The sequence below is a fragment of the Arvicola amphibius genome, chromosome 8 (assembly GCF_903992535.2).
Source record: "Arvicola amphibius chromosome 8, mArvAmp1.2, whole genome shotgun sequence".
NCBI classification, from domain to species: Eukaryota; Metazoa; Chordata; class Mammalia; order Rodentia; family Cricetidae; genus Arvicola; species Arvicola amphibius.
In genome coordinates this window covers 51,163,935-51,452,292 of record NC_052054.1, presented here as the reverse complement: position 1 = coordinate 51,452,292, position 288,358 = coordinate 51,163,935, and the positions used below count along the sequence as shown (strand labels likewise).

At 39.4% G+C, this 288,358-nt stretch overlaps 3 protein-coding genes, 1 non-coding gene and 1 pseudogene across 4 annotated transcripts; 4 read left to right on the top strand and 1 right to left on the bottom strand.

Annotated features, from left to right (window-relative positions):
* Nucleotides 1-13,187: 13,187 nt before the first annotated feature.
* On the top strand, nt 13,188-29,618 carry LOC119820347 (sodium-dependent glucose transporter 1C). Its single transcript, XM_038338566.2, has 4 exons — nt 13,188-13,534; nt 22,879-23,047; nt 26,537-26,653; nt 28,450-29,618. Exons 2-4 carry the CDS (start codon nt 22,882-22,884, stop codon nt 29,376-29,378), a joined length of 1,212 nt encoding a protein of 403 aa, XP_038194494.2. The 5' UTR covers nt 13,188-13,534; nt 22,879-22,881; the 3' UTR covers nt 29,379-29,618.
* A 3,610-nt stretch (nt 29,619-33,228) lies between these two features.
* On the top strand, nt 33,229-46,936 carry LOC119820346 (annotated as a pseudogene).
* Nucleotides 46,937-64,080: 17,144 nt separating this feature from the next.
* On the top strand, nt 64,081-72,158 carry LOC119820348 (sodium-dependent glucose transporter 1C-like). Its single transcript, XM_038338567.1, has 4 exons — nt 64,081-64,393; nt 67,275-67,443; nt 68,100-68,216; nt 69,213-72,158. The coding sequence occupies exons 2-4, from the start codon at nt 67,395-67,397 to the stop codon at nt 70,424-70,426; spliced, it is 1,380 nt and encodes a 459-aa protein (XP_038194495.1). The 5' UTR covers nt 64,081-64,393; nt 67,275-67,394; the 3' UTR covers nt 70,427-72,158.
* Nucleotides 72,159-78,275: 6,117 nt separating this feature from the next.
* On the bottom strand, nt 78,276-220,749 carry Rev3l (REV3 like, DNA directed polymerase zeta catalytic subunit). Its single transcript, XM_038338930.2, is given in 33 exon segments — nt 78,276-79,407; nt 89,980-90,189; nt 93,306-93,552; nt 94,101-94,291; nt 95,162-95,299; nt 97,805-97,919; nt 102,710-102,819; nt 112,229-112,435; nt 116,347-116,455; nt 117,579-117,823; nt 118,363-118,504; nt 121,251-121,369; nt 123,665-123,783; nt 128,151-128,266; nt 129,041-129,152; nt 130,817-131,009; nt 135,630-135,755; nt 136,539-136,621; nt 138,040-138,950; nt 141,659-145,302; nt 145,304-145,812; nt 146,358-146,500; nt 149,728-149,965; nt 151,267-151,386; nt 151,994-152,142; nt 152,229-152,313; nt 153,191-153,295; nt 154,388-154,482; nt 157,762-157,858; nt 164,952-165,112; nt 166,852-166,925; nt 176,716-176,909; nt 220,531-220,749. Coding segments are annotated over 33 exon segments (9,387 nt in total). The 5' UTR covers nt 220,670-220,749; the 3' UTR covers nt 78,276-79,266.
* A 32,336-nt stretch (nt 220,750-253,085) lies between these two features.
* On the top strand, nt 253,086-253,187 carry LOC119822116. The gene has a single exon (XR_005286708.1). It is a non-coding gene; the product is annotated as a U6 spliceosomal RNA (small nuclear RNA).
* Nucleotides 253,188-288,358: the final 35,171 nt, after the last annotated feature.

Genomic DNA, 288,358 nt, shown 5'->3' with positions numbered 1-288,358 from the left:
AGAAAAATCACACTATAAATAGCCACAAACAGCATAAAATATCTTGGGGTAACTCTAACCAAAAAAGTGAAGAACCTGTATAACAAGAACTTTAAATCTTTGAAGAAAGAAATCGAAGAAGACATCAGAAAATGGAAAGATCTTCCATGCTCTTGGATAGATAGGGTTAACAATAGTAAAAATGGCAATCTCACCAAAAGGAATCCACAGATTCAATGCAATGACCATCAAACTCCCAGCAAAATTCTTCACAGACATCAAGAGAACAATACTCAATTTCATATGGAAAAGCAAAACAAAAACAAAAACAAAAAAACCCAAGACAAACAAACAAACAAGATAGCCAGAACAATCCTGTATAATAAAGAAACTTCTGGAGGCATCATAATCCCTGACTTCAAACTTTACTACAGAGTTACAATAGTAAAAACACCTTGTTATTGGCATAAAAACAGACCAAAGGACCAATGGAATTGAATCAAAGACCCAGATATCAATCCACACACCTATGAACACCTGATTTTTGGCAAAGAAGCTAAAGTTATAAAGTGGAAAAAAGAAAGCATCTTCAACAAATGATGTTGGCATAACTGGGATGTTGATATGTTGAAGAATGCAAATAGATCTATACCTATCACCACATACAAAACTTAAGTCTAAATGGATCAAAGACCTCAACGTCTCGAAGTCAACCACACTGAACCTCATAGAAGAGAAAGCAGGAAGTACACTTGAATGCATTGGCACAGGGAACCACTTCCTAAATATAACCCCAGCAGCACAGACACTGAGAGAAACAATTAATAAATGGGACCTCCTGAAACTGAAAAGCTTCTGTAAAGCAAAGAACACAGTCAATAAGACAAAACAGCAGCCTACAGAATAGGAAAAGATCTTCACCAACCCCACAACTGACAGAGACCTGATCTCCAAAATATGCAAAGAACTCAAAAAACTGGACACCAAATACCAAATAATCCAATAAAAAAATGGGGTACAGACCTAAACAGAGAACTCTCAATAGACAAATCTCAAATGGCCGAAAGACACTTAAGGGAATGCTCAATTTCCTTAGCCACCAGAAAAATACAAATCAAAACAACTTTAAGATTCCATCTCACACCTGTAAGAATGGCCAAGATCAAAAACACCCATGTCAGCTTATGCTGGAGAGGATGTAGAGTAAGGGGAACACTCCTCCATTGCTGGTGGGAGTACAAACTTGTACAGCCACTTTGGAAATCAGTATGGCAGTTTCTCAGAAAATTATTAATCAATCTACTTCAAGACCCAGTAATACCACTTTTGAGCATATACCCAAAATATGCTCAACCATGCCACAGGACACTTGCTCAACTATGTTCATAGCAGCATTGTTTGTCATAGCCAGAACCTGGAAACAACCTAGATGCCCCTCAACCAAAGAATAGATAAGGAAAATGTATACATTTACACAATAGAATACTATGTAGCAATAAAAAAGTGACGTCTTGGGCTGGAGAGATGGCTCAGCAGTTGAGAACACTGACTGCTCTTCCAGAGGTCTTGAGTTCAAGTCCCAGCAACCGTATGGTGGCTCACAACCATCTGTGTTGAGATCTGGTGCCCTGTTCTGGCCTGCAGGCATCTATGCAGACAGAGCACTCTATACACAATAAATAAATAAATACTAAAAAATAAAATAAAATCAATCTTTAGAAAAAATGACGTCTTGAAATTCATAAGCCAATGATAATGGCACTGGGATTTGATTCTACTGCATGTACTGGCTTTTTGGGATCCTAGTCTGTTTGGATGGGCACCTTCCTAGGCCTGGATGTAGAGGGGAGGGCCTTGGACTTCCCACAGGGCAGGGTACCCTGTCCTCTTTTAGGACTAGAGGGGGAGGGGGAGGGGGAGTAGGGGAGTGGGAGGGAAATGGGAGGAGGGGATGAGGTGGAAATTTCGAATGGTACTATTTATAAATCAAAAAAATAAAAAAAAAGTTTTTAAAAAAAGAAAGACTGGAGAGACGAGCTGGCTGCTCTTCCAGAGGTCCTGAGTGCAATTCCCAGCACCCCACTGTGACTCAGAATTGTCTGTAGCTCCAATTCCAGGCATACCCACACTCTCTTCTAGCCTCTGCAGGCACTGCCTGCGAGCGGTTCACAGACACATGTGGAGGCAAAACATTCAAACTTTTTAAAAAGTTTTAAAAGAATATGGTGGCAGTCCACCTGTAATGTCAGTGCTTCAGAGGTGAAGAAAGGGGATCTGTGGCACGTGCTGCCCCCCAGACTAGCTGCAGCAATGAGCTCTGGGTTCAGATGAGAGAGGCGTTGCCTCAGTGAACAAAACAGAGCTCTATAGAGGAAAGTCTCTGGCCTCACACACAAATGCACACCTCAAATGTGAGCCCACACATGGGGCGTCCACACATGGGAACACACATGCTGAACATCACACACGGCCACATGATATAAATTTTGTGTTAAGTTTGTATTGTCTACAATACTACAAAGCTACATTTCCCACCATGAATTGGTTCCAAAACGAGGGTAAAGAGCAAGGGAATATATACACTAAATTTTAAAATTCAGGCTCAAGATGAACAAATGAAACAGCTTTCTGGGGATCTATCACTGAACAAGTGAAAGTCCAAAAATGTCTTAAATATTTAAGGTCATTTGAGCACATAAGACAAAAGCTCTGAATTAAAAACTAGCTAGAGGTGCCAGCGAGACCTCTCCGCAGGTGAGTTTGAACTGAGGAATCTAAGGTGAAAGGAAGAATGCTCAAAAATTGTCCTGACGGGGATGGAGAGGTGGCTCAGAGGTTAAGAGCACTGACTGTTCTTCCAGAGGTCCTGAGTTCAATTCCCAGCAACCACATGGTGGCTCACAACCATCTGTAATGAGATCTGGTGCTCTCTACTGGCCTATAGGATATAAGTAGGCAGAATACTGTATCCATAATAAATAAATAAATCTTACTTAAAAAAATTGTCCTGACCTCAACATGCATCAAACATGAACTCTCAATAAAAATACAATAAAGAATTGAAATAGGGCTGGAGAGATGGCTCAGGGGTTAAGAGCACTGGCTGTTCTTCCAGAGGTCCTGAGTTCAATTCCCAGCAACCACATGGTGGCTCACAACCATCTGTACTGAGTTCTGGCACCCTCCTTTGGCATGCAGGCATACAAGGAGGCAGAATGTTGTATATATAATAAATAAATCTTTTTAAAAAAGAATTGAAATGATATTAATGCTAGCTACAAATAGGGCAAACTATGATAGGCTAAGAAAAATGTCCAGTAAATTTGATCACTCCTAATTAAATTCAAATCCTGAAAGGACCAGAGTCAGCACAGGATTCACCAAAACCAAGTTCTGAGGACAAAGGAGATTTATTTGACCCAGAGAGACAAAAGGCAGAGAATAAGTCAAAGAATTGAAAGACAAGACAATAACAAACAATATCTAGACTCTCTGTGTATTTTTCCATCTTTATGTGGCTTTTTGTATTTTCTTACTCTATTCCTTTTTTTTTTTTTTTTTTTTTTTGGTTTTTCGAGACAGGGTTTCTCTGCAGCTTTTTTAGAGCCTGTCCTGGAACTAGCTCTTGTAGACCAGGCTGGCCTCGAACTCACAGAGATCCGCCTGCCTCTGCCTCCCGAGTGCTGGGATTAAAGGCGTGCGCCACCACCGCCCGGCTCTCTATTCCTTTTTTAAGGACTTTATTTTATTTTAAAACTGTAGTTTTGAATCTAAAACTGAATATATTCTTTTTCTTCTCTCCCAAACCTACACATACATTTAAACACCCCATGACCTGTTTGGAGACTTTTGTTTGTTTGTTTTGTTGTTTTGTTTTTGTCTGAATCTGTCCTTACTATGCATCTGTAACCTTTTCTGTATGTGTGAGCAAAGGGTGTTGGTAGCTGGCTCCTCCTCCTCAGTTCACCTGAGAGCCTAGTATTGCCAGCCATGTTTACCACTAACTCTGGGAAGTTTCTAGATCCATGCGACCACCAAGTAGCATGCCACTGGCACTCATAAACCCTATGTAAGTGTTTTGTAGCAGGATCTCTTTTTAAAACCACCCATTTTTGCCACTAGCACTGAGCCAGGAAGCCATCTCTTAAAAAAAAGCCATGCCTATGCTCACTGCCAGCAATCAGAGCCCAATGGAGAAAAAGGCAACTACCAAGAAGCCATGCTTGACTCTGTTCTTGTGTGTCTAGAATCCTGTTTAAACCCTTGTCAGGTTTCATGTGGAAATTTCAGCCCCATATTAGGCACCATATATAGAGAGAGTTTTCCTGTCCTAGCTGCCTATTCCCAAACACCCAGCAGTCAATTCTCAAATAATTGCCTCTGAGGCTTAATATAAACTATCAGTGCTCAACTAATAGCTCAGGCTTATTTATAACTAGCTCTTACATCTTAAGTTAACTCATTTCCTTATTTAAGCTCTTCCATGTGGTGGTACCTTTATCAGCATGGCATGTTCATTTCCTACTCCCTCTGCATCTGGCAGTGACTCCCTGCCCAGCTATTGGCCAATAGCTTTTTATTAACAAGGAAAGCAATGTACATTTACAGTGTACAAAGTTCCACAGCATAAAACAAGCCAAGCTATCAGTTGAGCTTTTATAACTAATAAGAAGTCTCCATGTCATTAATAGGGAGCTGATAGTCCCAACAGAAAAGTCCAACTACAAACAATTCAATCAAACTGTGGTGTAGTGATGAGCTGTGGGCAGGCCTGTTTTTCATCCCGCCCAGCTCCCGGCTGCCTGGCTAGCTTATGCCCCGAAATAACAACACACAAATTGTATACATTTAAACACTGCTTGGCCCATTAGCTTCAGCCTCTTACTGGCTAACTCTCACATTTTGATTAACCCATATTTAGTAATGAGTGTAGCACCACGAGAGGTGGCTTACCGGGAAGATTCTAGCCTATGTCATCTTGGGTCGGAGCTTCATTGCATCTGACTCACTTCCCTTCTTCCCAGCATTCTGTTCTGTCTACTCCACCCACCTATGTTCTAACCTATCAGGCCAAGCAGTTTTCTTTATTAATTAACCAATGAAATCAACCGATTGATAGAAGGCCCTCCTCCATCACTGTGGGAAGCCCCTTAGGACATTTCCTGATGGCAAAGGGTTACCTTGCCAGTTTCTTGTTGACCTACATTCTTTAGTACAGTAATGCCCTTTGCCACACCTTCTGCATACTCCAGAAGGCTGGAGCCTTCTGTTTGCATGTCTCTTGAAAAAACATTGCTTCTAGGAATGCCTTGCCTACAATTCCTTTTCAAGTGACCTTGCTTACTACATTTAAAACTACTGACATTTTGATTTTTTAAAGACTTTTAGAAATTACTTCTCCTATCAAAGTAGCATCATTAATGTAAGATCCAATATCAGCCATATTTCTAATCCATGTATCTAGTAGAGCTGATCTTGCCTTTAAAGACCTAATCACCCTTTGGTATTCTGAATCAGCATTGTCAAAGGTCAAAGATTTGATTAATATTTGTCTGACTTCTGAATCTGATACTATTCTATTTACACCTGAAGTCAATCTTTGCAAAAATTCAGTGAAGGTTTCTTTGGGGTCTTGTATATTTTTGGTAAATGATTCCGTCCTCTTTCCTGATTCTTCAACCTTGTCCCAAGCATTTAAAGCTGCTAATGACATAGGACCAAGGTGTGATCATCAAATTCAAGTTGCCATTGTAGCTCAGCATATTGAGTTTCACTTCTTCATGCACATCTCTCTATCAGTCCTCCTGACTCCCTCTTATTTTCTGTGTTTTTTTTCCTGTCAACTGGTTGCTTGCTCTGCCTCTTAATCTATGGCTAACTTTAATTCTGTTTACAACATTCAAGAAGGTTTAAATATTAATATTGGATTGAAGGTATGTCTTAGGGCTGAGCCACAGAACAACTAGAAATGGGTTTTTCAAGTAAATAATGCAGTTTCAGGGTTCACAGTGTGATCAAATAGCCTGCAACAGGAATGAGCACACCTATATGAAAAAGTTCCATAAATAAGGTCATCATACTTTGCCCAAAGAGGGAATTGCTTTGGAAATAACTTCCAAACTCTTCTCGCATGTTGCAGGTAATATGCACTCTTTAATATGTTGACTGTATCTGTTTGGGCTCTTCAGTCATGACGATGTGAGTCCCTTGTGTTTTATTAATGTTGCCATAGCATGAATCCTAGAGTTACTCACATACATCATTCCTATGTATTGTCTCTACTAAATAGAAATGCCTTAAAGTACTGCCACTCTCCTGCATGCCACACTCTACTTTCTATGTGTTAAATTAACACTCAAAGAAACATATTTCTTTATATATTTTCATATGAAATGAGCTTTAGTTGATGCCTGCTTCTGCTCCTCTTTCCATCCCCCTGCCTCCATTCTTGTATGTCTCCTTTCACTCCCAATATCCCCTCCTCTATTTGCATTTCACAGATATTACACTATTCTCCCCACACCCTCACTGAAAACCTCTTTGTTTTTTCTGCTCATGGGCCTCTTTCCAGTTTCCTGGCCTCTACTCACACCTACTCCACATATATAATTGCCACGGAGCAGCTCAGTGGGACCACTCAGACCATGGGAGAAGCAGGGTCTTGGTACTCAGGAGGCACGAGGTCGGTGAATGACAGACAGACACAACACACAAGAGAGTGGTTGGAATCTGCTGTGATTTTACTGAATTCATGTTTTCATTATATAGTATTCGAACAAAAAACAAATCAGAAGGTCGTATATCATCAACTGGCACAGTATTAAAGCTTCTTTTAGTCACATCAGTGATTTTTAAGAAAAGCATATTATCAGGAACAGATGTTAGACATAAAATATCCTTTGAAGAGGAACTCTTGTTCTTGGGAACGTAAATCTCAGACAAGCGGTTTCATCTTATCTAAGAATAGAAAGTTTCTGTCTCATTATCACTATCATGGCCCTTCCTCTTTCTAACCTTTTCTTGACCAGCTCTCTGCACCTGCTGAAATATACTTTTTGTACCTTCTTATGCAGCAGACACCATAGGGTTGGGATCTAGCAAGCCTATCCATAAAGTTCAAAGTATAATATAACAGTCTTTGTCCATCAACGTTAACCCATTTATTCCCTTGCTCATCATACACCCCGTGTATGACAAAGGTTCTGCTGTAGTCTTATACATTCCCATACTGTGCTTCCCTATCCCAGAGCTGTTCCTGAAGAGATAATTCTTGTCTTGTAGATATATAGAATATCATTATTAAAAGAGATTGTGCAAAGCCCATATCCCACAGAGCCAGCTAATGGAGAAACTCATCCATGCCTCAACGGTGGCTAATACTGGGTGTCTGCCATTGACCTCCAGGAAGCCTAGTCCCATAGGACATGTAGCTCCTGCCTGGCATAATGACGTATGTCATGTCACACAGACGACATTGGAGTTGGTGTGGCATATAGTCATGTGTAAAATTAGAGGCTAAGATCCCTATACAAGAACATGCAGTGTTTGTCATTCGGAGTCTGTTATCCCATTTAATAGAATATTTTAAAAGTTTCCACACATTTTACTAAAAAATTTATTTTTCTTTATGACTGAGAGAAGTTCAACTATGCTACATTCAAACATTTTCATTGTCATTCATCGGGTAATGGGCTATATCTAGACGGATAGCATCTCCTTGTTTGTAGTGATTAGCTGTGGGCTGGCTTCCCGCCACCCGGCTCCCAGCCACCGGCTAGCTTTATCTGAAATAATTACACGGAAACTGTATTCTTTTAAACACAGCCTGGCCCTTAGTTTCAGCCTCTTACTCACATCTTGACTAACCCATATCTAATAATCTGTGTAACACCATGAATGGTGTCTTACCCGGAAAGATTCAGCATGTCTGACCTGGCGGCTGGCTTCATCGCATCTCTCTCCCTGAGAAGAGGCACGGCAGTCTGGCTCAGAGAGCAGAGGCATGGCAATTTATTAACTTACCTTCCCAGCATTCTATTCTGTCTACTCTGCCCACCTAAGGGCTGGCCAATCAAATGAGCCAGGCAGTTTCTGTATTAACCAATGAAATCAACTCAAACAGAAGACCCTCCCACATCACTTGTTATTATGAATAGAGCAGCTATAAACATGGATGTGCAAGTATCTCTCTGGTAGAATAGAGAGTCCTTTGGGTGTATGCCAAGGAGAAGAATAGTGTTACTCTGTTTTTGTTGTTTTGTGTTGTGGAGTATTTAAGTATGCAAAGATGTGTTGCATTTGTTTATGTTGCAAAACATTTGTTTAACTATGTAAAGATGCATTGCATTTGTTTACTAATATAAAAATGTGTTTCTGTTTTACCTTGCCTGACTAAGGAATCTAATAAAAAGCTGAACAGCCAGTAGCGAGGGAGGAGGTATAGGCAGAACTTCTGGGCAGGGAGAGTAAGGAAGAGGAATTTAGGCTCAGGGAAGAAAGAAAAAAAGATGACAGGGAGACAGCAGGCGCCTGACAGACAAGAAGAAAGCAGGAAATTAGGGCAAACAAAATGAAAGAAAGGTAAAGTCCTGAGGCAAAATACAGATGAATAGAAACAGGTTAAATTAAGTTAAAAGAGCTAGTAGGGAAAGCCTAAGCTAAGGCTGAGCATCCATAATTAATAATAAATCTCTGTGTTTTTATTTGGGAAGTGGTTGGCGGTCCAAATAAAAATCCAACTACAGCATTGTTTTTTGAGACAGAGTTTCTCTGTGTATTCCTGGCTGTACTAGAACTCTCTTTGTAGAACAGGCTGACCTCAGACTCACAGAGATCCACCTGCCTTTGCCTCCTGAGAGCTGGGATTAAAGGCGTGCACCACCATTCCAGCAGGGTTAGTCTATTTTTAACTTCTATAAGAGTTCGAGACCAACCCCGTCTATATGAGTTCCAGGACAGCCCGGACTATGTAGGGAGACCTCGTCTCAAAAATACCAAGAGATCCAATAGAGAGATAGTGATTGAGGAGGGGGGTGAGGGATGGAGGAGGGGAGGGATGGAGGAAGGGAGGGACGGAGGAGACTGAGATATTTCTGAGGCCAGCTAGAAAAGCTTAATGAGAAAATGGACAACACTGGAAGCCGTTTGTAAGAAAGGGCGACTCAAAGGCTTGTAATCTGGGAAACTAAAAGAATAAGAGCAAGAAGATGAAAAGACATTTAATATAAGGTTAAAGGAAAACTTATCACAATTTGTGAATGGGGTTGTCCTGAGTAAAGAGCAAAACCAAAATCAGGTAAAGATGAGCTTTTCTGGCCCGTATGTGCGTGTGACTCAACACACACTGGTTTTTAAGCCCAACCTGAGTTTAATTCCCATTACCCACAAGATAGAAGGAGAGAATTGACATCCTTAAGTTGTCCTCTGCCCGCCATGTGCACACTGTGACAAGGTATGCACGCATGCACACACGCACACACACACACACACACACACACCACCACCACCACCACCACACCATATGCAAATAAATGTAATTTTAAAAAATAAAAGACCTTAGTTTTTTCTTGGCTAGTATAAAAACTATGCAATGCGGCAGGTGCAGTGCACCCTCTTTAATCCCAGCACTCAGGGGTGGAGGCAATGGATCTCTGTGAGTTTAAGGTCAGCCTGATCTACACGGTGAGTTCCAGGACAGTTAGGGTTATATAGTGAGACTCTGTCTAAAATAACAAGCAAACAAACAAAGCTAACAACTAAGCAATGATTCAAGTGGAAATTCTTTTTTTCTTTAAAGATAGGGTTTCTCTGTAGTTTGGTGTCTGTCTGTCCTGGATCTAACTCTTGTAGACTAGGTTGGCCTCAGACTCACAGAGATCTACCTGCCTCTGCCTCCTGAGGGTGGAGATTAAAAGTATACACCACCACTGCCTGGCTGCAAGTGGGATTCTTTACAACATCTGAGTTTTCTCCAGGAAGGTGCACAGTTGAGAAACCTAAATATGTATGTTTGGGATAGAGCCTACCTATACTCAATCACTGGGCTGCATGCTCAGTCCAGGTTGTGCTGTCTTAAACAGTTAATGTATGGCCAGTAACTTGCTATCTGCCATCAGACAAGCTGCTATGTATTATTTATGTCTTAATGTTTCTATCTGTAAATGAGGCTAAGGTAGAACTAGAGTGTAGCGAGGGCTGCCTGAGATAACACACACGAACACTTAAACGTCACATGCAGCAAGTATCTGTGGGATGACAGAATGACAGACCAAGACACAGCAGATGTGGAAAATGCATCTGGACACACGGGGGTTTTGGAACACTGGGTGAAGGGCAAAATCTCTGGGCGCCTTCTGTTCCCCATGACTTGGGCAGTGTGGGTGTGAGTTGCCACCCTGAAGTTTGGGGTTAGTTTTTTTTTCAACTTGATAAGAGTCACCTGGGAAAACAGGCTCAGTTGAGGAATTGCCTCCATCAGGTTAGCTTGTAGGCATGTCTGTGGGGACATTCTCTTGATAATGATTGAGGTGGGAGGGCCCAACCAACTGTGGGCAGTGCCATCCCTGTCAGGTGGTTATGGGTGTATAAGAACGCAAGCATTAGATATCAAGACAAGCAGCATTCCATGGTGTCTCCTTCAGTTCCTGCTTCAGACTTCTGCCTTGGCTTCCCTCAGTGATGAACTATAAAGTGTAGAAATAAATCCCCCCGCCAAGTCGCTGTTGGTCATGGTCTTTACCACGGCAACAGAAAAGCACACCAGGACACCGTTCTTGGCCCCTGTTTCTTCACTGGATTTCTCCATAGCTCATCTCTTTCTGTAGTTTGCAGCATTTGCAGTTGTTGAGACATACTGAGGGCTGAGGTTCCTCTAGCAGCACACAGGAATTCAACTCTTGAGCAGCAAGAGTTCTAAGTAGTTCCCTATGTGAGCGTCCCATCTGCCTCACAGCCCTGGCTCTCCGGTTCTAGAGTTGAGTTCCTATTAGTCCGCTAATGGAGCTGCATCTGCAAGAGTCGTGTCCTCCGATGTCCCTTCAATGGTTGGCTCTGTATTTAAAAAGCCACAGCTGCTCCATGTGGATTAGAAGCAGTGGCAGCTGATCAACACACAACACAGGTCTGCAAGGATTACTTAGTGTTGAGGTCTTTCTAAATCCAGAAATTCAAGAGCTCTCTCCTGTGGCCCAGGGCGCGAGGAGCCGATAGTGGAACTGGAGCTTTGAAGAGGAGGTGGCGGAGTTAGGACTTGGTGCTCTGAAATGTCCTGGACTGTGGAGCTTGGTGATGGAGCAGCACACAATGTTTGTATAGGGCCCAGCCATGACAAGCTCAGTAGAGGCCTGGGTTTCAGATGACCCTAAGGTAAATTACCTAGTTCCAGGAAAGACCACGAATTGAAACCACTCAGGAACAGGCCATAAAAGCAGAAAGTACCTAACACTCCAAAGGAAATTCCTAAGGTTCCAATCATTGCAGATAGGATCCCCTGATGTCCCTTAGCCCAGCACACACCCCTCCCCCTTTCACAAAGACACCCCTAAACAAATGTCAGCCAATCTGGGGTCCTGAACCTGAGCACTCCCTCACCCCAACCTCTGCTATGATAAAACCCCACCCCAAACTGAGCTTGAGGTCCTCTGATATGCCAATGCGTTGGACACTCAGAGAGTCGGAGTTCAAACTTGAATAAAGGCTCTTTGATTTTATATACAGGACTCAGTCTCCTTGTTGGTTTTTGGGGGACTCGTCAATCTTGACCTAACATTTTCACTGTTTCTGGCTATACAGTCCTCTCGGATCTGGCACTGTCACTAGTATTTGGGACACTGGAGTCTTTGTTCCCGAGCAGAATTTGCTGGTGGTACTCTTATTTTTTTTCTGGGGCCCTCAATTGTCGCTATATCAGGTGCATTCCAGTTCATACTGGACTGTATTGGCCTCTGCTCCCTTAGCCGCAGTGAGAGAAGGAAGCGCACCTTGCTCTCCTGTAATGACTGCTGGTTACTATCTGCACTAACCATTAACTTGGCTCAATGTGCATATGCTGGGCTTTAAGTCATTTTTCTTCCCCTGGACCTGCTGGAGAATCCTAGGGCAGGGGGTTGGGTTGCTCTATGACTCCCAGTCCCTCAGCAGAACGCGCCGTTGGACTTGGAGAGGCACAGACACATCCAATATTCACACCTTTTTGCTAGATTTCTTTGAAACAGGGTCTTGCTATGTAATCCATGTTGGCTTCCAACTAGTTGCCCTCTTGCCTTAGAGTCCCAGTTGGTGGAATGAAAGTCCTGTTGGCCTCATTTTACCCCTCTTCCGTTCCGAAGCTGCACTTCCAAATTTCGCCTCGGAGCAGCACCAGTCAGCCAGCCAGTTGGTGTCTACAGTTCTGACAGGTGAGACGCCCCTAGGAGGTCTCCAGAGTAACCACGTTTGCCTCGGACTGGAGACTCCACCCCCTGCTTGCTGGGGCCTCCCCCTCATTTTTTGGTTTTTCAAGACAGGGTTTCTCTGTAGCTTTTGAAAACTTACCTGTAACTAACTTTTGTAGACCAGGCTGGTCTCAAACTCACAGAGATCCGCCTGCCTCTGTCTCCTGAGTGCTGGGTTTAAAGGTGTGCACCACCACTGCATGGCTCTTCTTTCTTTTTATAATTTCTTTTCTTTTAAAAAAAGAAAACTATGTTTCTCCGTTTTACATACAATTTCATTTCCCACTCCCTTCCCCTTCCCATTACCTCCACGTTTACTTCCACTCCACCCCCATCCACTCCTCAGAGAGGGTAAGGCACATTGACTTGGGGAAGGTCCAAGGCCCTCCTAACTATATCTAGACTGAGCACGGTATCCATCCAAACAGAATAGGTACCCAAAAAACAGGAACAAGCAGTAGGGATAAATCCTGGTACTGGTGCCAGTGGCCCCGAAGTCTGCCCCAGCCATACAACTGCTATCCATATTCAGATGTTCTAGTTTGGACCTATGCTGGTTCCTTCCCTGTCCAGCTGCAGTTGGTGAGCTCCCATTAGCTCAGACCAATTGTTTTAGTGGGTGTCCCCATCATGGTCTTGACCTCTTTGCTCATATTCTCACTCCTCCCACTCTTCAGCTAGACTTTGGGAGCTCAGCCCAGTTGGAACCTCTTTTTCATCACGTGATCTCTCAGGCTTGTGCAAAACGGGTCTTGACAGTCTTCCTCTTGCAACACAGTATTGTACGAAGTCCAGCTTTCCCTGACCTCATTCTGAAAGGTCTCGAGAGGAAGGTGACACTGGGCAGAACCTCCGGGTCCGGAAGGACTGGAGCTCAGAGCCCCTTAGGGATCTGCCGAAAAGCTTGGCGGCAGAGGCAAGACCAGTAGCCTGGAGTGGCCAAGCTGGAGTTGGAAGCGGAATTCCGTGGGTTCGGGACCGCGGCTGCCGCTCAGAGGCTCCTCCAGGCCGAGGCCCCTGCGCAGAATGGACAGAAGGCGCCGACCTCCCGGAGGAGTGGCCGGACCAGGAACGTGCTGCGCTGGTTCTCCACCGGGGTCCTGTACGCCGCCTTCCTGGGGCTGGTGAGAGCTGACGCTGCACCCCTCCCAGGCTGGGGCACGAACCTCCTGCAGGCGACCTGCCCTTCCCAGCTGGACTCTCACCTTCGCTCCCTGCACGTTCTGTGACTTTGGGCACTTCCGGCCCATTAGCTATCTCGTGGGCGCTAATTTAATCACTGAGGGTTTCTGTCCAGTTCGAAACTGATTGTGCTGTTTTCTATCTGCAGCGAACTTTCCTGGCGTTGCGTGGGTCTGCAGCCACTGCGCTCTGAACTGTAACTTACTACACAATAAACTGACGTTTCTAGCGCTTCCATTCTGGGTGGCCATCCTCTTGGTTTTGCAAATAGGAAACAGGTCCAAGAGGAAAGCGGCTTTTCTTGGCCACACAGATGTTTTAGTAGTGAAACCGGAGCGAGTCTCACTCTGCCCACGATTCTTTTGAAATCAACTCTGCAGTACTTAAAATATTTTCTTAGAACAACTCCACATGGGAAGTGGTTTAGCCAATCCCTGGGTGAACTGTGGGGAATTCCCTGTTACTTGGTAATTGTGATCTGGGGGCGCTGTGTGTTTGGGTCCCCCAAGAGAGAGCTATTTTTTCTGTCTTTGACAGTCTCTCAAAACTGACTGAAACCTTAAACCCTGAAAAGCTTTTCTGTCTCTACCGTAATTGATTGATCTAAACAGAATCTCCATTCATTGCACAGTTCTGCTTTCTTTGTTCTTGTTTACTGCTGAAACCACAAAGGATGGCTGAGGAGGAACACTTATGCCACCCTGGGGGGTGGGGGCGGGCAGAGTCTTGCTATATAGCCCAGGCTGGTTTCAAATTCTGCATTCTCCGCCTCAGTTTCCTGGGCACCAGAATCATAGGTGTACACCACCATGCCTGTTCCTGTTTGTATCTCCTGAGTGGGTATGACACACGGGGAGATTACACGATGCTATCAAGAAAATAATACCTGAAACTCAGCACAGTCCTTATGGCTGTCTCTGTGAACCAAACTGAACATAGTCAAATAGAGTTCAAAGCCTTTTATTCCCTGCTATTGGTCAAACTTCTTGTTTGGGTTGTCATGGTGACTAAGGACCATAGCAGGCTGTGAAAGTCACTGATTTTCTTCTTGTAGTGAGCCGCCCGGTAACACATCATGGGAACCTAGAGACACACTTAACTATCGTGACAAGAAAGTCTGGGACAGCCAGGCTTGCCCCCCACCATTCTGGACGTCAGCAAACCAACTTAGCTGCTCCCACAAACATTATGCCTTTCCTTCCCCTGAGAAGTTTCCTCAAGCCTTCATTCAACAACAGCACTATCAGCTCTTTTATTGATCTGTTTAGTGTTATCATCATCATCATCATCATCATCATCATCATCATCATCATCATCAGTGCTGTAAACTGAACCCAGGGTTTTGTTCATTTAACACGCATGCTCTTGCACCTGAGCCACACCCAGCTCCTCAGCCACCCTTTGCATTACTTTTTTTTTCCTACAGGGTCTCACTGTACAGCCCTGGCTGATATGGAACTTGCTATGTAGACCAGGCTTGCCTCAAACTCATAAAGATCCACCCACCTCGCCTTCTGGGTGCTGGGGCTGCAGGCGTGTGCCACTGGTCAGCTTCACTGCTCCTGTAGAGCAGTGAAATCCAGGCAGAGTTAGCTACCACATTCTGTTACTCAGCAACACACAGGAGCCCACAACACGGGCAAGAAGATCTACAAGCAAATTTTGTCCCACTAGCTGATGGACATGAATGTTCTCACGGCCTTTCTGGGTGCTTCCCACCCTTCCCAAGAGCAGATCTGATCTACTGCAGCACACATTTCCCCGACTGAAATCTTAGCTTCAAGTAACGCAACAGCACCACCTGCTGCCCAGGAAGATCCAGTCCAGGAATCCTAGTAGAACTCTTCAGTGGGAGCTCAGTTGTTTAGCACATCATGGGAACTAATTTTCGATATTGGTTGCTTTGGTATGATTGTGGGAGGTCTAAAAAACATATGAAAAGGTGCTCAGAAGGTAAGAGAGAGCCAGATCAAATAGCAAGTTCTGAATGAACAGGAAAGCTGGAGAGAGTGGAGAAATTCACCATAGACCAATCTTGGTCCCTAGGGACTGGAAAACATGCCATCTAAGGGCATTTGAGCAGAACTCAGTTAAATTCTTTCACTCCCCGGTTTCTGTAGCTCATGAACACGGTCCAGTGGAAAGTGTATTTTGTGATCCATTAGCCTGAAGTCATGGTGAATAAGATCAGTTAGTGGGAAAACAACGTATGGACTTAGTGGTCACACAGACGATCCGTGGCCCTGTATTCTCAAGGTCAACCTCCTGCAGATGTCACTCAGCATAGTGCCCTGTATTTGCTGGTGACTGTTTTAGTAACTGGAAAGTCAGGGCCGTATTCCCAGCGAGTGTAGGAGGCACAGAGCAGTGATGTCCTGCGTATCAAAGAGAATTTTCCTCTCCCTCTGGGGATTCACTGTGATGGCGCAGAAACATGGAACAATGCTGGTCATTAGTGGCAGTATTTCCTGATGTGAAGGCATTGATTAGCCTTAAACCCAGCAGCTGGAGCTTTCTGTTTTGTTGCACGGCATTAGCCTTGGTATAGCCCCCATGGCGCTAAGTATCTTCCTGTAGGGAAAGGGATGGGCTCAAGACAGCTGGTGATGGGGAAAGAGAACCAGGTTTTGCAGAAACGGATCAGTCTTGATCCATGAGTTAGGCTGTTGCTATCTAGGCTATCCTCTGCCTCTCAGGAGAAACATTCCTGGTCAGGGTTGCTATAAGGTCCCCAGCTGGTGCATACTTTCAAGAGTCTTGAGAGCTGTCAGTCTAGGACGGAGGGCGCTGATGCTTTGGTGTGTAAACACTGGTGTGGGCTCTTCCAACAGAGTCAGAGGGAGCCACTTATGGTGTTGTTTCTAAAGACTGTTGTTCAGGATCCAGGTCATAGAGGTTCACTGGCCTCTGTTCCCTGGTGGATATACTTTGGCCTTAAATTAACTACTGAGTCCTGTCACACTTCGTGTGAGTGGAGTGAGAGATACCTGGGTGCTATCACAAGGGGTGCAGTGTCGCAGGGGCTATGTCGCAAGGGCTAATAAGTCTGTGGGAGTGGATCCAGTTGCCACCAATTGGTGATGCCATTGACAGGCCATCTGGTCAATACAGGCTTGATGCTGCTGTGTTTGGGACACTTGTGTAGTAAGCGGGTATGGCTGTTGCTGGAGATCTCTTCAGGATGCCCCACGAGGGAGGCACCATTTTAATCACTGTAGCTATTTTTAGTGCTAGCCGCTCTGTAGAGGAAAGCTTCCATCACCTAGCAGATAAACACCGAAAGCGGCCAGTGAGTGGATCCACCCACAAGTGTTCAGATCATCCAGGAGCTGATGCAGTATTACTTGAGGTTGTTTTTTGATTTTCGAGACAGGGTTTCTCTGTAGTTTTCGGAGCCTGCCTGGAACTAGCTCTTGTAGACCAGGCTAGCCTTGAACTCACAGAGATCCGCCTGCCTTTGCCTTCCATGTGCTGAGATTAAAGGCGTGTGCCATCACTGCCTGGCTAGGAAAAGCAATATAATATTTAAAAGGTCATAAAAATATCAAAAGTTTAACACACTGTTCAAGACAGAATTGAATATTATAGTGAATTAAAAATAGATTTTTATTTAGCCAAAGTGATATTAGTGCTTCAAACTGAATTTATAAATGTGGAATAACCTTAGTTCTTTTAGTATTGATGGTTTAGTTTCCTTAAGTGATTTTCAAAACATCACAAATACAGCATGAAACAGGAAATCATGTTGTCCACTTCCTGTGACTCTGCTTGTTGGGCCAACCACCTCAAACGCAACAAAGCCAAAGCAGATCCTTCACACTTCCCATTGAGCACCAACCAACACACCAGGAAACGAGAAGACCAAATCCCAGCTTCACAGTGAGCCTTAGCAGTGATGCTCAGTTCCTAGAAAAACTTCCAAACAATTTTCATCTACTCTCAGCCAGCTTGTCCACAAGAAGTTGTTTTCTGAGTTCTTCTACATACTTCCTGCAATATTCTTACCAGTTCTACTTTGGCCTTATTGTTCTTAGTTTAGAGCAATTGCCTTGCTTTAAGACAGAAGAGCATCCATTTTTCCTTTGATAATGTATCTGCATAATTTACACTGTTCCTACCTTTGGTGACTTTTCTATTGCCATGACCAAGGCAACTTATGAAAGAGTTTATGTGGGGCTCACAGTTTTGGAGGGCTGGTCTCTGACCATCGTGGCATGGCAACAGGCAGGCAAGCATGGTGCTGGAGTAGCAGTTAGGAGTTTACATGTTGAGACAACAACCACAAAGCAGAGAGAGAGAGAGAGAGAGAGAGAGAGAGAGAGAGAGAGAGAGAGAGAGAGAGAGAGAGAGAGAGAGAGGAGAGAGAGAGAGAGAGAGAGAGAGAGAGCAGAATTGGCAGCTTCAGCTTTGAAAACTTCTAAGCCCACTCCTAGTGGCAGACTTCCTCCAAAAAGGCCACACCTCCTGATCCTTCCCAAACAGTTCTACTAACTGGAGACCAGGTACTGTAAAGTATGAGTCTATGGGAGCCATTCTCATCCAACCTACTACATTCCACTCCCTGACCCCCATAGACTCATGGCCATAGAATAATATAAAATGCATTTAATGCAACTTCAAAGGTCTCTATGGTCTTGTGCACTCTCAATACAGTTTGAAAGTCCAAGATCTCTTCTGAGACTCAAGACAAACTCTTAACTGTAAAATCAAAAAGCACATCACATACTTCCAACATACAATGATACAGAGTGTACATTAACATTCCAAAATGGAGGACTGGGGCACAGTGAGGAAATACTGGACCAAAGCAAGACCAAAAACCAACAGGGCAAATCCAAATCCTGTAGCTCTATGTTCAATGTCAACCTCTCTCTCTCTCTCTCTCTCTCTCTCTCTCTCTCTCTCTCTCTCTCTCTCTCTCTCTCTCGGGCTGGTACCACTCCCTCTCTGCAGCTCTTCTTGGATGATATCCCATAGCTCTAGCATCTCCAAAACCCTGTGTTCTCCAATATAATCCAGGCCTCATTTTCACAACCTCATGCAATGGCCTTTCTGGACCTCTGTGAAGGGAATCCCCTACCACACGCCTGGCTTCAGCAGCTTTACTTAAAGCTTTACTTTATGGTGAAGGAGGATTCCACAGCACCTTTACTCCTGTATCCTTCATGACTCTAAAGCCAGAATCGTGTGGCCAAAGCTGCCAAGTTCTGCTTTCTGTTTGGTGGAACCTGGCCCTCTCTTTGACTGCATTTTGAGTAAGCTTTCTCTTTTATAAACTGGAAGTTAAACTGGGCAGGGTCTTGTCCCGAGAGCACCACTTCCTCTATTCAATTTCACATCAGGCCTCTTTTTATCTCTTTCAGCAAAAGCCCTGGCCCAACATTAAGTTTCCTGGTGCTCTTTTTCTCTCCAAATTGTGTTTAGTATTGCTTTTCTCCTTCTTGTTCTTTTTAATCGTAGATCTGCATTTAAAAAAATCATTGCTAATAATCAAGCAACTGAGTCAATAGTAAAGCTGTCTTACAATCTCCTCCGCCAACAAATTTAACCCATAACTTTTAAATTTAGCCTCAGGTAGGTTCTTAGAGCAAGGACAAAATCATTAGCAAAATATGAAAATGGCCATTATCCATTGCTAATATTGTTCCCTCTGAATCCTCTTGAGTACTGCCTCTATAGTCCACATTGTTCTCTGCATTACTGTCTTCCAAGGCTTGCTCACAACATCAAATGCTTTCCTAGTCCAAAGTCCAAATGTCTTCCACACTCAAAAAAAAAAAAAAAAAAAAAAACAACAGCAAAAAACCCAAGCATGGTCAGGCCTGTCACTGCTATAGTCCACTTCAGGGTTCCACTTTTACCTTAATTGTTTCTCTATTGCTATGATAAAACACCATGACCAGAGCAACTTAGAAAAGAAAAAATTAATTTGGGGCTTGCAGTTCCAGAGGATTAGGCCATCATGGTGAAGCAAGGTAGCAGGTAGGCCGCCAGGGCATCATAGCAGTAGCTGGAAACTTACACTGAGAGAGCGACCACAGGCAGTCGTGAGGAGGGTAGCACCTGGGAGTTCTGTGGGCCTTTGAACCCTCAAAACCCACCCCCGTGACACACCTCCTCCAATTAAGCCACACCTCCTAATCCTTCCCAAAGAGTTCCACCAACTGGGAACCAAGCAGCCAAACATATGAGCCTTTGGGAGCCATTCTCATTCAAGCCAATGCACTTACAAAAGTCCCATCTCCTTGTGTAATTGCATAGGGCTTCCTGTTTGTAGTAACCTTACATTCATGTATTATAATTTTAATCTGTATTGGCCTTAGCTTCCATCAATGATAGTAAATGTGCCATTGCCAATTTTATGCCAGTCAGGTGTAGACTGCTAAATCTATTGATCATAGCTCCTAAAAGAAGCATGTGCCCTTAGGATAGCCTAAGAGCCAATGTGGTACAGATATGGTCACTAATAGTCCCAACTATCTTCAGTTTCTGCAACAATAAACTATGGAGGAGGAAAAATTTTATCACTAGTCCTTTGGTTCCCCCATCCCCACCTTTTTTCCCTAGATCTACATTTCAAATATTTGTGCAAATTTCCCTAGTCCATAATGGTACATTTCTTTTTTTAAAAAAAAATTTAAAATGTATCAGTGTTTTGCCTGTATGTATCTCTATAGACCACATGCAGGCATGGTGCCCATGGAGACCAGACTATGACATCAGATCCTTTAGAAATGGAGTTAGAGACAGTTGTGAGCTTCCATGTGGGTGCTGGGACTCGAACTCAGGTCCTCTGAGAGAACAGCCAGCAGTTTTAATCACTAAGTGATGTTCCCAGTCCCCAAACTGTACCTTCTTGATAACAAGAATGGTAAAATATTCTGACATAGAAGGCAAATCTTTTACAGAGATTTTATCTTCTGTCTGTTTAACTGATCTCCAACAATTGGGTGAGAGATGCTTAGAAACATGAGGATCAAGTCAGGTGTCATAAGCTGTTTTTCTTGGTTAAAAACATACAACAGATAAGATTAATTTGTATAGACCTACAGAAAAAAAAATGTATCTAATGGTGACAATTCTATAAAAATTGGCCTGTTGTATTAACCAGACTACCCAAGTCATATAATGCCAAAAAGAATGTGGTTAAGGCCTTTATTCATTATTTTTGACAGACTTTATTTGTGAAATACTATTTGTTAGATTTATTTGTTTTTTATGTTGTGTATTAGTGTTTTGTCTGCATATATGTGTGTACACTGCCTGCATGCCTGGTGTTTGTGGAGTCAGAATAAGGTATATATATACATATTATATATATGTATATGTATATATACCTTATATATACCATATATATATATATATATATACATATGCTCCTATAACAAGTTATAGATGGTTGTGACCCAATATGTGGGTGTTACAAATCAAACGCAAATTTTTTGCAAGAGCAACAAGAGCTCTTAATTGCTGAGTCATCTCTCCAGGCCCAGATGCTAACTTCTTAAACAAAACAGCTTTTAATTTAATTTAGGAATAGAGTCATGTAAAATTAAATTAAACATACAAATACAGACAGATATACTTCAGCATATAAGCAACAGATATAAAACTATTCATTTAAAGTCTGGGCACATGCCAGGTAAAATATAAAAGGCTCACAAATATGTTAGAGCAAAGGCAGATCCAGTGATAGACTGGCATGTTTAAGGTCTTATGCTCAGCCCCCAGTACTGGAAAACCCAAACACTAGGTACTCTTTGCTCTAAGTTGTCTGACCAATAGAACAGAATTTCCTGTCTGGAGGCTACAACCTTGTGAAACATGCATATTTTTTTTTCCTGAGACCTGTGCAAGGCCTCTTACAAAGTTCTTTGATCCATTTGATCTTTTAGATATCTCTATGTACCAATTAAATAATGAATTCCATTAAAACAAACATTTTAAATCCCAGCTTTCAGGAGTCAGGGGCAGGTGAATCTTGAATTCAAGGCCAACCTGGTCTATAGAGTGAGTTCCAAGACATCTAGGGCTACACAGGGAAACCCTGTTTTGAAAAACAATAAATAAATCAATTAATAAAAAGTCTGTTGATCTTCACACACATGCTGCATATGCACACACACATACATGCGCATGTGCACAAACAAATTAAAAATAAAAATTTAAAATGAAAACAATTTGATAATTTAAATTTTTGAGATATAAATTCTCATGTTAATGACTGTCACATATCTCAGAATATAGACAGCTATTTCAACTATATTTGAACATATATTTAAAATGTATGACAAATGCGTATTTTATGTTTTTTGTTTAATATTTCATTACTTTGAAACTAGGCTTCATGTAGCCGAGGCTGGATTTGAACTTACTATGTACCTGAGGATGACCTCGACCTCCTGATGCTTCTCTCTGTTTTGTTCAGTGCTGGGAAGGGAGCCCAGGCTTTGCACGTGCTAGGCAGGAGCTCTACGACCGAGCTGCATCTCCATCCATATTGTTATTATGATTATCATGCTTTTTATTGCCATTCTAGGCAGTCAACGTAGGCTTGAACATGTCAGCAGCAATTCTATACTCAGTTATATCTTGAGCTTCTTTTCGCCTGTTCTGTTTTGTTTTGTTTTTCAAGACATGGTTTCTCTGTGTAGCCCTGGCTGTCCCAGAACCTCCCTTTGTAGATCACGCTGGCCTTGAATCTCAGGTCCACCTACCTCTGCCTCCCACGTGCTGGGATTAAAGGTGTGCATCACCACTAACTAGCTGGTTTATCTCCAGCTGCTTATTAACTTATTTAAGAGAGGAAAAAGGCACAGGGATTAGATCATTTTTGGCTGGAGAGATGGCTCATCAGTTATAAACACTGGCTGTTCTTCCAGAGGACCTCTGTTTGGTTCTCATCACCCACACGGGAGCTCACTACCACCACCCACAACTCTGGTTCCAAGGGATCTGATGCCCTCTTCTGGCCTCCTTGGGCACTGCACACACAGTGCACATGCACATAAAACATCCACAAATGTAAAATAAAAGTAATTAAATCTTTAATATTTTAAAAAATAATTAATAATTTTGAAGGGAAAATAGTTCTAAAATGAAGACAATCAACCAGAGTCTATGGCTCTGGTTATATTAGCACCATAACTGTAAAATTCTTTCTCACTGTGAATGGCCCTTAAAATAAGTTCTTGCTTTGTTACCCACTCCTCATTTTTTTCTTAGACAAAAATGAAGCACATATTATCTTGCTTGCAAGTAAATCTTTCATCCTTTTTAATTTCAGGGAATGACTGTTGCCATACTGGGACCCACATTTCCAGACCTGGCACGAAATGTGAACCGGAACATCAGCAGCCTTTCGGAAATATTCGTGGGCCGTGCCCTCGGCTACTTGTGCGGCTCTGTGGCTGGTGGGGTGCTTTTCGACTGTATGAATCATTTCTTACTTTTGGGTAAGTAAACATCACCTTTTATTTGCGACTTACTCTATATATGAAAATCACAACCTTACTTCAGACTTGACAACAGAAGTGGGTAGTGTGGGTATCCTCCCTGGAAACTGGGCACCCACGGTTCCTCTGCCTACCTTAGCTGGTGGAGGGACTCTGTACTGCGCCCTCTGGGAACTCTGGGAAGTCTTCAGGTCTGTGTGTCAGCAATCCTGAGACTCTACCCTCAGGTCACACACTGGTTGACCACACAGTTCTGCATATTTGAAGGTTCCCAGGACCACAGAGGTCGGAATGAGCTCTCCACACGTGGCCTGGCTCTGTGGTGGATTGAACATGAGGAGGCAGGAGATGGTTGTGAGCTGACTATAGGCTGCATCTTGTCTGAGTTTCTCCATGTCAACCAAGACCAGTCGACTGCTTTCCCACATTCTGGAAATGACGGCAAACCTCTTCGTGTACTCACCCCTGAAAAAACTGATTTTGTTCATAGAACATTTAGAGTCTCATTAATACTTGTGGAAGAAAGGAAAATAGAGAGTAATTGTTAAAGTAAGACAAGAAGGAGATCTAGTTCAACACAATTTAGTTAGCGGGAAATCCAGTTTACAACATGCCTTAGCTGGTGTTGGTTCAAACTCCCAGAGTCTGACACTGGGTAGTTTATTTCTTAGACGTTTAAGTACAGTACAACTGTCAAAAAAAAAAAAAGGTTTCCTGGTAACAATGACCTCAGTCCATGTGCACTATAAAACTTAAGGTGTGACTACATCACCGTTCTTTTGCAAAGCACATGTGACCCTTTCCATAAAGATGGGGGTTCTGTAGCTTAAGGGTCTAGGAGAAGGTCAGGTGTGGTCTTGGTCATAGAACATGCGACATCTCCCTAAGGATGGGTTCTTTTGGCTGAGAAACAGTGCTCAAGATAATGGTCTAGGGAGGTCACGCCTGAGAGAAGCGTAGTTGTCTAGGGAATCTGGGTGTGGCCCAGTCTTACCGGTAGCACAGCTCAGCAGGCTGCTAACAACATCAACTCCCAGTCTTCTGGGTGGAAAACAGGTACACATCCCTCACATTGAAGAGACAAGCCTGTGTGCTTAACATTCCTGGTTCCCCTAGTGGGTATCTGTGAGCACAAAGACCTCATGCCCTCTACAGCTGTTGACGAATAAGTGAACAATACCTCCTGTTTCTTACGTAAGGTTTAAAGAATCTATGTGTGCATGCAGTTTGGGGTGAGCGAATCAAACTCGAGGCTTCTCTCACCCTTCTAATCGCCTGCTTTTCCACTGAGCTATACATCCACACCGATCATGTATCTTCTACTTCCCTTCCTATCTGCTACACTCATTTATTTCAAATATCTTTACCATTTTATTCTAACTGGGGGGAGGTATAGGCATGTAGAAGTCGGAAGTCAATGTCGGATCAATCACTTGTTATGGGGTTTGTGACCCCTGGGAAAAGACCACAGACTCAATCTAATTATAATTAAAATATTTATTTGAGATTATCTTGAAGGAGGGGTATGGAGAAGGACTTTTAAAGGAGAGAACCACATGAAGACCGTCCATATCTATGCAAGCCAGCAAAAACTCTTCTGTTCTGCCAAGTGAATCAGTTAAGGCAACTGAAAACAATCTTTGGGTGTCTGCATAAGCAAGTTACAAAAGGAAAAAAGGCAGTTAGGGTCACCGATGTACATTTTCAGGTGAGGGCTATTGAGTCAGGGTAACTGGGAATTTGTCTTCCAGGAACTGGAGTCAGAGACAAACACCTGCTGGGCACCAAGATGGATGCCTAGCATAAAATGGAGCTTCTGTAGCCATGACATCATCCCACAGTGACTGTAGAACATATGAATCAAATCACGGATTCACATTTACGTAGGGGTAACGGTGGATGTTTTAATTAAGCCATTCAATCAAATCCCAGCCCCCGACTTGAGCAACCCTTTCTATCACTCTCTGATTTTAACAGGTATTTGTAATGCTGAAGGAGACAGGAGGCCAGCATGAGCTCTGGTGTGCTAATGGGCACCATAGATAGTCCTGTGTCTTTTTTGACAGAGATAGGGAAATGGCTGCCTGGGTAGAGGAGAACTGGTTTTGTTTGGACCTAACATTCAGGTCTTTTGTTAATGATCAGGGTAATGTAATCTCTTCTGTAACTGCTGCTCAGATGACATAGGATGCTGTTGTCAGGCTCAGGAAGGCTGGAATGCTGGTCATAGGCCTGGAGGGGGCACATCTTGTTTGCTGTCCATGTTTTGTTGGCCCTCCTGAGGCCAGTGAAGCACCCATTGTTTTGGAGTAGTCTAGAACGCTGGTCTGAAGCTAGGGCTTCAGGCACTCCAGGTAGTAAGAAATCTTGTTGGAAGCATCTGGTTTACTTCAGCTTTCAGCAAGGTCAGGACAATCTGCAGGCGCTGGTTCTCTTCTGCCATGCAGGAAAGTTTCTGCACCCTGATAGATAAGCCTCTCTGCCGATGCAATAATCCGAACCAGACCAGATCAAACCAAATTAGTAAAAAGCCCAGGTTTAATGGCTACAAATGCTCCCAGATCTGGCTTTCCAGCCCCCCAGAGAGAAGATGGAAAGGAAGACCTGAAAACCACGTGTTTGTTCTCTTGGGAGGGGGGCAGTTTAAATACCCTGTGGGCGTGGTCTTGAGCGTCTCTGGGGAGGGCTGATCGGTTGGCAGATTTTCTCAGAGGTGGAGTCTGGACTGAGGCAACTCCCAGGGGAGGGGGCTTGGGGTGGAACTTCCACCCAAACATCCCAGACAAAGTACCTTTTCCAACTGAGCCGTCTCCCAGCCCCTGCACTACGTATTTTGAGGAAGGCTCCCTCACTAAACCAGCATTCCACCCACAGGGTTAGACTGGATGATTAGCAAGTCCCAGGGATGCTCCTGCTGCCTCCTCCTCAGCCCTGGGATCACAAGTGTGCACACCTTCTCTCTGTGTCTGTAAAGATCCCAGGCAGGACATTTCCTGTCAGCAGGTGCTTCACTGCATCCATTTCAAAGTTTTACTACACACTTCTACAACAGCACTTTCTTTTGCCTTTTTGCTACCTCAAATCCCTTTCAGTTTATAAATGTCAAACCTCTAACTTTTTTCAGCCTATCTTATTTGTTAGAAAGATCATTGTATTATGTTTATAATTTATTAGTAGTATTGCAATGGTACTCATGTCATAGTTTTATATATATATATATATATATATATATATATATATATATATATATATATATATTGTATACCACCACACCCAGTAATTATTTTAACTATTTAATTACTTTTAATCATTTAATCTGTAAAAAAAAATCATATAATATTTACAAGATATAACCTGCATATAGAAATCCTCAAATTATCCAGTTTTCATATGACCTTACTTTCATTTTTGTTTTTAGGACATTGGCTTGACTCTGCATGAATACTGTTTCTATAACTGACATTCTCGCCTTTTTTTTTTTTTTTTTAGGGATGTCAATGCTGGCTACCACAATTGGTCTTTATCTTATTCCTTTCTGCAAGAGAGCAACATTACTGATTGCCATGATGTCTGTGTTTGGTGTTTCATTTGGCGCTCTGGATACAGGTTGGTGACGGGGGAAAGTGGATGAACTTACACTGTCACCTGCAAGGCTTGTGAAATGGCATGGCCGCCTGAGGTGGTTGGAGGGTCAGTCATTTAAGCACGCCCTTCTAGCAGGGGTGCTTCTTACCAACCAGGGAGCCAGTTTTGAGCAGTTAGTGGATAAGTGAACTAGAAGACATCTCCCTGTGAGGTGGTATTGGTTTTCAGTATCCAAATGAGAACGGATCCCTTCCTAATGGGTAACTGCAGTGTAAGTCAGAGGGCTTTCATTTTGAGATAGAATTTGATCATATTAAAATAAGAAGAATTAATGGCTTATTAGAATAAACTAAGGTTGGAACTGACATTGGGATGTAAAACTAAAAAAAAAAAAAAAAAACACCCACTTTTGAGTTCAGAGAAGCCTATGTTGTGCACAACTTTCTCAGTTTATGTCAGAGGTTGCTGTGTCCTCACGTTTTTGAAAACCTTTTAAACAGTGTGTATGATGTTTGTTTGCTCCAAATTCCAGCTTTCTATTCCTCCCCTCTTTTCATTTAGTTGAAAAATTACTGGGTGGAATTATGTGTTTGCCTGATTGTTAAAAAGAGTCACAGCGTGATGATTTCTCACCTTGGAGCTGCTCTGACAGTCAGCTCAGTTTCTGGAAGACAGCCTTGTCTCCTGTAACAGGAGCATCCGGGTCCTAACTGGGTGCTTTGTTCAAACATAAATAATCTTTGGTGGCTGCCAGCTCCAGGTACATAAAACTAGAAATGTGCAATATGTTTATTAAAGTTTGAAATACAGTTATTAAATATATCATAAACTCTGCAATGTATTTACTGTGTATATTTATCACATACACAGTAATAAGTAAGTGTGTAAACATTACACCCCCGATGTGGTATTTACACTATTTTGTAAGACAAAAACAAACAAACAAACAAAAACCTTTGCAGTTGTGTCTGGCTCTAGAAGGTGATGGCCACCAGCCTTTAGGTCATGTCTATGAGACATTACAATGCATAGTTCTTGATGGTGCATTAGAGATCTTTAACCACATAATCAACGCACAGTTGACATTTGTAACTTACAACATCTATTATGTTCACACTGTGCAATGCATATCCATCCACTTTCTAATGGTGCTGAGTGTAATTGGTCTTTCTTTGGGCTGCCATTTCCCAAATAATGACACAGAGACTTTTTATTAATTATCAATTATTAGGAATGCTTGGCCTTAGCTTAGACTTGTTCCCAACTATAACTTAAATTAATAATTTTATATTAATCTATATTCTGAAACATAGCTCATTACCTCTCCTCCATAGTGTATGTCCAATTTGCTCCACAGCTTACTGGCTAAACCGTCCTCTCTTGTTCCCAGAGTTCCTCTGTCTCCCCAATAGTCCCGCCTATTGGCCAGTCAGCTCTTTATTAAACCAGTCAGAAGGCACATTAGGCAGAAACACATCTTCACAATGTACAAAAAGATTATCCCACAAGAAATGAAACATTTTTGTTTATATATGGTTCTTGAGATTTTTATTGTTATTATTTCTAACTATGCATAAGTATGTGGGTAAGTATACATGAGTGCAGGTGTCCAAGGAGGAGAGAGGTTGCTGCTCCCTGGGAACTGGAGTTTTAGGGGCTTGTAAGCCACCAGACTTGGGTGCTAGAAACCCAGTTCTGGTTCTCTGCAAAAGCAGTAAGTACTCTTGACTGCTGAACAGTCTGTCCATCCCCAGTCTTTTGTAATTTTACTAAGTTTCCATGTGTAGCAGATGATTTTGTCCATGTTTCACTGGCAGGTGCAAATGTCCTTATCTTGGCTCTTTGGGGTGACAAAGGAGCCCCACACATGCAGGCCTTGCACTTCAGTTTCGCCTTGGGTGCTGTCCTGGCCCCCCTGCTGGCTAAATTGGCCTGGGGTACAACAGCGTCCACTCAGAACCACACAGAGTTCGACTTTGACCCTCTAATGCTGAACCGATCCTCTGAAGCCAGCCCAGACTCTCTGTTTGCGGTACCCGAGGACATGAATCTGCTGTGGACCTACGCTTCCATCGGCACCTATGTCCTAGTAGTTTCTGTCTTTCTGTTTGGTCTGTTTTGTAAGAAACGTTCAAGGCAGAAAAAATCTGCAGCATCTGGTCAAAGAGTTCGAAGAGCGAAGTATCACAGGGCCCTGCTCTGCCTCCTCTTCCTCTTCTTCTTCTTTTATGTTGGAGCCGAGGTGACCTACGGCTCTTACGTATTCTCATTCGCCACCACCCATGTTGGCATGAAAGAAACTGAAGCAGCCGGTTTGAACTCTGTCTTCTGGGGGACCTTTGCAGCCTGCAGGGGCCTGGCCATCTTCTTTGCAACATTCTTACAGCCTGGAACCATGATTGTGTTGAGCAATGTTGGCAGCCTTGTCTCTTCTTTCTTTCTGGTGCTTTTTGACAAGAGCCCTCTCTGCCTCTGGATCGCAACTGCTGTGTATGGAGCCTCGATGGCAACCACATTTCCCAGTGGAGTTTCCTGGATTGAGCAGTACACCACCTTAACTGGGAAGTCTGCAGCATTCTTTGTAATTGGTGGTACCCTGGGAGAAATGGCGATTCCTGCAGTCATTGGAATTCTACAAGGACACTACCCAGACCTGCCCGTGGTTCTGTACGTCTGTTTTGCATCAGCCATATTCACTGGAGTTATATTTCCCTTGATGTACAAATTAGCCACCTTACCTCTGTAATGTGAATAAAAAGAAAACATCTCAGGGGGTCAGAATACTTTGTAAGTCTGACCACAGAGAAAAGGACAAATGGGAAGATGGAGAGGGAAAATGAATGAGTGAATTTTGAAGCTGTTGAACCACGCAATGAAGCACTCTGTAGTTGTCTGGGAGCATTTGATCGTCCCCACAGTTGCTGTTCTCACCAATACCTCTCAACTACATTGATTTGGATAAACAGTTTGGTAATCCTCTGTGGAATTCTCTGTTCATTTCTTGTGACTGTGATCAATATTTGACAAGAAACCAAGGAAGGGCTTTGGGGGCTCACAGTTTGAGGGTGCGCTCTACCATGGATGGGGAGATGTGGTTGCAAGAGGTTCCCTTCATGTGTCAGGAGTGTGGAGCTGGGAACCTCATTCCTTCACATTTTGGCAAAACAGGAAGCAAAGAGGGACCAAAAATGTGTCCAGGTATAAAATCTCAAGCCCTGCCCCTAGTGATGGACTTCCTCCAGAGGAGCCCCACTTCCTCCAGAGGAGCCCCACTTCCTCCAGAGGAGCCCCACTTCCTCCAGAGGAGCCCCACTTCCTCCAGAGGAGCCCCACTTCCTCCAGAGGAGTCCCACTTCCTCCAGAGGAGCCCCACTTCCTCCAGAGGAGCCCCACTCCCTCCAGAGGAGCCCCACTTCCTCCAGAGTAGCCCCATTTCCTCCAGAGGAGTTCCACTTCCTCCAGAGGAGACCCACTTCCTCCAGAGGAGCTCCACTTCCTCCAGAGGAGCTCCACTTCCTCCAGAGGATCCCCAGTCCCTAAACGTTCCACAACCCTCTAAAACAACAGCCCCAGCAGGGCACCAAGTATTGAAACAAACCTTGGAGGGGTATTTCACATTCAAGCTACAGCAAGTATCTATCAAAAACTGGGATAAGAGTTCTTACTCGCCTCTCTATTTCTTGGGGAACAGGGACAGTGCAGGGTCAAATTCAGAACTCTTCACGGGCCAGACAAGCATTCTACCTCTGAGCAGATCCTCAGCCAGCGGTTTCCTTGAATGAGCAGTCTAAATAGGCCAATCAGAGAAGATCAGCAGCTGTGTTTCAGTAGGCTCTGGAGATTCCATTTTCAAGGTCAATGTGTAAGGAATGCCAAGATATTTTGAAACGTTCTGTAATTCCCAGAATATTACACAAAGACCTCACAGTCTTGTACTGTCAATCTCTTGCTACGAGGCTCTTATTTTGGCAGGAGCCATCAGGTGATATTTTATGGTCTCTTATTTTCTGAGTGTACAAAGAATTCATGCATGTTTGAAAAGATGGGTCGTGTTCAAGTAGATCAACACCACTAAGAAAGAAAATGGATGTGCTGAGCAAATAAATCACCAGGCCATCCACACTAACCAGGGACGTTGTGGAGAAGAGTTTCATGAAAGAGTGTATTTGGATGTAGACAGATGTTTTCATTGTTTGACTTTATCAGTCAGCTGGATTAAGGAATGCTAGTGACTCATTTGTCTATGCCTAGAAAGACATTAGGAAATGAGTTTGAAGAGCGCTGTCTGCAAGACTTGACTGCCTTCTGGGTCTGCTCCGAGGCACTTACTGTGGCCTCATTTGTCTCATCCCCTGAGTTGTGAATCTAGAGATGCAAATGAGATGCTTTTCCAGCTGAGTTTGTCCAGGATGTCTGCTGCAGCAGCCAATGGTCCATTTCAAAAGAGAAGTGAGACGGAATGACAGAAAGGCTCTGAGAGGCAGTACTGGTTATGAATATATTCCAGTTTGATGTGCTTGTTCTGCCTGTTGACTTCCTGACAAGTGTGTTTACTGCTGCGTTTCACTGATCTGAAGATGCCTCTTTCCTTCACACTTTATGCATATCTGACACAGCGTGTATTTTATTGTCAGTGATCATTTAATACCGTGACAAATTATAACCGACAGCAGGTTTCCGTATATAGATTAAAGATAATATGATTTACAATCAGTGTTTTATATTAGTGAAAAAAAACAGTAGCGACTTCAGTTGTGGATGTTATAGTAATTTTAAAAACAATTTTAAGGAAAAAGCTATTTGTTTATTTATTTATTATTTCAACATGGGTCTTACCATGTCATTTTAGCCTTGTCTCAAACTCTGGGACTCAAGCAATCCTTCTTCCACAGTCCTCTGAGTTCCTGAGAGCTACAGGAATGTACTGCAATATTGCCTGCCCTTTAATGTGAATTTTTGTCTATGTTCAGATAGAATTTGTAGACAGGGTGTTCCAGTACCTTGACAGGAGAACGAATCCATGTCTAGCTGTGTTCCGACGGTGTTAGTAACATTTTAGTAACATTCTGTTTTACTACCTTGCTGGGAGGGTAAATTTGAATACAGCCATATTCAGAGATCTGTAGACATCTCGTTCTCCTGCCTTCAATATGAAGGCTGTAGACGGATCTTCTTGAGCCCTTCACTACCTCGGTAAGACATAATAGGTCTGGGACTTGCTGTTTCTAGATTTGATTTTTCACTGGTTTTGAATAATAATTACATTATGAAAACTGTAAACAATTGACGACTTTCATTTACAGCTGTCTAAAGGTTAGAATGTTTGTGTAACCCACTGTAAAATGTTCCACCTGCGTGGGGTTTAAAGTACCTAGGGAACCAAAGTAACAATGAGAAGGAGGAATGACAACCGCGAGTCAGAGGAGAAAGGCTGCTTCATATTAAATATGACAAAACATACACATGCTATCCTTACTAAATGGGCAGAATTGAGTGGGTTTGTTTACTTCTTCCCAAGTTTTATGGTGAATGGCTTTTAATTCCAATCTGATGGTGGGGGGTTATTTTTCTCATATTGCTGTAAGTTGCTTCTGAATAAATCTTTGGTTTAAGTGAAACGTGGCACCTTTCTTCACAGCAGCCCACTCACCTTGTGCCCACAGCTTGGCGCATGGACTCCCCTAGCATGAGGCTCAGGAGAGGATGCAGCGACAGAAGGCTGTTTCTCTTTCTGTAGTGCACTCTTTCTCTTATGTACTGAAAGTACCTCTTTTCAGTTTACCATTTCTCCTACAGCCCTGGGGGCTTAGGTCATAGTATTAACCCCTTAAGTAGACATTCTGCCTTTAGCATCTACTTCCTTAAAATTGTTATCTATTTGGTTGGTTGGTTTTTGGTTTGTTCGAGGCAGGGTTTCTCTGTAGCTTTAAAGCCTGTCCTGGAACTAGCTCTTGTAGACCAGGCTGGCCTTGAACTCACAGAGATCCGCTTGCCTCCGCCTCCAGAGTGCTGGGATTAAAGGCGTGAGCTATCACCACCCAGTCTGTTTGTTTTAGGCAGGCTCTTGCTGTATAGCTCAGGCTGGCCTGGCACTCCTGCTTCAGTCTCCTGAGTGCTGGCATTGTAGCCAGGAGCCATCACAGCCAGATAGCATGCAGAGAACAAAAGCAGCAGCCAGAGGATATAAAGATTACGGTAAGACTTGTATTTAAAAGGAGATAGAAAACTATCGGAAGGAGTGAGAGCTTTGATCATGTATCTCCAATACAGCGAAGCCACAGACAGAAGTGCCCTTTGTACAGTGCAGGCTTGTGGGAAACTTTCCAGGGTGTTTTTTATTTCTTAGAATTAAATACTTTGTCTGTTTAATCCAGGAATACAAAGTGCTTTTCTCTGGACTGTGATATGAGAATTGCTCAGTGATACTGAAGGGGGCAAAGGGCCATCCGCTCTGCCCTTCTAGAACCCATAAACCTCAGGAGGAGAAACGTGACTGCTGTGTCCTCTTGTCCCCCAGCACGAGCGATAAGCCTTTGGTTCCATGGATTTTAACCCTGACCTATGTAACAATTACTTTGCAGTGTTCCATTGTGACCAATGCCCAGCACTTTACATGGAAATGCCCACTTCTTTGCAGTGGACCTGAGCCTCTAAGTTCCTCTGTAGTGTAATCTCAGGCAAAGGTGAGAACCCTGGCCTTTGGGAATGAGAAACAGGAACCTCTGTAGGGCAGAGCTAATGCGGGGCTGGAGAAGCTGTGCTCTTCGTGTGTGACTTCACTGTGCATCCTCTCTGAAGGAAGAGCAGGGATGGAGAGGTGTCCTGTTTGCTGTCACCATCGCTGCTGCTCGGTCAAATAGAGAGGAAGGTGGATTCTGTTGCTGGAAGTTCTGACAAACACGAGCAATTCCAGACTCTTTGCAGCTTGCCCGCCTTCTGCTCTAATACATCGTGATTTTATTCCACCTAATTAATTGTAGTTTTATTTCCTCATTAAATGAAGAAAAATGAAAGGAGTAGGAGGACTCCTAACGTATGGAGAATATTTTTAATGTAGATATAAGAGAGAAAGCAGGCAGAGGGGAGAGTCCTGGCTGAACATGGATGTCCCACTGGCTTAACCAAACCATGAGGGGAGAGAAGGAGAGCAAGAGAGGCAGCTGGGCAAGAGACTGCTGTGGAGGAATCAGGCTGGTGGTGGGGAAGGGAAGCCCTGGCCATGGGAAAGAGAGGGTAGGGGTACTGGAAGGGTGAGAAGCGCTGAGGGAGTCACAGGTACTGAATAAGGTTAGTCCTGAGTTTGAGACCTAACACTCTTAAAGAGTAGCAGTGGTCTTGTGAATTTCTTACATTTACATACGACTGCATTCACTGTTTATAGCTTTTGAAGAACAGCTTCAGAGGAATATTGTGACGTGTGATATAAACACAGTTATAATTATAAATTCATAATGCATACTTGCTCTGAGCTTAGACTCTGGTCATTAGTTGTGCCTTTGATTTTTAAAAATGGGCTTGACATCACTCCTTTAGAATTAGTCAAGAATGTCTTCATGATTTACACATTGAGGGGTTCACACTTACACTGAGCCCCTACAATGTGAGTAGCATTCCGCTTAACACATGAACAATCCTTGGGTTTGTTTTTTTTTTTTTTTCCAGCTTCTCTTAAGAGCTTTCTGACAGGTTCCAAACTTACCAGTTCACCAGTGAAATTGTTATTTGCTACATGACTTACTACGTATATTGCTGATAGATTTCCTAATGGAGATGATTATAGCTACTTCTCTGTCTCAGAGGAGAAAGGAGATTTTCTGAATGGGCACCTGGAAGCCTGCTGTCGGGATCCATGGCCCTGCTTTGCACCCTGACAAGAAGCGTGAAACCATTCAGTGTTTCCGACTCAGCATGATTCACGTGTATGCTTATCTCCCGACTTCGTACATTTATGAGTCTCTGGGAAAGATCTTTTTAAAGCTGGAACGTTCAAGTTGAAAGAGGTTATGTCTTATCTAAACGATTATAATAAGTGATAGTCCCCGAGTCCTTGACTCCTACCGTCCCTGTTTCAAGTGACCCTGGTTTACGACTGCATGCTCTGCTCAGGACAGAACTTCCATACTAGGGACTCTGGGCAACCTTTGACCTCTTTGTCTCCTCTTAGGAAAGCGTGGCCATAAGAAGCAGAAAGCAGCATCTCAGTGTCCTAAGTATATGAGTGTGAAATAAAGGCCCCCAGTACTTTCTACAAGGAAAGGCTTGTGAAAGACGGGCTATCAGACTGAGGCCTCACTGTGCATCATGAGGCTTCCTCTGAGGTTGATGGTATGCATGTAGAGGGGGCTAATTTCTGATTCTTTACTAAAAGTCATTCTTTAAGAAAACAATTAAGCTTGAATTCAGATGTCATCTGTAAGCTATCACACCAAGCTTTCCTTTCATCTCTCTCTGTGACTGAGCCAACAGGTTGTTATACAGTTATCACCGTTGACCAGGAACTGTGTAGTTTTGTATATGAAGAGGGACCACAGAGGTGGTGGAGCCAGTTTAGTTATGATGGTAACTTCTTACTGACAACACTGATTCTGATCATCTCCCCGAACCCTGAAGCCTTGTAAGGCACATGCTGGATGCTGTTTTCATAGAGGAAGACCCGAGTGCTAAGGCTGGTGGAAAAGAAGCCAGAATTCAGTCTGAGGTTTGCACGACTCCAAAATCTGTGCTCTCTTCACTAAACTACACGTTTTTCTTCACAATTGCCCTATATAAGTTGTTTAATTCTATTTAATTATCTATTTAATGCATGTTATTATTCACCTGTGTAATCTGGCTTCAGCTCACACCCAACTAGACACCTGCTCTACTCCAGAGACAACTCTGGCTTTCTAGCAGTGTTTAATTCTTTAACTATTGCAATAATTTACCTATCAAAACTTTGACTTTTTGTTTTTTTGAGACAAGGTTTCTCTATGTAGTGCTTGCTGTCCTGCAACTTGCTTTGTAGACCAGGCTGACCTCAAACTCGCAGAGATCTGCTTGCCTCTGTCTCCTGAATGCTGGGATTAAAGGCATGAGCTAGCACATCCAGCTTTTTGAGTGGCTTTCTTATGCTAGGAACTATAACCTTTCTTTTCTGCCGCCAGTCCCAAATAACAGTACAGAGACTTCTTACTAATTATGAAAACTGGCTTTAGCGTAGGCTTGTCTTAACTAGCTCTTATAATTTAAATTCACCCATTTATATCAATCTATGTTCTGTCACGTGGCATTACCGCTTCTTCTCCAGCTAGCTGGCAACTCTGCCAGCTGCCCTTCTTCCCAGAGTGCTCTCTGGTCTCCGGAAGTCCTGCCTAACCTCTTCCTAGCTATTGGTTGTTCAGCTTTTATCACGCCAATCACAGCAACACATTTTCACACCTGTGTACAAATATCCCACAGCAAGGAATTTTATTCATTCAGGGGTACATCGGATGCCAAATCAGACGTAATGTCTGACATCATGATCTCAGAGTGGGTCCAGGTGACATGCTCAGGCTTGACGTCAGTGACTGCTTCTTAACTGTCTAGCATGAGTAACTTTTAAAGAACTGTTTTTGCTGTCCTGTTTCTACAGTTTTTAGCCCTTTACTGGCTATACAACCAATTGCTTCTGTTTGACACATCTGAACACTGTCTTGGAGTTTCTTGCGTGTTTGTTTTGTTGCCTCAGCAGGCCTTTGAGTGTGTGGTACTGCTGCTTCAGCTTCCTGAGTGCTGTGGTTACAGGTGTGATCCACCACGCCTGGCTTGCACACCAATTACTTCCTTATAGCGATGACTGGATGTTGTTGGGTCCTAGAATCCCTAATCAAAGACTATTGCAATCAGGTCTGGTGGCATATGCCTAGTATCCCAGTCTTGTTGAGCTAAAGCAGAAGGTTGAGAAGTTGAGGTCAGCCAGAGCTACAAAGTTAAGATCTTACTGCAAACAGGGGCGAAAGGAACTAATTAGCTCTTTAGAGAAAATTGGCTTCAGTTCAGCCTTTTTACCATGAAGAGGTCTGGTTTTAGGAATATCTATAGGAGTAATATTGACAGAACTTGAGATATTGAGGAGAAAGACGAGGAAGTATGAAGGTGTGATCTTGGAGTCTGTCTGGAGATGACCAGGTAGACAGCGGCGACGGTACAATGGCTGCCCCAGATTCTCACTGTTGGGCAAGCTGACTGCAAACCGATTTCAAGCTGGACTCTCTCAAGTAGCAGTCATGCCTCTGATTTTTAAAATCCTTTTAGTTGTTATGTGCTGCTTCAGAGGCCACCTGCACATCCCGAAATTCTCAGAGCTGTGGTTTCGGAGATGGACTGTGACCTTTGCGTTCTGTGCTTGAAATGCGGACGAGAAGGAAAGTCATAGACAGGAAGTTGGAAGCTGATTCAGGAGACGTCTCTGGGGTAATTTGGAAAGGCTTAGTAACCACACGTGGATGAAGCTGTTTTGGCAGGATAATGAGACTAAGGTTTGTGGTCTAGGAGCCTCAGAGTATTCCGAAAGAGGAGCAAGAGTTGGGGCACGCCCGCAAGGATGGGATGGGGGTGTTGGATAAAGACCAAACTAAGCGACCTTGTCTTCTGTGAAGAAGCGAAGACCTTAGTAAGCAAAACTTTATTCGGCCATCTAATACATCATGCTATGTCTGAAATAAGTGCTGAATTGGACGAGACGCATATCCGAAACCACAACTTTGGACCTAGGTTTGTTTTCTGGAGTTGCTGTTCCACTGTTAGCGATTGACTGGGCGGCAGCGTTGTGAGGATTGGTTAACACAAACGAAAGATGATGCGCGAGCTTCCTCGAATGTCTGTGAAGTGGAAAGATGAACACGGAGGCAGAGAAATGTCGGGCGTCAGGGGCTGGGCTCTGGCCAAGTTTACAAAGGCCAAGCCGTCCCCCCCCTCCTTCCCCTCCGTAGGTGATGGGGAGGGACGGGCCTCACCTTGTGGGTGTGGCAGTGCTTCTCCTTGGGGCTTAGCGGTGTCTTCTGTTGGTAGGCTGTGGCTGCCTTTGCACCGGCGACCCGGGAGCCTAGCAGAGGCACTGGCTTTAGTGCGGACGTCGCAGGGACAGATAACCCGGGAGGTGGCGTGGGGAGCCGCAGGGCAGGCTGCGCCCAGATCTTACTCGCCTGGACGAGATTGAAGGCGTCCAGAGCCTTTTGGAACCGACAAACTGGAGCTAGAGACGGACCTGGAGTTCCGCTGGGCCCCGGCCCTGGCCCCCGGGCAGCTGCTCCTGCAGGAATCCGGGGCCCCAGCGACGCGCAAGGAGCAGGAGGCGGCGGCTGGGCGCAGCGGCGGGACGCGGCGCGGGCTGCTCTGGTTCACCACACTGGTCCTATATGCCGCCTTCGTGGGACTGGTGAGAGCACAGGCTGCCCCTTCCCAGGCTGGGTCAGGAGGTTCCCACTAGAAACGATCACTCCCCAGCTGCAGACCTGCTTCCCTCGCCTGCACAGTGGGAGATCCGGTGCATTCATCTTTCTGGGTCTCCGTTTCCCCATCTAGGAAATGATCACAGTTCTAATCTTGGAGGGTTTTTGTCAACTCAAACGGATTGCCTTAATGTAAACTTTCATGGTCTCGGGTACGATGGGAAGAGATACAGAAAGGGGGACCCAGACCTTCACCTGCTCACCTCCACAACCACCCATGCAAACTCCGGGGTAGGCTGAGTAAGTTCAGCTACCTGGCAATTTTGCAGACGGAAAACGACTTTTCTTCATCATTCAGGTGGTTAGGTGGTAGGCATAAGCGCCTGCGAACACCTGTAGCCACAGTCGTCTTTAAGATTTTAGCATTTTTAGACATGGTGCCACTAAATAACCCAGACTGAGGCTAAACTCAGTGGTGGTGTTTCTGCCTCGGGGATTACAGATCATCACACCTGGCTTGCTTCTCGGGTTTCTTTGATGTGGGAGGAACTGCGAGGGAAAATTCTACAGGTACCTAGAGAGCCTTCGCTGTGTGTGCTGAAGTCTCAAAGTCCCTTGGAGGACTTTGATAAGAACCTGTACTTAGTATTCTTTCGTTGAACTTGGTGCTTGCTGCTGGCCTGTTCCCGCTTGTAGTCCTTCGTCCTGGGCCCCTGCTGTTAAAAGGGGGCACACTGGTTTGAAGCAGATCAGTGCAGTTACCATCAATCACTCTTGGAATATAGATAGATGACTTAGAAACGTTTTTCTTAAAAGGACCAATGCTAACACATTGTAAGGCAACATTTTATTGATAAAACCATTGTGTATGTGTGCATGTAATAGTTCCTTAAAAGTCTATACTCCTTCCTGGTGGCTCTGGACTTTCATTAAAGAAGACTATAGATTTAGAAACATTCGGGGAGTCGATTTCCAGCACATTGTATTTGTGTAGTTCAGAAAAATTTATGTATGTCAGAAAGATTGCATTTTTAACATAACCAACATGAGCAATAAACTGATGTTTGGGAATTTAAATTTTGACAACTAAATTCCTATATCAGTAATAAATGGAGTATATTTAAAATAAAATATTTTGAGAATACATTTGATATATCTTAGTAACTATTAATACAGAAATATCATGTAAGGTGATCTTCAAAAATCTAAAAAGAATTGCAATCAAAGCCAAACAACATTTAAATACTGAGTAGAAGATGACTCACAGGAGCGTATGCCTCTGATAGTAAAGGGTTGCCTATTTTGTTTTGTTTGAATAAAGGGAACCTCTATATTACACTGCAATTCCTCCCTCCCATTCTTTATTGTGGAAAATGCCACCTTAAATAAACACCAATTTAGTGGTTATAAGTTTAAAGCTCTTCTCATTTTAAATTTTAGGGAATAAGCATTGCTATCCTTGGGCCAACATTTCCAGATCTGGCAAGAAATGTGAACCAAAACATCAGCAATCTGTCTCTCATTTTTGTGGGCCGTGCCTCTGGATTTGTATGCGGCACCATGATTGGTGGAGCTCTCATTGACTATATGAATCATTTTTTACTTTTGGGTAAGTAAACACTGCCTTTTTGCTTTTTTTTCCAGCAAATTTTAAACTTGACTTTAAGCATTAAAAGCATAGACTGAAGAATGGTTGACAACAGAAATGGGTGTGGATATCCTCCCTGCCAGCTGGGCTTCTGAGCAGAATCCATAACATTCTAAAACTTGATTAGCTCTTTCTCAGGAGTGTTGGTAACCCTGAGCAGTGCCGGCCTTTATTGTAATGCAGGCTCTGCTCCTGACTGACACACTGGCTGACCATGAAAGCTCTGCTTATCTGAGGGTACAGCAGGGCTTCTGGGGCCATGGGATCAGAATAACTCCTGGAACCTGGCCAGGCTCTGTGGAGCTGGGGTTGAAGATGAAGGAACAGGGAGATGGGGTAGCCTGCACTTCAGGCCTATTGCCCTTGTCAGAGTTGAGCGCAGGTTGATCCTCTCGGATCCTGACCCTGGAAGAGAGGGCAGAGTTGTTAGCATGCCTTTTTCAATAAATTGGCATAATTAAAAAATTTTAGGTTACTATGATAAAACTCCTTTGGAGGCAAGGTGAATAATTTATTGCTGACAAATAAGTAATCATCATTACTCCCAAAGTTGACTTAAAGACTATTTTTTTCTGTACTTCATTTCCTTTTATTCCCCAAATAAATTTATTTGGTAAAATTTTTCTGTAATCTATTATGATATTTATTCTTGCATTGTTACCTCATATAAAAATTCTCTTTGAAGTAATACTTTTGGGGTTAACACAGACCCTATAAAATTTATTTTTATAATAATTTCTAATTTTATATTAGCAATGATAGAATTGTATTCAAGTCATAGTAATTTATACTTTTGTAGTCCACAAATATTATAAAAGATTTAGATAAAACCACCATGGATTACAACTGTATCTCTCATCTACTCATGATTGAGATTTTACTGTGGTAGTGGTGGTGGTGGTGGCTTTGCCTTTTTGGCTTGATCGTCTTTGAGACAAGAGCTCACCGTGTCACCTTGGCTGGCCTGAAACTGTCTTTGTAGAACATGCTGGCCTCAAACGCAGAGATTTACCTACCTCAGTCTCCCAGACATTGTGATTAACATTAGTGTGTACAACCATGCCCAGCCGAAGACCAACCAGTTTTAATTTAGTGTTATTTTTTATTTATAGAATTTGCTATGATGTTCCTTTGACCTAGGACCCTGATGAATACTTGTTTTATAGCTGGCTTTATTGTCTCCTGTTTTCAGGTGTGTCGATGTTGGCTACTACAGTTGGGTTTTATTTCATTCCTTTTTGCAAGAAGGCAGTCTTATTGGTTGTCATGATGTCTGTCTTTGGTGCTTCAGTTGGTGTTGTGGATAAAGGTTAGTGAACCCTTCGGAGTCATCTCCCGATTTGGGGATAGTACAATGAGTAAGAATAAACCATATGAAATTGTGGCATCATTTTCTTGCTCTTAAGATGGCATGGACTTGCACAATCAGATTACACTTCCAGCACCCCTTCTTCCTGCCAATCAGGGCTGGGCATGGTGGCAAACGCTAACTTTCATCACAACCAACCAATTGTTATACACTATCTGTGACGTGAACTTTGAGAATTTTTATTTATGAGAGATTGTTGGGTTGTCCAACATGGAAGGACTCCCTTTCTGCAGGAAATTGATGGAGGAGTCCCATTGGCTAATAAACAAACTGCCTTGGCTTTTTGATGCAGCAAGATTTAGATAGGTGGAGTAGACAGAACAGGAAAAAGGAAGTGAGGTAGATGGCTCAGACAATTGCCCCATCTCTCCTCTCTGGGGCAGACTGCCGTGCCTCTCCCCAGGGAGAGAGATGTGATGAAGACAGCCGCCAGGTCAGACATGCTGAATCTTTCCCGGTAAGACACCGCTCGTGGTGTTACACAGATTATTAGATATGGGTTAGTCAAGATGTGAGTAAGAGGCTGGAACTAATGAGCCAGGCAGTGTTTAAAAGAATACAGTTTGTGTGTTGTTATTTCGGGTGTAAAGCTAACCATGCGGGAGCCGGGTGGGATGAAAAGCAGGCCTGCCCGCAGCTCATCACTACAGGAAATCATAATGCAAATGGGCTAGCTCTCATTCCGGGACAGAGTTTGACCACTCTAGTATAAGAGAAAATGATGATCTGATAGGGACAGACGAAGTATATTAATTACTTTGTAATTGCTGTGATAAAACACTATGATGAAAGCAACTTGTAGGAGAAAGACTATTTGGGCTTAGGGTTCCAGAGGGTTGGAGTCCATGATGGGGGAGCACAAGCATAGTGGGAGGAGCAGGAAGCTGGGACCTCTCATCTTGAACCACAAGCATAAAGCAGAGGGAGCAGTTAGAAATGGTTGGAGGCTTTTAAATTCTCAAAGCCTGCCCCAGCGACATACTTTCTCCAACAAGGCCACCTCCTAACCCTACCTAAACAGTATTTTTAGATTACCACCAAGTAGGGATCAAGTATTCAAATGCCCGAGACTATGGAGGACATTCTCAGTTAAACCACCATACGGGGTAGAATACGGCTGCAGAAGCACAGAAGGAATCATTCAACTTCAGACACACAAACTGTATTCTTTTAAACACTGCCTGGCTCATTAGTTCCAGCCTCTTACTCACATCTTGACTAACCCATATCTAATAATCTGTGTAACACCACGAGCGGTGTCTTATCGGGAAAGATTCAGCATGTCTGACCTGGTGGCTGTCTTCATCACATCTCTCTCCCTGGGGAGAGGCACGGCAGTCTGCCCCAGAGAGGAGAGATGGGGCAATTGTCTGAGCCATCTACCTCACTTCCTTTTTCCTGTTCTGTCTACTCCACCTATCTAAATCTTGCTGCATCAAAAAGTCAAGGCAGTTTGTTTATTAGCCAATGGGAATCCTCCATCAGCAACCGGATTCTAGGCTTAGAGAAATCCGTGCGGGCACCATATTCTTGCCTTTGTTTCTGGTTGTTTTCTCTTTCTCTGCAGTGGAAAATCTCCATGTTTCACTCTATCACTGAAGACCTCCTAAATTACATGTAGATCATTGTTTATCCCTAATCCGAGCTTTCAATCCCCAACTTTCTTGTTCTAAGAGAAGAGACAATATTTGATAGATCATGGAAATATTTTACACATCAAGCTCCATTTGAATGCAAAAATTGCAGTGTGAAACCATATGATTGTCTCAAAATACCTGATTTGTTTAAAGATAACCAAACACTAGATGCTTCTGGCTTTTTACTGTGTGGGTGTTGAAACTATGTAGTGTACAATTCTGAAAATTGTTTTTGTTTCCTATAACAAGTATGCCACAATTCTGGGGCAATCTGGCTCCCAGTTGGGTGTTGTGCATCTGGTTTAGACTTAAGCAAACAATATTCTTCAATTGGAATTGACACCTAATTGGAAGTACTGAATCTTTGGCAGTTTCTCCACCATTAGATTAAATTTTGCCTACTATCTATATATATTTACATACGGACTTGGGGATATAGTTCAGTTGGCCAGAGTATTTGCCTAGCATGCATGAAATACTGTGTTCTATCCTACGCACTGCATAAACTGAATGGCACATTCTTGTAATCCTAGCAGTTAAGCGGCACCAGTGGGAGTACCAAAAATTCAAGATCATCTCCAGCTACATAACACGTTCAAAGTCAATAGGACATATTTGAGAACTGTCTCAAAATACAAATAAATTTAGCAGTGTCTTGCTGTTTCTATTGCTCTGAAGAGACACCAAGACCAAGGCAACTTATAGAAGAAAGCATTTAATTGGGAGTTAGCTTACAATTTCAGAGGGTGAGTCCATGATCATCATGGCAAGGGACATGGTGGCTTCCAGGCAGGCATGGCACAGGGAGAATAGTAGATGAGGACTTTAGATTCTCATTTGGAGAGAAGGAGGGGAGGTGGAGGGAAATGGAAAGGGGGAGGCAGCAGGATATATTGACTAGACTTGGGGTTTTGAAACCTCAAAGCCCACCCCCAGTGATAAATTTCAACATGTCTGCACATCCTAACCCTTCCTAAACAAGTCCCCAAGTGGGGACTAAGCTTGCAAATATATTAACTTATGGAGGCCATTCTGATTCAAACCACCACAGTTTCCCAGTGAGATTACTATTGTTTTATAATAAACTGTTTCAAATATACCTAGCCCACATGACAGTTTACTAACTTGTAAACTTCATGTATGAAGATGAGATGGAACCCAGTCCTCTGGTGATAGCAGGTTGGAGCACCTTAATTATAGAGTGGCTCTGGTGTAAACTCAGAACTTTGCAAGCTCCCATACTCTAATACAGACACTTCTTCCTCTATGAAGCACCTGACAAATTGTTTCTTTAACTTGTAGGTGGGAATGTCCTCATCTTGGATCTTTGGGGAGACAAAGGAGCCCCACACATGCAGGCCTTGCACTTCAGTTTCGCCTTGGGTGCCTTCCTGGCTCCCCTGCTGGCTAAATTGGCCTGGGGTACAACAGTGTCCACTCAGAACCACACAGAGTTGGACTTTGACCCTCTAATGCTGAACCGATCCTCTGAAGCCAGCCCAGACTCTCTGTTTGCGGTACCTGATGACATGAATCTGCTGTGGACGTATGTTTCCATCGGCACCTATGCACTAGTAGTTTCTTTCTTTCTGTTTGGTCTGTTTTGTAAGAAACGCTCAAGGCAGAAAAAATCCACAGCATCTAGTCAGAGAGTTCGAAGAGCTAAATATCATTGGGCCCTGCTCTGCCTCCTCTTCATCTTCTTCTTCTTTTATGTTGGAGCTGAGATAACATTTGGTTCTTACATATTCTCCTTTGCCACCACCCATGTTGGCATGAAAGAAACTGAAGCAGCCGGCTTGAACTCTGTCTTCTGGGGGACCTTCTCAGCCTGCAGGGGCCTGGCCATCTTCTTTGCAACATTCTTACAGCCTAGAACCATGATTGTGTTGAGCAACATTGGCAGCCTTGCTTCATCTTTGTTTCTGGTGCTTTTTGACAAGAGCCCTCTCTGCCTCTGGATCGCGACTGCTGTGTATGGAGCCTCGATGGCAACCACCTTTCCCAGCGGCATTTCCTGGATCGAGCAGTACACCACCTTAACTGGGAAGTCTGCAGCATTCTTTGTAGTTGGTGCCTCTCTGGGGGAAATGGCTTTTCCTGCAGTCATTGGAATCATTGAGAGACGCCATCCAGGCCTGCCCGTGGTTCTGTACGTCTGTTTAGCATCGGCCATCTTCACTGGCATTCTTTTTCCCGTGATGTACAAATTAGCCACCTTACCCCTGCGTCACCAGTCAAAAGAAGGAGAGAGTGAGGACTGAAGAACCTTGCTTTCCAGCTCTAGGCTCAATGGCTGTGAGATGGAAAAGGAATGGAAAGACACAGAAAAATGGAATGGAACGCATTCTGAAGTAGTTGAGATGAAGGGTTCGAGGCCTCTGTAACTGAGGAGTCTAGACATATTTCTAGCTGATAGAGCCCACGGCTGACCCTTCTGGGCAATTCCCAAACACCATGTGTGAGGCCTCTCAGGTAATGGCTGTAACCCCCGGGATACACCAGGAGAAAATGGACAAACATTTGGAAAAGATGACTTGTTTAGTAACTTCATAGTTCCTACACTTACGGCCAGGGGAGTCACAGAAGTTCTCAGCTTCTAGAGCTACTGCACAGTAACTACTAAACTGTTTTTTAAAAATTCTGGAATTTCCAGAGTCTTCCATAATGTACCAAGTGATCTCATATAGTGGGATCTTGTAACAAGGTTCCTGTTTGGGAGACTTACTAGGAAATACTTTTTTGTGTGTGGTGTGTGCTAAAAGGCATCTATATTTAAGAAATCGGTAGTGCTCCAGTAGGCAGGTACCACGGAGATGTGGAATGGATTGGCCTTTGCTGCGCAAATGATCAAGTGTCCATTTTCTCTTGGATGAGTGGGAGAGAGTAGTTTTGATGCAAGAGAAACTGGAAGTAGTAAAATTGATGCTATAAAGGATATATTCTGCTTAGGAAATCTTGCTAGATGAAGTAGCATTTAGTTAAAGGGTGTTACCTCCAAGCTCACTGGAAAAGAAGTAGTGTGCTGACCAAGTTCGCTAGAAGCTGAAGAGAGAAAACTTTGTGCCATAATCTAAGTTTAGGATTGCTGAGAAAATTTCTGCTAAATGATTATTCACCAAGACTGACCTCCAGTTAGGCTCCATCCCCATAACGAAAGGATCTTATAACCAGTCATTAGGCCCATCGCCATATTAAAGAACATCCTTCTAAAGAGCAGCTGAAGGGGGCAGAGCAGGCTGACAACCATCACTATGCCCTGGCAAGATGAATCTAGCAGCAACTATGTCACAACACTGGTGTACTCAACAAACTATTCTGACAATATCTTTGTGTGTAAATCTCCCACCTGCCCAAGTGTCCAGACATGTGGTCTTCTATGACTGCTTAAATTGTTCCAAGTATAACCTGGACCAGGACCTGAGAGGATTAAGAATGACAGCATTTGTGCAAAGAATCAGCCTAAGGTGTGAGTAAGAGCTAGGAAATCTTCAACTCAAGGCCAGCTCTTCTTTGGGCATTAGCCACAGTCAGCCTCATGGTTTGTTTGTTGTTGTTGTTGGTTTTTTTTGTAAAGAGCTTTTCCTTTATTAATCTCTAAGTGTGCAGTGTGAATTCTCACTGGGTAGGCATATTATTTCTATAACAATTTCATGGAAGCATATTTGGAAATGGGGATACATTATGTAATTCTTTACCTTATCCCTAGTGTTGGGTTAAAGAATGTTAAGGACTCATTTGGTTTGGTCCTTTTATGAGAACACAGGAGGAATATTTTCCCTCAAGTGGAGACCTGCTTTCTAGATTCACGATGAGCACTGACCGGGGGCTTCTTTCATGTCATCTCCTGGTCCTTCTTCACTCTGGAAATGTGAGTGAGAGGATTTCCAGACTGAGAAACCCACGGGGTTTGGAGTTTGTGCAAGACATCTGCTGAACAGCCCTCCTTCTCCTAAGATGACAATAAAAGAGTTATAAGAATGTGCTTATATGGATATATGCTAACACCTTAGTACTTTATTTGAATAATTATATGAAAAAGCATTTTCATTGTTGAATTTCGTTATTGTTATTGTTCTGTTTTGTCTGGTTTTGAAATAATGTTGTATTGTATATCATAGACTGGCCTGGAACTGGTGAACCTTCTACCTCAGCCTTCTGAATTAAACCCTTCACCTCCAGGTCAGGATAGTGCTATATTTGATCCATCCTAAAATAAATCTTTTCCTAATACTTTAACATCTTGAAACAGATGTTAAATAATCATTCATCTCTTTAAACAAATTGTATGTTCTCCATACAAATATAGAAATAATGTACTTCAGTATAATTAGTATCTTAGTCATTGAAATGTGATTATTCTAATTATTATAATTATACTATTTTACAGATAATTTTTTAAAGTTATGGGTGGTCTCACTGTAACATCCAGGCTGGCTCCAAATAACAGGGCTCAAAGTGATCCTACTTCCTCAGTATCCTGAGTAAGAGGACAGATAGGTGCCTCCACCCCAGAAGGAATGTTCTATCTGCATATGCTGTTTCCAGTTATATTCACTTGGTACTTAGAGAGAGCATGGCCCAATACTAGAAGCTGTTACAGAGGTGCTACTTCAGTGCACAGCTGTAGGCAGGGTCTGTTCCATTCTCAGGGTTTGGACATCAATTACATTATAAACACTACTAAAAACAGGCTAGTTTTTAAAGCTTATGATGAGGCAGTCTTTCCTAGGGATTGGACTCCTTGTGCAGCCTCCTGGGCTTCTCCTTGAACTTGAAATTCCTGGGACTCCAATATACTGAGAAGAGGGTGTTTTGTAACCAAGGATGGGGATAAGGAAGGGACTTTCCTGAGCATGGCAAAGCTGGCCTGTGTCATCCTTAGACAAGACTGAAATTGATATGAGATTATATTTCTTTCTATATTTAGCTGACTGATGTTGGATTTCTACCACATTACAGTATGTTTTCTCTTTCCTAATTTCTATAAATGTGCTTTTGATAAACATGCTTTAGTTTGTTGATGTGGGATGCCCCTCTGTATACTGTGAAAATGTTTTATTACCATTGGTTAATAATGAAGCTGATTTGGCCAATAGCCAGGCAGAATAGAGCCAGGCACGAAATCCAAGCAAAGATACAGGAAAAAAGAAGGCTGAGTCTGGGAGACAGAAGAAGCTGCCAGGGAAGCAAGATATGAGGTAACAAGTCACAAGCCTAGTGGTAAAATATAGAATAATAAAAATGAGTTAAAGCTGTAAGAGCTAGTTAATAATAAGCCTGAGCTAATAGGCCAAACAGTTTGTAATTAATATTAAGCCTCTGAGTGGTTATTGGAGAACTGGTGGGCAAGAGAGAAACTTCCAGACAAAACAAAAAATTGTGGGCCTCCCCCTGATGGGGGAGCGGGTATGGGAGGGGAGCAGGGGTGGGGGTAATCGTGAAACCTGTTGCTACCTCCATCGTATTGAAAAGTAAAGCATGGCAGAACCAACAGCCAAAGTAGCCACTCTGGTCCTAGCCACGCCCATGGGACAGTTTAAAACAGTGATCAAAAAATATTACAGATTAATAAAGACAGGTTCTAAACAGGTCACAGTGTGCTAAAAAATGTACATGGCTTGGGAGAAATGAAAAGAATATAGATAGTTATATTATAAATTATTATAAAAATAATTTTTAAAAATAAAACAAAGTCTTTAAAGAGACAGTAAAGGTAAAATAAAAGAAAAAGCCACAAAAGATGGGAAATACACGGAGGACCTGGATTATGTAGACTACTGTGTTTTCTTTGAATTTTTTGACTGTTAATGAGAAGACTACAGAGAGACATTTGATTGTGGGGCTGTTAAGCTAAGCCAACAAGAAGGTATCTGCAACACCAGTTACCGCTTTAGTGGAACACCACCGTCTACACCCTCATGCTGCTATGAGTTCATCTTAGGGACTTAACATCTTTGCACTGACCCGGTGGATAAACATACTGATTGCTGCTATTTATTTATGTTGTGTTTTTTCCTTAAGCAGGTTTTACAAATGACCCTTGTCTCATTTTACTGCATTTCTGAAGTTCTTAGGCCTTAGCAACTTCTGTGAAGCTTGTTAAACAGGGGTCTACCTTTAGCCTCTGCTTTCGGAGGGCAGAAGATGGAACCCAGGGAGATAACCATGTGATAAAAAAGAACGCAGTATACATTTCAAAATCCACAATGGATTCCACAAACGAAACAAGAGTGGCTGTTGTGTAGGGCTACAACAGACCTCCAGATGATGGAGTTGCTGGCTCACAGATCCTACTTTGGGTAACAATGGTCCACCTTTGGGGAGTCTCTGAACACATTTGCTCCCTTTCTCCCATAGGCACATGCACACAGCACATACCGTGTACAAAATGCCCCGTATAAACATCTCCACTGTAAACCGGGTGTTTAGGCTTCTCCGCACGTGTCACTGACTTTGGTCATTTCCTTCGTGTTTGTAGAGCACCAAGGTGTTATTTTCTAGTACTGGAGATTAAGCCCAGGGCCTCATGCATACCAGAAAAGTGCCCTGCCTTGGAGCTGCATTTTTTGCCTAAGCACTACTAATTTGAATTTTCTGCTGATGTGCATCTGGGGCAGGGCTACTCCAAGGCACACAGAGTCCCTGTCCTAATGGAGTTCATCCTTAATGGAGTCCTGCCAATAGAAGTTTCTGCAATGGTGCACATTTTCCTTATCTGTGCTGGCCTGTAATACAACAAGCTACTTTTAGTATGAGTTTAGCTCTCAAGATATGATCTATTCATCTGTCTCACATGACAATTTGGGGGTTTTATGTCAATGGGAGGATGTATTTAACATCATCCCCAATTCATACTTATGTTTCAATAACATTTTAATTTTCAAAAATTTTTATTTATTTATTTACTATGACTTCTATAATGGCAAATCCATTTATAATTTAAATAGAAACAACTTCATTGACTACAGGCTGCTGTATTGGAGGGCTAGTGAATCTGCATCATGCTATTATTCATAGAGGTGTTGCCAAAATGCATTTATTTCTTGTTCCTTGGGAAATTAACAGTATCTAGAGGCAGGAATATATTGTAAATACCTTATTAAATTGCATAATTCCTATTGCCTTTGTGAAAAGCCTAGACTTAAGAGCTCATGATGCAGACACTGGAGCTAAATGATATCAAAGGGTATTAAGTGTATAAAGTCACACTTGGTTAGGAAGAGGCTTTGTAACCCTTTTCCTAAACATACTGTGGTCAGCTGTCATTTGAGCCAGATCTTGAGGCAGGAAGACCCAGGCTTTGATCTGGATCTTGTCACAGAGTGATTCACACCTTTAATCTAGATTTTGAGGTGGGAAGACACTCTTAATCTGGGCCACACCTTCTGCTGGAAGCCTGCATAGGGACAGTGGAAGAAGAAAGGGATTGTGTTCGCTCTTCACCTGCTTGCCCTCACCTTGTCAGCACATCCATTCCTCACTGGATTGGAGCCACTTCTTCTGGACTCCAGCGTATACAGAAGACCAGCTGAGACACTCAGCCTCGTGGGACTGAACAACTGCTAGATCCCTGGACTTTCCATTCACAGCTAGCCACTGTTGGACTGCAGCCTGTAAGTCACTCCAATACACACACACATGCGCACACACACACGCACACACACACGCAGAGACAGACAGACAGAGATTGAGAGAGACAGACAGAAAGACACACACACACACACACACACACACACAGAGAGAGAGAGAGAGAGAGAGAGAGAGAGAGAGAGAGAGAGAGAGAGAGAGAGAGAGAGAGAGAGAGAGAGAGATTGAGCAAGAGATTCATTCTGTAAGTTCCGTGTCTCTAGAGAATCCTTACTAATACAGTGTGGGATGGAAGATACCAAGGAAACCATACCTTCTAGATACAATTAGATTGATGAACATATGAACTCAACATGGGAGCATGCACAGGGACTGCCAGGTCAAGACAATTGGGGTCCAACTAAGAGAAGTGGACGCACGTCCCCACCCCTAAGCCAGAGGCTATCTCCAAGTGTCAACCACTTGTAAAGGGAAAATTACTTTTCCCAATGGAGTCTCACTTGGTATACCCACCATCCCGTGTCCAGCAATAGATGGCCAACACAAAATTAATTCAGTGATATTTTTAGAGATTTTCTTTTTGTCTCCTAAGGTTTTAGGAATTTTTTCACTTTACTGGTTATTATGCTTATAATATATTATGGTTTCAGATTTTGCGTTTTTAAGGGGTGTGTGTGTGTGTGTGTGTGTGAATGTAATGTATTTCTTGTACTTTTTCTGTTTTGTTTTATTCCTTTTTGCTTGCTTTTCTAAAGAGAGGGAGAGTGAGAAAGAAGGTATAGAATTGGATGGGGTAGGGAGAATCTGGGAGGATCTGAGGGAGAAGCCATGACTGGAATATACTGTATAAACATTAAGTTTCAGATTCTGGACTGGTATTTGATCTGTAACGATGGATACCATCCATGCAGTGAGAAGATGAACTCAGAAAGTGTGCAAAACTAAAGCTTTCTTTCTAGGTTGTGTTGTGTATTTTAAGCAGTTGTTCTGAGATCTCTCCGTGTGCTGGGTAGTGCAGACTTAGGAACGTCCCCTCTCTTATCCTTGGAGTACGATTTAGCATTGTGGTGTTAGGATCTGAGACACGATGGGAACGTTAGGAGGTGTGGTCTACTTGTTAAGTGGGGCAGTGGAGGTGAACGTGTGCAGGATGTCTCTTGTACCTGTCTATCCCTGGGTTTGTCTCTTGGCCTCCACGAGGCAAGTGGCTCAGCCTCACCAGGCCTTTCGCCATGGTGATCCTTCTTACCATAGGCCCAAACACAGATGGTTGAGCGCCAAGTGAAACCTCTGCAACTGTGAGCCCTAATCAACTCGTTACGTGTTAAGCAATCTCTCATGTATGTTGGGCGCAGTGATAGAAGTACTGACGACTAAAGGGTTTGATCCCAATCCCCTGCTAAGCGAGTAGTGCTGCATCATGGTTCCTATTTGGGCAGCCTTGGAAGGAGAGGTGCGCTCGGGAATTGAGGACGGGCGAGTCTGTACCTCTCACAGCATCCCTGACCTTTACAATTGTTCCCGCTTCCCCTCTCTCTAGGCTCCCATCCTCTGCGTACCTCTGTTGATGTTGAACGGAGATTGGTCTATTTATTTATTTTGGTCTTTCAAGACACTTGACTGTCCTGGAACTCGCTCTGTAGACCACGCTGGCCTCAGTCTCACAGAGATCTGCCTGGTGTGCACCACCATTGCCCAGCTTAATGCCACTGTTCTACTGAGACGACCCTCAGGAGGTTCTGGCCATGCTATGAAGGAAGTGTGTGGGTTGGCTTTTAGGTCTGCTCCACTGCTCCTTCTAGAGAGCTGGCTATCTCACCTCCCACACACACTACTCTGACAGCAGAAGCACTTACCATGCAGTGGGAAATTTCACGTTTAGTTTATTCCAGGGTAGGCCGGGCTCAGTGACTATTGTCAGTGGGAACCTGAATGACACTGGCAGACCCTGTGAACAAGGTTCTTCTTTTCAAATGGAATGGAAAAAAAAAACCCAGCTAATTGTAAAATTCTTCTTGAAAAAGTCTATTAGTCAAAGTTACTAGAGTCTATTGTTAACATTTATTTACTTAGTGTGTATGTGTAGTCCATGTGTGTGTGTGTAGCTACCCTCAGAGGTCAGGAGAAGGCACTGAATCCCCCTGAACGGGAGTTATAGGCAGTTGTGAGCCATTCTATATGGATGTTGGGGAATGAACTCTGGTCCTCTGGGAGAGCAGCAAGCACTTTTAAGTGCTGAGCTATCTCTCCTGCACTTTTATACAAAATACTTTTATACAAAAAGCTGTACTTTTATACAAAATGATACTTTTATACAAAAAGCTGTACCTTTATACAAAATGATGAGTTAACACAATAGAGTAACATTTACACTTGAAAGAGCTATAAATGGGTGCCCCTTTATAACAGATATAATTACACCCCTCACCTGTGGACCAAGAAGTTTCTAACTTCACACAGTTCAGTCACTTAACAGACACAGAGCAAACAGTTGCTGTGCTCAGTGAACACTGCTGGGGGTAAGGCCGGCAATCCTCAACCCGAGCAGGGCTAAGACCACATTCATACAGTCAAGCAGCTAGTACAGCCAGATGGAGTTCCAGAAAAACAAGGTGGCCGCACTCTTTATTATTGTTTGCTGTTTGAGCTGAGAATTTTCAGCATTTTTTATGTCTCTGGGGTCGATCTTCATTTGCGGTTTTTCCTCTTTTTAGCACAATGCATGTGAATTAATGTACCTACACCCAACAAAGAAAGCCCCGGGAAGGGAAGCTGACACCAGTGTCAGGTTTGTCCGGTAGAGCTGAGGGAACACTGTGATGGTTGAGTTGGAGCTTAGATTACAGCCGCTAACAGCAAGGGTAAGCGAGGGCTTCAGTTTTCAGTCCTGTCCCTTATCACTTACAGGAAATGCAACTTCTGGGAGGAGCATGTTGTCTTCTGAGTCCGGAGAACCTTTGGGCCTTTCAGCTTTGTTTTATTTTAAAATTATGTGTTTGTGTGTGTGAACTTTGTTGAGTTAGTTCTTTCCATCCACTTTTACATGTCAGGTAGCCAGGCTTGCCCCGAAAACACATCACCGACAGAGCCACCTCTTCAGCCATGACCCTTTGTTGAAGTGACTCAAGGACAGAGCACTTCAGAAAGGACAGTTTACCTGCCAGGAGAGTCTGAGAAGGCTTACCTGGAAAATAAAAGCATTTGATGGGAAAACCGAACCAAACCTGAACGTTTCCAAGTGTGCAGAACTGCTTTTGAAGCGGAGTGACAGTGACACCCATGGTCACCACGGTCCTGAAGACCGCACGTCCTCACAACAGCAGACTCAGCTACAGAAAACCCCCAGAACCACACTTGGCAAGGTCCAGCTCTATGAGAAATGATAAGGTTTTATCTAAAACATAATACCAGTAGATTGATACTGCCATTATTATCTTGGAGTACAAATTGCTTTTCTCTGGACTGTGATATGAGAATTGCTTAGTGATACTGAAGGGGGCAAAGGGCCATCTGCTCTGCCCTTCTAGAACCCATAAACCTCAGGAGGAGAAAGGACCCAGGAAAAACGTGACTGCCATGTCCTCTTGTCCCCCAGCACAAGCAATAAGCCTTTGGTTCCATGGATTTTAACCCTGACCTATGTAACAATTACCTTGCAGTGTTCTATAGTGACCAATGCCCAGCACTTTACATGGAAATGCCCACTTCTTTGCAGTGGAACCTGAGCCTCTAAGTTCCTCTGTAGCGTAATCTCAGGCAAAGGTGAGAACCCTGGCCTTTGGGAATGAGAAACAGGAACCTCTGCTGGGCAGAGCTAATGCGGGGCTGGAGAAGCTGTGCTCTTCGTGTGTGACTTCACTGTGCATCCTCTCTGAAGGAAGAGCAGGGATGGAGAGGTGTCCTGTTTGCTGTCACCATCGCTGCTGCTCGGTCAAATAGACAGGAAGGTGGATTCTGTTGCTAGAAGTTCTGACAAACACGAGCAATTCCAAACTCTCTGCAGCTCGTCTGCCTTCTGCATGCCACACTGTAAGTGTGGTGGTCACAGGAAAAATAGAAAGGGTCAGCTCTACTTCTACCATGTAGGTTACAGGGATTAAACTCTGGTCTTTAGGCTTGGGAATAAGCATCCTTACCCACTGAGCCATCTCACCAGTCCTTTAAATTAGTGTGAGTTTGTTTGATGTGCATGTGTAAGTGCCCCACAGTGTGTGTGGAAGTCAGAGGGCAACTTGTGAGAGTCAGTCTTCCTGGGTTCTCACTGTGGGTTCTAGAGGGGTTAATATCACGGCATAAGATTATGTAGTAAACCATTTTACCCACTGAGCCATCTTGCCGGCCCTGACATTTCAATTCATGTGATTCCAAAGCACACATTCTTTTCATTAAGTTACTTTTAATGTCTTCTCATGGTTGCCATCTATAATGTATAATGATTATGACCTCTGGCGTGTTTAACTCCCTCCTTGATAGTGCACTGTAATGTGCCCTTACTTCTCCACACATCTACAGAGCTGCTCCAGTTCAGTGACGGTTCCAGTTCTAGTCCTTAGGAACATTAACCCTTTATCTGGTCATGTGCGTATCCACATTGGAGTAAGTGCATTTGCCAGTCATTGTATGCATGCTGGGATATGCTGGGATGCAAACCAGACATGGTTTCTGTCATCAAGAGTCTAGAACAGTGGTTCTCACTCTGTTGGCCACAACCCCTTTGGAAGTCAAATGACCCTTTCACAGGGGTCATTTAAGACCACCAGAAATATCAGATATTTATATTACTATTCATAACAGTAGTAAAATTATAGTTGTGAAGTAGCAATGAAAATAATTTTATGGTTGGGGGTCACCACAACATGAAGAAATGTATTAAAGGGTCACAGCCTTAGGAAGTTTGATGGCAGCAACCAATCAGAACATAGTAGCTAGGCAGATCAGACAAGTAGGTACGATAAATTTCTCTGCCTTGGGCTAGACTCCAGGTCCGTGTACATACTATAGACACACTCTTCCAGTGAACTAGCCCTAGACGAAGGAGTCTCTTTTAGCTCTCTAAGAAGAGTAGCTTCTGGCCAAATGTGGTGGTTCGTGCTCATAATCTCAGAATTTGGAAGGCCAGGAGGATTGCCATGAATTCTAGTCCATGCTATGCAACAAAGTTAAGTTTGAGTCCAGCCTAGGATACAGAGCTGTAAACAGAGACTGCTTGTTTATTTCCCGGCTGCCCAGACCCAAATAATCACACAGAACTATATTAGTTGCAACATTGTTTAGCCAATGGTTCAGGCTTCTTATCAACTAACTCTTCCTCCCTCCCCCAACTAACTCTTATATCTTAAATTAATCCATTTCTAATATTCTGTGTATTGCCACGAGTCTGTGGCTTACCTAAGGTTCTGGCTGGAGTCCTTCTCCTTTGATAGCTACATGGCATCTTCTTGACTTCTCCTATACTCTCTCTATATCTCTTCCAGACTGGTTATATTCTGCTCTGCCATAGGCCAAAGCAGTTTTATTCATTACCCAATAAAAACAACACATATACAGAAGGACATCCCACATCATCTCCCCTTTTTCTGTCTAATTAAAAAGGAAGATTTTAACTTTAACATAGTATAATTACATATAACAAAACAGTTACCAAGCAGGAATTATAGTTACAATATTTAGTTCATTTACATTTATCAAATTAAGTAAAAGACTCTGTCATCTATCCTATCTTTGTGAGTCTAAAGTTTTATATCTTATTATTTATCATAACTAAACTAAGGAAAACTATACGTCTTCAACTCTTCAAAGACCCCAGAAGGATATAATATAACTTAAGTAAACAGGAAGTGCATTATAAGCAACTTCCAAAACTCTAGAATTGACAGAGACAGCTGGCTGCCTGGACAGTCACCCAAAGTTCTTCTATAATGTTGGGGCATCCATCTTCAGCCTAAAGGCCCATAATACCTGGCAGACTTTTCCATGAAGCAGAAAATTTGAAGATATGTTCTGCCTTGTAATGGGAAAGTTCATCAGTTGCTTTTTTCTGTGTCCTACAAAATTTCTGGCAGATTCTTTCATGAAGCAGGAACCCTGAAGGACTGTCTCACCTTCTTTAGGCAAGTTCACCAGTCATTGTTCTGTGGGTCCTGAATGTCCAGTTTATATAGCATACCTTCAAACATTCCAGGCAAGAGCAGTTTCTTGCCCAAATATCTAGCCTTGTCACATTGAAGGCAAATTCTATAACGAGTTTCTTCAATACCCATCAACCTCTTGAAGTAATTGGTGCTGCCAGAAGCAGACATGTTTCACTGTTTAGAAAAGTCTAAGTTCTTGGGCTGGAGAGATGGCTCAGCGGTTAAGAGCATTGCCTGCTCTTCCAAAGGTCCTGAGTTCAATTCCCAGCAACCACATGGTGGCTCACAACCATCTGAACTGAGATCTGATGCCCTCTTCTGGCCTGCAGGCAGACACACAGAATATTGTATACATAATAAATAAATAAATAAATAAATAAATAAATAAATAAACAAATAGAAAAGTCTAAGTTCTTAAAACATTTTACATGCCATATTCCATAGGTCTTTGAAGTGTTAAAGATTATCTATCTAACTGAAATATATCTCTGTATATCTAGAAAACCTAACTAACATGACTACAAGTTTAACTAATATAAATGACTATCAATCTTTATTTCTTAATTATACATTACATTTTTAAATGACCTGCAGAATCTACAAGAGTTAGTTCCAGGATAGGCTCCAAAGCACAGAGAAACCCTATCTCAAAAAATCAAATAAAAAAATGAACTGCACAAACACAATACCTTAAACAAGAGTAAAATATACATATACATAGCATAACAAAATCAACCATAACTTTTTATCAATAGATTAAGATCCAAACCAATGCAAAGTATTCATCTCTATATCATATCCCCCTTTAAATGAAAACAAAGTTTATAAACAATCATTTTGGGAATTTGGGCATTGTTTTCTCCAAACTGCTTCCTGCTGTTTGTTAGGCAAAGTATTTTTAGGGTTCACAGAAAACTTTCAGGGGGTCTTGTTCCCCCAAAACACATTAGCCTAGAAGGACTCCAAAGGTTCTCATCCTCTGTGGAAACAAAAGCAGAACCTCTTTTCCAAAGTAACATATCTTTAGCCTCAAATTTTGAAGTCATGATACCTTTAAGTTGGTTTAGCTTAGCAGCCTGTACAATGAAATGTCTCTCTCTAGTTAGCTCATTTAGTCAAAAATTCAAAGAAAACAGAATAATATATACAATTCAGTCTTTTTGTGTATTTTCATCTTTACAAGGCTTATTTTTCTTTACTCCTTTCATCTATGACTATATTCTTTTATATTACTTTTTATGTCTCTTTAAAGACTTTATTTTATTTTTTAACTATCTACACTCTTTTCTTCTTTCTCCCAAGTCTACATATATGCTTTAAATACACTATGACTCTTTAGAGGTTTATTTCTGTCTGAATCTGTCTTTATTGTGCATCTGTAATCATTTTCTGACCAGGAGTGCATTTTTTTCTAAATGCTAAGTGGGTGCTGCTAGGACCAACTTTGCACCCCTTCCTGTTGGCTTCCAGTCCAACATGGCAATGGTATGTTCATGGCCTCTGCAAGTCATGCTTACTGCCCCAGCTCCAGGGACACAGCAGATCTATGTTGCCATTAAGCAACATGTAGCATGCTGCTCACAGAGCCCATTTAAGCACAGGACCTCCCAAAAGATCCAGAGCCATTCATGCTATCAGCAAGGATCAGGAAGTCTTCCCTTAAAGAAGCTGTGCTGTTTCTGCTGCTTATGCTGAGTCAGGAAGCCTTCTCTTAAAGGAGTCACCTCTGCTTGTAACCAGCAAACAAAGCCTATCTGAAAAAATGTGGCTACCAAGAAATGCTTGGCTCCCATGTTTTGTGGATCTAGGAGGTTTTTTTTTTTAAACTTTCTTGGGCTTTATGTGGATGTACATTGCTGAGCACTGGGCGTCATCTGTAAATGGAGACTGTCTGTTTCCCAGCTGCCTGGACAAAATAATCACACAGAAACTATATTAGTTGCACCACTGTTTGGCCAGTGGTTCAGGCTTCTTATTAACTAACTCTTACATCTTAAATTAACCCATTCTATTAATCTGCGTATTGCCACGAGGCTGTGGCTTACCTAAGGTTTTGGCTGGACTCTTTCTTCTTTGGTGGTTACATGGCATCTCCTCAACACTGCCCACTCTCTCTATATATCTCTTCCAGACTGATGGCCTTGCCATAGGCCAAAGCAGCTTTATTCATTAACCAATAAAAGCAACACATATACAGAAGGACATCCCACATCACAGAGTTTTCTTTTCAGACAAGGTCCCTTGTTGCCCAGGCTGGACTTGGCTTACTACTGTAGCTAAGGCTGGCCTTCTACTACTGATCTTGCCTCTACCTTCCAAGGAATGTGATTACAGATATATACCACCCTACCAGACAAGAAAAGTAACTTTTTATGGACTCATCTGCTTTTCTTTCTGTTTCCGATTTGTCAGTTCTTCTGCATACAAAGTCAAGTACCTCTCTGTTCAGCTCAGCTGAGGGACAATCCTATTTTACAGAATGACATGCTGCCTAATCCTAAATGCTTACATTAAGTCTATTGTATCTTTAAAGCAACCTTGTAATTAATCTTTCGACAGATAGGAAACCTGATTTTAGAAATAACTGTACAAGTAAAACTGACTGTATTGTTTGCATGTCTGCAATCCTAGTTTATGGGAAGTAAGAGCAGGAGAGTTAGGAAATCTGGTTGCCCTTGACTCTGACTCAAAAACCGAGCCAGAACAAAAAGATGACTTATTAAGCTGACACATCTAGAAAACAATTTCTATTTTGTCAATCTTGTCTTGCTAGCAGATGTATACTGGCCAACCCAAACCTTTGGTATGGCACACGAAGCTCTCCATGGTGTAGACCTAGCCTACCTTCCCATGTCATCTTCCAGTGTCTCTCATGTCTTTTTTTGGCACATCAAAGTCCTCTCAAACTTTCCATATTTGCCAAATACCTGAGGTAACAGATTTACAGGAAGAAAGGTTTATTTTGGTCATGAGCTCAGAAGTTTTGGTCCAGAGTTGCTTGGCCTGGCTGTTCTGGTAAGCAGAACATCATGGCAGGATGCTCCAGTGGAAGACATATTCTCACCAGGAAGCAGAGGGATAGTCCCTTGGTTGTCAGGAAAGATAGAGGGGGGAAGAGAAAGGGGGAGAGGAGGAGGGAGGGGAAAAGAGGGAAAACTTGAGCAGTCCTACTTGCTTTCTGCAGTCCAAGGGTCCCTTTTTCTCTTTTGGTTTTGCTTGAAGAATGGAGAAATCCCCTTACAGACTTTGATAAAAACAGGACCAATGATGCTAAAAATGCCTCCCATCAATTAGAAAACTGCCTCTGGGGGCTGGAGAGATGGCTCAGCGGTTAAGAGCATTGCCTGCTCTTCCAAAGGTCCTGAGTTCAATTCCCAGCAACCACATGGTGGCTCACAACCATCTGTAATGAGGTCTGGCACCCTCTTCTGGCCTTCAGGCACATATGCAGTCAGAATATTGTATACATAATAAATAAATAAATAAATAAATAAATAAAAGAAAGAAAACTGCCTCTGCTGTAGTACCAAAATTATATCCACAAATTACTGATGGGGCCAAAATACAGCACTGTAAGGTAAGAAGAACTGTGGCTAACTTCTGTGTCTCATTTGCAAGCCACCCAGGAATTCTTAGACCTCTGAGGTGATGGAAGTGATGGTTATTCAATTCTGCATCATTGAAAAGCTAGGAAATTTGGCCATTTAGTCAAACACAGTAATACAACATGGGTCTCCCTTCCCACTGAAGACCTTTGTTGTTGGAGGCTGCTTGTTCATTTCCCAGCCACCAAGACTCCTGAAATAGTCATACAGAAATCTGTATTAATTGCAGTATTGTTTGACTAATAGTTTAAGTGTATTTCTGTCTAGCTCTTATATCTTAAACTAACCCATTTCTATCAATCTGTGTATTGCCACATGGCTGTGGCTTACCGGCAAGGTTCCAGTGGGCTCCAGCATATGTGTCTGTCTACTGCAGGTGGCTACATGGCTTCTCCTGACTCTGCCTACTCTCTCTCATTATCTCTTCAGCCTGGCTTTACTCTGTTAAGCCACTGGCCGAAAGCAGCTCCTTTATTAACCAATGGCAAGAAAACGTATTCACAGCATACATCACCTCCCACACCAGACCTTTGTACTTTAGCGATTTCTAGAACTATTATAAAAAAGGAAAAGGCAGCATGATTCAGATTATTAGCCTACAAGAACAGTTACGCTCGCAGGGAAAGAAACCTAATTCATTCCATCTCGAAAAAAGACAAAAGAAACTGCAAGTGAAATGGGTGTTCTCTCACAGGGGCAGCAGCCTCTGAAAGAAACTTTGAAAGAAGAAAAGGCAGACAATAACAGGGCTGCTCTGGGGAATAAGGAGTTTTCCACTACTAATATATTAGGAGAAATAGAGATAATTATTAACCAACAGGAAACAAAGATCCCGGCAGAAACTTGAGCTACTCTGTTTTACGCCCCACCATGTTTAAAATCTCCCCCAGAATAAAAATAAAATTCAAATGGTCAGAGATTCCAATTTACCCATACTGTCTGTAAGTCAAATTTACCCATACTGCCTGTAAGTCAAATTTACCCATACTGCCTGTAAGTCAGATCCTATCGTCTTAGGGTTTCATTGCTGTGAAGAGACACCATGACCATTGCAACTCTTATAAAAAAAAGCATTTAATTGGGGCTGGCTTACAGTTTCAGAGGTTTAGTCCATTATCCTCATGATGGTGAGCACGGTGGCACACAGAAAGACATAGAACAGGAGGAGCTGAGAGTTCTACATCCAGGTCAGCAGGCAGCAGGAAGAGAGAGAGCACAGGGTCTGGCTTGAGCAACTGAAACCCCCTAGCTCACCCCCAGTGACACACTTCCTTCAACAAGGCCACATACAGGAATCCTTTTAAATAGTACCACTCCTTGTGAGCCTATAGAAGCCGTTTTCATTCAAACCACCACACGTATAAAATTATTATCGGGAGAAATTGGGCAACACTTTTTTCTCCTGGTAAATTGTGCCCCTGTCCATTTGTTAGGATATTGTTGCGGGAGCTCCTTCTGCTCCTTCAGCCAATAGCCGCTGAGATACCAGCCCATTGGGGCGTGGTCTCTCTTTTTAAAAATGCGGCCACTTCCCTCCGCTCGCTCTCTGGCTTCCGGCTCCGCTTCTGACGACTAGGCTCCCTTCCTGATTGCGCAGAGGGCTGTTGTCTGGGATGGTGATCTGTAAGTTTTTTCCCCTTTAAATAAATAACCTTTCTATTAATCATAATTCCAAACTGGTGTGGGATTGTTTGTGATTTACGCCATCAGGATATGACTCTTTGGAAACAAAATGTTCACATATCTATCTCCCAAAAGGGAATAGTATCATTAACTTAGAGATACTGAGAAGCCCCAGTCCCGAAATTTTCTCCATGCAACTTGTGAAGGGGTCAAATAAGGGGAGAAAACTGACAGCCTTCTTTCACAAGAAGAATTTGTGCAAAAAAGGCCCTCAAAACAACAACAAAACAGATGTTGCTAGGTGATGGTGGCCTTTAATCCCAGCACTTGGGAGGCAGAGGCAGGTGAATCTCTGTGAGTTTGAGGCCAGCCTGGTCTACAGAGTAAGTTCCAGGACAGCCAGGGCTATACAGAGAAAGCATGTCTTGAAACAAACAAACAAACAAACAAACAAAAGAATGAAAAACAGATGTAAGATGACTAAGGTCAGTTGCCCAAGTTGAGATAACAACAGACAAAAGCAAGCCTTGCCTAGAATAAAAACATAAATACAATTTGAGGCAAGAAGCCCGAGAGGAAATCAAGCCATCATAAAACACTATTAAGAAAATGAATTAATAATACAATGACCAGCCCTCATACCACCCCAATATTACCTACAAAGAAGCAAAATGGAAGACAATAGATATTTGTGCAAAATCTCTAGGCCATCCTTGCAATCCAGTGGTACCTAATCCCACACGCTGTTACCTAGATTTCTCTAACTAGAGAGCCTTTTTCAGCTGTAGGTTTTACGGTACCTTTTCTTTAGTGTCCTCTTGCTCCCAACAGCTATTTTTGTTTCCTTCACATAGGAGAAACGGCAGTATTGTATTTACTGACGGTTGTATTTACTGACAGTTTTTATTTAGGAGATGGACAGGGCATTTTCAGGAAGGATATGTAGTTAAACTACCTGTCTTAAGATAAGCGAATGTGCTATTTTGCCTGGCATTCCATCTGCTCAGAGGGCTGAACCAGAGACTTAAACAGAGTATGCCACTTGGCGGAACACAAAACAGCTAACATTCATATAGACAGTTGCTATCCATTTGGAGTGGTGCAGCATTAATGGCATGCTGTGGAGACAAAGAGGATTTCTGACTTCCTCTGGCCAGCCCATTTGAAATAGTTAACAGGTCTCAGAATCACTGAAATGTTACCGATTTGCCCAATTAGCCACCATTAAAACCTAGGACACAGTAAAACAAACACGGCAGAAGCAAAGAGTACGTTGGTATTGTAGCATGCAGAATAATTCACGTCTTAAAATGTCTTTATTTAATCATTTTTGTGTTCTAAATTTCAGTGTCCCACTGAAAATTTCAAGACACACACCTTTGGAGCCCAATCAGAAAACTTTTGAAATATTCTACATGAGAAATGAAAACAATCGTTAAGATAGTTGGAACGGAGAGGAGGAGTTGGAAACCAATTTAAGAGATAGTTCTGAAACAAATAGAGAAGTTAATGACCATGTAAATTAAGGTGGAACGTTGGTTTATAGACAATGACAAGACTAAGTTTTGTACTAGCTTGAGAGTCTAAGTGGAGTGGGTATTGGAGACAGACATACAAGTAGACAAGGATTTCAGATACAGAACAGTATCGCTGCATTTGAGGCAGTGGTCCCTGTGTTTAAACAAGAACCAAATCTGTAGTCATGTACATGATCTTTCTTTTTCAGCTGGCATAGCCACTTGGCAAACAAACTCACACCCAGCTCCACTCATAACAATGGAACTGTCTGCAAGAACTAGGGCGGGCAAGTGCTTGCAGCTCCTTTTGACCCGGATTTCTTTCCTGAGCTATTGTTTGACTCTTCAGGAAAGACCAGTGGTTTGTTGTCTGGCCTTTGGAGACTTGTTACTCTTAATATTCCTATTCCTAGACGGGATCACGTGGGATTCTGAATGTTTTGCAAATTAACAGATACTTAATGTGTGGGTTTACACGTGAGAGTCAATAGCTGTGGAATAAGAAGCTGTCTTAGAACATTCTCGTACGTTCAAGGAGCAAGGGCAAAGGTTTTGGAAAGCATGTAAAGACCAGAGTGTAATAAACCCTTCGGGTTTCCAGGTGATCCCGAAGTCTGAAGTTCTAGGCGGGTTTTCTTCCTAAGTTTTGTGACTTCTTACCCTTTGGTTCGTCTTGTGCCAGGCTGCAAGTCCTACTTCTTCTGCCTAGCGTGCCCCAGGCACAAAACTCCCGGGCTCAGTTTACTACTACATCTCACCTGGTCCAGGAAACCCGATCACCAAGGCAACCAGCTTAACTTCCGGTTTGAAGACCAGCTCCTGGTTGACTAGAAGCCTCATTTCCGCAACGTGATCTGCGCAGACGCCCTGCGATCCGGAGGGCGGTGCCCTGGAGCCGCACCTGCCGGGTAGGAAGGCTCCGCTCACGCGTCACGCTCCGTCGGGCTGGTCCCGGGCCCCGGGAGACTCTGGGGCTCGTGGGCGGGGCCGGGCACAGCCCTGCACGCCCGAGGCTGGGGTGCACGGAGCTCGGCAGGTAGAGAGCGTCCTGGAGCCGCCACGCTGGAGTTGGAGCTGGAGTTCCGTGAGGCCGGAGGGCAGCGGCTCCTCCGGGCCGATCCGGGGCCAGAGAATGAGTCCGAAGCTGTGGCCTCCGGGCGGAAAAGCCGTGCCGAGAACGTGCTGCGCTGGTTCACCACCGTGGTGCTGTGTGCCGCCTTCCTGGGGCTGGTGAGAGCTGGGTTTGAAACCCTCTCTGGCCAAGGCTGGAGCAAGCGTCCTGCAGGGAACGTGGTCTCCTCAGTGCCCCGTGCCTTGCGTGATCTTTGGGTGCCTTGGTCTCAGTTTTGTCATCTGGAAAAAGTGGGCAGAACTCTAATCGTGGAGGGTTCTTGTCAGAGTCATTTAAAAATACGTTTTCCAACATGAGCAAACCAACTTTCCTGGGGCAAAGGGGGGGGGGGATATAGGAGGGGAGTCCGGGCCTTTACCAGCTATCTTTTGCTCCCACCCACCGAAGCTCCAGATCGACCACAGAAAAGCTTTGAGAGATTGCCTCTTCCTGGAGTCCTGAGCAAATCCTGCCAGCCGCTTTATTTTGCGGATGGGAAAGTAAACCCAGAGAAGAAAGTGGCTTTTTTTTTTTTTTGGTTAAATGATAGCATTAAGGACCTGTTTCTTATCCTGTTCACAGCCCTGTTTAAATCAAGCCTTCAGATCCTTAAATGATTTTCATTTCATTCACGTACAAGAACAGAAACACCTTTTAAGACAGCGTCTCTTTCTGTAGCTCCAGCTACTTGGCTTGGAACTCGCTATGTAGACCCAATTGGCCTCTAACTCACAGACAGAAGGTCTCACTAATGTAGCCTTGGCTACTCTGGAACTCGCTGTATAGATCAGGATGGCCTCGAATTCGTAGAGATCCACCCTCCTCTGCCTCCTGAGTGCTGGAGTTGAAGCTGTGGACGGACCACCGGCCTAAACTTGATACTTTCTGACTTGAGTGTTATGAGGGCTCAGCCTTTGACCAGAGTCGCTTCCCATCACTTGGCATCCCAGTCTGAGTCTCAGTTGTCTGAAGACTTCGATGGGAAGCAGGAAAGGAATAAGGTGCTGGAGGTGATAGAGAGAGACCCTGACTGTGTGCCAGGTCTTGCGAGTGCTTTGAAGAAGTTGGAAGAGAGCCTGCACCATGCGCAGGCCTATTTGTACCTGGTCTTTAGCCCTTGCTGCTGCTTGGTTTATAGCAAAACAGCCCAACACAACCATTTTTTAAAATTTATTTATATGCAGACTGGGGATTGACCCAAGGGCTTGCTTCAAGTATGCCAGGCTTTTCCTCAGCTGTATCCTCTGCCCACGGTCCATGGTTCTTAAAATTCACACGTCTTAGAAACATTTTCCTTAAAGGTTCTTGGGAATTTCACCTGAAATGGAGGCGTAACCCTTAGTTCTTGCTAGTGCATTATAGAACATCTTATTGTACAATCATTCTGTCCATGTTATGTGTATTTTTGCTAAGAAAGTTTTACAGTCCGTGGAAATACCATGGCTTTGGAATTTGAGGAGAACTGTAGACATAGGAACATTCAAATTGCTTATCGACCGTTTTAGGTATAGATACATGCATATGCAATCTAAAGGAAGGACACCATGTGTGCCAGAAATATTGGCATCTTAATGTAAAAGATAATAATTTGGTGATTAATAATTTAAAATTCTAGCAATTAAATTTCTATACTTTAAGCATATAGTGTATTTGAAAATATAAGAATATATTTTAAAAATAGTTCATTATATATTTTTATTTTGGTTTATAGGGTTTGTGTGTAGAGGCCAGAGGTGGCGTCCTCAACTGCTGTCCTCCTTATTGTTTGACAGGGTCTCTCATTGAGCCCGAAACTTACCAGTTCAGTCAGACTAGCTGATTAGTGAGCCCCAGGGGTTGCTGGGATTCTAGACATGCTGCTGTGCCTGTGTGTGCTGGCTAGTATATATCACACACACACACACACATATATATATATTATATATATATGTATTATATGTATATATATAAATTTCTGTGTTTTTAAAGATTTATTTATTAATTATATATACAGCAGTCTACTTGCATGCGTCCCTGCAGGCCAGAAGAGGGCACCAGATCTCATTACAGATGGTTGTGAACCATCATGTGGTTGCTAGGAATTGAACTCAGAACCTTTGGAAGAGCAGTCAGTGCTCTTAACCTCTGAGCCATCTCTCCAGTCCGTGCTGGCTAGTTTTATGTCAAGTTGACACAATTAGAGTTCTCTGAAAGGAAGAAACTTCAGTTGAGAAAATGTCTCCATAAGATTCGGTTGTAAGGCCTTTTCTTAATTAGTGATTGACGTGGGAGGGCCCAGCCCATTGTGGGTGGTGCCATCTCTGGGCTGCGGTCCTGAGTTCTATAAGAAGGTAAGCTGAGCAAGCCAGTAAGCAGCACCCTCCATGGCCACTGCATCAGCTCCTGCCTCCAGGGTCCTGCCCTGTCCTGGATTCTTTCAATGATGGACTCCAGTATGGAGGTGTAAATCTTATGCCCTTTCCTCCCCAACTTGCTTGTCAGTCATGGTGGTTCATTGTAGCAATGAACCCCACCTAAGGTACTGTCCTTTTTATGTGATGATGGAGTTCCAAACCCAGGTCCTCTTGTTGGTGCAGCAGGCAGGTCACTGACGGAGCCATCTCCTTAGCCCCTGGTTTGTTACACATTAACTGTTAATACATAATGGTCTTTTAGGGTATTGTTCAATACTGAACAGTTGAAACAAAAGAAAAGTAGTTTTTTTAAGTTACGTGTGTTGGAACACACTGGTAGTACCAACATTTGGAGACTGAGGCAGGAAGACTATGATATTAGGGTCTCCAAAACAAAGCAAAAACTTTAAAAAATATCAAGCGTTTTGAATAAAAAGCCATTGGGGAGTGTTTACTTACTGCTAATGTGTTTCCTTAGGTTTGACTTAGTGTCCTCTGAAGTCCCTTATGATAGACTATAACCTCCCACCTGTGGTTTCGTTACCATCCGAAAGCTGCTTCTTGGGCAGTGTTTCAGCGAGAGTAAAGCTCTTCTTTGTAACTGTAGGGACTGAGTGTTGCTATACTGGGACCCACCTTTCCAGATTTGGCAAGAAATGTGAACCGGAACATCAGCAGCCTGTCTTTCATCTTTGTGGGCCGGGCCTCGGGATACTTAGGAGGCTCTATGATCGGAGGAGTTCTTTTTGGGTGCATTAATCACTTTTTACTTTTGGGTAAGCAAACACTGCCTTTTTCCTTCCTTGTTTCTGTCAACAAATTTACAACGCAGATCTAACTCTGGAAGATTGTTGATACCTGTGTTGGGCACTGTGCTGGCATCCGCCTGGCAGCTGGAGCTGAGTTCCTCTTTCCGCTTTGGCAGCAGGAGGGAGTCTGTATCCATCCCACTGTAAACTTGATTGACCCTTGGGAGCGAGTGTTGATAACCCTTTGAGCAATGCTGGCTTTTACTGTTGGCTCTGCTCCAGGCTGACACACTGGCAGACCTTGAAGCTCTGCCTATCTGAGGGTACGGCAGGGCTTCTGGGGCCATGGGGGTCAGAATAACTCCTGGAACCTGGCCACGCTCTGTGGACTTGGGGTTGAAGATGAAGGAACTGGGGACAGAAGGGAAGTGATGTAGGTGACATTTCAGTCCTACTGCCCATGTCAGGGATGAGCACAGGCTGATCCTCTTGGATCCTGACCCTGGAAGAGAGGGCAGAGCTGTTAGCAGGCCTTTTTTAATAAATTGGCATGACTAAAGACAATTCGATTGGTGCATTAAAACTCCTATGGAAACAAAAATACTTTATTGCTGATGAATAAGTAAATACTTTGTTACCAAAAACAGAGCTGTTTTAGCCAACCTTCTAATGTTTCTTTTCAGGGGTGTCGCTTTCTGCTACCACAGTTGGTCTTTATCTTACTCCGTTCTGCAGGACAGCGGTCTTGCTGGTTGTCATGATGTCTGTCTTCGGTATTTCAATGGGCATTCTGGATACAGGTTAGTGTATCCCGTACTGTCATCTGCACTGCTGGGGACACTACTGCTAGGAAAAGGAAGGCAGATGACATTACACTGTCATTTGAAATGTCAGGCTGGGGCCACAGCACCTGGTCAGAGTCACTCACCTAGCAGCGACATCAGAGCATCTTTTGAGTGTTTGCCTATGAAATAAGCATCAATGACGTTTCTCCGTGAGCAAGAGGGGATTTAGGATATCCAAACGTGGAAGGCTGCCCCTCCCATGGGTAAGTGTAGTACGGATAGCATCTGGTCCTTTACTCTGAGAGCCACCGGCGGACCCTCTCCACAGGGTACTGTGACGTTTGCTCCCCTCCATGGTCCTCCGTCCCTTTCCTCCCTGCTCTCGTGTTGTTGGACATATTGTGGGACTATTGTATACATTAGGTTCCATCTGGTTGTAAAACTGGAGTGAAATGTATGCTTGTCTGAAAGTTAAAAAGAGAGCCAGAGACTTAATGCCTCTGGCTGTCACCCCATAGGCTCTCCAGCAGGATAGTGCAGGGGCGGAGAGCTGTGCTTGGTGCTGTGATGTATGTCACAACCCTGGGTATGGACTTCCGTGACAGTGGCTGCCAGGTGCAAGAATAGAAAGCTTTGCTGATTCGGCTACTATGTGGTGCTAAAATCAATCTCTTTCTCTTACAGGTAGGTGTGTGTGTGTTATATCTGTATACCCCCTGGTGTGGTGCTAGCACATTTTATAGAATGCCTTTGCTAATGTGCCTGGCCCTAGTGGGTAGTGGTTTCCAGCTCATATATTCTGTGTGTTAAGAAGAGATGCTGTGCTACAGTCTGCTGGTGATAAGGGGTCAGAACTCTCAAACATGGCTTTGCCTTACTGCAAGCTTTATATCAGCACGCTGACTCTGGATGGGACCAGTGCCCTGCCCCCCACACACTACATTTTTTTAAATAGCGATGTAGTGTTCTCATTAACTGATTGTTAATTTCGAGAATTTCTTTTGTTGGCAGGTGGGAACGTCCTCATCTTGGATCTTTGGGGAGACAAAGGAGCCCCACACATGCAGGCCTTACACTTCAGTTTCGCCTTGGGTGCCTTCCTGGCTCCCCTGCTGGCTAAATTGGCCTGGGGTACAACAGCGTCCACTCAGAACCACACAGAGTTCGACTTTGACCCTCTAATGCTGAACCGATCCTCTGAAGCCAGCCCAGACTCTCTGTTTGCAGTACCCGAGGACATGAATCTGCTGTGGACCTACGCTTCCATCGGCACCTATGTCCTAGTAGTTTCTGTCTTTCTGTTTGGTCTGTTTTGTAAGAAACGCTCAAAGCAGGAAAAAGCCACAATATCTGCCCAGGAATCCCGAAGAGCGAAGTATCACAGGGCCCTGCTCTGCCTCCTCTTCATCTTCTTCTTCTTTTATGTTGGAGCCGAGGTGACCTACGGCTCTTACGTATTCTCATTCGCCACCACCCATGTTGGCATGAAAGAAACTGAAGCAGCTGGCTTGAACTCCGTCTTCTGGGGGACCTTTGCAGCCTGCAGGGGCCTGGCCATCTTCTTTGCAACATTCTTACAGCCTGGAACCATGATTGTGTTGTGCAACATTGGCAGCCTTGCTTCATCTTTCTTTCTGGTGCTTTTTGACAAGAGCCCTCTCTGCCTCTGGATCGCGACTGCTGTGTATGGAGCCTCGATGGCAGCCACATTTCCCAGCGGCATTTCCTGGATCGAGCAGTACACCACCTTAACTGGGAAGTCTGCAGCATTCTTTGTCATTGGTGCTGCTCTGGGGGAAATGGCGATTCCTGCAGTCATTGGAATTCTTCAGGGACTCTACCCAGGCCTGCCAGTGGTTCTGTACACGGGTCTGGGGTCAGCCATCTTCACTGGAGTTCTTTTTCCTGTGATGTATAAATTAGCCACCTTACCCCTGGAACGCCAGCGCCAAGGAAGGAAGAGTGAAGACCAGAGAGCTTTGCTTTCCAGCTCTGAGCTCAATAACTGTGCCGAAGAGGATGAAGAGGAAGATGCAGAAAAATGGAATGAAATGGATTTTGAAGTGGTTGAAACGTGTGAGCCAGTGCGGGAGCCTCCAAGGGACCCATCTAGAGATGTCCTGATGGAGCCCACCCCTGAGGCTTCCGATCGGTACCTCTCAGATGGGTACTTTTCAGTCAACAGCAGCAGTTCTCTTGTGCGTCACCAGGACAAGAGGGACTGACAGTCATAGATGACTTACTGAACGGCTTCATCGCATAACAGCCACTCCTGAGGGCACCGCTCAGAGCAGGGCTTTGATGGGCTTTCAGCGTGCTTTGGCAATGGAAGTTTGTGTGCGTTCACAGCAAGCACTGGAACGATTTGAAGTGCTTGCCGTAGGCGCCTCAAGAGTCCTGGGTACACCATGGCTCTTGCCAGGAGACCGTTTCCTGGCCTCCACCACTCAGAAGGCACTTCCGTGTGTAGAGCCAGATAGCTCACCAGTAGTTACACGGTAGGACAGTGGAGCTACTGGGCTGAGCAAACGGTCATAGTTTGTATTCTGTGGGGGCTTGTGGAGAACGGTCACATGAAAGAGCCGACTTCGGAAACAGAGATCTCATTTTACCCGCTGTGTAGGGTTGAGCTGAAAAAGTACTGCTGACCAACTATTTCTGTGAGAACACAGCAGGCCATGGTTTCTAGATCAATATCTAGCTTCCTCCCTGACTTCATGTTGAGCTTTGACACAAGTCTGGCTTATTTGGTCTCCTGTGAGTCTAGAAATGCAAAGGAGATTATTTTCAAATTTTAGGGTTTGGGTTTACTTTGTTTCTTGAGTCTTACTTTATAGTCCAGGCCAGCCTGGATTTTATTAATTAGCCCAGGTCTCTACCTCCTGAATTTTGTCCTAGAGGCGTGGATCACCATGCACAGTGAAATGTGTAAGTTTTAAAGGTGTGTAATATTTTTGCTAAAGTAGCCCGTTCATTTCAGGCGTAAGGTGAAACAGCAAGGCTGGTCAGCCCTCTGAACGCTGCGGCTTGTGGAGCCGCAGTTTAGCAAGCCGTTTGGTAGCGCTGCCGCATCCACCGATTGCCAACACGCCCCTTTCCCTCAGACCGAAGGACCGTCACTTAAGAATTCTAGTAAATTCTGTTCTTGTTTCCCATGCACTTATAAACATTTTTTCCCCAATCACGGTGTCATGTTCCATCACTGCATTTCAGAGATTATGGTATTTTTGCTGACACTATAAAGAGAGAGGTTATTTTTATATATGAATCTATATCATGTTCAGAGAGGATCTGGAGACATTCTTTTGATTTTATGTAATTATTTTTTTTCTTTTAGCTTTTACTTTTTTCCCCAGTGTGGGTGACTGAATGAACACAGGGCCTTGCCCTTGCTGAGCAAGTGCTCCACCACTGAGCTAATTTCCCAGTGTCTTTGGTTCAATTATAGAAGCTATTTTGGAGTTACTACATTAGCAGAAGTGGTGTGAATGAGTCCTTTGGTGCCCATAGCCTCCCTCAGTAACAGAGCCTAGGGCTGGGCCTGACTGTTTTAGGATTTGACTCCCACTAGGTTGTGGTATTAATCACATTTGTACTGTAAACCAGGCTAAAAGTTTAGTTTACAAATGAGTTACTATCTTCTTTGGTGACTGGAGATCCTGATCCCCCCCCACCCCCCAGGACTACTCCTGGGGTTTGAAGTACCTGGAAACCAAAATAGAGATGAGAAGATAGTGTGTGTGGCCTAGGGAGTCAGGGATGAGGACAGAACGGGCCATCCTTTGGTAAATGGCTTATACTTCTCAGGTTTTATGCGGAGTGACAATGAATAGCTGTCTGGCTGCAATGTGTTTGCTATCTCTTACCAGATTTTAAGAACTTGCTTTTCTTTAAAAAAAAAAAAAAGTGCTTTGTTTTTTATTAAGTGAAATGTAACACCTTCTTTTAAAAAAAGATTAAATTTTTTTTTCTGTGTGTGACTTTTGTGGTATCTATGTAAGTGTACCAACATGCCTGGTGCTGGGAAAGTCCAGAAGAGAGGGGGTCAGATCCCCTGGAACCGGAGTTATAGATGTTGTCAGCCACCCTGTGGCTGCTGGGAATGGAACTTTCCAGATCCTCTCAAAGAGCAGCCAGTGCTCTTAACTGCTGAACTGTCTTTCCAGCCCCATAACACCTTTCTGGAGCACTGCCTATGACCTCCCATATGCCTATGGGTCCAGTGGTTCAGGTTACTTAACACAGCATTGAAGGGGGTGGGCGAGTGGGTGGCATTAGAAATTGTTCCTTCTGTACTGTGCTGTTCTCACTAGACATTGGGCATGAGCTCTGCCCCACTTTGCAGAATGCTTGTTAGGCATTAGGTGGCAGCTGGCACTGGAGTCTTGTTAAACACAGATTCTATCTTCAACATCCACTTTGCAGAGCAGAAGGTGGCATCAGGAAGAGAGGCACGGTGATAAGAACTTGACATAGAATTTGAAAATCCACACTGGAAATTTCCCACACCAAAGTGTAAATGGCCACATGAGAATATAGTCATTGTCATAGCGTGGATGTATTTTTAGATTGGAAGGAAACAACTGAGCTCAGGTAGAAAAAAAAATATTCGTAGGGAAATACCTTCTGGTGCACAGTAGCCGATGGTCCAGTTTCCTGTTGCTGACAAGTCAAGATCCAGCTGTTCGCAACATGGACAGTGAGGCATGACTTCACTGTTCGCCTACTGAGCGTCACTGTCAGGGAGGACCGTGCTCTTGACTGGACTTGGGCGTGTACCTTCCACGGACACCTGTTTGCTGGCAGTGTAATGGCTAACTGAGGCTCCTGTTTCCTGCTGGCTATCAACTGGTCACTTCCTTGGGTTTGTCAAAGTTTCCCATGGTTCCTCTCCCTTGAAACACGGCAGCCTGTCCAAAGCAAGCAGGAAAACCCCCTTCCCACGACAGCGAATCCCTATCAAGCCAGAGTTGTGTGGCATGGATGTGCAGAGGACTGCATCCTACCACCTTTGCCCTCTTTGTCTAGCTTGAAGTAAATCACAGGTTCTGCCAACATGCAGGCAAGAGGCTAGAATAGGCTTGTGAACCCGGGGATTCATTGTCAGGAGTGTGTGCCATCCTCAGGCCCCTGCAGGTCAAGCTTTTCAGAGCATTAAAACTATAGCCAAGGTAGATGTCTCAGTGATTATAGGTGCAGCCTTGTATTTGGGTTCTCTAGAATGAATATATGTGAATATATAATATATATGGATATATGAGTATGTATACGTGGATGTATATTCTAATATATATTATATATAATATATGTTATAGAATAATATTCTAAATATGACAGGAGCATTCATGTCAATTATAATCTTTGTTCTGCAACTGATCACATGACCTTAGCTGGTATTTAGAACTGCCTTCCTCTGCTACGCATTCTGTATTTCCTCCACCCTCTGCAAGCACTTCCGCAGGTCTTGGGTCTTTTCCTGTAGTGACCCATACCATCATTCCTGATAGGTCTGTGCCCTTTGTCATCCTGCTTGGATCAGGCTGTTAGAGTTTTCCATTGATTTTAACCACAGGATCAAGAGACACCCTAAGGATCTCCTGCATTCCAGACATAATCCTTACCTCCATTGTGGAATAGGAATTCAATTCCCTCATGGTAATCTGAATCAAGCATCCCTCTTGAAACACTGTTATTCCTTTCTTGGCTTATTGGCTTAAGGACATCAGAAGCCCACAGTGGCCAGGGGCAAGTCTGAGCTTACGGTTCAATGGAATATTTGCTGTTGCTCATGGAAGGAGTGTGCCCACTTTGGAACCAAAACTTCTAGACCAAAAATTAAGGTTGCGGGAATAGAATGCTTGAAGTGATAGTGAGTGGAACCATTCCCCTTTCTGTCCCTTGATTCCTGGACCCATGGATCCTGGCTGTGGGAGAAACCTTATATATATTTGATGCTGATTCAAAACACATACCACCTATCCACTCGAAAACCCCCAGTCAGCCCTATAGGCTGCTGCAACCTAATTGGTGGTGAAACTTCTTCAACAGACCATTCTATCTTTCAGGCCAGCTGTTTCAGGATGCTGAGGAACATGGGAAGACCTGTAGATTCCATGATTGTGAGCCCATTGTTATACTTCCATTTAAGTCCTTCCTGCAGGTACACTTGGCGGCTTCTCCATGCCCTCCTGGTCCTCTACGATGCTGAGCCCTCCCTCATTGGTGGGGTTCCTGTTTGTGGCCCTCCCTTCCTTTTCTAATTTCTTTGGGCTCCTTGGACTCAGAGGTTTCATTAAAGCCTCACTGTCTTATTGCAAACAGCTTGTTTTCGGTAGAGCTCAATGGCCAAAGATTGCACACTAGATTTCTAAGGAGGTGGCGCATGCTTTTAATCCCAGCACTCGGGAAGAAGCAGGTGGATCTCTGTGAGTTCAAGGCCAGCCTGGTCTACAAGTGAGTTCCAGGACAGGCTTCAAAGCTACACAGAGAAATCCTATCTCAAAAAACCAACCAGCCCGCCAACCAAACAAACAAACAAAAAAAAAAAACAAAAAAAAAAACAAAACCAAATTGTTGGATTGTAACAACTTCTGCTACCACATAAACACATGATTCCAAGTTTCTTATCGCTAAGCTTTTTCTACTTTCCAGTCTTAAAAAAATCTCTTCTCTAGTCTCTCTTTGCTCTCTGCTCTAGAAAACAAATCTCTTAAGACCTTTGTTTAAACTCTTATCTCAGGATTTGCAAATTTATTGGGTGTGGTTAAAGTCTGTGACAAATGTCATCTTAAAATTTGTCACAAAAGTTGATAGTTTAAAAATCTACACATAGGTAATTAGGTAATCTTAATGCCACCCAATGCTTGTATGTAACTTGGATTCAACTTTTTTTTTTTTAAATAGTCAACCAATGCTCAGTTTATTTCTTTCTCTCTCTTTTGGTTTTCTGAGACAGGGGTTCTCTACATAACAGTTCTGGCTGTTCTGGAACTCACTCTGTAGACCAGGCTGGCCTCAGACTCAGAGATCTGCTTGCCTCTGCCTCCCGAGTGCTGGGATTAAAGGCATGCGCCATCACTGCCCGGCTCAATTTATTTTTTCATGGTTAGCTCACAACGGTACTTTCCCACATCTCTGAATTCATTTTAGTTACCTGGCCCCTGTAGGTATTTATGTATCAACTAATTCACATTTCGAAAAAAAATCTGCCACAAAACCACCTGCCCATGTAACAGTGAAGTATCAAATTACAGATGTTTATCTGAGAATGAATTATCCTGAAGATATACACCTGCCCTCTTCAGCTTTCTTGGCTGTGCCATAGCACCTTGAAGCTGAACTCTAATGAAATGTTCACTGATATAAACCTGCCAAGGATGCAGAGAGTGTTCTCTAAAGGCTGGGAATTAACTGGTGTCAACCCCCTCCCGGAATCAAAGCCTAGTAGAGAGGGTCTATAAGGTAAATATTAACTTTCCCCCTCATCTTCTGTTTAGAGGACTAGATCTGCTACGGTATACTGTATATGTAACTTGGATTCAACTCTTGTTTAGGGAAATAGATTTTTTTCCTTTTGGAAAAAAAAGGGGGAGGGAGGGGTAATATGCCTGATGGGTTCACCTGGGAATAAACAACAACCATGTAGCTGGCAGCCATCTTTACTAAGGTTAAAGAGAGTAAATGCCATGTAATTTCACCACCATCTTAAGATCACCACAGGGTATAAACCAACTAAACAGTCATAAAACTTCTTAGTCCTACTGAGCCCTCTGCTTCTCAGTTTATCTCTTTTTAGAATAAGGAGGCAACAGCAGGTCTCCAAGATATTATGGATTATGATGGATTTTTGTACGATTTTGTCTTGAGAGTAAAAATTTTAGAAAAGGAACAGCATGTTTGATGAATAAGGTATACTCAATGAAAGTTTATAAATTCCTACAGTTATGTATCTACATAAACAAAAACTGACTTAGAGATGTGGATCTAGCCATTTATGTCTTTGCTGTGTTTAACACCAGGCTTCTAGAAACTTTCAGATAAGAAACAACATAACTTCTTTTTGTTAACTTTGTTAAGCTTTAGCTATTTGAATAAATTGAGTTATATAAAAAATTGTGATATTCTATAAAGGTACACAGTAAAAGGGTCAGGAAATAAAGGTTTCTAGTCTCTCTGTGGAATGTATTTATGGTTTTTTAAGTTCTCGGTTTCTCTGTGGACTCTATTTAGTGTTTAGAGCTTTATTTTGATGCTAAAGGATCATCAATTAAATCTCAAATTTTTAAGGCCCAAACTTAACAGGGATAAAACTATAGTCTTAATTTTCTAAGTTACGAGGATGTTGTAAACTGCTGAAGATAATTGAGATGTGTGCTCAGGGCCACTATCCTTGTCGTCACGCTAAATACAAATGGGCTTCATTTACAAGGACCTTCTGCCTTCTGTAGATGCCAGTGCTTCTCAACCTTAACGCTGCTGCGACCCTTTAGTACAGTTCCTTTGTGGTGATCTCCAACCATAAAGTTATTTTTGTTGCTACTGCATAACTCTAATTTTGCTTCTGTTATGAACTGTAATATAAATATCTGATATGCAGGATATCTGATATGTGACCCCAGAGTGGCAATGACCCACAGGCTGAGAACCACTGGTTTATAACATATGATGTTTAGTTACTCCAAAAGTAACTCAAAACTAAATTTATTTAAAAATCAGGCGTACTTACTAGATTACATGATGGCCCTCAAACTCCTTAAAGATCTGCTGAATTTAAAATATTCAATGAAGGAAGCTTCCCTTGATAGTCAGAAATGCCAGTTCCTAAGGTTACCTCCAATGAAGATGATGGGGTACAAATGAGCTCCACTGGGAGCTTGCTTTAAATGGGACAAACTGGTCACTGTGAAGAATTGCTCCATGCCTTGCCTGCTGCCAGGGCCCTGCGACAACTGTGAACACATTACGGTTGACTGCCTTATCAAGGCAGATTAGTTTTCCCACATTCCTCATCTACAGGAAAACCTCAGACCTTGTGGGTCAGCCGAAGACAGACAACACCCGCCCACAAGAAAACCATCAAGATGACCACAGAGGAACATACAGTAGCCATCCAGGTAGAGGCTTAGTCGCTTTCACTGATACAGAGGCCATTTGGATTACATTTCCTGCTCAAATAATCCTTCTCAGGTGTGATGGTGTTGATGGCTGGCCTTCACGCTAACAAGTTCCTCTCCACACGGCTGCAGGTGCCTGGCCGGTCCATTTCATACGTAAAAACCAGTGCCTGTTTCTTCTAGAGCTACTCAGTGTCCCTCTCTGAGAAAGGTGTACCAGCAGGCTCCACACTGAAAGAGAAACTCACAAAGTGGGTTTCAATGTAAATACTCAAGCTACCATGACACTATTTACTAACTAAATTTACCTTTATTTAAAAGAACTTGCTGAAATTTCAATGACTGCTCTTAGTAATCAATCATCTGTGTCTAATAGTAAATGCTTGGATGGAAAAAGGAAAAGTTTAAAGTTTACGTAAATTGCGAGGGTCTAAGAAAGTCATTTAAGGGGTGTGAACACAAGCTGTGACGGTGTGAGGAAGTGATGTAAGATGTGTGGAAATAAGCAGTGTTTCAGACTCCTTCCCACTGGCTATGCTATCGTTATATTATCCTTGACTTCAAAGTTTTAACATATTAATCAATGTAGTTCCGATAAGCTATTAATTTAACCTTGTAAACAACTAGCTACTATTTAGTCACAGGCCTCAAAATTTAAATCTCCTTTGGTTGTTTTCTAAATATAAATATAGATTTAAAAGGATTATTTTTTATTTATTTATTTATTTTTTGCTGAAAACATCTCTGTTCAAACCAGCCCCTCTGGACAGAGAAAAGAATGTCCATGCTTTTAACCCAAAACCATCCTTTTGGGTCTCAAAGCTTTTGTTATGGCTCAAAGGCGTGAGTCCACTAAGTTTACCTCATTAAAATTCAGGAACGCCTAGGGTTAGATGGAACCATGTTGCCTATAGAACAGATGAAGAGAATTCTACTTATGGCAAGATAAAAGTCACAGCACTGTATTTCATATTTTATTCAATTTTCAATTTGGTTTCCATTATTAACTCTTAAAACAAAATGATTTCCAGTTTAAAAAACAATGCACCGACCACATAATTCCTTTTTCATTTTATACAGTTATACAAATATCCTAAATACACATTTGTGTTCAAGGGATGGCAAATAAGATTAACTGTACAGTACATAAGGAAAGAAAATATTTTAAGCATATTTAGAAGCAATAGAAATGTCTATACAAAACAAGCAAAATGGAATAAATTTTTTTATTTTATTTTTAAAGTATTGCAACAGGCCCACAGGTTTGTAACAAAAATGTCTTTGCACAGTTCCTCACAATGCCCCATTAGTAGCTAAAGCAAGACAGCGGTCTTTAGAAAAGAATGTTTCAAAAAATGCTACACATGGTACTATTTGCACGGTTTGATCAAAGTAACAAATCTACCTTTGAGTCAAGCAAAACCTAGAGGAGATATACCAACAACGTGAAAATCATTGTATAAAATTCATTGCACATTATTTTACTCCGTTGTTTGAAAAGTAAAAAAGTGTATTTACAAAATATTTTGCAGTCAAAATTATAAAGTGAGTGGATATCTCTAAGCAACACGTCTTGATACAGACAGTTTAAGGAATACACACGAATGACTTTCTTTTAAGAGGTTCTCAGTGTTCCTTCCACAGGGAAGTAAACGTTATCTGTTCAAATGGATTTACAAGATGGTACATAAACTGGAGCAAATCCAACACTTACATTATTATAAAACAAGGTTAAAAGGTGAAAGAATGAGAAATTTGTACATTGTAAGAAGTGAGCTATTCAGAGATCAACATGTATACTTTTTAATTCAGTTAGCAGGAATCTTCATAGTCTTCGATGACAGACAGACAATGGACATCTTGGACTGGATGGATGTTGAAAAGCACCATGCAGAGGAGTTGGGTGGTAAACACTGAACAAATAGCACCTGGAGTTCTGTGATACTGATAACTTAAAACTGGTCCAGTAACTGCCGGAGATATGGTGCCTTGGATAATTCTCTGTTTACTCGTGAGAGTTTGAAAAGTACTGGGCAGTTGAGAGAAACACATGGGATATGTCGGTCAAAGGAACCTGTACAGTTCCTGCATATCTGAAAGTGTAAGAAAGACAGATAAAACAGTAAGAAAAATGTCTGCGTATTTATGCAAATACGTTTTTAAATCCCTTCTGCTCACTCAGATAACCAGCAAACTTAATTCAGTATAGAAAATTTCATCTGCTTAATCTCCCAGAAACCTTGCTTACAGTTTATGAGCAAGGTATTTCTAAAGGCTAGTTCACAAAAAGTTCCTAATGGCAGAGGAGTGGTTTCTGGTGGGTTTGGCTGGGGCGTGGCTATCAGTTAAGGATCTGTTGGAGGGAGGGGGCCCCTGCTTGTTCTTTCCAGCCGCCCAGCTAGCTTACACCCGAAAACAAAAACTTTAACTACATCATTGCTTGGCCCATTAGCTCTAACTTCTTATTGGCTAATTCTAACATCTTAGTTTAACCCATTTCTAGTAATCTGTATATCACCACAAGGTTGTGGCCTACCAGCAAAGTTTCAGCACATCTAATCTCCAGCAACGAGCGGATCCATGGCTTCTCCCTCTGCCCTCCTTTCTCCCAGAATTCAGTCCAGCTTTCCCTGTCTACCTAAGTTCTGCCTTGCTATAGGTCCAAAGCAGTTTCTTTATTCATTAATGGTAATCACAGCACACAGAGGTGACTCCCACATCAAGGATACCTATATAAGCTGCCCTGGAACACAATAAAGAGGGCATTCTTGGGGTTTTCAAGGAAGACCCATGTGTCTGTCTCTGTGTGTCTTAAACTCCAGACTCCTTTCCTGGCTCGCAAATTCCCGTAGTACAGACGTACAGTACATAAATGTGATTATATAGAAGGAAAATGCTTTGCATAGCTAAGGAAACAGTCAATGGTGGAATGGGAGAAAATATCAGAAGACCATTCATGCAATAAGAAATACCCAGATAAACTGGGAGGTGGTGGTGCACGCCTTTAATCCCAGCACTCGGGAGGCAGAGGCAGGTGGATCTCTGTGAGTTCGAGGCCAACCTGGGCTACAAGAGCTAGTTCCAGGACAGTCTCCAAAAGCTACAGAAGAAACCCTGCCTCGAAAAACCAAAAAAAAAAAAAAAAAAAAAAAAAAAGGAAAAAAGAAAAAAAGAAATACCCAGATAAGGAACACAAACTCAAAGGCAAACCCATAGAAGCAGTTAACATGACTAACAAGCAAGCTATAATAAACATCATAATGCAATTATTACTTTTACTTTAATTAATTTATTTTTTAATTTTTGAGACAGTGTTTCTCTGTGTAACAGTCCTGGCTGTCCTGGAACTCACTTTGTAAACCAGGTTGACCTTGAACTCACAGAGATCCGCCTGCTTCTGCCTCCAAGTGCTGGCATTAAAGGTGTGTGCCACCATGCCTGGAGATGCAATTATTTCTACTACTTAGTATATATCCAAAGGAATGAAATCACTGTATGAAACAAACACTCAACATTCATGTTTACTGTCACTTCTATTACCAACAATCAAGATATGGAATCACCTGAAGTATGGACCAACAGATGAATAGGAAAAATAAGGCATATCTATAAAATAAAATATTATTCAGTAATAAAGGAAAACCTGTCATTTGTAGCAATAAGGATGCAACAAAGTGAAATAAACCAGATAAAGAAGACAAAAATATTACATTTTCATGTATAGAAATTAAAATTAGTCACATCTTACAGAAATAATGGGTACAATAATGATCATAAGAGGGGTTGGGAGAGAAGAGGAAGAGGAATAAACAAAACCTGCAAACAGGTACTAACTCGTAGACACATTGGAAGAAAAAGTTCTAGTTGCACACAACATGGTACATGCCATGCGTGTAGCTCTTTCCCAGACACAGCAGAACCTTGAGTGGTAAGGAGTACATGCACAAAGTCTCAGTTGCCAGACAAGGAGTTGTGTCTACCAAGGTTGCCTCATTTCTGATTTGATTCAGCAATAAACATTGTGTATTTGTCTCCAGGGGCAACCAGATATTCACCTCCAGTGGCACCAGTCTGCTCTGAAGTCCAAATTAGCTGTCTTTGTGACTGAGAATAGCATTACCTTTCTATGTCAGTCTGAATAATGAAAGATATCTTAGTATTATTTCTATTCATCAGAAGAATACAACTTAAACAGAAATCATCTTCCTGACCATCCACAGCTATATGTGTGATGGAGGATTCTCATTGGCTAATAAACTGCCTTGGCTTTTTGATAGGGCAAAATTTAGATAGGTGGAGTAGACAGAACAGGAAAAAGGAAGTGAGGTAGATGGCTCAGACAATTGCCCCGCCTTGCCTCTCTGAGCAGACCGCTGTGCCTCTCCTCAGGGAGACAGATGCGATGAAGCCAGCCACCAGGTCAGATGTGCTGAATCTTTCCCGGTAAGACACCGCTCGTGGTGTTACACAGATTATTAGATATGGGTTAGTCAAGATGTGAGTAAGAGGCTGAAACTAGGGGCCAGGCAGTGTTTAAAAGAATACAATTTGTGTGTTGTTATTTCGTGTGTAAAGCTAGCCATGCAGAGGCCGGGCAGGACAAAAAGTAGGCCTGCCCGCGACTCCTCACTACAGAGTGGCGCTCAACGTGGATGGCTGAATCCACAGAAAGCTTGAGAAAGCTTGGGAAAGAATAGAGTAAAGCATGTTTTCTCGGTAGCAGCAATTTCTCGGGTTTGGCTTTGCTTGCCAGAGCAAGCGCTCTCATCTAAGAGAGGCTTCCTGACTCAGCTTTAGCTGCAAAAACCTGCAGCCCTTTTAAGAGGTCCTGCCACAAAACACTTAAATGGTGTTGATGAAAAGCTGAACGTGTACTTTTCGGTTTTCAGCCACAGCAGGAAAAAAAGCCATTGCTGTTTTAAAATGTTGGCTTTCTGGGCTGTCCTGCCAGTGCAAACTCTGACTCTTTGAGGCAGGAGGGCCGGCTACAGAGAGAGGACTTGAGTGTTGTCTGTGGACATACTTCTGCAGCTTGTTTGCTGGCAGGGACCGTGAAACGCCATAGAGTTGTGGCCATAAACATGGCTACAGCTGGTACCTCTGCCAAGAGGCTGGAAAGCTAAGGAATGAGCTGGATCTAGCCGCCAAAGTCACGGCTTTAGTCCTACTGATATTGTTTGGTAAAGTAAAGACTCATGTAGTCAGAAAGAGAGATATACAGTAAAAGAAAAATTCAAAGTTGAAGAAAATGTCTAAGTGGTTTACACTGTGTTAAAAATATATGCAGGCTAAAGGTTAAAGTTCTTGAAAGTAAAAAAAAGGAAGTAGTTTGTTGTGGTGGTACACACCTTTAATCCCAACACTTAGGAGGCAAGGTATATTGACCTCAAGGGGCAGAGGTGGATTGACCTCTGTGACTTCAAGGTGTGGTAGCAACCACACCTTTAATCCAAATACCTGGGAGGCAGAGACAGACAGATCTCTGTGAGTTCAAGGTCTGGTAGCATACACCTTTAATCCCAGCACTTGGGAAGCAGAGAAGTGGATCTCTGTGAGTTCAAGGACAGCCTGGTCTACAGAGTTATTCCAGGACAAAGATATACAGAGAACCTGTCTCAAAAAATAAAAGTAAAAATAAATGAAATAGAGGTTAAAGTAAAGTCATATAAGATGGAAAATACACAGAGAATCTTGATACTGTATACTATTATGCTCTCTTTGAATTGTTTGAATGCTGAGGAAGAAGCAACAGCTGCTAAAAGATATTTGTTTACAAATGCTGCTGAATTAATCCAAGATAGATATTTTGAAAATACTTTGACTTCAGAATTTGGATTTAAGGATATGATACTTTGGAAAAGAGATTCTTCTTTTATTTTTACAGAAAATGAGACCCATTGGATTGCTTCTATCCCAATATGGTATGATAGACCACGCCCTCCTGAAGGTTGCTGTGAACACCCTCAAAAAATTACTTTACGTAACTGATGACTGAGATGAACATGGCACACAGCTTACACCATAAAAGATCGGATTAACAGCACCCCCATTCAGCAGGAAGCAGTTTGGAGAGAAATAACTGCGCCCATATTCCCAAATATTGTTTATAAATGTTCTTTTACATTTAAAGGGGGAGATGATATAGATATAAATAAGTTGGATTGTTGTGAATCTTGGTTAATGATATTATGGTCAATCTTGTTATATGTATTTCTGATCTTGATTAAGGTATTGTGATTGTGTAGTTCTTTTAAAAATGTAATGTATAATTAGAAAATATAGGTTGTTAATGGATAATCATCGATAATAGTAAAGCTTATAGTCATGTTAGTTAGATTTTCTAGATATATAGAGATATATTTTAGTTAGATAGGCATTCCTAATATCTTTCAAATACTACAGAATATTCCACTTAAATGTTTTAATAACTTAAGGCTTTTCATGACAATGAGACATATCTGCTCCTGGCAGCACCAATCTACTTCAAGAGGAAAATGGGCATCGAAGAGGCTCCTTATGGAGTTTGATAGCAATTTGCGCAAGAAACTGCTCTTGCCTGGACTGTTGCAGAAACTGGACACAAAGAACCCACAGAGAGAGGACTGCTGAACTTGCCTAAATGTGAGATGATCTTTCGGGGTTCCTGATTCATGTAAGAGTCTGCGAGACGTTCTGCAGGACACAGCAGATACTGACTGAACTGCCTTTGAAATTTCCTGCTTTATGGAAATGTCTGCTGGAAACTATGGGCCTGTAGGCTGAAGATGTATGCCCCAACAGTACAAAAGAACTTTGGGTGACTGTCCAGGCAGCGAGATGTCTCTGTCATTTCTAGAGTTTGGAAGTTGTTTATTTCTCATTTACTTAGGTAATATTATATCCTTCTGGAGTCTTTGATGGAGTTGAAGAATAGATAGTTGTACTTTTCCTTAGTTATGATAAAAGATAAAGTAGATATAGATATTGTAACTGTAATTCTTACTTGATAACTGTTTTGTTATATGTAACTTTACTATGTTAATGTTAAAGCCTTTTTTGTTTTAACAGAAAAAGGGGAAATGATGGAGGATTCTCATTGGCTAATAAACAAACTGCCTTGGCTTTTTGATAGGGCAAAATTTAGATAGGCGGAGTAGACAGAACAGGAAAAAGGAAGTGAGGTAGATGGCTCAGACAATTGCCCCGCCTCGCCTCTCTGAGCAGACCGCTGTGCCTCTCCTCAGGGAGACAGATGCGATGAAGCCAGCCACCAGGTCAGATGTGCTGAATCTTTCCTGGTAAGACACCATTTGTGGTGTTACACAGATTATTAGATATGGGTTAGTCAAGATGTGAGTAAGAGGCTGAAACTAGGGGCCAGGCAGTGTTTAAAAGAATACAGTTTGTGTGTTGTTATTTTGCGTGTAAAGCTAGCAGAGCAGGAGCCAGGCAGGACGAAAAGCAGGCCTGCCCGTGACTCCTCACTACATATATGTGCCCAAAAGATGGAATGTTTACATGAGAGAGATACACAGGCAGTGGGAAAACACCCATAGCTGTTCTTAGGGAAGAAATGCAGTTCTTGGGGAAGAAATGAAGTGGCATATGAGAGAAATTACAGACAGAAAACAACTAGTTTCCATAGCCAGTAACCCCATGGACATTGCCTAGTGGGGCTCCCCAACAGAGAGTCATTCATCTTGGTGGGCCAACTGGCTGAACACTAGTTGTCACCTGCTGTATAATCCCATGGCCTCTGGTAAAAGTCATTGCTACCAGCAGCTCTCAGCAGTGGTGGTGGTTTGAAAGAAAGTAGCCCCCAAAGGGAGTGGCACTATTAGGAGTTATGGCTTTGTTGGAGTGGGTGTGGCCTTGTTGGAGGAAGTGTATCACTGTGGAGGTGGGCTTTGAGACTCATGTATGATTAAGCTACACCCAACAAGACAATTCACTTGTTGCCTTTGGATCAAGATGTAGCATTCTCCAGTACCATGTCTGCCTATCTGCCACACTATTCCTAGCCCCCATGCTCCCTACCATGACGGTAATAGACCAAATCTCTGAAACTGTAAACTGCCACCTAAATTAAATGTTTCTCTTTATAAGAGTTGCTGTGGTCATGGTGTCTTTTCACAGAAATAGAACCCTAACTAAAACAGTGCTTAAAAATAATCAGTCACAGGAAATATTTCTAGAAAAGGGGAAGCATTATGATAATCAATCATCAGAGTTACTAAACATAAAAACTAGTTTAAACCAATACTAGTGAGAACTCTTCAGAGTCAAGGAAATACAGAACAACTGTGTGGTTAGAAAAGGCAAGCATTCAGTCCTAGTTACTCTGGAGGCTCAGGTAAGAAGATGAGCCAAGTCATGGAGTTCTTCAGAAGTGAGTAAGAGAGCAGACAGAACAGCAAGCAGCAACAGCACTAGACTATTTCAAGAGATGAATGAGCTCACTGTAATTACAGCTCTAGTTTATTTGCAGGAGGGGTTCTGGTTTAAAGATGGCTCACAAGGCACTGAAATTTTTATCTCTAAAACACCTCATGTCAACTGAAGGATACATTTTCCAATGCACACCGGTCATTGTATAATACAATGTTAGTTACTGCCACAAGCGAATTGCTTAGAAGCACATGCTCTGCAAAGATGGAGCATACTGTTCTAGGAAGCCTTTTGCTAATTAGATCTTTGCCAAGAGACTCAAATCTATTCCCCAATATAGCATTTCTGTGTTGCAGCTGTATGTGCTACAGTTACATTCAGGTGCCAGGACAAACTGATGAATATTTAAACTCTCTATGCCTGTCTGGTAAATAATCTAGGCTGGAATATGCAACTTGCTAAATTTAGCTCAAATGTTTACTTTCAAGGCTTTACTGGCGATTTAAACCCTGAGTGTTGTAGCTTGATTCATACTTAAGTTTAAAAATTCAAACAATACAAAAGCAGGATTACATTTTAGCTTAGAAGGCAGAAATTAAAAAAAATATCATTGTGAGATCATGGACCCTGGAGGCAAATCTATAACCACCACTTTACTAAAGTAGTATGATCTCTAACTACATTCTAAATATCTGTCCTTATACCCACAGGTAAGTGAAGTAAGTCTTCACTCCTCATGCAAGAGACTGAGACCACTACAGAAAACCATATCTAATCAAAACACAGAGTTTTGGAGTCCAGAAAATTCTGTGGGAGAGAGGGCAGAAGGACTGTAAAAGCTAGAGGGCCAGGGAGTTCGCTGTGAGACTGTCTCTCCTAGTGACATCGGAAGCTACACTTCTAAAGTCTATCAACATGTCTGCCCATACATAACCTGGTCAAATAGAAAACATTAAAGTGGACAGGGGAAAGACCAGAATCCTCAACCCCACACAAAGGAACTATAGGCAACTACAGGAAGACTGAGAGATGAAGAAATGGTCTTTCCCTTGGGAAGACCCAACCAAGTGGTTATCCTATGCTGACTAGTCAGTCCTGAAAACATATATAAAAGTAACACTATACAGACTGAGCAGGCTGTGTTCAAGAATGTATGTGTATATGTATGAATATATGTATACAAGCATGAAGCAATAATTAATGAAAAAAGAGGCCATGAACTGGAAATAGAACAAAGAGAGGTATATGGGAGGGTTGGGAGGAAGAAAAGGGAAAGGAAAATAGCTTAAATCATCATCTGAGTGTCTACCACAGATGACAAAGACTACCACATTATAAGGATAGGACAATGAACACAATGTTTTGATCAAAGTAAGTATTGGAAATGCAGAGCTTCAGTTGCCATGAGAAAATTATGACTTTCCTTCCTAATTTTCTTCTTGGGCACTGGTGTGAATGAGTGTTTGCATCCTCCAGTGTTTATCTTTCCCTACTTAGAGCATGCAATTCTATCTGAGCAACTGGTTTTGAGAAATTGTTAAGTAGATTTACTACATTTATTATTTTGTGTGTGTGTGTGTGACATGTGTGGGTGCTCACAGACACACTGAAAGAGCAGGAAGGGATGAACCAGCCCCAACAAGGTCAAATTTTAAACACTCTATAAACACCTAACATATATATTGCCTAATTTAGTGTTTTAGAGTTTGATACACAACCATAAGAATTAGTTTATGATGCTTCAACCCTCTGTACCTTTATTATTTTTTTCTATGACTGGGTTTTTCTGTGTAGTCCTGGCTGTCCTGGAATTAGCTCTGAAGACCACGGTGGCCTCAAAATCAGAGGTCTGCCTGCCTCTGCCTCCCAAGTGCCCCAACAGAGTTGTATTTCTAATTCCTTGACTAATCTTGGGCTGAGAGAGCTATCAAAAGCTATTACTATTTTCCCATTTCTTACTGAGTGCCTGGTAAATGATGATTTATAAAAACTCCCCCACACACTTTAACTATCTCGATTGTAGTCATGTCCACCATGCTCGGCTTAGAGTCTTTGGAAAGATGTTAAACCATTCTCCATCTTTATTTACAAATGCTATCATTTCTTTTAAGCTGTATCTTTGTAAGAAGTGAGACCTACTGGCAAGGTGAGTACTTTCTGAATTGATGGCATCATCTAGAGTGGTGCTTTTCACTGACAGAAGACAAAGAGATCCTAGAAGAGACTAACTCACAGCTTGATCATAACAGGTCTGAAGTTCTGTTCTTGCCAACATATGATACCAGAATCCAATGAAAGAATTTTTCTGAGATTTAGCTGTTGCTGACACATGATAGAAGCTGGTAAAACAAATAAAGCTAGGAGTTCCCAGTGGCTTAAGTAGCTGTACTAACTAGGACCACTCAACTAGTGCACGAGATGGTAAGAACTCTATGGACTAAGCAGGAGGTTGCTCATTCACTCGGTTAATATGTCTAGCACGCCACCACCAGTGTGGGCTAGAATCAGGTGGAGATTCAGTTACAGGAAGCGGGGAGAATGGCAGAAGTCTACTATAGGGAAGGCTTTCCCTGTCCAGCTGTTTAAACTTGATTCCTCCCAGGTGATCACAAGGGGAGAAGAAAAACATTTATGGAAAGAGGGAACAGGGGATTCAAAGACCAGAACATAGGTAAGATTAAGGTATACTCATGTGCTGACATACAAGAGTTCCACACTCCCAGAATGGAGTATGACAAAGGTTTGTTTATCAGGGGGTAAACTCACAGGAAGATGTAGTTATGAGCTGTGGGCTGCATTCCTGCCGCCCTGCTTTCGGCCACCGGCTAGCTTAAAACCCGAAATAACAACACACAAATTGTATTCTTTTAAATACTGCCTGACCCATTAGTTTCAGCCTCTTACTCACATCTTGATTAACCCATATCTAATAATCTGTGTAGCACCACAAAGTGGTGCCTTACCAGGAAGTTTCTAGCGTACGTCTATCTTGGGCTGGAGCTTCAATCGCATCTCTCTCTCAGAGGAGAGGCATGGCAGTCTCTCTCACTTAGGAGAGGCGTGGCATCTGACTGATCCTTCTACCTCACTTCCTCTTCCTGTTCTGTCTACTCCACCCACCTAAGGGGCGGTCTATCAAATGGGCCAGGCAGTTTCTTTATTAGCCAATGAAATCAACTCAAACAGAAGACTCTCCCACATCAGGAAGAGTAGTGATCCTCAGTCCTCTGTGTGGGAGATGTGGAGGGCACAGTGTGACCAAGAAATGGGTACAGAGAGACACTTTTTGCTTATATTTTATTTTTTAACTTATATCAAGAGAGGTTTGCCTGTTTATTTTTACTAGAATTACATGTAACTGGTGATAAACTGTTATATTTCATGTTAATAGTCCAGCTTAGCCACTTACTTATTGGAAGCATAAAATGCAAATTACTTAACCTATCAGCAAGAGTGATTATAGCACTTTCTTTCTTTTTTTTTTTTTTTTTTTTTTTTCGAGAGAGGGTTTCCCTGTAGTTTCTAGAGCCTCTCCTGGATCTAGCTCTTGTAGACCAGGCTGGCCGCGAACTCAGAGATCCGCCTGCCTCGGCCTCCCAAGTGCTGGGATTAAAGGCGTGCGCCACCACCGCCCGGCCTGATTATAGCACTTTCAATCAGGAAGATTTGATTCATTATCTATTTCTATCTGGACTCTCAGAACTGTAGATTTTACAAGTTCACTCATCCATCTTTAAAGATGACTAGTTTGATGAAAATGGCAAGTGATGGATCAGCTAGAACCTTTATTATTTTTAAATAAAAGAAATTGTATAGATGCCCACTGTAATCTAGGTTTCAATAAACAACACACTATCCTATATAACCAAAAAACTGAACAAAAATAACCTAAGTCATTTTTACTATTTAATTAAATTGCAGTGTTAATTAAAAATTATTTATTAATGTGTGCGTGTGCCTCTGAGTGAGCTTATGTGTATAACATTCATGCAGGTCTCTCATGGAGGCCAGTGGGCACTGGATCCCCTGGAATGGGAGTTATAGGCAGTTGTTAGCTGTCACATGGGTGCTAAGAACTGAGCTCAGGTCCACTGCAAGAGCAACAGGCACTTTTAACCGGAGTCATCTCTCCAGCCCCAACTGTAGCATTTCTTAGACTTTTAGAAGTTTAACTGTGTAGAATGCTTACTTCATTTTTCATACTGGTTTCATATCTCACTCTACACTGAAGAGTAGATGCTATCTCCCTGAAGAGTCAAGAGTGTTTGGGAGTTCAGATGTACTAAGCAAAGCTGTACCTTCACAAGTTGCTCCTGTTTACGCTCCAATTCTCGGATTTCTTGGTTGAGAATGACTGCTACGTGCTGAGGCTGGCTCCGACATTTGCTACAGATGCCATGCTGAGTCAGGTCATCGCACACAGGACAGTGTAAGGTGGTGAAATACTGGGAGATAGTGCCTTTCCGCCCTTCCAGGTCACTTCTGGAGGAGCTGGTCGCTTTCTGGATCTATAATGACATCAATTCAGAAGTTAAGTCTGGGTGGTCCTCACAGGAAAGCAGCTAGTCCCTTAATTACAGGTTTTTCTTTCTTTCATTCAACAAATGCTGAATAACTATTGTTTTAGATACTGGGGTATAGAAGGGACCAAAGCCTTTACTTACCTGGACGATTTTAAAAAACAAATAATAAAAGGATTTTTTTTATTTTACTTTATGTGTATAAATGTCTTGTCTGCTTGTATGTATGTGTAATACATACATGCCTGTTGGATCTCCTGGAACTGGTCTACAGATGGTTGTGAGCCACTATGTGAATGCTGGAATTGAACCTGGGTCCTCTATATGAGCAACAAGTGCTCTTAGCCACCTAACTATCGGTTTAGCCCCTGAACTTACACTATCATCAGATACCTTGGTTTTGTTAGTCAGTAGAGTGTAAAGGTCCAATGGAAGGAAAGCCAGATCATTTCAAATTTAATTGGGTACATGTCACCCAGGAATTCTTCAGTTGACATTAATACTTATTTCAGGGACCTGGTACTCTTTTTACATTGAAATAATATATTCTGTTCTTGGAGTCTTATGGTGTCATCTAAAATCATTTTGAATAAATATTAAGGAGTAAAGTATCTTAGAAATGTCATTGACTTAGAATTCTTGTTGGTCTTGGCAATTAAAAAAAACCCCTCAGCTTCCTGGCTTCTAAGCAAGATATAGCATTTTATATGCCAGTAAGCACAAATTCTCTGAAGTAAGTCTTAACTAACCTTAGTTTCCTAGCTTATATTCTTCTTTCTTTTATTTCTAAAATTTATTTATTTATTTTATGTCCTGGCTGCAGGTTCCCCTCCCACCTCTCTCTTCAGCCTCTCCCTCACCTCATCTGCTCCCACCCCCCACAACCCACTCCTCCATTTCAGTTTAGAAAAGGGCATGCTTCCTAGGAGTATCAACAAAACATGGCATATCAAGCAGCCGTAAGACTAAGCACCTCCCCATGTATTAAGGGTGGGCAGTATGAGAAGTAGGATCCTAAAGACCAGTAAAATAAGTCAGAGACAGCTCCTGTTCCTACTAGTAGGAGTCCTACAAGAGGATCAAGCTATACAATTGTCACATCTATGCAGAGTGCCTAGGTCAGTCCCTTGCAGTCATCCTGGTTGCTCATCTAGTCTCTGTGAATTGCTATAAACCAGGTTAGTTGATTCTGTGAGTTTTCTTGAGGCGTCCTTGGCCCTTCTGGCTCCTACAATTCTTTCTCACTCGTCTGCAGGATTTCCTGAGCTCTGCCTCATGTTTGGCTGTGGGTCTGCGTCTGTTTCCATCAAATGATTTTTTCTTTCATTTTTTTTTCCCTTTTGAGACAGGGTTTCTCTGTAGCTTTGGAGCCTATCCTGGAATATGCTCTGTAGACCAGGCTCAAACTCACAGAGATTCACCTGTCTCTGACTCTGGAGTGCTGGGATTAAAGAACCATTACCTGGTTCTTTTTCCTTTCTTTTAAAAATGTAATTTAAGCCAGGTGGTGGGGCACACCTTTAATCCCAAAATCCGGGAGGCAGAGACAGGTGGATCTCTGAGTATGAGACCAGTCTGGCCTACACAAAGCGAATTCCAGGACAGGCTCCAAAGCTACAGAGTAACCCTCTCGAAAAACAAACAAACAAACAAAAAACACAGAAAAAAATGTAATTAAAGTAACACATTTTCTTTATTAGTTTGGCTGAATACCAGGGATAATGGCAAAAGACTGAGCACATTAGAAGTAAATTCTCAGAAACAGATAAAAATGACAGTTCTCTTAGAGAAACATGCCCCAGATGCTTAGACTCACACATTCCCTTTCCAGGTACCTTGTGAGTAAAGCAAACTAAGCAATAGCAATTCAAGTGAAGCTCTGTGCTAAGCTCCTACACTGGGCATTTTACTCTAGGGAAAGTTTTCTTTTCCTTTTTTTTTTTTCATGGCAGGGTTTCTTTGTGTAAACCTGACTGAACTCACTCTGTAGACCAGGCTGGCCTCAAACTCAGAGATCTGCCTGCCTCTGCTTCCTGAATGTTGGGATTAAAGGCATGTGCCACCATCGTTCAGCTGTGAAATGGTATTTTAACATTAGTCTTGCATCTTTTTTTCCCCCAGGATTATATTCAGACACTGCATCCCATATACTCTTTTCCTTTGAGACAGGATCTTGCTATGCAGCTGAGGCTGACCTCAAGCTCACGATTTTCCTGCTCCAGCTTCCAGAGTTCTAGAATTATAGGTGTGTACCACCACTCAGCTTACATTCCATGCATTTTATGTGTGTATTCATACCCATGCTATAGCATGTGAAGCTCATAAGGTTGATTCCAGGTGTTTAATTTTATTGTTCTACTTTTTTTTTGAGACAGAGTCTCGTTCTAAACTTGGAGTGTCCTGACTGGTTGGCTACCAGGCCACTGGAACGCTCTTGTCGCTGCCTCCTAGTGAAGGGTGGTAGCATGTGAGGTCATCTCTACTTTTTACATGGAGGCTAGGATCTAAACTTAGGTCATCATGCTAGGAGCTAGGAGCAAACCCTTGACTCACTAAAACATATCCTCAGCCCTCTCCTATGCATTTCTTAAACATCCACTTTGAAGGGACTGGAGAGATATCTTGGCGGTTAAGAGAACTTGCTGCTCTTTCAGGGGACCCAGATTCAGTTCCCAGCACAAACATGGCAGCTCATAAATGTCTGTTACTCCAGTTCCAGGATATCGGACATCCTCTTCTGACTTCACAGGCACCAGACATTCATGAGGCATATACACCCACCACATATGCAATAATACTCATAAACTAAAAATAAATAAATTAAAAAAAAAAAACCCTACCCATTTTGAAGTAATTTCGGAATTCATTTTTTTTTCCACTAGCTGACTTACTCAGTTGTTTTGTGGCCCTTTACCAATGAAACTCTTGGGGATTCACTTTAATTCTGTATTTTGGGAAACTTGATAGAAGCTAAGAAAGTATTTATAGATCATCAGTTTTTCTTTGGCGAATATGGCATCTCTGTAGGTTTGGAGAACTTCTTATAACAATAAAATACTGAAATTTGAAATATTTATAGGACACGTGTTATTTAATAAACTTACTCTTGGTAATTCATGATACCAGCTGAAGACATCAATACCAATAAGAGAGAAGATTCTTGCCAGAGGTGGAAGAATTTGCTTGGTGATATAGTAGGTGGCATTCAGTCTCAGAGATGGATCCTGTAGGACTTCTGCTGGGCGCCTTATCAGTTGGATAAGGGGCAGTCCAGGGGTCCCGTAAATAATGACATATGGTACTCTTTCTCCAACCCGAGGCTCAGAGCGCCGGTCATAAGTAAGCATTTTCCTGTTCAAGCCCAAATGAAGTACATAGTCAGAATGTCACAGAAGGCAGAAGGTGCCTTTCTAGCAAATTAATTCAGAATTAAGCTTGAAACCATGTGCAATCTACAGGGCTACCTTCAAATTAGACTGCTGCTTCTTTGAGAATTATATACACTTGGCTCAGCTGCTATCAAGTGGAAACTTACTCTCTACAGCACCATGAACCGAATGGTGTGAGACCCTAGTAAGTGTTGTTCTCTAACAGGGAAAGAAGAGAGAACTGACTAAACAATCTGCTGCAGAGAGAAATCTAAATGCTTGCTCTGCAGTTCAAAATAAGGATGGCCTAGTGAGTCTATGGAAGAAGCAAATGTAATCAGAAACATCACAACTGTATTGCATTTAGTTTCCTAAGAAAAGCCCAGAAGAGGAGATCTTACAGAACACAGGGAACATTAGTGTGGGAAACACTGCATTGTGGTTATTGTCTTTTCTCTTACTGCTGCAGGTGGCCTCTGCAATGTCCTGGCTGTGTACTGAGGATTGTTAGGCTGTTGTGTGCGTCATTACCTTGTAAGTTCAAGAGCTGGAACACAAGCTCCAGGTCTGTAAGAAAAACTTCCTCTGTACTCCTTGGCAAAGATAAAATCTTGTATGCTGGCTTTCCCTTCCACAAGCTTCATACATTGTCGCTGTACATACTGTTTAATTAGACTTATATCTCTTGTTTCAAACAGCAGCTTTAGAGAACGTTCAAGTATCTTAAAACGAAAAGATGCAGAAAAAGATAAACCAGCACCCAGTATGTTTCAGCATTACCATTATACTTTCATTAAAAAGCTTTCAGGTATTGAGTCAAATACACACACACACACACACACACACACACACACACGCCCTTGATCTTGTGATTAGATAATAAAAATGATTAGAGACTGAAGTTTGAGGTGTTATATAGCCTGCTGTTTCTAAGACTATCACACAGCTTGAGAAAAATCATACTGGAGTGATATTCTGATGAAACATTTGCCATGCGATGAAAAACATGAAACTTGTTTTTCTTAAACAGTCAAAGCACTTGAAACATGAGAAATAGGCCCAAACCTTATGTACTAAAAGAACCCAATTCAGCTAAAGATAAAGATAAATTTAATATTACCAATGAGTCAAATAAAAAAAAAAATCAGCCTTTTTCCTTTTTTATAGCTTTGTAAGTGACAGTTTTCTGTGTTGTAAGTATGTGTGATATGACATGATCCAACACAAAGTGGGTTGACAGAGGAAGTTCCAGTCAACTTGGAATGAACTCAGTTACTTAGGAGGGGTCTGTAGTTTCTCATCTTCATGCTGCTCTATACATTGTGGGAGTTGTTATATGAGAAGCTATCCTATCATCAAAGGTGACAGGCAAGAAACTCTTAATTCTGAGAGAACAAAGGTATGGGAAGAAGTCTGAAACTAAGCACTGAAGTAGAATAGTTTCCAACTAGAAATAAAATTCTCAAAATTCACTTATTTCCCCCCATATTTCTGTGTCCTTAGACTAAATGCATGTTTAAGGACAGTTACATCTGCACCACGTTCTTTACTACTTATATCTCACTGTTGTAAACAACATATATAGAACCCACCTTAGAAACAGCAGGGCAAGAATCTCTTCTGACTGTTTCTATTCCTTTTGCATCAAATACTGGGTCCTTTTGATCCAGAGTTTCATACATGTAACCCACATATCTCTTTTTTGTTTGTAAAACACAGGGCAAATATACCTGTAGTAAAATTGACAAAATGAGTAACCACCTTCCTCAAACTGTGACTAATTTTCTATTATTGTTCTCTGTATTTGGATGCCACTATAAAATGTTTAAATATTCCCAAGGATGCAATGACCTCCGATCTAAAACCTGAAATGTGAAAACACACAGAATCAATTGCTAGAACTTCTTAACCATTTACTCTTTTTCTGCACTGACTTGTTTCTACTTCAAGTAACACTTTTTACAAAAGCCATCAATTAAATATTAATTGTAAATTACTTTATATCAACATAAAACATAAATTAAAGTTATAAGAATAAGCAGTGAGAACTTCCTAAAGGTTTGCTGCTACTGGATTCCCCTGTTCCTTCCAGAGATGCTCTGTGAAAAATCCAACTATTCTCCCTGCACCAGCAGCTTACCACATACACTGCTTTGCACTTTGTAGCTTTAAGTCAATAGTTTTCTTGGGAGAGCATTGCATTTTGGTGCGGAAGGTTCATCTGTCTTAAAGCTACAGAATAGCCCACGATATATGGGTGCTATGACCAAGGTGACTGATGACCTCTTAAGTGGTCCATGGTGTATGGGATGCTATGACCGAGGTGACTGATCACCTCCTAAGTGGTCCATGGTGTATGGGATGCTATGACTGAGGTGACTGATCACCTAAGGGGTCCATGGTGTACGGGTGTTATGACTGAGGTGACTGATCACCTAAGGGGTCCATGGTGTATGGGTGTTATGACTGAGGTGACTGATCACCTAAGGGGTCCATGGTGTATGGGTGTTATGACTGAGGTGACTGATCACCTACTAAGGGGCACTGAGGATGTCTGAATCTTTAGGTGTTAGAAATAAGGCTGCGGTAAACAACCTTACACCTTATATGATTTCATCTTTAGGATAGATCCCTGGACCAATGGGACATTCCTTTTATTTTAAATTACAAATTTCATCCTTTTTCTTGCCTCTTAGCTCCCTTCTTCCCCAAACCCTCATTTAACATTTCTTATTTTTCTTTTTAAAAACACAGTCTCACTATTTTTTTCAAAGTAGCTTTGAATTCCTGGGCTTAAATCTGAGTCTCCTTTCTAAGCCCCAGAGCAGCTAGGACGACAGGCTTGTGCCATGTTGTCTTTAAAGTGATTCTCCTTTCTAAGCCCTGTGAACAGTTAGGACTACAGCCATGTGCCATGGTGCCTGGCATATTTATTTTTTCTTAATCTAAAAATAAAAAGTTTCTGTTTGTTAACAGTCAAAGTGGTAACTTGAAATATATGTTTGTGTGGAATGCCCAAGCTTTATCAATAAGCACATTAAATGTATATGGCCTTAACATCCCAATTAAAAGGCAGAAGTGATCAGAAAATGAATAAAAAAATAAAAACTATTCTTAAGATCTATTAGAAATCTATATAACATAAGGGCACAAAAGAATTTAAAAAAACTAGAAAGCACTGATACCTTCCTACTCTCATGTCTGCATTAATATTAACAATATTAATGCTAATATTAACGAAAAGAAAGGTGGAAAAAGTGGTCTTTGTTCAATACAAGGAATACTATTTAAAAAAAAATTCTTTTAAGGCAATAAAACCTAAATAAAAACCAAGAAGCAAATCCATGATTACGGTGCACACTTTAGCATCCCCAGCTGTGAACGGCAGAGAATCAGTGGAGGAATGTGTGCTTCCACAGCACAGCCAATGCAGTGTCTCCACAGCACTCTCGCCATTCATCAGAAGATACACCGTTCTCCAAGGCCACACGGAACATTTACAAAGACAGGCGTTCATCACATGCAGACGTGGGAGTAGGAAGATGTCAGGTGATTTTAGTCCTTAATTGTTGACTGCTGAGGTTAGTTACAGTCAGCCTTTGTAACTTCCTAGCTGAGGGCCTAGAAACTGAAGCAGAGACAAAGACTCTGCTTAGCTTTTCTAAACTCCCAAACCAGCCGGGCGGTGGTGGCGCACGCCTTTAATCCCAGCACTAGGGAGGCAGAGGCAGGTGGATCTCTGTGAGTTCTAGACCAGCCTGGTCTACAAGAGCTAGATCCAGGACAGGTTCTAAAGCTGCAGAGAAACCCTGTCTCAAAAAAAAAAAAAAAAAAATCTAAACTCCCAAACCATAAAATCTGTTGATATGTTGCCTGCCTTATATTATTAAGTTTGGAGTGGCCTGTTTTATAGCTAAAGTAAATGAAATCATCTTTTCACACCTTAAGATATTACTGAAAAAAAATTGGGAGGCCTGGTGGATACAGCTCAGTTGTAGAATGTTAATACAAGCTAAGCCCTAACATTATACCCAAACACCACACATAAACCTCAAACCAAACCAAATGAACCAAACAAACACAACTATATACATACAACCTTCCAAAACTGAGTGAGTATATAAAACTAAAAACTTTAATAGTCAGCGTATTTACAAAGCTACAAACTGAGTGAGTCAGGAATTTGTAGAGGTATGGAGACTATGCATGTGATTAGTAACATTCTAGTTCCTTACCTTCTCAAACTTCAATTTCACTGGCTTAGGATTAGTAGCAGTAACAGCTTCAGCAATTTCTTGACCAATCTTAAAAGACTGCTCCTTGGTGGCTCCTTTCAGTAGCACAAACATACTAAGAGATTAAAAAATACAGCAAGGTAATGTGGAAGTCATTGTAAGAACAAATTTCAACTCCACCCTGACTGTTCCTTCTTAAGTTGCTTCCTATCACAGCTTTCCTGTTTACCCCTTTCCCCTTGGATTCTTACAAGATACCTAGCTACGGCTCTCAAAGGCTCAGGGACAACTAAAACTCAGACACTGAAGCTGCCAAGAAGGTCCTAGATCATCTGCGGGTATTCAAGGTGGTGTATGGCACACAGTTAATTAAAAAAAATAGTCTTTTAAAACTGTACTCTTGCCCCAGGATTAACACATGATTGGTTTTCTGTTACTACAGATTAGTTTTGTTTTTTCAAGAATTTCGTATAAATGGAACTGTATCATACATACTCTATTGTGTCTGGCTTCTTTATTTAGCATACACGAGAGGGTCATCTATAATGCTGGGATAACTGGTTTCTTTTTATAAATAGAGATATCTATATGTCCACTGTCTGGATATACCATAAAATTTTCATTCTTTCATTTGACTATGATGAATAAAGTTCTAAAGAAGATTTATATGCATCTTTTTGCACGAACATCCTTTTCTCCTTAAAAACTGTACTTAAACATACAGAAGTGTGATTGTTAGTTTTTATGCGAAGAGTATGTTTAATAAATGACTGCCAAATCATTTTTATTATAAAAGTTATTACTTTTAGGTTTTTCAGATACAATGATGAATACAAACAATTTAAAAATAAGATGCACATATGCATATATTTAAGAACAAGTAGTTGAGCTACGGTGACAGAAGTCAGAGAAGTGACTGCATGGTGTTGCTGGTATGAAAAATGAGTACTGACTGTAGAGGGGAGAAAGAAAAGAACTTTTATAGCAACAGAAATGTTCTGCTGGGCAGTAGTGGTGCATGCTTTTAATCCAAGCACTCGGGAGACAGAGGCAGGCAGATCTCTGAGTTTGAGGCCAGCCTGGGCTACAATAACTAGAGGACAGGCTCCAAAGTAACAAAGAGAAACCCTGTCTCAAAACAAAAACGAAAACAAAAGAAAACAAAAATAAAAACCAACAACAACAAAAAGAAATGTTCTGTAACTTGACTAGAGTGGTGGCTGGTTACTAAGGTCCATATACTTTTATATAAACTATATGCTGTGCACTTCCGTAAATCTATATATTTCAATAAAAGTGATAAAACCAAGTGTGTTAGATATCCAAACATGTCATATTTGCTACCTTGCCAGATGGGCCAAGCGACCACAGCACAGCACATGTATTTCTAGAGTAGCACTCACCTCGAGGTTCTCTAGTCCTCTCCCCCATCTGTCTCTTATAGAGTGCTCACTCTTCAGGACCAGACATAGGAGAGCACATACTGTGTACTTCCATTTATATAAAATACTCGAAAGAAATAAAACTAATCTACAGTAATAGAAAGGGACTCATGTTAACCCTTGGGTCAGGGGGACAAAAGCCTATAGATATGTTTAGTTAGTATATGTATACACACTTAGGAGCACACTCAGTATACTTTAAAAGTTATTATATGTTTGAGATTTTACTTAATAGTATTAATGGGCTTATTGGTGGATACTCTGCTATAGTTAACTTGATTTAGAGATACATTTCAAGGGAATTACCCTGAATTAATGTGAAGTTCTGATCACAGTACATAGATGAGTAGTCTAAAACGGAAAAGATTATCTTTGTTGTTACAACTGTTTTTGAGACGGCCTTGTTAAGTAGTCATGCCTGGCCTGCAGCTCAACATGTAACCTACTGGAGCCCAGAACTTGGGGTAATCCTTCTACTTCTTGTCTGTCAAGTCCTAGGATTACAGGCATTAACCACACCTGGTAAAAAGAGTGTCTTACATCCAATTCTCATTGTTACTGTACTTTTTAAAAAATATTTATTTATTATGTGTACAATATTCTGTCTGTGCGTATTTCTGCAGGCCAGAAGAGGGCACCAGACCCCATTACAGATGGTTGTGAGCCACCATGTGGTTGCTGGGAGTTGAACTCAGGACCTTTGGAAGAGCAGGCAATGCTCTTAACCTCTGAGCCATCTCTCCAGCCCCTGTTACTGTACTTTTAATACATTTAAATAACATTCATCTTTGGGCTAGTAGGTTCAAGCATACATTTAGAATTATAATTAGTATACATTTTAGGGACAAAGTGGGGATATAAGTATTGTCTAGGAGGTTTTTCTTAATTATGGTTTGATGAATTTCCCAAGAGATTCTGATTTTACTTCCCTATCCTGAAAGTATATATATTCTTACTGGAAGTTCTTCCCTACGCCTAAGAATTACTATTATAAATAGCATTAGTCATCGATTGAAGCAGGTTTTATCCCACTGGATGGAATAAATGTGAAGGAGAACCATTACTATATAAAATAACTGTTTGAGCCACTATAATATACAGTATGCTTATTTAATACACTTAAGTGGGTGGTAATAAAAAACAGTCTCCTGTGTCATTTTGATACTCTGGTAACTGACTCTCCTTGGATGGAACCCAAGATTCTTTATGAATCTTAATCCTTGAGACTGAGGGAGGCAACAGTGACTCATCATCATTTACCAAGTTCCTTCATTCAGTTGATGAAGTAGTTGAGTCAGAAGCTATGTGAATTATGATTGGCCATATTAATATACTAAAATATAGCTAGACAGATTTCAGATCCTTTCTTTCAGTTGAGATTTCTTTTCCACTCTGCCAAATATTTATTATTTCTAAGGCATTTTCAACTCTTTATCATAATCATCCTCCTAATGAAAAATTTATACTTAATTTGAATAAAAGTAATTATTAAGACATACATTTTGGAAAATTTTTGTACTTCTAATAATTTATTTGTACCTTGCTGTTAGAATGCACAGCCTAAACAAATCGTTCTTACACAGATCAAGTAATCAATGATGATCAAAGTGATACTGTCCATAAATTTAGCTGACTGGAATCTCAATATTCCCGTGAAATCTGACATATAGAGAAAGCATTTGCTAGGAATCAAGACATAAATTCACATTTATGTCTCAATTACTGACTAGTTGGTGATAATTTCTTACCCAAGGGCATGAACTTCCAATAGCATATAAATTGCTAGCATAAGTAATTCCACATACCCTTTTGTTCCAAGAGCCTGTGAGCATTGGATTTTGAAATTATTTTTTAATTTAAAATTTTTTTAATATTTTTGTTTTAAAGGCAGAGTCTCACTGTGTAGCCCTGGTTGGCCTGAAACTCTCTATGTAGATCAGACTGGATTTGAACTCAGAGGGATCTACTTGCCACTGTTTCCCAAGTGCTGGGATTCAAGGGCATGTACCACTACGGCTGGTTTGCTTCAATTCTTAAAGATTTTTAATGGTATATAACATTCAGTAAAAATCATACTAAGTTATGATTCTATGTATCACCAACTAACACACATATACTCGAGTTAAAAACAATTTAAGTATTTAGCGTTTTTTCTTTTCCACAAATTTTGCAAAGAATTCTAACTTAATGAAGTTTGTTTTAGTACTTATTTTGATAGATTACCAAGCAGAAGTTTAATTGAGCAGCGAAATGCCCAAAGACAAACTAAGGTATGGCTTTTGATGAGCAACACTGGATAATATTGATGGAGCTCTGAAAACATCAAACTATCTCTGTCTACTGGTAATGAAAACGTTGCTACATGCAACAAGTTCTCACTGAGCACTAATATCATGCTGGCTGTATATACATTTTGAAGGACTGAGAGGATTAAATATTATTTAAAGATCACTTACAAGTTATTTTTATTGATTAGGAACATGCTCTCCTATTGCTCTGCGGCATAATGATCAGAGGTGCTGAGGCAAGTGCTCCTGGCTTGATCACAACGGAACTCTAAATTTATTATGAAAACCACTTCAGACTGCAACACATTAGAATACCTACATTCTAGAAGGATTTCAAGGAGTCAAACAAGTAAGATATTTCATAAATAACTGAACCTTGAAAAATATTAGAAAGAGTAACAAAGCAAGCAGGGTAATGTTAGTAATCCAGGATTCAAAAGATGTCCCATTCTTTACCAGAATGTAAATGGGCTTGGAGAAGTCTGCATATTCTCTAGGATAAAACGGGTAACTGTATTTGTCTGTTTGCTTCTCTTAGAAGAAGGTCAATAGATTTAATAAAAAGTTAACAGCGTAAGGCTTTGACAACTGTCTTTTAAAACGATTATTTTTTGTTCTTGATTATGTAGGGTATATGTGTGTACATGCATAGGCAGGTGTTTACCAAGGACAGAGAATGACAATGACTGCCCCTTCTATCAGTTTCCTACCTTTTCCTGCTATGGCGACAGCCAGCAAACCAGAGATATTCCTGCCTTTGTCCTCCCTAGTGCTGGGGTTACTCATGTGGCCATGTCTAGTTTTTAATGTGGGTACTGTGAATCCAAATTCAGGTCTCCAAGGCAGGATAGCAAATGTTCTCACCAACTCTGAGCCATCTCCCTAGCCGGCAGTTGTTTATTGCTATTGTTAGTATTGTTACTACTACTACTACTACTACTACTACTACTATTCTACTGGACTTAAATACAGTAACTCAGAAGAACTATCCAACCAAGAGATCATAAGGACAAAAAGACTGATCTAGGAGTAAGTATTTAAAAGGATTTTCCCTAAGCTATTTCAAACACCAAAAAGAAGGTATCAATAAATGTAAACAAAATAAAAAGTTAACAAGAAAAAAGCACACCCCCAAACCAAACCAAAAACCCAACTATAATCCCTAAAGCCATTACCTGTCAGTATCACCATAAACAACCCTAGCGCCCCATTTCTTGGTATCATTCACTAGTTTAATTGCTCGTTCCAAGGTCTCTCTGGCTTTGTGAACAATACTATCACCAACCTGTTGACAAAACACATTGGAAATGACTTCTTAACATTGCTCAGTAAAAGTCAACAGATTTTAATAATAGTAAAATTTTAATTATTAAATATTTCTAGAAATGAAATAATGTAAAACCAAAATAGCTATCAGTGTCATCACAAAGTTAAAAAACCAAATTAAAAGAATTGACAACTATGGACTTGCCTTTGAATGTAATAGGAAGTACAATGGATTGCACACTTTTACAAGGGACACAGGTACCTTTGATTCTTGGAAGAATAAATCTTGTTTTTCAAGGTTTATTCAAGGTCTGTCTTTTATACCCATAGAATCAACTGTGCCCTAGTTGATTATATCTTTCAAAATTAGTGCTTATAATAGTGTATTTAAATGCCAAAACCAAATTTTTGTGATTGATTATACATATATTTTGGTAAAACTCAGTAAAAGAAAATAATGTAAACAATTATATGGCAGAAAAATATATTAGCAATGTTCAATTTAAAACAAGTATGTAAATAAATATGCCCCCAGGGTTCTTTCACTGTGGCCAGTGAGTTTTAGAAAGGATCATGGAAGAAGCTGATAAAAGATATTAGGCATTACGCAATGTGAGACACATCTTCATTAGACTATATAGTTCGGTAAATTAAAGAGACTATACAGCATTAGTGTTATATCTACTAAGCTCATTGAGATGAAAGATAAGAGAATTCCATCAAACTAAATGGAGCATTTCCTTTGCAATTTTAAAATAAAACTATGCATTTTGTCTTTTTGTTAATAATCAAACAATAATAATACTGATGCTTCCCTTTTTGCTACAAAAGTTGAAGTTTCCAAACTAAACATAGGATGGAATAGTATTTAGAAAGCTGTCTAAAGCTGCACAGTAGAGTAAACACTGGCATATAAACACAAGAATAGACGATAAAACTGCGAGCAAAAATTTAATTTGGATTTTAAATTAAGATAATATACCTTATTGAGACTTTGAGTATATTAGAAAACCTTGAAAATGTGAACTCTAACTTAATACATTAAAATATATTATGAATTATCATGCACAGTAGTGCATATCTTTAATCCCAGTACTTAGGAGGCAGAGGAAGGTGGATCTCTACGGGTTCCAGGCCAGCTAGGATTACACAGTGAGATCCTGTCTCAATACAAAACATAACAACAACAACAATAAGGCAATCAACCATAAAAGCACTGAAAGCCATGTTATCTAACTGAAACTAGTAAGTTTTAGTAAAATGTTGAATCTCTGTCCAACAGCCACCTTCTGCCAGCACTGAGTTACAGACACGGTAGTGCACACCATTCACGTGGGTCCTGAGGATTTCTAGTTTTCAAGACTGCACAGCAAGCTCTTTACTGAATGAACCATTTTCCATACCTGCCTCCCCAACGGAGCCACCTTTCCAGCCCAACACTGGCACCTCAGATGCCGGAAGACTACTATGTGTAATCTCCTTCCACCCTTTTGTGGGTTCCAGGGATGGAAGTCAAGTTATCAGGCTGCTTTGGTGAGTGTTTCTGCTGAGCTCTACCGCCAGTCCTTGAGCAGCTGTGAAGCTCACTTGGCCTATTGTGAACTGTGAGAAGACTCTGTTCCTCCTCTAGCTTCTCTCAGCAAAGATGTAAGTTGGGCACATCACAACCCTCACATAACATTAAAGATCATTAGCCCAATGGATCTCCTGTCTTTACTCTGTCACTAGTACATTTATTATTCTGCTGCACTGTTTCATATTCATGTCTAATAAACATCTTAAGAAATTAGTTTTGTTCTATGAAAAGTGCTTTTCAACTGATCAATCCAAATGAAGGTTTTACCTTCTTTAATTGGTACACTACCAATACAGAAGATTTTGCAGGGCGGTGGTGGCGCACGCCTTTAATCTCAGCACTTGGGAGGCAGAAGCAGGCGGATCTCTGTGAGTTTGAGGTCAGCCTGAACTACAAAGTGACAAGGACAGCCAGGGCTATTGCACAGAGAAACCTGTCTGAAAAAGCCAAATAAATAAATAGATTTTACTTTTTGTATATGGTCCATGTACATGTAATTGTGTGTGTGTGTGTGTGTGTGTGTGTGTGTGTGTGTGTGTGTGTGTGTGTGTGTAGAGGCCAGAGGTTGACATTAGGTGTCTTACTGTTTTTCACCTTTTTTGAGACAGGGTCTTCCATGAAACCTAGAGCTCACTTATTTAGTTAGACAAACTACTCAGTAAGAGTCAACCACCTCCCTTTTGTCCCTGCGGCATCCCTGGGCTACCAGGAATCCAAGATCCAGTGCGGTGGAGTTCCATCTGGACGGGTGAGTGTGTGCGACCCTGGGGCGACCTGCCCTGGAAGAGAGCACAGCCCCCCATCCCCCAGCTCCTGGTGCAGGGGTGTCTTTGGTACTCACGTCCCTGCCTCTCCCAAGCCTTCCCTAGTGTATTCAAGTGTCCTGCTCCTGTACTAAGACCATCCACCCAAAGGGGTGAGAGGCTGCCCTCCAGGCAGGTCTGAGGATTCCTGCAAGGGAGTGTGGGCTCCTTCAGATTGTGCTGCAAGGTTCGCTGTGTGATACTCCATCCCGCCCTGCCCCCACCTTGGCCCTTTTGTCCCTGCGCCTTCCCTGGGCTACCAGGAATCCCTGATTCTGTGCGGTGGAGTTCCATCTGGAAGGCCTTACCTAGTGTATTCAAGTGTCCTGCTCCTGTACTAAGGCCATCCACCCAAAGGGGGGAGAGGCTGCCTTCCAGGCAGGTCTGAGGATTCCGACAAGGGAGTGCGGGCTCCTTCAGATTGTGCTGCAAGGAATAGCTCTTGCTCTGGCACTGAGGAGATCCAACCAGATTCAGTCACAGCAAAGATTGGTCTAAGACACCAAGTCCCTCCTGGCTCCATCTGAAGGAAGAGATGGGCAGGCGCCAATGCAAGGACTCCTCCAACAACATGAAAGGCAACACGACATCACCAGAATCCAGACATCCCGAAACAACAAGAATTGAACACCCTACTTCAGAAGAAATAGAAGAAATCGACCTTAAACAGTACTTTATGAAAATAATAAAGGACCTTAAACAGGAGGTAAAAAACTGCCATAAAGAAATGGAAATGATAAACAAAAAGGTAGACGAAATAAATAAATCTCTCAAAGATACCCAAGAAAAACAAGAAAAAGCAATCAAACAGGTAAGGGAAACAGTACAAGACCTGAAAATGAAATGGAGGTAATGAAGAAAACACAATCCGAGGGAAGACTGGAAATGGAAATTCTGAGTAAATGAACAGAAACTACAGAGACAAGTATTTCCAACTGAATACAAGAGATGGAAGAATGAATCTCGGACTCTGAAGATACTATAGAGGAAATAAACTCACAGATTAAAGAACAAAACAAATCCAACAAATTCTTAACACAAAACATCCAGGAAATCTGGGACACCATGAAAAGACCAAACCTAAGAATAATTGGGGTAGAAGAAGGAAAAGAATTACAACTCAAAGGCCCAGAAAATATATTCAACAAAATTATAGAAGAAAATTTCCCCAACCTAAAGAAGGATATTCCTATGAAGCTACAAGAAGCCTACAGAACACCAAATAGACTGGATCAAAAGAAAGCATCCCTGCACCATATAATAATCAAAACACAAAACATACAGAATAAAGAACAGATATTAAGAGCTGCAAAAGAAAAAGGTCAAGTAACATATAAAGGGAAACCTAACAGAATTACACCTGACTTCTCACTGGAAACCATGAAAGCCAGAAGGTCTTGGATAGATGTGCTACAGACACTAAGGGAACATGGATGCAAGCCCAGACTACTATACCCAGTAAAGCTTGCATTCACCATCGATGGAGAAAACAAGATATTCCAGGACAAAAACAGATTTAAACAATACACAGCCACAAATCCAGCCTTGCAGAAAGTAATAAAAGGAAAATCACAAACCAAGGAGTCCAACAACGCCCACAATAACTCAGACATCTAGCGACCCTTCACCAGCACAACTAGAAGAAGGGAAACACACAAACTCTACTACAAAAAAAAATGACCGGAGTTAACAACCACTGGTCATTAATATATCACTTAATATCAATGGACTCAATTCACCTATAAAAAGGCACAGGCTAAGAGACTGGATACGAAAACAGGATCCAACATTCTGCTGTTTACAAGAAACACACCTCAACCACAAAGACAGAAACCTACTCAGAGTAAAGGGTTGGGAAAAGGTTTATCAAGCAAATGGACCTAAGAAACAAGCCGGTGTGGCCATACTAATTTCTAACAAAGTTGACTTCAAACTAAAATCAATCAGAAGAGATGGAAAGGGACACTTTATACTCATAACAGGAAAAATCCTTCAGAATGAAGTCTCAATCCTGAATATCTATGCCCCTAATAAAAAAGCACCCACTTGTGTAAAAGAAAGATTACTAGAACTCAAGGCAGCTGTCAAACCACACACATTAATAGTAGGAGACTTCAACACTCCTCTCTCACCAATGGACAGGTCAATCAGACAGAAACCTAACAGAGAATTAAAAGACATAATGGAGGTAATGAGCCAAATGGACTTAACAGACATCTATAGAACATTCCACCCAAATAGGAAAGAATATACCTTCTTCTCTGCTGCTCATGGAACCTTTTCGAAAATTGACCATATACTCGGTAACAAAGCAAACTTCCACAGTTACAAAAAAAAAAATATTAGTAACCACCTGCATCTTATCGGATCGCCATGGATTAAAATTAGAATTCAACAACAATGCTACCCCCAGAAAGCCTACAAACTCATGGAAACTGAACAGTCAACTACTGAACCATAACTGAGTCAAGGAAGAAATAAAGAAAGAAATTAAAGTCTTTCTTGAATTTAATGAAAACAAAGACACAACATACTCAAACCTATGGGACACAATGAAAGCAGTGCTAAGAGGAAAGTTCATAGCACTAAGTGCCCACTTAAAGAAAACGGAGAAAGCACTCATTGGAGACTTAACAGCACACCTGAAAGCTCTAGAAAAAAAAGAAGCAGACTCACCTAGGAGGAGTAGAAGACTGGAAATAGTCAAACTGAGGGCAGAAATCAACAAAATAGAAACACAGAAAACAATCCAAAGAATCAATGAAACAAGAAGCTGGTTCTTGGAGAAAATCAACAAGATTGACAAACCCCTAGCCAAACTAATCAAACAGCAGAGAGAGAACAAGTAAATTAATAAGATCAAAAATGAAATGGGGGGACATAATCACAGACACAGAGAAAATTCAGAGAATCATTAGATCTTACTACAAAAGCCTGTATGCCACAAAATTGGAAAATGTAAAAGAAATGGACAGTTTTTTAGATAAGTACCACATACCAAAGTTAAACCAGGACCAGGTGAACAATCTAAATAGTCCTGTTAGTCGCGAAGAATTAGAAACTGTTATCAAAAACCTCCCTACCAAAAAGAGCCCAGGACCAGATGATTTTAATGCAGAATTCTACCAGAACTTCCAAGAAGACCTAATACCTATACTCCTTAAGGTATTTCATAATATAGAAACAGAAGAGTCTTTGCCAAAATCCTTTTATGAAGCTACAATTACCCTGATACCTAAACTACACAAAGACTCAACCAAGAAAGAGAATTACAGGCCAATCTCACTCATGAACATTGACGCAAATATTTTCAATAAAATACTGGCAAACCGAATCTAAGAACACATTAGAAAAATTATCTACTACGATCAAGTAGGCTTCATCCCAGAGATGCAGGGCTGGTTCAACATACGAAAATCTATCAATGTAATCCATCATATAAATAAACTGAAGGAAAAAAACCATGTGATCATCTCATCAGATGCTGAAAAAGCATTTGACAAAATTCAACACACTTTATGATAAAGGTCTTGGAGAGATTAGGGATACAAGGGTCATTCCTAAATATAATAAAGGCTATTTACAGCAAGCCTAAAGCTAACATCAAATTAAACGGAGAGAAACTCAAGGCCATCCCACTAAATTCAGGAACACGACAAGGCTGTCCACTCTCTCCTTATCTCTTCAATATAGTGCTTGAAGTTCTAGCAATAGCAGTAAGACAACATAAGGGGATCAAAGGGATTCGAATTGGAAAGGAAGAAGTTAAACTTTCGTTATTTGCAGATGATATGATAGTGTACATAGCGACCCCAAAAACTCCACGAAAGAACTCCTACAGTTGATAAACTCCTTCAGTAACGTGGCAGGATACAAGATCAACTCCAAAAAATCAGTTGCCCTCCTATACATAAAGGATAAGGAAACAGAGAGGAAAATCAGAGAAGTATCACCTTTCACGATAGCCACAAATAGCATAAAATATCTTGGGGTAACTCTAACCAAGGAAGTGAAGGATTTATTTGACAAGAACTTTAAGTCTTTGAAGAAAGAAATTGAGGAGGATACCAGAAAATGGAAGGATCTCCCTTGCTCGTGGATTGAGAGGATCAACATAGTAAAAATGGCAATTCTACCAAAAGCAATCTATAGATTCAATGCAATCCCCATCAAAGTCCCAACAAAATTCTTCACAGATCTTGGGAGGATAATAATCAAGTTTATACGGAAAAACAAGAAACCCAGGATAGCCAAAACATTCTTATACAATAAAGGAACTTCTGGAGGCATTACCATCCCTGACTTCAAACTCTATTACAGAGCTACAGTATTGAAAACAGCTTGGTACTGGCATAAAAACAGAGAAGTCGACCAATGGAATCGGATAGAAGACCCGGACCTTAACTCACAGACCTACGAACACCTGATTTTTGACAAAGGAGCCAAAAGTACACAATGGAAGAAAGAGAGCATCGTCAACAAATGGTGCTGGCATAACTGGATGTCAACATGTAGAAGAATAAAACTAGATCCATATCTATCACCATGCACAAAACTCACGTCCAAATGGATTAAAGACCTCAACATTAATCTGAACACACTGAGCCTGATAGAGGAGAAAGTGGGAAGTACTCTACAACATATGGGCACAGGAGACCGTTTCCTACGTATAACCCCAGCAGCACAGACATTAAGGGCAACATTGAAAAAATATGACCTCCTGAAGCTGAGCAGCTTCTGTAAAGCAAAGGACACCGTCACTAAGACACAAAGGCAGCCTACTGACTGGGAAAAGATCTTCACCAACCCTGCAACTGACAAAGGTCTGATCTCTAAAATATAAGGAACACAAGAGACTAGACTTCAAAATGCTAATTAACCCATTTAAAACATGGGGCTCTGAACTGAACAGAGAATTCTCAACAGAAGAAGTTCAAATGGCCAAAAGACACTTAAGGTCATGCTCAACCTCCTTAGCTATCAGGGAAATGGAAATTAAAACAACTTTGAGATACCATCTTCACCTGTCAGATTGGCTAAAATCAAAAACACCAATGATAGCCTTTGCTGGAGAGGTTGTGGGGTAAGGGGTACACTCATCCATTGCTGGTGGGAATGCACACTTGTGCAACCACTTTGGAAAGCAGTGTGGCGGTTTCTCAGGAAATTCGGGATCAACCTACCCCAGGACCCAGCAATCCCACTCTTGGGAATATACCCAAGAGATGCCCAATCATACTACAAAAGCATTTGTTCTACTATGTTCATAGCAGCATTATTTGTAATAGCCAGAACCTGGAAACAACCTAGATGCCCTTCAGTGGAAGAATGGATTAGGAAACTGTGGAATATATACATATTAGAATACTACTCAGCGATAAAAAACTATGACATCTTGAATTTTGCATGCAAATGGATGGAAATAGAAAACACTATTCTGAGTGAGGTAACCGAGACCCAAAATATGAATATGGTATGTACTCACTCATAATCGGTTTCTAGCCATAAATAAAGGACATCGAGCCTATAATTTGTGATCCTTGAGAAGATAATAAGAAGGTGAACCCAACGAAAAACACATAGTTATCCTCCTGGATATTGGAAGTAGACAAGATTGCCGGGCAAAAATTGGGAACTTGGGGGTGGGGTGGGATGGGGGCAAGGGGAGATGGGGAGAGAAAAGCGTGAAGGGGAGGATGGAGAGAGCTTGGGGGAATGGGATGCTTGGGATATAGGAAGGGTGGATATGGGAGCAGGGAAGTATATATCCTATTTAAGGGAGCCATCTTAGGGTTGTTAAGAGACTTGACTCTAGAGGGGTTCCCAGGTATCCAGGGAGATGCCCCCAGCTAGTTCCGTGGGCAGCTGAGGAGAGGGAGCCGGAAAAGGCCAGATCCTATAGCCATACTGATGAATATCTTGTATATCACCATAGAACCTTCACCTGGCGATGGATGGAGATAGAGACAGAGCCCTACATTGGAGCACCAGAGCTCCCAAGGTCCTGATGAGGAGCAGAAGAAGGGAGAACATGAGAAAGAAAGTCAGGACCGTGAGGGAACCTTCATCTGGCGATGGATGGAGATAAAGACAGAGCCACACATTGGTGCACTGGACTGAGCTCCCAAGGCCCAAATGAGGAGCAGAAGGAGGGAGAACATGAGCAAGGAAGTCTGGACTGCAAGGGGTGCTCCCATCCACTGAGATGGTGGTGGGGCTGATCTAATTGGAGCTTACCAAGGCCAGCTGGACTGGGACTGAATAAGCATGGGATAAAGCTGGACTCCCTGAACATGGCGGACAATGAGGGCTGCTGAGAAGCCAAGGACAATGACACTGGATTTGGATCCTACTACGCATAGTGGCTTGGCGGGGGGGGGGGGGGGGGGGGGGGGGGCTAGCCTGTTTGGATGCTCACCTTCCTGGACCTGGATGGAGGGGGAAGGAGCTTGGACTTCCTACAGGGCAGGGAACCCTTACCGTTCTTTGGACAGGAGAAGGAGGAGGAGTGGAGGGGGGAGGAGGGTAAATGGGAGGCGGGGAGGAGGCGGAAATTTTTAATAAAAAAAAGTCAGCCACCTCATCACTGAGACCACAGGCAACAAGCTGTTACCCTTGACAGTGCGTGTGGGTATTGGAGATGTCATCCTGGGCCCCTCAGGTTTATACAGTAGGCACATTACCGATTGAACCATTTCCCCAGCCTGTGGAATGATTTTTCTTTATTGTAACATTTGGACTATAATTTTTGTGTCTATCAAAATAATAAAAGGAATTATTTTGTATAGAAGTTACTGTAAACACTACTATAAACTGACACTGAAACCTCAACTCAGGGTAATAAATGTGAAAATATGTACAATTTAAAAATTATTATTGAAATAAGGGAACAGAATTTTCAGAGAAAATTCACAAATACTCAGGAAGATGCATGTTTATAGACCTAATTTAAGAAAAACTAGTATGTCATGGAAATGACACTTTAGTCAAAAGTTTAAAAACATAAAAAAATACTTAGTTGCTCTTGAAAAAAGTATTAAATGTGTTACCTCAATGCATGGCATTCTCCCCGAGAAATTAGCAGATGTATAGCCAAATGTAACATTTGCTATCAGCTTTAGTCCTAGCTGACGCGCATTAAGCATTCGTGACAGGGCTCGGTCCTGCTTGTAAGCCTTCATTGACTGCTTCACCATGAATCTAGTCTTCAAAATTTCTTCAAGCATTCTTGGTAGAACACCCTTTCGTACTGAAGGCTATCATAAAGGAAAAACAAAGGAATATATAAAACTCCTCAGTCATATGTACATGCATACAGATTTTGGTAACTAAAAAGGAAACAATTATAATAATGGCCAACTTTCATAAATTGAAACATGCTACTAACAAAAATAGCCACAGGACTAGCAATTGTCATACAAAATGATCAATTTTATTTCTTTTGAAGAGGATTTTTTTCTTCTAAAACATTCCTGTATTGTTTATAATTCGGATGCGGTACTTCTATGTGAGCTCTGAGAACTCCAGGAAGCAGGATGTCAACTAGTACATAAATAACTACACAACAAATTCAGAGGGAAATGCTGTTCATACTTTGATTGAGACCCCCATCCTTCTAGAAAGACATATGGGCCTGCATCACTCATAACCAACGTCAGGTGTTAAAGATCTCACCCTAATGACCCCACACAGTGCTCTGCATGGAACTCCATTTATCTACCTTGGAAGAATGATGAGCTGGTTGACTCTGCTGACATTCAAACCTGCAGTTCCAGGGACTCTAGGTATTTCAAATCTGATGCTTAGACCACTAAGCCATCCCCTCCGGCCTATATTTATTAGCAATCTGGAAGAGGGGATGAATAATGAGGTGATAAAATTTGTTGTTGCCAAAAATAAAATCATTTGTATTAATCAAGACTAGGGAGGATTTATGAGAACTCTGGTAGGAATGAAAACCACAAAACAGTTATTAACTGATGATTCATAGCCACGTGCAAAATAACGCATGTCAAACTGAACAATTAAAACTTCAGTTATATGATAATTACATTTTTGAATATTAAAAAATCTTATTTTTATTAAGTTTTACACACTAGGTCAAAATGTAAATCAGGTTTTAAAAATGCTATTAAAGGGAGCTTAAACAAATAATCTATATGTATGACAAGGAAAATATAGTCTAACCTCTAATTCATTTGGTGTACCCTTTTGAAGCAGACTTAATGTTTTCTCTTTGTTCTAGCAATTAAAATTGTAATTATTAATGCAAACTAATAATTATTTTTATAATTACACTATTAGTGTGATTATTAGTGAAAACTTTCACACTCACATATTATGTCTTATTATAAACCCTTCCTATTGTCCTCTCTAACACTCTCCTACCACCTCTCTTCCCTTCCCCTTTGCCTTCCCTAGTAGAACCTGCTTGCTTTCAGGTCCTCTCCTCCAAGCCTATTTTCCAAATAAAAGAGAAAAAGTGATATTTGTTTTTCTGTGTTTGGATTATTTTACTTAATATGTTTAGTTCCATCCATTTCTCTGCAAATAATACAATTTTATTATTCATTATGGCCAAACACTTCTCCATTCCATGTGTACGGCACATTCTTTTGTGTACTCATCTGATGATAAATAGGATGGGCACCCTGTCTGATTCTATGACTTGGCTGCTGTGAGCAGTGCAGCAATAAACAGGGGCATATAGGTATCTCTTCTGTGTGCTCTCTTTCTGTTTACACTAGAAGTGGTGCTGGAGACCCAGTGGTATAGTTTTAGTTTTCTAAGGGGCCATCACACCACTTTCCCCAGGGCTATAATTTACTGTTCTCCCAGCTGGGTATGGGGCTCCGGACTCCTCTCACATTTGTTGACATCTGATTTCTCCTTAATGAGAGCCTAAACTACGGTGAGGTGGACTCTTAGTGCAGTTTGATTTACATTTCCCTGGTGGCCAAAGACACTCAGACCTTTCACATGGTTGTCAGTCAGCCACTGGAATTTCTTTGAGATCACAGGCTTATTTACTGACTGGATTGTGTGATCATCTGGTATTAGATTTCTCGACTCCTTTATATATTTTGGATATTAATTCTGTTGGAGTTCCTTCCACTCCATATTTTTTTTTATCTTTACTCATGATTCTTTAATTTGCTGACAAAAGCTTTTAAGTTTTATATAATCCCATTTGTTATTAGAGTTTTGAGTCCCACTTAGGAAATTGTTATCAGTATCAAAGTCCAGAAATGTTTCTCTCATGTTTTTCTGTATCCGTGTTAAAGTTTTAGGCCTTTAATTCATTTTCAGATGATTTTAATTTTAATTTCAGGTGTATTAATTATTTTACGATAATGAGTATTTTTTTCTGCATGTCTATCTGAGTACAATGCTTGTAGCTTTGTGCCCAGAGAACCCCGAGAGGGCATCAGATTCCCTGGAACCGGAGTTACAAGCAGTTGTAAACCACATATGGGTGCTAGGAATCAAAACCATATCCTCTGGAAGAACAGCCACTGCTTTTCACCACTAGGATGTCTCTCTAGCCTTTCAGGTGATTTTTATGTAGAATGAAAAGCAGAGAGATCTAGTTTCAGTTTTCCTGATATTTTTTGTTAAAGCTGACTTTTCCCCCCATGTATATTTTTTGGTATTTTTGCCAAGAATCAGATGGCTTAGATTCACACATTTATTTCTAGGTTCCCTATTCTATTCCATTGGTCTATATGCCAGTTATATCTAATATTATACAATAAAGTTTTTGTTTCTTTGGCTCTGTAGTGTATTTTGAAATTAGGTATTGTGATGTCTCCCCTCCTCATTATTATTCTTTTTGCTTAGGATTGGCTTTTGCTATTTGGTATCATTTGTGTTTCCGTATGACTTTTAGTTCTTTGTTTTGTCTGTTTGGTTTTTTTTTTCCAGTTTCATGAAAGTCACTGGTATTTATTAGGGATTGCATCAAACATGTAGCTTAATTTTGATATGTCATTTAAACAATATTAATTCTCATACACTGAAGTTTTCCCATCTTCTCATTTCTTCTGTTTTTTTTTTTTTCTTGAGTGTTTTAAAAATTTTTCTTTTTTTAGATAGGGTCCTCACAACTTAGCCCTGGCTGGCCTAGAACTCATTGTGTAGACCAGGTTAGCCTGAAATTTACAGCGATCTGCCTGCCTCTGCCTTCTAAGTGCTGGGATTAAGGTGTGGGGCACCATGTCCCACTCACTGTAATATAATTTTGACTGTCAAGGCCAAAGACAGGAAGTCTTTGGTTATAATTATTTCCAAGGTTCCACTCCACCCCCAACTATGAATATGACTGCTTTCCTGATTTCTTAAAAAGAACTATGATCAAATATGCAGAAATATTATTTGAAAAAGGATTTTTAAAAAAAAAAAACACAGGGAAACAGACAAACAAAAATTCAGCTCCAAAAATTTTAAGAAAGGAATATACCAGGAACTTATTGGTAAATATTTTAACATCTAAATTGCTAATTAACATTTAGTATTATCTCTTAATTGCTAATAAGTACACCAGAATGAATTGGAGGGTTGGTGGGATCTACTTATGAAACATTGTTTCATAAGTGTAGTATACATAAGTGTAGTAAGGAACTAGGAAAGAAGTTGGCTATATAACCTCTGAAATCTCCTATTTTCTTTATTCAGTTAGGAAGCTTTCTTTAGTCTTTCTTGAAGAGAAAGCATACATAGAAGAAAGGGACTTTTAGTTTGTATGTCTTTTCTAAAAATGCAATCATTAAATTTATTAAAGTATCATTGTTTCTAAGATGGTAACAATTAAATTTAAAATAATGTAGAAAACTTGCAGGAGGTATACAGTAAAGTAATTAAAATTTTTGCAGATAACATCTTTTAACCATCAAATTGCTAGGTATGTCTGCCAGATTATAGCAGGAGATAGATGTTATAGGTGTACACTTACTTTCTTCAATATTTCATGACTTAAAATATTTAAACCTAGATTCAACCAAAGCAAGATGATTTTTTTTTCAAAATGATTTCTTAGAAGATTTGTTTTTGCCTTTATGAGATAAAAGTCTTCAAGTTGTGTAACCTTATATGTCAACAATACCTAAACACTATTTGTTCTCTAAAGGTAAGCCACGGTTGATTCCTTTCATTTACAGGAGAGTATTACCTTAACGAAAGCTACTCCATTGGGGGACACTGTGATGTCATGCCTAATTTGGTAAAGTAAATCTGGAGGTACTCTGAGAGAGGTACAGCCAAATTTGAACTCCTCATACCTGTTAAGAAAGAAAATATTGAGCAGAGACCTTCTCAGATGACACAACAGAGCGTATAGACACATCTCTAACTGCATCACAATTCCATATCCAAACATGCACACATAAGTTCATGTAACTAGTCATATGCTTACTTGGTTCATTAAGCAAAAATTTTTCATATATGCACAACTTGCAGAAAAAGGCATTCCTTAAATAACAGTACTTTACAAGTTAAGAACTGAATATACACTAAAATACAAAATTTCAACTCAAAATATAATCATGTTATATCAAACTCCCTAAAGAAAATTTCAAGTATAATGATAAGTAATTCCAAATTTCCTTCTTTTTTTTTTTTTTTTTTTTTTTTTTTGTTTTGTTTTTTTGTTTTTTTGTTTTTTTGTTTTTTCGAGACAGGGTTTCTCTGTAGCTTTGGAGCCTGTCCTGGAACTAGCTCTTGTAGACCAGGCTGGTCTCGAACTCACAGAGATCCGCCTGCCTCTGCCTCCCGAGTGCTGGGATTAAAGGCGTGCGCCACCACCGCCCGGCTCCAAATTTCCTTCTTAATAAAAGACAGGATTAACGACAACAGTTTCTACAAATATTTCCTATGAAAGATACTACCAGATTAGATCACAATACCTGGTCTCAAGTACACAAAATCAGTAAGAAGATAAGATTCTGTACTTCTTATAGTCTAAAAAAAATATCCATTCCTTTGATAATTTGATAATTTAAAATGTTATTCTCATTGAATTTACATGAGCTAACAAAATGTAAGAGTTAATTCCATCTTTTAAAAAATCACAGCCTTTTTCTAGGAGGAAGTGACAACTGGAATTAAATCATTACTTTCAAAGTATTGCACTGAAGGCTATATTAATAAAAATAATTCTCCTGAAGAATCAAACAGAAAGATGCAAGGCTGATCTGTCCCCACTAATGACCCTGTTCATGTGCGTCGTCCATTTACAAAACTGAATCAATTATAAGATCATGTCAATTAGGAAGACAAGTGCAACACTGGGTCAGCTGTGCTCTACCCAACTCCCTTATTCTTATGGAAGTGTGAAGAAAGTCTATAATCATAACACATATAAAGCACAAGAACATGACTGGAAAAATAAAAACAAAATCTTACTTTCCCAAATTCTCTATGTGGCCAAGGCAAGTGGAAAAACAATAGTTATATGCAATCACAATGGAAGGATATAGTGACTGGAAATCCAAAACAAGAACGGAGTTGCTATAGAAGCGAGACTCGGGTTCCATGATGAGGGGAACACACTGCGGGGCTCTCATCTGGGACCTCTGCTGAACACTAGGGGTCACAGGAATATAGTTCATTGGTTTAGCAAAACGCAACATCATTGATTCCACACGGTACTGCAACAAGAAAAGAATGTAAATATATGGTTACTTGAATATATGGTAATAGTTTCCCCCTGCAGACTAATCATATGGTTTTCTACACTAAGTATTATTTAGTCAATTTTCAAGGTATCGCTGAAATTGATTTATAGATTCTTCATTTTTATGTTAAAATTAACTATCAGGACATGGAAGATTATAAACTTAGAAATATAAATCATGAGGTAGATTTTCTTCCTGGCTTCCCCACTGATAAGAGGTATCTCTAATGATACTACAAGATTCAATTATTCAGGTACTGATAATAGATACAAAGTTTGTTTTTCTCAGTGTGGGTTTCTCTGTGTGGCTTTGGAGCCTATTCTGGTACTAGCTCTGTAGACCAGGCTGGCCTCAAACTCACAGGGTTCCGCCTGCCTCTGCCTCCTGAGTGCTCAAATTAAAGGCGTGTGCCACCACCCCCCAGCTAGATACAAAGTTTTAAAAACCTACTCAGGTCAAGAATAAACATCTCATTTATGTAGTACTTTAAAGTGTACAAGAAAAATTTCTACCTGTGAACCTCTTGTTAATACATGTAAAAACTGAATGCCAAAAAGTCTGGCCATTTCACTGGTTTTTCCAATTAAGTCCAGCTGTTCTAACATCTGGAGATTTCCACGGACACGGCTAACATAATGATCAACCATTTTCCATCTGTCAAAAAAGAATCCATGCATGAATACAGATAAAGTGAGGTTACTAAAGGAGAGAGTACAATATATAAAGTATGCCAAGGAGTTAAATGCCAGAGAGCTTCAAGAAATAAAACTCAGTAATAGTACGCAAAATTTAAAATAGTACTTATGATAAGGTATCATAAGGATAACAAGTTTCATATTTCACCCTGATTTTGCTAACCCAGGCCCAGTACTCTATTTAACTTGGCAAAAAGTTACCTATTGAGAATAATACCTATTTAGAGGTGCAAGACATGCATTTAGAGAGCAGCACTATACCATACCTTAACAAACATAATTTTTAATGTTAAGAAGAATATAAATATTATTGACTGGTTTATGTATGATTCTTTCCTTGAACCAACACTCTACTGAACTACAGCGTAGCTTCCCTGTGAAGCTCTGACACAAGCCTCAGCCTTACTGTAGTTTACTTCACTTCTCTGAGCTCCTCAAAATGAAATGGGAGGGAAAGGGTGTGGGGACTGGGTGGCTGGGGAAGTGGGGAGGAGCTGGGGGAGGGAAAAACCATAAACAGAATATATTGTACTAAAAAAAAAAATCTGTTTGCTGTAAAAATTGTTTCCTCACATACATGAGAGTTGTTTTTTTTTTAAAGCTGTATCTCTTCTATCTTTACCAGAATTTAACCTTATATTTAATAAGGCAAAACACACTCATTTTTAAATACTGGTCCCCTGCCTTTCTCCTTTTGAAGCTTAAGTCCTGACAAATTAGAAGGGCTTAGGAAATACTTGGAGTGGTATAGGCCATTCCCAAACACAGACCTGGCATTTAACACAAGAGCACCAGGTAGTGGTAAAGGGGCAGGACACTTACCAGCACAGAACTTAAGCAAAGGAGCTCAGCAGCTAAGGAAGAAGCAGGAGAGTCTCTGCCTGTCTGTGGACACAGGCAGAAAACCTTTCTGGACCCAGAAACTGGTAGTTATACAAAATCGAGGGTTTTGCTACTGTGGTAAGAATAGGAATGCTGAGGAATCTCATCCTTATGCCCCAGAAAAGAACTTCCAAAGACTAAGGCCGAACAGGAGGAATGAGTAATTCCCTCAAATCCACTCTATGTCTTATAAAGACTAACAGTGAGCTGAGTGTTGTTTTGGACAACTGTAATCCTAGCACTTGGGAGACTGAGGGGGGAGCATTCCAAGTTGGAGGTATTCTTGGGCTATGTTAGAGTCCAAGGCTACCCTAGATCATGTACAGATATTGTGTCTTTAAAAAGAAGAAAGAAATCAAATGAATTGGACAAATTAGGAATATCGAATATCCTTCACAGAAACAATGGAAGTCAGAAGAAAAGGCAATCAAAATCTTTATAGTAGTTAAGAAACAGAAAACAAAGCAAAACTCAATCATAGAATGAGACAGTAAAATATCAGAAATATTTTTTCTTTTCTCCTTTTTGTAGGTAAGTGCTGGGACAATTTATTTCCAGCAAACTTGCAGTAGATGAACTACCAAAGGAAACAGACACTAACCAACCATGTGGCCTAGAAATCCATCAACTAATGAAATGAAAATATTAAGTTCACATAGACTTGCATACACAATTATTACATGGTAGATTTACTCATAGTAGCTACAGTCCACAGTGGTGTCTATTAAGAGTTAAATGAATAAACATTTTATATAACTATTACTGAATATTTAGAATGAATAACATGCAACATATTAAATCTCACAACAGTTACAACTTAAAAAGTATAGTTCAGTTTCTTCAAGGAAGTCCTACAAAAGCAAATCATTACTAATATTTCCATTTCTATGATGTTCTACCTGTGGCAAAAACAATCAGCTAATAGAAATCTAATTAGTATTTAATAGAAATCTAATTAGTATTATTGTGGATAGTCAGGCTTTGGGTAGATTGACTATAAATCTGTTTAAGTATTCCCTTGTAGATAGTTATCCTTCTTATCTGGGTACTACAGAGTGAGTATATATATATTCCTCAGTCATAGAACACCACATTTAGTCAGGTCGGTGAGGGGTGCGCCCACCCACTGTGACGGTGGGGCCAATCTAATGGAAACTCACCAAGGCCAGCTGGACTGGGTCTGATGGAGCATGTGATCAAACCGGACTCTCTGAACGTGGCTTACATGGAGGGCTGACTGAGAAGCCAAGGACAATGGCACTGGGTTTTGATTCTACTCCATGTACTGCCTTTGTGGGAACCTAGTCTGTTTGTATGCTCACCTTCCTAGACCTGGATGGAGGGGGGAGGACCTTGGACTTCCCACGGGGCAGGGAACCCTGACTGCTCTTTGGGCTGGAGAGGGAGGGGAAGGAAGGGAAATGGAAGGAGGTAAAAATTCATAATAATAATAATAATAAAAATTAAAAAAAAGAAAAAAGAGCAACACACTTTAAAAGTCTGCATTTTATTGTATGTTAATATAAAGCTCAATAATAGTGACTCAATTCTATTTTTAAAATTAATATTTTGTGTAGGAGTGCTTTGCGGGCATGTGTGATAGTGCACCATGTGTGCCTGGTGCCTGCAGGTGCCAAAAGGCACTGGACTCCCTAGAACTGGAGCTACAGACAGTTGTGAGATGCCACGTGAGTGCTGGGAATCAAACCTGGTTTTGGAAGAGCAGCCAGTGCTTAAAACTGCAGAGCTATCTCTCCAGCCCCTAAAACTGATTTAAAATAAATAAAAAGATACAGTCGCCTCTTGGGTGTGGTAAACATTACCTGTAGAGATCTGTCTTGTTATCAAACCAGTCTGACAGGACGCGGAAGGTAAAAAGGGGAAAACGCTGATGGAGAACGTGAAAGCTCACATTTTCAAAAGTGTAGTTAGTCAGAGCAACCTTTAAAAAAAGTGTAAGGCATAATTATATTTATGCAGATCATTTGTTTTTTTTCTAAGTCAATCCCAGATCATTAGGTTTTAAAAAGTCTTAATATCACTTAGAATTTTTCATGGATGACATGAAAGCCATTGTAAAGATAAAAAAAAAAAAAAAAAAAACAAGTAATCTATACATAATTAATTCAAGGTATGTATAGCTTACTGACATAAAATTTTTCCACATTAAAAATCCAGAAGTATAAAACAGTGATCCAAACTGGTCTATTTTACTTAAAACTTGTCATCTCCAAAGCAATGGCATACTTCAGGACTCGTTCTCTTTCTGTCTCTCTCGCTGACTGACAAAGGTAAAAAGCCAATGGGATAAGGTAAAGACCCAACAAGAATAACTGAGGAAGGACTGCAAAGACATGACAACAGCAGATGAGGTTCTCCTGAGAGCAGCAGGGACAGCACATGGACTACAGGTCAAGTTAGTGATCTGGAGAATAAATCTAAATGGCTTTCTTTGAATGCAGACAATGAGGGAAGCGATCTTACTGGAGGGACCATATGGGAAAATCAGGACCAGAAACTAGAGTGCTACCATACAGGCAAATTAGGTTCATACAGGAAGCTGAAAAATCTAAACGGTCAAATCTAACATAACACTCTGTTCTCTGTACTGCCAAACGACTTGATAAAATCTGAAAGCCTAGATGGAATCGATGATTTAGAAGGTCTGTAAATGTTTTTAGTTTTCAGAGTAAGAGTCATATATTCCTTTAAGTAGCTAATATATATCTAATAAAAATTATTTAAGAGGCAGTGGGTTTATCATTAAGGACTCGAAGTTCCCCAGTGGGAACAGCAGAAATTTTACGTGTAGAAGAATCACACAAGCTACAAATTGCCAAGCACCATGAGAGAAACAAATAAAAGACACAAAGATTAAAAAGGAGCTTTTGGAACTATTCAAGTTCAGAAAACATGATCTGAATATCTCTAGTATAAAGGAAATACTCAAGGCCAGTTCAAGTCCACAGTCTTGAGAGACGTATTACTACTATCACTCGATAAAAAGCGATGGGCTGGGGAGATGGGTCACTTGGTCAAGTGCTTAATGAGGACCTTAGTTCAATTCCCCAAACCCATGTAAAAAGGTCACTTGTGTTAGCACAGTTTGAAATCTGAGTACTGGGGCAGGGGTACACTCCAGACCTTTAAGAGACTCTGTTTCAAAACACAAGGTGGATGGCTTCTCAGAAATGATACCCAAGGTTTACCTCTGGCTTCCACCAACATATGCATACCCAAATTCTTACATACCACATAACTGCACACAAAATAAAATTATCCTCAAGCAGATTCATATAATGAACAGTTTCAAGTTAGATTAAATGTGACCACAACTTCAGACACAGGGCCCAAAGAAGAAACAAGAAAAACGAGGCTACATAATTTTTATAAAGAATCCACTGCTTTTTCCAGTATGATTTGCATGTGACAGTGCTCCAGAATGCTTGGAAAGTCAGTGTTTAACATAAATCCAGGATAGCTACACAATCACTGAACAACAAGGGAAAGATAGAAAGCGTATAATGAAAATGTAGTTTCAAATAGCAGACAACATTGGAGAATGAATTTTCATCTAATCGCGTTAGCTGTTATTATTCAGAGTCCAAAATCTAAAAACAAACAACTTATAGTATGAATCTTTATATTCCACATAGAAAAAAACAAACAACTTCAAAGAAGCAAATATCATCTAGTAAGCTCTACAAGCTTACTTTTATTGTGTGTGAAATAATTATTTCTACAAAGGATTGCAAATTAATGAAGAGCTTGTTGAAATTATTTAACCCAAAAAGCCTATCCAACGGGATGCCGCTATTAACTATTTCTAAATGGTTTCTCTCAAGTTTGGCCCAGTATTTAAATGTATTTATTATGAGAGTTTCCTTCCTAAGTCTAGAGTAGATTTTCTTAAAATGATAAAATTATACAATATTAAACATAAATACCACGATATTTTATTACAGTTATAGACTTTATTTTCAAGGGCCGAGGCTAGCCATGGATTCCTGATGTATGTACAATGATTCTGATTTTCCTAGCTGTTAAGATAGACAGAAATAGAAAAACAATGAAGGCGTAATTTTATTTTGTCATTTTATAAAGTATTTTGCAACTTTACTTACATACAACAATAATAGGTCACAAATCATAGAGAATTTTTACTAATACTCTATAATGAGTAAACTGTTATATTGATCTAATCTTATTTCCAAACATTTTAAATAAAATACCTCACCTCGTTTCTCATGATTCTCCAAAGGTTTAGCGTAATTCTGCCAACAATGTTGATCTCACTCATTGTATCTGATCCATAGTCATCTCTTTCCGCTGCAAATCTGTTTTCAGTCTTGTCATCTATAGAAAAGAATGCATATTGTATCAAGAGAGAGAAGCAGAAAATAAGCTTTCAGGTAAATTATGCCAAAGAAAATGAAAGCAACAAAAGTAAGAATTAAGACTAAAGGTAAAATTTGATTCAGTCTACTTAATATTAGAACAATGGAATACTTATTATTTTAACAAAAACAATTTTTTAAATCAGATAGGAATTTTGTAAAATTATAAAGACACATGCATTCTCTTCATCTTTCTATACAGTATATACACTTGTCCCTTGGTATCTATAGAGAATGGTTCCTGGATATCCTGTAGGTAACAAAACATGTAAAACATACACACACATCACCATATTGTTTAGAATACCAAGTACAATGTAAATAGTTGTTTATTGCGCATGCATTTTTGATCTAGCTGTCTCTGTGGCTGTGGTATCCCAGGATATTAAGAGACGACTATGTATATTTATTTTTGTCTACACAAAATCCAAAACTGTTTTTCTTTGAATATTTCTCAATGATAACACTTTGGTGATGTTTGAAAATGTACTTTGAATGTAATTCCTATTAATAAAAAGTAAAGTATCTTCAAAATCTTACTTACTTTTTAATTTTTAAGGACATAATTTTGCATATAAAAGTTTCATCAACAGTAATTAAAATTTTACTGCCTTAAAGTTTAGAAAAATGTTACTTTCTTATTTTTGTAAATTTTAACAACATACTGATAGTTTTTTTCATGTACCCTCAAATATTACATAGTTGAAAATATTCTATTATTTGAACTACAAAATAAGTAGTTAAAAATTCCAGTGGTACAATTCTTGTTTTTAATTAACACTGATGAAGTTGTAATTTTTCAACTGTAAATGCTTCATTAGATCAAATAGATTGATCATTCTTTTTCACCCTCTTACAGTTTTTTCCCCTTACTTGACTTAACTAACTGCACTTTTAAGATGTTCAGAAGGAACTAAAGGACCTGGCTTCTGCATCTCAAGTGTGGGCTTAGTATTCTGAAGCAGCACAAGCAGCACAGGACCCATAGGAAATGATGGTGAATGAGGTGTAACTGAAGTAGAAGACAATGGGTGGACTCCAGCCATAACCAAGTCAGGTTCTATTGGTGAAGAACTGAAAATCCAAACTGAAACTAAAAATCAGTGTTTTGATTTTTGATAAATCATAAAACTGTCAAGTGTTCATGGGTGCTGGTGTCTATATAATTCCCAAATTTTAATCTGAACTGAAAGGCTACAGCCAATGCTCAAGAAATGCAACATTTTTATTCCATTTATTTGTTTGCAACAACTTTCATTCCATCCAGCAAAGCCAAACAGCACTGGTAATGCAGAAAATCTAACACTATAAACCAAACTCGCTGAAATTTGCTGTTTTATGTCCTCCTCCCCAAGAAGTTCCTCAGGCACCATAACCTCTAGATCCTGTAACATCCTCCACTAAGTGAAGTGCCAGTCAAGATGTGCCAGGACTGTGTAAATTTAAACAATAGCCATCTTTTAATTTAGCAATTTATGCTGTTATTTTTGGTTAACACATAATGCTACACTTTTGCTTGTTTCTGTTTTTTTTTTTCCCTTTAGCATAAAAAAGTGTCTATTGCTTCTAGGTGTGTAATCCCTGTTCACAGTGGTAGAAGCAGTAATACCACAAGTTCAAGGTCAACCTAAGTTATAGTAAGACCCTATGTTAAACAAAACAAAACAAAAAGTCCATTGATAAACCAGTTGTTTTGGGGTGGTAATAAGATAGCTTGTATTGACAGTGTGTGTGCCTGCACATGTGCACAGGGACAGAAGCTGACACTGGGTGTCTTCCTCAATTGCATCTCCACCTTATTTATTGAGACATTCCCACCACTGAACCTAGTTCTAATTCATTTATCGAGGCTAGCTTGCTGGTAAATCCTGCAATACTCCTGCTTCACCTCCCAGGGCTGGGATAAAAGGTACCTACCACCATAGCTAGTTTTACTGGGCACTGAGGATGCAGCTGAGGTCCTCAAGAAAGCAACACGTTGACTAAGCCCTCTTCCCAGCCCCAAACGGCAGTTACTAATATACATAATTCTCTCAAAGTTTGAGAAACTCAGGACAAATCTCTTAAACGATGAGAGTTCCTTAGAGCAAAGAGAACTGAGTCACTTCATGGGTGATAATTAGAAAATTAAAATAACAATAAATTTAGTGAACATAGCTGACTAGAGGTTATAGAATATTTTAAAATGTGTATTGTATCTTATACATCTATCGTGTTCTAGGAACGTTACCAACATTGCTTCCTTTACTAGCACACTCACTATAAATTTCATTTTGTACCATGCAAATTCTGCTTAGAAACATTACATCTTGTCCCAGGTCATATGGTAAAATAACAAGTAGTATTCTATACAAGGATCATTTCACTTTGAAGGCCATGGACCCACACAACTCTCATTTCTTTCTTTATGCTAAAAAGATAATGTTCAAAATTTTCGTTTTACTAAGTCAGCACAACACTTACACAGTGTTTCCTGTCTTCAGGCTCCATTAAAATCACCTTGAAAGTCCTTTAAGAACCTCCACTTTACAGAGGAGTAAATCAAGTATTGGATCTATCAGTAATTTGCTTGACATTATACAGGTGAAAGGTGCACAGGCAGAGTCTGAACCTGGGAGTCTTTGCTCCAGAACCTGTGCACTGTGCCACTACTGTGTTACTTAACAAACCACACACCCTTTGTGTGCACTGTACCACTACCGTGTTACTTAACAAACCACACACCTTTGTGTTTACTCTGTTGCTTAATTGTGAATGGGAGACTGCAACATGGTGCAGTTCACAACACTTAATAAAGTTTTAGCAGTGATTCTGAGAAAGGATGTGAGCTCCCTTCCCCCCTTCCTCCTTCTCCTTCCCGTTTCTTTCCTCCCTCCATACTTCCCTCCTTTCCTGTGGTGCTGGGGATCAAACTCAAAACCTCAGACACTCTCCTGCTGAGCTACACACCTAATGCAGGACATTAACTTCATCAGTCTTTTGATCCTTATCTCTTAGAACCAATTAAATGTAATTAACAAGGTACCTGAGGGCTGCTTCTCCTGAACACTTAGAAAACTCTCCCATAAAGCTGTGGGAACCAAAATAAACTAAAAAAAAATATTGTAGTTATACAGGCAACTAATGACTGCTGAGAGAATTAGTCTCTTCCAGTAACGAGCACCCTAATTAGTTATTCAATACCAAGGAGTCAGCTTTGAATCATTTACATATAAAGAAACACCAAATTAATGCAGCAGGTTGTCATTATATATTGATGTGTTTATATATTACATAATAATGTATATTATAATAATAATAAAAAGAAAAGAGGCCACCAATTTGAGGGGATGTGGAGGTGAAGGTGTTAGAGAGATGGAACAAAGAGGAACTAGAGTGAAGAAAGAGAAGGGGGAATAATGTGATTAGACTTTAAATTAAAAATTAACATTAAAAGAACATTAAAAAGAAAAAACTAAAAATAAAAAACAAAATTACTATGGATAATAAGACATTTTTAGTTATAGAAAAAAATGTTTTACAGCTGGGCATTGTGGTTGCATGCCTTTAATCCCAGCACTCTGGAGGCAGAGGCAGGCAGATCTCTTGTGAGTTCAAGGCCAGTCTGTTCTATAAATTACATTCCAGGACAACCAAAGTTAAACAGAGAAGCTCTGTCTCAAAAAGAAAAAAAAAAGAAAGAAAAAAAGAAAAGAAACAACAACAAAAAAACTTACAAATTGCAATTAATTTTATTATAAAAATTATTACTCCCTCTCTCTAAACAGCACCAAAACCTTTGTGAACTACAATCAAAATTCATACTACTTTTTAGACTTATACTCTAATAAAAAATCAAAAACCAATTACTTAACTATTAATCTTAACTATTACTGCTCTTTGGCCCTTCCACTCATTTCCTACCAATTTAATGGGCAAAACAATAAAAACAGAAAAAAACAATAACTTTACAGTTTATGAAGCTGAGGAAATATGAAGCAGCTTCACAACGACTGTGAAGACTATGGGAAACATACTATAATATGAGAAAACAGTTCTAGAATACTGGATGAAGGAAGTACATTAAAGATGAAACAGACAGTATAATGCTATAAAAAGATTTATATATGAAAACATAATTAAAAGTAGGAAAATCCCCAACACATAAAACAGCATATATAACAGTGCGAATGTAGACTTTTTCCAATCTGTTTTGTATGGAATTATATCTAGAACTTACCACAATTTAGTATAAAAATGGAGCTAGGATAACAGTACTTCCTTAACATTTTCTCCTTATTTACAATTTCTCTGTAGTTGTAACAAAACATTTGCAACTCTACGTACCTGGCACTCGAGAGATCATCTGACATAAGTCGACACTTAGAGCAGCAGCCCTCTGTAAGAGGTAGCCCCAGGAATGCATCTGAATCTCATATCCTAGGAGAATATCAGGGTCATACCTAAAGAAGGAGGTGGATCAAAGTGCATACATTACAACATTTGGACCTTTGCCCAGAAGAAGCATTTTTTTCATGGTGTAGTGAACAAAAATCAAAATATATATTCCACAGTGGCCACTTTATGAGGGGAAGGATTAGTAGTGGCACCTGTAGAACGACCCCTACAGAATGACTTAGAATAAGTGACTATAGGAGTTTTTTTATTTTGTAAAATGAGTTTAATCTTACTAAGACTGCACTTGTTCTGTATTTCTTGGGAAAGGGGCTGATGAAATTTGGGGTGGGAGATATTGTAATTTTAAATTAAAATGATTTTGTTTAAAATAACTTCATAAACTCTCACAAGATTTTACTTTCAAAAAAATATATTATTAAAATAAAAAAGAATAAAAAAACCAATTCAAAATACTACTGAAATGGTAGTTAGTTCCCAAGGTAGAAACTTATTTAAGTGAATAATACAACTGAACTTTTGTACAAATTCCTATTACTTCAGAACCATAGCAAAATCATCTTAAAATACAACTAAGAAGCTAGAAGCAAGTATTTTCCTTTATTCCCTTAATTGTAAGAAACAGAAGATTGCTTTTCCTATTCTTATTTGATGGGCACAGGAATGATAGGAGACTGAAAGTAAGACCCTCTCTAAGGATAATTATATACTTCCAAGGGTCCTGGAAATGATTCTTGTCCTCTTTTATATCTTATGTCATCTGCAGGAAATGACTGAAGAAGAAAGACCAGGAAAAACAATCAGAAAATACAATATAATACCTCTTTATTATATTTGTAATTTCTTGAAAGAGCGCCTTCTCATCAGCAGCATAGGTAACTTCTAATCCTGTAATTCCAGATCTGATAAGTAGTGGGGTCTGATATCTGATATCTAAGGAATAAAATATTATATATAACATTACATCATGTACTATTAAAATAACATTAATTTTTACTTTAAGTAAAAGAATATGAAAGCTGAACCCCACAAGTAAAACTATAGTTCAATTACTTGAAGATTTTCTTTAATGGTTTTTCTAATGTAACATGTAACTTAAATTCAAGTTTCATATTTTCAGTTATTCTACTAAAGTCTTCATTTATAAAATTACTTGCAAAGACAATTACTTTGTTTCTATGCTTAATTTTCCTAATGAGAATACCTTTGCTTAGTAGAGAATATTTTAATCACTAGTATGCTAGAAAATGGGTAACAACTCTTCAAGAAAAAAAAATTTTGAATGTGTCTTTGCTTGCCTATTTCCATATGTAAAGTCATCCCACCATGGTTAATTTCAAACGACCAACACTGGCTATCATGAAGAATTCATAAAAATTTAATGATTATCTTGTTAGCCAATGTTGGACAATTAAACATCAGATTCTTAATGGCTTTCTTTTATCCTCAATCTTCCTCAGTGTCCTCAAATAATTTATAAGGGTTACCTTTAAAACTTCGGAGAAATACTTGCATTTTCTAAAATGCTTACATGGTATATGAAGAACCTCTGAATCAAACATATCTTTATTTAGGAAGATACATGAACAGTTAGAAAATATATCTTACAAACTACTAGAACAGTTAACAATGTCTAAAGCAAACACAGTTTGCATTAGCAGCAAAGAAAACAATGAAGTTGTTTACCCAAGCTAATTATACATGATTATTTGGATTTGTTGTGAATAATTAGTAGTTTATAAACTATGTGTTAATTAGAAATTTTATTAAGATCTTTGTGTCACTTGGCTTCTAACGTCCCTCCCCTGTGGTACTGAGGGCAGAATCTGGAGGCCCCACACTCTGATCCGTGTTCTATTCCATCTCCATTCTACTGTGGTTGTAATAATCAAAGAAAGAATCATGAATCTAGGAAAAAGGTTTTTGTTTATTTGTTTGTTTGCTTTTTTGAGTTTTGTTTTTTGAGACAGGGTTTCTCTGTGTAGCTTTGTAGTCTGTCCTGGAACTCCCCCTGTAGACCAGGCTTGCCTCCTCTGCCTCCAGAGCAATGGGATTAAAGGTGTGTGCCACACTGCCCAGCTATGAAAAAGTTATGTACAGCTTCATACCCCAACCTCGGCCAACATTAGAAAGGAGTCTTCCTGCTTGCTGTGGTTCTTCAAGAAGACATTTTGTTAAGAATGACTGACATTACCAGGCGGTGGTGGCACACGCCTAGCACTTGGGAGGCAGAGGCTGGCGGATTTCTGTGAGTTCGAGGCCAGCCTGGTCTACAAGAGCTAGTTCCAGGACAGGCTCCAAAAGCTACAGAGAAACCCTGCCTTGAAAAACCAAAACAAACAAACAAACAAAACAAACAAACAAATAAATAAATAGTAGCTGGCACATGCCTGTGATTCTAGCACTTAGGAAGTAGAGGCTAGAACATCAAAGCTCAAAGTCAGCCTCAACTACACAGCTAGTACAAGGCAATCTGCGCTATGTGAGATCCTGTCCAATCCCCACCACCACCACCACCACCACCACCACCACCCACCCACCCACCCACACACACAAATTCACTGGGCAAGCACATCCTTACTAAAAACAAACAATACCTTGATGGGTGACTGTCTTGTCTTTATCAATCACTATCACACCTGTGAGTTCTGTTTTCTCTGTGTCCGGGAGAGGAGTGTCAGATGAAATGCAGTAGAACAGAGCACAGATTGGGTCAAACTCGGGATCTGGTTGTAAGTCTCTTCTAGTTCGAGCATGCAGCTCCACACTGATTAAGGTAAGATTCTGTATCTACAAAAGGAAATGAAAAATTACACTTAAAGTGTTTCAAGGCATGCATGTTCAAAGAAGTCCTTTTTACTAAGACTTTGAGAAGACAAGTAAGAATATAGATATGCACATAAAAGACAAAGTCACAACCAGGCGGTGGTGGCACCCACCTTTAATCACAGCACTTGGCAGGCAGAGAGGCAGATGGATCTCTGAGTTTGAGGCCAACCTGGTCTACAGAGCAAGTTCCAGAACAGCCAGGACTACACAGAGATATTCTGTCTTAAAAAATTAAACAAAATAAAGGCAAAGACACAATTTAATAGTTCATAAATTTATGAAACTTAAGACTTTTGCTTCCAAAATTAGATTAACTCGAGTTCTTATTTCAGAAAATGCCTCAGCTGCTACTTCTCAATGGCCATACTTAAAAAGTATTTGTTTAGAATACATGCAGTGCTTCTTAATTTCTGTTTGAGAAAAGAATTAGTTCAGCAGCTTATCCACATTCAAACCAGTCTGTCACTTCACAGTTCACTGCATTAGAATATTATCTTTAAACTCCAAACAAAAATTATCTTTTAAAGTTCAGATTTACTAACCTGCTACTATTTCAGGACTGTTTAAATTTAGATACTTTTGCACATATTCATCAATTTTTCAAGTTTTAGTTTTACCTTTAAAAAATTAAAAGAACTTTTATGAAATCAACCACACAAGCTGGTGTGGGACAATTCTGTATTCTGTCAATTATGTTTTAAATAAACGCTGATTGGTCAGTAGCCAGGCAGGAAGTATAGGTGGGACAACCAGATAGGAAGTAGAGGCGGGCTGATGAGAACAGGAAAATTCTGGGAAGAAGGAAGCTCTCTCCTCAGTCCTGCCCAGACACAGAAAAATAAAGATGTGACCTGCCCTGCTGAAAAAGGTACCAAGCCATGTGGCTAACACAGATAAAAACAATAAGTTAATGTAAGTTATGAGTTAATAAGAAGCCTGAGCTAATGGGCCAATCAGTTTATAACTAATTCAGACTCTCTGTGTGATTTCTTTGGGACCTAAACAGCTGTGGGAACTGGGCAGGACAAAAACCCCAACAAGCAGGCCCTCCTGTTACAACAAGCTTTTTCATTTGACCAAAGTTCATACTCTTACTGACATGCAACACACATTAAACATACTCACTATACTTTGTTAATAAAAACCTCTCAATTGTAATTTTTATGTTTTTTTTTTAAATTGAAACAGATAGGCCCAGTAGAGCACACATGTAATCCTAATCACTCAGGAGGATGTAATAGAAGATGGCTTAAGCCCACAAACTCAAATCTAGCCTGGGAAAAAGAAATATTTTGCCTCAAAAAAAAGTAAAAATAAAAATAAAGTAAATCAACATAATAGCACAGGAAACAAAATTTGGCTTGGATTCATAATTACATGCTATACGTTACTATATATCATATACATACAGCTGGCACTGGAAAATAAGACTATTCATAGTGTCTTCATAATTATTCAGATCACATAAATTAGCAACAGATTTGTAGTTATAATCCATGCAAGCCAATGAAGAATGTAAGTGCCAGGACTTCCATTAGTAATAGGAAAAGAATCTGGCAAATTCTATTTTTGGCACAAAATCTTTTTGGAGGACAGTTTAGAAACATCTATCTACCAAAACTTAAAATTTAAAATGCACATATCTTTAGCCAAGCAATTCTACTCCTGAGAAATGATGTTATAAACTCATTCATTAAATCAAAATATAAGTAGAAGGAAGTTCACTTGAGACTTTAAGAGCAAAAGGAGTAAGAAAAAACCTCAATGTTTAGATGGCAGATTAGTAAACAGCTAAGTGCCATAAAGATCATGTAATGACTGAATAGTCAGTAACTTTTAACCTTTTTCAAAATAAAGAGCCAGATATCTATGTTTTAATATGGAAATATCAGTATAATATATTGTAGTGAAATTTCATTTGTGTTTTAATAAATAAAGCTTGCCTGAAGATCAGAACGCAAAACAGCCACACTAGTCAGCCATACAGGCCAGGCGGTGGTGGCACATATATCTTTAATCCCAGCAGCCACACTAGTTAGCCATGGAGGCCGGATGGTGGTGGTACACACCACAGGATGAGAGAGGAACTGCTGTCAGTCTGAAGATTTCATAGAGGTTAAGACTGCTCTAGTGGCTTGGCTGCTTTGCTTTTCTTATCTTCAGGTTGAACACAATATCTGTTTCTGAGTTTTATTATTTGTGCTACAATATATTGATAAATGGAACCACTGAATGTAGTATGCCTCTATATATGTAAAAATGCAAGCATGTGCACAGAAAATTTCTAGAGGCATGAGAATGTATAAGTACATAGGACTTTTGCAAAAGGAAACTGCTGGTCTGGGGTAGGAGGGAGGCTTATTTTACCTTGTCTATCTTTTTGTCCTGATTAAAATTTAACACATACATGTAGAATATGTATTTGTTAATATGGTTACTATTATATTCTTTTAAATATGCAAAACATTAATTATGTGTGTAGGAAGTAGATGCTGGGTATCCTTCTCTGTTGCATTCCATCTTCTTTTTTGAGACAGCCTCTCCTGCTAATTTTGAGCTAACTTGTTTACTAGGCTGGCTGGCCAGAGAGCCCCAGGGATTCTCCTTTCCTTACCCCACCCCCAGTCTGGGGACACTATACCACACATATTGCCACACCTGGCTTTATATGTGGGTGCTGGCATCTGAACAAGCAAGCATTTAAGGACTGAGCCATCTTCCAAGCATTCCCATGCCCCAGAAATTTTATTTGGAAATGTATACCATTCAAGATTTTATTGTTTATAATTAGCACATACTAACCTAGCAAACACAAAAACTTTAAAGTGGAAAACCTCTCTCCTAAAGCCATGTAGAACAAAACAACCAACTGAATTAGAAGAATGAACATGTATAATGGGTACAGAAAAGACTTGTGAGGACTATTTTAGGTCAGAAGACCCTTAAAGAGTAATTTCATTTTTAGAAATTTCACATTACACTCAGCCTTTCTATCCTGAGAGTTAAAATGCACTGCTGCTCTTAAGAGTTCCTAAGGGTGTGGTTTAAAGCAGAGTAAAGAGGGAGCTAGATGGGTGAGAGAGAGGAAGGTGAGGAAGTGGAACAGGAGTCCTTGTGTTCTGTACTGAGCAAAGCACAAAGAAGATAATGGAATACAATGGGCGAAGTTCCCAAGAGCAAGCATTCTTTAGAGTTCATCTGCTGTTCTGACCACTGTGCAGGTATTAAAATTATGACCTGAGAGGAGAAAGGTCTATTAACAATCAACTCAACATCATGGACTGATTTTAACTTCAAGATGTTACATACATATAATAAAATTAAGTTGTTCAAATAAAAAGAGAATAACCAAAGGTAACCAGTTTTTCTGGAGTCTAAAAGGACAACTCAGTGGTTAAGAGAGCTTGCTGCACAATGATGAGGACCAGAGTTCAGACCCCAGCAAACGCATAACATCTCAGGCATCTTGCAAACACCAGTAACTTCAGCTTTATTTGATATAATGTCATTTTTCTGGCCTCCACACACACGTGCACGCGCATACACACACCCCAGTATGCATGTATGTGTGTGTGTGTGTGTATACATGAATTTTTAAAAAACAATTCTTTTGCTAAGTACTATCAATTTTGCTTTAATATTTTCCTTATTTTTATTTACTAAATAAAAAAATATTTATTTGTGCATGTGTGCATACATATGCCCTAGTATGTGTGTGGAGATAAGAGGACAACTTATGGGAGTTGGTTTTCTCCTCCTACCATGTGAGTTCCAAGGATTGAACTCAGATTGTCAGGGTTGGTGGCAAGTGCCTTTACTAGGTAAACCATATTGCCAACCCAATAATTATAGGTTTAAAAAACAATTCCTTTAATTTTTAACTGTGGGCATGCATTTGCTATGTATTCCTAAATTTATCTCTTGAGATTTGGGCTCTTGGTGCCTGGCATGGTGGGATCTTGCTCCCTCTATTGGCCTTCTTGGGAACCAGACATACACAGTGCACTTAGATAACATGTAGGAAAATTGCTCATGAAATAAAAATATAAATATATAAATGTTTATTATATATATAAAACAACAAAATACGAACAAACACTGATTTCAATCTTGCTATCACTTTAACAAATGCTTTGAGTTTCTGGTCCATTAATTTACATTTACATTATTTTTGTTGTTTTTGTTTTTTAAGACAGGGTTTCTCTCTGTGTACTCCTGGCTGTCCTGAACTCGCTCTGTAGACCAGGCCAGCCTTGAACTCACGGACACCCGCCTCTGCCTCCCAAGTGCTAGAATTAAAGGTGTTAACCACCACCGACTGGCTTTCCTAATTTAACTTGTATAAATTAAATTTTAGGTATTAATTCTGTGAAGGTTGTGAAACAATAATCAGTCTCAGCATCTGGTCAATATTTAAACTTTTTTTTCTATTTTACACATATAGAATAGAATAACAAAATGAAGATTAATGAAGAAATTTGAACATATCCTTTTCTGGTTAAAAAATTTCCCATACTCATCCTATGAACAAATCCTGATAGTTAAGCACAATGTACACAATCTTATAAGTTGTAGTTTTACCTCATGTAAAGCTTTTGCCTCTTGTAAGTTTTGTATGCTGACTTTGAAACCATAGGTATTGTTTAAAGATGGTCCGTCAATCTGAGAAGTTTCTTTCTTTGGAGTATTTACTGCTGCAAACTGATTCTATTAAGAAAAGACACAGCCAGAAACAAACATGAACAGCCATTTAAGAAAAAAGTTTTGTTAACATTCCTTTTACTTTAGTAACTGTAAAAATGTGATCAATCTATAAACAGACCATGTGTTGACATTTGATTTTACAAGCTCTGAATATGAAAAGCAGTAGTCGGGTAGAGCTCACACTTCTACTCCATAGATATTTATCTTGACTTTTCTTGAAACAGAAGTAGCTAATATGGAAGTGGTTTCTATCATTTATTTCCAAAGACAATGTCTAATGCATTTCTTTCATATAACCTTATACTCATCAATTAAGTACTATAATATCTCTAGTAGTTGAATAAGGACATTTTTATTTCTCAACTTCAATAGTAGATAATGTTGCCTTCTTTGTAATTTAGTGAAAGAAATTAAAAAATTAAGTTATATTTGAAAAAATAAACCAACGAAAAGGATATATTTCTGGTGGGATCAAAATCACTTACTTGAGCTCTGTTGTGACTGGACTGTTCTGATACTGCCAGTTATCAGTTAATGTATGTGTATCCTCATAATCCACAATTTGGCTATCATATTCACTTTCTCTGTAATATTTGTATTTACACATAAGAATATTTTAGATCCCAATAAAAAACCAAAGAAAAATGTAATTTCTTGTTGTCGCAAAAATATGTAAATAACGATGCAAAAAATGAAACAATTAAGTGCAGACACAGTTATGAGTTGTCTGAGGTCTAAAATGGAGACTTGGCCTTGCACTGGCCTACAGATGTTCAGTATAGTTACCTTTACTTGTGTTGTCAGGAGAGCTCTCCTGAGACTCTCAGTATCATTCCCTTTCTTATTACACCACTTCTGGGTTTTTGGTTCTGTAGAAAGAAATTTCATTTTTAACTTGTACATCTGCTTCTGTTCTTTAAAACAAATTTTGTTGTTTCAAACACTTAAATATCATGTGTGAGTATACATTCTATACTCCAAATTTCATAATTTAAAAATAAAATTAAAATCTTAAATCTCCACAAAATACTTGAAAATTTTGCATTTTATATATGCACACTGGCGTTTTACTATTGAGTTTCATATCTTAGTCATTACCATTGGGAATAATTTACTCATCAAATATTTATGATGAGGAGGGAGAGACATCGTTTCTTCTGTGCTTTAGAAAGAATCATAAATTCATCATACATAAATGAAGGTGAAATTACAACACCTATATATACCACATTCTAAGACCTTTCAGTAGATATCTGTGGATACTACTAAATCCAACATATACCATGATTTTTGCTATACTTACCTATCTATCCCCTATAACAGCATTTAATTTATGTTAGGCAAAGTAAGCTTTAAAATACCCAGTAATAAAATAGAATGACAATAATATACTCTAATAATTTACATGAATGTGATCTTTTTCCCCTTTTCTTAAGGAAAGTATCTTCCTGCTTCTCTTTGGCACCTATAAATCATCAGCATCATTACTTCTGAGCTTCGGGTTCATGAAGTAAAGTAACAACCACTTGAACAAAGTGTTCTAATCCACAACTGCTGACTGGATCACTAACAAGAGAGTAACGGGTAGAGTGCTATACTAGATAATGAGATGGTTCATATCCTGGGAGAGAAAGGATAAAGAGTCATGATACTCAAACAGGACATCATTTCAAACTCAGGGCTCATTTACTTACAGAGTTTTATAATTAGTATTTTTGAACTGCAATTGTTTGTGTGTGACCGAAACTGCTAAAAGCCAAATCCTGAATAAGGGAGGAAGTAATTGGGAATTTATATCTAGTCAACACTTGGTGTCTTTGAATAGCAGGAACACATAAATGATTTCTCCTGACTGTCATGCAGTAAGAGTATATAAGAAGGTCAGTAGAGGCTCAGGTGGGAAAGAGACTGGGGCTATACTTCTGCAGTGGAGTATATGTACAGACCTTGGGTTTGAGAATCAGAACTGGGAAAATCAAAAATCAAAAGGTGGTGACTTGGGCATGTGTAAAAAAGCCAATGGTAAAAATCCAGTTTAGAAGCAGGTAAGGCTTCTCAGTGGTTCGCCTATTTCACCCAGAAGGCAGACAGATACAATGTAGTTCACAGTAGAAAGAAGAAAACATTTCCATCTGTTGATTCCCTAAAGCATGATGAGTCAAAAATCATCCTCCATTTCCTGAGCTACAATTTTAATTACAAGACTATAATTTTTATCATATAGTCTAATGTTTCATCTCTACCTTTGAAGAAGCATATGTAGTCTTTCCACTATTTATACACTTACCAATTGATAATGGGCTAAGGCCAGTTACTTCAGGAAGCTTTTCTAGAAATTTTCTCTGCATAACTGGTGTACTGTGAAGGCAAAGTGGATCACATTTCCCAGTTCTTGCTCTAGCATTAATTGGAGAGATCATTTGAGGCTCCCGAGGCTCACTACAGGGACTTTTTGGGGTACTATCTTTTGTTGGCTTTAAGAAGTTCTCAGCAGCTAAGGAACATAGTTCCTCCATCGGTGATGACTGTCTATCATCTCCATTTAATGCTTTGAAATCTGGGGATGTTGCTTGTTGCCAAGGTGGAATACCTGGAGAATCAGGGGAGCTGCAACTAACATAACAATTATCACCATCTTCCTCTTCCTCAGGAACACCTGCAGAGTTGAGTGGTGGTAGTGTCTGACTGACACTTACAATCTGATCACATCTTGTAGTTGTTGCTTGTAAGGCAATGTGAGCCTTAGTAACTTCTTCCTTGGTGTGTGCTGGAGTAGAAAGTGTATGAGGGCATGCATCCATCTGTGAAGACACTGCAGGTGTGTCAGCTGGATTAACTAAAGGACTGATGTTTTCAGCAGATTTTATCACTCCAGTTAACTCAGTTTTAGAGAGTTTCTTTGAACGTTCATAATCTTCTTTGGCTTGAAGCCATGCTTGGACCAGTTGTCGACTTGGGGCATATTTGCAAGGCATAATTACAATTTTTTTATCTTCTACCGTCTTATGGCTATTACTTGACCCTTTATTGACAATTGCTTGGCCATTACGAAGAGGGGAGCCTGGTCTGGGGCTCTGAGTCATGGCTGAGAATGCTGTTTTCCACAGGCGAAGTCCTTCCAAGGAAAAGTCTCCTTCAAATTCAACCAGGTCATTTGGAAGTCGAGTTTCCACCATGAGAAGCCGTCCACCAATCTCCCTATAAATACATTTTTAGAACATATGTTTTTGTCTCAAGAAACAATTACCCAAATAAGTTCCTAACTAACAGATTTAGAGTCCCTTTTGGTGTCTCAAATTTGACAATTTCTTTTTCCACTTATCCCAACAGTAGACAAAACACTCTACCTTCAGATTCAATATGCTTTTCTTCACTGGCATATAATTACAAAATTAATTTCTTTGAAAGGCATCATCACCACAAAAGAAAGAAGGTATTTTTTGTTTCAATTTAGTGTCCCATCAAACTTTTTCTTTGGAGATGGCACAAACTCATCAAAATCCTTTCCACTAGTCTTCTCTGTTATGTGTTTGGGTATGTTTTTGTATGGGTGAGTTAACATATGTGGAAGGCAGAGGATGATATTACATGCCTTCCTTAGTTGCTCTCCACCTAAGTTTTGGAGACAGCAACTCAAACTAAACTTTAAGCTCATCACTCTGATTAGCTGGATGGCCAATGAGCTCCAGGGATCTGTGTGCCTGCACCTACCGAGTGCTAGGGTTATGGACAGACGCCATCATGTCCAGATTTCATGTGTGCACTAGGAATCCAAACTCAGGTCCCTGTGCTTATGCAGCAGGCACTTTATGAACTGGTTCATCCTCCCAGGCACTCACTGTTAATTTTAAGCAATGTTTTACTCTCACTATACACAGATAAAAAACAATAGAGTAATTTGTTTTTTATTTCTCTAAAGCCTCTTTATCTCCTAGTACCTACACCTTTGTATTTTTTTTTTTTAAATTCTCTCAATATTAAAAAAAAGCATGCATTTGTTGGTGGTATACTATGAGGTTTTGGGTTCAGTGTTCAGTATCAAACAAAATCCCATCCACACAGCTGAGGATAACAACTATAATTCTGTTCTCTCATGTATTTGAGTTTATAAACACAAGAACTTTGGAACTGGCAGAACACAAAATGAGCAGCCTAAATTCCACTAATGTTTAAACTCATGTGTATATAAGGAGAATCAATAACTGAAAGATAAACTGGTTTAGTTTGTGAGGTGTGTGTACATGTGAACATGGTTGTCAGAGGACAAACTTTTGAATGTTCTTCCTCACGTGCTGGCCTCTTCTCTCTTTCACGGACCTGAAATTCACCAAGTAGGATAGGCTGGCTGTTCAGCAAGCCCCAGGCTCTACCTGCACCACCTCTATAGAGATTTAGGATTACAAGTACATGCCATCAGTCCTCTTTTGTTTTGTTCTTTTAAACATAAGTCCCAGCACCGAACTTATGTCCTCAAGCACTTTACCAACTGATTCATCTCCAAAGCCTGAAACTCTTGAATTAGGTCATGTACTCTGTTAGCTCTTGTTAGTTATGTGCTACCTTAGTGATGAGAGTCTAGAGAACTATCCAATGACTGCTACATAAAACAGTACAATTCACTCTTTGTGTATGCATCTTCTCTGAAAATCTTTAATGAAAGAAAAGATAAAGAGAAATCACACCTCAATCACACCTTAGTAACTATTAAAAAGCTAATAGCACTATCAACAAAACTAAAGATGTTGAAATCAAATGAAAAGTAGTTTAAAACAGACATATCCAAAACTAATGTTCATGTACTATCATAAAAGAACTTAGGTGTCCCCAAAGGTCCATGCATTAGAGGCTTGGTCCTTTGGGACTCTGAGAGTTGCCAGAAACTTTAAGGTTTAACTTTAAGGTGGGAGTTATTGAGAGGTCTTCTTTAGATTACAAACACTTCTTTTTTGTCCTAACTATCTAGTGAGAAGTTTGGCTCTGCCAAACGTGCCTATTTTGATGCGCTATTGCCAACAGACCCAAGTCATAAGTTGAACATGGACTGGAATCTCTGAAACTGTGAGTCCAACTGAATCTCTTCTCCTTATAAACTGGGTAGCATACAACATTTCTCACAGTGACAGAAAGCAGATGAACACATTTATTAAAACGAAACAAACATTTAAAGAAATAATTTTAAAAAAAGTCCAAAAGCTTAATTTTGGTTTGGTGAGATGGTTCTACAGGTAAAAGCAGTGGTCACCAAGTCTAACAACCTAAGTTTGATCCTTGGGGCCCACATGGCAAAAGGTAGGAATTGAGTCCCACAAGACCTCCATACTTGTGATATGCACACAGATACATACACATACACCCCCCCCCCCAAAAAAAAAGTACATAAAAAAAGCTTAACAATTAAAACTTTCATTTATGGGTTAAAACTCAGTGGCAATGTTTGCCTATGATATGAGGTCCTAGGTTCAATTCCCAGAATTGAATTCACACACACACACACACACACACACACACACACACACACACACACACACACACACACACACAGAGTCTCTCTCACCCTGTCCCTTCCTTCTTTTCACCTCCTGTAATACTTTGAGGTATTTTGACATTCTTTTAAATTCTGTATCATGTCAAAGTGAGCTCTGCTCCTCTAATGGTGACACAGAGTTAAGTACTAGCAAATTAAAGCCCAAGAATCATCAACTTAATTTCTCTAGGTGTAGTTTTCTACTTCGTTTGTGAATGTTCTTAATCAGTGTATAATTACAAGTAATTTTTCATTGTTCTTAAAAATGCAATATCACAAAAAATGCAGTATCACAGAGAGAAAACTAGCAATCAGTTATGAAATGTTACAAAATAAAAACTGTTCAAAGTGACCCAAGGAGAAACAAATTAATTTTGATTACCTGGGCTTTTCTGGCACATCAGAAGGATTACTGCAAAATGGTTCCTGATAAATAGCTTCTGAAAGATCATGATCCAACAAAGTTGCCACAATTTCTTCCCTACTTGGTGGGGACATAAGTGGTTTCAGAATGTGAGCAGTTCGAGGAGTAAAACTGCCATTTTTAGACTGTAAGGGAGAACTGGTAGACCTTGGTGAACTATCAGGAGTTGGTGTCAATACATCATTGTTTCTTGAAACATACAATTCTAAATCTTCAGAAGCTGCATCCAAAAGTTCCCCATCAGGGGAGGAAAGTATGGTTGTAAAAGAGGTATTAACCGAGTCAAGAGACTGTTCCATTTCTTTTCTGTTATGACCTTGAATCCAGTCTGAACTGCTTGCCTGTGGAAGACTGAGAAATACCTCTTTACTCACTGAACTCCTATTCAGTCTGGATTTCTCATTTAGACAACTCTCTGACTGCTGGACACAGAAAGACTCCATGATTGCATTAGAACGAGATGACAAAGGATGAAAGCTATTTTTCCACTGGCTGTGCCGATGACTTTCATTGTTATCTATAGACACTTTCTCAAAAAGTTCAGGGTTCAAAGTACTGGATCTAATCCATGGGCTTGAATCAGAGACATGATGCTTCTCCTCACTACAACTCTGTTTGTCGTGACTTAAAAGCTCGTTCTTTTCTATAGCTTGTCCTGGGAAAAGATCCTGAACAGCATCACTCAGAAACTTCTGAGGCAAATTCTGATCAGCTGGAACAAACTGACTACCAGAGTAAAAGCTACAAAACCCAGTCTGGCCAATCGTGTTAATATCAAAATTATAATTATGTTCAGGAGATAAGCTATCTTCAAGTGAATAACAACTTTCAAAACCTGGATCTGAAAAAAGGATGGGACTATCATCTGACAGGGAATTATCCAACTGGCCAGAGGTCTGGAGATTTAGAGGGTCCACTTTTAGACATCTGGGGGTTTGCTCCTTAGGTTTCGTTCTTCTGGGAGTCCGAGGTTTTCTTGGAGATGTCACTGATCGTGTTCGTTTACTTGTTTTCTTATGCTCAACAGAAACAGAAACATTCTTATCTGTCTGATCACTAGATGTTGAATCCTGTACAACATTTGCACTTTGTGCTTTCTGCTGCCTTTTTTGTAACAATTCTTTTAGAACAGCTAGCCCAGATTGTCCTTCACCAAATACTGAAGGTGTTGACACATTTTGATTTTTACACTGAGATAGTGCTTTGGTTTGTGAAACTGCTTCTGATAGTGACCTTTGTTTTACCTTTTCAGGCTTAAAATTTGACATATCTAAAATAAAGTTCCTCTGTTTCTGCTCCCATGCTATTTGTTTGATGGGACTTCTCAAAGAGGTTACAAAACAATTAGGTGTCTGGCTTTCCTCAGAAGCTGCATTTCCTGGAGAACAAGTTTTTTCACTAGGTTTTGACTGTTCTGACATGCACACGGTCTGCTGCTGACTGTCCTTACAGTGCAAAAAATTGGGGGAACAGACCTGTTCTCGCTTTGATTCTAGAGAACTGCGGTACTCATTTAACTTTCCAATAGATGACACACAGTTTTTCTGTATATTTGCAGTCTCCTCTGTCTTTGGAGACAATACACCTGAAGAGATCTGTGTACTTTGTGCTACCTGAGACAAATGGTTGGAAAGGTCAAATATACTTTTTTGAATCAAGGTTGATTCCTTTCGAGTAAACACAGCATTTTGAGACCTCTGAATATTAATTTTCGAGATTCCAGGTCCTAGGGAACTATAAACTGATGAATGTAAATCATCTCGTGAACTGGGGAACGTTTGCAAATCCACAGACTTCTTGTTTTCTAGGAAAGAGGAAAAGCAGTTAGACATCTTCTGCTGTGTACTAAGTCCAGTAGGTTGGCAAGGAGAAAGTGGATGATCCACAGCAGGGCCTGTTTGTGACATCTCTTTCTGTTTAAAAAGTGCTTGAGTGCCAGAGCTACTTGTGAGCTCAGACACGTTCTGGTGGTTGAGCGTAAGCTTTGCTTCAGCCTCAGACTGTGGTTTTATCTTTTCATCTGTAGGCGCTATGTGCTTTCTTGATGTACCTTTCTCATTTGTTCTTTGTTTCTGTTTTGCTCTTGGTTTCTTTTTACCATCATCTCCCAGTTTATTTGTCTGATTTCGTTTGTTTCTTTTCTTAGTAACTACAGAGGGACTTGCAAGTCTTGCTTTTGACTTCTTAACCTGTGCTCTTGCTCGACTAGTTTTTCCTACACGAGAATTAGCAGTCTTAGTGTTATATGCATTAGGACCCTTAAAAAGCATTGATTCTTTTTCTGCAGCAGCCAGAATTTCTTCTGCTCTTGGGTCTGTGGGAGACCAGCAGCGAGGAGGAGATGAATTGATAGGACTTGTGCTTCTCTCAGAAAGAAAACCTAGCTTTGACATAACATCACTATAATTCAAGTCACAGTCTTCGGTTTCAGCAATGTAAGATGGTGAGGGAGGAGAAAGAATAGCATGTGTCCGTCTTTTTCTGAAAGATAAAGTTCTTTTAATATTTTCACTATTTGCTCTTTGTTGCTTACCAGTTTTTTTCTTAGCAGATTTATGTTTTGACTTCCTTCTGTGACTTTTCTTTGGTGCTAGTGGATAAATGGGATATTTGGTTGCAGGGGAGTCAGGAACTTTTGGCCAAAAATCCTTCAAAGGTGCAAGCTTCTTATACAGTTCCATTTTTTCCTCAGTTAATATTACTTGTTTTTCTTTAGAATCTATTTTACTTAGCTTCACAAGCATATTTTTCCTCCCTCTAAATCTATTAATAATAATATACTTTATAATGACAGGGGGCAGCTTTTTAGACATTTTTCTTCGTTTTCTGGATTTTAGAGTTCCATCTAAATTTTCACCAATTTCCATGGGATGAGGTAGGCTAATTTTTGAGTTCTGTGTTACAAAACTTGACTCACTATCTTCAGTTTCATAATTTACCTTGCGTTTGGCTCTAAGTGTGTATTTATTTCCGTATAGTCCAAAGGACTGATCAGCTTCTAAAGACCCATCTCCAAAATGACAGTCTATAAAATTTTCTGTAGGTGTTTTATTGTCAAATGTTCCATGAGTAGCTTTAATTAAATCACTACTCAATGCATTATCCTTCTCAGAAGCACTGCTGTAAGGATTACTATGCATACAACTGTCTTTTGTGGTTCCAGTATCATTACTTTTGGTAGAAGTTTCCTGATGGCCTATTGATTTCTTTTTATTCAATTTTAACCGGGAAGGTTTACTGCCAGATTGTAGTTTGTATGTGACAGGAGATAGTTTCTGTGGTCTACTGAGACAATTAGAAAGAACAACACTGGGGAAAAACATGTAATGGGCTGCCTGCTGGCTGAGACTTGGCTTTTCCACTTTATGTTCTTGGAATTCTTCGTATCTGATTTTGAGTTTATTTAGTCCACTCTCATCAGTGATACTATCAAGAGAATGCACCATATTTCTATTCTCCGCGGAGCACGACAGCATGTCACAACTTTCAGTTAGTGAAGAGGGGAATATACTATTGAAAGATGTGCTGTTTCCCTTTTCATTTCCTTCAGAGGACAATTTGCTTTTTGAATGACTTAAGTCAGGAAAGTTGAAAGAGTTTTTTTCCCAATGTATTCTCACTAGTATGACGGTTCACATGTATGAAAGGGGCATCCTTTTCAAGTTTTCTCATGTTCGTATACTTTCTACTTGGTATTTGTCTTGTAACAGATGGAATATCTTCTTCATAGTCAAAAACACTACTTTCACAAGAAGATACCGGCAAAGACTTGTCTTTTTTACAAATCTCTTTATGAGAGTTATCCGAATGAACACTACTGTTCAAAGATCCAGAGCATTTCATGGAGTAAGGACTTTCATTTGTAAAAGTGACCAAATTGTCTCGACCTTTTTCTGTATTGTTTGGTGGTGAAAGGTCTCCAATGAAATCTTCTTTGTTTAAAACATGGGATGAAAGGGCACTTGTGTGTTTACACTGAAAGGTAATCTTAGCAGAAGATGGGGGTTCCAATGTAGCAGCATCCTTGTGAAATATGGAGGGTCTTACTGATAGTTTGCTTGTTGCAATCACTGAAGAGTGTGTTCTACAATTTTCATTGTTTAATGGATTGTCTGGAATCAAAGAATAGAATTTACTCATTCATAGTGCTAATCTCTTAAGGACGAATTTAAATTGTTTGTACATCTAAAACAGCAATCTGAACAAAAAGTTTAGCCCTCTCATCAAGATTATACAACTGAAACAATCAAGAGACAACATTAGTCATTATTTTAAACATATATTCTTTTGATCAAAAAAGTTACAGTAGCTTTAAGGAATATGCGAAAACACTATATTTGTTTCATGAAATAATATGCTGATTCTTCATGTTATCTGAAATACAGTTAGCATATTTCTTAGTTTCCTGTTATACATGAATGATACTGATTAGGGTTTACAGAGCTTCAACAAGCAACTCACAAATATCCTACCCTCTTGAAAATAAGGAATCATATATCTATATTTTTTAAAGAGAAAAACTCCTGTAGAAAGAAAAAAACTTAACTGTGTCACTAACAACCCTATATACTTATGCAGGAAATGATGACAGTTTTCAAATAAAATATAATTTTACTTACTAAATAACCAAATGCCTACAATAGATTTGTTTTCTTACCACTATTTTCATCTGCAGTTCCGTCTAACTGAGGTATAGAAAGATTGGCAAAAAGCAAACTATTATCACTCCACTCCATTTCTTCTTCTGAAGATGAGTCATCATCTTCTGTTGAGCTTCTGTGGGTATTTCTACACAGTGACCTAGAGAATATTAAAAGTCATTGGTGAGTATGACCATTAGAAAAAGATGCATCTGGGGCTGCAGTGATGACTCAGGAGTTTAAACACTGGCTGCTCTTGCAGAAGACTCTGTTTCAGTCCCAGAACCCACATGGCTCACAACTGTAGCTCCAGTTTCAGGGGATCTGTTTCAGGGGATCTGAACACTCTCTTCTGGTTTCTGTAGGTAATGCACACATGTGATGCACAGACACACATGCAAACATACATGCAAAATAAAAATAAAAATCTTAAAAGAAAAAGTGTATTTTAGATGCAAAGATAAAAATAGCATTTAAAAAAGAAAAACAGATTTATTTTACTTTATTAAAGTATACTGCTATGGGACCTGCAAAGTTATTATAAAGTAGAATTTATAATCTTACTCATGTGAAGTATAAAGCATCATAATTGTTACTTATGGCCACATCTTGGGTTACCCTATCTAGTCATGTCCTTCCTCATAATCTCTCTGCATCCTATCTGTGATAATACATACACATATGTAACAAATGAGAATCAAGTGACTCTTAAGAAGGTAGCATCTTAACATTTTTAAGATATTCATAAATGAACCTTTAAACTCTGAAATGAGAAACAAGAATGCAGTGTAATGCAGCACTGAAATCAGGACTAGAGAGAAAGTGATCAAGAGGAGCTAGAAGACAACATGCTAACTGACTTGATCCTGCAACAGCTATAAAGCAAGGTTACTGAAAATTCTGGGAAAATCTGAGGTTCAGCTAGTTTAAGTTCGATCACATATTTCTACTAGCTTGGAACTTTCATTCCCATCTAGATGCTCAAAATATTTCTTCCCATACATAGCCTTTTCCCTCTAGCCTCAACTGCTTGAAAACCATTTATCCTTTAAGTCTTTTACAAATCACAATTTGTCATAAAATCACTTTTATGTGCTCAAAGAAATGTTACACCAGACATGATCTAATTGTTAGTTATTATTGCTTAGGTTTTTTAAGGCAGGGTTCCTTTGTGTAGCCCTGGCTGACCTGGAATTAGCTCTGTAGGCCCGGCTGGTCTCAAACTCGGAGATCTGCCTGTCTTTGCCTCCTAAATACTGGGATGAAAGGTGTGCACCACCACACCTGGCTAGAGTTATTATTAGATTCTAATAATTCTAGTCTAACTTTCTATTTGATATAAAAATCTTATTTTTAATAGTTCTGATAAATGTCTGTCTCCATGGTCTCTCTAACAAGGGCTTGCTCTCTCATATAATAACCCTTCAATGATTAGTGACTTCAGTGTAACTAACTGCCTTTCGATATCACACACAATGAATATTTTCAACTTCCATGCTATATTCATGCTTTATCCTCCATCATAAGGAACATATATGTCATTTTCTACATGTCAATATTCAATTTATAAATTTTATCACTTCTCCTTTAATTACCTAATTAGACCAAATATCCTCTATTCTAATGTTCTTTAAAAATGACAGTGTTCACAGATCTTTCTAGTTGTCTCCTTTTTCTTTCTCTTTACTCTCTCAGTCTTCTTAAACTGTGGTACACGTGGAAAAACAAAACATTAATATATAGGATACATTTAACAAATTCCTTTCTACATTTCTACCATTCAATTTCTCTCGAATATGGTTATGAGATGTCTGAGTCTCGCTCAGAGGCTAATTAGAGAACCACAACGTCTGTGATGGCTAATTTCGGTCGCCAACCTGACTGACTCTGGATTAACTGAAATGTGTATCTCTGGGCATTCCTGGGAAGAACTTTCCAGATCAGATTACCTGAAGCAGGCAGTATCACCCTAAATGTGGGCAGCACATTCTGGTGGCAACCTAGATAAAAAGGCATGGAAAAAGGAAACTTGCTTTTTGTCTGCTTGCCCTCACTCTTGCTGGCATCTATCCTGTTGCTGTGGCATTCCTTCACAGTATGGGGGAGGGGGAGGAGAAACTTCTTTGGAATTCCAGTGTAAACTGAAGAACAGCAGCTCTCCAGGAAATCTTCCTGGCACAACAGATTGGGCCTGCTGAGACATTAGTCTCGTATACTGAACAACTACCAGATTCTTGGCTTCTCCACTGTAAGATGGTTGTTGCTGGTATGCATCCTGTAAAACAATCTCATGGATATCCTTTTATATTATATATTATATATAGCCATTATAAATATATATTCCTTCTATCAGTTCTGTTCTGTTGTGGAACAATCCTTTTTTTTACACTAGGATTACATATTACTCTCATTGGTTAATAAAAGCTGAAAGGCCAGGGCAGTAGCTGGGTAGGAAATTAGGTGGGAAAGCCAAACTAAGAATGATGGGAAGGAGGGCAGAGTCGGGAGAGACACCAGTCAGCCACCCAGGAAACAAGACATGCTAGAGAAGAAATAAAGCCAAGAGCCATGTGGCAATACACAGATTAATAGGAACGGGTTAATTTAAATGTAAGAGTTGGCTAATAACAAGCCTGAGCTATCTGCCAAGCATTTATTAGCTTACACTGTTCCTTTAGAAAACCTTTTTGGTTTTTTTGTTTTGTTTTGTTTTGTTTGTTTTGAGCCAGGGTCTTACACTGTAACCCTGGCAGTCCTGGAACTTACTATGTAGATCAGGATGTCTCTAACTCACAGAGAGCCATTTGCCTTTGTCTCATGAGTTCTGGGGTTAAAGGCATGCACCATTATATCCAGTTCTTACTGACCTTAAAAGTAAACCATAACAACATTGTTTGCTTCTTTCTGAGACTATTTATTTGAGGTAAGATCTAATATGTAGCCTTTGCTGGTATTAAAGGCATGTGTGATTAGGCCAGCTATTTGCTTATGTTTAGTATTTAATTCACTCAGTCTAATCAGACCTGAAAGTCACTTCTTATTTTTAAGCTGACACTGCATACTGCTATTCAGACCCATTCACAGTTACTAATCACTCTTTTCAAGTTCAGTGGTTTAGGGGAGCTTCAGTTTTACCCATTGGTTCCTCAGATGTGTCAATACTGTACACAGAACTGATGGTTTAAAATGTAGCAGATTATTTTGCTGGGAACATTAAATATATGCTACACAAAAAAGTCATTATTTAGAAGGGATTTTAAAAGTCAGTTTCACAAGGCATCTTACAGTATCAATAATAACATAATTTTCTACAAAAGTACAGCAACGTGACAAAAAGTATTTATTACAGTAACTGAAATAAGTTTTTTTTTTTTTAAAAAAAATCACCTCTTTTTGGCACAATGTTCTTCAATATCATTGTCCCATCTCTGGGACATCACCAAACTAAGCTCCATTTCCTCCTTTTCAATCTGTGGTGCATTTTCTTCATCATCACTATTTTGGGGATTTTGAGAGTCTCCAAAGGAGTGACATGGTAAAGGCATCCTATTCTTTTCTCCTTGATATCCATCACTTTCCAAACCAGCAAGAAGATGTACCAGTGCTTCATCAGGACTACTGTCCACTATAAAACAAGCAAATTAATCACCAACAAATAGCTTAAAATTTCTAAATGATCTAATAATTGATATCGATTATGAACCAACACAATAGATGCTGACACACACTAAAAAGAATATAATTAGTGCAAAAGATCAAGTGGATTACCTAATCCTCCTGTCAAAATGAGCTCCTTACACCATCTGAATGAGAAGAATTAGTGACCTTATTAAAAAGAAAATTCTCGCTAGCTCTCTCTGTCTGCCCTTTTGGAAAGGTAGCTTCTGCTTCTTTCTCTTCTCCCTCCTCTCCCCTTTCTCCCTCCTATCCTTCCCTCACCCCTCCATAACCCACTAAATAAACTCTATACCCCAGCTCAAATAAAAAAAAGAAAATTATCAGATTCCATCTCACATCTATTAAATGAGAATTTCTGAGGTAGGACCCAGAGACTGATGTTTTTGAAGAGTTGTCCAAGTGTACTTAGGTATGGACAAGCACTAAAAAAAAAATATGGCCATAAGTGTTCAAAGTAAAGCATATTCAAAGCAATGCTAGTTAATTAAGTATAATAAGATATATATGTAAACATCTTATCCCACACTTAAACTTTACACACAGGATAGTCAAATATAATCTAGTTGAGATACATAAAGTTTTTAAAAGTTTTTTCATAGCTTATATTTTATGAAGTTATACCATATATACTAAGATTCCTAAAGTTAAAAACTCACAAAGTATCAAGGGTTAACAGGCTGTGATAAAACTGGAATCTTCATCTACTGTTGCACAGGGTATAAAATGTCCTTAATTTCTGGCACACATCTAAAATCCTTGTAATCTTTAAAGTGTGCATTTTAATATGTTAAATATATCAGGATGGGTGTTTGCAACCAGAGGAGAAAGGCAGGATTAGAGCTGACTTCTGTCTCATCCTCCAGCCCTCAGGGTAGAACAGTAGCGGATGGATGGTTACTCACTCTTGGTCAATTAGTCTTGCCTACATAATGAAACATCCACTAAATCCAAATACTGCACATTTCCTTTAATTTGCGGTTCCCAGATTATAGACAGATACATAAAAATTATATGTGTGTGTGTGCGCGCGTGCGTGCATGTGTGCGTGTGTGTATATACTTTGAAAGTAGAAGTAAAACTGCCTAAATGAACTAAGGACTTACAGGAGGAAGGGTGAGGTGAGGAGTTAGGAGGGATGAGGGGGAATATTCCCAATATACAATATATACATTTTGAAAAGTTTAAATAAAATAATAACAAACAAAAAAAGAGTGGGGTGTGTGATTAAAACATGATAAATTTACTTACTGAAAGTTGGTGTCTCACTCAGTCTTTGAGTCAAAGGCTGAAAAGTCTGACTATTTTCCATGAGGTTCAAAATAGCTTCTTCATTAATAAGAGCCTCTTCTACTTTATGTCTAGTGCTACCTTAAGATGACAAAGAATACAAACTGCATTGAGACAATGACTGAAGTTCTAAAAGTTAGCAGTTTACACAGTAGATTTTATATAAGTTATGGGATATTACAGTATAGCTCTACATTAAAATTGTAAAATGTTAGTGAAATAAATAAAAATGCAACACAAATTTAATAAAAAAAAGCCAGCGACTTAATGGGAAATGAGCAAAGAATGTAAAACCCAATTGTTAGATGAAGAAATCCACATGGCCTTTAATTTGCTTCAACTCATCATCAGAAAATGAAGGTTAAAATAAGGAAATGCATTGCAAAGAACCACAGTAGCACAATTTCTTTTGTTGTACTTCATTTGTATCTATTATTTAGCACATTCAAATGTTATCTAGGATCCTCCTGCCTAAAAACGCTATATATGAAACAAAGCGGCTAATCATAAAAACCTTTAGAGACATAGAAAGGGTAAAAGAATAGGAAATAATTTTTGCTATATCTATATTTATTTCTTAGGAGAAAACCAACCAACCAAACAGCCAAATATTAACTTAAGTGTTCAATGCAATGATGCTTGATTTAGTATTTTCTGTTTAATTGAAAAGATAATCAGATAATTTCACCTTTGCTCAAACCTGTGTCTTTGTGGACTTCTATCATATTGGCTGGTGTACATGGAAGCATTTCAGGAGAAAGAATCTCAGAGTGCAATGTTAATTCAGCAGAGAACTCTTGGGATCCATTGCTGTAGTCCACAGATCCTGATAATGTTCTGCTTAATTAAAACATAACTTTTATAATAAACTATATAACAACACAATAAAATTAGCTCTAATATCTATAACAAATAACACTTACACAGAGAAATCATTCTGTTTGAGAATTTCTTGAAGTCTCTTCTGAAATAGTTTTTCACTTTCTGTTGCTGGCACAAATCTGCAATCTTTAAATTTGAAAAGTGCATTAGATAGCAATGAATGAAATACTTTTCCTTTCTCCTTAAAGGAGCTTTGAAAAATCATAGCAATTTCTTATCTTTCTTCTAACTCATATCCCACAACCTAAAAGTAGTCCTGTTACAGAATTATACAAAAGAGAAATGGATGTTATTAACAATAAAATTAAGAACTTATCATTTGAAGTTTTATAGTTATAGCTTAAAACAAAACAGAAAAAAGTTGTTCTCTACCCACAATCACATCATATACTTCAAAATTAGAAATTTTCTCCTTTGTAAAATATATTTCAATTTTAAAAGGCATAAAAAGGCACTTAAATTTTATCAAAACATTTTTGGCACTCTAGATATAACAATAAAATTTCAAAATTTTAATTGAACTTCAGTAGAGACTTACTACAATATTTGTTTTCTGAGTGGTCCTTTACACTTTATCTTTAAAGTTTCGCTGTATTCTGTGGCATGTGAACTCTCAACTTCTTTCAGAATATAGCAACTATTATAATAAATGAATATTTTTCTTAAATCAAGGTGAGGGTTTATATGGTGTTTCTAAGTTGAGACCCATGGTCTTTAGTATCTTATTTGGAAATAAAGAAGAGAAGAATATACTAAAGGATGAACACAGAACAACAAAGTGAAGCAAAAAGGTAAGGTACACAAAAACCAAAAAAAAAGATAATACAATGACATGTGGAGATAGTTATAAAGATTTAGTGGTTGTACAGCAATGATGGTAAGAAGCACAGAAAAATTAAAAGTAATTTATTAAATAAAATCTAGTACTAAGAGAAAATTCAATGACTATATTTTTCTACTAAAAATATTTCCTTAAGTCATTAAAGCATTATCAGGCATATACCTTGTGACTCAGGCTGGCTAATTTGAGAACTTTCATTTCTGTTTCTTCGCCGTTGCTTTTCATCTTCCCATATGGCCTGGAGCCCAGGGTTTCCACCAATTTGAGCTGCAATCACAATACTACAAGGGTCAAAGTGAAAAATTCTTTCTATAAACCCCTAAGCTTTAATAAATACCTTTTTGGGATGGGGATATACAGGGATACTGTGAATCCCTGACTGGCCTGGAACTCATTATATTACTCAGGCCTGCCTGGGACCCATAGAGATATGACTGCCTATGTCTCCTGAGTGCCAGGATTAAAGGCATACACTACCACGCCCAACAATATTATCTTTTAAGAAGAATATTTACTGTATATGGTATAAAGGACAAATTAACCCAACTCGAAATTTATCATGTTGCTTCCTTTCTAGCTTTTTGTCCTATAATGATTGGGGAAAAATACCAAATAAATAAAATTCAGAGATCTGATGAGAAATAAATCTAAAAGTTCTCTCCATGACATATAGCCTGTATATAAAACAATCAAAGGGCAGAGTATATGAAATTATTTTACACTGGCTAATGTTATTTAGTGTCACTTAGTTTCATATCTGGGTAAATAAAATCAAGCAGATGGAAATATACAAGAGCAAAATGACTACCCATTGTGACGAAATATAAAATGTTTTCTGAAGAGTCATGTGTTGAACGCTTGGCCCCAGGCTGGCAGCTACACTTAAGAAGTGACTGGATTACGAGGGCAGTAAGTTAATCAATGGGATGATCCATTCAATTTAGAATTGAATGGACTATAAGGAGTGGGCACAGTTGGAAGAAGTAGGTCACGAAGAGTGGAAGTGCTGCTGTATTTATCTTGTCTTGGTCCCTTTCTGTCTGAGTCCTAGCTTACATGAGGTGAATAACTGATCATCATGACCTCCTGCCTTATGCCTGGAAATGATGGCGCCGAATGACCATGGACAGAAACCTGTGAAACTGAGACACCTAAAGAAGTCTTTCTTTAAGATGGTTTCCCCAGGTATTTTTCTAAATGCAACAGAAAGCTAGTCAACATACCCTCCCATCATAAACAAAGAGCACACTTGAAATATCTTGTTTTCTTCTTCTATACTTCTCCAGTAATGCTTCTACCCTACTTTTGTCATTATGTTTTACAAATAAAAATACATATTAAGAAAAATTGTGTGCGTACCCTCAATGTCCAGCCTATTTAAGATGTCAGCAGCTACAGCATCCACTTCTAATTCACATGTACTCAGAGGTTCAACACCTTCCAGTAATAAAGAGCTGTAAAGAAATGATATCAATAAATACAGTAACTGTGCTAGCACAAACTCCCCAAATTGTTGTTGCTGCTGGGGATCTGAGATTTCTTATGCAGGAATTTGTGTTTTAGTAGTAATGAGAAAACCTGAGGTTAACAAATGAATTCATAATTATTCGTGATACTATGTATATGTAATAAATTAATGACAGGATAAGAAAAACTGTAAGGACAACCTACTAATAACATTTAAAGTACAGTCTATATATTCTGAATCATATTTTATACATAAGGAATATTAATATTCAGCATGCTGTTCTGGCTAAAGAAAACAAGACAACAGAGGGACAACATAAGGATTCATGAAAAATCATAAATATATAAAGTAAGCTGCATAGAAGCATTTCTCCCTGCATGATTTTCAGATAAGGGAAAGTAAGCACACTGAAAGTGGGCCAATTCACTATTCTTCTTGTCCTTGGCTATTCCTGACCTACTGAAGTGATAACCACATGAACGTTCAACAGTGAGTTATTGCTAGCAAAGGTGACAACAGTTTAATTTTATAAGAACTACAACAAGTTTTCACTAATGCCTTTGACTTGAAAACAGGGGTTAGTTGGAGATTTTTTGACCTTCAGACCCACTAAAAAGAAAATTAGGAAGACACCATGTAACTGTCCATTGCTCTCAGAATGCACAGAAATCTGGTACAGGTCCTAGTTTGTCTGTTCCAAATGCAAGATCTCATGCGAGAACAGATTCTAAATGAAGAATGAAAGATCAATAACTTTACCTGAAAGTAGGAGATGAAGATTTTATTAACATTATATTGGATGTTATTTTAAATGTTTTTTTTTTTATTTTAAAGATTTACTTATTATGAATACAGTGTTCTGTCCGCACATAAGTCTGCAGGCCAGATGAGGGCACTAGAACTCATTACAGACGGTTGTGAGCCATCATGTGGTGGGTGGAAATTAAACTCAGGACCTCTAAAAGTGCAGCCAGAGCTCTAAACCACTGAGCCATCTCTCTAGCCCCTATTTTAAATGTTTTAAGAAAAACATTAGGAAACTTTCATTTTCTATTGTCTTTTCCTAAGGTGGGACATAAGACATTATTAATTTGTCATGACTGTTGGTATAGCTCAATGGCAGAAAGCCTGCCTGGGATGCCTGAGGTCTGGCCCTGATCATTAACAGTACCCTCACACTACAAAACAGAAAGTAATTTGTTAAAACACAAAAACACACACACCTTTGCACTATTCCTACAGAAAGGCATAGTAAAGCTAACTTATCACAACATCCTTTACCTTTCAGAAAAAAAAAATTCGCAAAGTAGAATGGCCTCTCTATTCATTGTTTTCTTAATATAGAGTAAAAATAAAGTCAATGAATATTAGTGGTCCGCCCCATTCTTCACGCTCATAAACACACAAACCTGCTACCAAGGAAAGAAAAAAATCATCTGGGAAATCGCGCAGTCAGTAAAATTTTTGCCATACAAACATGAAAAGGACGGTCAGTTCTCCAATATCCATGTAAAAAACTGGGTCTAAGACTCTTACTCTGTAATTCTATCCCTAAGAAAGGAGAGAGGAAGTTCCTTAGGAATGCTATTCTACCCAAGTGTTCCAGGGTCAGTGAAAAACTTGGAAGAAATAAGGTGGAAAGTAACTACAGAAGACACCTGACCATGACCTCTGGACTCCATACACATATATAAACAAACAAACGCATACCAACAAAACAAAACAAAACAACAACAACAACAAAAAACCCCAAAACAGCACACTTTCAGTGTGCTTACTTTCCCACGAAGATCAGTAAGTTAGGGAGATGGTTCTGAAGGGTGCTTGCAGGCAGGTCTAAAGACCTAAATTTGACCCCAAGACCTCACATGGTAGAACAAAAGAACCAACTTGAGATTTGTCTTATGACCCCTACACTTCTGCAATAACACATACACACACACACACACACACACGTGTATATATATACATATATACATACATATATATGCATGCATGTCTGTGCATGTACACACACAACACCATATTAAATAAATTAATAAATATAGTTCAAAATAATAAACATGCCGGGCAGTGGTGGTGCACGCCTTTAATCCCAGCACTTGGGAGGTTGAGGCAGAGGATCTCTGTGAGTTCGAGGCCAGCCTGGCCTACAAGAGCTAGTTCCAGGAGAGGATCCAAAACTACAAAGAAACCCTGTCTTGAAAAACCAAACAATAATAATAATAATAATAATAGTAATAATAATAAATTTAAAAGAATAAAACAAGGCTAGCAAGATAACTCACTGGGTTAAAAAAAACACTTGCTAAAAAACGTGATGACCTGAGTTCTATACCCAGGACTTATATGGTAGAAAGAGAAAAGTGACTCCCACAAATTGTCCTCTGATTGCTGTGCATGTGTTCATATACACAATAAATAAAAAAATGAAAGTTTAAAACCTTTTGAAAACTGAGTGACACACATGTAGTTAAAAAGAGGAAAACTATAACCATGTTGCCAGTAACGCAGTGACCAATAAGAGGCTCAAGAAAGCTTGATCAATGTAATGTAGGACAAGAAAAGAAATCCCTTAACTTACTAATAACTTAGAAAAGTAGTGATTACATGTCTGCTTTACGGTAGGAAAATCTAAGCATTTGGAATTTGCTATAACTTTAACAATAAGTATAATCAGCAAAACAGTAAAAGAAACAAGTTGTATTTTGTCATGTCTTTATTTCCATACCTCCTAAATATTTAGAGTCTAAAGGGTTATTTAAAAACGTGTTACTTCAATTTTAAATTGCCATTTTATAATAACTGAGTTTTTAACTTGATAACTTACAAGACCTCAATTTAGACTGCTTGATGAAGACTAATACTGGCAAGAAATATAACAACTTACATCAGACTCCTTTTATTAATTAGGTAATTAACTATGTATGTTTCCATGATCTGTTTTTTATTTATTTTATTTATAAAGTCACAGTGAATTTTACATTGTGTGTTTTATATTGTGCAGGTGTGTGTATCATCACATGGAGAGGTCAGATGACAACCTGTAGAAATCTGTTCTCTTCTACCATATAGGTTCAGGGATCAAACTCAGATCATCAGATTTGGCAGCCACGTTATATACCAATACTGAGACTTGCTTTTACAATAAATGTTTAGAAGACCCAATATAGTAAAAGGCTAAGTTTTAATTATAATAACCAACAGTAACTGATCATAGTCAGAACACACATAAACGTTCCCTTCTTTGACATCATTGGCTAACCTTGGTATTTCATCTTCTTCCCACCTAAACAAAGTACCCGCAGCAGAATTTCCTGATAATTGCTCCTTTAATGATCCAGTTGCATGTGATGTATCACCTAGAAAAAGGCAAATTTAAATAAATCATACTTTTAAACTTTTTATTTTATCCAATAAATTCATCTACCTATTTATTTATTATTGGAGACAGGATCTCATAACATAGCTGTGGTTGACCTAGAACTCATTTTGTAGACGAGAACAGTCTCAAATTTACAGACCTGGCAGACTCTGCATATATCAGGAAGGTTATAATTTGTGCAAAATTGTTCTATTTGTAAAATAGTTTACAAATCATGCAGTGTACCTAAACATTGTATCTTAAAGATTTACTGATACGCAGGATTACATATGCACAGCTGAATGCAGTAATTCCAAACTAAGAGTAGGAAAAAGTGTTCGCAATGAATTAGAGTAACAAACAGTTACAAAATGTCACAGTATAATAAAAGTGTATATCTAAATGTTCAGGTAAATATAATTAACATCTCATTAAAAATAAAGAAATGTACTTTTTAGAGTTCAAATTGCTAAATCAAAGAGTTCAGAGAAAACACCACAGAAATCAACAAATGACAAGAATTAATATACACTTTTCAATAGCAAGTCTGACTATTAAAGGTCTTTTTTTTTTTCCTCATGGTTTATTTTTTTTTTTTATATTTAAAAATTTCCATCTCCTTCCCTCCTCCTCCCCCCTCCCTCTCCTTCTCCTCTCCCTTCCCTCCCCTCCCCTTCTCCCCCTTCCCTCCCCTTCCCTCCACCCATACCTCCCCTCCCTCCCTCTCAAGGCCAAGGAGCCATCAGGGTTCCCCACTCTATGCTAAGACCAAGGTCCTCCCAACTCCCCCCAGGTCCAGGAAGGTGATCGACCAAGCTGAGAAGGCTCCCACAGAGCCCGTCCATACAGAAGAATCAGAGCCCAGCGCCATTGTCCTTTGCTTCTCAGTCAGCCCCCGCTGTTGGCCACATTCAGAGAGCCGGGTTTGGTTGCATGATCCATCAGTCCCATTCCAACTGGAGTTGGTGATCTCCCTTTAGTTCTGTCCCACTGTCTCCATGAATGAACGCACCCCTCACGTTCCTGACTTTCTCCCTCATGTTCTCGCTCCTTCTGCTCCTCATCAGGAAGGTCTTAATTCCCCAGTAAAAAGACACAGTCTAACAGACTGGATTAGAAAACAGGATCTATCTTTTGCTGCTTCAAAGAAACACACCTCACCAATAAAGACAGACATCACCTTCTGTGGTGATATTTTATTTGTGCCTGAGAATCGGAGTGTGGAGCAAGCCACTAGTTAGCCATAGTGGCCAGGAAGACACACACACCTCACAGCACTCGGGAGGCAGAGGCAGATGGATCTCTGTTAGTTCAAGGCCACCTTAGACTACACTAAACTGATCCAGTCTCAAAGAGAAACTGAGCCAGGCAGTGATGGTTCACATCTTTATTCCCAGTACTTGAGAGTCACATGCCTTTAATTCCAATGCTATGAAAGTGGAGATGGGAATGGCTATGGCTGGGGGGAGAGAAGAATATAAGGCATATGGAAACAGGAGCACATTCAGTCTAAGGATTCATAGACAGGATTGCCCTTTTGGTCTGAGGATTCAGTAGAGACAAGAATAAATGGATGGCTGCTCTGCTTCTCTGATCTTTCAGATTTCATCCCATAATATTTGACTCTGGGCTTTTATTATTAAGACCAATTAGAAATCATGCTACAACCTCAGCAGGAAAATGGTAGGAAAAAATATTGTAAACAAATAGAACTAAGACAGGAGTAGGTATTTTAGTATCTGATAAAATGAGACTTCAAACCAAAATTAGTTGGAATATATAAGAAGGGACACTTCATACTCATTAAAGGAAAAAAAACGACCAGCAGAATATTATACTCCTAAACACAGGGATATTTAATGTCATAAAGAAAATATTGGTAAAAATCAATAACCTCAACATAGTGATAGTGGGTGATTTTTAACACCCTCCTCTCACCAACATACAGGTCATCTGGAAATAAAATAAGCAGAGAACCCTGAGTTAATGATATAGAAAACCAAATGATCTAAAAGATATCTATAATGTTTTCCACCCAATCACTAAAGAATACACATTATTAGCAGAACACAAAACAAATTTCAATAAATATCTGACCTACATTTTATCTGACCACAAGAGAAGTATAGTGGATTACCAACAACAATAGAAACAACAGAAAACACAAGTGGATGACAGCAGACTACTGGATAACAACTGGGTAAAGATAAAACTAAGTAGGAAATTTTAAAATTCCTAGAAATGAATGAAAATGAAAATACAACATTTCAAAATCTATGAGACACAGTAAAGGAAAGTTTACAGTACTAAGTGCCTACCCTCAACCCCAATCAACTCTTTCTCCATTTCTGTTTAGGAAAGGGCAGATCTCCCAGGAGTATCAACAAAACATGGCATATCAAGTTGCAGTAAGACTAAGCACTCCCCCCATGTATTATGATGAGGCTAGGCAATCCAGTATGGAAGTAGGGTCCCAAAAGCCAGTAAAAGAGTCAGAGACAGCCCCTGTTTCCACTGTTAGGAGCCCCACATGAGGACCAAGCTACACAACTGTAACATATATTCAGAGTGTCTAGGTAGGTCCCATGCAGGTTTCCTGGTTGTCAATTCAGTCAATTTGAGAGATCTTTAATTAATAAATTAATGATACTCCTAAAGGCCTTGGAAAAACTAAAACAAAAAACACCTCCCAAGAATAGACAGGCAGAAATAATCAAATAAGGGTTGAAATTGATGAAATTAATAAAAATATAAAGATCAATAAAATGAAGTTAATTCTTTAAAAGATTAATAAGATTGCGGTAGAACAAACCTCTTATACACTATAAAGATTTGTCACTTGAGTTGGTTTAATAAAATGTTGACTGGCCACGTAGGAAGTATAGGCTGGACAACCAAATTAAGGATGATGGAAATAAGGGTGGAGTCAGGAATGCAGGCCAGGTGCAGAGAGACAAGATGGATATGCCATACTGAGCAAGGGTATCACCATGTGGCAGAACGTAAATAATGAAAATGGATTACCTTAAAATGCAAGCCTGATAATAATAAGCCAGAGCATTGATCAAGCATTTATAAGTAATAGTAAGCTTCTGTGAGGTAAAATTTGGGAAGTGGCTGCTGGGTATTTGGCACCAAGTGACTCTGAGACAGAAAACTTCCATCTACAATTGATAAACCTTTAGTTAAATTAACCAAAGAGAGATGATCCAAACCAATAAAACTGAGGATGTAAATAAAGACATTACAATAGGTATTAAAGAAATTCAGAGAATCATAAAGACTTGAGAATTACTTTGTAATCTATGTTCCAGTAAACTAGAGAATCTAAAAGAAATAGATGAATTTCTAGATATAGATGGCCTACCAAAGCTAAATCAAGATTAACTAAACAATTTAAATAGACCTATGAAATACAATTGAGATAAAAGTAGTAGTTAAAAATCTCCCAACTAAAAATAACCCCAGGGCCAGATGGATTCAGCAGAGAATTCTACCACACCTTCCAAGAAGAACACAAATATACTTCAAATTATTTCACAAAAAAATGAGGGAACATTCCCAAATACTTTTCACAAAGCTGAGATCAACCTGTTAGAAAAACTATACAAAAGACCATTAAAAAAAGAAAATTATATGCCAGTATCTCTGATTGAGAAGGCCACAAAAGTTCTCAATAAAATACCAGCAAACCAAACTGAAAAAACACATCCAAAATACTGTCCACCATGATCAAGCAGGTTTCATCCCAGAGATACTAATGTATCAGTAAGCTGAATCCGTCACATAAATATATGACAGGACAGAAACCATATGATCATCTCATTAGATGCAGAAAAGCTGCTGATGAAATCCAACATCCCTTCATGATAAAAGTCCTGGAGAATCAAAGAAGGCAGGAGAAATATCTCAACATCTTGCTAAATGAAGAAAAACTCAAAAGAATTTCAAATAAAATCAGGAAGAGACAAAAATGTCTACCATCTTCATTCCTTTTCAAGTTTTTGCTACAGCAATAGACAAGTCAAGGAGATAAAAGGGATACAAATAGGCAAGGAAGAAGTCAAAGTACCCTTACTTTCAGATGCTGTGATTCTATGTATATAAGACCCAAGAAACTCCAACAAAAACCTCACACAGCTGCTATGCAGTCAGCAAAGTAGCAGAATATAAAAATGAACACACAAAAATCAGTTGCCTTCCTATATAGAAACAACAAACATGCTGATTAAGAAATTAGGTAAATAATTCCATTCAAAATAGCATAAAATACATATATACATGTGTGTGTGTGTGTGTGTGTGTGTGTGTGTATCTTGAGGCTTGAGAGATATCTCGATGGTTAAGAGCACTTGATGTTCTTGCAGTAAACCTGAGTAAAGCAAAGTGGGATGTGGCTTAGTGGTAGAATGCTGGTCTAGGATGTACAGTGTACAGACTTCTGGATTCAATTTTCAGACACGCATACATATATGGGAGCAGGGGGGAGAGGAGGGAACAGCACATGCATGCATATGCACAAACACACAAATACACACACACACACACACACACACACACACACACACAGTATAAGCCAATAAACTGTATGTGCCAGTCCTGACATACATACATCCAACAATTCTAGAAGTAATTTTTGAAATGAAAATGCTTTCTCCACTGTCAAAGTTAAGGTGGCTCTATGCAAGCTATTTCTCTACCGAAGTACCACAGTATCACTGTCGAAGTTAAGGAAACTATATGTGAGCTGTTTCAAATGTGGACTTTCTCCTGGGCTTCATATTGCTATCCTTTTACAAAGAAGCTAATAGGCAGCCAAGCCTATCTCAACCTTCTTTATATGACTTTTTTCTTAGTGATTCTTAGGACCTAAGGAGAACTATTCACTCTGAAAATCTGGCTGCATATGAGAGATTTTATATTATTCTAAGTCAGTGAGAAGATGAAAAGAGTATAATATCATTAAAACTTGAGGTGATTATTAGCTAGTATAATAATTTATAAATAAAAGAATTATTTTGGTCTTTGAAGGGGAGTAATGAACTAGGTTCACAGCATTATTAATCTCTACGCGTTTAAATAAATGTAGTATGTAGTATATGTTGTCACTATAAAGTATTTTCTTTCTAAAAGGGGTTTTGTTGCATCTAAACTGTTTCACATAAGGATATTAACAGTTGGAGAGCCTAAAATAATTTTTAAAACTATTAGTGAATATAACATTGTATAGTAGAACTCTGCACACAGCATCCTTACTTGATAAAGATTACAAATGATTAATTTTTCAGTAGCTACCAATGATGACACCAACTGAGTTCTTTGCTGATTTGGGGTGTGTTTACAAGGTTTGACTTACAAAGACTAATTCTAATATATTCTAGTACATTGTGTACTGAACATATACTTGAATATTAAGAGAGTATGCTCTAGGGAGGATTTGAACTTTCTTTAACTAGATCTAAATATTAGTATATTAGTACCACCTTATCACATTACATATATGAGAATGTTTTAGTCCCAGGATATCCTAACTGGATTGAATGTCTTAAGAGTGTCCAAGTTCTTCACCTGTGTTCCAACTTAAGGGTAAATCTACTGGTGAGTCAACCTTATTCTGGAATTTCCACCTGCCAGGTAGACCTGGACTTGGGTTTCTCTTACAACAGTATGATTGACTCAAAGAAGATTCTAAATTTCCCACGGTAAACAAAGTTAAAGTCATCCTTACCACATTACCTCTTTTGGTTTGCACTTTTTATTATTTGCATATTCTTTAGTGTATTTACTATTGTTCGAATATTGCCCAACATTTGAATGATTTGCATATTTTTTAGTGTATTTGCTATTGTTTGAATATTGCCCAACATTTGAATGATTTTTTTTTAAGAGAGACTGTCCTCAAACTATAGCCCATTAAGATTTGGGAATAGTAGAAGAAATTAAGCCAAAGGAGGAGAACAGTTGGTAAACTTAGAGACAAAAATGCTGACCCCTGAGTGAAGAACTATGGGAATAAAAGAAGAAAATACGGCCATCAGAAAGAACATGTTAACCAAAAGAAAAATGTCCATTTCATTTTGTTCTAAAAGTAATAGAAAGGAAGAGATAACACAATAGATAAAGTGTTTATCTACACAAGAGTATATGAACCAATGTGCATACACATGCGTGCATCCTCCCTCTTTCCTTCTCTCTTTCCCTCTCCTTCTTTTATAAGCTAGACACTGAACCTAAAAATTCTATTCCAAGGTATATATGCTCAAAAGAAAAAAAATTGTACAGAAGTGTCAAAATAGCATTGTTAACAAGAATCAGAAAAGGAAAGACTTCCAAATGACCATCAACTGATGAAAACAAAAAATGCAGGTTATAAACACAACAGATTATTACTGTGTCACTAATAGGAATGAAGGACTAATACAAAACACATGGATAACCTTAAGAATATTATAGTAAGTATAAAAATTATGTTTCAACATATTGTACAAATCTACTAATACTAAATATACAAGATAGATTATACAGGAAACAGAAAGTTTATTATTGATTACTTAGCAGTGGTAGGCCTGGGAAGCTTGCAGATTAGAGTCCTAAAGTATAAAAAGTTTCCTTCAAGGTGATTAAAATATTTAAATCTTTTGCAATGCCTCATAGCTCCAAATAGGTGAAAAATTTCAAGTTGTCTCCTTAGGAGTAGGTGAATTTTATAGCATGTGAATATTTCAGTAAACTATTGTCTTTTGTACTACTTTAAAGATGGATTTATTTTTATGTATATTGCCTGCAAGTATTTCTATTTGTCACTTGTGTGCTTGGTGCTTGAAAATAACATTGAATCCCTTGGACTAGAATTAAACATAGCTCTGAGTCATCATGTGGATGCTGGGAATCAAACTGGGATTCTCTGGGAGAGCAGCCAGTGCTCTTACCTACTGAACCATCAATCTAGCGCCAGAAAAGGTCTTCTCAAAAGTTTTATTTTTCTTCATTACCCACTCAGCATTAACTTCTCAATATATACTATTTTGTAAGTCATTGATTACATAGCACCTGTTTCAAAGCCTTAATCTGAACTTGAAAATTAACCTTACCTTTCCTTCTTGCTTTTCGGAACTTGACAGCAGCCAGATTTATTAAATTCATCCCATAAAGATTGTAGTCAATGAAGAGCTGTAGGAGGTAGGGAATATGCGCTTCATGAGGCTGATAAAATTTATTCATTATGGCTCCACTTTGCAAAAGTTCACATATCCTAGATGAAAAAAATAAAGTTATAGAATTATGTTCTTTAAAATATCAAATGAAGCAATGACTATCTACATACAGAAACAAAAAATACACAAAATTTTCATTTCAATATTTCCAGAAATTTGTATTTAATTTGAAGTTAAAAGTTTAAATCAAAGTTTTAAAGAAAAGAAAATGAAATTTTCTCAATTAAAAAAAAAACAATTCATGGATTAAAAGGAGAAAAAATTTTAAACCAATTTTTAAAACTTACAGAAATACACACTGGGCATATCAGTGACTGTTTGCAATCCCAGCACATGGCAAGCTGAAGCAGGAGGATATGTTTGTGGCCAGTCTAGACAAGACTCTGTCTCAAATCTACCAAGATGGAGCTGGTTGTACCAGCCCTTCCAAAAGTAACTAAAAGTCAGAAAGTTCTTTTTTTCCCATTTTTTTAAAGAAAAATTTTAGTACTCACAACAAGTAACTTACAACTACCTGTAACTTCAGTTCCCGGCAATCAAACACCCTCTTCTGCCCTCCTCAGGTAGCCTATGCTCACGGTGCACACACAAACGCGCGCGCACACACATACAGACACACACACAGACACACACTATAAATAAATTTGAAGGATTATAACACTGTGATAACTTATTTTTAAAAAGAAAAAAATGACTGATATTTACTTTCTTACCACTGGGTATGTAAAAGATAATAAGAACCCCAAGAAGTGTTCTTTTGTACTCCATGGTTACAAGAAAAGTGAACAGAGGAGAACTGATACAAAAGTCCTTTCTTGGCAGAATTCTGTACAATTATTTTAGTGCTTAATAGAAGTTATTTTGTATAAGGTCAGGGGTGTGCTGTACAAAAACTATTTTACTTATATATAGAAGAAAATAACTATTGGGATTAGGGCAATCTATCTATCTATCTATCTATCTATCTATCTATCTATCTATCTATCTATCTATCCATCATCTATCTAAAATTTGGTAAGGTGCTCAATCAGTTTAATTCAAAGCAAACTTCAAGTCTTTGGTTCTCGCATCTCTTACAGTTCCTTAATTCACTGTAGATAAAGAATCATTCAACTTATCTCTTACCAAATGACTAACTTTTGGAACTCAGTAATATTAACTGAGAAGCTCTCCTGAATAAGAACATTAAGTATTAATCCAAGAGGTCATTTATATTTTGTTGTCATGTACATTTAAAAACCTTGTGAACTTACAATGAAATATGTGTTTGTTTCATTCCTGCTTTTCAATAACATGGGTTCTAGAATAACTGGGAAAATAAGTTAGATGCAGAGTAGACTAATAAAGGCAAAACAAAAACAAAAAATTCAAATATGAAGCAGCTAGTAAGGAACCAACAAGAAGCCTGCTCATTGTAGTCTTTCACAAGTCTTAAATTACTTTGAAATCAAAGGGCTATCTCCTTTTCAGTTTTGAACATATTGACTGGTCAACAGGGCACCGACATTACAGCACACAGTTGTCATCTCTCCTTACAAAATTCAACAAACACTACATCCGAGACAGAAAGTAGTAGACAGGAGCAATAAAAGGACCCTACCTTTAAAATATCCTTCCACAAACCTAAGCAATGGGACTCTTTCTACTCATACGTGTAGACATTTTATGTTCTTAACTGTAACGGTGTTAAAATTACACAGCCTTCTATCTTTTTCTTGTTCTCACTAAAACATTTAAGTCATGGTCATTGATATTTTGGTCTCATTTATCTCTGTACCTTTTCACCATTGCAGGGTTGTAAAGATAGATCTTCATAAAGTGTCCTTTCCTTCTCTGATAACCATAAAAGGCCTGAAATAAAAGAAAAACATTTAAAAATATTTCTGCAATTCAGAAATGGAACTTATCGTCCTAATTAGGTTCAGTTGGCCTAATTCAATCTTTAATAGTTATTTAATATTATGAAAACACATTTAAAAGTACCCCCCAAACCTTCAACTAAACCTGTTAGAGATTTTCATATAAAAACACCAAAGCATTTTTGAAAAAAAAAATTTTTTAAAGAAATGCTTTGACAAAATAGGAACAAAAAAGAAAAGCAAACCATTTCTAACTTACACTTAATCATCACAACTCTAGAAAAGTTGCTCATTAGTGTGGTGGTTTGTTGAATGAGAATGTACAAAGCATATCACATTGTAGCTGGGCCCAGTCTAAGGGAACTACTTTCTGCTGGCAGTATACTCCCACAGGCCACTGCAGTCTACAGAAACTTGCGATATTGCTAGTGTTGATTGTTAACTGAAAAAGCTGAATACATCCATACAAACTTGTCTCACTAGGATCACGAATCAGCATGCCACATCCAATCAAAATAATAGGAAAGTCTCCTAACTACTAAGACACCACACAAAATGGCCACAGGGAACTAACTCAGCAGCTGCACAACATATCAGCATAAGAAGCATGAAAAGAAAAACTGTAGTATAGGCTTCCAAAGGAACATAGTAATCATCTAATAGAGTACAAAGGAAATGAATTAACTAGTTGGCAAAAACCCTCTCAAGAGAATGAATTTTTCCAAAGACCTTGTACAATATTAAGTAATAACAGACAAATAAACTTAGGAAGATAACTCAAGGTATAACTGTTGAAAATCAGTAAGTAAAGGTACGGGAGAATTAATACTAAAAATTTAAATTATTGAAGAGATATACACTGGAAACACTAAAAAAATATCCTGAAGGTAAAAATAAATGAATGAAGTTAAGTATCTAGTTTGTTGAGAATTTCAACAGTAGAAAGTTGGCATCTAGAAGAAAGAATTTCTGGGCCTGAGGATAGGTCTTTTGCAATACAATAATCTAGCCAGGTTTCAAAAAGTCAAAAGATGTTGACATTAACTGAATTCCATTAAGCAGGTCATATTAATTTTATGAGATTTCAGAACGTAAGGGGAAAAGCATAAGAAAAATCTAGCAAACAAAATAAGTGATAAAATGTTATAATTGGCCAGGCAATTGTTGAGGTAAGGGCAAGAGGTTCAGGAGTTCACAGTAGAGCCAGCTACATGATACTGTTATTCACATCCAGAAAGTTCATAGGAATTCTCAAGTATTTTATTTCAAAAACATCTCTCTAAGGAATATTAAAATCACTTCTCAAAACTCAAAGAAGGTTAAAAAATACTCGAAGTATAAACAGTTAAAACAAGCAGTATTAAGTCACTGGGATTAAAAGCAGAAGTTCCAGAAAGAAAACATTATACTACAGGGGAGAAAGACGACCTGTGATCTGAGTTCTCGGGTGGGGTAGAAACCCTGCCAAACATGAATATTGTACCCAGCAAGAGCTAGACTTGGGTGCAGTTGGCAAGGTACTTGTATGGCAAGTGTAAAGCCTTGTGTTCTGTCCCTAGCACCACACAGCAGACACACGATGGGAAAAGGTACTGTAAAAAGAAAACAGAATGCAATAGAGCTGCCAGAGGAAAACTATGACAAATAAGGACTGTGAGTCTTCCGTAGTCTCTCCAACAAAACCAAAAATACTGCAGAAAGTAAAAATACTGGGGCTGGGCAGATGGTTCAATGGTTAAGAATATGTACTGATTTTTGCAGAGTTTGGTTTCAATTGCCTGAAACTCCAGCTCCAGGAGAATTCAAAGCCTCTGCAGGCACCCACACATGAGTACATGTGTGTATACACACACGATTAAAAAATAAATCTTCCAAAAATATGTTGCAGGAAAACGAAAACTACCATAGCCACCAAGTCTACTGTCAGACATGAAGGAGAATTTGTGTGTGTATACTTGTGTATAGGTGCGGTGCATGTACGTGCTCTTGAGATCTAGGAGGACATCTGGTGTTCTGTTCTATCACACGTTTCCTTAAGACAGGATCTCTTACTGTGGTAGTTTGAATAAGAATGGACCCCTGATGGAGGACTCTCATTGGTTAATAAAGAAACTGCCTCGGCTTTTTGATAGGGCAGGATTTAGGTGGGTGGAGTAGACAGAACAGGATGCTGGGAGTGAGGCAGATGCCTCGGGCAATCGTCATGCCTCTCTTCTCTGGGTCAGACGCGATGGAGCCAGCCGCCAGGTCAGACATGTTGAATCTTTCCTGGTAAGACACCACTTGTGGTACTACATACATTATTAGATATGGGTTAATCAAGGTGTGAGAATTAGACAATAAGAGGCTGGAACTAATGAGCCAGGCAGTGTATAAATGAATACAATTTGTGTGTTGTTATTTCAGGTGTAAAGCTAGCCGTGCAGGACCGGGTCAGGACAAAAAGCAGGCCTGCTTGCCTCATCACTACAGCCCCCATAGGTCCACAAAGTTGAATACTTAATCATCATAGAGTGGCACTATATCAAAGGACTAAAAGGAATAGGAGGCGTGGCCTTGGTGGAGGAAGTGTGTCACTGGGGGTGGGCACTGAAGTTCCAAAAGCCCATGCCAGGCCCAGCATATTTCTTTCTCTCTCTCTCTCTCTCTCTCTCCCTCTCTCTCTCTCCTCTCCTCTCTCCTCTCTCCTCTCTCTCTCTCTCTCTCCTCTCCTCTCTCTCCTCTCCTCTCTCTCTCTCTCTCCCTCCCCTCCCTCCCTCTCTCTCTCATCTCTCTCTCTCCTCTCTCTCTCTCTCTCTCTCCCCTCCCCCCCCCCTAATGACCGGGCTGTAGCTCTGCAGCTACTGCTCTAGTGCCTGCCTTCATGCTGTCATGCTCCATGCCAGGATGATAATGGACCAAGCCTCTGAAACTATAAGGCAAGTCCCCAACTAAATGTTTTTCTCTTAGATGAGCTGCCTTGGTCATGGTGTCTCTTCACAGCAATAGAATAGTAACTAAGACATTTACTGAAACTTGCAACCAGGCTGTCAGCCAGCAAGTCTCAGAAATCTCCCTCTTTGCCCCACAAAACAATGGAGCTATAAGCATACATATAGACATGCACACTGAGATCTTTATGTGGGTGCTGAGACCCAAACTCAGGTCCTCATGCTTGGACAGCAAACATTCTTACTTAGTTAACTATTTACCCAGCCCAAGAAATGCTTAACAAAGCAAAAACTGAAGGACACCAGAGGGGACAATGCCTTCCACTTCAGAAGCCTTAGAGTAACAAAGCCTTCAGTGACTGCCAAGCAACCCCTCCTTTCAAGTTAGAGGGAAAGCCCAAGAAGCCCAAAAATAACATAGTCTATTGCCATTACTCATGCACGGTGTCCTTTAACAGCACTTATAAGACCTCTTTACTCGGCTTTATTAATTTCACAAGTTTACTAGGGAGATGCAAATTATATATCATATATATGCACTCATATGTGTTATGTGTTATGATATAAACGTGTATGTCAACACATGACACATTTTAGTAGCTGATGTCTTTAGTATCTATACATAACAAATGAAGTCAGTGAAAACTGAACAGACCAGAATGAAGAGCTTGAATGGGACTGGTAAGATGGTTTCAGTGGTTAAGGGTTGTGTCTGCCAACAAACTTGAAGACTGAAGTTTAAATCCTGGGACCCACATGCTGGAAGGGTAACAAGTCCCATGAGTAGGCCCTCTGACCACCCCTCCCAACTGAATAACTAACTATTATGGGCTTAAGAATCCTATTTTGTTATCTCAGGATATGAGACTGAAGAAGAAAAAGAGATTCAGATCATAGTAAGGAGAAAAAATTTCAATGAAGAAGAAGAAGCAAGGCTTCATATAATTTTAGAAGGACCTAAAATAAAATTCTAATGCCTCTGATAACCGTGAATATTCAAAGATGCGTAATTAGGAGCTACGGAGCTGACTCAGTGGGTAAAGTGCTTGTCATTCAAAAGCGCAAGACTAGAGTTTCAAACTGCAGTAACACCTGGCATGTAAAGCCAGGTGCATGGCACAGGTGTCCTGCAATCTCACCTTCCCTACATGAGAAGGAAAGCAGAGGCCGAGATCCCGGGAAGCTCATGGGCCAGCACATGCAGCCTACTATAACAGAAGAAAAACACTACAGAGAAACCTTAGTCTCAAGCAAGGCAGAAGATGAAGACAACACCTGAGATATCCTCTGATTCATCTATATGCCACAGCACACAGGTCCCACACCCCCAGACACTGTGTACATACTCACAAAATAATAAGTTTTAAAATTTTAAAAAACAATTTCTCATATTCTGGGTCAGAGCTATCTGTATGATTATTGTTACCAAGTAATTTCTATTAAAATTTTAATTTTGGCTAGTTTCCAACATCTAAAATGTGCTTCATCTCATCCTTGTCTCTAACTTTAACCTTGCGATTATCACTCACAGTTCTTTTTCCCTTTCTATTTACACCACTTTGGGCTCTCTAATTTGATCCCTTGATTGTATCTGATCCTTCCTCATGTATCCCTTTGGCTAGCTATCCCCTCAGCCTGGAAAGCTCTGTTCCTGGCTTTTGTATAGATTCCTTCCATCTTCATCAGATCTCAGCTTAACTCACCCTCCCTCAGAACTGTATTCTCTGATCAACTCTGTCTTTCATCCGTTATTGTTAAGATTTATTAATTTTATGTGTATGTGAGTATACTACACATGTTGCCTGGTGGGCCATGAGGCCAGAACAAAAGTGTCAGAACTGAATGTCCTGAAACTAAAGTTATACATCTGGGAGCCACATGTTTCTACATGCTAGGAACTGACCCTGGTCCTTTGCAAGAAATGTTCTTAAGAATCCTATTTTGTTATCTCAGGATAGGAGACTGAGAAGAAAAAGAGATGCGATCATAGTAAGGAGAAAAAAATTTCAATGAAGGAAGAAGTTCACCATCCCACATAATATTCACACTGGGCGGTGGGTGGTGCACACACTTAATCCCCAGCACTTGGGAGGCAGAGGCAGTGTGATCTGAGTTTGAGTTTGAGGCCAGCCTGGTCTACAGTGCTGTTCCAGGACAGGCTTCAAAGCTACACAAAGAAACCCTGTCTTGAAAAAACCAAAAAAGGATGGATGGATGGATGGATGGATGGACGGACGGACGGACAGACAGATAGCACTCACTCCTTCTTCCTATGTGTAATGGCATGTATGCTCACAATATGTGCACATGTGTGTAGTACACGTGTGTGCAGTGCATGTAGAGGCCAGAGGTTGAAGTATGACGCTACTGCTTGGTGTAGGAGGTCCTTCTTTCTATGTGTTTGCTTGTATTGGTTAATTAATACAAAAAAAACTGCTTTGGGCCCTTGATAGGGCAGAACTAGGTAGGGCGGAGAAGACAGAAATGCATTTGGGGAGGAAGAAGCAGAGTGAGAGCTGCCTGCATGGAGCTGCCCAGAGTCAGACAATGCTGAATCTTTCCCGATAAGCCACTGCCACATGGCGATATACAAATTAACAGAAATGGGTTAAATCAGATGTGAGAGTTAGCCAATAAGAGGCTAAGCAAATGGGCCAAGCAGTGTTTAATTAATACAATTTCTGTGTGGTTATTTCAGTCCTAAAGCTAGCCAGGTGGCCCTCTCCCTTGCAACAATTGCTTCTAAATTTGCTGCTATTTCTATGAAGAAAAAGATAAAAGATGTATGGCACTGTGATCATTGGGTAGCAAAATTGCCATATCTGGAATTACTAAAAACCCAAGCACTGGGGAATACAGGGGAGGAAATTTTCTTGATTGCACCATTTGAAGAAGGAAGACCAACCCTACATGTATATAAAGGATGTGGGAAGAAGTTTTTTGCCTCTTGCCCTCAATCTCACTGGCAAGTTCTCTATCCTGCAGCTGAGGCCTTCCTTCAGCCCTACTTCTTCAGGATTCAGACACATACATTGAATGTCAGCAGACAATCCAGCACCACAGGCTGGACAATTATCGGATGGATTCTTGAACTTTTTGTTGGGAAAACAATCATTGTTGGACTAGCAGGGACCACAGCCTATAAGCCACTCTATAAATCCCCTTTAAAAGTGAATATATATTTTTATCAACTCTGTTCCCCTAGAAAACCTGACTAATATAGAAAGGATTCTCATTTTCTCTTACTGGTAATTTCCAACTTTCTCCTACTATTGTGGTATTTTATATATATGACAACAGCTCTTGGGACATAGGTCAACTTTACACCCAAATAATGGGAAGAAAACCTCTGCTAAAGTGGTCCATATTACCTTTGTTAACAATCTTTAGTGTTTTTGTTTTTCATTAGTCTCTTTATTTCATATACTTAGTAAGTAACTATTAAACCAAAATTATTTGGAAATCTGTGATTACTGGTTCATATATATTATTGCTATATATAAGACATTCCTATACATAGTCTTCTATTTCTCCTTAGCCATTGAAAGTCTCTGATAATGTTAGCTTGCTTAGTTGGGAAATATGTAAGAAAGATTTATCTACATGCAGGGTGGAACACCATCCAAATCACACTGTGAACAAAAAGACAGAGGAAAAGGTGATTTTTCTCTCCTTTTCCCAGAGCTGGAACACAGTTTCTCTTCTGCTCTTAGAGATCATATGTTCAAGCTCTCCAGCTTCTGTAAAATCTTGAAGTGAGTTTTTAGGGACTCACATCAACAGCCTGAAGCTGAGAATTTACCATCACCTTTCTGGTTCTGAGCTTTTTAGACTTGGACTGACTATACCAGCATCCCAGGGGTTTCAGCATCCACGACTACTGCAACGTAGCCTCTATAACCATGTGACACAGTCCCCCCTAACAATACTCTCTCAGCATCTGTAGTTTATCTTATCCACAGCTACATCTATATCCTATTATTGTCTCTCTTTGGCTATAGGATGCTCAACAGTGTGAAAAGGTACTAGTGTGTACTAATAAGTAAACATGGGTTCTTTTCTCTGACTGAACTTTAAGCTAGTGGAAAAACATAAATTAAGAGTAAAAATTAAAAATAATTCAAGTTAAGTGTTAAAATAAACAAGAGTGGACTAATATACAGAATACTAATAATCATGATAACATTCTACTTAAAGGTAGTTATGCTTGTAACAAAAAACTCAGTGGGGGAACAGTCTAGTATACACAAGAACTGAAAATCAAAGATTGTGTCTCTATATGGAACACAGTAAATAGGAAGTAAAATAGACATCAGATCATGTAGCTATGGTTAAAAGGTTTTAGCTTTATTTCACAAGCCGACAAGATTTTTTTTAAATGATCCAATTACATTATGAAAAGACTGCCTTTTGTTTTTAACTGACTGGAGTCAGACAATAGAAAAAAAAGAATTCAACTAAAAAATACTATCCAAAGAAAAAGTCTAGATTAAGAAGTAAGAAAGTAAAAAATGTAAGGTCATATACTTTTGATTGTACAGACTATAAACCCAAAAACAATCCAAGCACGGACTCCAGATCTTTCCTCCAATATGCTCCACCAATACAGACTCAAATTCTGAGCAAAAAGTCCTGTTGTCATTCTTGACTAGTCCACAGCTCTCACCAACTGAACAGTTAAAATCTCAACAACCCTCACTATATTAAGAGACAGTGATCTTTTGCATTACCCCCTGGCTACTACCCGAGTTCAAGCCACCATACTTTATTACCTAGACTGATAAAATAGTCATATTGTATCTACATGTGTTCCAAAATCTGTGTTTTCCCTATATGTTGCTAAAGAAACTCTAGTTAGTTTAAGTCAAACATTGGCTGCTTAGTGCCATGCAGCAGCTCAGAAGAAAATTCAACAGAGTTTTCTCATTTAGCTCAAGCTCTCTTAAAACCACAACCTATGAACACCTATTTTTGATAAGGAGCCAAAGTACACAATGGAAGAAAGAGGGGCATCTTCACAATGGTGGCTGGCATAACTGGATGTCAACCTGTAGAAGAATGAAAGTAGATCCGTGTCTATCACCATGCACAAAACTCAAGTTCAAATGGATTAAGACCTCAATATTAATTTGAACACATTGAGCTTGTAGAGGAGAAAGTGGGGAAGTACTCTACAACAAATGGGCACAGGGAACTGTTTCCTATGCATACCCCAGCTGCACAGACTTTAAGGGCAACATTGAATAAATGGGACCTCCTGAAGTTGAGCAGCTTCTTAAAAGCAAAGGACATTGTCACTAGACACAAAGGCAGCCTACTGACTGGGAAAAGATCTTCACCAACCCTGCAACTGAACAAAGGGTCTGATCTCTAAAATATATAAGGAACTCAAGAGACTAGACGGTAAAATGCCAATTAACCCAATACTCAAGCTCTCTAAGAAAGAAATGCAGTGCTGGATTTTTTTACAGAGAATGTGTGGAAGGAAAGGAACAAGGGGAGACAAGAGCTGGAGCGACCATCAGGCTTAGATACTGATCTGATCCAGATAAGGAGAAAGAAATCGAGGCAGGAGCTGTGAGGGTATCTTCTACTACAATGTAATTCAAAAAGAAAGAATACAACAAAGCTATTACAGACGGTCTCAAGTCTCTATATAAGAGACCTGACTTAGTGTTCTACCTGGACTCAGAGTCTGGCTAAAAATGGCCTATGGAAAGTCCTGGATTTCACCATGCCATTGTTCAGATACAGTCCCTGTCCTCAGAGATCTGAAAACACAATCTTACATTTTCAAATCAAATATGCTGGAGATACTAGAAACCAAAGTATGGAAAATATACCTTGAAAATTAGAGGTCTACATGATCTTTTCTCCCACATATCTACCTACTCTCCTCCTGTCGTTCTCGCCTAACTCCTCTTCCACTCCAGCCACCGGAACTCCTGCTTATTTCCAACGTACTCTTTACATTCTGTACCACATGACAGCAGCGTCACTCATCTTAGCATGAGACCTTTCTGAGCACCCTGTCCTAAAACTGTTACGAGTCTTATCTTCTTAGTGGTTCCATATTTTTTCTTCTTCTTCTACAAACCATGATCATGTAACAATAATCTATTTCATCAATATGTACTGGTTATTACCTTTTCTTGTTATTAGAATATAACCTCTAAGGATTGTTTGTTTTGTTTTAGCAATATGCAGAAATAAAAAGTTTATATCTTGGGAGAGTCCTCCAAACGTCCGTGACTTAAAGGCACTACTGAGAAGGTACCTTTAAAGGTAGTCTAGTGAGGGTCTTTAAGTCATTAGAAGCATGCTCTCAAAGAGACTTAAGGATAGTTTCTTTCCTTTTCCTTTCTTGCCTGTTTCCTGGCCTATGATGAGCAATTGTTCATTACAGGAACTCTCTCGACACAGACTCATAACAACCAGATCAATGGACTATGGGCATATAAATGGAATCTATAAAATGCAACCCAAATTAAATATTTCTTCTTTATAAATTGATTGTCTTAGGTGTTCAGTATAGTGGCAAGAGACAGAGCAACATTCCAAGGATCTAAACACTATATAAGAAAAGGTGCCATAAAGTAAATATGAATTACATGAATTCCTTTCAGTTCAAGGAAGCAGAGAAATGGGAAAGATTAAAACAAAAACAACTGCTAGCCATTTAGTTTTCATTCCAGTAACGTTACTTACAAAGTTTTAAAAAATTCACCCTAGCTCCATTATTATGAAAGTTTAAAAACAATGAACAAAATATATTTTATTTAAGCATTTTCCTCTAATTAAAAATAACAAAAGAAAACAGAAAAGCAAAATTTAAAGGATATTATCATATACTTACATTCCTGATACTAATGACACTTTGAACACATGCTGAGCAGTGGAAGATGGATTGCCTAAAGCCACATTAAGTGCTCTGTCGATACTGAATGCCATCTGAGAAAGATAGCTTTCTGGCTGCTGTCCATAACCATCATATGGCACATAGAGGTAAGGAAAGATGCCATGTAGATGAAGACATGTCTTCTGACCTAAAATGTAACACATTATAAAGTTTAGTCTTGAGACACATGTAACAATATAACATTCAGAAAGCAAGTCATTTAAATGATCTAACGGCGATATAACTTATATAAGGTAGGAGAAAAAAATTAGCCCATAGCCACTTATCTTAACCATACTTAAGAATAAAACATTTGTAAACATTTTGTAATCATAAGCACTGTAGTATATTATCTAAGTGCTGTGCAGTTTTGGTTAAAAGATATGTAGCTACTTTATTATTACATTCTGACTAATTTTAAGTATCTGACAGTGCCTACAAAGTTTACAAAAGTCACTGAACATTTACTAAAATCAATGACTACCTCTTTGCATTAATGCTTTTACCTTAGAGGTTTCCTTAAGATAGAGATAGCTCTAGGAGAAAGAACAAAAAAAAAAGAAAAGAAAAGAAAAGGAGTTCCGATGTATGAAATTTTTGCTATTGGGGTTAGGAAGGGAAGTAAAGACAAAATTTTGCTGTTGGGAAGAAAACAAAACAAGACAACTTATAGATCAATTGTATGTAATAGAAATGGACTTCTGCATATTTAAAATCCCTATTTGATGGAATGGTTTTACAGGGAGATACAATGTGATGGGGTGGGTGAACCAAAAGTGAAAACCCAACAAGAATGCACACTTTTCAAAAGCAAAACTGGCACTGACTGACCAGCACGCTACCTGGGCACAGCCACGATAAAGAAAGAAATGAGAGGCTGGAGAGATGGCTTAGTACTCACTGCTCTTGAAAGATCTGGGTTTAGTTCCCAGGACCTCCCCTCCCCTCTTGTGGCCTCCATGAGTTCCCACACACGTGGTGCACATAAATTCACACAAGTCCTCATGCACACACATAAATAAAAACTAAGTCTCTTTTTGAAAAGAAAGAAATACTAGTAAGACTCAAAAGGAGAAGGGAAAAAAAACTGCCACAAAACCAAAATCCATGCCAGGGTTAAATAACAACAAAAAAATCAAGCAGAGGCACCATTCTTCCCTGAATCTGGCAGGGCTATGGAGTGGTTCCTATCCTCAGAGCACTGTCCTTGGTTCCTCTTGGGTGTGTGTCTTTTGTCTACTCAAAGGGAAAAGAGCAGTGATGGAGGAGCACGTCCATGTTTCTCTTGCTGCCATTCACTACCACTGAGCTGTCTCTGTCAAATAATCTCCAAGCTTCCTTCTGCCCATTACCTTCCCTCACTCTCATCACTTGGCCTTTCCTTTTGGTACAAGTGGCTATTTTATTGATCACTATTTCCCATTTCTGGCTGAGATTTATAGAAAACATAAAGAAAATACTGTGAACATTTTATTATAAATAACATTGGTCTCCCTTTCCCCCACCCTGGAGACAGGGTCTCTTTATGTAGCTCTGAATATTCTGGAACTCACAGATCCAACCTGTCTCTGCCTCCAGAGGGCTGGGAATAAAGGTGTGCACCACCACATCCAGTCGTATTTTTAAGGTATTGTTACAAACAGAAACAAGATATTTAGAAGTGATTATATAAAGTAGAGCAATATTAGAATGGTCGGTTTCACAATGGATAAGATCTAGAATTCCTAGGCTACAATATTCTGATTATTATTTTAGTGCTGGGACCAAACTTTGATAACTAGGATTTCATGTGTAAGCAAATCCTCTGTCACCAATCTACATAACCAGCTGTGGGCTGAAGTATTCTGATCTGAACTACCAGCCATTCTACTTTTGAAAACTTAGAAACTGTGTTGTCACTACAATGAAATTTAGTTTCTATTTGTACTAGCAGTTATGAGCTTAATTTCAGAGGAATAAAAAATTACTTTAAAAAAAGCAAATTTTTGTGGTAATTTCTAAAAAAAAAATTGTTTCCAAAAAACACAGTTTAAAATTCTTCAAATAAAGGAAATTGATTATGAGTGGAGTCTAAAAGATCTCAGTCTACTGATGACCTGCTTACATGTTTCTAAATATCTCATGAATAAAGTTTTAAAAACTAACCCTTGTACATATAACCACAGTTGAATTAACGGCAAATACGCTTAACTAGAGAGAGGCTGAAGGATGAAGAGACAGAAATGTTTCCTGTAAGCTGACAAGTAAATTCAAGACCAGTGATTTACAGAATCACTAGTAACATTTCATAAGAAACTGTAAGGACCTAGGATAGTATTTTTTTTATGATCCACGTATCTTAATGGAATTTTGGTTAAAATACCTAAGAGAAACAATTACAAATTTTAATTTCTACTAATGAAGTATCATTAAAAACAACTGTATACCACTTTTCACATTTTCTGCTTAGTAGGAGTCAGAAATTATTTTCTACTCATAAGCTTAGGAATTACAAAAATCTGGGGGATATATGGTTTAGGGAGAAGGCAGAAACTATGCAGAACACACCAGACTAAATTTTTTTTTTTGCACTTATTTCTTTCTAAGAAACAACTTTGCCAAGTATCACATGGGCTAACAGTCCAAGTTCTCTATCTTCCTGACACTGCAGCCCTTTAACACAGTTTCTCATGTTGCGGTGACCCCAAACCATAAAATTATTTTCTTGCTACTTCATCATTGTAATTTGCTACTGTTAAGAATCATAATGTAAATACATGATATGCAGGGTATCTGATGTGACCCACAGGTTGAGAACCTGCTGGCCTAAGGCATAGAGTGTTTTAGTGACTGAGGTTAAGATTTAAAAGCAGACTGACAAAACCTGAAACCAATCATCTTTTTATTCAACATTAATTTAAACACTCAATTTCTAAAAATGTTAATGTTGGCTTCCTTAACCTTTTAACTTCTTGGTTACTGTTTATTTAAAATTATGTTCCCTTGACTCACTCTATGACAAATTTTTGGGTCTTGATAGAACTGTTTATGTTTGAAGAACACAGTAATTTCAGGACTCAAGCACAAAACACATTCAATGTGTTTACTAAATAGTAACAAAATGAAAGAATAGTCAACAAAATAGAATAATTGCTCAGGGACAAAAGAAAGAAGTAAAAGCCTGAACATATCTGAAGGTAAAAGTCCATGAAAAACATCAACTATGATAAAGGAGGGAAATGGGCATATGATCTAATAAGAACTCCACCTTATTTAATTTCCCATTCTGTATACTTTCAGTACCATTCACAGCCATATTGATAGCATTAACACAGATCTACCTTTCTCTGATCCCTAGAGATGGTTTGGTGCCTCACACATACCAAACAACTACAAATGAATTCCTTGGCAATAATACTAACAACTCTAATATAGAATGGGTATCAGAGAAGAGAAACAAAATAAGAAACTCAAATGTTAGAGAGACTCTGCCATAAAAGTAAGTATATAAATCAACTGCGTTATAAGCAGCAGTTTCTACCATCAAATCTGTGATTCCACAACAGCACTGCTATCTTTACATGGTACGAACCGGATCTGTCGTCTTCTAACAGTTCTGTAAGTGTGTGCTACCACACGTCGTAAAGTCTTATTAGAGATAAACTATTCTATTTCAACTTCATTAGTCAGGATCAGGCTCAGCGGGGAGAGCTCGAAAAGATGACTGATACTATAGAGAGCTGAGCCCAGTGAATAATCTGCCTTCAGTCCAGGAACTTATCCATTACACTACACCAAAAGATGTTACACATCTGTAAGAATATTCTGTAAAATTTATAAAATGTATTTTAACCTAATAAAGTATCTTGAATTCTTAAAGATTTAGGGTATTAGCTACTTCTAGGTGACATGTGAATCTAAGAAAACATTTATTTCCTTGTCTCCAGAAATCTTATTAAAGTAAAATTTATAACAAAAACAGTTAACTATATAGTGCAGGTATGCTATGAATATATTGTAAGATGATTAAATAAAGCTAATTAATACATCTATCACCTTGTATACTTATTTTGTGATAAGAATTGTAATATCACTTAAGTTAAAAGAAATGTGTTATCACAACACATTTCAATTTTCTTATTTTTAATTATGTGTATGTGTGTAGGTGTCTGTAGTGTATGTGAGTACACCTGGGGACCACAGATATAGGAGTCCCCATGAAGTCGGAGTTACAGATAGTCATGAGTTGCCAGATTGTAACTGCTGAGCCATCATCTTGCCAGTCCTCCAAATTTCTTCTGTTTTGAATTTCCACTCTGAAAGACGTTGTCCAATCAGAAGGTCTAACAAAGGTTTTTAAAGAATGATTTGGCAAAATGTGTCACATAATGGTTTTCAAACACCTGGCAAGACATGGTAGAAAAGAGTACCTCCTAATGATGTTTAAATAAATCTTATTTGCATATAAAGATAGGGATGATATAAAAGTTTAACTAGCAATAGTCAAAACATTGAAAAGATATAAAAAATTTCAAAATATTTCAATGTAACAAACTTGACTGCCTACTTTTGTAACAATGTTCCATTGAGACGCTCCACACCTATCTTGAATGGTACTATATGACCGACAGCTCTTGTTACAAGGTGCATAAGCTGCACAAGAGACTTCTCAGACTTCAACGGCTAAAACATACATTATCTAGTACTACATCAGTTTGTCAACTTCAGCAACACATCATATTGCATTATGCTTCTCTGGATGAGGAGACCATTTATGATGTATGACTATGCTATATATGTAATTTTCTCCTTTTATATATAGTCCTTTGGAGTTTCTCATTTATTTTTGTTATTTCAAGAGTCTACTTTATTCATACAATAGTCTTATATGACTAATAGTGAGAATAACTCAACACAGCTGTAAGTTTTCTACACATTAAACAACTTTCCAAAGGCCAATATTAGATAATAAATCACATACTACTCATATTTATGGTCCCTGACCTCATGGACATTATATTCTATTTGGAGATAGAGATACATAATCAGGAAATAACAGAATGGTATAACGGGTGCTCAATGACAACCCAGTTACATGTGGAGATACAACAACCATCTGTGAGAACCTATGAAGGCTTCCTAGAGAAAGTGACATCTGAAATTAAATAAGACTAAGATTTTAAAGAAACCTGAAAGCAAGAGAGAGAGACTTCTAGGTAGGCTACGTACATTCATAGGTCCCTGCGTATGCATGTCCAGGAAGGCCTGAGAAGGCCACTTTTACACATGTCTCAAGAAACATGCAAGTATCTTCCCATAAATGCTGGGACAAAGTGAGAAGGTAGCAAGTGGGCAAAAAGTGCCCCCCGCTAGCCAAGAAGCTTCACAATGGGGAGCTACTGGCTTGACGAGGGAGAATCGGTTTCCTTCAAAGGAATGACACTGGTCTATCAACCACACTCCATGGCAGCCCTCATACTCCAAAGTGGGCAACACAAATCCAACCCCATAGTTTTTGTGGGGTTTTGTTGTTGTTTTGTTTGGAGAAAAAGAACATGAATTTGGGGTTATATGTAAGGAAGTAGGGATCCGGAAGGAGTTTGGGAAGGTGAAGTAATATGATCAAAATATATACTATGAAATTCTCAAACAAGTACAAACATTTTTTTAAAAGATTTGAGAAAATCTAGTTCAAAGCATTTCAAAAACTAGTTGGTCCATTAACTGTATTAGGATAGCTGTACTGAAAGATCAAAAACGGTGACTACACAAAATCTGTCAGCAAAGTAACTAAAGAAATAAAAGCAAACAAATACAAACACTGAAGATGTGGACAATCTGACTTAAAGAATTCCTATTAACTTGAAAATGTCTAGTTTTCAAAGAAAATATTACAAATAATTATTTGTATATTATTTAAGGTATTTTACTCACCTCCCACCCCCGAGACAGGGTTTCTCTGTAGCTTTGGAGCCTGTCCTGGAACTAGCTCTTGTAGACCAGGCTGGCCTCGAACTCACAGAGATCCTCCTGCCTCTGCCTTCCGAGTGCTGGGATTAAAGACGTGCGCCACCACCACCCAGCTAAGGTATATTACTTTTGTTTGTGCTCTGGGACATTTGTTTAATGATACAAAGATGTGTTTGATTAAATAAAATTCACCTGCAGTCAAGAGGCTGCATCATCACCCAGCTGACATAAGTGGTAGGGAGGAGACAGATGCAGAGGGTTTTTAAGGAGGGTAGGACCACACAGGAGGGCACCTGGAAAGAAGTGAGCTGCTTGCTAATCGCCTCAACCTTTGAATCTTGAGTTCTTTAGAGGGACAGAGATTTAGATAAGTTCCCCACATAATTTTTGAAAGAGTTGCTACCTGAAGGAACAGAATTCCCTCAGGCAGTGGCTCTTGCAGCCTAACCGCTGATAGCCATGGATTAAAAGGCAGAACAATTTTTAAAAAGAGGACAATAGCTTATAGACACAGAGTGAAAAAGCATTTCAGAAAAACTGTCCTTGATGTATGCTATACTCTGAACTTACTGGACAAAAACTTCCTAACCAGGAACTAATATCCCAAAGAACCTAAGGACTATTTGCCTAGGAAAGAGGGAAGTATGCAGACACGTCTATGTATCTAGGACACAGAGGGAAGTATGCGGACACGTCTACGTATCTAGGACACAGGGAAGTATGTGGACACGTCTATGTATCTAGGACACAGAGGAAGTATGTGGACACGTATGTTTATCTAGGAAAAAGGGAAGTATGCGGATATGTCTTAGCGAATGGAAAGTATGAGGGAAAACACATGCTATTAAATGAACTAAATAAAAACTTTGGATTTGGAAAACAAAGTAACTGAAATTATCTAAGATTTTGTTACACAAGGAAAAATACATATTTGTTCTATGTCCCTGGTTCTTGGAACAAAGCTCTTAAAGCATTTGCATCTGTAATGTGTCTTTGTTTTTGTTCAATGCACAATGCAGTTCATGAAACCCAAGAATATGGTACATGCTAGGCAAGTACTTTATTCCCAAACCACAGACCTAGCCATTCTTTGTTGTATTTTGTGTATTAACAAGATGAGGAGTCCCTGGGGGTTCTGCATGCAGAACTGGTTGCCAGAGGAATCAATCAGGGAAGGCTGGAACTTTTAGCCCCACCCCTAACCTCCAGGAAGGGCAAAGAGGTGACAACTAATGTCCAATGATACAACTAATCAGGCCCATGTGATGACACAGCAACAAAAGCTCAAAAAGGGCTGGGTTTGAAGAACATTTGGACTGTTGAACACACAGAAGTTTCCTAAAGGGAACATGCCATAAGACCCATGAACTCTGCCAGGCCCCTTTCCCTGCTTATCTCTTAATCTGTTTTATTCACCTGTACCCCCGTATTTTTAATAGATAAATTGTTTGAGCTCTGTCGGGTGCTCTAAGCAAATTAATGAAACACGAGGAGAGTAGGTCAAGGGACTCTCATCTTACAGTTTGCCGTTCAGAAGCACTAGTGATTGGCATGCAAGAAAGAGTGGTGGTCCCTTTATACTAGATCTACCTCCAGGTGGACTGTTAACTGTTAATGGTGTCTTGCCATTGAACTGGTTTTAAAAAATAGTGAACTTGAAAACAGAATCAATTTAAAATTCTCAAAATCTGAGGAATAAAAATGAATTTAAAAAATAAAGTTTCAGAGATCTTTGGCATGCATTTAAACATGCCACTTGCAATTCAATGTGAGCCTCAGAACAAGGAGATAAAAAAAAAAAAAGAGAACAGGGAGAATATTTGACAAAATAATGACTAACAAATTTCTAATTAAAAGTATAAAAACAAGATTAATGTAGATAAACTCAAAGAAAGTCATACCTGAACATATCCTAATCAAACTGCAAGCACTGCCAAAAGACAAAAGACATATTTTAAAATTGCCAGAAGAAAAAGGTCATCACATACAAAATTGCTTTGGTGAGATTCATAATGTCTTATTTAGAAACATCACAAAGTCTGAAAGGTAGTTGGGATGACAGAGTTATCAAAGGAGAAAATCATCAACAAAGAATCCAGTATCTAGCAAAATTATCCTTTATAAGGTGATCAGTTGAAGCGGGTGGGGGATTAAGACATTCCTTGATAACAACTGAGGTAATTTGTAGGAGCCAAACCTGTCCTAACAGAAATACCGAAGAGTGTTTTATTTCAGGCAAGCGATGAAATATGCAAGTGACAGAAATCCACACAAATAAGGAGCAGGATAAAGGTGACTACATAGAAAACACAACAGACAAGTATAGTTTTGTCTATACCTGTTTTATTCTGTGTCATTTAAGAGACAAGACTACAAAGCCATAATTATAAAATCATGTTGAGGGTTATGAGGGTAGAAAGATGTACTTTGTATGATGACAACAGCACAAACAAAGGAGAAGAAAATGGACCCTAATTGAGCAAAATTGTACAGTAAAATTACATAGGGGTTAATTCAAATAATAACACTTTGAGATGGGGAAGTAAAATTACCACAAAGAAAATAATCTTTAAAACTGCATAAAAACAGTAAGGAAAATAAAAACATACTAAAAGAACACCTATTTAACAAAAGAGAAAACAGTCAAGAAACTACTAAACGGGAGATAGAGAGCTAACAGAACTAGATGGCAGTGTAAAACTACATTTCAGCTCTCATACTCCACTCTGTGGCTGTCATGGTGAGGCTTGATTGACAACTTGACAGGATATAGAATCATCTAAGAGACAAACTTCTGGGTATGACTTTGAAGGTGGATTTTAACTGAGTTGAAAAGACCAACCCTAACTGAGCAGCACATAAGTTGGGGGCCACAGTAAACAGTTAGGAAGTAACCTGCGGATCAGCCATCTTTCTTCTTCCTTACAGTACGACCAGCTGTCTCATGCTTCTGCCACTATGCCTTCTGCAAGAGCCAAAATAAGCTTGGAATGCCTTAGAAGAGGACTTGCAATTGAACCTGATAGAAAATTGTTTTATTCTTATCTCATTTTCTCCTTATAATTTCTTTCAAATGCTAACAATGAAAATTATATGCCCTTATATCTTCCTCTTTCTGTAAGTGAATTAGAATGAAGCTATTAAGGACCTGTTTCTAGATTACAAGTATCCTTTAGTGGTTACTATATCAGAAAGGTGTTGAAATAATACCTAAAAGCTCATTTAATTTGAATTATTGTTATACAAACGAAATCAGAAAAGAAATTACCTTGAATCTTAAGTAACTAGCAAGCTCAATTTACATACTATCAAAGTCCTACACGTGTGACAACCATTTTCTTTTTTGTAAAGCCTGTTCTTAAAATAAAACAGCTAACAGCAGGTATCAAGATTGAATCTCTAAGGAAATGTGTATTTCATAATAAATGTCACATAAAGTAACTAGTGTTTGTTACCTAGGCAAAAAGTAAGATTCTAGCTTGTGAAACAAAAATTTGTTCAGATGTTTTGGCTAAAATGATTACACACCTTATTTTCTATTTTTTCAATATAAAGATAAGTAATCAGAGCTCAAAGTAAACTAGTGTTCTGGTTATATCTTAAAATTCATCTTAGATACTTTAAATAATGTTAATAAAAAACTAATTTAATTGTTTCTGTAATGCCTGGGTTTTCAGGGGCTCAGTGAGGTTAAGAGCATCCTGCTCTTCCAGAGGACCTGAGGTTCAATTCCCAGCATCCATGTGGCAGTTCACAACTGTCTCTAACTTCAGTTCCAAGAAATCCTCATAATAGGCCCTAGGCACACATGTGGTAAGCAGTCACATATGTGTGTAAAATACCCACACATATAAAATAATAGAAATAAATTTTTAAAAATTAAAAACATGAGTTTTCTTTCAAAAACAAAACAGCAAGGGCAATTAACATCATCAGTAAGTCTAGCAAATAATTCAAATGCTCTGTAAGGTAGTTGAATACTAAAGGACCTTAAATTTATGTTTCTACAAGAAATTTTTAAAAATCCACAAGATGGAAAGAGAAAAATGCATACCTTTGTTAGCTAATAAGTAACTTACCTAGAATAAAAACTTATTAACTCAGTATAAAAAGAGGACAACACCTATCTTAAATGTGTTTAAATGTAGTTTAAATCTTTAATGCCCCCCCAAATATCACATGCTAGGGTAAGGTCCTCAGGCCTATGGCACTCCTGGAAGGTGATAGAAATCCTTAGGGTGTGGGAGCCTAGTGGAAGGAGGTAGGGCACTGAATGTCTATCCTCCAAGGGGATGCCATCCCAGCTCGTCCTCTTCTCTAGGCTTCCTGAAGGCCAAGGGGTAAGTAGCTTTCTCCAATATGTACCCTATCGTGTATACATATCCTAACAAGTATACAGGTAGTGGTGCCGGAGCAGCCATAGACTGCACCCTCCTAACAATGAGACATAGTAGCTATACTCCTTGAAAATGATTTCCTGTTCTGTTAAGAATGAAAACCATGAATAGCATAATAAGCAATAGATTTAAATAAACATATTCCAGAAAAGATGCAAGACATGGATAATAAGCACATGAAAAGGTGTTCAACACTAGCAACTATCAATAAAACGCAAGTCCAAACCCCATAATGAGTACTATTTCACTATCCATCAAGACAGTTGAAATACTAAAGTTTAAAAAAATATGTTAGGGAGAAACTGGAAATTTCATACACTGCAATCTACACAAAGTATGTATTTTATAGCAACATTATAATAGTCAAAAGGTAGAAACAATTTCACTTGTCTATCACCTAACAAATCAACACAACGCAAAATACGCATTGGAAAGAAATGTCATTCACTGATAAAAAAAAATGAAGTGCTGATATATGATACACATGGATAAACGTTAAAGCTAAGCACAAAAAGGAAACTACCTAGGATTCCACTTATAAGAAATGTCCAGAATAGACATATTTTTGAGGCAGAAAAGAAGATGAATGATTGCTCATGGTAAAGGGATTGATAAAAAAAATGAGTAGTAAGTAACCGCTCCTGGGTACAGAAGGTATTTCTAGGTGATAAAAATGCTCTAGAATTGTGGTGCTGGTTTCCCAATGTATCACAGACCATGAAACCTATACATAGGTAAGTCATATGATATATGAATTACAGCTTAATAAAGCTATTATAATATGTTTTAAATCTATCTATACTGTTTCTTTAGAAGTCTCTAATGAGACTTAACTTTAAATAGCCCTTTAAAAAAACTTTAAATAGCCCCTTATAACAATGCTTCCATTCACTTTATATTTTTTTCTTTTCCTTTAATTTCGGGCAGTTTGAATATGATATACATAGGTACTCATTTCTGAGGACATGTATTGATCCTGTCCTAGATCTATGATTTAGTATCTGCCATTAAATTCCAGCCTTTATTACTTCAAATATTTCTGAGTAGCCCACCAAAGCTACTCTTCGTTTGTTGTAGTGTTTTAGATTTCTAGCATTTACCCCCACCCCTTTTTAAAGAGAAGTCTCACTATGTAGCCTTGACTTAGAATTTAGTATATAGACCAGGCTTGCTGTCCAACAAAGGATCTACATGTATCTACCTCTAGTGCTGAGATTGAAGGTCTGCACCACCATGCCCAGCCTTCAAGCATTTCCTATGCTTAAAACTGTTTGCTTTTTACATTAGAATTATTCTTAAATTCGCAATCTGAAAACCCCAATCTCTGGCATATCTATCTAGGAATTCAGCTAACGTTCTACATGTTTGTTGTAGCTATACAGACATTATTAGATAAAATTTATTCACATCCTTGTTTTTATATGTCATCTTTGGAAACTATTTAGCACATGCATGCATGTCCTATAGTTCTTTTAGTTATACTAGACCTGTTTGAAACAAGTTGGAGGAGAGGATGTGTTCTACAGCTTCATGACTAGCTTTCAGTTGCTAAGTAGGGCCTGACCCATGGGCTGGGATTTCATAAATACTTCTCAGCTTTTCCCCCCCTTTTCCAAAAAAAAACAGGAATGCTAGTGATATCTGTAACTGGAGTTCTCTTTGCCTAAATTACTGGACTCTGGATAGTTTTTCCATTTTCAGCTTCCCTTTAGAAGTCCAAAGGCACACCACCATCTTCACTGTGGGAACCTGAAAAGGCTCTTGGGAGGAAAAATCTCAAGGAAGGGTGAGGTTTCCTAACATTGGGTTCTAGAAATTTTAACACAAATGTTTACACTCAAATATCAACTATATTTTAGACTTCATTTCCTTGCCACTTCTTGGTTCTACTGACTTCTGGTAAGATGTGGCTCTCAATATTCACCTGTCTTCTAGTTGAGGCATTTATTTACCTTGTGACAACGTTTTTCTCCTTGTTGCTTGCTTGTATTGAGACAGGGTTTCATCATGCATTTCTGGCTGTCTTGGAATTCACTATGTAGACCAAACTGACCTCGCACTCAGCAATCTGCCTGCTTCTGCCTCCCAAATGTTGGAATTAAAAGTGTGAGCCACTACACCTGGCTATACACACACACACACACACACACACACACAACCCTACATACATACATATATATTAGGGTTGTTTCGTTTCTTTTTTTTATTGCAAGAACAAGAATAAGAAATTCCCTTCCCTCTTCTTCCCCTCTCTTCCCAATCAGGACTTCTATGCAGCCCAAATGACCTTGAACTGACAATCTTGCCTCGGCCTCCCAAATGCTTCTGTATGACAAATTTGGCACAATTTTTAATTTCTTTATATAGTTAATTGAATCCTAAATTGAAATATCTAAGATGCTCTAGGATTGCCTTGTATTTTGTCTGCCCCAGATATAGAATAAATAATTTCTCAAGAGATACCCCTTTTTTAAATTGGATAATGTTTAGAATCAAAATCTAGAAATGATGTAATGCCAGCACTAGAGAGATAGAGGCAGGAGAATCAATATTCAAGAATTCCCCATTGGCGCATAGCAAGTTTGAGGCCAGACTGTACTACATGAAATGTTGTCTCAAAGGAAAAAACAGGATACTGAATGTTTGTACACACATAATATATTTTTATCTATCCTTCTATGAGAAACTATGAGCTCAAAACAATACCTCCAATCTCATCCCACACACAGAGACATTCTGTTCCTCTATATATTTCTCTCCTATCCAATAGCACAATTACTGGCTCCGGCTATTCTAAGTATAAAGCTTATTTTTATAAGCTGAAAACACACACACACACACAACCCCAATCTCAGAGTTACTCATCTTCACCACTGAGAAAATTTTTATTCAAAAATTACAATTCATGCTTACTTTTCTGAGTGTAGAAAACTTTCTACAGAGTAAGAACTATCAATGCTAAATTAAGTGAACCTTGATTATTTTTACAAGTGCATCTATCATGTTATACACATTTTGATGGTCTTTGTGTTTTCTTGTGTATGTTTTATTTATCTTAAGTAAATACTTGACAAACAGTGGGTCAAATGTTTACAGTCAAGAGAAAGTCCATTCTTAGGTGTTTACCCTCATTTTATATTCTCACCAGCAACATATCAAAGCTAGAGTCATATCACCACATTCATACCAGTGTTTTGGTGTTTAGGTTATTTAATTGTAGTCATTTGAATGGCTATTAACTATATCGAACAGTGGCTTTAATTTGAACATTTATGATGACAAGATTATATTTAGTATTTTTTCCACACTTGTATACTGAATATTCAAAAATAATCCTTAGCAAAATGTCCATAGTCTTTTACTGATTTTTTTAAATGAGTTGCTTTAATAATTTAGCTGTAGAGTTGTTTAAATATAGAAAAAGTTATTTAGCTATATATCTTGGAATATCTTAAACTCTATGAATCACTTATTTCACTTACTATCATCATCTTTATGCAGGGGGTACCACGTTGGAGGGCATTGTGAGCTGTATGGCAAGCTCCCCAAAACACAAGGACTTGATTTTTTTTCCTGGGATTCTCTTACTTCCTAATTAGGAATCTCCTACTATGAAGGTCATTGTTACAGCATTTTAAAAGAGTGAGGAAATGTTAAAGATGACTGTAACTCTACTCTTCACTGTAGCAGGGACTTAAAGAAGTAACTTTATAAGGTCTGTATAAGATCAAGCCACCAAAATTCTCGCATAGGTGGTCTCCAGGAACATTGGCAGTTTATAGTACCTGTGGGAATGAACAATAATGCTTGTTCATTATGGGTACAGCTTCTTTGTGGGTACAGCTGCTGGAAGGTTTCCTGTGCTCCAGAGGATGTCCCCATACCTATATTCACATTGGCAGTGCTAATTTGACTCAATTAGCTACTAAAAAAGAAAAGGGGGCATGGTGTTAGGAGGAGGATGTTTTTGGGAGATACAGGAGTGGTTGAGGGTGTGAAATGGACATAGAGAAGATCATATTTCATTGTGGATGTGTATGAGTTTTTCAAAGAATAAATAAAAATAAGTAACTTTATGAAAACCCCAGAAACTTCTTTACGTCCATCGGTGACAACCATGAAGAGAGAACTCTCAAGCACATTTAGACTGATGGTAATTTCTAAGCTTCTGTGTTAAATTTTTACATGGGGGAAGGAGCTAATTTTCAACCATACTTAAAGTACATTACTCATTGTGTTAACACACTAAACGGGAAAATTGCATTGAAAAAAATTACAAAAAACCCTTCATGATTTGCAAAAGAGTTACATGGGTGGTTCAAGAGTCAGCCTCTAGCCTCTAGCCAAAGAGCACACATGTGTTCTGAATCATCAGTAAACCCAGATGCCCTTGTATGAAATACTTCAAACCCAACTTTCAAATGCTAGGAAAACCGTTCTACAGGAAAAAAAAAAAAAAGCAATGTTAGTATTCCTAGCCAGAAGTTAACTAAGAGACAAAATATCCTACAAACAGAAAGAAAAAAAAAAACAAGAACTTCTAATACAAACTCGGGACTTTGGCGAAATAATTTGACCTTTTCACACTTATTAATTTTGATCAAAGAAGGTCTGGACACTAAAAAATTTAAAATTTTATGCTATGTCAGAGGACGATCAACTTTTTCTACAATAGGACAAAGACAATTATTTTAGGATTAGGAGCTAGTGCTTTACAACTAGTTAACACTTTTGGAGCATGGAAAGCACCACAGACAACAGACTAATAAGTAGGAGGCAATATGACCCAATAAGCTTCAGTAACAACTGCAGAGACGGGATACAATGCAGAAGCTGAGCATGTACACAGGGTGCTGGGGGTCCTTAGTTGGCCGACTTCCTATCTAACATATAAGCTCCTTTGAAATCAATAGTATCTTATATTTATAAAACGATCTATAATGTTTGCATATATTTTATGTAAAAAAAATCAAAGAACTGGGGCTGGAGAAATGGCTCAGAGGTTAAGAGCATTGCCTGCTCTTCCAAAGGTCCTGAGTTCAAGTCCCAGGAACCACAGGGTGGCTCACAGCCATCTGTAATGGGGTCTGGTGCCCTCTTCTGGCCTGCAGGCATACACACAGACAGAATATTGCATACATAATGAATAAATAAATAAATAAAAATCAAAGAACTTAAACAATATGTATATTACTTTAGTATAAACATTATCTATCAAGCATTATTAAGATTAAAACTCATATTAAAAATTTTAAATTATTCCTCATACTAAGTTGTGTTGTAATTCTTTAAATTCTAAAACATCATTATGTCAATATTGAAATCTATTCAAAAGTAATATTAATTTTCTGACACCCTGGGAAATTTGCAAAGCAAACAATCTGACTAGTTACTATATGAAGTAAGGCTAAGGGCTGGCAAGATGGCCTCAATGGGTAAAAGCACTTGTCACACAAGCCTGACCACTGCTTCAATTTCTAGGACCCCTGTCAAAAATTAAAATGGCTGGATACAATGGTACACATCTTTAACCCCAGCATTCTACAGTAAGATAGGAGGCAGAGTCAGGAGAATGGCCTGGAAGCTCATAGGTCACTTAGCCTAGAGTATGCAAGCAGCAACAGAAGCAAGAGCCTGCTTCTACGTTATTTATATTATATATTTAAGAAATTGCCAGGTGTGGTGTTGCAAGCCTTTAATCATAGTATTGGTGAGGAAGACAGAGGTTATGAGAGTTCAAGGCCAGTCTGGTCTATATAATGAGTTCTAGGACAACCAGTGATACACAGTGAGACCCTGTCTTGAAAAAAAAAAAAACAAAACAAGAAATAAACATGTGTCTTGAAAAAAAACCAAGAAATTAATAAAGATATAAACTACATAAAAAGAGTACAAATCAAAATTTTCAACTTGTGGTGAATAAAAACACATCAAAATGCCAAATTTAAAGGACAATAATATTGAAGACACAACAATAGAAATCATATAGTTTTTCTCCAGGGAGACAGGGTTTCTCTGTGTATCTTTGGCTGACCTGGAACTCGCTTTGTATACCAAGCTGGCCTTGAACTCAGAGATCTGCCCACCTATGCCCGGCAATAGAAACCATTTTAAGCTTGGAAAGAAAACTGAAAGTTTTACAAAGCACCTGTAAACTATATGGCAATTTAAAACAAACCCAAATATAGTATGTGTAATTTAAGTCTCTGCAGAAGTGCTATCCAAAACTACCTGAAAGCAGGAATGGGAAGGGGACGCATAGTATGGTCTTAAAGTTGCACACAGGAGAAAACTACTATGGAGATGAGGAATTATTATTTAATTTAATTATTATTTAATTTAAGTTGTATATATGAATCAATTAAGAAAAAGTGATTACACAAATGTTATACACTTAAAAAACACTCATATAACCATGCAGTGGTAGTGGTGCACGCCTTTAATCCCAGCACTCAGAAAGGCAGAGGTAGGTGGATCTCTGTAAATTTGAGGCCAGCCTGGTCTACAAGAGCTAGTTCTAGAACTGGCTCCAAAGCTACAGAGAAACCCTGTCTCAAAACAAACAAACAAACAAACAAACTCTTATGAGCTGGATAATGATGGCGCACACCTTTAATCCAAGCACTTGAAAGGCAGAGGTGGGCGGATCTCCATGATTTCGAGGCCAGCCTGGACTACAGAGAGTTCCAGGAAAGTTAGGATTATTACACAGAGAAACCTTGCCTTGAAAAACAATAAAATAAACTAACCAACCATAAACTCTTATGTCTAGCATAATAAATGAGTAAGAGAAATCAGGGTTTTTATACCTGCTTTTGGTTATGTTATTTTGATTGAGAAGCGATCAGTTTGTGCAATGCAGAAGAAGAATATCACCAATAAAGTGAAGCACAAATAATAAAAAACTCAGAGACTGAAATTGGTGTTCAACACAAAGACCCAAAAAAGCAAAGCTGCCAGCAACTGGCTCTTACCTCAACCTCAGTCCAAAACGGTGACCCTGCCTCCAGGAATCTCAGAATGAGACTGTGGGGAGAGCTGTTTCCTCCAGTTTTATAAACCTCTCGAGGGCTGGGATTAAAGGCATGCATCACTGTGATTAAAGGCATGCACTTCCAGGTTTCTATGGCAAATCAGTGTGGTCACTGGGATTAAAGGTGTGTATTATTATTACCTGGTCTGTAAGGCTGACCAGTGGAGCTGTTTACTCTCAGATCTTAAGCAAGCTTTATTTATTAAAATACAATTGAAATGCCACTACAATAAAGTACACTAGTTATCACACAAGATGAACAAATGGAGATGCTACTTACTTATTAAATTTATTCTGGATGACAATAAGGCAGAAAAGAGACAGAAATATAAAGAACTCCCATACTAAACTATATAAATGCAGTCTTACAAGAGGATAGTAGATGCCTGGACCTGAGCTGTGAGTTTGAAGGATAAGGACAAGGCCATAATGAAATTAAAACAGGGAAAAGGCAGTAAAGAGTTGCATCTAGTTAAGGGTACCTCACTGGTGTCCAATAGACACCGTAACTAACTTTGTTACTAGTACAAACTGCCTACTTTTCAACTTCTAGACTATAAAGAAGAAAGGCATTCTATTTCATTAATAATCTCCTTAGATCTGACTTACACAAACGCACACACACACACCACACACCACCTAAGATAACACTTTCATCTGGGTTTGAATGTGAATGAACTATCATTTAAGTACAGCTATTGCTAGGGAGATACTAACTTCGCAGGAGGTCAGAACGTAAATCCTAGAGCACAAGTAACTATGTGATACACTACTGACACCTTGTCCAAATTTAAATCAAAGTTTTGGCCAAATATAGAAAAGACAGTTTATTAGATACATCAAAGGTTGATCAAACATTATCTCTATTGGCTAGCTGGGTCTAGTGTCACATGCCTATAAACAATACTCGGAATAAAGTCAAGATGTTGTGAATCCAAAAGAAAAAAAAAAGGTGTTACATAGCAAGACCTTGTCAAAACAAAATAAAACACTTCTTAAAAGTATCTTCTAAAAACTTAAAAATGTGAGTGTTTTAAACTACAACCCTGTAAAAATATGCTATGAACCCCTCAGTGCACTGGAGGAAATACTTGGTGACTTACATTAGCCAATAAAAAGCTTTTTGGTAGGTCACAAAACTTGAACTTTTCCAAACTGAGAGAAAATAACTACACAACAGGTGTCTGATAAAGGATCTGGACAAAATAACATTTTCAAATTAATGGCAAAGGAAATAAATACTTCAAAAAAGTTTTTATTTTCCCCCACCATAAATAAATTCACTAAAGAATAAGCAGATGAAAAGATATTCTGTACCAAAACTGGAGAGATGGCACAGCTGTTACAAATGCATACTAGCTTGTAGAGGACTCAAGTTTAGCTCCCGGCATCCATGTCAAGTAGCTCACAACAGCCTGTAACTCTAGCTCTTGGAGAATCTCATCTAGCCTTTATGGTAGACACACACACACACACACACACACACACACACTTTAAACAATGTAATAAAAAATTAAAAGCTGTTTAATATCCTTGGTTCTGAAGGAAATAAAATTGAAAACTACAATGAGATGTCATTTTATTTCTACTCAAAGGAGTAAAATCTAAAAAGATTAAACATAAACAAATGTTAAGAAGGTTATGAAAGCTAGCAGATGTAGTGCACACTTTTAAACCTAGAATTTGGGAGGCACAGGTAGGCAGATCTCTAAATTCAAGGCCAGTCTGGTCTAGAGCTGGTTCCAGGACAGTAATGGCTACACAAAGGAAACCTATCCCCTCCCACAAAACAACAACAACAACAACAACAACAACAACAAAACAAATCAACAACAACAACAAATAAGGGTATAAAGAAATTAGGCCTCTCACACATTGCTGGAGCTAATGCAGTTACAGTCATGGGGGGAGGTCTGGTAGTATCTTAAGAAGTAAGCATACTGTATGAACAAGCTTACTCTTATGAAGCTATAAGAGAAATGAAAATATATAACCAAGTTAAAAAAAACTTGTACACAGTACTCAAGTGAATTTCTTCATAACAACATTCTAACTACACACAATCAATCTGAGTATCAATATTTAGTGACTGGTATATCCATGTAATGAAAAACCAACTAAAAAAAGTAAAGAACATTCCTGAAACATGCAAGAGAATGAAAGAAACCTAACTATATCCTGCATGTTCCTGCTTATATAAAATTCTAAAAAAGGTAAAATTATATTAATACTGAAGACCAATAGTTGCTAGGGGTCAGAGATGAGGAGGCAGTGACACACTTTTAGTGTGACACATGTTGAGATGATTAGATATGGTTGCCATAACTCATCTAACTGATCAATTTTACTATATATATAAATTACACCTCAAAAAAAGTAGATTAAATTTAAACAGAGCAATGGATACATGTGCCCTTCATATCACTTCTCTCACAAAGATGTGACATATTTACAGGCAGGTAAGTAAAGATGTAGCAGTGACTGGCAAGAAAAAGACAGCCCATAGGAATGATACAGCCAAAAAGAGGAAGAAGTTGCTACACTTAGTTACATTTTAACTATCTGAATAATGAGACGCTACTCTGCTTCTAAAACAATTTCAATGACACCAAAGTAACAGTGGTGTCATCAAAATAACATTTTTTTTGTTGTTGTTGTTTCTTTGTTTTCAGACAGGGCTTCTCTGTGTAGCTCTAGCTGTCTTGGAATTCATTTCTCGGCTGGCACTGAATTCCAGAGATCCAGCTGCCTCTGCCTCCTAAGCATATGCCACGACTGTCTGGCTCAAAATGATATTTTTATGGTAGGTTCTCAGGACTACCCAAATCAAAAACACCAATATTTTTTTTTTCTAGGCACTATCCCACATCTAATGTATCAGACTGCTAGGTGAAAAGAGTCTAAATAATCTACCATTTAAATTATCCCAAGAGACTGAAGCAGCATGCATAGGGTCTGTATGCCTCTGCACAGGACCCCTACACATATATATTATGGCTTTCAATTTAGTGTTTTTATGGGATTACTGAGTGTGTGAACAAGTGGGTCTCTGATTGTTGTGCTTTCTCTTGGGTTCTTTCTGCTGGTTTGTCTTTTCTAACTTTAATGGATAGGTTTTGTAATATCTTCTTATATTTTATTTCATATATATATATAAAATTCTGTAGATAAACATTTTTTTGTTTTGTTTTTCAAAAACAGGGTTTCTCTGTGTAACTGCCCTAGCTGTTCTGGAACTCTCTGTAGACCAGGCTGGCCTGGAACTAAGAGATATGCCTGGCTCTCCTTCCTGAGTACTGGGATTGAAGGTATGTACCACCACTGCCTGGATATATATTTAAATGAATGAATAAATGAAAACCTAGCTACTAGAATAAAGGTTAACAACTAAACTGTCACTTCTACCTGCTGGGTGAGGGAACGTTAGTTTTCTAATAGAGTAACAGTCACTGGGTATATCAACTACTCCAGGGCAGGCCTTATGTTCAGGAGTAGCTGACCAATGTATAAGGGACTTCGAGTTTTTTGTGTGCTTTTTATTTGGTTATATTTTGGTGTGTGGTGTTGGGGGAGGGTCTTTTTCTCATTTTGGGTGTAGTTTTACTTTCTTGGGTTTGGGGGATTTTGTTGATGTATTGGGTTTTGTTTTTTGAGAAAGCACTTGGGGGAGGGAAAAATAGGTTCAAAATATATTTGAATTTTAAAAATGTTTTGAATAATTAAAATACAAGACAAAAATTTAAAGCCTGTCCCACAAATTCTTCTCTAAGTCTGGAAGAAGCACTGCATTAGAAACTCCAATGTGCACAGGTATGCTATACACACATATACATCACTTTGTTTACCATGGACCAGATCCAAAGTGTCAGAAGCCAGAAAGCTGGCTCAGTGGGTAAAAGCACTTCGTACCAAGCCTAATGACCAGAATTCAATCTATAAGACCTCCATGGCTGAAGGCCAGACCAACTTGCAAGGGTTGTCTTCTGACTTCCATGCTTGTGCTATGATACAGATGATAATTCCCTTTTATTTACAGTTATACATCATGTGGTCTGAAAACAGTAAGTGGAAATTCCAAAAGGTATGTGTGAATTTTTTGTTTTAATATATCTTATAACATGTTTTGACCCATTATCCCCATAAGTCATTCTTTTGTCTAGGCACCCACACTGTATGTTCTACCCATCCAAGTCACTTAGTAGCTGTCTTGTCACAGTACTGTAGTGCTGTTAACTGCTGTTTTAATGGCAATCCCCAAACACAAGCGGCAATGACATTAACAATCCAGATATACCAATGAAAGCTGTAAAGCTCTTCCTTTAAGTGAAAGGGATAAAGTACAACAAAATATTTGAGACACTAGTCTACACTCATGTACCTTTTATTATAGTATGCTATTTTTCTTTTGTTAATTTATTAAAAAGTTATAAATTAGTAAGTTTTATAATTGTCATGTACACAAGTGAAAAATCTATTTTTCTACATGTGGTTTAGCACTACCATAGTTTCAGTGATCAACTGGTCTTAGCAGGAAATGACAACCACTTCATCATTAATTTCATATACTATTAAAAAAATTCAATAACATTTTATATGTGGTATGTTTCCCCTTTTATAAATTTTGTTTTTTAAATAGACTTTCTGATGGGCATACTCTACAATCAAGTATTATGACAAAAGAAAACAATTTGGGAGGAGAGAGGGGTGGGTGTGGTCAAGATACATTGTATACATGTATAAAGTTTTCGAAGACTAAAACATTTAAAAATATTTAGACATAATTTCAACAATAAATCTAAAGAAATGGACATTAAAAACTTCTGAGAACAAAAGTGAAATAAACCAGAATCCTTATCTGTATGAATTTTATCTTCTAAAAAACTGTCAAGGCCAGAGAGCTGGTTCTGTGAATACAGGCACTTTCTGCCAAGCTTAATGACCTGAATTCAACCCCTGAGATCCACATGGTTGAAGGACAGACCAATTCCCAAAGACGGTCTTCTGACCTCCATTGTATGATGTTCTTGCTATGGAACATACAATCCCACACATAGATGCACAAAATAAATTAAAATAAAAAAAATACAAATCAGCAACAAAAGAAAACCTGTCAGGGCTGGAGAGATGGTTCAGCAAGAATGCTTACAGCTATGTGAAATCACACACTCCTGGAAGTGCAGCACAGTGAGGGGCAGAGAAAGGAGAATTGCTGGGGCCTGCTGGTCTCTGACCCACCATCAGCTACTTCCATGCTGAGTGAGAGGTCCTGTTCTCAAGGGATTAAAGCAGAATAACAAAGCAAGTAATCCTGTGGCCTCTACACTCACATATACACATATGCACATATATTATACACAAATGCACATATATTCACACACACACACAAGTAAAACATAGCATGAAGTTTACCGTTTTAACCTTCTTGGGATGCACAATTTAATGACAGTATTATTCAACCATGACCACTATAAACACCTTCAGAACTTTTCCACCATCCCAAACCGAGATTGTCCTATTGAACAAGAAATTCCCATTCCCCTCATCCCAGCCCCCGTTAACAACCTACAATCCTATTTTATGAAACTGGCTCATATAAGTGGCTCATATACTGTCGTTCTTTCACAAGATTTTTCTTCTAATTATGACATGTCCAGGCACCATGCACTGAGGACACAAAGATGCACAGCACACTGCTCTATTCTAAAGAAACTCACATGGTAGTAGGGAAGCTAAACAAAACTCTCAAATCATTTGATAACTGTTCTAACAAAAGTACAGTGATGGCACAAAGGCCATACTCAGTGATGGCTTCACCACAAAGGCAAATGGCTCATGACAGTCTTCTAGTATGAAGAATTTACCATGAGCACTGGTACCACACAGAAAAACAGCATATACTCCTTCAAATTTATTTGGAAGGGGTAACATTGCTAGATACTCTGCACATTTACTAAGCCACCAGGTCTGTGTTCCTTAAGCCATGAGCATATGCAAAGTCTCGAGGATCTTCACTTGGAGGAAGAACAAGCAGCTTAGAGTGGAAAACTTCAGGAAGAACCAGGGGCAGCTGAAACAACAGCTCGGTGCCACATCGTGAAAAGATTTTTAGGTTACCCACAGTCTGACTTTATTAATACAGAATAGTTTGAGAACCTTAAAATATGTAAAAATCCCAATGGATTTTAGTTAGTTAGTTAGTTCTTAGTACTCACTCTTAGGATATTCCCAGAGGTTTTTATTTCCTACAATGGTAGGCACAAGGGATTATATCTGTAAATTATTTTTATTTTAGATGTATGAGTGTTTTGCTTACACATGTCTGTGCACATGAGTGCCTGGTACCCACAGAGACCAGAAGAGGGCATCAGGTTTCCTGGAACTGGAGTGACAGATGCTATATAGTTAGAGAACTATGAGCTGCCATGTGGGCACTAGGACTGGACCAAGGTCCTCTCAAGAGCCACAAGTGTTCTTAACCATTGACTCCTTTCTCCAACCCCAGGATTAATTTCTATTAATGAGAACATTGACAGTTTTATACAGAAACTACAGTTTGGGAAATACCTTTAGAATACAGGAGATTAATGATGGCCTTAAACTGGAGAGGAGTATCAGTAGATTTTATGTTTGGGGATTAATGTTTTCTTCTTTTTTTTTTTTTTTACATGTTCTATTTGTGTGCAAGTTATGTGTGATAACACCACACATTTATAGATCAGAGGACAACCTGTGAGAGTAGATTCTCTTTTTCAACCATGAGATCCTAGTGTTTAAACTCAGGTTGTCAGGCTTGATAGAAATCACCATTTATGCAATTGAGCCCTCTGCCAGACCAAGTAACAGTTTTTCCTAATCATAAGGTTTTTATTTTTAAAAAGTATTAGATAAACAGTAAAAACTTTACTCATCTTTTGACACATTTTATTACTTCTCTCCCTATGTTTACAATATATTCATTTTTAAACAAAGGATTCATACCTCACAAATTAATTGAAGATCATTCTTCACTTAGTCATGAAGGGAACATTTCCTCCTTTGGTTCTAACTAACTTTTGATGACTGTACAGAAGGCATAGACATAACCATCGCATACTTTAAAAGATTTAGTTTATTAACAATTTTTTTTGTTTTGCTACTATATACAAGTTGAACATTCCTTAACAGAAAATAAAAAATCTTAAGCTTTTTTGAAACTTATATTAAGCTCAGATTTTAGAGCACTTCAGATTAGTATTTAACTTCTACCAGTTCTCCTTATTTAGTGGGCATATGGGAATCTCATGTCTATTGCTAGAATCTATTCAGTTCATGGTAAACTTAACAGTTCTTGACAAGAAATACCATGAATATGAAGCAGAAGTCATAAGATTTAAAAAGGAATTTTTTGTTATCAAGTAATTAGGAAATTATTCCACCAAGGCAATCACAAATCTGTATGTATGGACCTAACAGAGTATCAAAACACATTAGCAAAAAATATAAAGACAAAAAACTGACATAACTAAAAAGAAATAGACAAACCTATAAGTTGGAAATTTCAACACTCCTCTATCAGTGTTTGATAGAACAAAGGTGATGAAAAAAATTCAGTCATTACTAAGAGAAATACATACAAACCTAAAATAAGATATTTTAAATTAAGAATTTAAAGGCTGAAGAGATGTCTCAGTAGTTGGTTTACTGCTCTTCCAGAAGAACTGGATTCAACTCCCAGAAACCACACTGAGTAGCTCACAACCACCTATAACTCCAGTTCCAGGGGATCAATGCCTCTGCAGATATCTGTAGACACATGATACACACACACACACACAAAAATTAAAACTTAAAAAAGGACTAAAAATGTAAAATCTTACAATTAAAAATGTTGGTATGAGCTGGGCTGTGGTGGTACATGCCTTTAATCCCAGCATTTGGGAGGCAAAGGCAGGAGGATCTCTTGTGAGTTTGAGGCCAGCCTGGTCTATAAGAGCTAGTTCCAGGACAGAGAGAAACTCTGTCTCATAAAACCAAAAAAAAAAAAAAAATGGTATGGAACATGCTGAATCTTACACACTGTCACTAGCTACATACCTTGGTACATCCATTTTGGAAAAAAAATTCTGTATGCATTTACATTCTTATGAAGAATAAATAATAAATTCATATTCTATAGTGAAACATTTAAAAATCAAATAACAACATGATAACAGAGGTAACTAACCCCATATTAGCTCCAACTGAACATTCAGACTCAATGCAAACAGATCCAATATTCCTTACACTTCTTGGTACAATGTAAACCATAAAACAGCACACCAGCAGCATGCTATTCAATAATCCCCAAAGCTACTCAGGAATCATTTTCTTTTGTCTTGTCAAGAACAAATCAAGTGTGAAAGATCTGGAATGCACAAGGATAGGTGCATTAGCAACTCAGTACCAAAAGAGTACCAAAGAGCAAACAGCAAAAGTTTTTTAAGCTTCAGCAAGGGGTTTGTTCAATGTCAAGCATTGTCACACCCCGGAAAGCCTTTATCCCCACATTTACAGTTCATCCGCAATCTTCTCAGTTTTATATTTTTTCTGAGACACAGTTTCTCTGGTCTTTACATGCACACACAAATATATGTGTGCATATATGCACATACCCACATGAACATAGTACACACAGGAAAAAAAAACTAAAGTAAGGTTTCTATGAAATTATCAGAAAAGCAAAGAAATGGAAAATGCCAAGAAAGAAAGAAAAGACTAAGATATAAGCAAAACTCTATAAATAAAGAGAAAGAATAAAAATTACTTTGGGAATGAGAAAGAACAAAATCAATATTGTTGAAAATAAAATCAGTACTGTAAACAATGAAAGAGCTTATCAAGAATGCAGAAATCAAAAACTAGCAGTAGAAGAGAAGACAGGACTGAAGACATGGCCCAGCAGGTAAGATACTTGTTGCCATGCTTGACAAGCCCCAATATGCAAACTGTCTTCTGACTTCTACGTGTGCTGTGGCACATGTGTACCCATACACTAAATAAATGTAATAAAACATAAAAAAAACAGAAAAGCTGAATGCTTAAAAGGAGACAGTGAGGCTGGGCATAGTCCACACCCCTTTAATACCAGCATGAATCTCCAGGTTTGGGGCCACCCTGCTCTACAGAGCAAGTTCCAGGTCAGTTAGGGCCACACAGAAAAACCTTGTCTTGGAAAAAAAATTAATTTAAAAAAAAAAAAAGGAGACAATGAAAATGGTCACAGTATTTTTAAAGAGAAAAAAATATTATCCAGTCCATAAGCAACATAGAACTTCTAAAACTGCTTATTAATTTATAATAAAACACCACAAAAAGGAACAAATGCAATAACCAAAAGTACAACAGAAGAATCCCAAACTAAAACGCATGTGCATCTTTGTAGCAAAAGAGCTAACTTTCTTCAGCTCCTCAGAATTAAGAAAGACATGGCCTGTGAGATGGCTTAGTGGATAACAGGCGCTGCTGCCAAGCCTCCTGACCGCATCTCAATCCCTGAGACCCCAAGGTGGAGAGAGAACTGACTCCCACAAGTTGTCCTCTGACCTGCATACTCATGCTGTCAAACACACGTGCTCACAAATATAGGAAATAAAAAAAATTAAAGACATCAGAAAAATGTTTAAGACAATTTTGAAGAAAAAAATACATAGGATACCTGCACAATGTGGCATAATTAGACTTGCCATTCTTAACCAAGCTAGACAAGTCATTCTCAGATAGTTTGGGTTCAGAAAAACATTCTACAAACACATTCGCCTAAATAGTATCTGACACTATTTGAAGACACTAAGTTAATAAAAATTGACAGTCAAGCTGGGAATACTGAAACACCTCTGTAAACAAAGTATTACAAGGAGGGGGATCAAATTCAAACCTGGGCTACATATCAAGTTCAAGGCCAGAGACCTTGTTATTCAAGATATAATCCTTTTTTTTAAATTACTTGAGATTTTTGCACATATTTTGACATCATCTCTCTACCAACTCTTCCCAGAATCACACCCCCATCTCTTTGCACACAACTTTGTATCCTCATTTTTTCCCTTATCAAGAGCATTTTGTGTTGCCCAAAACTTCTTGGGTGTAAAACATATTTAAGAAATTCGTTTCCACTAAGAAAAGTTCGTTTTTAAAATAACATGTATAGTTTAGAACATTCAACACTTAGTAGTAGTCTTACAAATTAGTATGGGAAGCTGGGAGTATCAAAAACCTAAACTGTTTGTACAGGTTTAGTATCCCTACTGTAAGAATCTGAAATTTGCAATGCTCCAAATCACAAATATTTTGAGCATTAGCATAGTAAGTATAAAAATTCCACGCTCAATCTACTGTGATGGGGTCATTCTGTCAGGCTGTATGTTTAGATAAAACATAAATGAATTTCATGAGTCCTGTCCTTAAGATATTTCATTATTATGTACAAACAAATATGAAATCAGATTTTCTATCATATGCATTTTAGATGAGGGATACAAATATGTGTTACATAAGACACAATATTTTATCTTGTTTTTGAATTTTATAATTACAACTACATTTCAGTATATATGCTTTTTATACTGAAACAATTTACACAGCAAAAGTCAAAACTAAGAGGGAAAAGGGGTTTACTTCAACTGTATAAATGTATAAAGATAAAAGAATACAGCATATTTATTACAACAAAAAATTTACTGTCTAAAAACTTTGCTGAAAAGGGGTTCTGGTAGGCTTTTTAAAAAACAAAACAAAAACGAATAACCTAAAAGGATTAATATATAGTAACAGGTAATGACTTACAGTAGGTGTCATAGAAGCAATCAAGTTAAAAGAAAAATATATAATGACAAGACAAGAAATAAGATTAAAGATGGAATCATTTAAAGAATCCTCATGGATTGCTAAATGGTACCTACAATGTCATTCAAGTAAATTTGTTACAGATCTGCAACAAGACAGATGTAAAACCCTAAAATCAGCATTTAGAAAATTATGACAATTATTATTGTTACTATTAGGTAACAATTACTCCCTTTAGGCAATAATTTTTACAATGCAGTTTGTATATGTATATATGTGTATATATGTGTGTGTGTGTGTGTGTGTGTGTGTATATATATATATATATATATATATATATATATATATATATATATATATATATAGTGATTTGTCTCATTGTACTTTCAAGTACAAGTACCAGGAAAAAAGTCTCTTCACCATAAAGAGTTTAAAGAACTACTGTAAGGTTGTATCAGTCATGAAGCTTTTGTGTGTGCCAAATAACAGACACAAATAAAGCCACAGTGATGCAAAGTAAGACCAACAGAAATGGGAAACAAACTGTGACAGGTCAGACAAAAAATAAGTAAACAGAATGTACAACATTTGAAAACAAAATTTTAAAAATGTCATATTTTCCTCATGTAGTTTTATGTTCTAGGATATACTATCAGTTTAATAACAGCTTTTGAAGAAAACTCATTGTACCAAATGAACACAACGAGCTACACTGCAACCTCAGAAACGTTTTCTAAAGTCCTTACAGAAACAATCAAGGAACTAACCATCTGTCAATAATTCATATCAAATTAATGAGAAATTACTTCAAGTTTCAATGAAATATACAGATTGGTGACAGTAACAAATTCTCAAAGAAACCCCAATAAATTTTAAAAGTTTCAAAAAAAGATACTGGCTTTCAACAACATTCTACCATATCACTTAAGAATTACTACTTGGGCCGGGCGGTGGTGGCGCACACCTTTAATCCGAGCACTCGGGAGGCAGAGGCAGGCGGATCTCTGAGTTCGAGGCCAGCCTTGTCTACAAGAGCTAGTTCCAGGACAGGCTCTAGAAACTACAGGGAAACCCTGTCTCAAAAAAACCAAAAAAAAAAAAAAGAATTACTACTTGGTTTTGACTTTTTTTATGCTGCTGAATAAAATTAATTGTGGAGATAAGGTCTGACAACCTTTAAAATGTTTAAAACTACATTAAATTACTCAAAACATGCTAATATGTCTGCTCTTACAGCTTTGAATTCTCTTTATACAGAGTTCAGTAGAGTCAAGTACTTCACATCAGATGCTATAAAGCAGGTGACAGACACTTCTGGCATTTCTTCCATAGCTCACTAAAATCTTTCATAACCTCTGGATGATTATCTGATAGTATTACTATTTTTCCAAAATGGCTACATTTTATTTATCTTTATTTTACATGATCAGTGAGAAACGAACAATCTAGTCACTCTAATGTCTACATGGTTTGTAGGAGGAGGTCACACTTGTTTATCCTGGCTGCCCGGCTGCTTAGTCCCAAAATAACCACACAGAAACTGTATCAATTAAATCACTGCTTGGTCCATTAGCTCTAGGTTCTTATTGGCTAACTCTTACATCTTCATTTAACCCATCTCTATTAATCTGTACATCACTACAAGGTCATGGCCTATCAGCAAAGTTCCAATAGCAGATCCATGGCGTTCCCTCACTCAGCCCTTCTTCCTCCCAGCATTCAGTCCAGTCCTCTTCGCCTACCTAAATTCTGCCCAATCAGGAAAAGACAGTTTCTTTATTCATTAACCAATATAAGCAATACATAGACAGAAGTACCTCCCACACCAATGGTTGGTTAAAGAAAAGGGCTAATTGAAAAGATAAAGCAACGTTTAAACTACTATTGTTGTGCATGTTTGTGTTAAACACACACGTAAATATACAGTATACTTGTGAAATAGCAAGACCAATACAATATTCTGAACAATTATAATTGGTATGAAATATTTTTCTACCTATGCTATACAATCTGATCATCTAAAAATAGTCCTTTAAAGGATGGCCCTATTTCTTACTGGGTGGTGGTGGTGCACGCCTTTAATCCCAGCACTCGGGGGCAAATGCAGGCGGATCTTTGTGAGTTTAAGGCCAGCCTAGTCTACAAGAGCTAGTTCCAGGACAGTCTCCAAAGCTACAGAGACACCCTGTCTCAACAAACAAACAAACAAACAAACAAACAAATAAATAAAATAAAGGATGGCCCTATTTCTTGACTGTAATGTCAAAAACCAGTCTCACAATAGAAACAAATCAAGATAAAGGAAAAAAAAAGACAGGATATTTTCAAAAATTTTAAATCACAGACTTTTAAGGATAAAATCTCCAAATAATATACGCCCATGCTGGATCTTTTCTTTCCATTCTTGCAACCAAATATGTGTGTATAGCTTTATTGGGATGTGTTTTAAAGAGAAATAGTATGTTTTAAAAGAAGCATATGGACTGGGGATGTAGCTTGGCTGTCAAAGTGCTTGCCTAGTATTCGCAAAGCTTCAGGTTTGATACCTAGTACCACGTAAGCCAGGTATAGTGGTGGATGCCTGTATCTCAGCACTAAGGAGGTCAGGCAGGAGGTTCAAGATCATTCTCAGCTAACTGACTTTCAGGCCAGCCTGTGCTACATGAAACACTTTCTGCTTAAACATACTTAGATGTATGCACACATGCATATGTGTGTGTATAATTCTCAAGTATACAGAAAGACAATCTTACTATAATAAAAGAATGTAGGAGCCAGGAGATAGCACAGCAGGTAAAGGTACTTGCTATGCAAATCTTGTGCACCATGTTGGATTCTGGGAATCCAATGTAAAGATGAAAGGGAAGACCTGACTCCCTGACTCCACAAGTTTGTCTGTCCTCCAACATATACATGTATGCTGTGGTGTATGTGCACGCACACACACATATAAACACACACAAATAAGAAATTAAGAAATGTAAATTAATATTGAACTGAGGTCTATACTTTTACCCATCAGATTGAAGATAAAACACTTGAAAACAAAATCTTCAATATCTGGTCTCATTTCTGGTGGCAGTACAGATTAAACAATCTCTGTATTACAACTTTTATATTTAAAGAATGTCTGGTAGAACATTTTTTAAAATGTGGTACACAAGATATATAAGGTATATGGTCATTTAAAAATTACTATAATATCTGCTTTTTCAGGTCTCTGAATAAGGCAGACAGGTAAGAAACTTGGATGAGCACAGTAGTCTTACTCTACTTATTACTTATCTGATAATACCTTATTGTACAGTTAGTGGACAATGTAGGTATTTGTGAATGGGACACAGAATACGAATAGAAGTAACAGAAAGAATTAAGTTTACCTGAACCAAATCTATTGTTTATGTAAACACCTCCAGATCGGGGTATAGCTCAGCAACAGAATACATGTCTAATACACACAGGGTCCAATCCCTAATATTATTTTTAAAGTTAAAAAACCAACTACTTATTTAACAAAGGGAACAATGTCGTATGACGTATGTCAGCAAATGCACCCTTTGGAAAAATGAGTCAGCCAGCAACAGTATAACAGATTATAACAATGATTCTCTAGTTAGGCATATATCCTTAGGAAACCCCTAAAGACAACCCCTGTGATTTGTTTTGGACCATCAAACAAAAATACATATGCGGCTTGCCCTTATTCGCTGTTCCTGGAAACGGTGGTGTTATCTTCAGGTGAAAAGTCATGTCTAGCCTGCTAGAAACTTCCGGCTCTACGGCACCCTAGCTAACAGGCAGTACCAAATTCCAGACCAAATAAACTATTCTAGACTAACCACCTGGCCTATCCACTGATGGCAGACAGAAACAAGTCCACGGAGAAGCAACAGAGATGCTTCACTAATAGGAGCCCAGAATTAAAGGTTAATACAGCTATTTCTTGACACTAGTAAGTTTAGGGGAGGAATGCTGTACAGCAAAAGTTAGTGTAACTGGGTATAAAAATAAGATTTGTGAGCAGATATGAAAATATAGATGCTCCTATCTATGTAGACTAGTCCCAAAGTCCCCATTCTTCTACCTCAGATATTAAAGCCTCTTATATGAAATGGAGTGATATTTGCACATAACCTATCTGTAACAGCCCATGTATTTAAATAATCTTTGGGTTACTTATGGTATCAAATAAAATATAAATGCTAAGCAAATAGTTGCAATATTCACTTGTTTAAGAAAACAATAACAAGAGAAAACCAGTCTGCACACATACAGCACAGATGCACGTGCCCTCCCCAAATAACTTTCTGAGATTAATGAATCCCTGGATATAAGACCTTCAGATATAAAGGTCTGACTACAGATTCACATTTTCTTAATTATACTAAACTTATAAAAATATTTTCTATTGGATTAACTGAAAAGTCCAATTTCCTTATAAAACATTTACATAAAGTAATTCAGTACTAATGATCATAAAATGTTGAAACTAGATAGTGCCGCTTAGGAAAAGGTGAATCAATATGAGTAACTATTACGGTGACTAAGAATATGCTCACGGTCACTGTTATTTACCAACAATACTGTTTTGCTTGTCTGCTTCTTTCGTCTAAATGAGTAATAACCTAATGCATGTTCTCTCATTTGATCTCACATGCCATGAGGCAAGCACGCTACAAACTTAGGAGTCAATAGCCTCCTCACATCTCATTTCCTCAAGTGTAAAATGGTGGAAACAGTACTTTTTCATAGTGATAAAGACTAAATTACTTGGAAAATGGTATACAATAAAAATCAAAAAATTGTCCAATACCTGTTACAAAAAATAATATGAAATTAAAGTATTTAGCTAACATATGCTTTCTATTTTAAAAACCTTAAACCTAATTAACCAAAGTATGATACATAAAAATTAACTTGGAAGATCTTTCTGACTTTGTAAAAGTAAAAAAAAAAAAGCTAACAGAAGTTATTTTTTAAAAACCTGATAAATATATTTACAAAATATATGGTGAAGACAACCAAAGCACTGGAGAATAATGAATTATCTGACCTAATTCCACAGTCTTAAATGGGTTTAAAACAAGAGGCTTCTTTTTTGTATGTGTATTATAAATTCACAAAAGGAAAAACAAGCAAAGCAATAAATCCTTTTTTGACAAGTCACCTTTACTGTAACACCTGGCATGTGCTTTTAGTATGTCCTACCATAGTTTATGTATTTTTAAAGCACTGCTAATGACTTTGGAATACATTAGCCTAATGTGCAGCACTGGGAAACTGTGGTTACTCCTTAACCCAGGCTTATCACTGCTCCCTTTCAGGGAGAGATCAGAAACGGACATTGCCCTGCCCTATAGAAAACAAGAGGTTTTTGTTTTGTTTTGTTTTGTTTTTAAAGTTATGCCTGGATGGGGTGTTTTAAAAAACGGGTCAGCTTTTAAAAGGTGTTTGAAATACATAATTATCTCATCTACAGACATGAGTCACTGACCAACTATAAAAAGCCTACCCCACAATGTGCAAGTGATCTACTTTTACATGAATGGGAGGAGTAGATAAATGTTACATTTTCCATTTCACTTCAATCAAACATTTTAAAGAGCACTTAGTACACAAGAGGTAACAAGGAAGAGTCTAGAGACAAGTATAAAAATGGGTAACATTATGCTACTATATGGCAGACATTTGCTGGTTATTTTATCCAGTAATAAGTCCTGTGAGGTAGAAATCAGTAAAATTCATTTTACAGAGAAGGAAATTAAAGCACATAGAAGTAAAATAACTTGTCCAAGGTATCTCAGCACAGAAGGCAGTGGAATGGAGGAGTTATTGGGGGGTGAGGGGGATGCCTGAGGACAGCGCTATATGACTATTTCTACAGACAATGTTCAATGCAGCAAGTCCTTTAACCGCAGTGTGGGAAAGGGCCAGGACTTGGAAACCAAGGAGATAAACTCTGGGAGTGGTCAAAGGAGCCAGAGGCTTAAAGAGATTGATATTTGAGTTGTTACTTTTAAGGATGAGTACCAACTTCAATGCCAAGGATCATCCCACCCCCCTCACCCCCAATATATTAACCAAAATAAATTACTTACTTGAAATTGAGAAAAACAATTTTGAGAGTAATCTTCCTCAGATATATTATTCCATAGTTTTAAAAACAAATAATATGATGACAGTTTAATTTTTAGGTTGCTTTTATGTGGCTTGTCTTGGTTTTTATTCTGAAATGAAATTTAGATTAGTCATTTTCTTATTCTGAGAAACTAGGAGTATGCCAACATGTTTTAACTTTACATTCTTTCACATAGCAATATGTATTCTTACTTACAAAGTCATCTCTTTCACATCTTAAACAAACCTAACTTAATATATAAATTACTTTTAAGTGTAAATATATGTATATGCAAACTAAAATACTTCTTTTAATTCTTGTTACACTTTCTTGGCAATTGGAAGAAGTGTAAGAAAAATAGAAAACTTTTACAGATTGTTAAATATTAGACAAGGCATTTCTGAGGTAACACTCTTTTATGTTTATATAGTTAATATTCCCTGAACCCAAAGAAAATTAAATAATTACCCCCAAAGAAATTGATTTTGAATTCTTATTAGTTCCCAAAACTATAATCTAAAATTAAAGTAGAATTGGCCAGAAAATATATATAAGTAATTTTCCATTGACAATGACTATCCATTTGCTTCAGAAATCACTGTTAGACATATAGTCAATTTCTGCTGCAGAAAACAGTCCAGTTTCCCAATAATAATTAAGCAACAAGTTTTCATTTAAACAAACTGAAATATTTAAAAATCTATAAGGACCAGAAGAAACACAGGAACATCTGGAAATCTTCAAAGAATATTAAAAAAAACTACCAAAGGTTAAAGAATTGTAACCGGGAGTCTTAATGTTAGTTATAGTATGTTTTGGTACCCTAAATGCATCTACATCATGTTTGGATAGTGGGTGTCTCTCTGATTGCCCAAGATACCCATCTCCATATTATTTATATTTGCATGATAATTAGAAGTTAATATAATTGTATTCAAAGTTCACTGGATCTTCACTCCTATTACTTCCTCTTATTTAATACCACTATGGTGTTAAAAGCAACTAGGTACCAAACACAACACACACTCCAAAGCATATCACATATCACACTCATTAAATTTATAAGTATTTCTTTGAAACAACTGGAGCTAATGTCAGCCTACCCTATTTAAATGCAACCTACTTAAACTGCAATCATTTTTACTTCATATTAACTGAAAGCCAATGAAAAGTCAGAAGAAAATACATACTAGCAAAGGAATCTGAGAAGTTTAATAGATTTTAATTGTGTATAATTTTAATGCTGATTTTCATTTCTAACTATCCTAAATTCTTCATTTATGTAAGTTGTACTTATTATTCTTAAAGATCATCATACACACATACACACACCTTACTCGAATCTATTCTACAATGATATTCTCTCCTCTTCTAGACACAGTAGGCTTTTAAAGAATTCTAAACTATATACATGAAATTAGTAATTCTACCAATGTTCTATATTTCATCTTTAAATTGTCATCAATATCTTCCTACAATAGCCCCTCAAATTTGAGGGAGTAAGGGCCAATGTGAAGTAGTGAAAACCTTCCAGATTCCCAGTTTTCAAATCTATCCTCATACCAACCAACCAAGTACTGGGCAAAGCCTGAAGCTGCTACCTGTCTAAAATTCATGTGTTTGTATATATATATATATACATTCCCACAAAGTTTTAAATATACATACATATATACATATATATAAAAAATAATAAGTCTAGAATAAGTTTCTTCACCCTCACATTGTTACTGGTTTTTAACAACTTGTACAACAGAAGGACATACGGAACATCTGCATGGTGGTTAGTGAAATATAAATATATATATATATATGCACATATATGTTAAAATTTTGAGTATTATGATATTCTTATGAAAGAAGTAATGTAAAAATTCATAATATGTATGAATTTTAAATCCCAACTTCTTCACATCAAGAAGGATTTTGGGGGACATATATATTCTATTAGTTACCTTGCAGCAAGATAAAAATAGCCCATTAAATGCACACGGCAGGCAAGGATTGAGAGTTGGACCTAGAGGTAGTCTTTCCCTGCCCGTCTCTGCCTCCCCAAACACTATCTGCTTCCTTGTCATCAACAGTGAGATGTACCCTGCCCTGGATGGCATGCTCCTCAGGTACTTAGAATATAAGTTCAGAGCAGTTCCAAAATCTTTTCCTCAAGAAACAGCTGCGGCTGATGGCTGAAGACATTCTAGTTAGTAAAGTACCTCTGTTACTACACTTCAAGTATCAATAAAAATAAAAATAAAAATGGTGGCTCGCCCTGCAGTTAATAGGTGCCAACCAAAAAGCTTCCCTTTCAGCCTCTATTTCACTAGGGTCACCCTCCAATGAGCTATACCCATCAATTAAAGGCTCTGAATTAGAAGACCTCTAAAAATTACTGTAGTGATTATTTTGCAGCTGTTTAGAGCAATTTATTAGGACCTTTTCCTTTTGTTGTGCTTTACTAATTTCTGTAACCACAACTTACACCAGTTCTACTCACTGGAGGCAATTACCATCACCAATGTGTGCATATGTAGCACATGTTTCTCCACCTACAACACACTCCAGTCTTCCCCTTTCCTTTTCCTCTTGCATGGCACCACTGCTCACACACAGTAGCGTAGCGCAATGCAGCCACACATACTCACACACTTTGTTTGACACAAATGTGAAATATGCAAAACAGGAAACAATCTTGAGTAGAATTGCTATCTTACAAGAAAAGCACACTTTTAACTCTGAAACTTCAAAACTGCTTTACCTAAAGCATGAATACTTTAGAATCCTACCAACGATGTATGACACTAGCATTTCTCTCTTCACTATTCTCAACTTATCCCACATAGCTTTGCAAATATAACAGACGATGAAATACGTTGCAGCTACAATTGTAACTTTATAAGAAATACTACATACATACAGCACTTTCACATAAATTTTCTTTGTTTATTTCTCTATTGGCAGGAGCTTATTAGGAAAAAATGGTCGCTTTTCAAAAGTACAAATGAGTTTACTAGTCAATTTACCTTCTAGCTTATGATTTACCTCATACAGAATTTTATTTTTGTGTCATAAAATTCAGACTCTAGCTTCAGCAGGGTTTTTTTTGTAACCTGAAGGACATTTATCATTCCTGAACTACATAAAAAATGATTATCCTGTTTCTTATTTCACATTTGTTTTTGACTCCTCTGGAAGCCCACTTATTTTTGTCCAGAATAGTAGCAATATATCTTTAAAATCCTTATTAAATAACCATTCTTTTCCCAACTGAAAGATCAAAGATAGTATCTTTGTCTTTAAGAACTAACATATGAGTTCATTTCTGAGTTTTACTCTGTTGCATTGCTATCATGTGCCCAAATCATGCCAGGCTCACAAACATTTTAAGTTCCTGGCATAGACCTCAGTAGCAGAGTACATGCCTAACATATACAAAGCCCAGGGCTTACCCTCAACACAAGAAAACACACCTTCACATACCCACTCCCATACTTTAAAATTAAAACAACTTCATAAGCAAATGGATACACTACAACTAGAAATTGCTAGTTTGCTTTAATAGAAAAAAATGCCTTTGACATTTTCTTAGCTAAGCATAATTAAGGTCAAAATACCGTGGTGCAATTATGCACTTTGGTGGATATTTAGAGACCCTAATGAGACTCATACCTTTTTCTTACTATATTTCTGAAACACATCTAGGAAATTGGCTTTTTCTTAACAAGCATGTGAACAGTCTTTTCTAAACTATACAGTCAATATATGTTATGTGTAGAAAATCTGAAAAGTACAAAACACACTTTCTACAGAGAATCAACCTTTTTCTGCATTTTAAATGACTATTTTGTAAACTGTTTTTTCAAAAAATGACAATATTTTCCATATTATTACATAATCTAAATATGATTAGAAATGAATAAAATTTTGCTAAAATATGCTCCCTTTATGTACCTATTTCCCAACTGTTAGCCATCTGAGGCTATTCTCTGTGATGACTATCAACCATTGATTAATTTTTTCAATGAATGCTTATGTTTCAAGCTCTCTGGTAAGCACAGCTCTCTAACAATGAACAACTACAACAAAAACCATTACTAGCATTTCTGGAGGTTACAATGAAGAAAAACTAAACAATCTCCAAGACATATAGAATATAGCTACAGCAATGCTATGAAGGCGCTTTAGATGTCCGTGGGTAGGAGGACTTGCCTGAGGAAAGATAAACCGAAGTTTTAGAAGAAGGAAAAGAAAATATTCTACTTGCAGGGACCAGTAAGTTCAATCCCCTCAATGTGGGAGGGAGCATAGCAAGAAAAGGGGACTGAAATAACGCCAATATGGCAGGAATACAAAGAGCAAGGCAAGAGGAATATGGCTTAAACCATGACTGAACAGAAAGGTAGGACAAAGCTGTGCAAGACTTTGTAGATAGGTAGTTGACACCCCTAAGACAAGGAATTTTGTCTGTATTCTAAATACAACTGCAAGTTGCTAAAGCACATAGTGTGATGTAAACAGAATTTCATCTTGAAAAAATCTGATTACAGTATAGCAATCAGATTAGAAGGGGCAGAATAAATTGGGATAAACCAAGAGTAGGCTATTGTAGTAAACCCTTTCAAAACTGTCAGGAGCTTGGACTTGGATGGTGGTGAATAATGAAAAGTAGATGGATTCAAAAGATAATTCGCTTTGCCAAGAGATTTATGTCCATAGATTAAAATCCCTGAAACTAGAATCAATGAGTCAAAAAGAAACAGTTCAAGGATTTTGCATAGAGTGTTAACTAAGCAGCCCTACAGAGAGTTTTCTTTGTGAATTACTTCGTATCTGTTCCTCTATCCAAAAATTTTAATTCTTAGAAAATCTAAAATGACAATCTACACTTCCTTCCTGAAGCCTTCCCTGGACTTCTCTTTCTGCCTGTCCGTTGGTCATCACATCCTCTGTTTAGAGTCCTCACTATCTCTTGCACACATTTCTGCTTCAACCTAATCATTCTAGGTTCAATTCTTACTTCCATGTCTACCAACGCTTGTCTTCTGCGTTTCTGGAAGGTAATGCTGCTTTACCAAAGGCACACAGACTATGTTGATATACACTAAGCTTCTCACGGTGTTCCAGAATCAAGAGGGCTCCTGCCTACTTCTAATTTGTTGATTACGACTTTAGTCAAATGTAATACATAAAACTATTAAAGCTTTCTATTTGAGACTTCAAATATTTATTAAAGTGGTCAAATTTTGTTTGTGATTAGCCTAACTACATCTGTGTATGCTCCTGAAAATCTCTAATAATTATAACTAAATAGGTCTTACATGATCTTAAGATATTTTTTAATGTTTAGCTAAGAGTGAACAGATTCAATTTTTTTGAGAACCTGAGCTAAGTGCTATAGTTTTCAAAAAAAAATGTATTTAATAATCTACCAACTTACCAAAACAGGTCATTATAATAGTTCATTACAGCTAGGTTTATAAAATAGAAGATGTAATCAGTCAAAGAAACCCCATACTCATGTAGAATTCAAAATTAGAATCTATTTTTTTTTAAAAAAAAAAAAAAAGAAGAAGAAGAAGAAGCAGCAGCACCGGATTTCATGTTACTATCTCCAACAGTCTATAAAAACAGTCACCAATAGGGGGAAAGTCCCAGGAGAGCAGTAGTAAGCTCCTGGCAGTCATCAGGAAGGCAAACAGCTCCCTCTATAGGTCTTGCTTACTTTGGTTCAGGTCTTGGTTAGTGAACACCTTGTCCTTCTATTCACTCTACTCTGCCTCTCAGCAGGGACGCTCTTTGAAAGGATAATTATGTTAAACCTGGTGCTGAGAAAGCAGAGAGTCATCCAAGCTCAGCGTGAAGGAGCTACCTTCAGTAAGGAAGCAAGCTGTAGAGAGATGTGGAAACTGGACAGCATCCGGCTCCTCACCTGAGTGGTCACACCCACATTCAGTCATCATCTTGCTCTTTCCACAAAGAAAAATTCATTTCCACAAAGAATGTTGTTATAAAAGAAAAACACATTTTTCTATAAATGATAATGTTTGGGACACAATTGCATAAAAATAATGTTCAAGAGGGTTTTAAAAACGAGTCTAGGGCCAGTGAGAAGACTAGCTGGTAAAGGCACTTGCTGCCTGAGCCTGATAACCTGTTGGATCCCAAAAACTCACAGGGTGGAAGGATTCCCTCTGACCTCTACACATACATGGTGCTGGAGTACATGTACACACGCGAGTGCACGCGCGCGCGCGCACACACACACACACACACACACACACACACACACGCAAATAAATGTAAAAAACTTTAATGAGTTTGAAAGAACCAAAAGGTTTTTTTTAATTCCATCATTCACATGAAAATAAAATTAAGTGGTTTTTATAAGAAATCACCATTCTTCAGTTAGCAGATGATCAAATTCAGTAAGAACTCCAAATTCAAGCTTGAACATGCTACTTGAAAAAATAATATTCTCAAATTTCACCAACTCAAAACACAGAGGCTTTTAAATCCAAGACATTTTTGTACATTACGCAAATATGTCCTTAAAATCCAAGACATTTTTGTACATTACGCAAATATGTCCTTAAAAGAGGACAATAAAAGTTAACTGGACTGTTTCCTAAAGCAGAAAATTACTTTTCATGCAATAGCAGTCTTCCAATCAGCTTGAAATTTATAATTCTTAAATAGCCATTTTGAGAGAAATTTTCAGGACCTCCTTTGAAAAGCAAATTCTGTTTAAGAAAATTAAAAAATCTGTTCTCCAAACCCAAGTAAAAGATTAAGGACTTCCAAAATTAGCACCTAAAAAGGGAAAACATGTTTATGGCGCTTCATGGACTATCAGGTGTTACAATTTTCATTCCTGTAGTTTGCTTGTTAGTAATGAACTAGCTGCATTTTGTAGTAGTAAATTTGTTTTCAACACAAAGCCTAGCATTCACAATTTTTTTTTTCCAAGACAGGGTTTCTCTCTAACTGTCCTGGCTGTCCTGGAACTAGCTCTGTAGACCAGGCTGGCCTTACACTCAAGAGATCCACCTGCCTCTGCCGCCCAAATGCTGGGATTAAAGGCATTAAAGCATTAGATTTTAATAAGATATTCTGACCTCTCTATTACATTAATTATTTTTAAGTTTTATTTCTCTATATGGCCTAGACTAGTTTTCTTTGGGAAGAGAATTCAAAAGCAGAAAATTCTGCAGCTTATTTTTTCTTGAGATTGAATTAATACTAATTCTACTGGGGGTTTCTGACATTAAGATGTTTGATTTATGAAAACTGCAGACCTTCAGTGTATGCCAAGGACTTCAATTTTCTTCTTGTTGAGGAAACAAGATTTGTTTTATACTATGTAAGGAATTATTTTATTGTTTTCTCTTGACCTCAACTCCAAGGCATATCCCAACCAAGTAAATTATTATCATACATACATTAATGAGTGAATTACTGAGTCCTAAGCTGACATTTATATTCATACATGTGCCACGCTTGAAACAAATTTTTGTTTAAGCCTCTGAAGTATACCTCTTTCAATCTGATAATACTTAGCAATCTGAAATTTGGTTTTGCCTGTATGAAAAGTATTTTTTATTCATTTATATTATTTCAAAGAACACCATAAAAACAGTGAATTTTTCTTTTTCCTTTTTAATTGGGGCTGGCGACCTATTGTAAGATATTCAGGACGAAGAGAAGAAATAAATATTCCTTATGAAATAGTTCACATTCCAATATCCAGAAACACAAGTGTATACACCACAGTCTATCTGTAAGGCTGTTCTTTCACAGAATTGGGCTGTTAGTGAAACAATAAACAAACAAAACTTTCCTACATGATACAGTTTCACAATCACCCAGAGACACGTATTTAGTGAGTGTAGCAAGAAAAACCAAAACCGTGGAAAAGTAACTCAACCACCATCCAGACTGGACCACCACAACATGTATCTACTAGTCATAGAACGTATTGCTCTACGACTTGAAAATCAACTTCACTATCATTCTCTGCAGCTGAGCCGAGAACAAGCCGTGTATTACTCCGAGGTTCCGAATCAAAACAAAGAGAGCACCACGATATTTAAAAGGTACAAAACCTATCCTCCAGAACATCAGAATGCCTCTTATTTTCCAGTCTTCAAGTCCCAAGGGCTGTACCCTCCACCAGCTGTTAACAGCATTCAAATTCTCTATCTTCAAAGGTTCACAGCGTCAAACTCCCACTATTTGAAAAAGGAGTCTTTTACCAAATCTTATTTATAGCATTGACATTTTTAACAAAGAGAAGTCACATGAAAAGGTGATAGCTTCGAATGGGTGCCTGTATTTTGGAAAGTGGTATTATCTTGGCAGCCCACAGAAGCTGACTGTAGTAATAAAGATGAATGGCGATGAGGGCAAGGAGCATCAAGTGGGAAATGCTATCCAAAATCCCATAGGGCAATTCCTTGGCAAGAGCATCCGCCTCCAGAATACGGCTTTAGCATTTCACCTTAACAGTTTAAAGCATGTAAAAAGCAAAACTGAAAAATAAAAACACAAAAACCTTGCATATTTGACCACTATTCTATTTGTATTATAAATTCCCAACGAGCGTTCCAGAATATAGCTTCTGTCATTTTTTTCCCACCATTTTTTCAAGATACTTTTTTAAAATCTATTTTTAAGATGCAACCCTACAACCCAGCCTAGAGGCATTTTTAAACGCCTATCGTGCTGAGCTTGGCTGTGTTTCCTGACGACTTCACTCCCATTAAGTGTAGTATTTTATGCTGGGCGACACAAACACGTATTTCCTATTTCCATGGTGCACATTTCCTGAAAGCATTGCACCTGAGGATGCCGCTCTGTCCCCGCCGAGGCATAAAACTCTAAGCAGTCACGACCTGCACTCGCGGCACAGCCACATGGTCACTTCAATGAGAAAGATTATCTGGCTCCGGGCGCCACTTTCTCCAGCCAAAGCATCTCCGGCAGGGGCAGAGGAGAGCGAGGGTGAAAGGAGGCAACGGGGAGCGACTGACAACGGGGCTGACACTTCCCCTCTGCTCGCAAACCCATTTCTAGAACAGGGCACCAGGGAGGTGCAGCGGGTGCCCGGGGTCCCATCAGCCACCGACCTCTAAGGACCCCGCCAACTCGTCCTTGGGGACGAGGCACAGCCCCCGGGCCCAGCGCGCGAGAGAGACCTAGCCCGCCCGCCGCCCGCACAGTCCATACCCCGCGCCCGCTGCCTGTCTGCCGCGGAGGGGGGCGCAGCGCTCGCACGAACCCACATTTTTTCCCCTTCGCCTCCTGTCACGCGCGGGAGAAAAGGCGAGCGGAGCGAAAAAGAGAGGAAGAGTCCGCAGCGACCCCGGAGAGGGCCGGCGGCGTGCGCGGCAGCGCCAGGCGGAGAGGGCACCCCCCCCCCCCCCCACACCCCGACCCCCCGCCGCTCGCACCCCCGCCCCCGCCCGCTCCCGCTTACCTGCCGGGGTCGCTCCGAAGACTCGAACCACTGGCACCTTCTTGACAGGCAGCTGGGTGAGGGGGGATTGGCAGATATCCAGCCCCCGCAGCGGGCTGGCCATGTAGTAGTCGGCAGTCACTATCCTCACAGAAAACATGTTCGCCGCCGCCGCCACCGCCTCCCCTCCACGGGCGACTTGGCAGCGGCGGCAGCAGCGGCGGCGGCGGCTCCACAGAGGCGCCTCCTCCCCGGCTCGGTTCGGTTCGGCTCGGCTCTCCGTCTGCCCTCCCCTCGCGCGGACGCCCAGACGAGCGGCGGCGGCGGCGGCTGCGGCGCGCGGGGCAACGGGGCAACGGGGCAACGGGGCTGTGGGGCTGCCGCCGCCTCCTCCTCCTCAGACGCTGCCGGCGAGAGGCAGCGGGAGGGAAGCCCTGGCACGGTCGTCGGGTCGGGTGGTGCCGCTGGTGCTGCCGCCACGGCCGCCGCCGCCGGGAATCACACGGGCTCCTCGGTCCCAGGCTGCAGCTCTTGTTGCCATGATGATGATGTCACGGACGCAACCACTGGGGGAGGGGAGGAGGGGTGTGTGTGAGTGTGTGTGGAAGTGTGCGCGCGAGGGTGCCGACGGGCGGGTAGCGGCGGGCCTGAGAGGGCGGCGGCGGGTGGGCGCCCGCGCCCCAGCGGGGACCCGGTTGGGGGGCGAGGACGGGGGTTCACCCCCGGGCCTGGAGCGCGCGGCTTCGGGGAGAGAGGCTGGCGGGAAGCCGGGCCGCGCGGCGCGCGCCGGGGAATCGATGATTCGGCCTGTGGGCCGGGTCACTGCGGCGGGGCCGGGGGAGCGCCGATGTCATGGATAGGCTCCGAGGGGCGCCGGGCTTTGGCGGCTCCTCGCGCTCGCTTCGCCCACCGCCATTTCACATCCTCCTAGAGGAGGCGGGGAGGCGGCCGCGGAAAGGATTTTTAACCGCCCCCTCCCCCCCGAACAAGGTAAGGGAACCCGCCCGCGGGAGAAGGGAGGCGCGGCGCAGATCTCGTGCGGCCCGGGCCTCGCGGGAGGGAGGGAAAGAGGGAGGGCGGGCCGGGCGGGGCGCTGGCTGGGCCGGCCCTTCTCAGGTAACGCGGCGGCTGTGCGCCCAGCCCGGGCCAGCGCGAGGGGCGGGGGCGCGCGGGCCTCGGCCTATAAAAGGGCCGCCCTGGCGCTCGCTCCCTCCTCCCGGCCCCGGCGGGCAAGCCGCGCGCTCCTCCTCGCACCTCCCTCCTCTGCGGTGCTGCAGTGTCTGCGCCCGGCCACTTAAGGAGATTTATTCACGCGCGGCCCTGCCCAGCTTTGCCCAGGGTTGGCAGAGGCACAGCACAGGGATTTCCCATCGTCGTGTTTTTCTCCCCCAGCTCCCCGGAGTAGGACATTCGCCGTGGTTTCCTCCGCGGTGGCACGAGCGAGAACACGTAGACTTGTTTGCCCCAGTCACCTCCCTCCACTCCTCTCCTGGCCCGGGGCTGAGCCCTGAGAGCCTTTCAGAGAAAATTTTGGCATAAGGAAAAAAGGCTCATGAAAGTCCCGTGTTTTCATGGACGCGTTGGGCAGGATTGACACAGAAGCCAAAGGGGGTGGGGTAGGTCCGTTAGACAAAAACCAACCAACCAACCAAACAAACAAACAAAAAAAACTTTATTTGGAGCCTGAACGGTGATGGAAGTGATGCAGTTAGGGTTTGTGGGGTGTTGGGGAAACAGATGTTGCTGGTTTGTGTGTTAAATTAGAACCTATGTTTTTTTTTTCTGACTTGGTCACTAATATTGGGCGTGACCTTGGACAAATAATTTGGTTTCTTTAGTCCTCAGTTTTCTCACGTGTGAAACAAGGGCTTCTCTTAAAAACTAATCTTTGTGGGTCCTTTAAACCCTCCCCCCAAATTGAAAGTGATAGGACAAGAAACTATGGTGTCAGCTTTGAAATTTGCCACCGGAATTAGGACACTTGACAGTCATTACCCATCCAAAGTCGAGCTCATTCTGTCCCACTTACAAAATTATGCAGGTGTGTTTTACTGGTTATTATATTCCCTTGTATTTGGAGTGTGTGAAAGCTCCTTGTTTGCAGCCATTGTGGGTTATCACATAAAATCAAAAGGCTTAAAGGGACACATCACTAAAAGAAGGTTTCTATATCATAAATGCTAATAGGAATTTATGCTTCGGGTGATTTGAGACCGATCAATACAGTAAATTACTCTCAAGAGCATAAAATAAATGGCAAGACTAGGGCATAATTTACCAGCAGCTATAGTACAAGGGAAATTTTTAAAAATTGATTTTAAGTATTAAAAGACTAAAGAAATGATTTAAAAATAAGACTACCACGCACAAGCCTTGGGTTCATTTGATTCAAACAGAATGTCAGATTGACAGTGTTAGTGATTTACATGGTATTCTGTGGCATTTAGTGTATTTTTTAAATGGTAATATTTTTGTCACTTATTAAATCACATTTTGGGGGGATGGGAAATGGAAATCTGTATTAGTACCCCACCAGCCAACCCTGTGTATCTCAAGCAGTATAAAATGGAGAATCCTAGATTATATTTTGAAAGAAATCCATACATAATTTTTAAATTATATTGTTTCTACCTGAAAAGTAAAGGTATCAAATTAATATTAGCTCTTTCTAGAACAAGATTCTTGACCACTGCCTCCTGAAACATTGTTTACTTTTTCAAAGGCACTTACAACCTTGTTTCACATTCTTCTAGAACTCCAAGAAAATAATGTTCACTCTTGAAAAATGTGAGATGGGGATGTTTCTATTATGTGTAATTTAAAGTTGATGATCAAATAAAAAACCTGATAACAGTCTCCTAACCACGATTTAATAGGTTTTATAAATATATTCTTTCTGGAGAAAAAAAAGGTTGTAGCATTTTCACTTAGTGACTGAGTTTTAAAATTTACTAGATAAGTGAGTTTGTCTGATAACTGTCGGTTTATTTTCTCATCTATGAAATGATGAGAAAATCATTTTAGCTTTTTAGGCATGTAATCAGACTCGAATTTAATAATGTGGGTGAAAGTTTACATTCAGATGACTACTCTGTGTACAATATGTAAAATGCCAAATATGAATGTAAATATCCTTTTTTTAGTGACTATCATTTGCTAAGATAATGAGAGATATGGTGACATGTTCTTTTATCTTTGCAGAGTTTGTATGCCAGAATTGTAAGAAATGTATATTAATGATAGCAATTAACATTTGTCAGTTATTTTAGTTCATTGACGGTACTTATGATCTCATCCTTTTACTTAGAGCCTTCCTACCTTTCTGTACCAATCCTTTTCAACATCAGTTGAAGACATTTGCTTCTTAGCAATTGATTATGTGGAATAGTAGGCAAAGACCTCCGTATTATGTGTTGGGGGGCGGGAGGTATTGGCTTGTTCACCAACAGCCAGTCCACTCTGCATTAGCACCTTTTCTCACTGTGGCCAGAACACCTGACAAGAAGAAACATAAGGAGGGAAGAATTTATTTTGGTTTAAAGTTCTAAGAAATATAGTGAGTCCATAAGAGGAAGACATAGTAAAAAGAATGTGAGGTAACTGCTTCTATTTTGTCCAGTCAGGAAGCAGAGAAAGATGAATTCTAGTGCTCAGCCCACTTTCACCTTTTAATTTATTCAGGGACAGCTTGTAGAATAGAGCTGTTCACAGTCAGAGTGGGTCTTTGCTTGTCAGTTAAACCTTTCTGGAAATACCCTTGTAGACCTTGTGTTTCCATGGTAATTCTAAATCTAATCACATTAACAATGAAGATTAAGCACCACAACCTTCTAGCTTGCACGTCTTTAGAAACTGTACTTTAGAAACTGACAGATAAACTGGTTCAGACTCCCTTGCAGCTAGGGTGCTAACATGATATTAGTCGGTGTGATGATAAATATTTAATGCCAGCCAAAAAGAGTGTGAACTCCCTGATATTTAGTATTCAAGTTCCCAAAGTGACTCCCAAGCCATCAGAATGACTTTACTTAAATATGAATTAATTGGAAAGGATGCTAACAATCAGAATGTGGCATCAGCATGTGGTTTAATTTTCAGCAATCAAATGCACCAGTTCAAGATATATTTCTGAAAGTGAGCAACATGGTGATTCACCTGTATTTGGAAAAATGAGATTTTCTGACAAACACTATGATGAGACTATCTGGTTCTTCTGAGAGGAGTGCTAACATTTATTTCTGATGTGACGAATGATGACTGACAGTGGGTTTTATGGATGGGTTTCCACAAGAATAACACTAATGTGAGATGTGCATTCTTCTAGGCATAATTTTTCCTGGAAGTTGTTTCTAACTGCTTATTTTCTAAACCTTGCTCTGTGGCTTTGAGAGATTATTTTATCCATTAATCCCTTACTACTTAAACTATCCCAGCCATGTCCAGTTACATAATTTGTGAGCCTTAGAGCAAAATGAAAATACAGTTGAACTGGTTCAACTGTAGAGACAAAACATCATTTTCTGTACTAAACCATTATGCTGCCACTGCTTTCTTATCTCTCTTTTCTTCCTCCTTCCTTTCTCTCCCTCCACTGGCCATGGTGCTTTCTAAATTTGCTGGTTTGTAACCCAGACTGGCCTGGAACATAAGATCTTTCTGTCTCAGCCTCCTGAGTTCTAGGGTTATAGGCATACAGTACTATCCCCAATTGAGTTTGCTTTTTAATGTCAGTTTAAGGGGGGGGGGAATAAAACTTTAAATTTTTATGATGAATTGCACCATTCATCTTTATATTGTACAAAGCAATTTTAAATGCAAATATAACAGTATTTCACTCATATGTGGAATCACCAAAATTACCCAATTGGAATTTCATGACTTCTATATCCATATGTATTTATGATGTCACAGCTTGTAAACTCAGCACAAAACAAACTCAACTGTTTTTATTTTCCTTCTTCATATGTATATGTTCTAACAATATTCTCTACCTTCTGCTTATTGATAAGTAAGTAAAGACTAAAAGAACTCTAGGTTGCTCTTTGTATGTTATTTTCAGAAAAATGACTGGTCAGAGAAACATGAGCAAGAAGGGATATGATAGAATTCTTTGCTTACTTGTATTTTTTTGGATACTACCACTTTCTTTCAGTACCTACAGCAAATTCCAATTCAAACAGAGATCTTAGCTTCTTAGAACTGTCAGCACCTTGACTCAGTCATAGATGCAACATACTTGTTCTGTACTCATTTGACCTGATTTACTATACCTCATAATCCATGTATGTCTTGGACTCAGAACATCATGCATATGATAAATAGGTGGCAAGTAGGAAAAGGTATATATAGTCTTTGCCTCTGTGTATATTCTCTTGTGTAACTGGACTTAACTTAGAAATCAAATATTCAAGCAAAAAAAATGTATCAGGAATTTCTAGATTTTCTGACTGCAAATCATCAAACCAAAGGGATTTCTGGCATTTTCTGTGAAACAATCATTGTACAGGACATTGAACATCCTCATCCCCTAGGGAATTCCATGCTGTTGTGACAATTAGAGGTGTCACATACATTTCTAAATGCCAGCAAAAGCATGCTATTCTTGACCAATTCCTATAGTGCTCTTTACTGTCTACAGCTATGAACATGACCACTACAGATACCAACTATATTTTTTGTTAGTGATTCTCAAGCAAAGAAATGTGGGGGGTGGACTACAAAGTTAAGTTTAAATGCTTTCAAATTTTCATACCCAGGAAAGCAGAATTATGGTTTTCCTCCCTATTGCCCGGGGAAAATATGCCATCTACCTTGATTATAAAACAAAGTAGAGGGATAAAATTGCTAAGGTAATTACTTGAGCTTTTGTGTCTGTAATGCTGTGAAATACGTTCAACAGTTTCTTGGTGTACGACTGTCCTTGAGACCTTCAAAATAATGTGTCTTTTTGTATGGAACAATGGACTTGGTGTCTGGCAGTCCCTAGGTACCTTTGGGGTGGGGCTCATTGGCAGAGAGATTAAGGCAAGATTAGAGATGGAGACTTCAGCCCCATCCTCCAATCTTTGGGGGATTGTGAAGGGTTGAAAGTAAATTGAGCACCAGTTTTATCAAGTATTCTATATAACAAAACCTCCATAACCCCCCCCCCCAAGGATGGGATGCAGAGACCTTATCAAGAGATGAAGATGTGGATGTTACTGGCTCGTGGTATGCTGGAAGTGCAAGGAAGCTCTGCACACTTTTGTCAATCTTCTCATCTTTTCTCTTCAGTGCTTTTAATACTATTTATAAAAGACTGATAAACAAGTTAATTGTCTCTGAGTTCTTTAAGCCATTCCTGAAAATAATAGAACATCAATAGAGAAATGGAAACCTGGAATTATTGTCTAGGATTAAACAACCTAGAATCTGCTGTTAGCTTCTAAAGGTGACTACTGATTGAACCTTCACATCTCAGATTTGATGCTATTGGGTATGTTATTGTGAGAATGAAACTAGAGAACATCCAGCTGTCATCTCATGCTGTAGTGAGTGGGGGAACATCCTCATCCTTATGGTATCAGAAGTGTGCTATGAGAATAGAGAAGAAACTGAATTTGAGTTTGTTTTTTTCTATTAGTGTCACATACAAATAAATTATAGTTGACTTCAGATGGCAATTAGATTTATTTAAGCAGATAAGGGGGTGGAGAGATAGCTCAATGGTTGAAAGCATGTACTTCTCTTGAAGAAGACCTGAACTCATTTCCCAGGACTCCTGTTACAACCACCTGTAACTTCAGCTCCTGGGGATCTGATGCCTTCTTCTGGACTCCATGAACACATGTATTCATGTACACATATATACATAATTAAAAATAAAGTCTTTTAAAAATAATAAAATATATGTTGGGCCCCAAAAATGAGTTTTTATTTCTCTCAGGTTAAACCAAGGAAATTAAAATAATCATAGATTAATTTCTGAAACAAAAGTCTTATCTTTTAAACTAATTAATCTACTCAGGTGAAGCTAAATTTTTCTCTCTCCCACTTCTGTAAATTTATCAGTTGTTGACTGAGGTTTCTGTCCTGCCCCTTAACAACTGTTCCCGCAGTTGTTAAGTCCCAAAGAAATCACACAGAGTTCTATGTTAATTACAAACTGATTGGCCTAGTATCTCAGGCTTCTTATTAACTCTTAGAACATGTATTAGCTCGTAATTCTTGTATGTATTAGCCACATAGATTGGTACCTTTTATGGCAAGGCAGTCACATCTTGCATGTTCTATATCTAGCTTCCTCTCTGTCTGGGTGATGATTTCATACTAACTCTTTCTCTTCCCAGAATTCTCCTGTTCTCACTGCCCCACCTCTACTACCTGCCTGGCTATTGGCCAATGAGCATTTATTTAAAATACAAGTGACAAGATACAGACCATTGTCCCACAAAAAGTAGTAATGTCTTAAGAAGGGACCTACTGATCCTATAAAAGATAATTTTTTGAGAAACAAAAGCAGAAAGCTTCCACAACAGCATATTAGAACTGAAGCCTGAGTTTTTCTAGGACCCTCACATATTCAGAATTTACACTGGAACTTTGGATGGGAGGGTGAGACACGATTTTGCAGCCCAAACTGACCTGGAACCCACTGTGTAGCCTAGGCTATCCCCGAACTCGTAGCAGTCCTACCCTCAGCTGGTCGAGTACTGAGATTACAAGCATAAACCACCATACCCAACTGATACTGGGACATTTCTAATGGATTATATTGTACCATTCCACCCATACCCCACTGAACAGTTCGTGAGTTGGGCAAGGAGCTGGAGATTGAAACACACACAAACACAGGTCATCCTTGGAACAAGAATGCTCCTTTTATTATGTTCCAGGGCAGTTTATATAGGGCTCTCCTTGACTAATGGCCACGCCCTAGCTCTTGGGAGTTTTCAGTTGCAAGCCCACCAGAAACCACTTCTCTGCCATTAGGAACTCATGAGGGTCTCATGCTCACAGCAGCTGCAAGCAAGGAAAACAAGTTGTTTACTCCAGCAGGCAAGGGGTCACAGAAAATTCAGGATCTGAGGGTCTGCAGTCCCCAATATTATTTATAGGTAATCTGGAAAACACATAACATTAAAACTAGATTGCTTCCAGTTTAAACAATTAACAAACAGTCCAAACCAGAGTCTTATTTGGACCAGCGTATTCCAAAAGAGCTTTCCTGGCCCTAAAGCTTTTATCATACCTTTATTTTCACATCTTAAATTCCAGGAAAACTTCCCCTAACAACCTTTTTATTGACTCTGAACTCTTCTGAGATTTGATCTTCCTGTTATATCTTCATTCCAGAGACCAAAAAAGACTCTTCTCAGATATCTAAATATGGGTTGGCCATTGTATTAGTATTCCAATCAAATGTGTTTTTTTCCATTTTGATGCTTTAAATGGATAGCACAGACATTAAAGAAAACCATAAAATGTGGATTGTTCTATCCCTCCTAGAGACAATCTGATTAACATTTTACTTCAATTATTTCCAGAAGGTTTTTTTCTATGAATATATTACATAATGGAAATGGTGCCCTAGTTTTTTTTACTCTGCAATGTAGCAAAAGCTCCCCATGCCAATTAAAACTTTTCATATACATTGTCATAGTCACTGTTCTATTGCTGTGGAGAGACATCATGACCAAGGCAACTTTTATAACAGAAAGCATTGAAACCCCCAGGACTGCTTACAATTTTAGAGGGTTAGTCCATGATCATTATGTCAGGGAGCACAGTGGCAGGCAGGCAGGCAGGCATGGTGCTGGTAAAGTAGCTAAGACCTATGTCCTAGTCCACAGGCAGCAGGCAGTGAGGCACTGGGCCTGGCATGGGCTTTTAAAACCTCAAAGCCTAACCCCTGTGACAAACTTCCTCTAGCAAAGCCACGCCTGCTAATCTTTCTAATCCCCTAACAGTTCTACTCCCTGGTGACTAAGCATTCAAATAGATGAACCTGTGGGGTCCATTTTTATTCAAACTACCAGTTATTTTAATGACTGTAGGATACACTGTAATAAGGATCTAGGATAGTCTACCTATTTTCTGGTGTTGGACAACAGACTTTCAAACTTTATGGTGTTATAAATAGCACACTGAGAAGTTTTTGGTTGGAAACCTTTGTCGATTTAGAATGAAATCCTTAATGTTTTAAGGATTTCACATTCTAGTTTATTATTTTTAAAAAGGGCACCAATTACTGACACTTGCCATATTCCTTATCCAGCTCCAGCAGAGAATTACATTAATATTTCTGCTACACAGTTTGTTCTTCCTCCCCCATTTTTTTCTAAACTCTTAACTGACTCTTAAAGTTTCCTCTCAAAAATCATTTTCATAGGGAAGCCTTTCCATACTATTTGATTATAATTCTTTTTAGTCATTTGTTGTGCAATTTATTTTTCTATAGCATGTGTCTCTAGTTGTAATAGTCTACTTATTTGTATATTGCTTGAGTAATTCTGCTTCTTCCATCAGACCAGAACACTGCAGTCATCTGGGTTAGAAGAGATTATAATGTATGTTATAAATGACTCATAGGATCCCATAAATATGACGTAAAACTTGAGATTTCAAAGGCTGGGAGTTGTCTCTAATTAAACACTTGTTCTTGCAAAGGACCAGGGTTTAGTTCTCAACACACATATGGTAGCTCACAACCCTCTATAGTTCTAGTTCCAAGTTATCTGATACCCTCCTTTGGCCCCTTGAAGTGCCAGGCATACATGTGACACACAAACAAATGCAGGCAAAACACAAACATATATCTAAAAACAAACAAAAATATTTGAGATTAAAATATGAGCCATCAAAGATATTTTTGTTCTAAGCATTACTCTGTGGGTTGAAAAGCCCAAAGGAAAAATTACTAACATAATTCCAATTTCATGGGGCTTAAAGTCTACAGAAGAGGTCAACTAACTTTCCATTAAAGGACAAATAGTTACTTTTTTAGGTTTATCAGGCCATATGGTCTCTCTGCCACAATCCCCAAAACCATTACTAGATAAGACATGAACAGGAGTGTGGTTCAGTTCTAGTCAGACTTTTTTTTTAAACAAACGTTATGGGCTACATTTGATACAGGGCTCATCATTTATTGATCTCTGTTCTAACAAATAAAAGATTATTTGAAGTGATTAAAGTCAGAGGGCAGGATGCTATGAAATCCCATCATAGAATTGCCTGATCTAGTCTGGAGAGAATAATAAAGGTTGCTTTGGGGAAAATGACTGTCTTAGTTACTGTTCTATTGCTGTGAAGAGACACATGATCAAGGCAACTCTTACAAAAGAAAACATTTAGTTGGGGGCTTGCTTACAGTTTCAGAGGTTTAGTTCATTAGCATCATGGGCAAGGGAGCATGGCAGCAAGTGTTATGGTTTTGGTCCCTGGTCCCTTTAAGAGACAAGCCACGCCCACTCCTTCCCCCATTCACTGAGGCAGGCTGATCTTCAGCTTCTGGCCTGAGCTCACTCTCTTTTCCATCTTCCTCTGGGAGAGGCAGCTTCGCTTCTGCCTCTTTCCCCACTTCTGTGCTTCTCCCCTCCCCCCCCCTCTCTCTTTCTCTCTCTCTCCCTTCTCCCTTCCCCCTTCATAACCCCCTGAATAAATATTCAACCTCACTCTGCAAGTCGTGTCTATCCATGTCTCTGTCTCCTGCCCGCCATGTGTCTCCCTGCCTGGGACCAGCCACTGCTTGGGGACCTGCCTCTGCCTGGGACTGGCTGCTTGCAGGACCCGCTGTCTGCCGCCATATGGCCCATCACCATTTTGGACCTACAGCATTTCTGCTGCCTACAGCTGCCACCTGGGACTTTATAGCATTTAGAAAAAGAACAACAGCAAGGACATGGCCCTGAAGAAGTAGCTGAGAGTTCTACATCCTGGGCTCTTTTGAAAACTCAGATCCCACCCCAGTGACACACTTTTTCCAACAATACTACACCCCCTAATTCCTTTACCCAGTATAAGATAAAGCAAAGGAGAGGTGTCTTAGTTTTTTTTTTTATCATTGTGAAGAGATACCATGGCCAAGGCAATTTATAAGAAGTATTTAATAGAAGCTTACAGTTTCAGAGAATGAGTCTATGACCATCATGGCAGGGAGCATGGCAGCAGGCTGTCAGACATTGGAACAGCAGCCAAGAGCTTAATCTGAACCATAAGTTGTAGAAGGCGCTCTATGCAAACTCTGGCTATAAAGCATTTCAGTGGCTTTTATGGGCCTGGATATTTGTGTTCCCGCTTGGGATAGGAAGGAGAGTGCACTGAGACCGTGCCAATGGCTCAGAGCTCCCTGCCTGCACCTGAGCAGATGGAGGAATCAGGCTTAGGCGAGCGGGAGAACATGGCGGATTTCTGCCGATGTTTCCAGGCTGCGCGTTGCTCTGCGGGTCAGATTTGGCTGTAACTTGGATCAAAAGAGTTTCTGTGCCACACACTCAGTCTCAGAATTAAAGTGCTGAGTGTGGCTCCTACCTGGAGGCCCCAGAGCTAGCAGAAAATGGTACATCCTCCATTTTGAAATTGGAGAGAGGTGGAGCCAACATCCGGAACAGCCCGGAGGCTCTGCAGCTCAGAGGTACAACCAATTCAGAGTCACAAGCGGCTCCGCCATGTTGGATTGGGCGGGGCAAGCTCACAGTACCTGTTTTTGATCCAGGAATGTCACAGCTTAGAGTCTTAAGCGCTTAGCGATGTAAAGGCGCAAATCAAACATGTTTCTGGACAGTAAAAATATTACAGATTCACAATAGGACAGATTCAGACATAAAAGACTTTTAAATGAGTCACAATGTTGGATGAATGTACGTATGCTTGAGAGAGAGAAGAAAAAATATAGAGAATAAAGTTAATGCCTAAAAAAAAGGGTAAAGTCTTTAAAGAGACAGAATAAAGTAAACTGATAGAGTAAAAATAAGCCACATAAAAATGGAAAATTCACAGAGAGTCTGGATTATGTATTTTATTGTGTTTTCTTTAAAATTTTTGACTGTAAAGGAGCTAAATACAGAGAGACATTTTATTATATGGGCTGACAGTCTAGACCAGAATGGACATCTTAATGGTATGACTTCAGGATTTGGATCTAAGAACATGATGCTTTGGAAAAGAGTTTCTTCTTTTGTTTTCACAGAGGATGAGACGCTGTGGATTGCTTCTATCCCAATATGGTATGATAGACCACGCCCTCCTGAAAGGTTGCTGTGAACATCTTCAAAAAATTACTTCACTCAACTGCCAACTGAGAGGAACCTAGCACACAGGTTACACCATGAAAGACCTAAATAACAGCGCCCCCATTCAGCAGGAAGCAGTTTGGAGAGAAATAACTGCGCCCATTTTCCCAAATATTGTTTATAAATGTTCTTTTACATTTAAAGGGGGATATGATATAGATATGAATAATTTGCATTGGTATGGATTTTAAGGTCAATTTGTTATATGTATATGTATTTCTGATCTTGATTAAGCTATTGTGATTGTGTAGTTCATTTAAAAATGTAATGTATAATTAGGAAATATAGGTTGTTAATGGATAATCATTGATAATAGTCAAGCTTGTAGTCATGTTAGTCATTTTCTAGATGTGAATAGATATATTTCAGATAGGCATTCTTCATATCTTTCAAAGACTGCAGAATATGGCATTTAATATTTTAATAACTTAGGGTTTTTCATGACAATGAGACACATCTGCTTCTGGCAGCACCAATCTACTTCAAGAGGAGGATGGGCATCGAAGAGGCTCCTTATGGAGTTTGATAGCCATTTGGGCAAGAAACTGCACTTGCCTGGACTGTTGCATAAAGTGGACACAAAGAACCCACAGAGAGAGGACTGCTGAACTTGCCTAAAGGTGAGATGGCCTTTTGGGGTTCCTGATTCATTAAAGAGTCTGCGAGACGTTCTGCAGGACACAGCAGAAAGTGACTGAACTGTCTTTGGAATTTCCTGCTTTATGGAAATGTCTGCTGGATACTTATGGGCCTGTAGGCTGAAGATGGATGCCCCAACGGTACAGAGGAACTTTGGGTGACTGTCCAGGCAGCGAGTTGTCTCTGTCATTTCTAGAGTTTGAAAGTTGCATATGACTTGTTTACTTAGGTAATATTATATCCTTCTGGAGTCTTTGATGGAGTTGAAGAATAAATAGATAGTTATAGCTTTCCTTAGTTATGATAAAAGATAAAATCTAAATATTGTAACTGTAATACTTGCTTGATAACTGTTTTGTTATATGTAATTTTGCTATATTAAAGTTGAAGCCTTTCTTTTTTGTTTAAACAGAAAAAGGAGAAATGATGGAGGAGAGTTATCTGTCTATGTTACTTTCATTGGTTAATTAATAAAGAAAACTGCCTTGGCCCTTTAAGAGACAGAAAATTAGGTAGGTGGAGTAGACAGAACAGAATTCTGGGAAAGAGGGGAGACGCTTCAGTCTCCATAGTGAGTCTCCATGCTTCTCCTCTCCGAGATGGACACAGGTTAAGATCTCTCCTGGTAAGCCACACCTCGTGGTGCTACACAGATTACTAAATATGGGTTAAAGGAAGATGTGAGAATTAACCAATAAGAGGCTACAGATATTGGGCCAGGCAGTGTTTTAAAAGAATACAGTTTCCGTGTAATTATTTCGGGTGTAAAGCTAGCCGGCGGCCGGTGGCGGGACGCAGCCCCGCCGCTTCCTTCTACAATAAGTGTGTGTGTGTGTGTGTGTGTGTGTGTGTGTGTGTATGTGTGTGTGTGACAAGACAGACAGATATAAAGCGTACTAACTGGTAATGGCTGTGGCTTTTAAAACCTCAAAGCCCTCCTGTCTTAGGTAGGGTTTCTTCTATTGCTCTGAAAAGACATTATGATCATGGTAACTCTTATAAGAAAAAGCATTTGATTGAAGTGGCAGCTCTTATAGTTTCAGAGGATAAGTCCGTTATCATAGTGGGACAAGGCAGTGTGCATGTAGGCATGGTGCTGGAAAGGTAGCTGAGAATTCTACATTTTTTACGCAACAGGATGTAAATTTAGACGCTGGGGGTGGCTTGAGCATATCTGAACCTTGAAGTGACTCACTTCCTCTAACAAGGCCACACCCATTCCAACAAAACCACACCTCCTAGTAGTGCTACTGTCTTTGTGTATGTGTGTGGGGTCATTTCCTTTCAAACAGACACACAGAGAGTAACACATTTCCAACAAAGCCACACCTCCCAATCCTTCCCAAAAAGTTTCACCGTCTGGAGTTCAAATATTCAAATGTATGAGCCTGGGGGGAGGGGTTAATCTCATTAATACCACCGCATTCCACTCCGTGGGCCTCACAGGCTTCTAGGCATGTAATGCAAAAGGTATTTAATCTAACTTCTAAAGTCCTCTTAGTCTTTCAGTCCCAACACTCTTTACAAAGTCCAGTCTCTTCTGAGACTCAAAGCAACCTTTTAATTGTAATCCCCTATAAAATTAAAAATCATATTACTTCCAAAATAAAATGGCACATAATATACATTACTATCCCAAAAGGGAGAATAATAAAATAATGGTTCAAAGCAAGACAGAACCCATCAGGGAAGACTTCAAATGCTATAGCTCTCTGTTGGATGTCTAAGGACTTAGATGGCTCCATTCTTCCAGATTTGCTAACTGCAACACACTTTTCTATCTTCAGCTGCTTCTACTTTGCAAATATACCATAGCTCTGGCATCTCCAACATTTTGGAGTCTCCAACCCAGTCCGAGCTTTAGCTTCACACAGTGGCTTTTTTGGGCTCTAAGCAGGGAAACCCTGCCACACATCTTGCCTCAGTGGCTCTCCTTAACTTCATAGAAAAGTCCGGAACCCCTTTACTCTTGTATCCTTCATGACTATAAAGCCAGAACCATGTGACTAATGCTACCACATTTTGCTTGGGATGGACCTAGCCACCTCCTTTAGTACATATGCATAGACTTTGACTTACTGATGGCTTTTCTTTGTTGCTTGAGCTTTCCTTTTTAGTAGTTGCAATGCGGACACCACTCTCTTTATTCCATTTTATAACTGGTCTTTCTTTAGATTTCTCATCTCTTGAGCACGAGGCTTGGCTCAAACATTAAATATCTCCTCAAACTGTTCTTTTTGTGTTTACTTTTCCCTGCTTGCTGTTTTTCTTTGTAGATCTGCATAAGCATGATCTCTAATAGCCACATGACATAATCAATATTAGGTTGTCTTGGAATCTCCTCTGCCAATGAAATTATTCCAAAACTCTTCAATTTAGTCTCAGGCAGATTTTTAGGATAAGTGCCAAAAAGCAGCTACATTCTTAAACAAAATATCAAAAGAATGCTTTCTAGTCCAGTTGCCACCATTGTTCTCCTCTGAAACCACTGGGCATCCATAGTCCACATTGCTGTCAGCGCTATCTTCCAAGTTCTACTAGGATGGCCCTATAAGTCACACTTAAAGCATTGAACTTCTTTCTTGGTCGAAAGTGCCACATTTTCAACATTCCTCAAAAACACAAACAAACAAAACAGCATGGTCAGATCTGTCACAGCAACAACCCCACTCCAGGTCCCAACCTCTATCTTATTTCCTTTTCTATTGCTATAAAGAGACGCTGTGACAGAGTCAGTTTATAAAAGAAAGCATTTAATGGGGGCTTACAGTTCTGAAGATCGAGTCCATGACTCTTATGGCAGGGAGCATGGTAGCAGGCAGGCATGGCACTGGTGAGTAGCTAAAAGCTTATACCTGATCCACAAGCATGAGGCAGAGAAAGAGAGAGAGAGAGAGAGAGAGAGAGAGAGAGAGAGAGAGAGAGAGAGAGAGAGAGAGAGAGAGAGAGAGAGCGCTAGCAGGGAATAGCTTTGAAACCACAAAGCCCATCTTCAGTGACACTACTCCTCCAACAAAGCCACACTTAATCCTTCCCAAATAGTTCTATTAAATGGGGACTAAGCATTTAAATATATGAGCCTATTTGGGGCCATTCTAATTCAAACAACCAAGGGAGGTGTTTTGAATTGTTTGTCTGTGGTGTTTTGGGGGGCATGGGAGGGTTACCATAAGGCCACTCTTTGTAACCCTGGTGGGCCTAGAGCTTGACCAGGCTAGCCTCCAACTCCTAGACATCTGCCTGCCTCCACCTCTCAAGTACTGGAGTTAAAGACATGTACCACCGCATCTACTGGAGTTTTAATGACATATGTTTGAAAGAACTGTTGCTGAGCTTCGTTTCCACAGTAATTCAAAAAAGGATTCAAGTGAAGTCTCAGTGACCCTTAGGCCCTAGCACAGGTAAACCTGACCTCAATTCCTTTCCTCCAGGAAAATCTGACCTAGTTGCTGATATTTTCCCCCTAAAAATTTTAAAGAGTAAGAATAAGCCCTTTCGCCGGGCGGTGGTGGCACACGCCTTTAATCCCAGCACTCGGGAGGCAGAGGCAGGCGGATCTCTGAGTTCGAGGCCAGCCTGGTCTACAAGAGCTAGTTCCAGGACAGGCTCTAGAAACTACAGGGAAACCCTGTCTCGAAAAATCAAAAAAAAAAAAAAATGTTACAAAGTTGGCACATGAATAGGAATTATTTGTGCCTAAGGTTTAATAGATTCAGTAACACCAGCTCAACTGTTTATATTAAACATGCATTTTATTACTTAGTTCTAATCTTTTTGTATTGCTATTTTAAATTTTTATTAATGCCCCTGTATTCCTAAAATCCTGTGTTAGCTGCTGTGGGTGGTCCTATAAAGAGCCATAAGACATAGCCCAGGCTCAAAAAGTGTTGTTGACCCGTGGGAGTAATACTTGATGTTCCCTTTTTACTTTGCAGTACCAAACATTTGGTTGTTGCTGCAGAAATCTTTTTTCTCACTATCCTCTGCATTGCACCATTGGGTAAGTATTGCCCAATCTAGCCACTCTGTATAACTTGGACAAAATATGCAGCTGGCTGAGCCAGTCAATATGCTGAAGCCATTGTAACAGCAGTGTACAGTTTGTTGAAGGGAGAAGTCTTGGGTAAAGGCCAGCCTTGCCAGGAAATAGTGTGCTACTTTGTTCTTAAAGTTTATAAAGAACTCTTGTACACCTTTATTTTCACACCTAAAGTAAAAGAGTCTCACCAGATACTTTTCATGTCAAACTATAGCAATCAAGTTGTAATTCATTTTCCTAAATTAAGGCAAGCAAGAGCTCATATTTTAGTTGTCACCAGAATTAGCAGGTAACTTCATTCTCCATTCAGTTTAGCCAAGAAAACCTAGCCTAAGAATTAAAACATGAACCACGATTCTTCTTGAGTCTGAAAAATTACTCATTCTTGCTAAGCTGCTACCTTGTTCTGCATTTCTGTGTGTGTTTTATACTGAAAGTTCATATCACAAGAAGGATACCTCTTTTAGAATATTTGTTCCCCTAAATTAAGTATACCCAGTCTCTTCCAAGACTTCACCTTAACTCCTGCACTCATCCTGAACGAACTCTATCCATGTAGTTAGCCTATGTACTACTGTTGAGTGGGAAAGGCTATATCTTATAATTCCTTAGTCTACCATCTATACCTCAGACCCAACATTCCTAAACATAGTGTTAGTTATAGATTCTCCATTATATACCCCAAATAAATCCTAAACACCAAATTGAACGTGGCGCCTGTCCTCAGATTGCTGAGTGCACCTAGATATAAAAAAGGACTGCAATGTAGATTGGAATTTTAACACTGCACATTGAGGATCATAGACTTCAGTTAAATCCCCCTTTATCCATGCTGATGAGAAGGGAACACTGTACCTTATAATATATTAGACTCAACAATCTCCAACTCATTCTTTAAATGCCAGCAAATTCTCCTTTGTATATCCAAAGTAATTAACAAAACATTTCAATTGTTACCTACCTTTTGACTCTTTGACTTAGCTTCTGTGATTCCTTTCCTCTCTTACTTTATAGTTGGAGAGTCTAGTTTATCTATTAGGGTAATTTTTCTAGTACTTTTTAAATTAATATTTAATATTTGATTAGTTGAAAAGAACACATCTTCAATATTCTGGGATGAAATAATAACTGGAGAGTAATCTCTCCTAAGGATAGTGACCTACCTAAAGAGGCGTCTATAAATCCCAGTACTCTAGACTCAGGTCTCTTGAGATATTTCTTTTTTACCTTTTCCACTTTCCCAAAAACACGTGCTCCCCTTTTCATAGCATAGAAACAGTGCTAGTTGGGAGAGCATGTGTGATGTTGGTGTCTATGAGTACAGATAGCAGATAGAGTGGCATAGTAGCTGAGAGTTGAGGCTCTGCAGCAGTTTCTCTTTACGTGCTCGGTAGCTTTGCTTAAGTTACTGTCTTTGCTTTTTTTGCCTTGTCTGTATAATATAAAAGTGGTAGCACTTACTTTCCATTGTTGTGACAGTCTAATTATGGATATTAAATGAGTTAACCTTAGACTGATAAGCACTCCATAATATAAGCTCTTAATCACAATTTAGACACGGTTCTGTTTCCTAAAAATAGTCTTATTCATTAAACAGGAGAGCAATTTTAAAAAGGTAGAAACTTTTGGAACTTCAGCGATGAGATGTAAAAAGTAACATTTTTAATTGCAAAAGATCAAAGAAGTTTTTGTTTGTTTGTTTGTTTGTTTTGTTTTTCGAGACAGAGTTTCTCTGTAGCTTTGGAGCCTGTCCTGGAACTAGCTCTTGTAGACCAGGCTGGCTTCAAGCTCACAGAGATCTACCTGCCTCTGCCTCCTGAGTGCTGGGATTAAAGGTGTGTGCCACCACCGCCCGGCCAAAGAAGTTATTTATTATTATTTATTTAGATCATTGGTTCTTAATCAGTAATGTGCATCAGAATTGTTTACAAGGTATTGTAAAGATACAGTTACCTGAGCCCCCTTTTCACATCTGTTAAGTCAGAATGGCCATGGGCAAGTATATTATAGCCTCTAATCAAGAACCAATGAAGTACTTTACAATTTAGATTTTAGAATGAGAAAATTGAGACTCAGAGTAAATGTTCACAGAGCACTCCATAAGATTCATTCAAGCATCTAAATCACTTACTTCCTTTTTTGCACAATCTTCCTCTTTTCTGTTGCTTGCTTGATATATTGAGAGAAACTAATATGGAATATTTCTTTCAATACCAGAAAAAATAAGAAATGCTTTATTTTTATTTATGTGACTGTATAGTCAGAGGTGCGTGTGTTAATAGTTTATCAGTGAACCTGGGATTTGCTGTTTTGGCTAGCCTGGCTGGTCAGCAAGTCTCCAGGATCCACTTGTCTTAGTCTACCAATGCTAAGGTCACAAATGCTATCAGCCATGCTTGGCTTTTGTTATTTAATGTGGGTGCTAGGGATCAAACAGGGCCTGCAGGCTTGTGCATTAATCACTTAGTCACTGAGCCATCTTCATACCCCAGCAAATGCTTTTGAAAGGTACTTTATTGGGCTTTTAATTAAAATTTTTAATTAAAAATAACATTTGCTATAACTCATGCTGGGAACTATTGTCCATTTTTACAATAGGATTTTGTTGTGTTTTTCATGTGTGCATAGGTCTTTACCATAGTCCTTCCTTCCAGTTAGTGGAGGAGACATTGTGTGGCAGAGAACAGCTCAGCTTACCCTCAGACTGACAGGCTAACAATGATCTCCAGCATTCCACAATAAGTATGCACTGCTTATGACTTAAGGGAACTTTTTTTATACAACTTTAAGGTTTTTGGTTGTGTTTTTATTGTGTAAACTTTGTAAGCTATTTTAGAATTTTCCAAAATATTTGCTGGAAAAAATGTTAGTGACTGTTTGGTTCTTGTGCAACTTTATTGAGTGGTGTGTTGAAAGAGAAGAAAATTAGAGGATTTTGTATTTTGTAAAGTATGACATTATCTTTAAAAATTATTTTCTTAGCCGGGCGGTGGTGGTGCACGCCTTTAATCCCAGCACTCGGGAGGCAGAGGCAGGCGGATCTCTGTGAGTTCGAGGCCAGCCTGGTCTACAAGAGCTAGTTCCAGGACAGGCTCCAAAGCCACAGAGAAACCCTGTCTCGAAAAACCAAAAAAAAAAAAAATTATTTTCTTAATCCATCATATTAGTTACTTTTCTGTTGCTGTAATAAAAGACTGTGATCAAGAGAAACTTAGGGAAAAGAGTTGTTTGGGCTTATAGTTCTAAAACTGGAGCATCTGCCATTCCCAGTGTTCTCTCTCTGCCTCTTGCTTATGGATTTAAGGATAAGCCCTTAGCTGGCTCTGCTGCCACGGCTTTGCTCTGCCATTAGGACTCTAACCCTCTGGAACTAAAATGTAACATGAGGGTCTGCTTTGTTGGGGTTTCTGTACTGCCCAGTTCCCACAGCCAGTAAATCCCAAAGAAAATCACACAGAGGTCTACATAAGTTATAAACTGATTGGCCCATTAGCTCAGGATTTTTATTAACTCTTATAACTTATATTAGCTCATTATTCTAGTATATGTTGGCCACATGGCTCAGTACCTTTTTTAGCAGGGCAGGTCACATCCTGCTTCTTCAGTGTCTGGACAGGACTGCAGAAAGAGCTTCCTTCTTCCCAGAATACTTCTGTTCTCATTGCCCTACCTCTACTTCCTGTCTGGTTGTCCCGCCTATACTTCCTGCCTGACTACTGGCCTATCAGCATTTATTTAAAACATAATTGACAGAATACAGAATTGTCCCACACCACTGGAAGCCCAATTAAATGTTTTCTTTTGGAAGTTGCCTTAATTATAGTGTCAGGTACAATAATAGAATAGAAACTAAGACACTTCATACAAACAAAGACATGAAAGTATAAATGGGACTAGCTGGGAAAAGAGCCCTCTTCCTGTAGTGGTAAGAATACACGAGAGGGTAATGGGTGGGGTGTTGATGATCAAAATACATCATATGCATGTGTTAAAAGGTTGTAATGAAAACCATTATGTATAATATGTGTTTAAAAAAAAATTAGTGTCAAGTCATACATATAAAAGTATACATACACTGCTGGATGGCATCTTAACTAGACATTGAAAGTAAGATAGAAGAGACATTACCACCATGGCCTCTGGGTTAGTTGTTGTGCTCCTGAAATCACCTCCAAGTCACTCCCCACATAATCTTCAGCCATCTCTGAATTAAATGCCATTTTCTCCCTTGGCTGTTTAACATAGTGGTACTCTTTTATCCTTTTTTGAGTAAAAAATTGCTTTTCTTTATATATGACTTGTTGCAATACTTTCTACTTTACTGATTAAAAAATGAAAAAGTAGTTTGATTGTAGGAAAAATATACCATTGTAAAGTAAAGGGGTGGGGAAGCTGTTAAGTAGAGTGCTTACTTAGTGTACATAAGCCCTGGGTTTGATTCCCCAACTCCAGGTAAACTGGGTATAGTGTTGCTCACCTGTGACCCCAGTACTTGGGAGGTGATAGAAGGAAGGTCAGAGTTCAGGTCGTCTTTGACTGCATAACAAGTTTGAGGCTAGTCAGGGCTATATGAGACCCGATTTGTGAAGAAAAAGAAAGAGGAGATATTGTAGAAATGGAATTTTTCAAAATGAGGAAAAAAGTAAGTTATTCGTTAAAACTATTGACAGAAAACCTAGAAAAATTTTGTTAAAACCAGATTGTGGAAGATTTTGAACAGTGAATCAAGTTTAGAGTTGATACTTGTATAAAGGAGTCTGATGAGTTTGATCAAGAAATTACAGTTGACTTATTTTAACAATGATATACAGGAAGGATTTAATGGTAAAGAAGGAGGTAGAGGCAATAGGCTAGTAAAAAAAATAAGGAGGACATTAAGATAAGACTCTATTTCATCATGTATTTGATATATACAAGGCACCGTACCAGTAGGTGATGGGGATACAGTGGGACTCTGTCCCTGTCACGAAGGAGTTTTCTGTCTAGTGATAGATGAGAGTGTCTTCGAGGCTCCTAGATGAGCTCCTACATAAAATTTTTGGCAGTCCAATTTTGGGTTTTGCCTGGTTACTAGGGAATTGGAACCTTATTTACAATGGCATATATTTCCTGTAATCAAGCTACTTCCTAGGAATCTCCAGTAAGGTAGCAGCTGGCTGTCCCTGGCTGCTGATGGTGCAGCCTAAGCCAGAGCTGTTTGAAACAGATTGTTCTGGACTTTCTGCTATCACAAGTCTCGAAGAAGTTTAAGTCTAAGCAATCACTTCCACTTTGACCAGAGCAAGAGCATTTCTGCTGATGGCCTAAGGATGTTGTGACTTATGCTAAGATGCAAGGCTGTGTGATTAGTCCAGAATACATATTTTAATGACCATGACTAAGAGGCAAAACCAAGGGATCCAGGCTTCCCTTTCTGGGGCTATATAAGCAGTCAGCTCAGGCTCACTTGATTAGTTGCCTGAGACAACTCTGCCATTCTGCCTCTGTTGCAACATCAGATCCAATAAAAGGTTTCTCTTAAGTGGTCTTTTCTTTTTATAGAGAGATCTTTCTGTTAGTGATGCTTGCTGAGCTGGTAAAGAGAGGGACGCAGTAGCAGGGACAGTAGAAGGGTGGTGATGGCAGAGGCAGCAGAACCCCAGTGGCAGTAACAGCTGAGCCGTCAGCAGGCCTTGGTGTGAATGCAGCAGAAGCTGCAGCTCAACAGTTCTGTAGTACCAGACAAAGAAGGAGGGCGGAGGAATGAGAGAGATGGCCAAAGAGGGCTGAGATCTGAGACTGACAAATGAGTAGAAGGCTGTAGGATGCTAGAGAAGAGAACCTACAGGCCAGGTTGCTAGAAAAGTTCTAGAGAACTCTCAAATCTTCAAGACCAAGGGTCTCAGACTCTGGGTGAGAGCTGTAGCAAACACTAACTATGCCAAGGGCTAAAGGTCTCAGCACTTGTGACCTGCATGAGTACTGTAACATTAGAGGGTACCACCTTGCTTTGCTGCTGCTGCTAACACTTACCGGTGTCAAACACTGAGTGAAATGAAAATTGCCAAAGGCTAGAATTTGAAGGGCTCGCCTTGCCTTCCACAGTTGGTTTCTGGATATAACCAAAAACTTTCAACCTGTGTGAAATATTTACATTTGGGTGATGAGAAAGTCCCAGAGCTATAGAACTCATTATTTTCACATTTTTTTTTTTTTGGTGGCAATTGAAAGAGAATTGGTTGTTTGAAGCACAATTAATAAAAACCCAGAGAGAGAAATTGGGGTTCTACCTGAAGACACGAAAGGCAATGCAGCCAACCACTGACTCTTACCTCAACCTCAGTTTGAAAATGGCCTCCAGGAATCTCAGAATGAAACTGTGTCTAAGAGCTGTTTCCTCTCGTTTTATAATACTCTCTAGGGCTGGTATTAAAGTATGCACCACTGGGATTAAACCTTCCAGTTTCTCTGGCAAGTAGTGTGGCTACTGGGATTAAAGGTGTGTGTTACCACTGCCCGGCCTATAAGGCTGGCCAGTGGGGTTGTTAGATGTTTCTGATCCTCAAGCAAGTTTTATTTATTAAAATACAAGTGAAATGGCACTACAGTTGTTGGCTGTCGTTATGCATTTCTATAATCTCAGCAACAGGGGGGAGAGTTAGGCTGCTGAAAGGTTAAGGCCAACCTGAACTTCATAGTAAGACGCTACCCAAGGAGAGAGATGGGGACTGGGGACGGGAAAGGAGAATTGGTACAGATAACAGAAATAAGAGGCAGGAAAATAAAAGAAGAACTAATATTTCCCATAGTGGTTGGGGTACAGGAAAGTAAGTTGAAATAATGACATAATAAGGTTTTGGTAGACTTTTTAAAAATAAAGGATATGTGCTTTTGCTGTATAAAAAACATTCTAAAACACAAAGCTCAAGACAATAATTACTATTATAGCTCGCCTGTCTGCAGATTGACTGCTTTCAACAGAGCTTGCTTGTATAGCTGAAAGCCCTCTGGGAGCTTTGCTCTAAACTAGGCTGTCCCACTTACCTATCACTCTTAAACTGGGACCAGGTAGCTTCCATGTTCTTCTCTTGGAAACAGAAAAGGCAGCTTAAGAAGACAAACAGAAATGCATAGGCCTCTTGAGATCCAGACTCCAAAATAACATTTTTGTACTTCTGATTCATTCTGTAGACAGAGCAGTTTATGTGGCCCAGTCCATATTTAAGGGGTGGGAATTAGAGTGTCTCTCTGTAGAGGAACTGCAGAATGACACCACAAAAGCTGTGCTTCATAGGCAGGTGTTGAATATTCAGAACAAGGAAGAGAGGAGCATAAGGAGAAAGATGAATGCCATAAGTGGTAAGGTTCAGTGTCTCCACAAAGGTCCATATGTTAAATGTTTGTTCCCCAGGCTGTCATTATTGGGAGGTGGTAGAACCTTTGAAAACTAAGGCTTCGTCAGTGGACAATACTTAAAGCACTGGGTTCATGTTCTTGACGGGAAATGGAGAGCCCTGTCCTTGTTTCCTAGCTCATGATGTCACTGGTTCTCGCATGAGATCCTGCCACAATATAGATTAGACTCTCTTTACCAGAGACACAAAGCACTCCAGCCATTGGTCTTAGCTTGGAACTTCCGTAACAATGGGCAAAAAGAAACCTTGTGTCATTATAAGTAAATTGCTGTAGGCATTTCATTATAATGATGGAAAGCTGACTAATACACTAGAGAATTAACCTTTGAAAAGAAGAAAGACACTTCTGGGATTGGAAAGAAGGAATTTGATTGGATTTACTTAGTAATAAATTTAAGTACTAGGTGTCTAGTTAAATTTGAGTTTGGATAAACAGTGAATGCTTGTGTGGGGGGTGGTGGTTTTGTTTTAAGATGTCAATTGTCCAAGCTATGCTCAAATTCATAATCCTCCTGCCTTAGGCTCCTGTATGTATGTCTCCATGTTAAGTCTATTGTGAATATATTTTCTAGTATTAAATGTGCCTCATGAAGTATGTGGTAGTTCTCAATTTATCACTTTTAAATCATCTTAAGTACCATTTAAGTACTTCTATAATGTAATGTTTGAGATCTAACATACTAAAATGTTCCTCATTTGAAATATAGTGCTTAACTGGGCATCCTGTTTGTTATCTTCCAACTCTGCTCTGGATGGATTTTAAATAAACCCATCCTAAAGCGATTTCCAAAAGGATAGGTCCATGTGGAGATGAGGTCTAGAAAGGTTTGGAAGAGCTGCTGCGGGTGCTTTGAAATAACAACAGAATGTCGCTGGGCAGTTGTGAAGGCTCACTTCCCTCGGGTGGTCCACTTTGTCCTGGATAAACCAGAGGTAAAGTTTGTTGGGAAAAGTAGAAATGATTACTTTTACACAGAATTATTTTTTCCCCTTCAGCAGATGAGGGAGAATATTCAGGCATCAAACTAACTAGAGCCTGGGCTATCAAGGAAAGCAGATGAAACCAAAAGATGAATCAGAAGGGATTGAGAGTCCGGTAGTCACAGTGAGCTAGAGAGTTGGAAGTTCATACAGAAACTGAAGGAATAGTCTTGCATAATAATATGGTTAAAATTCATTTTTACATTAACTGAAGCTAAATTAAAAGCAAGAGCCCTAGAGACAAAACAGCTGATTTTGAATTCGGTTTTGTTTGTTTATACAAATGTCCCTGTGCCTTAGCTTTTTATTTATAAAACAGGAATAATACTGTTTGCTTAATAAAACTTACTGGTTTATTAAGGAATAAATAAAATAAACAATGTAAACCACTTAGAATATATCCAGCACATAGTAAGTCCTCAAATGTTTGTAATTTTTTATCATTTTAAATATCATTTAAGGGTATTAATAAATATGAGTGCCTTAGAGACTATCATTTTAAAGAATAAAAATGTCATGTGTACATTCACTGTATGTTTTCTTCCTCAGCTAGCAAATAGTGTGTTTGTAAATACAGCTCTCTACCTGTTGAAGCTCATACAACCTTAATCATTTAAGGTTGTTTTCTTTAGTGATATTACTAGGAAATAATTATACTCAAATCATATCTGTCTTATTTCCCTCTAGGTGAGCATGCTTTGGGATTTTCAGTTTGAGTAATTCCTGTGGGCTCTGCCACCCAGCAAGTTAAAGACAGAATTCCTCCCCAGGGGGTTGTGTTCTGGGAACATGAGCAGCTTGTTTTCATGAGACGTGTCCTTTACTCTGGCCCCTGTTAGAAGCTGTGCTGTTAGTTCTATTAACTTTTGTTTTTCTTTTATCATAACACAGTTTCTCAAGTTATTTGCACATTAAAATTTTTGAGAAGTAAATTTTTATGGGGATATTTTGCTTTTATGAAGAAAAATTAAACTATTCATCTGTATTTTCTCTGAAAATAAGCAGAAACATTAATTGATGTTGTTATCTGGAAATAAGACAAAGAGTGACTTTGCTTCTAATGTTTTAAAATATAACAATATTCTCTGTTGGAGTCTTCTAAAGAATTAAGGAATTACCAGTTTCATACACAATCAACTTAAATACATTCTTTATCTTTAAAATGAAGGGCCATTGAGTAAATCATGTGTTCACAGTCTTGTCTCATGTAGTCATAAACTACACAAACACATTATTCTGTACTCAGTAGGATAAGGGACATTTGAAGCAGGACTTGCCCTTGAGACCTTTTCCGTTTAAAGAGTGGTGCACTGAAAGACCACACAGCAGAAACACTTCCAGCCCTCCTCCACCTTGCTGCTTGCGGCTCTCCTTTGTCCTCTAAGGACATTTATTGTAATGATTATTCCGTATGACTTATAGGTACATTGTAGAAGACATATCATATTTCATGTATTATTTTCCTACCACAATTATTGTTTCCTTTTATGTCACATCATAAGAGTTTTTGAAAGGCTTTCTTTGTTTGCTTGTTTCTATTTTTCAAGACAGAGTTTCTCTGTGTAGTCTTGGCTGTCCTAGAACTCTCTGTGGACCAGGCTAACTTCAAACTTAGAGACAGCCTGCCTCTGCCTCCCATGTGCTAGGTTTAGAGGCATGAGCCATCAACCTGCAATATTTTAGGGTTTCAACATATTTTGTTTGTAAAAGATATGGAATATGATATAGAAAACATAAATTGACTGCAAGTATCTAAAAAGTAAGCTTCAAACTCTGAGTTCAATAAAATCATTTAGAAGCCTAATGACTTTTTTAAAGTTAAATTTTAAATGTGTTTTAGAGAAGTATATACACTAAAAATAGATGTGTTTCTCTCTCACCCCCAACACCTCCAGACAGGGTTTCTCTGTACTGGATACCTGGCTGTCCTGGAACTCACTCTGTAGACTAGTCTGCCCTTGAACTCACAGAGATCTACCTGCCTCAGGCTTCTGAGTGCTGGGATTAAAGGTGCGTGTCACCGCCACCTGACAGAGATGCTTTATAAAAAGATTAATTTAAATGTTTATATTAATTGTGGTGAACTTTAAAAATTTTAAAAATACAGTAGAAATGTGTAAAGGTGACCACTATTGAGAGATTTTATTTGAAAAATGATGAGAATATATATTTGCTTATATGCATTGGTGTTTTTGCCTGTATGTATGTCTATGGGGATCTCAGGGGTTACAGACAGTTGTTACCTGCCATGTGGGTACTGGGAATTGAACCCTGGTCTTCTGGAAGAGCGGTCAGTGCCACTGAGCTATCTCTCTTGCCCCATTGTATGCTTTTTTAAAGTGCTAATTTGTAGTTTAATCAGAAAGTACAGTTAAGATTAAAACAAAATAAAATATTAACATCCTCAGAGACATAAAGATCTTTCATTAGTGCTTATGTAGTAAAAAAATCTACTGCAGTTCAGTTAAATTTTATATTGTTTTGTTTTCTTTGAAACAAGTTCTCACTCTAGCTAAGACTGACCTTAAACTTGCTCTCATCCTCCTGTGTCAGCATCCCTGATGCTAGGATTGCAGGCATGAGCCATTATAACAGACCTAAAATGATTTTTTATGTTATACCTATACATTTGAAAGATACCCTTTTGTTTGTTTGAGGGGGTTGGTGTTGTTTAGATAGACTATCACACAGCCCAGATTGACCTCGAACGTTCAGTGTAACCCAGGGTGATCTTAATTCTCGTTCTTCCTGCACTTCCTATGTGCTGGGATTATAGCAGCATCCATCTTAAACATTTTTAATTTTGAGGAACAATGATATGACCTTTTGGAAAATTCAAACTAGATGGATTATTTACTTATTGCTTGTTTACTACCTGTTGTGGATGTGAGTCAAAATTTGGGCTTTTTGTACTAGGAGTTCTTAAACTGCTACCTAGCTTTGTCTACTGCTGATCTTTTATAGATTTCTGAAATTAATGTCTAAATGGTTTGTAAATCTTTTTATTATAAAAATTTCAAATATGTAGATGTAAGGCAGATAGTATAATGAAGTCCCCCATTATTTTGATATTTAGTAATATGATAGTACAGATACTGTATTTATTTGTGAAATAGATGTTTAAGAACTGGAAAAATGTTACTGCTTTAATGTACACTTGAAATAATTTGTATAAATCAGAATGTTTTAAATATCCATATTTACTATACCTATAACAAGTTGTATTTCAAAAGCTTGTTAGTCGCTAGCCTATTTTTGAAACTGTAAATGTGCTTCCTTTCTAAAAAGATTTATTTTATTTTTACTTATGTTTATATCTGTCTGTGTGTGCGTATGTGCACATACAGGTGCCCCTGGAGGCCAGAGGCATTGGAAGTCCCTGGAGCTGGACTTACAGTAAGGCAGTTGTAAGTACCTAGAACGTGGGTCCTCTGTAAGAGCAATGATGGCTCTTTACAGCTGAGCCATCTCTCCAGCTTTCTTTCTTTCAAAATGTGCTTTTATAAGTTTTAATAATTGCATATAATGTATTTTGTTCACATTCATCTCCCTCCCCCAATTTCTCCCAGATACACCCCCATCTTCCTACCCACCCAGCTTCAGCTTTCACTCCATGTCTCTTCTTTCCACTCCTTCCCCTTGGCATGTCCCCTTCTCTAAGTCCAGTTTGTGTTGGCCAGCTACTCTTGAGTGTGGAGCCTGCTTTGGGGTGTGGTTACCATAGGTGGGCTACACCATTAAAGAAAATTGATTCTCTACCTGGGCATGAGGCATACTCCTTTAATCTCAGCACTTGGCAGGCAGAGGAAGGCAGATTTCTGAGTTTGAGGCCAGCCTGGCCCACAGAGTGAGTTCTAGGACAATCAGGGCTACACAGAAAAATCCTGTCAAAACAAAACAAAACAAAACAAAACAAAAACAAACAAAACAAAACAAAACAGAAAAGAAATGAAATTATTCTCCTGAAAGTTGTCAAATGCCAGTAGCCCCTCAAACTAGATAAGGAGTTTCATGCCCACTTCCCCCACTCCATGTTGGAAATTTGGTTGATCTTGCACAGGTCTTTCCTGTGCTGTTACAATTTGTGTGTCTGCTTTGTGTCTGGAAAACATTGTTTCCTTGTAGTCTTCAACAACCTCTGGTTCTTCCACTCTTTCTGCCCTCTTCCTTAACCATCCCTGAATCTTGTGAGGAGAGTGGGATATAAAGTCTCATTTCTGTGTTTCTTATCGTCTTAACCAAGCTGGAGAGGTGGCTCAGTGATTAAGTCTTGCCTCTTGCAGAGGACCCAAGTCTGACTCCACAGGATCTAGGGCTTTGCAGCCACCTGTCACTTCGGCTCCAGGGGGTCCAACACTCTCTGCTGACCTTCCAGGGCAATTGCACTTGCACACAGACACACATACAAGATGAAAAATAAAACTTAATCTTCTAAAAATAGATCTTAAGATGCCTATTAGCTCTTTGTATCAGCTTTCAGTAATTCATATGTTTCATCATATTTAAAAGAAATCTATTCACTACAATGAGAAAATGCCTCCTTTGAACTGAAATACTAGGGAATAGCACATATTTTCCCTTCTTCTAAGCATCAAATTCTGCCATAGGGATCATATCTGCCATGTTAAATCTTAAGCTTTCTCAGCAAAAGTAACAAGGATTCACAAAGAACCGTGGAGAGATAGATGAATATACTCTGTACATACCACTCTGAAGTTGTTCCTCTGTCAGGGTGAGTTAGCGAGTCAAAACCCTCATATATTATGGATGATGTCTATGATGGGTCCTTAACTGTCAACAAAAGTAATAGGAATTAAGTTTATTCATGTTTTTCTCAGATTTGACTTCTGTGGGCTAGAGAGATGGCTCTGTTGGTAAAATGCTTGCTTGCTATTCAAATAAAATATGAAGGCCTGAGTTCAAACTTCCAGCACACATGTAAGAAGCCAATCATGATCCCAGCACCAGTGAAACAGAGAGAGGAGACCCCTGGAGCCCTCTAGCAAACTGGGTTGGTGAGCTCCACATTCAGGGAGAGACTGTCTGAAAAAGGTGGAGAGCGATTAAGGCAGACACCCAACATTGAACTTTAGTCTCCACATACTGCATAACTGCATACACATGCACAAGCACACACATGTGCATATGCCATACACACATAAAAGTTACCTTCTGATTATTTTCATCTTTAAATAAATTTCTGATATAGAAAACCTTTGGTTAATGTATGTCTAAGACCACACACACACACAAAATAAACTCTTACACCAGATGTGGTAGCACATGCCTTTAATCCCAGTACTTGGGAGACAGAAGCAGGAAGATCTCTGTATATTCCATGCCATCCTGGAGGAACCTATGAACAGTGGAACTTTTTAGAAGCCCTGAGAATTGTAAATGGAAGCAGAAAGACAAGCTCCGCTGCTTCTGGCATGCCAACCTGTCTCGTGTCCAGTTTGACCTTGAATTCCACTTCTCAAAATGCTCTAAGCAAGACTTTAGAGGTACAAAACTGTGTTAATGATTTTCTTATTTTGAACATATTTGTAAAATACAAAGATCAGTGGAGCAAATGCTTCATAGCTAGAACAAGATGGGCAGAATTCAGAAAATGTAGTGAAATAGGCCCCTTCGGAATTAGGAATACTAAATATTACAGTGCTCTTTGCCCCGAAACAGGTCGTATAAAATCCCCCAGCATTATTCATAAAATGATTTAGTTAAAATAAACCAGTCTTGTTCTTTCTAGCAGTAAAAACCATTTCCATACTATGAATGATAATATTAGATCATGTAAATCTTCAGTGCAAATGTGGTGTGCAGGTTTTCCTGTCTGCTCATAGGCTCCAACCTTGTATGGCAGCCAGAGAATGTGTATGTGAGTTTCTGACTGCAGGCTCCCAAAGCTGACTGCCTTTCCCAGAAGCAGTGATATAAACCAGTGGGAGTAATGCTCTTAAGGGTTAAGAGAATCAGGCATACACTGAGTCAACTAAACGTCATAGTATGGTAAACCTCAGTTTCCCCCAAGACCATTAGATAGAACAGCTTATGAGCTAAGTACCACGTTAATACAGTGTAGTTAATCTCTTAAATGAGTGAGTACATATATATAAATAAATATATTATTTTATTATATTATTAAATTATATATTAGTTTTATTTATTATGTATTAATGTGGCCATTTAAAAAGATGCTTTCTAAAAGCAAATCTCTCTTCCACATCTTTACCCTAAAACCTGAAAGTCGTTATTAATAGCAATTTTATAACCAACAAAAGCTGAGAGTAATCTTATTGACCTCCAGCTGGTGAGTACAGCAAAAAACACAGTGTTTATTCATAGACTAGAATACTACTGAGCAGTTCAAAGAACCAAATTAACATGGATGAATCATGGGTGTGGTAAGCTAAGTGAAAGAACCCAGACCCTAAAGGTAAGTGTGTAATTCGACTTCTGTAGTATCATAGAGAAAGCAAAACTATGGGGCTAGAAAACATGATGATTGCTAGAGGAAGTAAATGCCTCTTAACTGTAATTTAACAGAAGAAAGATTTTGTGGGTGATGAATCTCTTCTGTCTTTTTTCTTAAGGTTTATTTTTATGTATGTGTGTTCCTCTCTGTGTGTACAGGTATCCTTGGACACCAGAACAGTGTGTCAGATCCCCTGGAGCTGGAGATCCAGGTGGTTATGAATTTCCTGACTTGGGTCTGAGAACTGAAACTTAGTTCTCTGGAAGAGCAGCATGTGCTTGTAACTGCTGCATTGTCTCTCCAGCCCCTTATGGTTCTGTCTTGATTTTAGTGGATATGTTGTGACTGCATCATCAAAACTTATGGTACTAGCTGGGCTATGGTGGCATATGCCTTTAATCCCAGCACTCGGTGTGTAGAGACAAGTGAATCTCAGAGCCAGCTTGGTCTACAGAGCAAGTTCCAGGACAGCCAGGGTTACCCAGAGAAACCTTGTCTTGAAAAATCAAAAACAAAACAAAACAAAAAAAATCCAAGCCTCATGGGACTATATGCTTAAGATTAAATTTACTGTATATACTCAATATATACTATTCTAAATATAATCAATATACTTGACCTTTTAAAAAAGCATTATCTTGGAATATATGATGGGATGTATCTGATATATTTGTAAGTGAAAGGGCAAGTTATAAAACAATATTTGATGATAATGTTTTCATGAAAGTTATACAAATATATAAATGTATGTTTATGTATGCCTGTGGGTCATTTAAATGTCAAGCAGCACATATACTAAAATTGGAACGATACAGAGAAGATTAGCATGGCCCCTGCGCAAGGATGACACGCAAATTCGTGAAGCGTTCCATATTTTTTGTTTGAATACTGACAGATGGAAAAATAACTGCCCAATAGGGATGGAAGATGGCTCAGTGGTTGAGAATGCTTGCTTCTCTTCCAGAGGATCCCAGCACTTACATGCTGATGTACACCAACTGCAACTCCAGTTCCAACAGTTCCAATATCCTCTTCTGGCCTACCAGGGCACACATGTGATGCACATGTATTCATACAGGCAAACATGTACAAAATAAAAATACACCATATTTCTCTCTGCCCAATTATACCACTCTGGTCTCCACCTCCCTAGTGCTGGGATTTAAAGGCTTAAAGGCTGGGAGCACTTTTGTGTGAGTTGTTCCTCTTTTTAGACAGATTCAACTCACATAACCCAGGGTGGCCTTGAGTCCTGGGATTAAGGGTGTGTGCCACCACTCCCTGTCCTCTAGTGGTTTAGCTCTGCACTCTGATCTTCAGGCAGACTTTCTTTATTAAAACACAATGAAATATCACTATAATTAACTGTTCATTTAAATACCCAATGGAAGATATGTTTGTCTTTTAGATATAAAATAAGCATACTCTATATTATTTCAAAACGAAGAAATTATGACCTGAAATACTGCAAGTTTGAAGGTGGTTAATGGTAGCAGAGCAAAATGTGGCATTATAGTCTTCAGTTATATGTGCAGATGAGGGGCAAAGATTGCTGGGATAACTAAAAGCTACGAGAAAACAAAAGGCTTATTTTACCTGTTCCTTAAAATATGTTCATCTGCAGTGTCTTAACCCAGTGACGTTTTGACTGGAATATGTTCTTGAGCTTTAATTCCCTTCTTTGAGAGAATGAAAAGACAAATTTAGGAAAATAATGAAACATGTGAATTACGAAAAGTCTTAATTCAAGAGAAGAATGGGCTGAATATATTTTTAGTGAAAATCTGAACTCCCCCAGTGAGAAACAATGATATTTAAATTGTAATAAGAATACTAGAAAATCCAAGTAGGGAAAGCAAAACTGATTTATTTTTGGTTCTGCAGAAGCTCAGTGTCAGCCTGGAAAAAGGCAACAATGGCTGGCATGATAAAGAAGTGGTTTTTATATTCCTGACCTCATTTCTCTGTCCCCCAAATCCTTCACTGACTGAGTTCTTTGGGGAGTAGAATCTTCCAGGTGTTCTAGGTTGCTCCCTCCCAAATTCCCCATTCTATTGGTGTGGGACACAAAGTCATATCTAATGTATATCCCAGGCTTGAGATTCCCTTCTCTGATATGCGGACCTATCATATAGCAGGCTGCCTGGACCACTCTAGGATGGACGGAGAGCACTGAGACAAGCAGGCTCTAACTGCCAGCTAGGGAAGACCTAGTGCCGCCTGCTTCTCCTCGGCTCTCTGATGCTAGATGCGTCTCATACTGAAAACAGAACAAATGTTTATCTTGCCCCTCACAGTGTTATATTTATTTATAATAATTCATTTTCTCCAGAACATTCTTAACCCATAGGGAAATTTCAAGGGGAAAAATGTCTCCATTATTAAATGTGCAGTTTTCTAGCCCTTATGATCATAAATTGTGCCTAATTAGAATATTTCTATCATTCATGTTCATTCAATATTTCTCAAACTATGTGAACATAGATAAGTCAAACCTTTCTGGAAATGGCTAAATGGACATTGTCTGGTAGTGGAAACTTGTAGAAAGCCATTAAAAAACAAACTCAAAACTGAAATTTGAATCAAGAAAATAAGCAGTTCTGCCTAAGAATTACAATTGCTTTTCTTTGTCCTTAAGAATAAGAAAAATAGCTTTTCTAGACCTTTTGTTTTTAGAACCAGTGAGTTGCTTTAATTGTGTTTTAGGTATAGTCCCCTAAAGTATACAATGAGTCTTTTGAATGTCAGTATTTATGATGATTATTCTTTAACATATTTTCTGTACATAAACAGCAGTTGCTTATTGGAATTGGCCTAATTTCTATTAAATAACCTTTTACAGAGGAGAGAGAGAATATGAATTAATGTGGCTTCCAATAATGGTGAAATTAAGATGTGAATTACTTTTCTCAAATAGAGGCTAAGATTTAGGTCATGCTGTCTGTGTCTTATAAAACACCAAGACTACCTTCCTATTCTCCTGAGTTGTATCAGTACAAGGGCATTAACTGATAATTAGTGTGTCTATATTAGTGCGTCTATAACTTCTATATAAAACCGTAAGGCTTTATGTATTTATGATGTTGATAAATATACAGCATGTATATGACAGTTTCCCCTTATTTATTGGAGAGTACTTTTATTAGAAATACTTGCATGCTATGAAAATGCACACCACTTCAAATTTTTTATGTGAGTTGCCTATTTGAAAGCTTCATGGTTCCAGGCCAGCCTGGTCTACAAAGCAAGTTCCAGGACAGCCAGAGCTGTTACCCAGAGAAACCTTGTCTAGAAAAACCAAAACAAAAGAAAGAAAGGAAGGAAGAAGGAAGGGAGGGAGGGAAGGAGGGAGGGAGGCAGGGAGGGAGGGAGGGAGGGAGGGAAGGAGGGAGGGAGGCAGGGAGGGAGGGAGGCAGGGAGGGAGGGAGGAAGAAGGAAGGAAGGAGGGAAGGAAGGAAGGCTTCTTTCTTTCTTTCTTTCTTTCTTTCTTTCTTTCTTTCTTTCTTGTCTTCCTTTCTTCCTTCCTTCCTTCCTTCTTCCTTCTTCCTTCCTTCCTTCCTTCCTTCCTTCCTTCCTTCCTTCCTTCCTTCCTTCCTTCCTTCCTTCCTTCCTTCCTCCTTCCTTCCTTTCTTCCTTCCTTCTTCCTTCTTCCCTCCTTCCTTCCTCCCTTCCTTCTTCCTTCCTCCTTCTTCCTTCCTCCGCCTTCCTTCCTTCTTTTCCTTCCTTCCTTCCCTTCTTCCTTTCTTCCTTCCTTCCTTCTTTTTCTTCCTTCCTTCCTTCCTTCTCTTCCTTCCTTCCTTCCTTCCTTCCCTCTTTCCTCCTTCCTTCCCTTCCTTTCTTTCTTTCTTCTTTCTTTCTTCTTCCTTCCTTCCTTCCTCCTTCCCTTCCTTCTCCTTCCTTCCTCCTTCCTTCCGTCCATTCCTTCTTCCATTTCCGTCCTTTTCCGTCCTCCTCGTGGTATTTGTGAAAACATTTGTAATCTTCTAGCCTCTTATAGTAAGCATTTTCCTCCCTCTGACATTAATTCCTCCTTGAGGTTTTCACTTCTGTAGTAGTCTTAGGGTAAATGGAAATACACACAATAATAAGCCCATCTAGATTTTTAGCACCCTAATTTTTCTTAGGTAGTGTTGTAATAAGGAAGTAATTCAAAGCAGAAAACATCAGCTCTGCACATGACACTGAGCTACAAAATGGCCAATATTCCATTCACTTACCTCTGTGTATCTGAGCACATCCTCCCACAGTATAGGAGAGACAAGATTTGCTCTCTCTCTCTCTCTCTCTCTCTCTCTCTCTCATAGCATATGAGTAATAAAAAGTGAATAAATGTTGAAATATATGTGTAGAAGCTTAGAAGTAAACTGTGAGAGGACTGTTTCAGTTGTATCTAGGGTTTAAAGGCCAAGCATGGCAAATCGAATTCGTTCATTCTCCTGTTTTGTAATTTACCGCATCATTCCTTCCTCAAGCATAAATTCTTGCCTCTCTCCTTTTTCATCCCTTACTTCCTATGTCCCTGAGAAAAAGGAATAATCAGAAAAAACTTAAGAGACGCAACCTCCCTACAACACTGCATGAGTACCCTACCGATACTGGAAGTGTCTGCCTGCCCTTTCCCCTCTAAACTGAAGTGTTCCTAACCCTGTCACTCTGCAAGTCATGCTTTAGATCTTGTTCCTTCCCTACTTGCTGACTGTGATTTAGCAACTATCTCCTCTCCCCTGCATCATCACTCAATGAGTGAACTAGAAACCACCTTGTTTGACACAACTATGAGTTCTATAGGATTCTGATTTTAAGATTTATTTGTACTTTTGTTTATATGCCTGTGTGTGCACATAACGTGCACAGCTTTGGGATTGACCTGATGGGAGCAACAGGGAATGAAGAAACAATCGACTCACTGTGCTAGCTGAATGTATTTGGGCCCCTAAGCTCATAAGGAATGGCATTAGGAGGTGTGGCTTTGTTGGAGTAGGTATGGTCTCATTAGAGGAAGTATTTCACTGTGGGGGCAGGCTTTGAGGTCTCATACATGCTCAAGCCAAGTCTCAGACCACTTCCTGTTGCTTGCAGGTCAAGACATAAGAACTCTCATCTCCTTCCCTAGCACCATGTCTGCCTGCATGCTGCCTTGCTTCCCACCATGACAATAATGAACTAAACCTCTGAACTGTAAGTAAGCCACCCCAATTAAATGTTTTCCTTTACAAGAGTTGCCATGATCTTAGTGTCTCTTCACAGCAATAGAAACCCTCACTAAGATACTGATAAACAACTGAGTCTCATGTATCATATATGCTGATGGAGATACACTATCAGCAGCCCAGAAACTTGATGTGTTTATATGAACAAGGAGCATGTTTATTGTATACAGCCGACTGAGAAGTCAGGTTAGCTAATTTTGTTGGGGGGTGGTCTCTGTAAAGGAGTAGTCTCAAGTTGTATTCATCCTTGAGGAAGAAGTTGTGGTTGATACTTTCTGCACACACTGTCACCGTCCATACTTGGACTAGGGGAAGGCCTAGAGCCTGAGCCAGGGAAAGGGTTCTGATGTATTGGGCCTTGACATGGCCATGCTCATGTCAACAATACACATTCACTCCAGACTTTGTCTGCTCTCTACCCTGGCCCCTGTGTATGTTCTTGTGTGGGTGTGTACCCAAAGAGGCCAGAAGACGACATCAGATGCTCTGGAACTGGAGTTACAAGCATTTGTGAGCCACTTTACATGGGTGCTGGAAACTAAACTCAGGTTCTCTGGAGGATGAGTAAGTTCTCTGTACTGCTAAGCCAACTCTTTAGAGTCAATTTTTGTTTTTAAATGTGTGACTGTGGGGGGGGGGTAGGGTACTTATGTGCACATGGTTGAAATTTTCTTTGGGCCACCAACCAGCTCCCACATAAAGACACAGAAACTTATTATTAATTATGAATGGCTTGGTCTTACCCTGGGCTTTGTTTCTAGCTAGGTTTTTTTTTTTAACTTAAATTAACCCATTTCTATTCATCTATGTGCTGCCCTGAGGCTCGCTTACCTCATCTACATACTGTCCACACTGCTTTCCTGCTTCCTTCATGTCTGCCTGGCTGGCTCGCTGGCTCCCCTTTTCTCTCTGCTAGCCAGCACACCCAATCCCTCCTATGCTTAATTTTTGGCCATTAAGCTTTTTATTAGACCAATCAGATGCCTTAGGCAGGCAAAGTGAAACAGCAACAACATCTTTATATAGTTAAGCAAATGCAGCACATCTTTACATAGTTAAACATAGTTATTCTACAACACAATCAAATGTAACACACCTTTACTTCCCTAAACAAATTTTCTATTCCACAGCAAGTGCAGGTGCCTGAGGAAGACATGCTGGATGTTGTAAGTGATTGTGAACTGCCCATTGTGGGTACTAGGAACCAAACTCAGATCTTCTGCAAGAGTCGTGTGCACTCAACCACTAAGCCATCTCTCCAGCTCCAGTTACCTGGGATTTTTACAGTAGCCTATCTGGTGTCCTTTCAGTGCCCTTCACCTTTGACATATTTTCATCATAATAGTCAGAATGATATTGTTAGATCTAAGACTGTCATTTCACCTTTCTGCTCAGAACCTTCCAGAGGCCTCACACTTACTGAGTATAAAAGTTCAAGGCCTAACAAAACCTTGCTCGGTCTTCCTTGACCTCTTTCCCTAACATATGCTGTGTCCCTTGGTTCTTCCTGCACCAGCCATACCAGCTTCTTTATTTTTTCTTGAATACCCAGGTATACTCCTAATATTTGACCATATTTTCATGTCTTCTTCCTTACGTTCAGTATCCCTCAAATATCACCTAATTAATGAAGTCCTTGCTGCCTGCCACCTCTAATTCCTGAAAGTATAGCTCACTGTAAATACACTTGCCCAGCATACAGGAAGGAACTGGATTCTGTCCCTTGTGGGACTTGGGGGAGAAATTATTTTCCTCTTCTCCCTCCTCTGTTTTCTCTTGTTACCATAATCTCCATCCTATAAAATACAACACATTTTTACTTATGAATCGTTTATAGTCTGTCTCACCTGCTCTAAGATCCATGAGCAGTTTTGGATATCCCCCTTTGTATCTCACTCACAGGTTACTAGTACATTCCTGGAAGGCAGCAAGTAGTCTATAAACACCGTTGAAGAAGAACTCTTTTTATGAGGGTATGACTAGGAAATGACTTGGGAAAAGAAATGCAAATTGAATTTGTTTTTATATTTTCTCACCAATTTTGTTTCATAGAATTCATGTGTTCAGCTTCAAATGACCAAACCTAAGCATTCCTTTGTCTAAGAACTATGATGTCTTCTCCTGTATAATTTAAGAGAAATGCACAATGAAAGAATATGTACCTCAGGCATGGCTAGATGCCTCAGTTGGTAAAGAAAGGCACTGCCACCAAACCCAAGCCTTGGAACTTACATGATGAAAGAAAAGAACTATCATGTACACACGTGTTTCTCTGATCACCACATGCTCATGGAATGTGTAGACCCACACATAAATAAATAGTTTTGTCTCTTTTTTTCTTCTTGTTGAGATTATAGTTATAACATTTCTGCCTGCCCTTTCGTACCTGCAAACCTCATATACCCCTCCTTGTTTACTTTCAAATTCATAGCCTGTTGTTACATGCATATATGTGTGTGTATATATGTGTATATACACATTTATACTTCTAACTATAATCTGCTCAGTCCACATAGTATTACATGTATGTTGTCAGGGATGATCACTTGGTATTGTGTGCTCTTCCATTTTTCTCACTCTCAGCATTCCTTATTTGCCTTAGTGTAGGGTTGAGGTCTCAGGAACTTCTCCCCATCCACTTTGGCATGTCTATTGGTGTTGTCCTTCTTCAGCTCATATTTAGGCAGTCATGTTGGAGGAACTTTATGAGTGATGTATGTCTTTAATACTAGAGCTCAGGAGGCACAAGCAGCAGATCTTTGTGACAAGACCAGCCTAGTCTACATATTGAGATCCAGGTCATCCAGGGCTGCTCGTCAGACTGACCCTGTCTAAAAACAAAATGTTGCTTAATTTCTAAATATTTTGGATTTTTACAGAAAACTTTTATTGATTTCTAATTCCTATTTTTCTTCATTTCTACCATAATTACATTTTATAATAAGAGCTATATTTTTATAATTTCAAACCTTTTAAATATTTTGCGACTTGCATACCAATGGAGTAGACAGTCAGTATGAATATGTTGAATGTTTGAAAAGAAAAATGTATAATATATATAGCAGTTGTGGGATGGTGTGTTCTGTAACATAAAATTGGATGAGTTGTTTGATAATATTACTGAAGTCTTCCATGTCCTCATTGGTTTTTTTTTGTACATTTGTTCTGTCACTTTATCAATCAAAGGTATTGGAGTTTCTATGACTATAAATTATTATATTTGTCTCGAAAAATCAAAAAAAAACAAAAAATTATTATATTTCCTTTCAATTATATTAACTTTTATTCGTATTTTGATGCTTTGTTAGGTAGAAAAATATTTGGAATGGCTATATTTTCCCTTTTCCCATTGTGAAATATTTCTCTTTATTTCTGCCAATGCCTGTCCTCTGACCTAAAGTATAGTTTGCTCATAGCCACTAGTTCATCTTTATTATGACCAATGTTTAAAATGTGTATCTTTACCTAGCCTTTTGCTTTTAATTTATGCCTTTATGTTTAAGGCATATTTCTTAATGATGGCATACAGCTAAACTGTGCTTCATTGTCTAGTCTGAAATTTCTGCCTAATTACTATGCTTAGTTCGTTTGCAGCTAATGTAATTATTGACATAACTGGGTTTATCTGCCATCTTGCTGTTTTGTTTCTGTTTGTCTATGTTCCTAGTCTCTCTCCCTCTTTTCCTTCCCACCATGTGTGTGTGTGTGGAGAGGAGCGGTGTACGCATGTATGTAAAGGCCCAAGGACAGTCTCGGCTATGTGGTTCCTTAGGTGCTGTCCACCTTGTCTTTGAATTGGCCTGGGATTCACCAAGTAGGATAGACTAGCTGACCTATAAGCCCCAGAGAACCTCCTGTCTCTTCCTCTTGGTGCTTGGACTACAAGTGTGAGCTACCACACCTGAGTTTGTTTTTAATTTGGGTTCTGGAGATGGAACTCAAATCCTCATGCTTGCAAGGCAAGTGCTTTATCAATTGAGCCCTTTCCTGTCTTCTTTTGGGGAGAGTTTTTAATTATTTTATCTTCTTTATTGCTTATAAGCTGTGCCTTTGTTTTATATTTTTAATTGTTTTCGATTTCGTGTGTGTGTATGTATGTGTGTGTGTGTGTATAAGTTTTTTGCCTATATGTATGCATGTTACTACATGCATGATCGGTGCCCTCAGTTGTCAGAAGCAGAGGCTAGATACCCTGGAGCTGGAGTTATAAATGATTGTGAGCCACCATGTGGGTGCCTGGAACCAAACCTAGGTCCTCCGCTGCCTTAGCCCACCAGTTGTTTTTGGTTTTGTGCCAAGATGCCTACTGGCTCAGGAGATTCTCCCATGGGGAGCACATGGGGTCAGTCTGCCCTATTTCCTTTTTCTGTCCCTGTTATTTGCTGAACCATGGTGTATTTTTCTGCATGAAAAGAAAGGGTCAGGTTAATGTCCTTTGGACTTGGTTTGGAATTTGTTGCCAAACACCGAAGATTTTCAAGATAGCCCTTTTATTTTTAAAATGCTTCTGTGGGCACTTGCGCTTTTTGTGGTTACACATGGTGCAGGGTGGCCCTCTGTCAGTCTCCTTGCTAACAATCCTACTTTGTTCCTGAGTCAGGATCTGCTAGATGAGGCCCCTGGCAAGGAGATGAAGCCATGGCCCCAAAGGCATCGCTTGTAGTACATGCTGAAGTTATACCAGTATTTGGTTGACCTAGATGGGCACTCCAGGGAGACTCTCACAATCAGGGTTATGATGGTAAGGCTGCTAAAGCTCTCAGCCAAGAGATCTCTGGTGTATACGGATCCTGAACTTTCTTCTGGTACCAAACTTAGCAGCATTCCTACTAATCAGAGCACTGTGGTTTATTACATTCAACTTCCCGAGTCAGCAACTGAAAGATAATGAGGTTCCGGAGCTTTGGTAGCACAGCATTTTATCCTTGGACTTTTCCTTTTTCCTAATTCGTCTCTGTGACACTTGAAGAGTCTTCTTCCCAAGTGCCAAGAGGAGTTACTCCAAAGAGAATCTTCTTCCTTAGGGAAACGAGGAAAGAAAGAAGGAAGAAGAAAGAAACAGACGAGAAGCAACATAAGAACGACAATCCCTCCCCCTTCCTCCTTAGTCCCTCCCTCCTCATCACTTTCCCTTCTTCTATCCCTCCTTGTCCTACATCTTCCCATGGTTCTCAATACGGACCTGCTTCTCTCCCTCCCCACTTCTCCTTCTCTTCCTTCTTCTTTCTTTATTTTAGGCAGGCTCTCAATATATATTATATCCCAACTTGACTCAAGCTCAAAGACCCTCCTGCCTGCCTCCCAATGCTGCTATTAAAGGTGTCACACCACAAAACTCTTCTTTTACAGAGTGCCCAGCAAGTGTGCAACATTGCAATCTGAGGCTCATTGTCCCTCCCAGGAACATGACTGGTCTCCCTTCACCCTTACAAAATCAGTTCCCACTAGCTGCTCTGGGATCACTGGATCATTGCTGCCTGGTTTTATACCCCAGACTACTATAAAGCAATCTGTACTGTGGTGCCAACCTATAGTCTCAGTATAATGCCATTTTCCAGAGACTTATCAATGAATTGGTGAATAACAGTTCTCCTGTGTCCCTTATAAATTTATTTTTGACAGGTTTTGTGGTGCATGCCTTTAATACTAGCACTTGGGAGGCAAAGGCAGCAGATCTTTTGCATTTGAGGCCACTCTGATCTTCATAGGATGTTCCAGGCCAGCTAGAGCTACATAGTAAGAACAAGTCTCCAAAAAAAAATTTTTTAAAGGTATGTTTAGTACTATGAGCATCCTTCTGACTGAGGCAAATGGATGTATCTTAAACAATATGTATGCTGTTATGATATCTGAGTCCTGCACATGTAGGTAATAATAAGTTATAGCTAGCTCTTTTTCCAAGAAATTGGAAAAGGGTTTAAAACATGAATTTTAAAATTGCCAGTGAGCTTCTATCCAGTAAATTACATTCACACACGCTTAGCATAGTCTTACCTGCCTGATGGTTGATCTTTTACTAGCGTGTATTATTTAAATGTGCAAATACTGTATTTGTGTTTAAAATGTTAAGAACACTTTAAGTCTTCAGTGCAATGCTAGATTACATATTAATACATCAGCAATAATTTAAAACACCATAAAATAGTGGTCTTATGCATTGTTTAAGTCTGTTCCCTACTTGTGAGTTCCCCAGTTTAAAATATGCTTCTGATTACAAACTCTCAACATGGATCAGTCAGTTCAGTTAAAAGTTTTTTAAGATACTCATTTAGAAATGTACTCTCTATTCTATAGATAGGTAGATGGATGGATGGATGGATGGATGGATGGATGGATGGATAAAGTGATAGGTAGACAGATTGACAGGCATGCAGGCAAATAGACAGACATATAAATAGAAGGAAATCTCAAAGATACAATCTTTGAGGCAGGGTCTCACTGTGTAACCCTGACTGGCCAGAAACTCACAGAGACCAGCCTGCCTCTGCCTCCCAAGTGCTGGGATTAAAAGTATGAACAAGAAGCTTGACTATGTGGGCTAAATGGTCCTTGTAATATTAATTCTTTTAGATTTTTTATTATTATAATTATCATATTTGGTATTGAGGATGGTAAGCAAGTGCTCTATCTCTGTGCTGTATTCCCAGCCTTGTGTGACTCTTATAATCCTGTACTGTGTCTGGGCTTTGAGATGATATGGCAAACAGTGATAGGTTTTTCCCGTATTCATTCTTTTGTGCATATTTGCCTTTTCATCTTATATTTTCTTTAACCTGAAAATTTTGTGATGTCTTATAGTTCAGGTCTGCTTAGCTGCAAATTTTTAGCTTGTTTATCTGAAAGACTCTTTTATTTTATTATTTTATTTTTGCCAAAAAACCATTATCTTGTGCATGCTAGGCAAATGTTCTACCAATGAGGTATCTCTCAAAACTTGATGTGTTTGTTTTGGTTTTGATTTTTCAAGACAGGGTTTCTCTGTCTTGGAATTTACTGGGAAGGGCAGGCTGGCCTCAAACTCACAAGTACTGGGATTAAAGGCATGCACCACCTGGCTTAGATGTGGTTTTATGAAATAGGGCATGGAAGCGCAGAAATGACTGACCATGAGCTCGATCCTCCTGTTTCAGTCTTCCAAACAGGAATTACAGAGAAGAGTCACCATGCCCAAACATCATTTTAACTTTAAAAGGACCTTTGTGGGAGGAGGTGGCAAAGAGACCTGGGGTATTTGGGGAAACCAAGGATGGTTGATGAAGTTAGTTAAACTTCAGTTTCTGCTTCTGGTAACAAAGTTGGCTTTGTTCTGCATCTTGGGTAGAAAGTTGCAGTTCCATAAAAACTAAAACTTCAGTTTGAAGACCACACCCTGGTAGTGTGCAGCTTAATCCAGCTCACTAATTACTAAAGTGACTTTTCATTTTATGAGAAAAGGAATCTTGGGCTTTCTTTTTCTTTCTGTTTTATCTGTAATCATCATGTGTTTAGAACATATAGGATGTGGTAGATTGAATGTAAATGGCTCCCATAATCTCTCAGGGAGGGTCACTATGAGGGGGTGTGGCTTTGTGGAGTGGGTATGGTCTTGTTAAAGGAAGTGTGTTACTGTTGGGGTGGGCTTTGAGGTTTTTTATGCTCAGGACTGAGACACCACCCAGTGTCCATTTCCTGTTGCCTGCAAGATCTAGGACTCTCAGCTACTACTCTAACACCGTGTCTGCCTACATATTAGTATGCTCAATTAAATGCTTTCCTTATAGACATAGGATCAGTTAAAGCATGAATTCACTGTTCCACCTTGATGAAGAATTCTGTTTATTTTTTATTTATATTGATTAGAGAAATAGTGTAATTCAGTAACTTTATTTACTTTAAAACCAAACAAAGAGGCCTCAGGGGTAATAGAAATTTAGGTGAAATGTATTTTCATATAGTGTTTCCATTTTCTCTTTAAGGTTACTATAGCTGGGTATTTGAAGAGAACACAGAGAGAAAATTGTAGCACCTATCCTACCCCTACTTCTGACTGATCTCCTTTTTTCAGTCCTTAATGGAGAGAGGAGCTAAGTCGATGGGAAGCTAGGGTTTCCAACCTCTGTGGTGGGAAGGATTATGAAGCCCATAGTCTACTTGGGAAGAATATTTGAATTCTTGGTAAATTTGTGATAGAGTGGGAGACTTCCCAGAAAGTAACTGTGCCTGAACTTGGAAAAAAAAGACAAGTCTTTCTTTTTTACTGTTTGTCTCAAACTATGTTCTACCCATATTTCATTTAAATATGAAAAAATTAAAACAACTTTCAGATTTTTTATTCCATTGATTTCAGACTTTTTATTCTGTTAACTGTTTGCAGAATTGTATTGTGATTTACAGAAGCATTTTAAATATTTCCAGATGTTGACTATAGAACTTTCTATATTTAAAAATCTATCTAAATTTTATGCAAAATAAGTTCCTGTTGGCAGTACAAGACTAATGAAGTAGCAAAAACACCTGCTAGAGCAAAGTGACTCTCACCAGCCGCCTTAACTCTCCTTAGACAACACAGCCAGCACTCAGGTATGGGCTTCTGTTTTTAGTTGGAGTATAGAAATGTACATGTGGTCGTTCCTACTGAGTCATTTCAAAACTGGTGTTATCCTCTCAAGACTAGTCTCTTCTTAATGAAACTAAAATAAACATGCAAGTTAATATCTTACATAAAAAATTAAGTATCTTCTAGGAGGAAGTTTAATACAGAGCAGATGACTGGAGAAATGATTGCTTCATTGTTTTACTGAGGAAAATAGTGAAAGCAGATGCCCCATCTTCATGACTGCGATGTGGTGCCTGAGTTAGGGTGTGGGAGACCTACAGCATGAGATGAGAGTTATCGTGGAGCACTGAGAACATGCTTTGCTTATTTAACTGGGCTTACATACTGCAGAGGCGAGCTATGTGCTAAAATTAGATATTAGAGTTCATCCAATAGCTGTACAAGTTATAATCCTTTTGTAACTGGAACTTTGGGTTCAGATCAGGACACTGCAATATGAGAATGTAAATCACTTGTGCCACATCCTCAGGAGGCCATTATACCATGGCTGCCTGCATTGCAGAGCCATAGAATTATCAAAGAATTTCCTCAGCTTATTGTTTGGCCTTTGTTTTATTTTTTCCTTATTGTTTTTCTTTCATATGTGGGAAGATGCTTTGAAAATGATATTTAATTCTCTAATATCCTGGTCCCTGTGACCCCTCAGACGTAAAATATATGTATTAGAAAGCAAGAATTGGGCAAGTACTGTGCCAACACATTAGATTCTATGGGTTTTGTGGGTAAGGTAATGTATAGACAGAATGACTTGGAATCAGATAGAGCAGTGACCCTTTAATACAGTTCCTCACGTAGTGATGATCCCCAGCCATAAAATTTTTTCATTGCCACTTCATAACTGTAATTTTGCTACTGTTATGAATCATAGTGTAAATATCTGTTTTCCAATGGTCTTAGTGATCTTAGGTCACCCCTCTGAAAGGGTTGTTCCACCCCCAAAGGGGTCATGACCGCTGAGATAGATCTACCAGCCCCAGTGTTTAACCTCATCTTCACTCCTGTGAGTAAAAGTTCACTTAATTCCTTGTCAGCACCTGTCTTAGGTAGGGCTTCTGTTGCTGTAAGGAAGCACCATGACAAAAGCAAGTTGGGAAAGAAAGGGTTTATTTGGTTTAGACTTCATATCCCTGTTCATCATCAAAGGAGTCAGGGCAGGAACTCTGACAGGACAGGAGCCTGAAGGCATGAGCTGTTGCAGAAGCAGTAAAGAGGTGCTGCTTATTGGCTTGCTTCCTTTGGCTTACTCAGATTGCTTTCTTATAGAACCCAAGACCACCAGCCCAGGGATGGCCCCACCCCAGTGGGCTGGCCCGCCCCCATTAATCACTATTTGAGAAAATGGAGGCATTTCCTCAGCTGAAGCTCCTTCCTCTGATGACTAGCTTGTGTCAGGTTGACACAAAACCAGCCAGCACACCACCTTCCCTTGGTTTGGACAGATATAGAAAATACTAGATGCTGAGAAAGTGTTGTCACATAATCTCTCCTTCAGGAAACATTTAGGCTTTTGGTTAGACAGACACATTAACTGAATGTTATGTTGCACAACATTGTGCTGTACATTTTCTCACTTAGTCCTAACAGGCACACACAGTACTGGGTCCGGTACGTTTGTTATATATAGATTTAGGCTATACTTGCCTTCAGTTTACTAAGAAGTGGCTGAACCAGACTCAACACAGAGTTCTTAACCACTATGATTTTAAACCTTATAATAATTTCTTAATTATATTAACTGTTTGCCATATCTAATATTGTAAATTAAGTGAGTATTGTAAATTGGTTGGCTTTGGAACCAGAAAGATATTTTTTTCTTTCTTTCTTTTTGTTTGTTTGTTTGTTTGTTTGTTTAAACAGGGTCTCATATAGGCCAGCTCGGCCTATAGTCACTACATAGCTGACCTGGAGTTCCTGATATTCCTTCCTCCTCCTGCTAATGCTGGGATGAGATGTGTACATCACACCCATTTGTGTGTGGTTTGTCCATCCATCCCTTCCTCTTCCCTCCCCATATGCAGGCTCTCTACCACCTGAGCTATATTCCTGGCTCCAGATTAAATTCTAATAGTTCTAGGGGCTAGAAATTTAAGATGAAAGTCTTGGTGGGTAAATTTAGTTTCTTACAATTCTCTGCTTACAGACAACCACTGTTGTGCTCAGAATGTTTGTGTCCCAGGACTTAGATGGTGACATACTAACCCCACAGTGAAGGTAGGAAGAAATGGGCAAGACGTGCTCCTAGAGGAAACCATCCCCTTATGAAAACTGCAGAGAGACGCCTCATCTTTTGCACCCCATGAGGACACAGTAAGATGGTGTCACCTATAAGGAAACAGTTCTCAGCAGACACCAAATCTGTCAGCACCATAGTCTTGGACTTCCAGAAATATAAGAAATATATGGTGGTTATTTATAAATCATGAAGATTTCTGATTGGTTGTTTTAGTTTGCTTTGCTTTGTTTTAGTTTTTTTTAAAGGTCTCACTTTTCAACCTAGGCTGTCCTTGAACTCATAGCAATCTTCCTTCCTCCGCCCCTGAAGCACTGGGATGATAGGCATGAGCTACTGTATTCAGTTTACACTATTTTGCTCCAGCAGCCTGAAGAAACTAAGGCAGTGGCTTGTTGTTTGTGTTTGATTATTTATTTATTTTTTATTTTTTGAAAGGTTCCCTTTGTAGCCTGGATGGCCTATAACTTGTAGTTTCTGCCCCTTCCTTCCAGGTGTTTTGATTCTAGGGCAGTGCCACCATTTCCAGCTGCTCTCTTGTATCCTCGTGTCTGCCCTGTGTCTATATGTTATCAATGTTTTGGGGTGACCCCATTTAAACCTCTTTAAAGGTAAATAAAGGTATGTTCTAAAGTAGTTAGGGCTTCAGCATGGATTGAGGCAGAGCATAATTCAGCCTGTGATGATACATATGTAGCACAAAACATGTGACACCATGTAGAAAAGAGGAACTAAGAGTGTTTACTATGTATGAGACACCCTCCCAAACACTCCATGTCTATTTCATCTATAAGAAGTAGATAGCAATCTCTATACTATTCTCCTTTTAAAAATTTAATTCTTCGGCTGGAGAGTTGGCTCTGCTTTTAAGAGCACTTGTTGATCTTGCAAATGATTCACATTTGACTCCCAGAACCTATATAGAGGTTTACAATCATCCATATCATAACTCCAGTTCCAGGAGATCTGACACTCTCTTCTGACCTCTGTTAAGTGCTAGGTATGCAGGCAAGATACTCAATACATATAAAATAAAATGAATACATATTTTAAAAATTGATTTTATTAGCAAGGTATGGTGGTGCACCCCTTTAGTCCCAGCACTCAGGAGGCACAGGCAGTGAATCTTTGTGAATTCAAAGTCAACTTGCTCTCCATACATAACTAATACCAGACTAACCAGTGCTGCATAGTGAGACTTTGTCTCAAAAACAAAAGTATTATTTTTCAATTTTTCTAGTTCTTTGATAGTTTCATTCATGCATATATACATTTTAATCATTTTCACCACCTCATTACCCTCTCATTCCTGCTGCTCTAAAATCTTCCTTCTTTCCAAATCTCCTTCCTGCTTTGATGTCTTTTTGCATCAGAGAGAGACCCACTGAATTTAATTAGGATAGTCCACGTGCATGGGTGGGAAGTTATTTGCTGTAGCTATGCAGTTTATCAGGAACTATACCTCTAAAGAAAGTGGCCAGCTCCCAGCCCCACCTCTCAGCAGCCATAAACTGCCAGTAGTCCCTCAGGGAGGCATAGGACCAGATAAACCTCACCCCTATCTGTGATAAAATGTTGACTAGCCCAATCTTGTGCATGTTTTTAATTTTTATTTTTTCTGTGATGATTTTATATGTTATATATTATAGTTGTGGTAGATACTATTTTTATCCACATTTATTTTGAGATAGACCTTGTTGGGTGGAGAAGAGGAAGGTATTTTAGAGAGAAGTTAGTGATAGCTGAGGCAGGAAACAGAAATGAAGGAAGTACGTGGGGACAATGAGGAGATACCACTTCTGGGAAAGAACAATCTGAGGAACTAACAGGACGCACTTCTGAAGGCTAGCATTATGATTCTTAGCCTAATTGCTCAGTGATCTTATCCCAGTTCTGTAGATTAATGTTCCATAGATTAATGCAAACCGAGTAGGATCATTCATTTTCCAGCCACCCAAACCTGAATAATTACACAAAAACTATATTAATTACAACACTGTTTGGCCGATGGCTTAGGCACATTTCTAGCTAGCTCTTATGTCTTAAATTAACCCATCACTGTTAATCTGTGTATTGCCATGAGGCTGTGGCTTACTGGCAAGGCTCTGGGTGTCCTTCTCCTTCAGCAGCTACATGGTGTCTCCTTGACTCTGCCCATTCTCTCTGTCTCTATTCAGATTTCCTGCCTGGCTTTACTCTGCTAAGCTATTGGCCGGAGCAGCTTTATGTATTAACCAATAAAAGCAACACATGTACAGCAGGACATCCCACATCAGATTAATGTTTCAGTGGTAGAATGCTTGCTTTTTTTTCAATTTTTATTTTATGAGCATTGGTGTTTTGCCTGCATGTATGTTTTTGTGAGGGTGTTGGGTCCTCCTGTCAATCAGCCACATGGGTGCTGAGAATTGAACCCAGGTCCTTTGAAACACACACACACACACACACACACACACACACACAAACACACTACTGCTACTACTACTACTACTACTACTACTACTACAAATAATAATAATAATAATGATGATGATGTTGTTTAAAATAAAAGACTATTATATTGTTTATAGCATACATATTTTTAGACTTTAGGTAATATCCAAATACTAATTTAAAGCCAAGAACTACTTAATATATTTGATTTGATTTATAACACATTATATGTACCAAACAGATAAAGCAGGTTAAAAAATTATAAGTTTTATTTTATTCTGTTGGTAGTAGAGTATTCTGCCTTACAAAAAAATATAAATCAATTCTTACTATTGTTCCCCCAAAACAATTTGGTATTTGCAAGTCCAGATTACACCTGCCAAAATGTCAGTAATATTTTTTACTTTCATTGGCTGTGTTCTACCTTCACTTCCCCTGTGTCTTTAGACAAATGGAACCAGTATTTCAGCAACAGTTTCACAAGAAATAAAGGAAAGGAAGACTTTATTCATTTCTCGAGGGTGCATAAAAAGATAGATGTTAGCATCCAAAGTACAGAAGAAGACAAAGTGTAGGAGCTGCTGTGCCTAACTGTACATTTTCTCACATAACTACTAAGTTTTACTGCCTAGCAGTCAACATATTAATATATCATGTGGGAATTCATTAAATTGCTTTTTTAAATATCACAGCATATAATCTTTGCATAGAATGTAGAAGTAAAGTGTTTGGAATGCTAATTAAGTGGAATTCAAAACACATGCTTCATGAGGAATAAGTAAGAAAACAGAACAATTGTACCTCAGTTGGACTAGGCCAACTGTGAAGATAGATGTATTAGTTAGGATTCTCTAGAGGGACAGAATCGATAACATAAAGATATATAATAGTTGCCCAGTCTTTGAGGCTGGATGACTCAGTGGTAGAACTTTCCCACAGTGACTTTCACACCTGGGAGGCTGGCAACCCAGGAGTGCCTCAACATTCCCAGACTGGAAGTGAAAGCCTGAAAGGTTCCTAGAGAGTCAGTCAGTGGTTCTCAGTCAACAATAGAAGCCTAGGAACTGGTTCTGATACCAGCAAAGGAATTAGCAACACTGATAAGGTAAATTAACTTGGCATCAAGAAGGGAAAGGCCAAGTGAGCAAAAATGGAGGAATAAGCATCCTTCTGCCATGCCCTTTTTCATCTTTGCTGCTGCTGGAAGGTGCTGCTCACACTTGGTTTTCCCACATCAGTTAAGGCAATTGGGACAGTTCTTAAAATGAGGTTCCCTACTCAGATGATTCTAATTTGTGGCAAGATGACATTAAAATGAACCATCACAATAGAGAATGACAGAAGCCCTATAATCCAAATTATATTAAAGCTATGAGTTCCCTTTGTAATATCCCAGGGAAGCTGGCATTCTGTCTGGTTTAGCACTATACTCTCTGTATAGAGATACTCATTATTTACCAGCACAATTCAAGATTTTCTTATTTAGAAAAATAAACTATATATCCTTCTATTCTTATTTCCCCATCCAAACTCCACAGAATAATCTCTCTAACAATCCTTCACCTGTTTGAAGCCAACCACCCTATCTTATACTGTCCTACTGTGGCATCACTAGCCAAGATGCTTCCTAAGCCAGAACCAGGATGGTTTATCCATTTATATTCATCAACTGAACTGTTGTCATCCCTAGAGCAGGCTGGAGGGAGTGATTCTCATTTGATAGGTCACTAGAGCAGGGAAGGAGGAAGTCCTACATGTGGACCCAGGTAAAAGTCTTAAGACTTAATTTAAACGTGGTTGCAGCAAAGGTAAGAGCCATAACATTTTATTTGCTCTAATAAACCAAGACAAAAGTTTTGATTCATGTCATTAACATTCAGCTGAGCCTGTGATTTTGAGTTTCAGCCTTGAGTTCCATTCTCCTGCCAATTTTACCATTGTCCAGTTCTGTATCCCTGAGCAATCCTCCCACTGACTCAGAGGTTCCTATACAAATACACAAGCTATTTTTCTACCCATAAAGACACATTCCTCTTCCTGGTCTCTCTTCTGTGAATCCCAGCACCCTCATCCAGATTAGCCTCCTATTCCTTTGCACCTTTTGCTCTACTGAAACACTTGGTTGTGGTTTTGATCACCCGAGGCTTTTGTTACTGATCTCTGAAATAGTAGCTCTTGAAGGTGAAGAAGACTCAGTCTTGGTTTGTAACTTGGTACGTATGCTTCCTGGAAGCAGTTTTTAAAAGTAAAAAGAAGAGGTAAGAAATTAGAATGAGGAGGTTAGACTACATTATTTAAATAGCCTCCCGACTAAAACTCTGTATTCTTCAGTGCTTAGATTCCTCAGTAACTTCAGAGTTTTAGAAAGTCTGTGTTAAGAGAATGAGTTTTAAAGTGGTTACATCAGAACAAGGAAACTATAAATAATGTATTCATATATGTTACTAAATTTTAGGACTGAGATTTAGAATTCATTTAGTGACCCATTTTATTTTATAAATGAGGAAACTGAGGCAAACTGAGATTAATTGTCCACCCTAACTCCTTCACATAGATCAACTTTCAAGCCTAGAACTCTCTGGGCCTCAACCTGAATCTTGTCTTTCGAAAAAGTATCTACAAATAAAAGTGACGTTCATTGCCCTTATATAGCAACGTACAGATTTCTGGCCCTAAGTCAAACCTCAAGAAACAAATATCTCCCAGACAAACTAATAAAAATGTGTCCTGTCTTCCTTCCAGAATTGTCAGAGTATGTCATAGTACTATGTAGATTGCTCCTTCAGAATGTTTGCTAGCTAGGACTGTAGTCATATGACTTGCTGTTCCCTGGATGGGAGTCCAGGCTCCATGTTCTGGTGGGAAGCCGTGGGTAGTGCTACTCTAAGACCAACTTCTTGGCAAGTAACCTTAAGGTACAGCTGTAAGGTGACCCAGTACATGTCCAGGACCAGGGCCTGGGCTCAGGGCCAATTCCAAGAAAACCTGAGCCAAACCCATTGGAACGAATCCCCAATGTACTAAAATTGCTCTCAATTAAAATTTTAGATCAGAGAATTTTCTTGTTTAGCATAAGAACCACTTCAGTTTAGAAAGTGATAGAAAAAGTATTTTGATATTTATGTTATTTATGCCCCTTTTAGGGACAAAAATATGTAGAAAAAGACAGATTATTCAAGAAGCTATGAAACTATTTTTAAAGCAACAATTTTCATATGATGACTATTTTTTGTCTTTGAACATTGCATATTAAATTACAAAGCTCCTTCAAATGTAAGGTGGCCTTTCTGACTAGTTATGTCAACTTGACAGAAGCTAGAGCCATTTGAGAGGAGGGAACATCAACTGAGAAAACATCTTGAGAAGATCTAGCTACTAGAAGGCAAGCCTGGAATTAGTTATTTTCTTAATTAGCAACTGATAAGGACGGGCTAGCCCATTGTAGATGGGGACACCCTTAGCACCTTAGATGGTGCTGTGTCCTATAAGAAAAGAGGCCTAGCAAGCCATGAGGAGCAAACCAGTAAGCAGCACCCCTCCATGGTCTCCCCATTAGCTCCTGCCTCCAGAGATCTGTTTGGCTCCTGCCCTGACTGACCTCATTTTTTGAATACTGTCTTAGCTAGTCCAATGTTAAAGACTGTTCTAGTTTGCTTTTGGCTACTCTGATAAGACACTAACATAAACCAACTTGGGAAGAAAGGGTTTATTCCATTCCTTAAAATTCCCAGGTCACGCCGGGCGGTGGTGGCACACGCCTTTAATCCCAGCACTTGGGAGGCAGAGGCAGGCGGATCTCTGTGAGTTCGAGACCAGCCTGGTCTACAAGAGCTAGCTCCAGGACAGGCTCTAAAGCTGCAGAGAAACCCTGTCTTGAAAAAAAAAAAAAAACAAAAAAATTCCCAGGTCACAGTCTGTCACTGGTGGAAGTCAGGGTAGGGATTCAATGCAAAAACCTGGAAGCTGAACTGAAACAGAGACCATGAAGGAGCATTGGTTACTGGCTCAATTTCCATGACTTGCTTAGCTCACTTTCTTATGTAACCCAGGACCACCTTCCCAGGGCTGGCAAAATGAGCTACGTCCTCTTACATCAATCATTAATCAAGAAAATGCTCCAGTTTGATTGTGGCAGTTCCTCAGATGAGGTTTGCTCTTCCCAAACTGTGGCAATACTGAACAGAAAGACTAACTCTGGGTGTCATTTACTCGAGTGGGCCTGATTAATTCAGTAGAGTTTTGCTCTCCTGTTCTACTCTGAGAGAGTCTAATTTAAGAAACAGTAGTCCTAAACAAAGGACATAATCTGAAAATCACAGCAAACACAGTCACAGAAAGGAATGAGGAACTTTTGTCCTAGTCAGTCTTTTAGAGGAGACTCACAGGGGAGAAAATTGTTTTTCTGGCCTTACCGACACAGAGCAGTGCACAAAACACAGTCAGATCTTGTCACTCTGTACTCATGTATTATTTCCACATATTTGTGGAAGGGACCGTCCTTCAGTGCCTCCACGCCTTCAGTGCCTCCACGCCTTCAGTGCCTCCAAGCCTTCAGCAGATGCCTTAGACCTTGCAGTTGTTTGAATGAAAATGGCCCCCATAGGCACATATATTTAAATGCCTGGTCCCCAGTTGGTAGAGCTATATGGAAAGGCTTTTCTATGGTCTCTGTTCAGCTTCCAGATTCCTGAAAACAAGCCACCAACTACATGCTTTCTTTTATAAGAGCTGTCTTGGTCATGGTGTCTCTTCACAGAAATAGAACAGTAACTAAGACAAATTTTGCTCTCACACACGTATGTTGTTCTGAGTTATGAAATAGGAAAAATGGAGAATATGATACAGTAGGGTGTCTAAAACATAGTAAGACTGATTACAATGTTTCTTAAAGGTGATTCATTTTGAACAGGTTAAATATACATATAAGTATGGAAGTTGAATGAGGAAGTAATTGTCAATAACCTTGAGGTACATTATTAACTCGGTTCCAAGTAAAATTTTGATTTGTAAAGGCAAGCTTTAAACACCATTTCTTAAAAACTGTTCCCAGACAGGTGACTAGCTTGTGTCAGGTTGACAAAACTAATCAGCATAAGGACCACTGGCAAAGTGGTTAAAACTGTGGCCATAAAGTCACATTGGCTGAACCCAGACTGCAGGTGCCATCTCAGGGGTTGGAGCTTAGCCTGCGGAGCCTCAATGTTTTCATCTGTAGGTGGGTGAGAGTTTAGCATTAGGTTGTTAGAAGGTTCACTAAGTCACGTAAATGTAGCACACTGCCTATAGTATAGTTTCTAATTTTAGTTGCTGTTATTTTTGTTACCTATACTTCTATAATAGGTTTGAATCCCAATTCTGTAATATTCACAATCTAGCACAGAATTCTGAAAAGCCTGAAATACCTTACATCAAAATATGTAGAAAGTCCTATATGGATATGTTTGTGTTTAATCCTCTTGTCAGAACTTTAGCGAAAGACTCAATCTGAGGGTTTTCACTGACTTAAGTCCCTGAGGACCTTGCCAAATATCATTTCTTCACCTCCCAGAGCCTTGTTAAAGGAAAAACAAATAACCAAGAGGGGTAATGTTTGCTTGTAATCTTAGCACTGGTAAGGCTGAGGTAGAAGGATCACAAGGTTGAGGGCACCCTGAAATCACATAATGATTTCTTAATAGGCCTGAGCAACATAAGACTTTGGGGGATGTGAGGAGCAGGAGAACCAATAACAGAACAAGCTGGAAAATGCCTGCCTCCCTCATGGGAGACACTGGGAAGAAGTCAACAAAGACTGGAGACTTCTAGCAGGAAGATATTTCTTTTTTTTTTATTTTAACTTTATTTTATGTGCATTGGTGTGAAGGTGTCAGATCCCCTGGAATTGGGTTTTTCAGACAGTTGTGAGCTGCCATGTGGGTGCTGGGAATTGAACCCGGGTCCTCTGGAAGAGCAATCAGTGCTCTTAGCGGCTGAGCCATCTCTCCAACCCCAGAAAGATATTTCTTAGTTCAATAGTCTGCCTCAGTACTTTGTTAATGTTAGCAGAAGAGCCCCTGGATGAAGATTGTCCTCACCCTTAGAGATTTTGTGAGTAGGTTTTGTTTGGAGCCTGAGAATTAATTCATAGTCTCTCCCTTCCTCCCTCTTTTTCTCCCTCCTTTTCTCCCTTCTTCCCTTCCTTCCTTCCTCCCTCCCTCCCTCCCTCCATCCCTCCCTCCTTCCCTTCCACCCTCCTTCCTCAAGTTCTTTGGTATCTTCATCCACACTTTGAGAACCTCAAGAGATAGACATGTACCTGTTGGCAATGTGGTTTCTTCTCTCTCCATCCAGATGGCCTCTATATTGCCAGAATTCTGGTCTGTTCAATAATCTCTTCCCACCTTCATATTGAGCTACACTTTCTGCCGTAACTTGAAGATTGGGTCACATCTGCTTGAAACTTGGGGTGATAACAGGCTGATAATGTGACACATTCACATTGGTTTTTGTCCCAACTCTGTATTATAGTGCTGACTCCTAGCACCTAACACCACTTTCATCGTGCTGACCCGGACTCTGAATGTAGGCATAATGACTCTCAGATTTGTTGATTACTTAGTCTTCGCAGCAGCTCTTTGAATGGATATTGTTACCCATTTTATGTATGGAGAAATGGAAGGTTAAAGCGTGGCTAGAAAGTATCTACCAGAGAAACAGGGATCTATGCCTGTTTTATTCTCTGTTACTGTCAAAGTGTCTAGAGCAGTGACCGACCATGCTGATGTTCCACAAGTGTTTACTGGTTGACTGAAAGGTCATGAGCAAGAGGGGTCCAGGATGTGAAAGCAATTGTGCCTTAAGCAGTATTCAACATTTGCCTTATTTTAGCCCCTGGTATCCTCTCTCCTTCTCCTTTTATCACCCTTCCTTTTTCTTCTCTTCTTCTATATATTCTCTCTGCCTGGCAGCCTGACTATCCCTCTCTCCTGCCTAGTAATTGGTCATTTAGCTCCTTAGTAGACCAATCAGGTGTTTTAGACAGGCATAGTAACACAACTTTATAGACTTAAACAAATACAACATAAAAGAATGCAACACATCTTTGCATCATTAAACAGATATTCCATAGAATAAATAAATGTAACTAATATTCCACAACAAAACACTGTGTAGTGGATAGATGCAGGACTTATGGCACTGTGGTCAAAACCAGGTAGGGGATGAGTTGAGAGTCCAAAGGGGTGTAGGATAAAATAAATGCATGCATTTTAGTAAGATGAGAGCAGTGTAGGCACCAAAATCAAATAGTGAAATGAATAAATAGCTGTAAAGAAACCAGATATGGTATTGCACACCTCTAGTCCTAGTACTTGGGAGGCAGAGCTAGGAGGATGTTGACATCCAGGCCAACCTGGGCTACAAAGCAAGTTCAAGGCCAACTGTAGATGTATAGTAGTAAGATCTTGTCTCAAAAAAGAAACAAAGGATGGAGGTATAGTCCAAAGACAGAGTACTTGCCTAGCCTGTGCAAAGCCTGGGTTTGATATCCAGAAGTAAAAAACAAGTGACGTTTAAAGGCCTGTGCTCACGAGGGAGGAAGAAATCATATCTGCATTTTATGTGGCAGCAGGATCCTCTGAAGTCAGCCCATATCTAATGTCCTAACCTCTCACTATTTGAGGTAGAAAGGCTGCTGAGGTTTCAATAGCTGTAAGCCAGGTTGATGGTTGCATAAACACTAACTCTATAATCCAGAAATTGTCTGCTCAAGACACAACAAATTGTTTAAATGTTTGAGAAATGCTCACAGTGGCGAAGAGAAAAGTGAAATGTCATGTCCTTGATAAATACCCCATGACCTACTCTACTATTTATTAGTCAGGTGGCCTTGAGCAGAGAAAACATCTTCTCAGAGCTTTGGCCTCATTCTGGTCCTCATGCAGAGATGGGTGATAGTAATAGCCCCTGCGAGACTAAGATGACTGTCTAAAGGGCTGCTATGTGACACCTAGAACACAGTAGACCACCTGTGTCTAAACATGTCCATGTTCAGGATGCCTTAAAAACCCTCAAGCGGAAAGAGTTTACAACAGCAGTGTTTGCGTAGACTCTGTCCTTGGTGTATTCAGATTCTGGAAGTGTGTGCCACATTTATCTGGGACATTTCCCCACCTGTTTTTATAACTTAAGATCAGGATAGGAAGGAAAAGCAGAACACACACCTGACGGGAGAACCAGGAACCCAGCAAGCATTATTATTTTCCATCCAAGTGACGTGATGAAGGTTGAAAGGAGCAGTTAGTTACATCATGGCCAGTGTGGACTAACCGTGTCTTTCAGTTGAATGTATAATCATCAGGCTTTTAAATAGGAGTGTGGGCTAAGAGTGTGGTTCTGCATAGAGAATTTGCTTGGCATGTGCAAGGCCCTGAATTTGAGTGGCAGCGACACTTAAGGACAAAAACAGGATGGTTGTTGCTGTAGCTAATATTAACAGTCGTCATTCTGATGGCTACCAACGGAAGTCTTTGTGGCAGAAAAATAAATCAGTTTTGCTAAGCTTTGGAATTAGGAAATATGCATTTAGGGTATGAAGTTTTAATTTAGAAGTCAAGTAAAATCTTACCATCCTGTTAGTTTACTAAATATTTGACAGTTGCTGTAAAATGGTAAACATAGTTCTAAACACAGAGGTATACCATAATGATCAGAACAAAAATTCTCAACTTTTTGGAATAGGAGATGAAGAAATAACCAATGTAAATCAGTAAATCAGTAAAATAAATACCATATTAGTAAGTAGTAAAATGAAGCAAAAATAGACAGGAAAGGAAGATGAAAATATCAGTAAGAATGCGATCTTGATATGTTAGATGAGATGTCCATGGACATTTATTGACAAGGGTATTTCCGAGGTAAAACCTGAATGCCAGAAAATGTGTCTGAGAAATGTGAGGGGGGGCCTTACTTTACAAGGCCTGAGGTGGGAGGTGCTTACCGCTTCTACAGAGCAGCCAGGTAGGAGGTCAGGGCTGATAGAGAAGGCGAAAGTGGCCAAAAAATCAGGTTAGAGAGAAAGCAAAGGCCAACATAGAGTGCTTTAATGGACATGTCAAAGACTGGAATGAGAAGAAAACACCAGAGAGTTTTACATAGGAAAACCATTAAGACACTCTAGACCACATTTTCACTGACTGCTTACTTGGTTACTCCGCTAGTTTAATTCAAAGGGTTTGATTGTGTTTTCAGTGCTGGAAATTGAACTTGGGACCTCATGTTCTACCACTGAACATGCCCAGTCCTCAGTGTTTTATTCTCACAATAACTTTTTGAGGTAGGAAAAGCTATATTCCCTATTTTACAGCTTAGGAAACAGAGGACTAAAGGGGTTAAATAAGTTGTTGAAGGTCCCACAGCTAGGAAGGACAAAATCAGACTCAGGCCCAAATAAATGTGAGTATCTTTGTGTTACTCTTCCAAATGCTTAAAAGATTGAGAGCAAGTGTTACTCTAGTTGTTTTCTTTCTTTCTTTAGTTATTAGTATTACCAGATCACATTTAGAATAAAATTAGTTCATTCTCTTTCATGAATATTGAACTTCTTAAGCTGATAAAAATTTCTCAGCATTTTGCTTTATAATTTCAAAGTTTAAAAAAACACTGAATTTTTCATGTTAATAAGCATGTTGGTGAGCCAGACGGTGGTGCACGCCTTTTAATCCCAACACTCAGGAGGCAGAGGAGCAGGTGATCGCTATGAGTTTGAGGCCAGAGTGAGTTTCCAGGACAGCCAAGGCTACCCAGAGAAACCCTTTCTGGAAAAACAAAAACATGTTGGGTGCAACCTCTCTTTAGTTATGTAGACAGCTGTTGGTTGTTTGCTAATGATGTAATGGGAAATTTTGTTTGTATTGCTTACACTCTTGCCTTAGTGCCATCTAAATCACCACTGTGTTATTTCCTATTATAATTTATCATTTTCTCTGTTGTTAGATGAAACATCCCTTAAAGCATGCCACAGCAAGGTGAGCAAAAGTCAGGCTTGCAGAATTTTTGGAAAAATAACTGCAAACACCTTCATTAAAGAATAATGAAAGTTGATTCATATAGTATCAGCACTGCCCAGTTTAGCAAACATCATATCCAAGTCATTTTTAGAGGCACCCAAACTTCAGCATTTATATTTCTCAAGCAATCTTTTAGGGAATAATAACAAAAAAATCTCCCTTTAGTAAGGCTCTAAAAGTGAAATCACTGATTCCCATTTTTTTTTTTTTATTTCATGAGTGCTAAGATGGAAAGAATGGCCATTTTAAAACAGGGAACACAGATTCCTTTCAACTCCGCTGTAGCTTTAACATTCCACCTTGGTAGCCAGCCAGAAGTTTGGCTTCTTGGGGCCAGTTGCCTTTTGCATGCTGATTTTCCTGAGAAAGGTCCCCCAAGAGTTTCTCCTTTGGAGCAGAGTCCTGTAGGCGAGTGGGGACAGCAGAGTGTGGGATGAAACATTGAGGGGACAGTCTCCCAGAGACGAGTCAGCAACAGTCCCATTGTGGGTCTCTGGCTGCCAGCAAACATACCTGTTGAGGCCCTTATCACTGAAGGATCACAACCAGGGCTGCAACAAAAATACTGAGTGTTCTGGCACAGCACTTTGCAGCAAATAAGTGAAGCGCAGGAATGCATATTTATGCACACGTGCAAACCATGTGTCTGTGTTCCCACATTCAAGTATTTATAGAACTTGCAATAGGAAGAATGGTCAAAAAGGGTTTGTGGTCTTTTTCATAAACACTGTTCAATATTGTTTATTCCAACCTCTCACAACGAAAGGGATTAATAAGGCCAGACTCAAGTCCCCCGAAATGGTATTGTTGAGTATGTGTAGTAAAACTGGGAGATATTTATTGTTGGTAATAGACTTTAGGTGAGAGTTGTGTTGGTATTGAAACTGCATCAAATCTAAAATGGTCTTTTGAGAGGAAGTGGTTATTTTGGTGTGTCTTGTGGCCAGTTTCAATTAGGCATAAATTAGAGAGTGCCACACTTTTCTGAAAGAATCAAAAGCCAACACTTGGCCTTAACCTCCCTCACCTCTGCCCTTGCTGACCCTCTTTGTGAACTCAGCAGCTGCTGTCAGGTCTTGCCATTCCATTGCAGGAAAGAGCCGGAGCTGTCAGCCTGTCAGGAAGAGATTGAGGAGCCAGGGCTTTCTGGAGAGTGCCAGCCTTCTGCCCATAGAGAATTCTCTAACTCATCAATGTGAAATTGACATGTTTTAAAGTGTCCAGCGAAAGGCTCAGAAGCCAGTTTGCTGCTGTTTGAAGACTGTGCTCTCATTGCTCGGATTCTATTTTCCATTTCCTTCGGTTCATCAACACTTATCTGTATACTCGATAGTATACTAGACAAACAACTCTCCTGTCCTCAGTCAGCACAGAGCTCACAGCTGTGGTGTCATGGTACTTGATGCTGTGATTAATTGCCAGTTACAAACATCTGATGAATATTTTAAACCCTTCCTTAGATGACTTGTTTTATAGCTGACATATATGGTTAGTTGAAAAAGACCGAGGCTATGAAGTTCGTTGCCACAAAAAAAGCAGAATTCAGTCCAAGTGTCATGCTTTCCTGATCTCTAATAGAGTATTTTTGCTCTTTTGACACCTAAACCATACCTGTGCTTTATGGTCCAACTCAGTTCCAGCCTCGTACCCAGACCTTCGCTGGCAGTCGTCGCTGAGACCCACCTCATGTCCTGGGACCAATGCCGCTGGAGTGTCATCAGATGTAGCATTCATGCCCTGACTTCACATCAGCGCATATATGCATTGCTTCTTCAGCCTCCCCCGCAGCACCTAGAGCAGTGCTGAGCACATGTGGAAGCTCAGGTGGTAGCAATGAGTAGCACCAACCTAAGGCCTCTGTCTCAGCAGTTCCCAGAAGCATGCAGCGTTAACTTCCAGGCAGGCCATTCCAGGAATACATTGGTCAGCTGGTGGCTTGGCGACTGAAATCACTGTTTGACTACCACCCACAGAAAAATGTGAAGCAAATATATGCCTTATCATTTCAATTAGGAAATTACTAGTGAGTATAAAAGGGGGGAAATTAATGGACTAGATAAAGAAAAGAAATAAGGATAGAGGAAAAGAAATGGTTTTGGGGAAAGGCAAAACCCAATCCTAGCATTCCCATTCTTGGATGTAATATATTTCTTTTTTTATGACAAAACATCAAAGAGTCCTTGCAAGTCATTTAACTGATGATTGTTGGCCCATCTTATTGCTGTGTGCAGAAATAACTGGTTGTTCAGTTTGAATTAGGGACAAACTGGAAGGGGCAGTTGCTTTGGGGAAAATCAGTAAATGCAGAAGCCTAGTAACACTGTATAATTGTGGCAGTGAGAAATGACAACTCAAAAGGAGGCTATCTTCTCACTTATTGGTCATGCTCGCAGCTTCCATGGAATTTCTCACTTTATAGGCTGGGCTTCCCACTGCAGCAGCTGAAGCAGGGTTATTATGTACATCTGTCACGTGGTCCACTTTATCCACCCAATGGAACTGGGAGAGTAAGTCCCCCTAACAAGCCCCTTCAGTACAGTCTTAGAAACTACTTACAAGATGTACTCTTCCTCTGTAGGACACAAGAGTTCCTTGTGCTGTGCCCCATGGTACAGGAAATGCATTATCCCCATCCAAATTCAGGCATATGAAGAGGAAGCATGTGAAAAGAAAGCAGCTCACAGAAGCTCACACAGCGTTTGCAAAAGTCCTCAGAGGGGCTCACACACCCGTTTATGATAACAGCAGATAAAATCCTGTCTCTGAAGCTCAGTTCATTTCAAATGCTAATGTCCACACAGGGAAAGGAAACCACATCAGCATTCAGCTTTGACACAAACACTGCTAATCCTTTTTATTTATGATTGTCTGTCACTGAGCCCCTCTGCAGCATGCCAGGTCTCCATTTGTCTTCCAGCGTTGGCTACTTTGTGTGCTTCACTCGGAGGTTAGTTGTACTTTTTAAGTACTGTTTTGGATCTTGAATCAGGAGCCAATATGTTCATATTCAGATCAGCTTGAATTGGATATTTCTGTAGAATTATCCTGTTCAGAGTTAGATTTGTCTGCCATTGTTAAATCTCCTGCTTCACATGGTGTGGTCAATTCATGATTCATGCAGTCAACGAACAAATACTAAAATGTAACCCGTGTCCCACTATCCCAGGCACTGGCGATATTCCACAGGGAATAGAGTTCTATGTTTATACAGATAATAATTTAGAGAGGGGAGTCAGGAACAGAGAAATATGTCAGACAGTCTGTCAGTCAGGATAGATTACATTGTTTGGTAGCAATTAAACACCTTCGATCTCAGAGGTTGAAACAAGCAATGTTTATTCCAGGGGGGCTGGAGAAATAACTCAGCGGTTAAGAGCACTAACCTCCCAGAGGACCGGGTTTAGTTCCCAGCAACCGCATGTCAGTTCGAGAAACAAAAACAACAACAAAGTTTATTCTTTATCACAGCGTGTCCACTGGAAGGGCAGAAGAAGGGACTCTCCTCTGGGTCACTTCCATCCAGCACACACGCTATCCAGAGAACCACCATGGAGTAAGCTAGTCTTCGGGTAGAAATCAAATGGTGAGCTGTACACTGACTCTCAAGCTTACAATGTGACACGTGGCACTTCTCTTAGTTTCTGGGCCCAAACAAGCCACGGTTACAAAGGGCCAGAAAGAGCAGTCAGACCACATGCTCAGAAAGTGAGAGGCTCTTGGCAGCCGAACTCCCCCAGATGCTGATTGAGGAAAAGTAGGGGTACAGGAAGATATACCTGAGGAGGCTGTTTAGGATCTGGCATAGAAAGTCTCCCTCCAGCGGCACCTGAGGAGCTTTCTCAGGCTGTGGGCAGAGGACAAGTTCCTGAAAAGGAAAGCTGCAAGAGCAAAGTCTGCCTGGCTTGTTCCAGGAAGACGACGAGGACACTTGGGGTCTGGAGTGAACAAACAAAGAGGCAGACGTCCAGAATTAGGTCACAGGGGTCATCGGTCACAGGACACACGGCAGACCCTTCTCGTAAGGGATCTGGCTTATGTAGATTTTTGTATGAAGACAAGGTTCAAAGTCTTTTAAAATACTTTCCGTATAAAAATATTACATCATAGTAGATGCTCAGTGTTGACCTGAGTGGAGGTATTAATCTTACAGTCTTAGCAGGGTACAAAGAAGCAAGAATGTTCATAAGAAAATCAACAATGTCACTGCTAAGAGACAGTGGCACTACTCGTAGTTGTTATTTTGTATGGTTTGAACAATGGGCATATTTTACATATTCTTTTACAAGAAATTATTTTAAAACAATAGCATTTTTTTTTCCTAATTATAAAAAGAATTCTATTGTGAATGTTTGGGCAAACCCTGAAAAACCCAAAGGAGGAATCCAAGAGGCCCATTGTGCAAATTTTGGTATATTTCCCCAGTCTTTTCTGAGCACCGGTAGGCTGTGCAAGGCCAGTCACTAGCCTCCCTGTGCTTCAGGTTCCTCATCAGTACAGTGAAGGTAGGAACAAAACCTGCTTGGTAAGTTAACGTAAGTGTAAACAAGGTAACTAACAAATTTCTTACATAGTCTAATACCTGGCACAAAATAAACTGCAATGGAATTGCATACTGTTTTTGTGTATTTCTAAATAGTTATCATACTTTATACATTATTTTATTTTTTTAACATGGTGTCACCAGTATTTCCCCAAATCTTTATTTCTTTTATACATAATGAGACAAGGTAAGGTCTCACTATGTAACCCTGGTTGTCCTCAAACTCACTGCTATCCTCCTGCCCTTCCAAAACGTTTTTAATGACTGTATTACATGAAAAAATAAATTTCTCTTAATTAGGCCCCTTTTGGTTGGACTTTCTTCTTTAATATGTAAATGTTAGACAGATTTCAATATCTCAGAAAAATACAAACCCTTTTTTTGCCTCTGAACAACTTGAAAGAAGTTGCCAACTTGATTTTCCTCATCATTTACAAATACCGTAGTGAAAGATTTCCAACAAGACATTCCCCTACATAACTCAAGTTCAAACATCAAATAGCAATTAACATGGATATATATATTTTTGAGACCAAGGTTTTCTACTGTAACTCTGCCTTGACTGTCCTGAACGCACTTTATAGACCAGCCTGGCCTTAGACTCACAGAGATCTGCCAGCCTGTCTCTTGAATGCTGGATTAAAAGTATGCACCCCCCATTGCCCCAGCTCTCTTTTTAAAACTTTTTTTTTTTTTTAAGAAAAAAAAAGTTGTTTGTGTGTTTTGCCAAATGTTGCCAGGTGTCTGTGGAGTCGGAAAGGGACATACAGACCCCCCTGAAATCAGAGGTTCAAGCAACTGTGAGCCAACTGGGTGTGGATGTGGGATGAAAACCAAACACAAGCTCTTTGGAAGAGCAGCAGATGCTCTTAGTCACTGAAATACTTCTCAGCCCTTTCCATTTCTAAACAGATTCTAACTTACAGAAAGGGTCCAGCCCAAAACTATGTATTTAAATTATCAGTCCATGGTCTTAATCCCTCTTTGTCTGGTATACTAGAGTTATTAGGAGGTTTGTGGAGACAGTAACATGTTCTTACTGTGTGCCATGCTCTATAGCCTGTCTACTTTGACTTAACAACCCTCTGATGGAGAATTTTTCTGGAACACTTTCCTTGGCCCACCCAGGCTCTGATATCTTACTTCAAGTCATTTCTCTTTGGGGATGCCCCCTTCAGCTTGTCTGAACTCCAACACACACACTAGGTTACTTTTTTGCAAAAAGATTCCCGTATTTTATGTGGGATCTAAAATCATGTTCCAGATTGACCTCTATCCTCAGCCCACCTTGGCTGCCAGTTCCCTGTGTAGGGGAATGTGCTACAGTAGTGTTGCAGGGGTATCCTGACTTATTGGGAAGCCAGGATATACTGAGAGCCACAATAGGACAGCTCTGGAGAGAGAGAACTGCAACAGGACAGCTCTGGAGGCTGGAGCTGCAACAGGACAGCTCTGGAGGGGTGGAGCTGCAATAGGACAGCTCTGGGGGCTGGAGCTGCAATAGGACACTCAGCCCTGGTGGAAAGGCTCTGGTAAAAAGGTGTCCTGACTGTCAGGAAGCCAGGTTACCTGAAGCTGGGGTTCGGTGGGGGATGGTCTCCCCGCAGGATATAGGGATCCTGCTCTTCTGGAGAGCCACTACAGCTGAGTTCTGTTCTGTTTCCTTAAGGGAATGTTCTAGCAGAGCTATCTGCTTCTTCTCCGGCCTACCTTTTGCTAGCACTCTGCTAAAGCGTCGGCTCCAGGGAAAAGTTGTTAGTTTTTCCTTCCTGGCTTTGCTTAGCCCCCTTAAGGAGCATCCTAGCAAGGTTCTTCTGTTCTGCACTGCCTTGCTGAGGTCTCCTAGGGAGCATCTCAGCAAGGCTTTTCAGCTCAGTCCCCTATAAGGACGTCCCAGCCAGGTTCTTCTGGTCTTCCCGCAGACAATGAAGGTTGTGATCCAATACTCTTTTGAGAAAGAGATTTATTTGGGAAAGAGGAATCCAGGAGAGTGGCTGCCTCTGCCTGGGAGGGATTAATAACCACTCTTAACTGAAGGGGTGAAGAGGCTTATATAGGGCTTCTTAGGGGAGGAGTTTTTCCAGAGAGAAGGGGGATTGATTAGATTTTCCCTGCTCAGGGATTGGTCAGTTTAGGTGGTCAGGGGCAGAGATGGCTCTGACTTCATGGCCAAACTGTGTTTCTTTCACTGGTCCTTTTTAGCTTTTTGACTGTAATCTTAGGACTGGGGCATATATCTTTCACTGGCTCTGAGTCTAGGGATAAAGTGTGTTTCTTTCATACTATTTTCAGAGCCAGGGCATATGTCTTTAGTCCTGGGTTCAGGGATAATGATGTTTTTCTCCTTGGCTCATGTCTCAAATACAGGGTGTGTTTCTTTCTCTGACTCTGGGTTCAGAGTCATGGTGCTCAGTGATTGGTTGGTTTCCTGCTCTAGTTGTCCCTTTTATCCTACACCCTGCACTACACCATCCTCTCAATCCTCTTTGGGTTTGACATTGTGTGTCAGACTGACCCAAGCAGGGATGCCTTTCTTATCCTTCTTTGGTCCAGCTCCTTCCCCCATTCTTCTGGTGCTATACTTCTTTAATATTCACATCTTTTATGGGAGTCCTACTAGTTTTCCCCCAAATGAAGAAAGTTTCCATTGGCTAGATTGTTGATGTTCCTTTAATAATAATCGTTTCCTTTCAACAATTAAAAAATAACTTGGGTAATAAAATATACACATATATGATTCACCTGAGATGTTCGTTGTATTACCACATACTTTAGAATCACACTTTGTGTTAAAATTGAGCTGACACTGTAGGATCACTTATGTGACAATATTTAACTTTACTATGTTGGTAGCTATTTTGTTGGCAAATTTTAGCATAAAAATAGCCAAAACTACCGTATGCATTGATTAGCGAGAATCATATTGAATTATCTTACCAGTTTTAAAACTAAAACATTTTCAGTGATGAGATATAATTGTGTTTGATCTCTTTA

Coding starts and splice junctions, on each gene's coding strand:
- LOC119820347 (XM_038338566.2), top strand. CDS start 22,882: ATGACTGTTGCCATACTGGGACCCACATTTCCAGACCTGGCACGAAAT. Junction 23,048..26,536: donor GAATCATTTCTTACTTTTGG/GTAAGTAAACAT, acceptor TTTTTTTTTTAG/GGATGTCAATGCTGGCTACC. Junction 26,654..28,449: donor ATTTGGCGCTCTGGATACAG/GTTGGTGACGGG, acceptor TTTCACTGGCAG/GTGCAAATGTCCTTATCTTG.
- LOC119820348 (XM_038338567.1), top strand. CDS start 67,395: ATGATCGGAGGAGTTCTTTTTGGGTGCATTAATCACTTTTTACTTTTG. Junction 67,444..68,099: donor TAATCACTTTTTACTTTTGG/GTAAGCAAACAC, acceptor GTTTCTTTTCAG/GGGTGTCGCTTTCTGCTACC. Junction 68,217..69,212: donor AATGGGCATTCTGGATACAG/GTTAGTGTATCC, acceptor TTTTGTTGGCAG/GTGGGAACGTCCTCATCTTG.